At 41.6% G+C, this 250,659-nt stretch overlaps 1 protein-coding gene across 3 annotated transcripts; it reads left to right on the top strand.

Moving 5' to 3' along the window:
• The first annotated feature begins 35,336 nt into the window (after positions 1–35,336).
• On the top strand, positions 35,337–161,526 carry PIK3R1 (phosphoinositide-3-kinase regulatory subunit 1). 3 transcript variants are annotated; one of them, XM_033929894.1, is made up of 15 exons: positions 35,337–35,918; positions 119,862–119,954; positions 122,357–122,431; positions 129,593–129,721; positions 130,859–131,060; positions 131,224–131,303; positions 149,149–149,248; positions 154,364–154,462; positions 154,563–154,743; positions 155,360–155,485; positions 156,719–156,861; positions 157,365–157,541; positions 157,646–157,714; positions 158,946–159,116; positions 160,235–161,526. In XM_033929894.1, the coding sequence occupies exons 1-15, from the start codon at positions 35,585–35,587 to the stop codon at positions 160,422–160,424; spliced, it is 2,169 nt and encodes a 722-aa protein (XP_033785785.1). In that variant the 5' UTR covers positions 35,337–35,584; the 3' UTR covers positions 160,425–161,526. The 3 variants fall into 3 exon arrangements, with proteins under 3 accessions (XP_033785785.1, XP_033785789.1, XP_033785796.1); XM_033929898.1 differs by lacking the exon at positions 35,337–35,918 and adding an exon at positions 109,301–109,493; XM_033929905.1 differs by lacking the exons at positions 35,337–35,918; positions 119,862–119,954; positions 122,357–122,431; ... (1 more) ...; positions 130,859–131,060; positions 131,224–131,303 and adding an exon at positions 147,764–147,884.
• Positions 161,527–250,659: the final 89,133 nt, after the last annotated feature.

Raw genomic sequence — 250,659 nt, 5'->3', positions numbered from 1 at the left:
GACGGGCATAGTGATTTATTTTCACTGTCTGCATCAGCCATGAAGGCTTTCCTCCGCTGTGTCCTGCCAGTGAGGAAACAGAAAGTGGCATTAACCGGGGGAGGGGGATGAAGTTGAGGGAAGTCTATGGGGGTCAGTGCAGGCAGCAAAGATGAGTCACTATGGCTACCTTGAGGTATGGGGACATGGGGGATGTTTTAAAGAGGGGCAGTTACCAGGCTGTGGGTGGGCAGGGGGAGAAAGACATGTTGGATGCCAGGGAACATGAGGAAGATTTTTTTTTAAATCCTGCTTTTCTATATATTTATGGGGGAGGGGAGGATGCCAAAGGACCACCCAAAATTCCAGGTCTGGATACACCACTGGAAAAAAACACACACAACTGCTTTCATAAGAACATAAGCAGTGCCTCTGCTGGGTCAGACCAGAGGTCCATCAAGCCCAGGAATCCGCTCATGCAGCGGCCCATCAGGTCCAGGACCTACGTAATAATCATCTATCTGTACCCTTCAATCCCCTTCTCCTTCAGGAAATCATCCAATCCTCTATCTATACCCTTCAATCCCCTTTTCCTTCAGGAAATCATCCAATCCCTTCTTGAAACCCAGTAGCATACTCTGTCGTATCACACCCTCTGGAAGCGCATTCCAGGTGTCCACCACCCTTTGGGTGAAGAAGAACTTCCTAGCATTGGTTCTGAATTTGGCCCATCTTAATTTTTCCGAATGCCCTCTCATTCTTGTAGTTATCGAAAGTTTAAAAATCTGTCCTCCTTCACATGCTCCATGCCATTCATGATCTTGTAAGTCTTTATCATGTCCCCTCTAAGCCTCCGCTTCTCCAGAGAAAAGAAGCCCAGTTTCTCTAATCTTTCAGCATATGAAAGGTTTTCTATACCTTTATCAGTCGCGTCGCTCTCCTCTGAACCCTCTCGAGTATCACCATATCCTTCTTAAGGTACAGCGACCAATATTGGACGCAGTACTCCAGATGCGGGCGCACTATCACCCGATATAACGGTAGGATAACTTCTTTCACTCTGGTTGTAATACCTTTCTTGATAATACCTAGCATTCTATTTGCCTTCTTAGAGGCCGCTGCACATTGTGCCGACGGCTTCATTGTTTTGTCCACCAGTACCCCTAAGTCCTTCTCTAGGCTACTTTCACCCATTACCAGCCCTCCCATTGTATAGCTGTACATCGAGTTTCTGTTTCCTACATGCAAGACTTTACATTTCTCTACATTAAACTTCAACTGCCATTTATTTGCCCACTCTCCCAGTTTATTCAGGTCCGTTTGTAAATCTTCACAGTCCTCTTTATTCCTAACCCACTAAAAAGTTTTGTGTCATCTGCGAATTTTATAACTTCGCACTTCAGCCCTGTTTCTAGGTCATTTATGAATATATTGAACAGCAGCGGTCCGAGTACCGACCCCTGCGGAACACCATTTGTGACCCTTCTCCAGTCCAAGTAGTGGCCCTTCACTCCTATTCTTTGCTTCCTACCCGCCAACCAATTTTTGATCCATTTATGTACATCCCCTTCCACCCCATGGTTCTTCAGTTTCCAAAGCAGGCGTTCATGGGGTACCTTGTTGAAGGCTTTTTGGAAATCCAAGTATACGATGGCTATGGGGGCCCTCTTTGTCCATTTGCTTGTTTATTCCTTCGAAGAAGTGCAATAAGTTTGTTAGGCACGATCTTCCCTTGCAGAAACCATGTTGGCTTGTTTTTATCAGTTTATTCCTTTCTAGATGGGAGAACTGAGAAATAGGAAGTCAGATACTTAAAATCTCCATAACTTGTCCCTTCTTCTGCCAGTAGCCCCACCTAGACATGTTACAGGCCTTCTGCAAACCCATCTCCCACCTCCCCTCTGGCAGTCACCACCATTTCATCTGTATTTCCCTTGCATCGTTGTTAGCTACAATAAAATGATTTATAGAACTTTTTCCTTTTTCACCTGGAACTTGTAGTGTTCAGTCATCCACATGAACATTGCCAGGTGTTTCATAGCAGAAGAAAGATTGACAAGCACTGTTCTGAATGAATAGCTCCAGAGCAGTGTCTCTCAAACTGTGTGCATAAGTGTAAGTTGATACATGTTGGTAACAAAAATTTTGTACACGAATACAGGTTGTCTGGTGCAGTACTCGAAGAGACGCCCCAGGAAAGAGACTTGGGAGTGCTGGTCGACAAGTCGATGAAGCCATCCGCGCAATGCACGGTGGCGGCAAAAAGGGCGAACAGAATGCTAGGAATGATTAAGAAGGGGATCACGAACATATCGGAGAAGGTTATCATGCCGCTGTACTGGGCCATGGTGCAACCCCACCTGGAATACTGCTTCCAGCACTAATCGCCGTACTTGAAGAAGGACACGGTACTACTCGAAAGGGTCCAGGAAAGAGCAACTAAAATGGTTAAGGGGCTGCAGGAGTTGTACAGTGAAAGATTAGAGAAACTGGGCCTCCTCTCCCTTGAAAAGAGGAGACTGTGAGGGGACATGACTGAAACGTTCAAGATAATGAAGGGAATAGACTTAGATAAAGACAGGTTGTTCACCCTCTCCAAGGCAGGGAGAACAAGACGGCATTCTCTAAAGTTAAAAGGGGATAGATTCCATACAAACATAAGGAAATTCTTTTTCACTCAGAGAGTGGTGGAAAACAGGAAAACAGGCTGTCGTAGGGGAAAACACCCTCCAGGGATTTAAGACAAAGTTAGACAAGTTCATGATAAACCAGAACATACACAGGTAAGGCTAGACTTAGTTAGGGCTCAGGTCCTTGAACTAGGGGCCGCCGTGGGAGTGGACTGCTGGGCACCATGGACCACTGGTCTGACCCAGCAGCAGCAATTCTTATGTCTTATGTTCTTAGGGTTACCAGATGTCCAGATTTCCACAGGCACGTCCGGATTTTGAAAAGCTTCTTGCAACGAGTGATGTCAGGATGGCATCTGCGTAAGTGCAGATGCAACGTGGTAATGGGGCGTGGCCGGGCGGAAAGGGGCGTGGCCATGGGTCCAGATTTTCATTTACGAAAATCTAGTAACCCTAACCTTTACCTTTTTGCAAGTTTTGAAAGTATGAGATTATGCCCACTGTATGCTAGAGTAGAGGAGTACCATAATGGTTGGAGCAGAAAGTCTAGTTCAAATCCCACTACTATTCTACAGTAAGTCACTTAATCCTCCATTACTTCACATATGAACTTAGATTGTAAGACCTCCAGGGACAGCAAAATACTTGAAAGTAGCTTACCTGCTGTGTAATTCATGTCCTAACCACATGCCTGAAAATGCAGGTGAAAGTATGTAGTTCCTTCCTATTTCTCCTACTGTAAACCGCGTCGAGCTCTACGAACGTGGAGATGATGCGGTATACAAACCTAAGGATTAGATTAGATATCTGCTGTATATCTGCTTTGTGTGAAGATGAAACCTTGTTGCTAAACCATCTACTGTGTATGTAAACTTGTAACCCGTTCTGGGCTTTTCTGGGAAGACGGGCTAGAAATTTGACTAAATAAATAAATACCTTTACTTGTAGCTGGTTTTAAGAAAGGTTTGGACAAGTTCCTGAAAGAAAAGTCCATAGTCTGTTATTGAGAAAGACATGGGGCCACTGCTTGCCCTGTATTGGTACCATGGAATATTGTTACTCCTTGGGTTTTGGACAGGTACTAGTGACCTGGATTGGCCACCGTGAGAACGGGCTACTGGGCTTGATGGCCCATTGATCTGACCCAGTAAGGCTATTCTTATGTTCATATGTAATAGATTGAAATAACCCTTTTGCCTATGCAACTAGCCATTTACATGGATAACTGGTTTTAAAAATTACCATTGCTACTTGAATTCTCAAACTTGGAAGAGACAGAGATGTTCTTTATTTGAGTGAACCAGATGTGTTGCTTACTATGAATGTTTTTGAAGACTAATGCAGGCTTCAATTGGCTCAGTCGTGGAAATTGTAGCATAGAAACATAGAAAAATGAAGACAAAGACTATATGGCCTATCTTCCTTGCTCATCCTTGCCATCTATTCTTCCTATCACTCCCTTAGAATCCTATTTATTTATTTATGTATTTGGTTTTATATTCCATCCTCCCAGGAGAGCTCAGAACGGGTGGCGACCATATTATTATATATACAGCATTGCATTATATATGCAAACACAGCATGACAAACATAGTATGGTAGATATATAAGTGTGGCTAATCTAGTATGACATGACAGTATGATATGTAACATGGTAGAACCTAGCACGGTAGACATGGAATGGCAAATATTGCGTAGTGAGCATAGCATGAAAATTTATAGCAAGGTAGACAGTTTGGCAAATATAGTATGAAAGATACTATACATTGTAGAGTGAGTGAGAAAAGGTGACAGTATGGCAAAATGTGGCAAAGCATTGTATGACAAAAGCATGGTGTAGGAAGTATATAGTAGATCGTGTGCTAGGATCTAGCACAGTGGAGGCTATATATTATACCATATGTGGTGACTTGGTAGATTAGCGCATTATATGATGGGTAATATAAAGTATGACAGTTCATGGCACGGTGGGGGAAGCACATCAGCATTTGACTCGCGTGACAGTCGAGGGCTGGTGCTTCTCTTTGTAAGGTTTGGGAATTTGGGTAGGTGCACTCTCATAGAGGGTCAAGGGAAGAGGTAGGTTTTTATTGCCTTCCTGAAGTTCAGTAGACCTTCTAATGATCTTATGTGGTTAGGTAGCTTGTTCCAGAGGCGTGGTAGGTAGTGTAAGATCTTTTTTGAGCGGTCTCAAGGCGGAGGATGCGTCCTGAGGGTGTTTGTAATTGGTTTTCTTATAACGAGTGGTCGATTCGGGGCATAGTGTAGTAGTTTGGTGACCTATAGGCCGGTACTATGTCATGGAAGAGTTTGTAGGCCATTAGTAGGCCTTTGAATATACTGTACATCATTTGTCAATTGACAACCAGTGGACAGTGCGCAGTACTGGGGTAATGGGGTCTTGTATGTGAAGATTTTTTCAGGAGTCGGATGACGGCATTTTGTACTCGTTGTAGTCGATGGATGTTTTTGTAGTGCGCCCATTTAGCAACATGTTGCAATAGTCCATACGGGAGAGGACAAAAGCATATAGTAGTTGAGTGAAGTCCAGCTCCGAGAAGTATTGTCTGATTTTCCGTAGTTACCCGAGGCAGTAGAATGAGGCAGATACTACTTGGGAGATATGAATTCAGATACTGGTTTTTTATCCACCAGGAAGAAGTTCCACAAATTCAGCATCTTTTCTGTGAAGGTTACTTCTGTCTATCCCCTTTCATCTTCCTCATACACCCCCTCATTACAGAACTTCCTTTCAATTGAAAGAGACTTGCCTCCTGTGCATTTATGCCATGTAGATTTGTAAATGTCTCTATCATTTCTCCCCTGTCCCACCTTCCTTCCAAAGTATATATATTGAGATCCTTAAATCTGACCCCATACACTTTATGATGAAGTGCACTGACCATTTCAGTAGCCGTCTTCTGGACTGACTCCATCCTATTTATATCTTTTTGACGATGCAGCCTCCAGAATTATACACAGTACTCTAAATGAAGTTTCAACAGAAACTTATACAGAGGCATTATCACCTCCTTGTTAACCATTCCTCTCCTTATGCACCCAATATCCTTCTAGCTTTCATCGTCACCTTTCCTACCTATTTGGCCTTCTTAAGATCATCACATATGATCACACCCAAAAAGTTCTTTACCCCCTAACCTGTACTTTTCCTTTGGGGTTTTAAAGTCCAAATGCATGACCCTGCAGTTTTAGCATTAAATCTTTGTTGCCAAATTCCAGAGCATTCTTCATGTTTCACTAGGTCCTTTGGGATGTTATCCACACTATTAGGGGTGTCTACCCTACTGCAGCTTATATGTGAGGTTGCTGCTGAAGAGTTTGCTGTAATTACAGGTGATGCTAAATTTTAAAGCTAATGTGATTTTTGGAGTCCCTAGAAGGCAGAGTAATGTTTCCCTTTTAATTGGACTTTGTAGGCTTTAAGTTAAGGCAAATAGAAACAGTTATGTCCTTAACAACCTTCACTTATTTTAGATTTTATTAACCACCTTTTCATAAAGAGATCCACCCAAAGAGGCTTACAATTCATTGAATAGTAATCAGGTACTTTTGAGTAATTTCCCTATCTGTCCTGGGAGGCTCACAGTGTAACTGTGATCCCTGGGGCAATGGAGTGTTAAGTGATTTACTCGGAGTCACAGAGATCAGTCTGCGATTAAACTTGCAACTTCAGAGTGCTGAGGAAGTAGCTCTAACCACTAGGCCACCTCCCCACTTAATTTCCTCTTTCAGTCTCTATCATCACCAAGCCTCCAATTTAGCCTTTTTTCCAGCAATAACCAAAAGCAAAACTTGCATGCATAAAAGTGTCCAATAAATTCTTTTTTTGATAGAGAATGACACGGGGACAAATTTGTCCCCATCCCTACAGGAACTCAATTTCCCCGTCCCCGTGAGGTTTCCTCTTTCAGTCTCTACCCTCACCAAGCCTCTAATTTAGTCAATAACCAAAAGCAAAACTTGCATGCATAAACAAGTGTCCATTTTTTACAGAGAGTGACATGGGGACACATTTGTCCCATCCACGCAGGAACTCAATTTTCCTGTCCCAACCCCGTGAGCTTTGTCGCTGTCCTTGCCTCATTCCTGTAAGCTCTGCCTTAACCGCACAAGCCTCAAACACTTATGATTTTAAAGTGTTTGAGGCTTGTGCAGATGAGGACAGAGCTTGCAGGAATGGGGACGGGAAATTGAGGGAATGGGAAATTAACGGGACGGGAAATTGAGTTCCCGCAGAGATGGGGAAAAATTTGTCCCCGTGTCATTCTCTATTCTTTAACTCCAAATGGCTATAATGAGGTACCAGTCTCGGCCTGCCCAGCTGCCACCACCCTTGCAGATTTCAGTTGCTACTACATCGAATTGATTTTATGTTTAATGATGCACCTTTTCCTGGAATTTTCTATGGGGTCTGGAGCTGACTTTTGAATTTTGGTCTCTTTCTTGTCCTTTTTCCTGAGTCTCTCTAAGTGAAGGATCGTTCACCCTGTCACAAGTGTTTAGCCAGATTATTATTTATGCACATAAATGTTCACATATGTAATAAATGACTAGAATACCAGCATTTATGTGCGTTCTTGCTGCATAAATGTAAATGTCTCTCTATAGAATAACCTCATATGTTCCAGATGTTCTAAAGACATTCCTTCCCACTGCCCACCCCAGTTTGTATCCTTGTGGGGAAATGCTTACTCCAATTAACCCTAGGTGTTAATATTTTATGATTTTTTAAAACATGTTGCAATACTCTCCTCAATATCTTGAAAAGTTTACTGTTGACAAAGGTAATTTACTATAAAATTTCTATCAGAATGCTTACAAATGATATGAATGGAAAACATAAATTCTGGACTCAGAGGCCCTGATTCTATAAAAGTTGCCTAAAGTTAGACGCCGATCTAGGCACCTAACTTAATTTTCTTAACTTGGTAGTCACCTACCACTTCAAGGTAGGCATCTATATCGAGGTACATAGGTGTGGTTGGGGCAGATTTGGGGTGTGGTTTACCTTTAAGTATAAATGGCACGGGTCTATAAATGGTGCCTTACGGATGATTGACAATTGCGCTTAATGGCGCCAACAAGTTAGGTGCCATTTATGGAATCAGGGCCAATAGGTATACTGAATCTAAAATGAGTCTGAACTGAAGCTAACCCAAAAGGTCATATCTGCAAATGCATATTGATCACTAATGAAAAAAAAAAAAAAAGGATTTCTTTCACAACTGAGAGAGCATAGCAAACAGTTAAGTAATTCACAGACTTTGCAAGCACGAGTGATGTCATTTCTTCTCTGGGTTTCAGAATTGGTGTCTGGAATTCCCAACCAGTCATACAAAAAGAAATATACATTCTAATTAAAAGAACAAAATGCAATAAAATCCCCAAACCAAACAATTCTGAAAAGCCTTATCAAAACTCAAAAAAACCCAACTGAAGTATGAATAACTGACTTGGGAGGGAAGTTATCAACATGAGCTACTGTTAGGTTGGGTTATTTTGACACAGGGTCTCTCATTGCATAAAATAAGACCCTGTGCTAAAATAACCTGACAACAGTAGCCCATGTTAATATCTTCCCCTTTCCTGAACAGAATTAGTGTGAAATCCATAATCAGGTTCTGAACAAATTTTTATGGCTACTTCCCGAGTTCAGAACACTAACTGCCTCTTTTACAAAACCGCGCTAGTGGCTGCCACACGGCAACGGCCCCAAAGCCCTTTAAATCTCTATGGGCTTCGAGGCCATTAGCACAGAGCAGCCGCTAGCGCGGCTTTGTAAAAGAGACTGTAAGCTGGTGTGGTTATTTTATTTTAGCTCTTTGCACAAACACTTTGGACTAAATTCTATTAATGCCTCCAAATACTTTACTAGGCTATTTGCGTCTGTGTAAGATTACAGTCCAATTTTGGAAATTGTTAAAAACTTACCTGCTTGTTTAGGTGTTTGTCAATATCTGATCTTTTGACAAAATGAGGATCTCTTTTATTAGAGATGAGCAAAATAATACTTCGCTTAGGTCAGCGGCAAATTAGTATGATTATATGGAAGTGTTGGTGTTTTAAAAAAGAAATTTTATGTGTGTTTTAAATTTATGACCCCCCTTTGTTGTAGGCGGGATAATAATTTTTAAAATACACAATAAATAAATAAATGATCTATGTTTAACCCATATGAAATAAGAGCTGTATTTATATACCTCCACATTGCTGAACAAAATAAAATTCAGTGTCATAAACACAGCATTCCTCTGCCCAAGAGCAGTGCACATCCTCAAATGACCAGTTTTTACATTTCTTGAAAATGTTTCATGAAGTCATCCTAGCAACTTGAATGGCAATAAACCCTTACCTTAGATTCTGTTCCAAATAATGGTTCTACTCTTCATAAACAAACAAAACAAAACTGCAGATCTGTACAAGACGTAGGCAAAATTTATTAATGACAAAAATATGCAAACCCTTTTACCAATCAAGGGACCCGACACGGTCCGTGTTTCGGACAAACCTTCGTCAGGGGTCCATGGTAAAAGTAGAGGGAAAAAAACAAAAAAATCACAGAGATACTGTATAGTGGCGGCAAGACATAAGCGGCGTCAAGGTCCGTCACTGTAAAAAGCCGTCAAAAGAGATCTTTTTTCCCTCTACTTTTACCATGGACCCCTGACGAAGGTTTGTCCGAAACACGGACCGTGTCGGGTCCCTTGATTGGTAAAAGGGTTTGCATATTTTTGTCATTAATAAATTTTGCCTACGTCTTGTACAGATCTGCAGTTTTGTTTTGTTTGTTCTCGGTTGTTCTTTACTGCAGTTTAGGTTGGACCTTCTTTTGTTCTATTGCTTCTGGTTCTACTCTTCATGCCAGCGATAAGGACCACAGGTAATTGTGTTTAAATAACTGCCTTCTATTTTAAACTTTTTCTTTTTCACATTGCAACTCGTATGTCTGAGAAAGATTAGATGTGTTTTATTGTACCACATTCAGAATTGAATAGAATGTAATAAATTTTCAAGTTATTTCACTGGCTGCAGAAGGCTGATACTGATCCCATTTAAGATCATTTCCTTTTAAGTAATGATTTCTGCACAACAGAAGGTATTTGGACAGCGAATGTGATGTTTTATAACATCAGTTTTAAAATCATCACTTTGGGTGTGGTTGAGAACATACTCTAAGTACTACAGCACTACTTTTCAACTGATAGGCTGTTTACCTCTCGTAGAAAACCATGGGAATTGTGCAGTCTCACCTTCTTTGATTTATTGCAGCTACACCAAAATATGACCTTGGCTTCAGAAATTGCACTGGTTGCCAGTAGCATTTAGAGTACAGTACAAGACTGCAATGATTTGTCATCAGTTTTTGTATGGTACAATCCCAGAGTATTTTAAGAGTAAGATGATTACTTTTCAGCTGAAAAGATTGCTACGTTCTGAAAATTCAACTTTGTTAAAAGATAATGTTAAGCCAAAATATGGTGAAACTTGTGCAATGACCTTCTGTTGTGCTGGAGTGACATTATCGAATTCACTGGTAGGGCAGTTGAGAAAATGCGCGGACAGAAGAACTTTTAGGAAGCTCCTCAAAACACAATTGTTTGTTAAAGCTTTTTTTATAGGGTCTGATTTGTCCTGTTTAAAGAATTACTGTGCATTTAAATTTTAGATGTTTTGTTCCTTTCTTGTGCTGTTTTAGCAATCATGTATGTGCACATTGTAAACCGCCTAGAAATTAGACGGTATAGAAACTTTTAAAATAAAAATAAATTTACTCTATCCAGGGCCATCCTGCTAAATCTTAGATGGAAGAATTAGGAGGGCTCTGGTATGGCTCTAGCAAGCATGAGTGCCTGCCCCATGTCAGGCCTGCCACTGCCCCCCACTCCACCTCACCTCATCCTGCACTAGGCCTGAACATAAAGAAGAATAAGCACTGTTTAGGCCTGTAAGCACAGGCCTGTGTTCAAGAATTGCCTTGTCCCACTTTCCTTCAAGGCAGACTTTCTATCAGAGGAGTATGAGACACAGGCCTGAATTTACAGGGCACTCGTTCTTCTCAAAGCTTGGGGGGAAGGGCCACCTGAAAGAATATAGAGGAGTATAGAAGAAACTGGCCTCCTTAGGAGAGGATGAAGATGGAAAGGAGAGATGCTGGTTATCATGGAAGGAGTAGAGAGGGAGAGGGAGGGGAAGGGGAGATGATGAACTACAAGGGATGGGATTGTGGAGCCTTGAGCCAACCCTGGGAGAGTGCACATAGCTGAAGATTTTCCCCACAAACCATCTCGCTTCTGTGTTCCTATGTTCCCCATTTCTAATATCTCCCCTATGTATCTGGCATTGCCCCCCCACTCCTGTGTCCATATACTATCCCCATGGCATGTCCCCTTTATGTCTCTGCCTCTATGCCCCATGCACATAATTTCCCTCTTTCTGTTACCTTCCTGTGTACAGATTTCCCCTATCTTCCTCTTCCATACCATGTGTCTCTTCTTTTCAACCCCATCTAGCTTCTCTCCCTCTTTCTCTTCCCCCCCCCCCCCCCCCCCCGCTTCCAGCATCTGGCTCACCTGCCTGTCCTCCCCTTTCTTTCCTGCTGTGGGTTTCTTTCTTTCCCCCCTTGGCCCAGAATATTTTTCCCTTTCACTCCCTCCTTCCTAGTGTGAGCCGGGAACACGCGCGATCCAGCAGCCCCCACCCGCCCGATCGCAGTGTTTAGCCAGCTCCCTCCCTCTACCTCACCTTATATGCTGTTTGCCGGCTTTCTTTTTCCCGAGCCGCACGTGTTCAAAAAGACGCACACGCGCGGCTGCGTGAGATGATCAATCTTCTCCTCTCCTGCAACTTCCTGTTTCCGGTTGCGTCAGAGGAAAAGATTGATCAACTCGCGCAGCCGCGTCTTTTTGAACACATGCGGCTCATGAAAAAGAAAGCCGGCAAACAGCATATAAGGTGAGGTGGAGGGAGGGAGCTGGCTAAACGCTACGATCGGACGGGTGGGGGCTGCTGGACCGCGCGATCCTTGATGCCTCACTGCGGAGACAAGACCATTAACCGCACCACGGGGCGGTGAATGGCCTTGTCCCCGTCCCCGCAGCGACTACTATTTTTCTTTCCCCGTTTCGGTGGGTTACCCGTGACTACTCGCGGCTAGCCGCGGGTAACAACCACTGTGTCATTCTCTAGTTTGAATAAATATTAGACTAACAGCTAGGGTTACTAATATGCACTACTTTGCATTATTTGCATACAGACTTATTTATTTAGAAGTCATTTAAATCCCACTCATCCAAAGTTCTCAGCAGGTTCCACTAAAACAAACATATTTGTAAAATTCACAGATAAACACTTAAAATTCAGGTAACAAACCAAGGAACCCTATTACAAAAGCTACACTAAATGCTAAAAAACCCATTTAAAGCTGTGGACCTCTTAGCATTTAGGGCCTATTTTACAAAACTGTTTGGCGTGGGCCACTGTGGTAATGGCCCCGAAGCCGATAGAGATTTAAAGGGCTTCAAGGCTGTTGCTGCGCAGCTTTGTAAAACAGGCCATTAGTGTTTGTTAATTCCGTTAGCGCACACTAAGCTTTAGTAAAAGGGCCCCCAAGTATTACACTGTTAATACCATAAAGGACAATAATATCCAAATGTAAACTATAACATGACATATGTGCTAATATGCCCAGCACATTCCATTAAGAAGGTAAAGATAAAATATTTCTACTCAAAATCCTTTTTACAAAAAGGATTCAATCATCCTTTTAAGGTCAACACAATCTGACAGACACTGAAGTCAACAGGTAGCATGTTTTGCAGTATAGGCACAGTGTATTAAATGGGACCTGTGATATATAATAACTCTCATTAGAGGCATTAATTTGCATTAATGGAGTACAGCATATTAATGACTTCAGCTAGAGTCAAGGAGTAGCTTAATGGTTAGAGCAACAGTGTAAGTTCAGTTGAAATCCCAGGGAAAAATCTACTGCAGTACACTGAAAAGAAAACCTCAGAGAGAGTCCCACTTGTAATGACATGCAATCCAAAGCTACAAAAACCGAGAAACATCAGAAAAGACTTACAGCACTACTTCAGGCAGATGAATTACTGAATGAGGTATTTCCTGCTCTGCTGCTACTGGCCTTCTGACAAAACTTCATCAAAAGCAAATTACCAACAAAAAGAAAAGAATGGTAACTTCAAACTGCACCAGCATATATTAGGGGTATGCAGCTCCAAAATGTTTGTTTTTTATGACTTTTTATTTTGTTTATTTATTTATTTTTTCATTTCGAGGAAAGTGTTGGATAGAGTATGCACTTTTAGCAAACATACTAGAAACATAGAAGCATGATGGCTGCAAAAGTCAAAAATTTACATCAGGCATGAATGTTATTCAAAAATACCATCCTGGAAGCCCAGACTAAATATATTTCATGTATTAAAAAAAAGAGAAAGGAAGCCCAAACGACAGCCAGTGTGGTTAATGAGTGAAGTGAAGGAAGCTATTAGAGCAGTGTATCTCAAACTGTGTGCCGCGGCACACTAGCGTGCCTCCTGAGATTTCAGGTGTGCCACGGTACACTGGGGAGGAGGAGAGGCACTGGTGCCAGCTGACTGCCTACAGGATGTGCCTCTTGTGGCGAGAGGCATGTCCTGTAGGCAATCAGTGGGCACCAGCACCTATCCTTCTCTCTAACCCTCTTCCCTTCTGGCACCCCCCACTGCCCGCCTGTAGGGCCTTCACACACATGCGGACATCGACATGATGATGTCACGCATGTGTATGATGCCATCATGGCGATATCCACGCACTTCCAGGTGCTTCGAGCCACGGCCAGTACCTTTAGGGTTTTGTGGCTCGAGAAAGTTTGTGGGACACTGTATTAGAGCCACAACAGAATCCTTCTGAAAGTGGAAGAAGGATCCAACTGAAAATAATTGTAAACGGCAAAAGCGGAGGCAACTCAAATGAAAGGTGCTAATAAGGAAGGCAAAATGAGACCTTGAACAGAAGATTGCGCTGGAAGCAAAAACACACAGTATAAACCTTTCTAGATATATTAAAAACACGAAACTGGGAAGAGAAATCAGTTGGACCACTACAGTAGATGACCGAGAGGTAAAAGGGGCTCTCAGGGAAGACAAGGCCATAGCAGAGAGATTAAATGAATTCTTTCCTTCGGTCTTCACCAAGGAGGATGTGGGGGATGGGGGGGAGGGGTTATCAGTGCCAGAAATGGTATTCAATTCTGATGAACCAGAGAAACTCAAACAAATCTCTGTTACACTGGAAGATGTGATGGGTCAGTTTGACAGATTGAACAGAAGCAAATCACATGGACTTGGATGGTATATCTCCCAGAGTACTGATAGAATTGAAAAATGAACTGGTACTGCTATACCTGTAACCCATTCTGAGCTCTTTGGGGAAAACGGGATAGAAAATGAATTAAATAAATAAATAAAATATTTGTAGTAATTTATCTTTAAAATCCAGTATAGTAGAGGAAGACTGGAGGGTAGCCATGATGCCAATTTTTAAAAAGGGTTCTGGAGGTGATCCAGAAAATTATAGGCTGGTGAGTCTGATGCTGGTGCCAGGCAAAATGGTAGAGACTATTATAAAGAACAAAATGAGGGACATATACATGGATTAATGAGAGAAAGCCAACATGGATTTAGGCAAAGGAAATCTGGCCTCACCAATCTACTGCATTTCTTTGAAAGGGGTGAATGAACACATGGATAAAGATGAGCCGGTTGATATTATGTATTTGTATTTTTAAAAGGCATTTGACAAAGCACCTCATGGATGACTTCTGAGGAAATTAGAACTTCATAGAATAGGAGGTAATATCTTATTATGTATTAAGAACTGGCTGAAATATAGAAAACAGAGACTAGGTTTAAATGGTCAATATTCTCAATGGAGAAGGGTAAATAGTGGGGATCCCAGAGGTCTGTGCTGGGACTGCTGCTTTTTAACATATTTATCAATAATCTAGAGTTAGGAATAACTAGTAAGATAATTAAATTTGTTGATGAAACAAAGTTGTTCAAAGTTGTTAAATTGCAAGAGAATTGTGAAAAATTGGAAAAGGACTTTGTGAGACTAGGAGATTGGTCATCAAAATGATAGATGACATTTAATGTGAGCAAGTGCAAAGTGATGCATGTGGGAAAGAGGAATCCAAATTATAGCTATGTGATGCAATGTTCCACGTTAGGAGTCACTGCCCAGGAAAAGGATCTAGGTGTCATTATTGAGGATACACCGAAACCCTCAACTCAGAATGTGCCAGCTAAGAAAGCAAATACAGTAGTCTCGGTTAACCAGGTCTCAGTTAACAGGGACTCTCACACAACCGAAAAAAAAATTGTCGCTGGAAAAAAAAATGTCCTCCAAAGCATCAGTGGCAGTGTCCTGAGCTGCAAATCCTCCCTCCTTCCCTCCATCAAGCCCTGAAGTAGCTATGAACCTCCCTCCCTCCCACCCCAAAGAATCAGCGTGAGCTGTAAAGCCCTCTTCCCTCAAGCCCTGAAGTGGCATAAGCAGGTGACAATCCTAAGCCATGAACTCCTTCGCTCCCTCCCTGCTTCTCTTCCTTCCTTACTCGAGCATAGCCAGACATCAGGAGGCAGCCTCAAAACAGGCTGTTCGTGGTCAGTCCCAGCAAAGCCTTTCTTCTGACGCATCAGAGGAAAGGCCCTGCCGGGGTTGTCCATGAGTAGCCTGTTTTCAGACTGCCTCCTGCTGACCAGCTGTGCTCGGGTAAGGAAGTGAGAGGAGGGAGCAAGGAAGTTCACGGCACAGGACCACTGCCTGCTTCTGCCACTTCGGGGATTTAGGGAGGAGGAATTTGCGGCTCAGGACCACTTCCGAGCTGGTGCTTCAGAGTGTGTGTATGTGTGTGTGTGTGTGGGGGGGGGGGGATTGAGTGTGTGTTAGACAAGGTTTCTAACACACTCTCAATTAACCAGAAAAACAGCTATCCGGTATCTACCAATCCCCATGGGTGCCGGATAACTGAGATTCTACTGTAGAATGTAAGGAATTATCAGGAAAAGAATGGAAAACAAAGATGAAAATGTATAGGAGGAAGGAGTGGCCTAGTGGTTAGAGCTACAGCCTCAGCACCCTGAGGTTGAGAGTGCAAGTCCCACACTGCTCCCTGTGACCCTGGGCAAGTCACCCAGTCCTCCATTGCCTCAGGTATGTTAGATAGATTGTGAGCCCACCGGGACAAATGCCTGAGTACCTGAACACAAATTGCTCTATGGTACGGCCGCACCTTGAATACTGTGTGCAATTCTAATTGCCTTATCTCAAAAAATATATAGCAGAATTAGAAAAGGTACAGAGAAAGGTGAAGAAAATGTTAAAAGGGATGGAGAAGAGACAGCTTAGGGAAGATATGACAGAGTTCTATAAAATATTGAGTAGGAAGGGTAGATATGAATTGCTTGTTTACTCTTCAAAAATACTAGGACTAGGGGGCATATGATGAAGCTACTAATGCCCAGATTCTAAAACCTTTAACATGGTCGCTGAACCGGTTCCAGCAGGTTTAGTGTGCATGTATTTTAGTGGCGGATTATCAAAACAGCTTATCATGGTCTTTTCCAAGCTTCCTAGCACTCTATGATTCTGCTATGCAAATAGGCTCATCAATATTTAAATAAGCACTCTGGACGATTCTTTATCATTGCCAAGTGATTCTCCAAGTGCAACGCTGGCTTCTGTTGACCAAAAATCAGCAACTGGTCTAGGGGTGCTGGTACAGTGCTAGCACTATGAAAAGTGCATCTCAGGCATCAATACCTGAGTGCTGATTGGCTCAGGCACTGACAAGAAAAGTAAAGAGGTTTAACAGCTCAGACTCTGCCCTCCCCCCCAATTTTTTTTTTTTAAAAAGAGACCCCTGAATCAAAGATTGGCATGAGGGATGCCCACTCCCTCCCGCCACCTACCTCCCCAAACAATCAAGCACCTGCTCCCCCCCCCCAAGGGCAGCAGGAGGGATGCCCACTCCCTCCTGCTGCTGCTGTCCCCCGGGCACCAGGAGAGATGCCTACTCCCTCCCTGCTGCCATTACCCAACCCCATGACAATTCCCCATACCCCTGCCAACCCCCCCCCCTACCTTTGGCACAAAGGCCGGCCGTAGGGATGCCTACTCCCTTTGGCCGGCAGGCCTGCCTCTTCAAAATGGTGTGCCTTCCCCTTCCTGGTGCATCCTGGAATGCACCGGTGTGGGACCTATGTCTCTGGCCAAGGTCCTAAGGACCCTCCCATGGGAGGGGCCTTAGGCATCTGGGCCAATAAGGGTCTTAGGCCCCTTCCCAGTGTATCTTGGGATGCACCATGGAGGGGTCTAAGTCTCTGATTGGCCCAAGCATCTAAGGCCCCTCGCCTTGGCCAGAGACTTAGGTCCCGCCATGGCACATCCCAGAATACACCGGGAAGGGGAAGTCCCACCATTTTGAAAAGGCAGGCCTGCCAACTGGAGGGAGTAGGTATCCCTCCAGCCGGCCTTCAGGCCAAAGGATGGGGGTATGAGTGGTTGAGCAATGGTGGCAGGGAGGAAGTGAGCATCCCTCCTGCTGCCTGGGAAGGCAAATGCTTGATTGTTGGGGAATGGGGTATGGTGGTAGGAGGGAGTGGATATCTCTCCTGCTGCCGGAGGGTGGCAGGTGTTTGGTTGTTGGTGGGATGAGGTGGATGGAAGCAGCGGAGGGGAGTTGGCTTCTCTCCTGCTGCCCGGTGGGGTAGGTGCTTGTCAGAGGGGTGGAAAGTGGGTGGTGAGAGGGAGTGGGCATCCCTCCTGCTGATCTTCTATTCAGAGGTCTCTTTTTTTTTTTTGCAGGGTTTATTCTGCACATCTGCCAATCACTTCTCATCTCATGTAAATTTAGCGCGTATACACAAGCATCCGCAAACCTCATCTGCATGCAGGATGTTTTGAGAATGATTCTTTTTGAAATCATTACAATAGCAACCTCGATAGCAGACCATCAGATTTTACTGCAAATATTAGAGAATCTAGCCTTAAGTAGTAGATTTAAACAAACTGGAGAAAATATTTATTTACTCAATGTGTAATTAAACTCAAATTTGTTGCCAGAGAATGTGGTAAAATCAGTTAGCATAGCAGGGTTTAAAAAGGTTTGGCTAATTTCCTAAATGAGAAGTCCACAGGCCATTATTGAGCTGGCTTGGGGAAATCCACTGCTTATTCCTAGGATAAGCAGCATAAAATCTGTTTTACTGTTTGGGATCTTGCCAGGTACCTGTGACCTGGGTTGGCCACTGTTGTTAACAGGATACTGGACTTGATGGAGTTTTGGTCTGTCCCAGTATGGCAATTCTTTTGTTCAGTATTGCAATTCTTTTGTTCTTAAAATCAACAACAGATCTTTATATAAGAAAAGTAAACAAGAGAAAAGGGAAACGGATATAGCTGGTTCACCAAATCAGTCGCTGACAAAATAAAGGCAAAAGATGTGGCATTCATGAAATATAAAAAAAAAACCCAAGATGAGGAACACAGAAGACATTACCGAATAAAACTGAAAGAAGTGAAGAGAGAAATATAGATGGCAAAGGCTCGGGTGACAAGACTTTTTCTCAAGCATATTAGTGAACAGAGAAAGGCTAGAAATGGAATTGTGAGACTGAAAGATACTATGAACTGCAATGTAAAAAAAAAGCAGAGGTGCTTAACAAATACTGTGGTACCTTGGTTTACAAGCATAATTCGTTCCAGAAGCATGCTCGTAATCCAAAGTACTCATATATCAAAGCAACTTTCCCCATAGGTTATAATGGCAACTCTGACAATTTGTTCCAGAACCCAAAAGGTGCCGAGGAAGTGGCGAGGGGTGGCCCAGGGGTTTGTACCTGTTGGGTGCCGGGTCTCTAGGAAACACCTCCGCCAGCCGCTGGAGAACCCCGCAGTGCCGCTTTGGGGGATGCCTCTTCTGTCCGCTAGCCACTGAAAAACCCCTGAGCCCACACAGCGCCGCTTCAGGGGGATTCATCTTCTGTCCACCGGTCAGCCATCCATGCCGGGTGCCTTCCGCGTGTTGGAGAGCCTATGGGAGCTCACGCAGCCGATTGCCATCCCAATGCATGTTGCATATGATCACGCACAATGTTGATGGTTAATGGAGTTTTCTTGGAGGATAGAAATGTAAGTAGTGGAGTACTTCAGGGATCAGTACTGGGGCCAATTCTGTTCAACATATTTGTAAACGACATTGCTGAAGGGTTTGAAGGAAAGATTTGAAGAAAAAGTGCCTTTTGTGTTTGACATCAAGATTTACAACAGAGTGGACTCCCCAGAAGGAGCGGATAATAGAGAAGGGATCTACAAAAATTTGAATGGTTTGAATGTTTGGCAGTTAAATTTTAATGCAAAGAAGTGCAAATTGATGTAGTGGGATGCAGACATCCAAAAGAACACTATGTGCTAGGAGGTGAGATACTGATATGGATCAGAAGAGAGACCTTGTGGTGATAGTATCTGAGGATCTCAAGGTGGCGAAACAATGTGACAAAGAAAGCTAGGCTACACAGAGAGGCATAACCAACAGAAGAAAGGAAGTGTTGATGCTCCTGTACATGTCATTAGCAAGGCCCCACATAGAGTACTGTTTCTAGTTTTGGAGGCCATATCTCTATAAGGATGTAAAAAGACTTGAGGCAGTTCAGAGGAAGGCGCTAAAAATGAGACTGGAGGACTTGAATATGTACATGCTGGAAAAAATTATGGAGACAGGTGATATGATAGCACTTTTCCATCCCCCAAAACGGGGGTGGAAAAGGTGGTGCATCCTGAATACACTGTGCCCCCCCCCCCGGTACCTTTTTTAGTGGTGGTCCAGTGCGGTTTCTGGGATGGCTTCCTGTATCTTTAGAAGAGCGACGCATAAGGCAGGAGTGCGACCTTTGCACTTCCTGCCTGGTCGCGCCGCTCTGATTGGCTGCAGTGAGTTACTGACTACAGCCAATCACAGAGTGGTGCGGGACCATACAGGAAGCACAAAGGTCGTGCTCCTGTGTCGCTCTTCTAAAGACACAGGCAGCCATCCCGAAGACCGCGTTTGACCACCACTATACAAAGTACTGGGGGGAGGGCTGCGGGTGGCTTCAGATGGCTATGGGTGGCTGCGGGCAGCTTTGGGTTTCTGGTGGCTGCCTGTGGGCGGCTTTGGGCTGCGGGCTTCCCAGCACCAGACCACATACATGTAGAGGAGGAAAAACAAAAAACAAAAAATTCTGAACCATATTTATTTTTTCTTTGTTTTTCCTCCTCTGCATGTGGGTGTATCTTATGATCCGGTGCGTCTTATGGTCCAAAAAATACGGTACTTGAAAGGTATTAATATTCAAAAAAACCTCTTCCAGAGATGTAGGAGAAGTAGAACTAGAGTGCATGAATGGAGGTTGCAGGAAGGTAGACAGGAATAATGTCAGGAAATACTTTTTCACAGAGATGGTGGTTAATGCCTGGAACACCCTTCTGAGAGAGGTGGTAGAGTCAGAAACAGAATGAATTTTAAAAAATGAAAGGGATAAACACAGGGAATACCTGAATAGAAAGAGGATGGAAATGCAACAAGGCTGTTGAAGTTAATCTCTCATTACAACTTTAAGTTCAACGTGGCAGCCTTCCGGTTACCCATTACTGTTTATGGTATTCTTTGAAGTATTATCTTGGGCAGGAGTAGTGGGGACTGAGGCTGGTGTTGGACAGACTTCTGCGGTATGTGTCCCGCAAATGGTGTGAGACTAAATCCAGCATGGGGGAGCTGAGGCTAATGTCAGACTTCTACAGTCTGTATCCCGCAAATGGCATGGGACTGAAAGATCAGCTAAATGCAGTATAGTGGAAATAAGGCTGATGCCAGACAGACTTCTACAGTGTCCTGCAAATGGCGTGAGGCAGGTGAAGTTAGATCATTTTATTGTCAAATACTGTGAGCGGGAGTTCTGTATGGTTGGCATGATGGTTATTTCGCACCCAGCATTTAAACACAGGCGACTGGGGCCTGCACAGATTGGCAGGCACAGCTCTTGCCACCTTGTTGGGCAGACTGGCTAGAGTAGACCGTGAGAGTCTTTTAATGCTGTCATTTACTGAGTGTTTTCCTGTGTTACAGTGTGAAAGTAGTTGTTGATAACAAAGAAAGATGAAATTCCAGGTGAGGCCTGCCTTATTTGTTTGAATGGAAAAGCTGAAATCCAAAAGGACTGTTTAAACTTGTAAGGAAAAAAGCTGTTTAAAACTGCAAGCCAAAAAGTACAATCTAAAATTGTAGGAGAGAAGTATGGTTTAACAGTGGAAAAGGGAGAGCTGTTTAAACCTGCAAGGGACAGATCCTTCTTACTGAGATTTGGCAGCTGCCCTGCAGGAATTAAAATCATAGTGCTGGTTTGTTTTGCTGAGAACCTGCAGGGACAAACTACCTCAGGAAGCACATGCATCAACTGGACCTCAAAGGAGATGGCATTTTCTTATAATAGAGTATGGGGCTCATAATCGAAAGAGAAAAACATCCAAAAACCGGCCTAAGTCGGCACTTGGATGAACATTTCCCAAATACGTCCAAGTGCCGATAATAAAAACGGGTTTTGGACGTATTTCTAAACGACCTAGGCCTACATAGTGCCGCTGAACCAAAGCTAAACGGGGCGTTTCAGGAGGAGTTGGGCGGGACGTGGGACGGCTTAGACTTAGTCATACAAAATGTATAACTGAAAGTTATACAGCTGACGATCGACGGAACTTGGACGTTGTGACTTAGACCATGTAAAACATGGTCTAAGTCATAAAAACCCACCTAAAGTCACCAGATAAGCACTGCAAACACATAAAACAGACCCCCACACCCTACCCCACTGATCGCCAACCCCCCCCCACCCCCATAAAACTATTAATCACACCTTTAAAATTCAGGCTCCAGACCATCATCACCTGGCCGCCTGGCATAGGAAAGCCTAGTCGTCCAGCACAGAGGCAGCTTAAGTCGTCTTGGGGGTGGGTTAGGGACTCATGGAGAGGAGGATCCATGCCCATAAGCCCCTGTAATCAATGCATTGATATTGAAACATGTGCACTCTCCTATACCCCCCAAAACTCTTTTGTATTGGCATATAAGTGGCTCCTGCAGCCATAAGGGCTATTGGGGTGGTAGACAAGTGGGTCTAGGGGATTCTGGAGGTGGTTTGGGGGGCTCACCGTGACCTATAAGAGAGCTGTAGGGAGGAGAAGCTATGGCACCCTTTTTGTGAAGTTCATAGTAGTGCCCTGTAAGGTACCCCACTATTTAGGTGGCATGTCTGCAGACCCCTCCCACGTCCAACAAGTCTTGTTCTAGGCGTTTTGGACTTGGATGAAAAGTTGGACGAAAATGTGGTATAAAGATGGATGATTTAGCAGCTTGGACGATCAGATTGGCAGGACGTATAATTAGACGATTTTCGAAACGAAAAAAAAGTTGGACGTATTTTTCAAAAATGTGTCTTGAGCTGTTTTTTTACTTTGGACGACTTGCAAGATGGACGTAAACGGACTTAGATGTCCCTTTCAATTATGTCCCTCCTGGGGGGCCGCCGCGGGAGCGGACTGCTGGGCGTGATGGACCTATGGTCTGACTCGGCAGAGGCAATGCTTATGTTCTTATGTTCCACATGTATATCTAAAGTGATACTTATTATTATTAGACTTACTAGATATATTTCATGATTTCTTTTGGGAGCAAACATCACTTTCCTCAAGTCCAAACAGACTGAGAAATAGATGATATTCTGAGAAAATATATAAGTGAATCATGAAAAACATTCCAGTGATAGTCTAAAGGGGAAATATGCAAATGATTCCAAAAGGGGAAGAACGTACTACTGGGGAAGAACTGAGCTCTGTGGCTCGGGTGGGGGGAGGGCACCAAAAAGAAGAAGAGCTGTACAGTGAATGCTGAATCTTTTCGTGAATCTGTGAATGAGGTTACATACTTTATTAAATATCAGCACACAGTGAGGCCAAGTAGCTTCTTTCATGGAAATTACTAGACTGGAAAGGGGAAAATACTAACAGATGCATTGCTGGCATGTTTAAGATTAGATGGTATTCCTATGTCTTTGTGTGGTGTACAAGTGCTGCTGAATTAGTAGCTTTTATAACATTTATAATAAAAAGATATTTAGAGAGCTGGTTACTGGTAAAATTAGAGAAGGCAGTTGTTATCCCTGCAGTGAATAAGGGAAAGCATGAGGGGTCTTACCTGGGTTATTTTCAACCTATTTCGTATTTCTCTATCTTGACCAAAGTATTGCTTTTTAGACAGTTAACTAATCATTTAACACAAGTACAATCTCTTCATCTTGTGCTGTCCAGCTATGACACTTATCACAGCACAGAGATGCTATTGATTTACACTTCCCCCTCCATATTTGCGGTTTTGTTGTCCACAGTTTCAGTTATTCACGGTTTTTCATGTGCAGGCTCCGCCTCCAAATTTAAGTCACAGGAAGTCGCTGCTCCCAGTGATGCACAGAGAAAATCGATCCTCCCAGCGATGCACATAGAGAATCGATCCTCTCAGCATTGTACAGAGAAAATCCCGGCACTTTCTTCATAGGAACTGATAAGGTTATTCGCGGTTTTGTGTCTTTTTTGGGCTTTTTACAGAAAAAAATGCATATAACATACATAAAGTTATTTGTGGTTTTTCTGTATTCGCAGCCATGCTGATTCCCCATCTCCGCAAATACAGAGGGGGAGGAGTGTACTTTATTTTTATTTTAAAAATTTATATACCATTTAAACCTAAACGGTTTACATATCATTACATACATAATTCAATAAGACAAATAAAAATCAAATTTCTTTGTTAGACAGTGTCAGAGTAAAGGTGGATCAAAATGTTGATGCTTTAGTAATACAGTTATATTTTTGCAGCCTTCAGCATTGCCCATCAGGAATTGCTACTCAATTTATCCTGTTTCTCTTCTTATATTTATGCTTATTTTAAACTTGTTATACCGCCTTTTCTGAAATAGAAGCCAAAGTGGTGTACATTTAAAAAAAAAAAGAAGTCATAGGCTAAAAAATTGGAAAGGAACTCCGGTTAAAATCAGGACAGACAACATTCAGCAAGATCTAATATTCTATACTAAAAATTCTGACCAGCTTCAGGAACCTAGAGAGAACCTTCTCTTGGAAGATGTGTCAAAAGCCAGACTGAAAAAGTGAGTCTTTAACATAGATTTGAACTTTCTAAATGAAAGTTCTGTATAAAGAAATACTGGTAGGATATGCTATAAAGGAGAAAGAAAGATAAAAGCCGAATGACATGTAGTAGAGAATGACACAGGGACAAATTTGTCTCTGTCCCCGCTTGAACTCAATTTTCCCATCCTGTCCCCATGAGTTTTGTCGCTGTCCCTGTCTCATTCCTGTAAGCTCTGCCTTAACCATACAAGCCTCGAATACTTATGATTTAAGTGTTTGAAGCTTGTGCAGATGAAGATGGAGCTTTCAGGAATGGGGCAGGGACAGGAAAAGCACTTGCGGGGACAGGACGGGACAATGAGTTCCCACGGGGATGGGGGAAAATTTGTCCCTGTGTCATTTTTTGATGTATAGTTTCTAAATGGGCTCAGGATGGAGGGGGAATAATTAAACACTATTGGTATGAAGATCATGTTGAATAAAAGGGTATTACAGAAATGATCGCAAAGTCCCCATCACTAAACAGGCAGCAGCATTTTGTATCAACTGCAAAGCCTTAACACGACCAGTACATATACCTAGGTACAGAGCATTGCAGTAATCAAGTCTTGAAAGTACTAACATTTGAACTACTGATCTAAAATCAGCCAAAGGTAACATAGACTTTAAATTAAACTATATGAATTTGAGCAAAATAAGATTGTATTGTCTTTGTCACTTGAGATTGCATATTAAGATGAGCATCAAATCTTATCCCTAATAAGTTCATTTCTTTCTCAATTTTCAAACAATTATCGCCTATGTATACACTCTCTGGCCATAGATCTTTGCCTTTTCTCCCTACTAGCATCAATTCAGTCTTTCCTATATTCAATTTCAGATCATGATCTCCCATCCAATTAGTCACATGCTGCATGCACTCATTCAATCAAACCTTCCAGGTTCTGAACCTCCACTGGAAAAAAAAAGGATATCATCGGCATACAATCGATAATGAACACCTAAAGAATCAAAAAGGGTACTAATTGAGGACTTATCGATATTAAATAACAAGGCTGAAAGTACAGAACCTTGGGGAACCCCCTTTCAACAGACACAAGTCGAGATACATTACTTCCATTACTAACCTGAAAAAACCAGTCTAGCAAGTATGACGCAAACCATTCCAAAACAGTGGAAGTCATTCCTAAAGCTCCCAGTTTCTCTGACAATAGATTCAAATCCACAGAATCAAAACCAGCCAAGACATCTAACAAGACTACACAAATCACTACACAGATATCAACAATTCCACACTATGTGCCTGTCTGAAACCAAATTGAAAAGGATCCACAGTCAGCCTTTTCAACAAATGTCATCTAATACCAACTGATCTAATACCACCTTTTCCAACACCTTACCCAAGAATGGGACCACTGATATTGGGTGATGATTATTCAAAGCATCAACTTCAAGACCTTCATCTTTTAAGATCAGTTTCACAGTAGATTTCTTGCACAAATCAGGAAAAAAAAACCCCTCTCAATGATTTGTTCACTATCCTAGTTATCATTGGTGAAATTTCCGTGGCTATCAGCCTCAGTATCCCAGATGAGCACAGATCCATCAAAGATCGCATTGGTGTAATTCCTTGTACAACTCCTTGCACTTCACATTCAACTAGCTAATAAAAGGTATGGAGAACTTGGAATACGAGGAACGACTTAAGAGACTGGGATTGTTCTCCCTTGAGGGGATATGATCGAGACTTTCAAAATACTGAAAGGAATTGACAAAACAGAGCAGGAAAAAAAATTATTTACAATGTCCAATGTGACATGGACAAGAGGACATGGACTGAAGCTAAAGAGGGACAAGTCCAGGACAAATATCAGGAAGTTCTGCTTCACGCAACGAGTGGTGGACACCTGGAATGCTCTCCCAGAGGAGGTTATTGAGGAATCCACCGTTCTAGGATTTAAAAGCAAACTAGATGCACATCTCCTTACGAGAGACATAGAAGGATATGGATGACTAAAATTACGCCAGGTGTACACCTGGCTGGGCCTCCACGTGTGCGGATCGCCGGACTTGATGGACCGAAGGTCTGATCCAGAGATGGCAGCTCTTATGTACTAGTTCATCAAAGGTTGACCAAAATCCTTTTCCTTTTATCCAACTTTGTTCACCCTCTTTCAAAAATCACTAGAAAGTATTGGTTAATTTTTCAGGTACTTCCTTCCATAGCATCCACAAGATATCTGTTTTCATATTGTAGAAATTCTAATCTTAAAGATTTTCTCTGGTAATCTGATGTCTGGTCAAATACAGTGATGAGAGGTGATGGACATAAAAAATATGCACATTGCTCTATTTTCTCTATTTCTTTGAAATGGAAACAGTTTTTTGTGTCTAAAACAGCAAATTATTAATTTAAAATGGACTTCTACATGCCCAATAAATCAAAGGGCCCTTTTACTAAAGCTTATTTCAAATTTAGTGTGCACTAAATGCTAAGAAACCCATTATACATCTATGGGATTCTCAGAATTTAGCACATGGTAATTCTGTTAGCATGTGCTACGTTTTAGGAAAAGGGCCCCCGGGTGATTTATGTGATACAATGTCTATGTTTGAAACTGTATATAGGTCAAACTTCATGTCAATTTACGGTAAAAATGATAGAACATAAATTCTGCGTTACACATAGGGCTCCTTTTACTAAGCTGCGCTAGCGGTTTTAGCGCAAGCTAAATTGCCGCGCGCGCTAGACGCTAATGCCAGCATTGAGCTGGCATTAGTTCTAGTCACGTTGCGTGGGTTTAGTGCGTGGGGAAATTCTGTGCGCGCTACAAACGCTATCGCAGCTTAGTAAAAGGAGCCCATAGTAAAGTGGAGGAACTTGTTATGTGTTGACTTATATCCTGCCAAATCCTCACCAGATGTACATACAGTACATGATTATTTATTTTAAAATTTATAACCCGCAGTGTCCTACAATTCTGTGCAGGGTACAATAATTACAGATTGCATTTTTACCAAGATCTTCTAAAGCAGCAAGTAGCATGTGACTTTATCATATATAGTAGGTTATGATTAGCATTACCGTAGTACCTAATAGTTCATTTGTGTAAGATATAAGTCATGTTAGTCCTTTACAGACATTTCTGAAAAAGTCATGTTTTCAGATGTTTAGGGAATGTTGTATATTCAGTAATGGTACAAATTTCTATGGGAAGTTCCAAACTCTCACAATCTGATAGTTCAATGATTTGCAGTGAGTTCTTTTATATCTGATATCTTTCATCGTTGGAAAAGATAAGAGTTAGTCTGTCTGAGTTATGGTGACTTTAGATCTGCCAAATAGTTCAGGGAATCAGGGGAAAATATCGGGGCTATCTTCATACGATGACTTAAATGCCATACAACATGGTTTGAAATCAACCCATTTTTCTACTGGGAGCCAGTGCAGATTCGCAAGCAGTGGTGTGACGTGATCAAATCTTGATTTGTAGAATATAAGTTTTGCTGCAGTACTTTGTATGAGCTGAATTCTTTTGTTTGTTTTATGGAAATTCCCGGTAGTAGTGCATTACAGTAGTCCAGTGAAGATAGTGTAGCTGAATGTAGTAATATTCTGTAGTTGTCCAACACTGTCTCTCAAACCACCACCAATCTGATGAATTGTGGTGTATTATACTTCATAGGCTAATGCCTATTGTGCAATGGGGTGATAAGAAGAAGAAATTAGGACAATGTGAGCAACAATGGATTTTTAGATTACAGACAGTGGAACCATGGGAGTTGAATGCTGGAACTGAATGGCAAACTTTGTATTAAGGGCTCCTTTTACGAAGGCACGCTAGCGGGGTTAACGCATGCGACATTTCATCACGCGTTAACCCCCATGCTGGCCTAAAAACTACCACCTGCTCAAGAGGAGGCGGTAGCAGCTAGCACAGCCGGTGATTTAGCGTGGGGTATTATGCACATTAAACTGCCAGCATGCCTTTGTATTAAGGGCTCCTTTTAGAAAGGCGCGCTAGCGGGTTTAACGCGCGTGACTTTTCATCACGCGCTAACCCCCGCTCTGGCCAAAAAACTACTGCCTGCCGGTGGTTTAGTGCGCACTATTACGTGCATTAAACCACTAGCGCGGCTTTGTAAAAGGAGCCCTTAATACAAAGTTTGCCATTCAGTTCCAGCATTCAACTCCCATGGTTCCACTGTCTGTAATCTAAAAATCCATTGTTGCTCACATTGTCACATTAGTTTGTATCCTTGGTTTTCTAATTGACAAAACAGAGCTGCCAACATCAGTGACTCATTTATCAATGGTTTTCTCGTAAGTTCAGAATGGGAGAAAATCCTTGATAAATCAAACCCCAAATGCTTTCTAATGATTTAAAAAAAAAAAACCAAACCTTGAAATCAAGAGGAAATACCACAATATTCTTAGACTCATCTGGACAACATAAATCAGAAACAAGTCTTGGCAATTATTCCTATGCTGGAACAATATTTGCCTGAGGAGCCTTGATTCTTGGTCACATGGTACTAGTGTTTGGCTTTTTGTTCATTTAATTTCTTTCTAACACAGAGCAACATGACCAAACTGTACTGCACAACAGGAGAATTCATCATTTAGGGCTCCTTTTACTAGCGGTTTTAGCGTGCGCACAAGATTAGTGCGCGCTTGCCGAAAAATTACCACCTGCTTAAAAGGAGGCGGTAGCAGCTAGCGCGCTCTATTCCGCGCGTTAAGGCCCTAACATACCTTTGTAAAAGGAGCCCTTAGTATTAATTTAATGTCCACAACTTTACCACTCTAAGTGTACTGGAGTGCAAATATTGCATCATTAGCCATGAAACCATATTGATGAACATGGCATAGATATTGCTAACATGTGACAAAGATAAACATTTCAATCTGCTGATTTACCAATGAGGAGAATTTTGTGATTTTATTTTTAATGCATAAACATAGACCTATATGGTTGTTATTCAGATTTTAATGAGGATGATGCGTCGTAACAGTTGCTTTTTCTAAGTTTCCAATCAGGGTACAACTTAAGTCTCTAGTACCAGGAGCAGACAGTAGCTTGATGGTGCAGGTGAACAAAGGAGGAGGAGTTGACATACAGTGAGAGATTAGAGAAACTGGGCCTCTTCTCCCTCGAAAAGAGGAGACTGAGATGGGACATGATCGAAACATTCAAAGCAATGAAGGGAATAGACTTAGTAGATAAACACAGGTTGTTCACCCTCTCCAAAGTAGAGAGAACGAGAGGGCACTCTCTAAAGTTAAAAGGGGATAGATTCCATACAAATGTAAGGAAGTTCTTCTTCACCCAGAGTAGTAGAAATCTGGAACGATCTTCCGGAGGTTGTTATAAGGGAAAACACCAGCCAGAGATTCAAGACAAAGTTAGACAAGTTCCTGCTGAACCAGAACGTACGCAGGTAAGGCTAGACTCAATTAGGGCACTGGTCTATGACCAGCCGCGGGAGCGGACTGCTGGGCACGATGGACCACTGGTCTGACCCAGCAGCGGCAATTCATATGTTCTTATGGTACTAATTTAAAAAGTTACATGCACAACTTGGAAAGTTTGATTCTACTGTATAAGGAGTATGCGCCAGTTGTAATGTGCAAATTTGAAATGGGCATGGCCAGAGCCAGATCATGAATGTGATAGCATATGCCCAAAGTGTGCATAGCTTAGGGGCAGGCATTTAGGCCTGGTTTTAATTGACCTAAATGGGTGCACCCAAGTTATGTGACACATTCTAGACCACTGGTTCCCAACCCTGTCCTGAAGGATCACCAGGCCAATCGGGTTTTCAGGCTAGCCCTAATGAATATGCATGGAGCAGATTTGCATGCCTGTCACTTCCATTATATGCAAATCTCTTTCATTCCTATTCATTAGGGCTAGCCTGAAAACCCAATTGGCCTGGTGGTTCTCCAGGACAGGGTTGGGAACCACTGTTCTAGACAATGCCAATTTTATTAGGAACCATATATAGAATTTACCTCTAAAAGTACTAAAATAGTTCTTTCACATTTTATTATATAGTTAGTAGAACTGTACTGAATAGTATGGTTCACAATTTGGCTAAATACGAATAATGAGAAATATTATTCAGTTGAATACGAACACCAAATAATGGGTATCGAGCTTTAACATAACAAATAACAAAATAAGCAATGTGAAATCAGAGAGCCAATGTTTATTTCAGAAGGATTTAGTCCAGAAAAGCCCCAGACTATACGTATTTGAATTTAAATCATTATTCAGCCAAATATGGATAATGTATTCAGGGCAATATTCGGGTCCAAATCAAATCGAATATGAATATTCACCCTAAAATTTAGTGTTTAGTAATTTGTACGCAATTGAATGTCTTTGCTTTGTCTCTCTACTGATGGGGATAAACTGTCATTTGCAACATGACATACCCAATATTGTTGCTTGCTACTAAACGAAAAGGAACAGAAAAAAAACACTTTTCATATTTTGTCACCGAAAAGAATCCATGCAGAGAACTGCACTACAAATGGCATGCTGTGTACAGTGGCAAAGTGAGGGGGTGCCTTCCCGCAATCTGGCATATCTCTCTCACCTTCTTCCCTTCCCTCCTTCCCCTGGTCCATTTCTCTCCTTCCCTTCCCCCCCTTCCTGTGCTCTGCTATCATATCTCTCTCTCCCCTCCTCCCCTTCCATCCCTGCTTTGCACTGTTGCCCACTATCTTTCTCTCCCCCCCTTCTGTTTCCAGCATCATAACTTCTTCCCCTTCCCTTCTCTCCCACCCCAGCCTTCTCTATTCTACTTAAGAAGCTGGTCCAGGGGGTTTCCTGACCTGGCATTTCCTCCCCTTTCTATCCGTGCCAGTTCAACATCATCCTCACCTTCTGTCTTGCAAATATATCAATTTTTGTTGCAGGGGACCGCCAGCCTCGGCAGCAATTTTCAACGGCCTCATGCGGCCCCTTTGTGTGCTTTCCTTCTGCCATGGTCAGTCCCCAATGATGCAACTTCCTGTTTCTGCCTGGCTGAACTGTGGCAAAAGGAAAGCACAGAGAGGGGCCACAAGTAGCGGTTGAGAATTGATGCCAGGGATGGCAGCCCCCTGTAACAAGAATGGATGTGTCTGCAAAACCAGGAGAGGAAGATGTCGGACCGGCACGGATAGAAGGGGTGGACATGCTGACCCGATAGGGGCCCCCACAGCCTCAGGGCAGCTGCCCTATTTGCACCCCCTAACACCAGCCCTGTGCTGCAGCACAGTCAATGCGGGCCACATAAAACGGCCAGGTGGGCCTTGTGTTTGACACATATGGATTAGAGGAAGTTTACTCCAAAATCCCCAGTGGTTTTTGTTCCGCCAAAATGCCAAACTGGCAGGGGCTACTGATCTCTGTGATAGTGCTGGGAAAATATATGTTTAGTCTATACTGGCAAAGACACGTGTTTGTGCTGGCACGTACAAGTCACTTCATTGGCTTCCCATCCGTGTCTGAATACAATTTAGACCAGTGTTCTTCAACCTTTTTACACCCGTGGACCGGCAGAAATAAAAGAATTATTTTGTGGACCGGCAAACTACTAGGACTAAAATTTAAAAACCCCGTTTACGCCCCATCTCCGCGAGCTCGGTCCCCGCAAACCATCTGATCCTATCTGCACAAGCCGCAATTATGTTTTTATATTGAACGTATTTTATTAAAGTATAAAAAGAAACAATATTCTGAACAATTGTGATTTTATAAATACAAATATACAGAGCACGGACCAGCAAAACCCCTGTCTCCCCTCCCCTTCGCATATATCCCCTCTACTATCAAGAAAACTGAACAAGTCAAGTTATTATAGAATGCTACATAGAAATATCATGCTAACAGAATACTGCAATCCCCAGTTATGTCTCTAGCAGGATATATATTTCAAATCTGATAAATTCTAATGACAAAACAGAAATAAAATTATTTTTTTCTACCTTTTGTTGTCTCTGGTTTCTGCTTTCATCTTCTTTTCACTCTTTTCCTTCCAGCATCTGCCCGTTCCATCCAATGACTGCCCTCTCCCCCTTCCATATGTATCTGACTTCTTTCTATGCCCCTCTTCCCCGTCCATCCAGTCTGTTCCTGCTCTCTCCTTTTTACATCATTCATTCCAGCTTCTTCTCCCTGGAAAAGAGGAGGTTTAGGGGGGACATGATAGAAACTTTCAAGATCATGAAGGGCATGGAGAAGGTAGACAAGGATAGATTCTTCAAACTACGGGGAACCACAGGCACAAGAGGGCACTCGGAGAAACTGGAAGGGGAGAAGTTTAGAACAAATGCCAGGAGGTTTTTCTTCACACAGAGGGTTGTGGACACAAGGAACGCACTCCTGGAGGAAGTGGTCGGGCAGAGTACGCTACGGGGATTCAAAGAGGGATTGGATGGATTCCTGAAGGATAGGGGGATTGAGGGATACAGATAAGGGTAGATAAGAGTATTGAAAGAGTATAGATAAAAACAAGGGGACTATAGGGCTAAATCAAGATAACATGACAGGTCATGGACCTGATGGGCTGCCGCGGGTGCGGACTGCTGGGCATGATGGGCCTCTGGTCTGACCCAGCGGAGGCAAATTCTTATGTTCTTACTGTCTTCTTCATTTTTATCTCTCCTACACCAGATCTAGCATCTTTATCCCTCTTTCATTTCTCTGCTGACCCCCTTTCCAGCATCAATGTCTCTCTACTTTCTCATTCCTCTCTCTCCCCTTTCCCTCATCTGATCTTTCCATTCCACCCTGACCCCCTTCCCCTCCTGTAATCTCCCTGCCAGCTGTTTCCTTCCTTTTTTCTTTCTCCCTTCCCTCCTTCCTTTTTTTTCCTTCTCCCTTCCCTCCTCCATCTATCCAACATTAACTCTCTTCCCATCCCTTTACCTCCTCCCCTCCCAGCAGCATCTCTCCTTCTTCTCCCTTCCCTCCTCCCTCTATCCAACATTAACTCTCTTCCCATCCCTTTCCCTCCTCCCCTTCCAGCAGCATCTCTCCTTCTTCTCCCTTCCCTCCTCCCTCTATCCAACATTAACTCTCTTCTCTTCCCATCCCTTTCCCTCCTCCCCTCCCAGCAGCATCTCTCCTTCTAACTCTCTCCAAGTCCAGTAACAGCTCTCCCTTTATCCAGCACCTTCCCAGCCTCCTACAGTGGCTTCCTCCCCTTCCAGCAGCTCTCAGTACTTGCCTGCAGGAAGTTGCCGGTAAATCACTGCCCTGGCAAGTAGGAGAGCTGGTGTGAGGGGAGGAAGTCACTGTGAAGGCTCCCCAGGATCTTGCTCGCACACGCTGACCATCTCCCTCCACCTGCACCTGAATCTGCAGCTCTCTCCGCGGCCCTCTTCAGCAACTCGGCAGGGGCGGCAATCAAGACAGGCTGCCACGTCGGGACCTTGACTCTCTGAGTCCCGCCTATTTTGTTTCAACTTCCTGTTTCCGAACAGGCGAGACTCAGAGAGTGAAGGTCCTGACGTCGGCAGACTGTCTTAATCGCCTGAGGCTGGGAGGAACATTAGTGAGCAGGAACCGCAGTTGGCAGGAAATTTAACTGCCGACTTGATCTCGCTGGCCCTGCGCAGACCGGAAGAAAGAACTGTGATTTAGACTCCTCTTACTGACCTACAAATGCATTCATTCAGCTGCCCCTATCTCTCTTCACTTATCTCCTATCTTCTCTTCCTCTGCCAACTCCAAACTCTGTCCATTTTACCTTGCTACATTGTATGCTTAGAACAAGCTGGCCGAATCTCTACAGCGGGCTCCGTTTCTGGAAGTTCAAGGTCAAGTTAAAAGCCCACCTCTTCGAGACTGCTTTCAACTTCTAACTCCTCTCACCTTCAGTTCTGCATCCCTAACCCTATATGTCATGTCTGTCTGACCAAGTTAGATTGTAAGCTCTTCTGAACAGGGGCCGTCCATTAAATGTCAAAATGTACAGCGCTGTGTACGCCTTTCAGTGCTATATAAGTGATAAATAGTAGTAATAATAATAATAATAATAACTTTATTTTTATATACCGCAGTACCACAAACAGTTCAGAGCGGTTTAGTGTAAGAGACTGTACATTTACAGCAAAGATACAATGCGAACTGTACATATTCAGTATAGGTATTTTATACAGCAAAGAAACAGTGTAGGTTTATCATACAGGAGACAATACATATACAGCAGAGATATGTATATAGTGGAGAGGCAGTGCGAGAGGCATTATAAAGAACAAAGCAGTGTACAAAACCAGTGCAGGGTGGAGAATGTCAGGAAGACAACTAGTATCAATTATTGGATGGTAGTCTTTAATTATTTGGTGATGGGGGAGGTTCTAGAAATTTGTCATAGAGGAAAGATTTGAGAGATTTCCTGAAGGATGAGTAAGATGGGGCAGATGAGATAAGGGTGGTCAGGCAGTTTGTCCATCTGCCAGCTTGGTATGAGAGAGTTCTATTGAAGAATCTTTTGTAGGTGCATCCTTTTGGGGAAGGGTAGGTAAACAGGTTGGCATTACGCGTGCGAGTGGTTCCAGGGAACACGAAGTGGTGAGACAGATAAATCGGGGATAAGCCAGTTAAGGTTTTAAAGCTGAGACAGGCGAATTTGAAGATGACTCTCGCTTCTATTGGCAGCCAGTGCAGTTTTCTATAATAAGGGGTGATGTGGTCTGACTTTTTGAGGCCAAAGATTAGGCGGACCGCGGTGTTTTGGATAAGTCTCAGTCGCTGGATGGTTTTCTTGTAGGAGCCTATATAAATTATATTGCAGTAATCCAGTGTGTTTAGGATTAGGGATTGGACCAGCAATCTGAAGGAGGGGAAGTCGAAGTAATGTTTGATGGTACGGAGTTTCCAGTACAGTTTTGTTGCTTACCCCATCAAAGGTGCCAAATTTTTGCAGCAAGTTAGAAGCTGTGCACTCACATATCGATGCACAGCTCTAATGAATGACTTTCTGCATCAGCTCCACAGTGCTTTGGAAGGTAAATTTAGAACTAGGGATGATCACAAAGTCTCTCTCCTGGAGCTGGGTAACTTGGCAGCTACATGCTGCCATAGAATCCATGTCCTATAGAGCAGAAAGAGGAACCAAACATGTAAAAACAGTTGAATAAATACACATGCAGTTTAGATATGTGTATGTACAGAAAGGGGCGTTCACTTGAACACTTGTGGCTTGCGAGGGTAGACCATAAGATTCTTGGCGGCCATATTTGATTTGGGCAAAAAAAAGTAATACTATGCAACAAGTGAAGACATATATTTGGATTTTGTGTTACATACTTATGATATGTGGGCCGTTAGAATGTAAAAATTAATAATTCCCAAATACAAAAATTGTGGATTTAGTTTAACCGTTACCTTAAGTTCGCGCTACAACTAATACTCCGGTCCCTAGCCACCACGCAGAACACTAGAAGCAAGCAACTGAGTACACGCATGCGCAAAGAGACTTTGGATGTGGCTTGGCTGCGCCGTACGACGTTAAACCTGTAGAGTAGGGCGGGCTCTCTGCACTGGAGACGGAGCCGCTGGGGTTGTGCGAGTCTGTGTCTGCAATGTGAGGCGCGCCTGAGTCGGGGCAGCGCTGTCAGCCCCCTGCTTGCAAAATTGCACCCCGACCCTTGCTCGTCCCCCTCTGTAGCGCGTGAATCTGCCTGACTCCCACCCACCTGCTCCAGCACAACCATGAGCGCGGAGGGCTGCCAGTACCGAGCCGTGTACGATTACAAGAAGGAGCGCGAGGAGGACATCGACCTGCACGCCGGCGACGTCCTGACAGTGAACAAGGGTACGCTGCTGGCGCTGGGCTTCGGCGACGGCGAGGAAGCCAAGCCGGAGGAGATTGGTTGGCTGAGTGGCTACAACGAGAACACGGGCCAGCGGGGAGACTTCCCGGGCACCTACGTGGAATATATCGGCAGGAAGCGGATTCATGCCCCGACGCCCAAGCCCCGGCCCGTTCGGCCCCTGCCCGTGGCTCCGGGCCCCTCCAGAACCGAAGTAGATGGAGAGCAGCCTGGTAAGTTGGGAGGCGGCGGCTATCGTTGTGTTCTCTGCGCCGGCATTTTTGCACGCTCCGGCTAAGTTTTATGCATGCATAGTTATTTTTTGGTTGCTTCCCGTTGTAGTGCATCGCCGTGGAAGTGGCGTTTAAAGCCCCGGCGAGGACCGTTCTAAAGGGGCGAGGTAACAGCTTCGCATAGGTAGACAGACCCATTAACCAGTTCAAAACGGGGAGACATCTCCTTAAAGTTTCTCACGCGAGACATAGTATTTAATAATATGATAAAAGCCTAACACGATAAAGCCAAATTGCTTAACTGTTCCAAGGAGTAACTTATTTGCTTTTTCCAACAACAACAAAAAAGGTCACGCAGGGCTGCTGTGCTACTAAAGCAGGGTTTTAAAGCTAGGAGAGAGCTCCGGGGCATCCAGGCATCCCTTATCTTAGTTCTTCGATCTTATGGACGATGCAAAGGTCCTCTCCTACGGATGTCTGGCATTCTTAGAGTTTTCAAGACGTCGGCAATTTGACGAGTTTGGTTGCTGCCTTTAAAAAAAAAAAGTTTGCGTTAAAGCATATGCTTCCTCCCCCCAAAGGGCCTATACTGTCCGATGGTCCTGCATAAACTTTCAGCTTAGACTTCAGCATATTGGTTATTTGGAAAATGTTTATATTTTGTCTGGGGGGGGGGGGGAGATTAAACTGGGTTTTCCTTAGCCAGGAGTTCCGTGGTGAAAGGCACAGATTTACTAAGGCAGTGGCTGTCTTGCACCCTCATATTTTAGCTCTTCTGTTGTCTCCCATGTTTATAAAGATATCCCTCTGTGTAAAGGGACTATTAAGTACTGTATTCACTTTTAGTAAGTTATAAAAATGGCGACGGAAGTTACATTTGACATAAAAGTGCCATCTACTGGCCTGAGACTAGAGAGTAAGACCAGCACAGGAAAAGCAATAGAGGTTTTTAAATAGAATTCACATTCATTTAGGTTTTAATAAACCGGTGGTTTAAGGTTGTTGAAGCTTTAAAATTTGATAATGGGTTTACTTCATTCCCCCTCTTTTGTTTGTTTTTGTTGCTTGCCATCTGGTATACCTTAAAAATTTCAGTTGGGTATTTATTTCATAAACCATTTCAAATAGTGTACAGTAAGTCATTTTATAATTAATCACTGTCAGATTTAATCGTCTTATGACCTCATTTAATGTTGCTGTGTTTGCTTAGAATATCATTCTCTTAAGTAATGAAGTCACATAATGTATGTAATGGTCATCTTATTCCTCACAGATTATACTACCAATCATTTCTATAGCGCTGCTAGACATAGGTAGCGCTGTACATTAAAATATTCCACCCAGAACCATTTGTGTCCTTGGGGTGTAGAGTTCAACTAAAAAGGGGGAAATATTTAGCTGGAAGGAACTTGATAGGACAAAGGGCCTGATTCACTAAGCTTTTTTTCCATAAACAGAATGTGAGGGAGCACGTGGTATACCAAGAAGCTAGCTTTACATTACTACACACAGTTTTGCACACTATTAGTAGTGGCTTGTAATTTAGTTGATATGGTGGATTAGCTTTCAGTTTTCTTTAATTGAAGTCCTGAAATTTCAGAGCCTAGGTGTTACCAAGTGTTAATCTTTTTAAGACACTTTTTTTGTAATAACAGTATGCTGAACCACTGGAATCTGTATTTGGAAATGATATACAGTATTCTTGTAAATATGAACCAAAGTTAACATGGAGTTTCTTAAACGTAACAAACTTTTAGATTTTTCTAAATTCTGTTATGTATGTATCTGTAGGTTTGCTGAGATTTGTCAATGTCATGCACGTGTTTCCAGGAATAACGTTTGCTATGCGTCTTAAAAATACTCTGACTTGTGAGTAAGATTCATTCCTGTCATGTGCATTACCAATCCATTAGGAGCCATTATGCTAGAACTGAAATAGCTGGCAACTTGCATCAGAAATGGGTTTGCTCCAGATTGAGTGCATCATGGGCCCTGTACTGAAGGTGGGCTTGACAGGCTTTTAACAAAACATTGTATTATGCAATATGACCACTAGAAGTTAATATGCAAGATAACTTATTGGATATTGCTTTCTTTTTTTTTTTTTTTTTTTTTTAATTTTTTATTTCTATTATTCAACAAAATTTTACAAGAATTGCTTTCTAATGTAGATTTGCTACAAGGAGGAATCACTGTCTTGGGAAGGGTAAACCCACCAGACAGAGCTGCCCTGAAATAAGAGAAGGAACTTCTCAAGCACAGTCTTGCTTTGAGGAGAACTTCAGGCACAGCTGTTAACACATGTTATTTTCCAGTTAAAAACTTTTGAATCTTGTTGTTTTGCATAACTTCTTTCCCTTTTAAAAGAAAAAAATAAATTGGGGGCGTGTGATGTAGACGGAGGGTAATTTGCTAATTTATTTACTTTTGAACTTGAAGGAGACTTCCCACCACTAATTTAATATATCACCAGAGGGAGAGTGACCTATTGACCATAACTTGCTTTGCAGCATTATGGGGATGGTTCTGCTGTTTGGGATCCTTTGGAGGAAACCACCTTATAAAGCTATGAGACTGAATGGTCCATGCATTTATTCCTTTTTCATCCATTTATCACTGACGAGTCATTATGCAACCCATATAAGATGAAAAACATACAAGAGTAGCCATACTGGATCACTCCAGTGGTTCATCTAGCCTAGAATCCTGTTTCCACAGTGGCCAATCCAGATTACAAGTACCTGGCAGAAACTTGAGTAGCAAAATTCCATGCTACTGATCCCAAGGAAAGAAGTGGCTTTCCCAATGTTTCTTTCAGTAGCAGACTATGGATTTTTCCGTTAGGAACTTGTCTAAACCTTTTTAAAACCCATCTATACTAACTGCTGTTACCACATTCTCTAGCAACTAGTTCCGGAGTTTAACCATTTTTTAGAGTGAAAAAATATTCTCCTATTTGTTCTAAAGTTATTTCCATGTAGCTTTTATGACCCCCTAATCTTCATAATTTTTGAAAGAGTAAAAATAGATTTCATTTTTAACTGTTCTTTCTAACCTCATATGTCTATCTTCCAAGCTGAAGAACCCTACCTAACCTCTCTTAACTTTTCCTCATACAAGAAGAGTTCCATCCATTTATCATCTTGGCTGCTCTTCTTTGAACCTTTTCTAATTCCGCTATATCTTTTTTGAGAGATGATGATCAGAACTAAAAAAAAAAGGATTGCAGGAGAGAAACCAAAAAAGGTCAGTCACTTAAATATGAAGAAAACCATTTTAGGACCATGCCAGAAATGCCTAGAGAGGTCAATCACTGTGAGGTCTCGCCATAGAGCAATAGAGGCATTATAATGGTTCCTAGCATCCTGTTTGCTTTTTTGACCGCCACCACACATTGGGTGGATGGTTTTAGTGTATTGTCTACGATAACATCTAGATCTTTTTCTTGGGTGCTGACCCCTAAGGTGGACCCTAGCATTTGGTAACTGTGATTTGGATTATTTTTCCCAATGTGCATCACTTTACATTTGTCCACATTAAATTTAATCTGTTGTTTGGATGCCCAGTATTTCTGCACTTTTTCCACAATCCTCATGTGTTTTAATAACTTTGAAGAGTTTAGTATCATTTGCAAATGTATTAACCTCGCTTGTCGTTCCAGTTTCCAGATCATTTATAAAAATGTTACATGGCATCCGTCCTAGTATAGATCCCTGTGGAACTCCATTATTCACCTTACTCCTTTGAGAAAAATTGCCATTTAGCCCTGCCCTCTGTTTCCTATCCAATAACCAATTCCTAATCTAAAACAGAACACTGCCTCTATCATATGACTCTTAATTTTCTCAGGAGTCTCTCATGAGGAACTTTGTTGAAAGCTTTCTGAAAATCTAGATCACTACATCAGTTGTCTCATCTTTATTCACACCGTCAAAGAAATGAAGCAAGGTAGAAGATGCAAGATTTCCCTTGGCTGAACCCATTCTAAATCTGACCCATTAAGCCATGTTTGTGTATGTGTTCCATAACTTTATTTTTTATAATAGTTTCCATTATCTTGCCTGAAACTGAACCTTACTGGTCTGTAATTTCCTGGATCACTCCTGGAACCCTTTTTAAAAATCAGCGTTACACTGGCCTTCTAGACAAACGTAACCTAGATAGGGGAGGGTTGAATAAAGCATTCTGCCAAAACCTTCCAATCCAGTTAATGCAAATTCAGTGTATGGTTATATAAGCAGAAAAGTTGCTAGGAAGAGAGAAGGACAGCTATCTCTTTGCAGACACCAGATTAGATGGGAAATGTTTGCAGGTGGTAGAAGATGTTGGAAGGAGAGGGGAGAGCAAGAAGAATGCTGCTGGAGGCAGTAGTGTAGTAAGGGGAAGGGGTAACGGGGGTGGTTTGCACCAGGCGCTATGTTGGTGGGGGCGCTGACATCCCTCATCCTCTCTGGGCCCCCCACCTCTTCCCATGTCATCCCTCCATGTGCCTCCCCCTACCCTTCCTCCATACCTCTAGTTGAAATTGTTGCTCGTGGTGGTCAACAACGTGCTCTTTGTGATCCCATTGGCTCTCCCACTGACGTCACTTCTGGGTGCCGGGCATGAAAAGTGATGGCAAGAGGGAGAGCCAACGGGGTCGCGAGGATCACGTTGTTGACCGCATAAAGCAACAACTTCAACCAGAGGTATGGGGTAGAGAATGACACGGTGACAAAATTCATCACCATTCCCGTCCCCACGGATAACCGCGGGAAACCATCTTCATGTCATTCTTTAAGGAGAGAGGGAAGAATCAGAGTATGAATGGCCACAACCACTGACCCGCAAGCTTTGCTTTGAAGAATGCTGGTGTAGAAGGACCGAGGTTGAAATAGACACTAGAAAATGACATGGGATTATTTCCCGTGGGGACGGGAACGGTGATGAATTTTGTCACCGTGTCATTCTCTAGTATGGGGGAAGGAAAGGGGGCGTATGCAGCAGGTGGGATCGGGGAAGGAGCAGGGGAGGGGCATCGCCACCCGGGCGCTCTCACCCTCGCTATGCCACTGGCTGGAGGGGAAATGGGCAAGGGATAGAGGAGAGAAAAGCAAAAGAAAAAATTGGGAAGAAAATAAAAAAAAAACTTAATGATGTAAACAAAAGAAATGCAAAGTTAAATTGTACATTTCCCTGGTCCCAAAGCATTTTGTAATGGGAGTGGGGGCACCCAAGAATTAAAAAAAAATATTTTGGCTCTTGTTTGAGTGGCAAATATATGAATGTCACATGTCCATTTACAGTGACCTACAGCCAATGAAACTGAAGTACTTGATTTCTAGATGGACTTCTCTGTGATATGCGAACTGGGTGTATTCCCTCTCCAGCTGTGCTCTTTACACTGAAGAAGTCGAGGGACAGATGTTATATTTTGAAGGAAGGGGTAGTTGCTTGCTTTCTAATGATGGCACCTCATACTAACAGTTGGGCAGTCAGTAGGTGTTTGGAATTTTTGAGGATTACACAACTGGAAAAGAATTGTTTCAACACTATTTTATGATGGCCATGGTTATAGTTTTGTGAACAAATAGTGCAGGTAAATAACTGTTTTTACAAAACAATTTCATATATAGGTGATAGGAATGGTAGAAATGAGCCACAGAAGTGGTTTTCTGTGTTCCTAAGGGATGGCATGGAGGAGTAGCATAGTGGTTAGTGCAGTGGTCTGGTGCACTGGGTTCAATTCCCACTCAGCAACTCAATCCTCCATTGCCCCAGGTACAAAATAAGTACCTGTATATGATAAACCACTTTTCTGCTTGGTTGTTGGAACAGCTGATCTAACACGTTGATTCTACAAACATTCTACACCCCTATCAGTCAATTTCTGTTGCATTCCCTAATAAATTTCTGTTGAATGCCCCTCTTGGCTTGAACCTATCATTTCCTCTCTTGAATGACATCTATACATCTATTGACAAAAGCTGTTTTATTTATATCACTGGACTTCAGTGCAGCTTTTGAGTTACTCTTCTCTTACAGTGATTGACCTCTCTAGGCATTTCTGGCATGGCCCTAAAATGGTTTTCTTCATATTTAAGTGACTGACCTTTTTTGGTTTCTCTCCTGCAATCCTCTTTTTCTCATTTATTCTCTTATCTGTGGCATTCTCAAAGACTCCCTTCTTTCACTGATCTTTTTCTTTTTTTAAGTTCAATAGATTTTTATTAATAATTTCAAATATAAACAAATCATGACTCAAACAGTTCACAGAAATGATTAGCTAAACAGATTGATTACAATAATCAGTATACAAATAATGATGACACTAAAACTAAGCATATGTAAACAAAAGAAAATTAAGAGCATGGATGTGCATTACCATAGGAAATAAAAAATGATATTCATTTTAAATGTGATATGTCACTATATTTTGAGAAGATTCCAAATTTTTTTGAAAATGTTTTTTCCTCAAACACTCTTTCAAACTTAGCAGTTAGACTTACTAAATTCCACCGTTCAATATGTTCAATTTTTAAAAGTCCTTCAAGTTAACAAGAATTATTTTAATTGCTAAGTTATGCAAAATTTGTACAAGTTTGGCCTGTTCATCTGTGATTGAAGTATTCATGCAAAGTCGACCCAACAAAATGATGTTTATGGTCAGCGGCTCTTTAACATTAATCAATGAACATATGGAATCCCTAACTTTTTGCCAATGAACCAAAATTCCCATCTCCTTATTACAAGACCAACACTTACCGTATTTGATTCATTGGATCTTATTTTGCTCAATTTGTAAGGTGTCCATACTGCTTTATGTAAAATTAAATATATAGATTGAGTTATAGCTGAAGATTTCAAGGCTTTATGTACGGACAACCAAACTTGCTTCCATTGTTTATCAGATATTACCATTTATAGCTCATGGGCCCACGTAGACTCCGTCCCCGTTGATCTGTAGAATTTATTGTCACGCAGCACTTTGTACCAAGATGCTGCTGCTCCTCTTAAAAGATATTTTATTTATATACTCTAATAAACTTGGTGTCTCGTTAGTGAGCTGAGAAGTTTTGACAAAGGACCTCATACAGTATTGGAGTTGTCGATTTAAATAATTGATTATATGGTACTTGATATTTAACTTGTATTTCAGAAAAAGTCACCCATTCATTTTCAGATTTTAATTGCTGGATAGTCCAAATAGCCTCTTGCCATAATTTTTTTATCTTCGATTTTAAACCTGACATTGTTCCAAATAGTCATATGTGTTGTTGTAGACTAAGCCACAGGAAGTGCAGAATCTATTGCTTTAACTGCAAGTGAGGCACTACATATTAATCTATCCTTGCATCCGTGCACTTTGTGGTTAAACAGTAGTAAAAACTTGACCCTTTTCAACATCTTAGCCCTCTGGCTTCTTTAATTCACTCTACTTTTATAAAGTTATATATATATATTGATGATATTCTTTGTTGAGTTTAGTTTTCTATAACATTCTCACCAAAGAACTCAGAACAGGTAAACATACATAATATACAGTTAACAGGTTATGAGTTGCCATAATTACAGAACAGTTTACGATACAACATGACACTTACTAGAGGTCTAATACTAATATACATAAATACAGTTTACATGTTAAATTTGTCATAGTTACAGTGCAAGATTATTACAAGGTTTTTTTCCTAACGTAACACATACCGGGATCTGGTACCAATATACATTTCTTTATAATCAATTGGTCATGGGCAGGGGAATTAAGTGAAGAGGTATGTTTTTATTGCTTTCCTAAAGTTGAGGAGTCCTTCAAGGGATCTGATCTGCGGGGGCAATTGATTCCAGTGGCTCGGTATGAAGAGGGAGTAGGAATGTTTGGTGGTTTGCATTTGAAGGGCATGACCAGGGGTCGTTTTGAAGTGTATTTCATCCTGGGAGCGGAGGGGCCTGTTCTGGATATACAGAAGAAACTTGGCTGTCATGTAGCCCAGTGCCATGTCATGCAAGGATCTGAATGCTAGCATTCAGGCCTTTGAAGACACAATGTTTGGCTACAGGCAGCCAGTGATCCGATAATAGAGCTTGGGAAATGGGGCCAAGGTCACGGATGCGTTTTGTACACGCTAGAAACGTCGTACGTTCTTCGCCATGAGACCGTTGAATAGTGCATTGCAGTAATCCATGCGGGAGAGTACTAAGGCATGGAGTAGGGTGAAAGTAGTTATTTTTGGTGGTGTAGGTAGTAAAATGTGGAACATACCACCTGAGAGATACGGTTGGAAAGCGATAGGCTGCAGTCAAGGAGTATTCCTAGGTTGCACGCTTGGTCTTTTGCAGTTATGGTAGTTGAGTTCCAGTGCAGCGAGGGGCAGGCGCAGTTCCAGTGTTCATTTTGGATCCAAAAGAGCTCTGTCTTGGAAGCATTTAGTTGTAATTTGTTGAAGGACATCCAGTGTTTGATTTCCAAGAGCCAATTTAGGAGTTTTCATGATCTAGGCATCACGGGTTTCTCCTAGCGGTAGGTACAGTTGGATGTCATCCGTGAATGAATGAATCCTGTATTTTATATTTACGGGCTATGTCTAGGACAGGTCTAACATAGAGATTGAATAATAAGGGAGATAGTAGAGTCCCCTGTGGAACACCGTATTTGATCAATTTTGGTTTTGATAGCATATTGTTGAGCAGAATGCTTTGGGATCTTTTATTCAGGAAGGAGATGAACCATTGTAGTGCAGTGTCTTGGATTCCAATTTCAGAGAGCCACTCAATGAGGAGACGATGGCCAATAGTGTCGAAAGCTGCGCTGAGATCCAGCAGCACATCATTACCCTTATCCATGAGTTTCCAGCAGCCATCAATGATGTCTAGAAGGATGGTTTCAGTGCTGTGAAATTTCCTGAATCTTGAGTGGAAGGCAGATGGGGCTCCTTGTTTGTTGATGGAGTGCGATTTGTTTAACACTTTTTTTTCCAGGATCTTGGAGACAAAGGGCAGGGTCTAAATGCTGGGGACATTAAGGTTGAGTGTGGGTTTTTCAGCGGTCTGATAACCGCTGACTTCCAGTTTGCGGGCACTATGCTAGTTTGTAAAGTGGTGTTGATGAGAGGAAGGATGGAGTCTACAAATACATCATTTACAGCCACTAGGTTGGAGCCAGAAGGGTGAATAGTGATGTCATCACAGGAGATAGTTTTGAAGTGAGTTACGTTCCCAGTTGTAGTTTTAATAATCTTGTCTGAGTTGCAGGGGGACGATGTCTGTAATGTGGTGGAGTCGAGGTGAGACTGTATTATGTCTACTTTGTCAGTGAAGCAATCTGAAAATGTTTCGCTGTTGAGTTCGGTGTTAGTCACTGGTTGTCTTCATGTGATGTTGTGAGTATCTTTTTTGTTAGTTTAAAAAGATTTTTGATCTATTGCAGGTCTTTAATAGTTCTTAGAGCAGTATTTCTTTTTAGTCTCTAGGGTGGCCTTTTTATATTCTTCATGCAGCTCCTTCCATTTGGATTAGTCACTGTTAAGCCTGGATTTACACCATTTCCTTTCCGCTTTCCTTAGTTCTTTTTTCTTAGTTAAATCGTATGTAAACCAGCGGGAGGAGTATTTGTGGGGATAGTATTTGATCTCTTTGGTACTAGCCCTTCATAAACGGTTTTCACAGATTCAGAATTGGGTTTTGGCGTTCTCACTAGGTTGGAAAGGCCTTTGGAGAGATCTAAGATGATAACGTCGTTGTTGTATATCTTTTTATGTTGGGGTTACTTCCTGGTTGACGGTTGTGGTTAATGTGATCAAATGGGGATCAGACTAGGGTACTGGTTTGGTGGTGCAGCCAGGAGTTTCTGTGGTGAGTAGTGTATCTTTTTGAATAAAGATTAGGTCTAGGGTGTGGGCCGTAGAGTGAGTCGGCTAGGGGATCATTTGCTGGAAGCCTAGGTCTGATAGTGAAGTGATGAAGTCTGCCGGAAATCCGGTCTCGTTTGGGTAGCTTGATGATATTCTGCTGATCTCCCCACACCCAGATCTCTCACTAGTTCACTCTTGTGTGATTCAAATCAATTTTTTAATCCTCTAGTCAGTGACATTCTGGACACTGGTCAATCTTCTTGCCCTTCTCTCATGCACTCATGAGAGGCTCTTGAGACAATTAATGGGATAGGTGGCAAAATTCAGTTGTGGACTGATAATTTATTAATCAGATAGAAAGCAGAGTGTAGGGTTAAATGGTCATTTTTCTCAATGGAGGAGAGTAAACACTGCTGTACTGGGACTGGTGCTATATAACTTATTTATAAATGATCTGGAAATTGGAATGACAAGTGAGGTGATTAAATTTGCAGATGACACTAAACTGTTCAAAGTTGTTAAAACGCTTGCGGATTGTGAAAAATTGCAGGCAGACCTTAGGAAATTGGCAGATAAAATTTAATGTGGACAAATGCAAAGTGATGCACATTGAGAAGAATAACCCAAATAACAATTACTGGATGCTAGGGTCCACCTTGGGGGTTAGCATCCAAGAAAAGGATCTGGGTGTCATTGTTGACAATACAATGAAACCTTCTGTCCAATGTGTGGCGGCGGTCAAAAAAGCAAACAAGATGCTAGGAATTATTAAAAAAGGGATGGTTAACAAGACTAAGAATGTTATAATGCCTCAATATCGCTCTATGGTGCGACCTCATCATGGAAAATTGCGTTCAAATCTGGTCTCAAAGAAGAGTGACCAAGATGATAAAAGGGATAGAACACCTCTCGTATAAGTAAAGACTAAAAAGATAAGGGTCTTCAGCTTGGAAAAGAGATGATTGAGGGGAGATATGATTCAAGTCTACAAAATCCTGAGTGGAGTAGAACAGGTACAAATGGATCAATTTTTCACTCTGTCAAAAATTACAAAGACTAGGGGACACTCGATGAAGTTACAGGGAAATACTTTTCAAACCAATAGGAGGAAATATTTTTCATTCAGAAAATAGTTAAGCTCTGGAACGCATTGTCAGAGGTTGTGGTAAGAGCGGATAGCGTAGCTGGTTTTAAGAAGGGTTTGGACAATTTCCTGGAGGAAAAGTCCATAGTGTTATTGAGAAAGACATGGGGCAAGCCACTGCTTGCCCTGGATCAGTAGCATAGAATGTTGCTACATTTTGGGTTTTGACCAGGCACTAGGGACTTGGATTGGCCACTATGAGAACGGGCTACTGGGCTTGATGGACCGTTGGTTTGACCCAGTAAGGCTATTCTTATGTTCTTAATACCCCTCTTCAGCTAGTGGACTCACTTAAATATTTGTATGTTAAATATTTTCGATCACCAAGCTTCTTTCAAGAAACATCTCTCACAGTTGGATCCTGTTTTTACTTGCCCTGTACATATATCTCCCTGGTTGACACCTCCTGTGCCACCCTCCTGTGTTATCTGGTTTCTTCTTCCATTGACTATTGCATTATTATATTCTCAGGTCTCCATAAGGCTTGCCTTAAACACCTTCAGACAGTACAGAACATTGCTATCTGCTGTCTTTCTCGCGTTCTGAGATTGGACCATGTATCTCCCTTGTTGAGCCCATCAGTGGCTATCCCTTTTCGCATCCAGTTTTAGAATCTTACACTCACACACATGGTCTTTCACACAGGTAATCCTTCCATCCTTTCTGTCCTTATCATGCCTTACATTCCCTCTAGGGCCCTCTGTTCATCATTTTCATCCCGTTTATCCCTTTCTTCCCTTCACCTCTCTCGCTTAAAACCAATATACCACTCTGCCTTTTTCTGAATAGCACTAATCTGGAATGCAGTCTACTAGAATTACACTCCAAGAACTTAGACCTGTTTCTGTGCCCTCCTAAAAACATCCTTATTTACCCTGTCCTTTCCATTAAACTGTTAGCCTTGATTGATCAGTGTGGCCTGCCCTGTTTCCAAAAGTCCAGGTTTATATTCAAGTATATATGGTAAGTGACTTGTCCAGGGTCACAAGGAGTAGTATGGGGTTTGAACCTACAACCTCCAGGATGCTGAGGTTTTAGCCCTAAGCACTACACAATACTCTCCTATTGTGCTTGGGAGTCTGCCACCTTTGCAAATAGAAGGCAAGGGCAAAGCGGTTTATGAGGTGACATCTCCAAGGTCTCCACCATAATTTTTATTTATTTAACACATTTATATACCGCCTGAAATCTAGGCGGTTTCCAATATCAAAAACATTCATAAAATTCTATAAAAAGCAACAAACACAGCCAACAAAGTTCCATATAATCAACAAACAACACAGACAATGTTCATTATCTGCATATCTATAAAATACATGAACAATATCATTCACAATTTACGTGTATATTTTTGTCACATATTCAAAGCATAATGGGAATTATTTCTTGCGTATAGACATCAACAAACAGTTGAGTCTTTAAAAATTTCTTGAAGCTACCACATTCTGTGCACACTCAGATGTCCAGGTAGCTTGAACTGGGAAGTTTCACTGGACTTTCAAAGCTGTGAGACCAGCACAAACTGCCTGCCTTGCATAGCTCGTTTACATTCAGTTGAATCATGATACAGACCTGGGAAACATGTTATTTGAGAGGCTGTTTTGCAAAATTAAAAAAAAAATTAGGGGGAGGGAGGTGGCATGAAATCATGGGTGCCAGGCTGCAATTTCTAGGGACCATGGTGGCCTGGTCTAGGATTTGTCCAGCCCTACCTTAACGAGAGATCTTAAGTTTGTACCTGAGGTCAAAGGATACAAAAAGCATCATCAGGTTTTGAACTCAGCTTGTTCTCTCTCTTAGGCTAAGCTACTCATTGTTGACTAATGATTTGTTACTTTTCTTAAAAAGTGATGCACCAATTCATTTTGTCTCTCTTTAGGTTCTATTTTCAATGAAACTTCAGTGATTGCTGCTGCTTTAAATTTCTGGAAGTGTACAAATGTGTAAACATTGGTGTTCTCAAAATGACACAGGGACAAATTTTTCCCATCCCCATGGAATTTCTCTATCCTCATCCCGTCCCTTTGTGATCTCCCTGTTCCTGCCCCATTCCTACAAGCTCTGTCCTCATTTGCGCAATCCTCAAACACTTTAAAATCATAAATATTTGAAGCTTGTATGGTTAAGGCAGAACTTGCATGAATGGGATGGGGATATTGAAATCCAGTGGGGACGGGGACAAATTGTTCCCCTTGCCGTTCGGAGGGGCGAGTGTGGCACAGTGGTTAAAGCTATAGCCTCAGCACGCTGGCTGCTGCTTGCGACCCTGGGCAAGATCCTTAATTCCCCCATTGTCCCTGTGTCATTTTGAGAACACCAATGTTTACACATTTGTACACTTCCATAGATTGTGAGCCTGCTGGGACAGACAGGGGAAAATACTTAAGTACCTGAATAAATTAATGTAAACCATTCTGAACTCCCCTGGCAGAATGGTATAGAAAATTGAATGAATAAATTAATTCTTTACTCAAAACTACAAATGAAGATTGTGTCCATATCGGCTTTAAGACAGACAGCAGGCCAGAGAACCTCTTCCCAGGATGAATGTGCATATTTCTGTTCACTGAATATAATGCCTTAAAGTAATTTTGATTTTGTTATGAAGGTGATATCCTCTGTCTACGGCAGTGATTCCCAACCCTGTCCTGGAGGAACACCAGGCCAATCGGATTTTCAGGCTAGCCCTAATGAATATGCATGAGAGAGATTTGCATATGATGGAAGTGATAGGCATGCAAATTTGCTTCATGCATATTCATTAGGGCTAGCCTGAAAACCCAATTGGCCTGGTGTTCCTCCAGGACAGGGTTGGGAACCACTGGTCTACGGTTCAAATGACTTTGTGTCCCCCAGTGGGGACACTACTACTGTCCTAGCAGGTCTCATTTTTAGTCAGATGTCACCTTATAAGAGACTAGTCTCAGCTCATGGCTCTGATCTTAAGATTGTTTTTAGTTGAAAAGCATTCCAGTTGTATTTCCCTTTGGGTACTAGTCTGAGAAACTGGCTTGCTTGTATGTGATCAAATTCATATTACTATGCATCAAGGTGATAAAAGGGTTTGCTTGAAGATAATTTCAACATAAGCCTTTCCTGGTGCTTATTTTTCTGGTCTGTAACTTAAAACACAGCTAAAAACTAGCCAAATGCTTGTCTTATACTTTTTAATTTGAGGCAGATTAATGTGGGTATTGGCATACAAGGGTTTGCTGAAAAGTTCTCGGCCCAACCAAGAAGGGAATGATGTGGAGCCGTGAAATCTACAAGTTATTCCACATATTCACCCCTAAGTTCAACACACTTGACACATTGTGTCTGAAGTTTCTGAAACCCTTCCAGAAATACTCTGGTGTCTGGTCACTGAAATACTGCTTTTGCTGCTGCTGCAATAATTTCCAAAGCACTCAAAAAATTTTGTTCTTTTCAAACTCTTTTTAAGATTTGGAAACAGAAAATAGTTAGATGGAGCAAGAACTGGTAAGTAGGGTGGATGGTCTATGCACTGAAACCCCCAATTGTGTCAAAACATCAATTGTTTTGCCAGGCTTGTGAGCAGGTGCATTGTCTTGTAAAAAGAGAACTCCTTTCTGTAGCTTCCCTCTCTCTCTCTTTTTTTTTTTTTTTTTTCTTTCAATGCCTTCTTTAATTGGCACAGCAAGTTACAGTAGTATTCTGCATTAACTGTTTGGCCCCTTGGGAAGATAGGCTGTCTGTCTGACATTTGGGTCTTGAATTTCCTTGACCTTAGAGAACCTGAATGTCGCTTTTGCATGGACTGTTTTGTTTCAGGATCATGTTTTATCAACAGTAGCCAGTTGTTCCAAAAAGTTGGCACCAGCTTGCTGAAAATGCTGCAAAACCAACTTGACATCGTTTCTCATCAGCATTCAAACATTTGGGCACCTACTTGGTTGACAGCTTCTGCATACCAGCTGCTTGTGGATTATATACCCAACATGTTCCCTGGATATCTTAGTGTCTCAGCAATTGTTTTAGCCAATATTTGCTGATCTGCCAAAATCAGGTCGTGGATATGATCAACAATTTCAAGAGTTGACAAAGTTTGAGGCCCCCCAGACCTTGCTGCATCTTCAGTCTCAATCTCCGTGCTTCTTCACTGCGGAGTATGATGGGCATTTGTCACTCAATGTTTGCATCGTACCCTCATGGATTTCCTTTGGAGTTTTCTTCTGCAGGAATAGGAACTTCATGAAGGCACGGAATTCCACACTTGAAGATGCCACACTTTTTTTTTTTCGGTGACATGGTTCAATCAATGATCTGAAGCAATGTCAAAACATTGCATTATGATTCTAAAATAACACTCAGAATTTAGGAAGTTGGTTGGGTTGAGAACTTTTCAGCGCCCCCTTGTAGATTTGGTTTGGTTAATATATACCATATATACTCAAATATCCGATCCAAATATAAACCAAGATCTCATTTTTGTCCCACTTTTTAGAGAAAAATGGTAACTTGAAAATAAACAGAGGGTTTATAGTCCACCATTCCTTCCCTTCCATCCCTTGTGCTGTCAGGCATTCCTACCACCAGCCGGTAGTGTCCCTCTTCTGCCTCCTTCACTGCCATCAGCCGGTCACACTCTGACCCCTCCTCCCCCAACAAGAAAAGGCAGCATTCCTCCTCCCTCCCCAAACAAATGCCACTAACCCACCTCCCAGACCTCCCAGGTTTACTGTGTTTCCCTGGTGATCTAGCAGTGTGTTGGGGCAGGAGCGATTCCCATTTGCTGCTCCTGCCCATTCTCTTTCAATGATGAAATGTCTGCCGAGACTTCCAGCGATAAAGGTAAAGGGGATGGGACTTGTGTACTGCTTTATCTGTGTGCAGTTACAATCAAAATGGTTTACATATTTTAGACAAGTACTTATTTTGTACATAGGGCAATTAAGTGTTGAGTGAGTTTCCCATAGTCACTAGGAGCTGTAGTGGGAATTGAACTTGCCACCTCAGAGTGCTTAGACAGCTGTTCTAACCACCAGACCACTTGAGGATTATAAGCTGGATCCCAGCCTGTACCCTGTGGCCTTAGGCAAGTCACTTAACCCTCGATTGCCCCAGGTACCACAGTTAGATTGTGAGCCTGCTGGGACAGATAGGGAAAATACTTAGAGTATCTGATTACTATTCATAGTATTGTAAATCACTTTGGGTGACTCTCTTCTTGAAAAAGCAGTTACTAAAATAATCTTAATTGTCAAATGGAAGAACCTGACATCAGAGGAGGGGTGGGACCGTGGCAGAGAAAACAGCTACGAAGCAGTGCAAACTTAAGATCGCTGGCATCGCAATCTTGCTGCAGGCTGCTTCATTAAGGTAAATGCCGGTGCGGGGAGGCCAGGGGGGGTGAGCAGTCCGGGGTGGGGAGTGGGGCGGGCAGGCCTTCAAGGGGGGGATGCAGGCCTTCAAGGGGGAGAGACAGGCCTTCAAGGGGGGGAGAGACAGGCCTTCAAGGGGGGGGGAGACAGGCCTTCAAGGAGGGGGGAGACAGGCCTTCAAGGAGGGGGGAGACAGGCCTTCAAAGGGGGGGAGACAGGCCTTCAAGGGGGGGGGAGACAGGCATTCAAGGGGGGGGGAGACAGGCCTTCAAGGGCGGGGGGAGAGAGGCCTTCAAGGGGGGGGAGACAGGCCTTTAAGGGGGACAGGCAGGCCTTTGGGGTGGGATGCAGGCAGGCCTTCAGGGATGGGATGCAGGCCTTCAAGGGGAGGACAGGTCTTCAGGGGGAGGTGCAGGCCTTCAGGGGGGACAGACCTTCAATGGAGGGCAGGCATGCAGGCCTTCGGGGTGGGATGCAGACCTTTAAGGGGGGAGACAGGACTTCAGTACATGGAGGGAGGGAGAGAAGGGGGGGTTCAAAGAGATGTGCATATGCCGGACTTTGGGGAGGAAGAAATGATATGTCTGAAAATAGAGGAAAGGGAGAGAGATGATGGACCATGGGATTTAGGGATGAAAGTTACAGAAAGGGAGAGATGATGGACCCTGGGGTGGTGGGGAAGGGGGGGATAGATGCTGGATGAAAGGGTAGTAAGAAAAGGTGGATCTGTGGAGGGAGGCGGAAAAAAAGAAAGATGCCAGACCTCCTGGGGAGGGAAGGGAAATGGAAGGGGAGGACAGAGATGGCAGATGGATGGTTAGAACGGAGAAAGAAGAAGAAGGAGACCCTGACAAGCAAGTTATCAGAAGACAACCAGAGCCTGGGACCAACAAGATTTGAATAATGATCAGACAACAAAAGGTAGAAAAACTAATTTCATTTTCTGTTTTGTGATTACAATATGTCAGATTTGAAACGTGTATCCTGCCAGAGCTGGTGTTAGACCGCAAACGTGAGCTAGGATTTAACAGAGAGAGGAAAAGTCTTTCTTTTTTGTTTGTTTATTTTGTTTACACCACAGCGCCAGTGTGGTTAGGAGAAGGCAAAGGGGGTGAAGAGGCTTGTGGGAAATAAACCCACCAGGATGTTTGAAAAAAAACCCACCCAATTGGGCAGGAAAATCGAATCAAAAAACCAATTCAATAGGCTGAATCGAATCGAAATTTTTTTTCCTGAATCGGGCAGCACTAGTGTGGATAGATATATTGTGTTTGGAGTGACTTGTAAAGGTTGTGCCTGAGAGATGGAAAGAGTTGATGTAAAGGGGATGGGACTTGATATACCTCTTTTTCTGTGTGATTTACATAATAAGAGTGATTTACATGGAGCAATTAAGTGTTAAGTGACTTGCCCAGAGTCACAAGGAGCTACAGTGGGAATCAAGCTGATAACTTCAGAGTGCTGAGACAGCTGCTCTAACCACTAGGCTGATTGTTGGAGGAGGGGGTTATCAAGAGACAAGCAGAAGAGAGACTAGGTCAGGGGAAGGCAATTCCAGTCCTCGAGAGCCAGAGTCAGGTCAGGTTTTCAGGATATCCACAATAAATATGCATGAGATAGATTTGTATCTCAAGGAGGCAGTGCATGTAAATCCATCTCATACATATTCATGGTGGAGATCCTGAAAACCTGACCTGGCTCGACGGAATTGCCTACCCCTGGACTAGGTGAAGGCAGGATGCATGTTGCTGACATCTTGGGGGTAGAGTTGGGAGGAGAGTCGAGAGAATCCTTTGGCTTCTGTTTCAGTGTCACCTTAAGGGCTTGATTTTTGTTGAGCTTCTCCCATAAACAGAGTAGGAAAACAGTTTTAGTAACTCAGGCCCTAAAGGAGCTGTGATTAGAACTGGGGGGGATGGTAAAGCTGAGGGATGAGGCATTGTGTGAGGGGAACAATTTGGGCACGAGTCCTTAGGTCAGCTTTTAAATTCAACAAAATTTGTCAAGATTTGATTTAAGGATTCTGTGTTTGTTCCACTCTGTTTTAAATTCCATCACATTATTTCTCTTCTCCATTGGGAAGACATTTCCAGGCACTTGCCACCTTTCATTACCAAGTTGCAAGGAGATACATTTTATTTATCATGTTCTTTAGTGTCATAACAACTAGGTCTTTGGAAAATATCCATGTGTTCACAAATACCTTTTAAGTATTTTAAATGTGTATCATATCTTCCTGTCCTTTAAGATTAAACATATTGTAAACCGCTTTGTGTGAATCTCTTCATGAAAGAAAGTTCATAAATCCCAATAAATATATATTTAGATTCTCATTCTAGCTTGGGACCAACACCATTTTGGTGAACATAAGAATTGCCACTGCTGGGTCAGACCAGTGGTCCATCGTGCCCAGCAGTCCGCTCCTGCGGCAGCCCTTAGGTCAAAAACCAGTGTCCAATCTGAGTCTAGCCTTACCTGCGTACGTTCTGGTTCAGCAGGAACTTGTCTAACTTTGTCTTGAATCCCTGGAGGGTGTTTTCCCCTATAACAGCCTCCGGAAGAGCGTTCCACATTTCTACCACTCTCTGGGTGAAGAAGAACTTCCTTACCTTCGTACGGAATCTATCCCCTTTCAACTTTAGAGAATGCCCTCTCGTTCTCCCTACCTTGGAGAGGGTGAACAACCTGTCTTTATCTACTAAGTCTATTCCCTTCATTATCTTGAATGTTTCAATCATGTCCCCTTTTCAAGGGAGAAGAGGCCCAGTTTCTCTAATCCCTCACTGTGCGGCAACTCCTCCAGCCCCTTAACCATTTTAGTCACTCTTCTCTGGACCCTTTCGAGTAGTACTATGTCCTTTTTCATGTATGGCGACCAGTGCTGGACGCAGTATTCCAGGTGGGGACGTACCATGGCCCAGTACAGCGGCATGATAAACCTTCTCCGATCTGTTTGTGATCCCCTTCTTAATCATTCCTAGCATTCTGCTTGCCCTTTTCGCTGCTGCCACGCATTGCCCGGACGGCTTCATTGACTTGTCTACCAGTACTCCCAAGTCTCTTTCCTGGGGGTCTCTCCTCTGTACTACTTCTAGCCTTTTTTAATTTACCCCCTTCTTTAAAAAGCCGCACTAGCATTTTGAGCGTCAGAGTTGTTACCGCGGTTGCCGGAGCTAAAAACGCTAGCGCGGGGGAGTTGGTGAAGCCTCACCAGCAATCTGCACAGGTTCATTATCCACCCCTGCAGTCTTAACATTCATCTGACTTTGGCCTCGTCAAGTAGTTGTGCAGTCAGTGTAACAGCAGTTTTTGAAAAGGTTACCAAACTTAGATCAGGCTCACTGATTTGTAGCTTTTCAGAGGTCAATTTCTCTCACTGCCTAGCACTATATTTTAAAGAGCAAAATATTGAACATGTAAAAATAGTCAAGAGAAGTCTTGCTTCGTGTGTGCTATTTGTTGTTGGGTTTTTTTTTTTGGGGGGGGGGAAGGTGTATATAAAAATGAGATGCTTGATACCTGGCTTTTCAAGTGGCAGGTGAAAATTTTTTTTTTTTTTGTTTGAAATAATTTTTATTAAACAGAAAAGCACTGAACAGCCAAAGAAAACAGTACAATACAGACATGGCAAGGAATGAGCAAAACATGGATAAGTGAAAAGTGATCACAAAAAATAAATAGAACCAAGGGAGGCTGTTAAATAAATCTATATCCACATAACACAACCTCAAAAATATAGGATAACAAGTCCAAGTGTTACTCTCAAGGGAGAAAAAACCTTAGTGTCTAATAGGGAAAATCAAAGCAACCCATATAGACAGGCTAGTTGCAAATATCACTTGCAGCCAGCAGACACATCCTCGGTCAAAAACTCCCAAAAAGTTGAGGACACAATTTCACAGTGAATTTCAACAGTCTTAATTCTAAGTTTCAAAAAGTTTTCAAAAAAACACTTATCTGAAAATTGTTGTCTTCTCAATCAAATTGCAAACACAAGAACGTGATCCTGGAGCTTGGAAGCGGGAGAAAATCAACAGGGTTCCCTGTTTCGCTGGTGCGCTTCTTCAGGGATTTGAGCATCGATTCACCCGCTTCAATTTCTGTCAATTTCTGACAGAAATTGAAGCGGGTGAATTTAAGCTATTTAACTTATTTATAAATGATCAGGAAATTGGAACGATGAGTGAGGTGATTAAATTTGCAGATGACACTAAACTGTTCAAAGTTGTTAAAACGCATGCAGATTGTGAAAAATTACAGGCAGACCTTAGGAAATTGGAAGACTGGGCATCCAAATGGCAGATGAAATTTTAATGTGGACAAATGCAAAGTGATGCATTTTGGGAAGAATAACCTGAATCACAGTTACCGAATTCTATGACTTAATACAATTGCATAATTTCACATCAGTAGAATAGAATGTTAACTTTCAAAGAGGTCAAGGCAGATGACTTTAAAATATGCAATGTCACCTTAGTAGCAACTATACAAACATAGACAAATATACCCCTTCCCTTTTACTAAACCGCAGGGAGCTATGCTGAATGCTCCACACTGCTCCCGACACTCATAGGCTCCCTGAGCTAAAAAAAAACACTATCACAGTTTAGTAAAAGGGGGCAATAGTGCAAAATATAGACAGCAGATATAAATTCAGACACATTTTGATAACTAAATTTAAAATAAAATCATTTTTCCTACCTTTATTGCGTGGTGATTTCATGAGTCTCTGGTTGCACTTCCTTCCCTTCCTCCCCTCCTATGTATAAGCACCGGGCCCCCAAGCCTTCCCCCCCCCTCCCCGCATGCTGACATCGGAGAGGAAGTTCCTGGTTGGCCCGGAACTTCCTCTCCTATGTCAGAATTGGAGGGAAGGCTTGGGGCCTGGTGTTCGGGGAAGCAGGGAGAACAGAACGCAAAGGCAGCGATCTACTGGTCGATCACGATCGACCTTTGGGCATCCCTGGCTTAGATTGTCTATTCCTTAGCAACAGCAGCAGATGAATCCAAAGACCAATGGGATAGCACACATTTACCAGCAGGTGGAGATAGAGAAACTGATTAACAGGTGGTCCTATTGGCTGGCACGCCTCCTGATCAGCTTCTTTGTCTGGGTAACAAAAAAACTAGATAAGGGAGAGTCCCTAGATGTAGTGTATCTGGACTTCAGTAAGGCTTTTGATAGCGTCCCACACCGTAGACTTTTTAACAAGATGAGTTCGTTGGGGCTAGGAGAAATATTAACTGCATGGGTTAAAGACTGGCTCAGTGGCAGACATCAACGGGTGGTGGTAAATGGTACTCCCTCTGAAAAGTCAGAAGTGCACAGTGGAGTACCGCAGGGCTCGGTCCTGGGTCCAATCCTATTTAATATCTTCATATGAGACCTGCCTCAGGGACTTCGGGGTAAAATTGCATTATTTGCCGATGATGCTAAATTATGCAACATAGTGGGCAGAGGTACCTTGCCCGACACTATGGCAGAGGACATACTTTTACTAGAGCACTGGTCTACTATTTGGCAGCTGAATTTTAATACTGTATAGCTGAATAAGACTTCTCAGTGCAAGAATGAATAAGCAAAATGTATGTCTGGCTTATGAGATAAATAATTTAAATATTCACATACACTCAGAATTGTGAGATTTGACCAAGAGCAATAGCTCCTATAGCCAAACCCACCGCCCCATCACTGTGTATGACTTGTTATTGAAAACTTAAGGTGAACGTGCTATTCAAACACTAAAACTAATTTTCAATGGCAAAAAAGGGGAAAATAATTTCCACTTAGCTTTCAAATGTTTTAACAGGTCCCGACGTGGACCATGTTTCGATGTTCTTTCTCAAGGAATCCAAAAGGTAATGTAAGCTGCTCAAATGTCAAAGAACTGAGAGTGGTCTGATTCGGGCAAAAAATCTTGTGATCATGTATATAACGTAACTTAGTCTTAATATTGTCATTTATAGCTAAACTTTTATTTTACTTTTGTGATTATGATAAAAATAACAAGGGCCTCAAAATAGTACTTGGCGGGGCCACGAGTTTGAGACCACTGAGCTAGAACTAACAGTTTCAAGTTTATTCATGTTTTTGATTAAACGCTTATCTAGAGGTACTAAGCGTTATACAAAGATTTAAAAAAATAACAAGGACATTACATTTTAAAAAAAATTAAACATACATAATTCTTAATAAGACATACTTGGGTGACTACTTTATTAGCCATGAGAAACATTAGGAAAGAGGGGAAGAACTACAATTTTTTTTTTTTTTTTTAAATAAAAAAGGTACATAGATGGAAAACACATAAGGGATGGGATTGGAGAATTGCTGGCATATGTCTAGGAATTGAGATGGCTTGTGCTGACATACTGGTTAGGAACATCTGGACTGACTGGGTTGACCATATCCTTATCTAACTAATGCTGCCTTGTAAAATCCATTAACTGGATTCAGACTTTTCCGGTAGTGGAACCTATACTTTTTTACCCTGTTGATTTGAAGTACTATACTGTAATTACAGCTGCCAGCAAAGTGAGACAATTTTCTAATTCACATTTGATTTTACTGATTGTAAGTCATTTTCACCCCAGTACCTAAATAATATTTAGTTTTGTTTTTTATTTTTTTTAGAGGGATGAGAAAAATTTAGCAGTTTAATGCAGGGAAGGGCCTAGAAGGGAATATTTTGTTATCCCATTTCAAAATGTGTTGTATATCATTTGACCACGTGTGGTGCAAAAGCACATATAACTAAATTTATTTTAAGTAAGGATGGGATATTGGTTTGGGTATGTGATCTCAGTACTGGAGAGGGAGAAAAGCTTGAGGGTAGTATGGGAGAAGAGGAAGAATCAAATTTTGAAGGTCTGGAAGGATTTTCTCTCATTCAGCCTCCTTCTTTGTTCTGGCTCATTCTCTTGCATGCTTCAAACTTATAGTCTGGCCCCAGGAGGAATGTTATAGCCTGAGGCATTGCTGTTCTTCTAGTAGCAGCTAGTGGGTGAGGATGGAAGGGGGGGTGTACCTTTGTGCTTGTCAGTTAGTGCCCTCCAGAACCAACTTTGACTCATGCAGTTGCTTGGAGGGTCAGGAACCCTAACACTTCAGGTTATTAGAGATGTACCAACAGTACTGTCATTGACGCCTCTCTTGACATTGGATTCAGTTCCTGCATCGGGTGAACCTGCTAAGAAGCTGTCCTCTTATCATCCAGTATCACAGGCATCTTGAGCATCGAGTCCCTCGATGTAAGCCAAGTGCCAATGCTGTCATCGATCTCAATCTGTGCAGGCGGTATCTCCTTTGAGGCATGCGTTCTTATTGAGGTCACCCATGCCTCAACACTCTGCAGTACCGATGGCACTGGCTGTTGAGCCAATGGTACTGGTGCAGTCTTTCCACGCCCAACTTAAAGATTTTCTCCAACAGGAGCTCGCTGTGCTTTTCAAAGCACATGTGGCACTGGTGCTTGCACCAACTCCCTTGGTACCAGCCCAGCTTGAGCATAGTGCATCGGGGCCCTCAAGGTACTGAACCTCGCTCTCCTAGTAAATCTGCATCGAAGTCCCATGGTTCTGATCCTCGCTCTTCTAGTAAATCTAGAAGAGCTTCAATATTTCACAATACCAGTTCTCATTCCCTTCAATGTAAATCAAGATTACACACTCTCGATGTTAAACTTCTTCATCTTCAACTGACTGGTACCAACATTATCGGTTCTGTACAGGGCAAGAGTGTAGGAGGATCACTCTTGCCCTGGTTCACTACTCGACCACCATGGCATGCAAGGTAGGACTTTTCAGGGTCTGAGAGGTGAAAGGGAGGTGGGGTGGTGCAGGCTCCTGTCCTGTCTCACTGCTAGACTGCCAGGGCTCAAGGCAGGCCCGAGGGTATCCTGCAATGGATCAGGGGGGAGGGAGGGTGCAGAGCCAACTGGGACAGGACACGGGGAGCGGGGAGCTCACTTCTGTCCCGGCTCACCGCTAGACCACCATGGCTCAAAGCAGGCCCAGGTAGGCCTCCAACAGGTGTGGAGGGGGCGGGGGGCAGGGGGCACAGAGTTGGCTGGAACAGGACAAGGAAGGATTGCTTCTGTCTTAGCTCATCATTGAACCACCAATATCTCTACTTAAATATAAACCCTTGGTTTATACTCGAGTCGACTCCCCCCCCCCCCCTTTTTTTTTTTGAGATAAAAGGTTTCCTCAGTTTATATTCATATATATATGGTATATAAAATTATGTGCATGGTTGCATAAAGCATAACTGAGGAACACTTTTCCAAAACTCACCTAGTCCATCGGCAGCAATTTTGAGAAATAGGTAGCAGCTTTTGGACTGTGTGAACTTATATAGTGTTCCAACTAGAGGTGTGCATGGGGACAGGAACTATAGAAAACACATGAAAATTTGCAGGAATGGGGACAATAAAGTTATTACCATGGGGACAGGAGGGGATGGATCAAAAGTGAATGGGAATCAGAGAGGGTGGGGATTAGTTTAGCTCCCCATGCACACCTTGACTCAGAAACTTTACACCAACACCTTATTTAAAAAAAAGAAATTTGAAAGAAGAGCTCATTTTGATGAAAATTGATGCAGACGTTCAGTAATTTTGACAATAAGGGAGACTATTTATAAACTGATTAGAATATACAGTATAGTTTCAGAGTATAATCTCCACTGAGTTTCTCTCATTTATGTGACTGATAATGCATCTAATAAAAGCAGCATTTTGAGATGAGGTCTTGATAGGTTGCACAGGTCATAATCTCAATCTCTTACTCTCTCATGGGAGTCCAGGCATGAAAAACTGAAATTGATCTTCAGCATATTGCTTACAAAATTGTTAAAAAGAAGGGTGGAATATGTCATAGACTGAACACATGGCAGCAGATCAAGCTATAGTTGAGGTGCAGCCAATTGCTGAACTATCATCAAAACGTCCAAAACAAGAAGACTCTGAGACTTTTTTTTTTTTTTTAACTTCAAGAGCCAGGAAACAGCTTCTGTGATCAAAGTGGGTACATACATGTTGAGCTCTGACAAGGAATTCTGCTTATCTCTTAATACCTACTGGCTGAAAATGACATGTGTTGCCTGCTCACTGCTTGGAACTCCTGTTACCAGCACCTCCTCAGAACATTATTTTCAGTTTACTTAAGAATAGCCATACTGGGTCAGACTAATGGTCCAGCCCAGAGACGGCTGAAGGGAGATATGATTGAAGTCTACAAAATCCTGAGTGGATTAGAACGAGTGGATGGATATTTTTTATTTTTTTTTTTCACTCCGTCAAAAATTACAAAGACTAGGGGACACTCAATGAAGTTACAGGGAAATACTTTTAAAACCAATAGGAGGAAAATTTTTTTCATTTAGAGAATAGTTAAGCTCTGGAACGCGTTGCCAGATGATGTGTGATAAGAGCAGATAGCGTAGCTGGTTTTAAGAAAGGTTTGGACAAGTTCTGTTATTGAGAAAGTCATGGGGGAAGTCGCTGCATGCCCTGTATCGGTAGCATGAAATATTGCTACACCTTGGGTTTTGGGCATGTTCTAGTGACCTGGATTGGCCACCGTGAGAACGGGCTACTGGGCTTGATGGACCATTGGTCTGACCCAGTAAGGTATTTTTATGTTCTTATGTATCCTGTCTTTACAGTGGCCAATCCAGGTCACAACCACTGTAAATTCTACCAAGACAGTATATTTAAATTTATTAGATTATTTAAAATTCTCCTGAATTCAAACCACCATAGCGGGACTAAAAAGACTCAAAAATCAGGGAGAGAGGCAATAGAATTGTTGTGAACCAAGAGGATCACAGAGCCTCCTATAACACACAGATACTAACCACATCCTGATTTCTGAATAAATTTATGCATTGTTTCAAATCACCTGGAATTTGGAAACTTACATTTCTTTGCAATAGTTGCATCTATTTTACAGGCAGAGCAGTTATTTGTTTAATGAACAAAAGTTCTAGCTACTTGGATGTTTTTAGAGGTAATGGATGACAAATATTCAATAATTCACTAATGATGATAGTATTGGTAAAGATGATAGAGGACCATGTACATAAGAACATAAGAATAGCCGCTGCTGCGTCAGACCATTGGTCCATCCTGCCCAGCAGTCCGCTCACGCGGCGGCCCCAAGGTCAAGACCAGTGCTCCAAATGAGTCCTGTCTCACCAGTTTAGCATGAACTTGTGCAACTTTGTCTTGAAACCCTGGAGGGTGTTTTCCCCTATAACAGACTCCGGCAGAGCAGTTCCAGTTTTCTACCACTCTGGGTGAAGAATTTCCTTACGTTTGTACGGAATCTATCCCTTTTCAACTTTAGAGAGTGTCCTCTCGTTCTCCCTACCTTGGAGAGGGTGAACAGTCTGTCTTTCTCTACTAAGTCTATTCCCTTCAGTATTTTGAATGTTTCGATCATGTCCCCTCGCAGTAACTTACATGAAAATTTGCCATGAATATTCAAATTGTATTAAATATTTCATTAGATCATGTTGTACCTTTTTACAGTTAAAGCTATACTAGCTGGGATAAAGCTGGCAGCTTTCTTTAGCACCAAGGTGGGCTGGGCCACAGGGGCAGTTTGGAGTTGTGGTTTTGCCCTCTGCAGTTGTTTCCTGCCATTTTAGAGATGTGGCAACCAAAGCAGCTTACAAATGAGGAAACATTTAAATGCTGTTCTTTGCAACATTGAACTGTTCCTGCTAAATATGCCATTCATTTAGACACCGCTTGAGGATCATATAATTAATAGCAGTGACAACCCTTTGAGGTTTTAGATATTTACTTTTTAATGACCTGGACAGAAGTGAATAAAAATGCTACCAGAAGTTTTTTAAACTGTTACTTTTTCCAGTTTCTGGAGGAAGAGAGAGAGAGAGTGCACTGTATCCACCAGCTGTCTTAGTGACTAGTATTTACTGTAGAAGCCACATGACTCTTCAGCACCCCGAGCTGCTCCCTGTAACCCTAGGCAAGTCACTTAATCCTCCATTGCTCCAGGTACATTAGATTGATTGCGAGTCCACCGGGACAGATGGGGAAAATGGTTTAAGTACCTGTAGGTAAACTGCTTTGAATGTGGTTGTATAACTACAAAAAAATGGTATACCAAGTCCTAATTCCTTTCCTTTCAGAGGCAGGAACTCCAGTTTTCATTTATATCATAGGGTTCTTAGGGATTCAGAATTGGATTCTGGAAAAAAAATTTAATGGAATGCTTCAGAAAATGGCTGTCATTGAAGTAGCCATGAAATATTTGCAGAATAATTCCTCTGTTTCTGCTGCTAGCAGGAGTTAAGTTCTTATGTTCTTAAAGCCTATACTGTCTCCTAGCATAAAAAAATTACTGCATTAGCCACAAGTAAGATGGGCAAGAAAAGAGGAAACAAATCCATGGGTTTGGCCCTCCTTGCTGCTGCGTTTTTGAGTATACTGTCTTTGTGGTCTTCAGAGTCTAGCATAAGCACACATTCTTTAGGGGAACGGGACTGAAGTTGCAGTTGGTCTGAGAAATTCCAGCCTGTGTCTCTTCACTTGGCATATTCCACACTATAATGATGCTGATTGAGTCGGTATGTGTCTGAGAAGCCTGGTTGTGTTTGTAGAGGCAGACACACCAGCAGCTGCTAAAATACTACAAAAAGATCTTTGTTTGAAACTGATCACTGGTTCCAGTTCTAAGAATTAAAAAAAATATCATGATCAGCAGAGTTTCCCGGGTTTAGGATTCGTAGGTGCTGCCTGAATTGTTTGCTGACAGACTTTGGTTATGAACACTTGAGCGTGGTGGTAGATTTTCTTCATCAAAATTGTACTCTGGGTTGGTTTTTTTTTTTTTCTTTTTAAATAAAATTTTCATGCATTACTTACTGTTAACAGCAGATGGTTATTGATTTGGCATCCTCATTCCCTTGTAATAACATAGGCTTGAAAGATTTTGAAAGCAGTATAATTTTGTTAAATATATTTAATATTACTGTACTTACTGCAAAAAAAAACCCTTTTTTTAAAAAAAAGTATGAGATATAAAGGTAAAATCTGGGCCTCATTTTCCCCTGGCTAAGTCTCCCCTTTTATGTTAAGAACATGTACAGCAGAGATACGCTACCATCTGTCAGAAAACAATATGCATATGCTTTGTAAAAGTCTTCACACCTTTGTACATTTCTCACATTCTACTTTCTTAAAAACAAATTTAAGATGCATTTGTAGAGGAGTTTTCTTTCCTGATCTACATAGCATACTGTATATATTCAATGTGAAAGTATGATTTTAATATTATATAAAAAAAAACCAAGTTAACCTAAGTCTTGATTGCATAGATCTTCATATCCTTTGTCATAGTAAACCCAGATTTTTCAGAGGTCTTGGTAAAGTTTAGAATCCACTTGTTTCCTGTCATCATTTATGGTGATTTGGTTTAGGATGAGCTGGGGAGGGCTTTGCTAGAAGCTCCAGTGACAGGATGGTTAGGATAGGCTGGTGTGGGCTTCAATTTATCCATGAATATACTTTATAATGAGTGTGACTGGGCGCCATTCAGGTCTTTTATCTGCTGTCATTTACTATGTTACTAAGTTAGGTGGCTACAAAGTTAGTTAAAAAAAATAAAAAGTAATGTCACAAGTGCATGTTTGACTAGTCATGCTTCCTAATCTAGCAGCATCCCAAGGTTAAGAATTGACTGATTCAAATACAACTTGATGAAGAATAAAGTTAGTCATATGAAGTAAACTTGAGAAAGAAGTCTTAACTTTATTCTGGAGTTCTTTCCATAGCTCCACGTTTTTGCATGTTTAATCAGAGGTACAAAATGGGTGAAGCTATGAGAGAATTCTGGTGTTAATACCCCTTAGGTCACTGAGGCCCATTTATCATACAGTGGAAAGCTTGGGGCCCTGCATAGATCACACAGTCCCTTCAAAATCAGTAGCTATGGGTAAAGAATGCTGCTGTTGAATGCTGGCTGAGGGAGGAGCCCCCTTGGGATAGTTCTACCATGGCCTCTAGCCAGGTAGTTCACAGAATTGTGACGTTCCTTTCTGGTCCTTAGATGGACCCCGAAGCCCGTGGTACATAGATCTGATTTGACTGCTAGTGGGGGCTCTGCTTCCCCTTCCCAGGGGTGAGGATTGCTCAGATGGCATCTGGTGGAAATAGAGGATCCAGATTCCTTCTGGCTTACTGTTTGACCCTTAAGAGGCAGCACCCAGTACAGAATGATTCTCCTGTTATTGTTCTCTTTTCTCAAAGTCTGCAAATTGTTCACTTGGCTTACATCAGGATCTGGAAAGTACTCTTTTTGGAAGATTCCCTCTCCCAATGATTTAATTAACTATTCTAGTAATTCCAGGGGACACCTTCTCTGCCATCTGTCTCATGATAGATAACAAACATGGATCTTCAATAGCACGTGTGGGTGTACAGCTACGAATAGCATTACAAACCTCTTTCTCATCTACATCGTCAAATACCTTCCATACTGCACTCTCATCAGTCGCTTTTGTAACTGTCATCACTATCATCTACCTTAGGGTAGTTCTCCAAAAATTATGCAATGACCTCATGAACTGTCAGGGAAAGTCCCAGAACCTTACCTGGTAATACAAGATGACTGCTAATTGGTCCTTAAGAGTTCAGTGCTAACCCCTGCTTGAATTCATGCTGCAGAAAACCAATCACCTCCACTCATTGGATGATAATTTGGTTATGGAGACAGATATTGTTCCCATCTGGGGGGTGGGGTAGGGTGGGCGGACTTGGCCCTCAAAGAACTTAATGTAGCATTGGCTGGCCCAGACCTTCTCTCCAACATCAGAATTGATGTCGGGGGGGGGGGGGGAGGGGGGAGGCAGGCTTCTGTGTAAATCTGACCGGGTCATTTGGCCAAAAACATTAAAAGTGATAGATGAGGTATTGCTAGTGAGGGAGTCAATGACAGTCCTGGGAGTAAGATTGGACCCAGGACTTAAATGAGTTGTCAAGTGGTATGCTTTGCACTGATACATTTATTGTATCATTTAAAACCAATGCTGTCACCAGTTGACTTTCATGCTGTTGTACAAGCAATGATTTTGTTGCGGCTGGACTACTGCAATGTCCTGTACCTGGGAATAACTAAAACCAGGTTCAGGGCATTGCAGGTGATCCAGAATGCTGTGGCCAGATGTGATAACCGGAACGCCAAGATATGAGCATATTACCCCATATCTCTGACAACTGCTTTGGCTACCAGTTGTATTTAGAATCCAATATAAAACAATTATGCTATGTCATCAATTTCTATAAGGTACGATTCCCAAATTTTATGAGTTTGATGTCTTGTTACCAATTATCAAGATCATTGCGTTCTGAAAATTTAGCACTGTTAAAAACAAAGGCCAATCCCAAGTATGTGGAAATGAATGCTATGACCTTTTCATGTGCAGGAGTAAAACTGGAGTGGCCTTGTTGACCAAATTCGGTAATGTGGTGATAAGGAGTTAGTTCAGGAAACTGCTGAACATGCAATTATTTGTTGATGCAGTTCTTTGAGCATTTGACCTATTCTAAGGATTGAATCTTATCTGTTCTGACCTGTTTCAATATTTTATGTATGTAACTTTATTGTAAACTGTTTTGGAATAAAACGGTATAGAAATTTTAAAAATAAATAAATAAAAAGCGAAACTAAGTCATGACTCTGTGCGGTTAAGGATTCCTCGAGAGCTTTTAGTTATTAATCCACGAATTTTATATCTGGATCTTTAGGGATCCCTGAGGAAGACAGCATTGTCGAAACACAAACCATAGGGTCCTTTTATCAAGCCGCGCTAGCGGGGTTAGTGCTTCGGACATTTCATCACACGCTAACCCCCGTGGCCGGCTAAACAACTAACGCCTGCTCAATGCAGGCATTGGCGACTAGCGCGGCAGGCGGTTTAACGCGCGTTAAACCCCTACTGCAGCTTGATAAAAGGACCCCCATGTTTTGGGACCTAGATATATTTTATGTGGATTATTAAATTGTACTTTTAAATAAACGAATTCCAGGAGCTAATATAACAATAGCTTGTGTTAGAATAAATAATAAGACAAAATCTCTACAAGTCTAGATATTCAATAAATAAATATATAAAATATATAAAAAATAAAAAACACACACTAAAAAAGTGCACTTTTAAATAAAGTCTGCATCTTGAACATCACCATCTCCACAGAGTTTTTTGTTTTTGACACATGATATATGTCCCAGAGTAATGATTAGAATTGAAAAATGAATTTGCAGAGCTATTGTTAGTAATTTATCTTTTAAAAATTAAGCATAGTACCAGAAGAGTGGATGTGGCCAACAGTGTTCCCGCTAAGCTGCGTTGGCCTGCGCTCACGCACAAAATATTACATCGCAGCGCAAAGTTTCTCTTCACAGCGCACACACGCGTCGGTAAGGTAAGGGGACGCATTGGGGGGATTGCACTTCCCCACAATTGCCATGCTTCGGTTCCTCTTCTTCCTTCCTTCCCCCCCCCCCCCCCCGCGGGACCCTGCGGCACCATCAACTCTTACTCCCTCTAATGTCGGCCCTGCAGCTCCAGACTTCCTCGCACCTTCTCCCCTCCCCCTTTGGATCGCTATTATTTTAAATGTTATAGCCGCGGAGCTGTATCCATCAGTGGAGATGTCTAACCTCGGCCTGCCCCGGAACTCTTACTGCAGCAGCCGCCCGTCTAGGCAGGAACAGGAAGTCACTGTTGCAGTAAGAGTTCCGGGGCAGGCCGAGGTTAGACATCTCCACTGATGGATACAGCTCCGCGGCTATAACATTTAAAATAATAGCGATCCAAAGGGGGAGGGGAGAAGGTGCGAGGAAGTCTGGAGCTGCAGGGCCGACATTAGAGGGAGTAAGAGTTGATGGTGCCGCAGGGTCCCGCGGGGGGGGGGGGGAGGAAGGAAGGAAGAAGAGGAACCGAAGCATGGCAATTGTGGGGAAGTGCAGAGCTGCAGGGAAGAGTGTTGCGGTACCCAGCTGGAGGGAGAAGGAAGATGAGGGAGGGAATTAAAGGAGATGCCAGGGCTTGGAGCATAGGAGGAAGGTATGCCAGTCTAAGGGAAAAGGAAGGGGGAGATGTGAGAGCATGGAGGGGGAGCGAAAGATGGAAGAAAAGGAAAGGAGAGAGATGCCAGAGAATCAGGGAAGGGGAGATACCAGACTATGAGGAGAGGTGTGGGAGAGGGAAGGCGAGGAGAGAGATGCCAGACCAATGGGGTGAAAGGAGAGATGGAAGGGGGAGGCATACAGTTTCTGGAAGGGGCATAGAAGGAGAGAAGATGCCATATAGGGGAAGAGAGACGGCAGACAGTGGATGGAAGGAAGAGAGTTACAAGAAGATGAGGAAAGGAGAAACCACAGAAGACAAAGGTAGAAAAAAATTTCTATTTATTTATTGCTTTAGGAGACATGTGTCACTGTTTCTGTGAAGCATTGTATGCAGAGTCCAGATTCTTGCTGGTTCAATTTAACCTTTGTCTATGTATTTTTATTTTATCCCCCCTTTTACAAAACTGTGAAGCGTTTTTAGCACCAGCCTTGGTGGTAGCAGCTCTGATGCTCAGAATTTTATGAGCATCAGAGCTGTTACCTCCGTAGCTAAAATCCACACTACAGTTTTGTAAAAGAGGGAGGGGTTAGTTTGTGATTACATATTCCTTACTAGGCGAAGGTGTTTTCTGTGTTCTGTGTGTTCGAAAGACATGGTTTTCTGTTAGGATTGACGGTGTAGGATTGATCTGTGCTGGTCTGGCTTGTTTAGTTTTACAATGGGTGTATTGATGTACTGCTCACTGCAATATGTAAGATGCTGCCTTTTCCTAGGTACTCATGTGTGACGTGTGGTTTGTTACTAAAAATCATGTTTTTCTTACAGATGGGGGGGGGGGTGCCAAAAAATGATGGGCCCCGGATGTTACATATGCTAGGTACGCCACTGTATGTAAAGATACCAGAAAGCTGGCGTAGCAAAAACTTCTAAGTTTTGAGTATTTAACCCTCCCACAATCTCACGGGCACTCGTTTCAAGTTTATTGAGATTTTGATTTAAACGCAATATCAAATATTTTCAATGCGTATAACAAAAATAAATTTGGGGAAATAAATAAAACCATTTGAACCAGTGTTCCCGCTAAGCTGCGCTGGCGTGCGCTGGCGCACAAAATATTACATCGCAGCGCACACGTTTCTCGTCACAGCGCACGATCGGAAGAGGCGTACGGCAGATGGCAGGGCGGCGAGAGGAGAATCGGGCGAGTTGGCTCATAACTTGCTGGCGCCCGATATTTTTGGCTCACGGTGAAAAAAGTTTGCTCACAACACCCGCCCGCTTAGAGGGAACACTGGTGGCCAATGTAACACCAATTTTATAAAAAGGGTTCCAAAGGTGATCTGGGAAGTTATAGACCGATGAGCCTGCTGTTGGTGCCAGACAAAATGGTAGAGATTATTATAAAGAAAAAACTTATAGAGCATATACAAAGGCATGGATTAATGAAAGGCAGCCAACATGGATTTAGTCAGGAAAAATCTTTTCACTCTCCAATCTACTGCATTTTTTTTTTTTTTAAAGGAGTGAATAAACATGTAGATAAAGGTGAGCTGGTTGAAAGTATGAATCTGGATTTTAAAAAGGCATTTGACAAAGTACCTCATGAAAAACTCCTGAGGAAATGAAAAAGTCATGGGGTAGGAGGTAATGTTCTATTTTGGATTAAGAACTGGTTAAAAGATTAAACACAGAGTAGGATTAAATGGTTAGTGTTTTTGATGAAGATGTGTAGATAGTGGGATTCCCCAGGGGTCTGTGCTGGGACTGCTGCTTTTTAACAAAATTTTAAATGATCTATTAATGGGAATAACTAGTGAAGTAATTAAATTTGCTGATTCAAAGTTATTAAATCTCAAGAGGATTGTGAAAAATCCCAATGACAGATAACATTTAATGTGAGCAATTGCAATCTGATACATGTGGGAAAGAAGGGGAAACCAAATTATAGCTATATGATGCAATGTTCCACATTAGGAATCGCCACCCAGGAAAACAATCTAGATGTCATCATTGAGTTCAAATTCTCTGCTCAGTGTGAGGTGGTGACTAGGAAAGCAAATAGAATCCTAGGAATTATTAGAAAAGAATGGAAAATGGAAAACAGGTCAAAGATTAGAGTGGAATTAGAAAAGGTACAGAGAATGGTGACACAATAAAGCAGAAGGGATAACTTCTCTATCAGGAAAGGCTAAAGTGGTTAGGGCTCTTCAGCTTGGAGAAAACAGCTGAAGGGAGATAGAGGTGTCTAAAATACTGAGTGGAGTAAAATGGGTAGACATAAATCACTTGGTTACCATTTCCAAAAATACTAGGACTAGAATGCATACAATGAAGCTAAGTAGTAAATTAAAAACACACTGGATAACATTTCTTCATTCAGTGTGTAATTAATTGTACTCTAGAGTTTGTTGTCACAGAATGTGGTAAAGGCTTAGCAGGGTTAAAAAAAGGTTTAGATAATTTCCTAAAAGAAAAGTCCATAAGCCATTATTAAGATGGACTTGGGAAAATCTACTGCTTTCCCCCCCCCCTAGGATAAACAGCATAAAATCTGTTTTACTCTTTTGCTGGGTACTTCTGTCCTGTACTGGGTTTGATGGACCTTCAGTCTGTCCCTGTATGGCAATGCTTCTGCTGTTAGTTGAGGTATAAGGGTGCACAGAGATCCTCTGCTTCCAGGGATGCTTGAAAGTGGTGGGCTGCATTTTGGCCTGCTCAACGCCCTTTGGTCCAGATAAGGAGGTTCAGGTGTTATCCTTCAAGCAGGGTTCCTTTTGTAGTCTCAAGAGATCCAGGACCCCAGCTGCTTGAACTTTCCTAAAAGGATGTGCTGAGCCCTTTGTTGAGCCTGTTTTGAAGCAGACTGTTTCTCTTCTGGGGCAAGTGGGCCCGCATCACATCAGACCAATGGGTCTTGGAGGTGGTTGAATAGGGTATTATGCCTGCCCAGTTAAGGACACCATGCTGATCTCTGTGTGGCTCAGCCCAAAGTGACAGCATGTTTCATGCTGCAGCATCTGTGCAATCTGGGGGCAGTGGAGCCCATTCCATGGAAGGAGTGTGGCCTGGGGAGGTATTTTATATATTTTATGATCCTAAAGAAGGACAATTTTTTCATTCCATAGAAGGACAATTTTTTCATCCCATTTTGGACATCAAGTGCATGAATGCTTGTCTTGAGGGTCCAGCACTTTCACATGGAGATTATTTGCTTAGTTAACGCATTGGCATGGCTGGGGAAGTCCTTTACTTCCCTGGACTTTACAGAGACCTATTGCCACATCCTTATCATAACTCAGCAAAAGAGATATGCTATGTGTTGGGGCAGCATTTTCATTTTCAGGCCTTGCCCTTTGGCCTGGCTGAGGTGCCCCTCACGATTTCCAAAGTAATAGTGGTGGTGGTGGCTCTGCAGCTCTGGTGCCAGGGGGTCCAGGTTCATCCATACTTGGACAACTAGCTCAATCAGGCCAATTCAGCCACAGAAGCCAGTTTGGTCATCTTAGGTTATTTCTCTCCAGGAATCTCTGGGCTGAGTGGTGAAATGGCCTAAGAGCTGTTTCAGTCTCTGCAGTATCATGGGGTCTGCTTCCACATGGCCAGGGGAATGGTGTTTTCTTCCAGAGTAGTGGGTGGAGAAGCTCTATAGGTTGTATGAGCTGTTGGAGCCCATTGTCTGGGATTATTTGCAGCTCCTGAACTCTATGCCTGCAACCCTGGAAGTGGTGCCTTGGGCAAGGGCTTTTATGCGTCTTTTACAGCTAGCTAGCTCAACTTATATTTGAGTCAACCATTTTTCCTCCTTTTTGGGAGAAGAATGGTGATCTCGACTTATATTCGAGTATATATGGTAAGTGATAAAGACAGACAAAATTACAGCACTGATGAACTAGTTAATGACCTAATGACTGGATTACATGCTCAGTTCTACAAAACAAATCCAAAATTCTGTGATCCTGTTATAAACAGCCATGTTTGGATTAAAGCAAAGTTGAAATTCATGTGGGCAGGATTTCTGTTAAAAAAGAGCAAATCTGGAGGAGAGAGATTTATGGAGAAGCTTGACCTATTGATGGATGTCTTTACCTTCAAGTGTGAAATAGAGTTGTATTGATGTGGGATGCAGTTTTGCCTGTGTCAGTGGAATACATATACTTTGTGACTGCAACAGAGAGAAGAAGATTCCTGTAATTTGAGTTATCTACATAAAAGGACAGAGAGAGACAATTGAGAGTGTTGGACCTCATCAGATTGGAATAGTCAACCTCTCTGAGATCAGAAGACAAGCAGCTGCAGTGGTTGATGAAGCATGGGTTTGTCTCAAAAAAAGGACCTTCTGCTGCTTGAGTAGATGCATACTGGATTGTTCCAGGGAGCACCACTGCTTGTACCAGTGATTATCATTGGCAGGATTCATTTTTCTCTACCTCCACCTGCTGGTAGGAAGGGATAGCACCTATCCATGTAGAATGGTGTTTCTGACCAAAGAAAAAAAAAATATCCAGTAAGACATAATTTCTCCTTTTAAAGATACAATTTCCCAGCAGTTAAAGAACTGGAAGAAATTAGCGTAATTTCCAGTAATAGGAAATACCTGATGTGTGTGTGTGTGTTTGTGTGGCTGGCTGTTAACTAGTACTGCTATATTATAAAGTCAATACAAGTAAAACGAAATGCATTTCCGTGTTAGCATTATAAGAGCATAAACATTGTCATACTAGTTCAGACTGAAGGTCCATCCAACTTGGTATCCTGTTTCCAACAGTTGCCAATTCAGATCCCAAGTATCTGACAAGATCCCAAGAGTAAAAACAGATTTTATGCTATTTTATGCTGCTTTTCCCAGGAATAAGCAGTGCATTTTTCCCAAGTCCACAATAATGACTTATGGACTTTCCTTACAGTAACTTGTCTAACCTTTTTTAAACCCTGCTAACTGCTTTTACTACATTCTCTGGCAACGAAATCCATAGTATAATTACATGCTAAGTGAAGAAATATTTTGTCCACCCATTCTTCTGTATGAAAAGGTTCTGCACTTTCATGGTTTTATTCCTGGTTCCAATAAGCTGAATAAATACAGTGGACTGAATAGCTTCCCTTTATTTTGGGTTGGTTTTTTTTGTGCGAGAAGGTGAATGCTACTCTTTAGTGTTCCCAGACTTTGCCAAGGTGGCTCTTCCTTTGCATTCTAGAGGATTTGGATTTTGAAGCCAGCTAAGTTTTGTTGGGGGTTTTTTTTTTTCTTTTTTTGTTTTTTGTTTTATTTGTTTATTGAAGGACCTTTTGGGATTTTTTTTTTTTTTTTTTTTTGTAATCTTGACTATGTACCTAAATAGTTATTCCCCCCACTCCCCCAGTGTGTGTTATGCTTCATTAGGAGCTCTGGAAAAATGGTTACAATATATCATCTGCAGCTCAAGCTTTTTAGCAGTGTGTGATACATGGGGGAGGAATGAAGGGCATCCTTGAATGAAGATTATAGTCTTGATTTTAAGATTGAAATAATGCTACAGAAAACTCCTAAGCTGTAGTATCCATAGCATTTTAGCACAGTTTGGATATTCAGATTTCTAAGATTTATTGAATAAAATAATAATAATAATAACAGTTTATATACCGCAATACCGTTAAGTTTACAATAGATTAAGCGAGGTACAAATTGATTGAATTTAAGAGGGGGGAAGAGGAGAGTTAATAGGACCGGAAATGCGTTGTTGAGGAGAAAGGACAGAGGAATCACTATGGAGGAGAAAGAAGATGAGTGGGTCAGTTGTCTAGATATTTTCTCTAACAAGTGTATTTCCCACCCCATACTCATGGCAGAGGCTTAGGTGATGGTTTGAAAACTGAAGTTCTCCAAACTCCTTCAGTTCTTTCACATCTGATATAAAATAATGCTTCATAGATTGCCTACTTTCTAAATATTGAAGCCTTGTCCTTTTTTGTTTGTTTATTTTAGACTTCCTTCTAGGGCAGGGGTGTCCAACCTTTTGGCTTCCCTGGGCCGCATTGGCCAAAAAAAATGTTTCTGGGGCCGCGCAAACGGTGCAGCAAGATAGAGGAGGGAGCCGGCAAGACGGTAAACACCCGGGGGCAGCAGAGGAAAACACTGCATTGCCCTTGACCAGGGCCGCACAAAATGCTTCACGGGGCCGCAGGTTGGACACCCCTGTTCTAGGGTTACAGTATCACATTCAATCAATATTTTCACCCTTACCTACACATTTTCAACTCTTGTATAAAGAAATCAAGTGCTATCTGAACTTTTCAAAAAATTGATTTCATGTTCTATGTCGTGCAAACTGTATCATGAGAATTTGGGGTAGCACTTTGATGACCTGCTGCTCTGAAATCAGAAAAAGTCTGAAATACAAAATGTGCCTGGTCTTCATTTCAGACAAAGGATTATTATGTACCTTCTGTTTGCTTAGCCAACAGGTAACAGGCAACAAGTAAGAGTTCCCAGAAGCATTCTTCTGTACACATAGTAGATCTTGTATTAAGAATGTGTTTTGATTTTTAACACTGGCACACAAAACAATTCAGTTAATATAACTTTGTGTAGTCATTACACTGTGCATGTCTTGTGACATTAAAAACTTATGGATTAAATTTATAAATGGAAACCGATTTCAGAACACTTTTTTTTTTTTTTTTTTTGCTGCTTCTGGTGATGGATTCATGGAGCAGCCTCTTAATACAGACAGAGAAGATGAAAATGGCGCTAGAGTTTAAACAACTGTTAAGACTACTAATGATATAGGCAATGTATAGGTAAGGGAGGGTGAACTGCCCCGGACGCAGTCTTCACAGGGGACACCAGCAGCTCTCCTCCCCTTCTCCAGCATACCTCTTGAAATGTTTGTCAGTGCAAGCAGCATCTTCTGCTTGCTGCTCATTCTGGCCTTGTCTCCCTTCTGGTTGTGGGACCAGGATGTGACATCAGAAGGGACCCAAGGCTGGCACGAGCAACAGAACGAAGAGCTCGTGCCGGTAAACACTTCTAGAGGTACTTGAAGGGAAGGGGACACCCAAGCTGCAGGGAAGAGTTGGAGGGAGTGCAAGGCGCAGCGATGCTGTGCGCCACATCGGCCTCCCTCGCTACAGGGTAAGAAGGATGAGGTCAAAAGTTTATGTAAAGCAGAGGTGCAGCCCCCATCATTATTCTCTATTTTCCCAAGCTCATGACAGAAGGGGAAAGGCCTGATGCTTGAAGTACAAAATAGAGAATGACACGGGAAGAAATGTGTCCCCATCCCCGCAGGAACTCAATTTCCCCGTCCCGTGAGTTTTGTCGCTGTGCCTGTCCATGCCCCATTCCCGTAAGCTCTGCCTTAATTGCACAAGCCTCGAACACTTATGATTTTTAAAGTGTTTGAGGTTTGTGCAGATGAGGATGGAGCTTGTAGGAATGGGGCAGGGAGAGGAAAAGAACTCATGGGGATGGGACGGGGAAAATTGTGTCCCCATGTCATTCTCTAGTCTGAATAAGAGGAGTAAGTTTGGAAATGTCCACCTTTTTGAGGATACCTCTGATGAAGGTGGCCTGATAGGGACAGATGTCATTGACACAAATTGGTCAGCAGTGTCATGGCTCTGCATAGGAAGAGATTTTTGGTAGCTCTCATTCAGCTGAAAAAATGAAGACCACTAATGTAGAGTATAACTGTAGGAAAGGAAAAGGGGCATACTAGGACACTATAACTTATTACTTGAGGGTGGGAGTCTCTCTCTCTCTCCTCTCTCTCTTTTCTCTCCTTCCTCTCCTCTCCTCTCCCCTCTCTCTCTTTGTCTCTCTCTCATCCACAACGTGCCTTTTTTTTTTAAAACAAAATATACTGTACACTAAATAGTAACCATGATAAAGATGGGTTAATGTGCTGTAGTCTGCATAAACTAGTTCCATATTTTCTAGAATAATAATTTGCAATCCAAGAGGCCTTTCCTGGTGTGCATTCTTGGCATTTTGGAAGCATACTAGTACAGTCTTTGAAATGCAATACTGGCTCCTTTATACAATACATGATGAAATAGTATTATTCCCATACTGTTTAATCTCAAATGTGGAAAGTAAGGAGCACACTGTACCTTATTTCTTTTGTGAGAAATTTTTGGCATGCGGTTCCAGGTTAAACACACAATACAGCAGAAACTCCAGGTTTGTTTTTGTTTTCCTTCGTTGAGTCTTTTCACAACTCATTCTGAGGCTGTTTGGGCCTGTACTTGGTCCCAATTTTTAAGTCTAATGCCTAAACACTTGAGAATTCAATTGCCTTATCCTCTAGAAATCTTTAGTACCTATAGATGAAATGTGGTGGTGCAAAAATTCTAGTAACAGTTAAGGTTAAACAGTTTTCTTATACCAGTTTCTATGCAAGCACGTACATGTGTGTTTAATTATTTGATCGCCTGAGAAGGCTGATGTTGAAATTGGCAAATATACTTATTAAAAGCAAAGCTTGTCTGCTGGCAAGATTAAAACATGTTAGAAACTGACCAACTATTGAGGGAAAGGGAGGGAAAGAGTGCAATGCTTGTTCAAGTCTAGGGAAGTTATAAAGTTCACAGGAAAGAAAAGAATCCAATGTGGTTTTATTTTGTTGTACTAGGCTAAAGATAATAGCAATTCAGTAGTAAAATCTATACTTTTTTCATTTCATATCATAGAATGGAAAATCTAGAACTCCCATTACTGCTCTTTTGGCAAGCAGTTAACGGATGGTATTTCACTTTGAGGGAAGATTAGAATCTTGATGAGTGTATGTAAAATTGAAAAAAATATATATATTCAGCATGTTGGTGCTTTTATTGTATAGCTAGAAACATTGCTATTAGAAAAAAAAATTTAAAGGGATACTTTTTAAAATTTTCACCCTTTTCTAATGAGCCTCATAATATGTACCTGGCTGTTTAATTGTGCCTCTACACAGCTAGGGTTGTATTACAGTATTGCAGTGTTCAAAAATGTTATGCTTGGATCACTGAAATTAATGCAATGTATTTTTTTGTGGCTGTTAATTGAGGGTAGCGATTTCTATAGTCCATTAAGTGTCAGGACCTCAAAAGAATTCTTGGGATATTGTTCTAAATGACTATCAAATACATGATGAAGGTATTATTGGCAATAATCCCAAATTCTCTGGATGTGCAGATTGTGGAACAATCTGACTTCAGGTTCTGGGAAGGGCCTTCATTTATGGTTTATTTTTCATGGCAATTGATCAGAATATATTACAATAAGAACATAAGGGGCATATTAATGGCAACTTATATCTCCAGGTAGACATTTTTTGGACAGAAGTTCCAGGGAAAAATATTTAATAGTAAGTTGATTAGGGTCCCTAAAACAGTGTAAGAGAAAATGTGGGCTCTGTGGTACAGAGCACACTAACATAGAAACATGATGGCAGATAAAGGCCAAATGGCCCATCCAGTCTACCCATCAACAGTAACCATTATTTCCTTAGCAACAGCAGCAGATGAATCCAGAGACCAGTGGGATAACACATATCTACCAGCAGGTGGAGATAGAGCATACTGAGTATACAGGGGGCGTACCAGCCAATAGGACCACCTGTTAAACAGTTTCTCTATCTCCAGCAGGCAGAAGGTCGCTATTCAACTAGCTCCTGGATTCTGGCTGTGACTGGGCAATTAAATAATTTCTCCTGTTGAGATTTCTCTTCAGTGAGCCAGGGGTGTCCGGCTGAACGGTGCCAGCGTTAGGGGTTACACCTGGGCCCCCCCCCCCCCCAGGTCCCTGCCTCACCCTCCCTCCAGTGGAGGGTCTCTCTTTTTCTTCTTTCCCTGAATTTTGTGGAAAAAAAAAATAAAATAAAGATAGACCACAGTTGCTATATTCTGCCCTACTAGTGCTGAACAACCGGCATTTACCGGCATCAACAAGCCCTAACAAAAGTTTATTGTAAGTGTGTTTTATTTTAGCCCCCTATGACTTTCAGTGCTGCAAAGGTTGTGAAGCCGTGTTTGAGTGCTGGAAACCGCCAGACTCTTTTTGGCATGGGAGTGAATTGTTGCTCAAGGAGCTCCGGGTTTGGTATAGGACCAGATGTTGGAGCAGTTAGTCTTTTAGGGCACATGCAATGTCACTTATATACCGCAGTAACCTCAGTTCAACGCGGTTAACAACAATCAAGGGACTGTACAAGCACAGTGTATTTTTGCCGCACACAGGAGGCAAGTGCATTTGCTTGGGTACTATCGGCGGCAACACTAAGCTTTTCCCATTCACAGAAGCTGTGCACACCTGTTCTCTGCTAATGGCGGCAGCTCTGTGGCAATAGCAGCTTTAACTATGGCATCAGAGGAGCAGGGACTTTGCTCACAGAAGCCACGAGTGCTTGTTCTCTGATAATGGCGGCAGCTCCGCGGCACTTGCAGCTTGTTTCCCAGTAGATGGGATTCATTCCTATCTGCTGTGGCCGTGGTAGGCTGGGAAGCAGCAATATCGCAACCACTGGGGTATGCTTTTTCTGATAAACTTACCGTCGGTTTCGCTGGGTTTTGTGTTTACATAGTTGCTGCAGTCAGGTGAGTTCTTTTTTTTTTTTTCAGTACTGTTGTAAAAACTGGCCCATTTCAAAGTGAAACGCTTGCACTTGGATCTCCGGCGCTGGCGTCAGAGCCACAGTGTTTGCGGAGCTTATTTATTCATCTGACCCTGGTCAGGATCTACCGCGGCTTCTCTGTTTTTGCAGTCAGGCACGTGGAGTCTGTTTTAACAGCTTTAGGCACTTTTGCGGCAATCTAGCTAATTGTGGGTATTTCTAACTGTATGCACTGCAAGTGAACCAGCTAGTTTTAAGAGGGCCTATACCAGGGGTGTCCAACCTGCAGCCCCGAGAAATATTTTGTGCGTTCCCAGTGGATGGCGATGCAGTATTTTCCTCTGCTGCCCCCGTGTGTTTACCGTCTTGCCGGCTCCCTCCTCTGTCTTCCTGCAGCGTTTGCGTGTTTGTGCGGCCCCAGAAACATTTTTTTCGGCCGATGCGGCCCAGGGAAACAAAAAGGTTGGACACCCCTGGCCTATACTGTTAGGCCTCAAGTTACTTTAGAGAGAGAGATTCTGCCCTGTGCTAGGCCACCCAATCTCGGTTTATCTCTAGAATGGGTAGGCAAATAGCTACATAGTAATGTAAGTGGCAAGAGAGTACCCTGTGCTTCATATGGGTATCTTCTCATCTCTCTAGGGGTACCTGCAGGGTGAAGCTACATATATATGTTTGCAGGTTCCTTCTTATTTGTGCCTCTGTACAGCGCTCTGTGTGTGTGTGTTGGTAGCACTATAAAAATATTCCTAAACTTCACATCTTCCTGCATGCAGGGCTGTTTTTTCTCTATTTCTAGTGTGACACGGACTACAGATTTCAAAGCTTATCGCGCAGGATTCTCAGGTTGTCATCTTCTCGTGGCGTGTGCTAGATAAACCCCCAACTTGGCACAAAGGGCTGTGCAGCTACTTCTCTCCAGAGGTAACTTACCTATTATTCCAAACCCACGGGGTAGCAAATGCTCTGTCGCTGTTGGAATCATCCCTAAAGCTCTATTTAAAAGTGTGAGCCTTGTCTTACAGCTGTCAAAGTACAGCTTGTTTTCCATGGGATGGTGAACTCAGCTTCTAGATTACGCATAGTGCACCTTCTCTTTAAGGGCAGTAAGCTTTTGGAGAAGCTTGCATGGATTTTAGGGTTTACAGATAACAGAGGTTACCACACCTTAATCCTAGGAGTTCTTTTATGTTCTCACCGTCACGGTTTTTTTTCAGAATTCTATCATGTTCGCAGCCTGGGAGTAACCCTAGACGGACACCTATCCCTATCTGCCCACATATCCCAAGTAGTCTCCACCTCCTTCTACTACCTTCGCCAACTGAAAAGGATCAAACCCTACATCTCCACACCAGACCTCGCCCAACTCCTATACGCATATGTCCTCTCCAGAATGGATTATTGTAACTCCCTATTTAATGGACTAACCAAAAATAATATCAAACGCCTCCAACGGGTCCAAAATGCAGCCATCCGCCTCCTACACAACCTCAACTACCGCGATTCCATCTCCCCGGCACTCCATGCTGAACACTGGCTCCCAATTAGCCAACGCTGTACTTTCAAAGCCCTGGCAATTGCCCACAAGAGAATTTATTCCACCACCCCCTCCTACATAAAATCCAAGCTTCCCATCTACAACCCCACTCGCACCCTCCGCTCAAAGTCAGAGATACGCCTATGCACCCCCCCCCGGAAGATCCCTGCTCACAGAAACTGCCCACAAACGTTCCTACAGCCACTTCGTTCCACACCTTTGGAACCAACTCCCCCCCCAACTTAGACAACAAAACTCATTATTAACTTTCAGGAAATCGGTAAAGACCCTCCTCTTCAACTAAAGATCTCCTCTGTCTTCTCCCCCCCTTACGCCCCCCCTCCACCCTCCTATCTCCTCCCCAAAATTCCAATATAACCCTCTCTTACTCTCTCCACCAACAAATTGTACCTAAACGCATACAACTTTCCTTAAACTAAACTACTGTATTTCCCCCTTCTCTCTTTCTGCTATACTCTCCCTGTATTTAATCCTCTCCAAAATCTATAAATCCAATCACTAAACCTGTTGTATTACTTATATGTCTATTTACTCTCCACTGTGTATGTTCATTTGTAGACCGTTCTGAGCTACTGGGAGGACGGGATAGAAATCCAAATAAATAAAATAAAATAAATAAATGTTCCTTCTTACATCCCGAGACTGGATTTTTCGCAGGAGAGGTACTTTCTTTTTCTAGAAATTGCAACTATTCTCCAGTCTGTGTTTCACTCTGAAGGTGTCTCAAATTCCTCTGACAGCACTTTAGGCTTTTTCGTGGAGACGTGAACACAATGATGTCAGGTAAGGGGTATTTGACATTGTTCAGCCTGATTGCAACTTTGAATTCTTTTTTTCCATTTCAGATTCTTTCTTGGGGGTCAATGTATTTTCAACTCCCAAAGGTTTGAGTCGGTGAGAGACCTTCTTTATGTGTTCCTGTAACTCGGCGTAATAATTTTAGTTCTTTTGGAATTCAGGGAACTTATTCCAATTACTTTCTAATACCCCAAAACAGGTAATTGGTCAGACTGGGGCTTGATCTCTTACAGGTCAATTAGTTTCTCAGACTTAGATGTTTCCAAGCAAAAACAAAAACTGTGAATCTATTTACATCTTCCTAACGTCACCACTTCAGTAGTATCTTCGCTCGGCTGTCCTAGTGCAGAGTTATTAGTTTCAACAGATGCCAATTTTCTAGCCACGGTTCTATGAAAATTTTAGAAGAGAGGATTCAAGTGCATTCTGTCTTGGTCAACTGGTTCATTCGGACGTCTTCCAGCCAGGTCAATTTAACAATCACAAACGGGTGATTTCTTTCTTCATTCTTTGGATGTGAATCTTCAAATTTACAAATAGCTGTCTTGTCCTGTGCCAATTATTGGTATATCTGCCGACTTTGATCATCCCGAAGGTGAGGAATGTATAGGTTGCAGTCTCGGGTTCGCCGCCTTCTTCAGTCACCAAGAACAACAGTATGGGATTCTGTACAGGTTCTAAGATCATTGGTGGTGACCACAATGGGACCTTCGGTTCGCTTTAACATGAGAACGAGACAGCAGTCCCTTGTGTTCCGGTAGTTTTCGGTATCTCAAGGCTTCAATGATGGTTTCCAGTAGGCTCCTCAAGTATCACTGCATAATTTGGTGGCTCAGTGACATCAATCTGTTCAAAGACATGACAATGTCTGCGCTAGACTGGCTCATAGTCATCAAGCATGTTGGGAGTTGGAGGTGTCAGTACCTTCAATTCTCAGCACAAGGAACCTAGTCTTAATAGGAAACTAAGTGATCGTTTATTCGTCTAGAGCTGTGAACGATCAGACTAGCTATCGCTTCAGCAGGTTCACATCATGCTGCTGGACTTGACAATAAGAGTCTCTTATGACAGTGTCAGGGAGCTAATATGTCTCAACAGACAGAGATGTACCGGAAGTTCTCAGTTAGCAAGCAGAGTAGGGGTTCTGCTTTAATGGGCGCAATCTCATCTTTCTCTTCTGTCGGTGTATCATTTTCTGCAACTTGAGAACTGTCCACTCAGACATTCTAGCTCTCTGTGTAAGAGTGAGATCTCGAACTAGATCTTCTGGCCTCGTCTCAAAATGCAAAGTTTTCTAGCTTCTTAAGCAGATGCAGGGAGTGGTAGTCAGAAGGGGTAGGAGCATTGCTTTTTTATCGCCTCTTTACCGTCAGCTGCACCTGTTGGATGTATGCAAGAGTCTGAAGTGGTATCTGCATGTATCAAATGAGTCTTGTCACTTGGGTCATTCGTTCTAGTTGGGGGACCTGTTTTGCTGGACGGCGACCTCAAAGGCATCCATTGCTCGATAGATTTTAGAAGCAGTTCTGTCTGCATATCTTTTGGCAGGGGAACCCACTCTGCATGATTTTGTGAGATCACTGTAACAGGGCACTCATGACCTTCTGGGTGGAATCTCCTCTGTTTTCTTTGGATGAAATTTGTTAGGTGGCTACCTGGTCCTTACACACATTCTCAAAGCATTATAGAGTTGATGTGGCAGCTCAGGGAGAATTGGTCTGGGGAGTCATTGCTTTCAGCAGCATTGACAGGATCCCCTCCCTAATGGAAGTTTGCTTTTGACAGAGAAGGTAAAATTGACTTACCTGATAATTTTCTTTCTCTTAGTCACAACAAATGAATCCAGAATCCAACCCCGATTGCTACAGTACGTTTTGTTGGTGTTATAAGATGGTGGTTATTTTGGAGTAGTCCCAGTGGGGTTATGTTAACTGGATTGTCATCGCTCTAATCGAACCTTGTTGGAGTGGTGGGAATCAAGAATTTGTTTTTTTCTGCTTTGTTATGAATAATACTGAACTGCCAGGAAGTATGCCATCAGGTATCTATCATGCAATCTCGGCGTGAGGGAGAATTAGAAGGCTTTGAGCATGCACAGATACATGCTCAAAGCCCGGCAGAGGCAGGAAGATCTTCAAGCGGCACCGGCACATCCTGTGGGCTGCGTGCCGGTGCCAGACGGGGGGGGGCGGGGTAAGTTCAAGTTGTTAGGGTGGGGGGTGCCGGTTCGTGCAGGGGGTGGCCTTTGCGAGTGGGGGATGGAGCAGCGCTGGGGGAGGAGCAGCGCCGCTGGCTTCGGGGAGGGGTGGGAACGTATCAAAGCGAGTTTCCATTATTTCCTATGGGGAAACTCGCTTTGATATACGAGTATTTTGGTTTACAAGCATGCTTCTAGAACGAATTATGCTCGTAAACCAAGGTTCCACTGTATGTTGAAGAGCACGGGTCCAAGCACCGAACCCTACGGCGGCACTCCACTCATGACGCTTTTACAGTCCGAGTATTGTCTATTTACCCCACTCTCTGTTTCTTATCCGCCAAACAGTTTTTAATCCATGTGAGTATTTCACCCTCGATACCATGGCTCGCATACGAACTTATAGAGTAGACAAGCCTCAGAGACGGTTTATACCAGGAGGTAGCTCTATTTATTGGGAAAGTTTTATATACTTCATTAAACCTTCTAGTTAACATTCACTGCAACAATTTATATACAGTCAAACCTCGGTTTGCGAGTAACCCGGTTTGCGAGTGTTTTGCAAGACGAGCAAAACATTCTCGCAAAACGTGTCTCGCAAACCGAGTGTTGACTCAATTTACGAGCACCCCCCGATAACCGGCATCGCTCCCCCCTGCTCGCAAAGGGCCCCCTCCCACTCGAATCAGCACCTCCCCCCCCCCCGCGAAAACAGGAACCCCCCACCCGACCAACTTTAACTCACCCCCCCTTTGACACCGGCACGCAGCCCACAAGAGCCGGTGCCGCTTGAAGATCTTCTTCCTTGTCCGAGCGGGGGGAGCGGTTCTCGTGCTGGTGCCAGACGGGGGGGGGGGGTGAATTAAAGTTGGTCGGGCGGGGGTACCTGTTCTCACGGGGGGTGCCAGATCACGCGGGGGGGGGGACTTTGTGAGCGGGGGGGGAGCAGCGCCCTGGCCTCGGGGGGGGGGAACGTATCAAAGCGAGTTTCCATTATTTCCTATGGGGAAACTCGCTTTGATAAACGAGCATTTTGGATTACGAGCATGCTCCTGGAACGGATTATGCTCGTAATCCAAGGTACCACTGTATAAGTATAACCAATTTAAAATTTACTCTCTCAATCTTCAACCAATGTAATTGATTCAGAAGAGAAGTAATCTGGTCTTATGTTTTTTTGCTCAGTAGGTTATTGATTCAGAAGAGAAGTAATTCAATCTTATTTTTTTTGCTCAGTAAGGTACATGCTTGTGCTTGTTTTCGGATTCAGACTTATGGGCAATGAAATTTGGTACATCAATATGATAACCAGGGACTCTTAAACTAATATTTACATGCGCAATAATAACTTTTCGGTTTTCGCTCCTTCACTTTGGATCTCCGCCCCAAACCATCTAAGATGAAACAACCCTAAATTACTTCAAGTCAGAACTAAAAACCTTTTTATTTCAAGATGCCTTTGGGCCATAACCGTCTTCTTAAGGATGTTTTTTTTTTTTTTTACCTTTAATTCTCTGTTTGCAACTTTCTGTTTTTCCCTCCCTCGTGTATCTTCCTTTCTCCGTTCTATACTTAATACAATGTAGTTCTCCTCCTTTCCTTATCATTTTCTGTTTGTTTTCTTCCTTGTTGTTTGTCTCTATTAATATGTGCAAAATACTGTTTGGTTTTAAAGTCTTTTTTTTGTTATATTGTGACTTATGTTATACCCCCTTTTATTCTTTTAAATTTGACTATTAAATGTACACTGCCTTGAAGCCTGATTTGGCAGTATAACAAACATGAAACATGAAAGTATTTGTAGATAACCTAAAAGGAATGAATTCTTTGTGGAATTTTTTACTGTATCGGGCTTCTTCCTACCTCTGCCAAATCGAGTTTTCTTGATCGGTCCGCCAGTGGTGTGCGGTGGCAGGGGAGCCGATATTCCCTCTGTGCGACTCTTGCCGGAGAGGGAGCAAGTAGGTGTGGAGGATGCGAGTGATGCGTCCTGCGTGCCAAAGGGGGGTGCGGCCATTCTGTTTGGGATCCGGCCTGCTCGACTGGAGGTCCCTGCGGTGATTGAGGAAACCTTGACATTGTTCACCTGCGGTGCAAGGCCTGGCACTTAGTCTCTGGCGAGGGTGGTTTGCTGCATCTTCCATCGGCAACAATGGGGACACCATTGCTCCATCGCTTCAGGGGATCTCTGGTGGCCTGGCTTCCTTCCTCAGCCTGCTGTCTTCAACAGTTTGGACAGCCTGCTTTAGTAGACCTGCTTATCTGTCTTTGATGGCTTCTGATCTTGGGCACTTTCTCTCCATCAGGCAGAGGTTGACTGTCCTATCTGCCAGGATTGAATTCGGCTATGATGGAACCAACTTCTGCTTCACAGAATTAATTGAAATCATCTTCAAAGACTTTATTTTATTCTACGTTCTCCTCGCCTTTTTAGTTAATTTATATGTAACGGCATCTAGTACATAGTTCCAGCTAATGGGTCAACTTATCTCTAGCTTTCCTATCAGTAATGGAGTTCCTTTCCTAATTTATCTGTGTTATATTGTAAACAGCTTAGATCTGTAATATGCTTACGATATAACAAATGTTAATAAAACATAAAAATTCATCGCTATCACTTCCTGGTCTCCTTTAGATCTGTAATATGTTTAAACGGTATAACAAATGCTAATAAAACATAAAAACTCATCGCTATCACTTCCTGGTCTCCTTACATAAGCGTTTAGCTCATTAGCTTATAAACAAACCCTCTAATTCTATAAATGGCCTCCAGTTAGGTATCTGTTATAGAATAAGATCAATTACAGGTGTAATTTAATTTGATGATTAGTTCTAAATTTGCATTTGGTGATAAATCTCAATAAATGAACAAGCACTAATTGGCAACAATTTAGAATTATGCATGTAATCGAATTATGCCCCTATTCTGTAAGCTGAGCACCTGATTTCTATGGTGTGCATCTTCAAAGGGGGCATGGGCAGATCAGGGGCATGCCAAGCAAGTTAGGTGCAATGTTATAGAATATTGTCTTTTATGCATCTACTTGTAACTGCCAGTACTTAGGCATTTATACAATCCTTTTAGCTGGCATAAATGCTTGCTCATAAAGTTAGATGTGAAAATGTGGACATATGCTACACAGAACTGCTATTTATAGCATTTGTTCTTGGCATGCATCATTCCGGTGCCTATATTTTGGCCCCATTTCTTGAATTTACCCCAAGGTGTGTTAAGAGGGAAAATCTCAGGCTTTTGGATAATCATCTGATAGTCACTTTTTTTCTTCCCTCACTCAGCCACAAGTAGTCTTTTATGGAATGCAGCTAGTACACGACATCTCTTAATTTTAGATTTCATGGAAATTTTTGATTTAGAGAGGTTTTACTTGAAGTATAAGTGGAGTACAATTAATAGTATGCTAGCTTTTCATGGGAGTTGCCCCAACTTAAATGATGAATAGTTATGCTGTTGCAAAAGGTGGGGTGTGGTTTATTGGCTGATCTGCTTCAACGTTCTGCAGAATGACATATGAGGAAAGTCTAATATAGTTCTTCTACCCCCTTTGAAAAGCAAGCCTAGGTAAAGATTATCTAGATTCTGATTGGAGCCAACAAAAACCATCTGTTATCTTATTTATAGTACCAATTTCTAAGAAGTCTACTCTGTAGCAGATGAATAAGTGGATGACAGCTCATAATTCATAAAACTGCTAAGGCCTACTCTGAAAGAAAACTATGTACAAAACCTACCATGTCACTGATAACTTCTCTTCTTAGCATAAGAGGTGGAAGTTGTGCTTTTAAGTTAAATTTATCACATTTCTTAGTTATGGATCTTTTTGTCTGTGTTGATTATTGCAGTGTGGTAGCATTTGTGAGCAACAATGCAACAGAAGAACCACATCTCCTCTTCCCATTCTCCTACTTTTGCCTGCCTTTGCCACTACTTCTGTACTGCTTTACAAACCTGGATCGAGGTTGCAATTGCTTGGTGCCTGTGATGCGACTACCAACCTGTGCTTAAGGGTTGATGTGGCATCCCTTGAGTATGGGCTTATGTTACTTGGTGCTGATATGTGGCCTTTTAACATAAGTCCATGTTGAAGAGCTGCCACATTTTGCTCCACTTGGATACTAGAGTGACGGAGGACAAGATATAACAGTGCTTGAATAGAGGCCTGTGTTTAATTGCATCTTCGACCCAGGTATGGAAAGAGAAGGCAAAGAGGAGGAAGGTGATACTGGACCTAAGACATGCTTAGGTAAAGGGGAATGAGATCTTGAATGAGGGGATAGAGAGTGGAAAGGGGGATGCTGGCCACCTAGGTAGGGGTTAGGGTGGACCATGAAAACTGTAGAGGGCATGCAGCTGAAGGTTCACCTAGGGCAGGGGTGTCCAATGTCGGTCCTCGAGGGCCGCAATCCAGTCGGGTTTTCAGGATTTCCCCAATGAATATGCATGAGATCTATTAGCATACAATGAAAGCAGTGCATGCAAATAGACCTCATGTATATTCATTGGGGAAATCCTGAAAATCCGACTGGACTGCAGCCCTCGAGGACCGACATTGGACACCCCTGACCTAGGGCATCAAATATCCTTGAGTTGGCCCTGATCATGGATTATCCCTATTCTCTGTTTGACACATTATAGTCTTCAAGTATTTTAGGCTTATTCAGTTGCCAGAGAGAACAAAATTGACTCGGAACCTCCCATAACCATCGTTTTCCAAATATAGTTCTACTTTTATTTCATTCTAAAGCAATCAATAGCTCTGCCTGTTTAGTATCTCCTGCCGCTAACTATATTGATGCATCTAATCTTTTTTTTTTTTTAAAAAAAAGAAAAGATAATCACAAGTATTGCATTTTAAACAATATCCTTGGATATAAAATAGATCAAAGGAGGGACAAAAGAGGAAGCAGAAAATGTTTTAAGGAAAGGAAATCAGCACTGCTTTCTTGTAAATGTTTACTTTGTCTTTGAATTTAGTTTGACTTTGTACTAGCTGAGTATTTTCACTTCACACATCTTCTTATAGTGGCTAATAAGCAGGAGTTGTATAGAGGCTTTGGTACTGAAACAAACCTGAAATCAATTTTTGGTTGGGTTCCAATTTCATGCAAGTCCATCCCCAGGTATCACAATTGGCTCAATCTCTGGCTGTAGGGTGCTGTTCTTCAAGGGTCCAGCGGCAACAAGGGGGCATTCGTGGAAAATCAGGGGCGGGAAACTGCACAGTGACACTAGGAAGTTCTTCTTCACTGAAAGGGTGGTTGATCGCTGGAATAGTCTTCCACTTCAGGTTATTGAGGCCAGCAGTGTGCCGGATTTTAAGGCCAGATGGGATAGACATGTGGGATCTATCCGCAAAGATAGATAGGGAGGGTCACCGGAGTGGGCAGACTTGATGGGCCGTGGCCCTTATCTGCCGTCTATTTCTATGTTTCTATGTTCTTCCTTTGGATATGAGGTCTTCTTCTCTCTCTCTCTCTGACTGTGGAGTTCCTCTTCATTTATGGCTGTGGGGCACAGCCGGCAGAGCACAGCTCCATTCCAATTCTGGCCCAGAAGCATAGTTCCACTTCTGGCTCTAGAGTACAACACTTCACTGGCTGTTTGTTTTTAAATGTGGATACGCAAATGTGGATTCTCCTTTTGCATGTACAGTGCAACTCTCTCTCTCAGGCTCTAGAGCAGTGTTCTTCAACCTTTTTACACCTATGGACCAGCGGGGAAAAAAAAATTATTTTGTGGACCGGCAAACTACTAGGATGGAAGTTTAAAAACCCCGTCCTCGCAAACCATCTGATCCCATCCGCACAAGCCTCAGTTATGATTTTATATTGAATGTATTTTATTAAAATATAAAAAGAAACAATATTCTGTACAATTGTCATTTTATAAATACAAATAATACAGAGCAAGGATCAACAAAACCCCTGTCTCCCCTCCCCTTCACATATCACCGCTACTATCAAGAAAACTGAATAAGCCAAATTATTACAGAATGCTACACAGAAATATCATGCTAACAGAATACCGCAGTCACACATAGCAGGAATAGTGTTAGGGGAGTGCAACTAGGGCAACTGCCCACTGGTCAGAGAGAGCCCTAAGCCACTGCCTGGGCTTTGCAGTCCCCAGTTATGTCTAACAACAGCTCTAGCAGGATATATATTTCAAATCTGATATATTCTAATCACAAAATAGAAATAAAATTATTTTTTTCCACCTTTTGTTGTCTCTGGTTTCTGCTTTCATCTTCTTTTCACTCTCTTCCTTCCAGCAAATGCCCCTTCCATATGATATCTGTCTTCTTTCTATGCCCCCTCCCCTTTCCATCCAGCCTGTGCCCCCTCTCTCCTTTTTACATGATTCATTCCAGCTTCACCGCTGTCTTCATTTTTATCTCTCCTACACCAGATCTAGCATCTTTGTCCCTCTCTATTTATCTGCTGATCCCCCTTCCCATCTCTCTACTTTCTCATTCCTGTCTCTCCCCTTCCCCTCATCTAATCTTGCTGTCAGCTGTTTCCTTCCTTTTTCCTTCTCCCTCTGTCCAGCAGTAATTCTCTTCCCTTTCCCTCCTTTACTTTATAAAGCAAATTGGCTCCCCGTAAAAAACAGGATCTCTTATAAAATTTCACTATGGACCTTCAAAACATTACAATCCAAAGCCCCCCAATTCATAGAAAAGTACCTCATTCCTTATGAACGTACTTGGCCCTGAGATTTACTAATCGTGGCCTACTAACAATTCCATCCTTAAGAATAATTGGCATCAAACGGCATGACATCTTCTCTGTAGTCACCCCCCAGTTTGCCATTGTATCCAATTCATGAGAATCATTTGTATGAAGCCTCTAATTCCAGGGGTTTTCAACTCCAAGTCTTAAGGACACACCTAGCCAGTCAGATTTTCAGAAAACTGCAATGAATGTACATGAGATTAGTCTGGAATTGACAAATTTCTCATGCACTGTGTAACAGATATAGGGCTTGTCATGTTTGCAGAGGCCACAGGGGAGAGTCCTGTGTGGCTATATGAGGACTGATAATACCTTGGGCAACAGGTGGGAGCTCTGGGTCTCTAATTAGGTTTAGGATTTTGAGGACCCAGGCTCTTTTCCAGTCAGGATGGAACTTCAACTCCCATTAGGCTTAGCGCTAGGGTAGTTTCTTGCAGGGTTCTAATACGGTGAACAGAAATCCTGGTCTGGATTCTCATTGGGAGGGGAGTAACAGAAGGTTCCATTAGCCCTTAGCAAATGGGAATGCCTGTAAGGAAGGATGCTGAGTAAGTCATGGGTGTGTTCCAGGGTGGGCCAGTTCCAGAATCTTCCTAGTCATCCTATAAAAGCTGGTCTGTTAAGCAGAGAGGAAAGGATGGTGGATTGTTGGAATAGTTTGTGACCCATGCCAGAGGAAGGAGGAGAAGCCTGCTGGGTGGGAAATTTGATTCTTGAGAGAGATTTCTGCAAACTTTCTCCCCTTTACCAACTGTTTCACATAGCTTTATCAAGGTCGGGGGAGCTGAGAAGTAAAAAGAAACTCACAATTACCTAACAAACTAACTTCCACTACATCTAAACTCGAGCAGCGGAGGATAAACATTACCTTAATATCACTTAATCTTATCACTTGTGCTGCTGGCATCCAAAGATGACCACGGCATTCATACAACGCACTAAAATACAGAATCACACCTGATGTCACATCCGGGCAAAGCCGGGAAATAGCTGATAGGTGCAAACCTGTTAATAATTATTCTTTTTTAAAAAATATATATATATTTCACTAAGGAGCAGCACAGGAAAACATCCCAGCCAGTCCAAAGAATAAATTACAAATCGGCCAATTACTTAAAGGTCAACTTGGGCCATCCAATCTGACGTTTCATTTAAACCCTCAGGAGCCATAGAGTTCAAGATAAACATCCATCTCAGCACAAGTTATAAGATTAAGTGATAGTAAGGTAATGTTTATCCTCCGCTGCTAGAGTTTAGATTAGTGGAAGGTAGTTTGTTAGGTAAATTAATTGCGAGTTTCTTTTTACTTTTCAGTTCCCCCAACCTTGATAAAGATATGCGAAATGCGTTGGTAAAGGAGGGAAAGTTTGCAGAAATATTGACACACTGAAAAGCTAAGTTATTTATTTGAAAAGTATTTATAAATTACAGTGCTCCCCCCGTGAATTTGTGGTTGGTGGTTTGTGGTCCCGGTCATTTGTGGTATTTTCCGACCACGAATGACCAGGCATAAGAGAACAGCCGGAATGCCGGCAAGTGAAGGAAATCACTCGCTGTATGCTCCGACCGCCTCTTCCTGTACTAAAGTCAGGTCTCACCAATCAGGAGCTGATTTGACACGCAGCTCCTGATTGGTAAGGCCCAACTTTAGTACAAGAAGAGGCAGTCGGAGCATACAGCGAGTGATTTTTCTTCACTCGCTGGCACTCCGGCTGCTCTCTCCTGCCTCTCCAGCTGCCCTCTCCTGTCTCCCCTGCCTAAAAACCATATTTACGGTTTTTCAAAATTCGCAGGGGTTCCTAGAACGGAACCCCCGTGAATTCCAGGGAGTACTGTATTTAAACTATGAAACAAGAAAATGGAACTAAAGGGAAAATATAAACTATAAAACATAAATAAGCTTTTTGCCAGACTGGGAAGAATGAGGAATTGGAAACTCCATTGGTTGGTCTGATATCCCACGGGCTTTAGCATGTTGAGTTTGTAACAACACTGAAAAATTGGTATTGTGTTGATCCAAATGAAGTCCTATGGTATGTCCTCCCCAACATTTTGAGGAGTGGGCCCTGGCCTCACCACGGTATTCATTGAGTGCCTAGGTGTGTCCTGAGAACTGGGTTGAAAACCTCTGCTCTCAAATCATGAAAGACTCCTGAAGAAGTTAGAAAGTCATGAAATTAGATGTAATGTTCTGTTGTGAATTAAGAACTGGCTAAAAGAGAAAGCAGAAGATTGAATGATCAGTATTCTCAATGGAGATGGATAGATAGTGGAGGCCCCTAGGGGTCTGTGCTGGGACTGCTACTTTTTAACATACCATATATACTCGAATATAAACCAAGATTTTTTGGCCATAAAATAGCCCCCAAACAGGGATCTCAGCTTATATTTGGTTCAGTGGCCACCCACCCCTTCCCAAACTTGTTACAGGCCTCCGTTGGGCCTGCCGTATAAACTGGTGGGGTGGGTCGGGACAGGAGGGATCTCATCCGTTTCCTGTACCAACCGACTGACAAATTTTTTTACCTGCCTCCCGCCACCCCCGCTTAACTTTTTGAATCTGTGGTGGTCCAGCGATGTACCGGGCAGGAGCAAGCTTTCCACGCTCCTGCCCCACACTGATCCCCTCCCTAAATGGCTGCCTCAAATTCTTGCAACCCAGCTGTGTACTGGGCATGAAGATGAACATTTTTAAGCGGACATTACAAGGCTGGTCACCAAAATGGCTGATGTTTAAGTTGTGCAGGTGCAAAATGATGGCAAGTGGGAAAGAGGAACCTGAACTATATAGCTACATTATGCAAGGTTTCACATTAGCAGTCACCACCCAGGAAAAGGATCTACCCTGTTTCCCTGAAAATAAGACCTATACCGAAAATAAGCCCTAGCATGATTTTTAAAGATGCTCCTAATATAAGCCCTAGTTAAGATTGACCCCCGAAGTCCCTCCCCCCACCCTCCACTTCCTGACTCTATCCTTAACACTAGTGCTGCCTGATTTGCTGAAAAAATCAGACTTGTCAATTCAGCAACTTCTACCCCTGCTGCTTTAGGAGGCCTTGGAGTGGAGATATATCAGTCTCATGATGGGAGGGTCGGTGGGGTTCTGCTGGATGGGAGGGGGAGGGATAGAAAGATGCTGCACAAGGGGATGGGTGATCTGACATGGTCCGTGACACTCCATGTTGGGTCCCGGTTTATCACCCAAATTGGACCATATATTTTGGATACAAACTGTTTTTTGATTAAAGACTTGGTATTTTGTACATCATCTCTGCAGTTTTCTTTATTGTTTGCTGTTTGATATATCACTGCAGTTCTGTTGGACATTTTGCTTGTGTTTAATTTCCTAAAGGTCCATAAGCCATATTTAAGATAGATATGGAAAATTCCACTGTTTTTGTTTTTTTTTTTTTTTCTAGGGCTCTTACTCTTTTGGGGATACTGTGCTTAATGGACCTTCAGTTTGTCCTAGTATGGCAACTTTTTTGTTCTTAATCTCATGGGATGTGAGTGCTATCCTCCTTTTATGAAACATCAGTTTTGAGCCAATGGAATCCTCATTGCTGAAGAACCTAATGTGAAAAGTGTTTTTCGTACTGAGTTTTTTCAGCTGGTAAAATGAGTGAACTTCAAGCCATAGTTGCCTATGAGCTTTATATGTATTTTCATCATAAGATAAGTTCTGTTGAAGATAGTCACACCTTTTTACATTGAGGAATTCCTTCTACCTGCTTCTGTCCTAAACCTCATAAGTATCATTGTGAGAACTTTCCATGGGCTCTTGCAGATGACCTTTAAAAAGTTGAGTCCTTCAGATTCTGCTGTTTTTCTTGTTCAACTCCTAATAGACATGGTATTCCATTTAACTAGCTAGCATAATATATTCTATAGCATCTTATGATCAGACTGGTGTAACTCTTAATTAGTACAATTGGAGCTACTGTAGCTCCTTTTGATATGTACTTCTCCAGAGAAAATGTGCAATATAGTCAGTCGGTCTTTGATACTTACCTCTACTTTGTACTATTGCCTGGTCCAGTCTTTTTATTTTTTTATTTTTATTAATTTCCATGCTTAGCAGTGCATTACAAATAATATGACAATAAAATAAATTACATAAAATGCACTATAATACACAAATACACTGGTCTCCATACCTGAAGAAGGATATAACACTGCTGGAGAAGGTGCAGAGGCGAGCAACAAAGCTAGTAGAGGGTATGGAGAACTTGAGCTACAAGGATCACCTCAGAAAACTGGGATTATTCACCCTTGAGAAGAGAAGACTGAGAGGGGATCTGATAGAGACTTTTAAATTGCTAAAAGGAATCGACAAAATGGAGCAAGCTCACTCATCAGCAGGGGGAAAGGATGGAGAGCAAGAAATAGCCTTATTCACATTGGCGAATGTGACCCAGACTCGGACCAGAGGTCATGGCCTGAAGCTGAGAGGGGATACGGCCAGGACAAATGTCAGAAAGTTCTGCTTCACACAGCGAGTGGTGAACGCCTGGAACTCTCTCCCGAAAGAGATGGTGGAGGAAACTACCATTCTAGGATTTAAGGGAAAATTGGACGCATATCTTCTTGCAGGACACATTGAGGGATACGAGTGACTAATGTATGCGTCAGGGTACGCCTGGCTGAGCCTCCGCATGTGCGGATCACCGGACTGGATGGACCCCAGGTCTGATCCGGTGCAGGCATTTCTTATGTTCTTATGTAAAACAACCTTTTCTCCCATCCATCTCTCAAATATAAATGCCGTAATCATATTATTTATATAACATTATACTCAAATATTTGATTCTTCAAAATACCCTTCCCTCCCTCCCCCCACCCTGGATGTGTAAAGCAATCTAAGCATTTTATCATTACTGTATATTAACAAATGCAGTCAATGGGCTTCATATTTTATTAAATTTGTTACCAGAACCCAAACATTCCGCATTCATTCTTTCGTATTTATAGGTGTTACATACACTTGTCCACCAGAATGTGTAATTTAATCTATCATGAGATTTCCAGTTTCTCGTGATCATTTGGACATCTATTGCTGTCAAGATCAGTAAAAGACGGGTTTTGTATTTATCCAACACAGGCTTTACCTGTAACAACGTACCACAAATTATGGCTTCATATGATAAAGGAATAAATGATTCAATATAAGATTGATTTGTCCCCAAATTGACCTCAAAAAATTAAGTATCATTGGACAAAAATATAACAGATGATCCAATGTCCCTATATTAATATGACAATGCCAGCATCTATTAGATTTTGAATTATCAAGTTTTTGTAATTGAATTGGGGTCCAAAAAATCCTGTGCAACAAAAAATAACCACGTTTGTCTCATAGATGCTGACGCTGTACATCTTAACCTCCAAGACCAAATTCGTGGCCATCGAGATGCAGAAATATATTGTTTTATCTCGATGCTCCAAATGTCTCTAAAACTGTTTTTTGGCTTCTTATTCAAAAATTCCGAAATTAATTTATACCACTGAGCGGCCTGATGTCCTACTAAATCTGTCTGGTAGCAAAGGATCTGCAGGCTATAAAAAGTTTTTAAAAAATTTTCCATTCAGGGAACCCACTCTGAATGGCCTGCTTTAACTGCAACGACCTATATTGTTGAGATTTTAAAATGCCAAATGATTGTTACAGCCGTGAAAATTCAAGCAGCTTTTCATTAGATATAACCAGTGCTGTGGAGTCGGAGTCGGAGGAAATGTCGGGTACCTGGAGTCGGAGTCAGAAGTACAAAAAACTGAGGAGTTGGAGTCGGAACATTTATCTACTGACTCCATTTTTGAACTTGGCATACCAATCACGAGCGATTCTTTCAGCTATAGCACCCACTATATACACAGCACAAATGTTGCGAGCAGCTTCTGCGGCCTTAGAACCTTGATTAAAAGCAAAAAGAAGGTGGTGTCGAAAATGCTCATTTCTCTCAACTTGACATTCCATTTTAACGATCTGAAAATTAACCAGTGCTGTGGAGTCGGAGTCGAGGAGTCGGAGGAAATTTCGGGTACCTGGAGTCGGAGTCTGAAGTATAAAAAACTGAGGAGTCGGAGTCGGAACATTTATCTACCAACTCCATAGCCCTGGATATAACATCATCTAATGTCCGAATATCTGCCTGCATCCAATTCTTCCAGGCGATCCCAGCACCGCCTATTTGAATCTTGGAGTTTAACCATAAGGACTGTAAAGTAGATTTAATTATAGGAACATCTGTTAGTTTATCAATAAATTTAATTGTTTTCCATGTATCCAATAAAATTATGTTGTCCTTAGCATATCTAGGTAATCTGATACTTAATACGTGGGATAATCTCATAGGGGACATAATTTTCCATTCTAGGTATAACCAGTCTGGAAGATGTTCCATGAGCTCGGAGAGGATCCAGTACATTCCCTGGCGCATTATATAGGCCTGATGATACCTATAAAATTGGGAAAATTTACCCCACCCTCCGCAATTGAATTTTTCAAAGATACTAATGCAATTCTAGCTTTTTTACCCAGCCAAATAAATTTAATAAGAATACTATTCAATTTTTTATAGAAAGACCCCTGAAAATAAACCAGTATCATACCCATTTGGTAACAAACTACAGGCAAAATCATCATTTTTACTGTCTGCGCTCTCCCCCACCAAGATAAATGCAGTGGGTTCCAATGCTCATACATTTCTGATAACTTTAATAATATGGACCTTTAATTTACTTGCACCGTTTCTTCCAATGTCTTCTGTATCCAAATTCCTAAATATTTTATACCACCTTCTTTCCAAAGGAAAGGAAACGTGTCAAATAAACCTTTGGAACAGTTAACATTTAAAGGAAGAACCTCCCATTTACTCCAGTTTATCTTATAACCTGAAAACTTCCCAAATTTATCAATCAATTCAAGTAAATGTGGAATGGTCTTTTCTGGATTCCTCAAATGAAGCAAAATATCATCTGCATAAGCAGAGACTTTATATTCCCGACCTGCATAAGGAATACCCTGAATCTCCTCTGTCTGTTGAATAGCTAATAACAAGGGTTCCAAAACAATATCAAACAGTAAAGGAGATAATGGACATCCTTGTCTAACTCCCCTCTCCAGACAAAAACATTCTGAAAAAGTATTATTAATATATAATCTGGCAAAAGGGGAGATATACAAGGTTTGAATCATCCGAATAAATCCAGAACCCAATACCAAACCATTCCATAGCTTGATACATAAATGTCCATTCCACTCGATCAAATGCCTTCTCTGCATCCAAATATTCAGAGAAGGCCGGATCATCTATGTCTTTTGATAAATTTAACATATGTAGTATTGTTAGACGAATGTCTTTGAGCTACAAATCCTGTTTGATGCATTCCAGTCATGTAAGAGAGAGCCTTAGCTAAGCGTATAGCCAATAACTTAGCCAAAAGTTTACCATCTACATTTATCAAAGAGATAGGCCTGTAATTTGAAACCACCATAGGATCTTTATTTGGCTTTGATAAAACTATAGTTAAAGATTCTGCCATAGGACTTCAATAGGACTTCAATGAGAAACCAAGGTGGCAAGGGAGCCCCTTCTGGTGATTCAGACAGGTCGTGACCTGTTTGGGCCGTCGCGGGAGCGGACTGCCGGGCAGGATGGACCTATGGTCTGACCCGGCGGAGGCACTGCTTATGTTCTTATGTTACCTAATATGCAACCTTTAGTTAGTTGAGCCTGATATAAATTTAACAAATAAGGTAATAGGGTAATTTGAAATGATTTATAAAATTCCACCGTGAAACCATCACCACCTGGAGCGGATCTAACTCTAAGGGATTTCAATGCTGTTTGCAATTCCTTTATTGATATAGGTACTTGAAGACTACATTTCACATGCTCGGGAATCTTAGGACCCTTAATTAATTTTAAAAATTCTAAACCATCACTTTCTTTATTTGGATAAAGCTCAGAAGAATTCAAATTCTTCAGTGAGAAACAGTACATTCAGCCAAGCAGTGCCTAAGTAACCTTTGATCTGATCAACTGTCAAATCATGTGAATGAAGGAGTTGGTACACCAAAAGCTAGTAGCTCAGGGTTGCTGCTAAAGGAAAATGCAGCAACCCTGAGCTGAGGCATCAAGTGATGTGCAAATGATTCAACTGGATTGTTGGGTGAGAAAACAAGTGTAGATAGCACAGTTAATTGGCACACAATCCCATTTGGCTTCCCAAGAGTTGGTCATGAGCTGTAAAATGAGGCAACAGAAATAGGCTAATTCTTTTCATCCTAATGTATGTGGAAAGGGCCACACATGCGTAGAACATTACCACTAGGTCTGGTCTCTGGAGAACTATTCATGTCAGCACCATCCAATATATCATCCACTTGTGTGCTTGATTAATCTTGCTGTCTATAGAGGAATATCTGTTACAGGGAACTAGCTGTGCTTTCCAGATCCTCAACAGGCATGCCCAAAAGTCAAAATGCTCTCAGATTGAAAGTGCAAATCTTTCTTTTGGGCAGCTTGGGGCACGAGTTCTTTAAGGAGACTAATAGTGAGAGAATTAAGAGTATAACATCTGATTTCCAAAGTACAGTATGTTGTTCATGCTTGGAATGTGTTTATAGTCATGCACAACTTGATCTCCCTTTGCTCCTAAAGCAGACTATCCAGGTTTAAGTGAAATTTGTTGCTAGTTGTTGAGTATGAGTTGATACAAATCCTCCATGCTAATGCCTGTTTGGATTAATGGTGTTCTTACATTGTAATAGTTTATTTTGGAGTCATCTCACCTTTTTCAATAGTAACTCAAGGCGAGTTAGGTACAATAGGCATTTCCCTGTTTCCAGAGGGCTTACTTTTTTTTTTTTTAAACCGGTGGAGGGTTACCGTATTTTCACGCATATAATGCGCGCGTTATACACAATTTTTACAAACCGTGCATAACCTCGTTATACGCGTGAGCGCGTTTTATAACTTTTTTTTTACATAGTTCCCCCCCACGTCCGATTCACCCCCCCCCCCGCAGGACCGCTCGCACCCCCACCCCGAAGGACCGCTCGCACGCAGGACCGCACCCCGAAGGACCGCTCGCACCCCCACAGCCTCCTGACCCCCCCCCCCCATCATGTAGAAGCTCCTACCGTTGTCCTGCTGCTTCCTCTTGGCAGTCCCGGCCCTTCTGTGAGCCCTGCGTCTGCGCTGCTTCCTCTTCAGAGAAAGGGCGGGACCGCCGGAAGAGGAAGCAGCGCAGGCGCAGGGCTCATAGAAAGGCCGGGACCGCCAAGAGGAAGCAGCAGGACAACGGTAGGAGCTTCTACATGATTGGGGGGGTTCGGGAGGCTGTGGGGGTGCGAGCGGTCCTTCGGGGTGGGGGTGCAGGGGTGTGAGTGCATGCGAGCGGTCCTTCGGGGTGGGGGTGCGAGCGGTCCTGCGGGGGGGATGAATCGGATGTCGGGGGGGGCATCAGGCTTTCAGGGTGGGGACAGGACTTCAAGGGGGAGAGGAGAGTCGGAGCGGGCGAAAGGAGAGTCGGGCGGCGACGGGAGAGTCGGGGCGGCATGCGCGGTATACGGGTGTGTGCAGTATATAAAAATTTATTTACATAAATTACAGTTTCCCGCGCGCTATACCCGTGTGTGCGTTTTACAAGGGTGCGCGGTATATGAGTGAAAATACGGTAAGTGAAGTTTTTGAATATACAGTATGTACAAATTATTAACATTTAATGGTGAAGAAAATGTACCAGAAAGTGTGTTAAGTTTTGAGGCAGAATTTTAAAACACAGAATTCTAAAACTTTGTGCTATTCATGTGCATTCTGCAATTTCAACAATTTCTTTTACTCATGAGCTAACTGAATAGGAAGGTGTTTGAGACATTAGTTTATGCAATAGAATAGTGCTTTGAGCATCAGCTATTCAGGAGCTTTTACGGATTTAATTCAACATCGTTGTAATCCATATGGTTTTCAACTAGTGAAGCATAGGACAACTAGGACCCCTGAGGAAGGAGTGTTTCTCTGAAACATGGACTGTGTTGGGTCCGGTCCCCATGCACACAAGAGCTATCCTTTAGATAATATTTTATTGAGAGGTGTGTTTTTTTTTTTTTTTTAATAAAGTTCCTGCAACTTGTACATTTTCCTCTGCAGTTTCTTTTTGATTTTGTTCTACCTGTTCACTGCAGATTTGTTGGATTTTTCTTTGACGGTACATAATATGGCAAGGCATATAGTCATTAGACAGAGAAACAAATTCTTTTCTCACCCTAATTAATTACTATTTGAAGGAGCTGTGTTGGCATCTAGCCGTGATGCATTCCTGCTCTTGTTAAAGTTCCATGAATTGTTCAGCTCGGTATTCAATAACTGAATATTATATGGGGTGTCCTAATTTTTACCGTGTCGGGTCCCTTGGTTGGTAATAAGGTTGATTTTTTTACTGCATTTTATTTGTTTTAATAAACAACGCCTGCATCTTGTACATATCTGCAGTTTGTTGTTTTTTTGTGTCCTAATTTTTTTACACGACTGTAAATGTGGCCATGATCTCAAGTTTTAAAAGGCACCTGGTGTAGATAAAATTAAGAAAAGAATTGGTGTAAACTGAAAATAAAGAGTCCTTACCAGCAATGCATATATCAAGCAGCATTTAAGAAATTAGTACATATAGACTACAAAACCAATACACAAGAGTGTGCATGCTCCCTAAGAGTTCTCAAAAGTTAAAAATGAATAGACTCTGAAAATTGCTTTGAAGAGGCGACCTAAAAAAAAAAAATACTGGGCTGGAAGAGAATGCCTTGGCTTTATGGAATTCATTCTTTAATTCCTATGCATATCTGCATATTGCACATAATACTGCAAGCCAGTGAAAAATTTAAGTTCTTTCTTAAGAAATGTTCACATGTCAATGTCAAATCTTTTTTTATTCGTTGCTGGAAAAGACAGTGATGTGATTGCAGGTAAACAACAAAAACTTTCTTTGATTTACTCGTGAAACAAAGGATATCCACAAAAATGTGTATTCTTACTGAGGAATAAATTATGTCCTCCTACTTAAAGTGGCTCAAATCACACACACATGTATCACATCAGGTGCACATGATTAGAACATCGTTACTCAGCATTTTGAAGGTTTGCCCTACTTAAACCTCAGACATTTAGTTTGGTGTGCTCATGACTGCTTGAGTGAGAGTGAACACTGTGGTGAGATCAAAAGAGCTGTCTGAGGCTGCAGAAAGAAGATTGTTGCAGCTTATAAGTCTGGTAAGGGATTTTATAAGATCTCGAAAGAATTTGATATTAGCCATTCCATGGTCTAGAAAATAGTGTACAAGAGGAGGACTTTCCAAACAACTGCCAACATGCCCAGGTCTGGTGGTCCAAACAGGTTGACCTCCAGAGCAGACCGCAAGATGCTAAAAGAAGTCTACAAAAATCCTAAAATGTCATCACGGGACCTACAGCAGGCTCTTCCTACTGCTGATGTGAAAGTGCTTGCCTCTACAATTGGAAAGAAATTGCACAAATTTAACTTGCATGGGAGAGGTGCAAGGCCAGACTGAAGTTTGCCAGAGAGAACGTAGACAAACACCAGGTCTTCTGGAATAGTGTTCTATGGACAGATGAGTCTAAAATTGAATTATTTGGACACCAGAAAAGAGGACATTTTTGGCGTACACCAAATACAGCATTCCAGGAAAAGAACCTCATACCAACTGTGAATCATGGAGGTGGAAGTGTCATGGTTTGGAGATGCTTTGCTGCAGCAGGATCTGGCCAGCTCACCATCATAGGATCCACCATGAATTCTATCGTGTTTTAGAGGGTGCTTGAGGAACATGCGAGACCATCTGTAAGAAAATTAAAGCTGATGCAGAACTGGACCCTATAACATGACAATGACCCAAAACATACCAGTAAATCTACCAAGGACTGGCTGAAAACTAAGAAATGGAGAGTCCTGGAGTGGCCGAGTCAAAGCCCTGATCTTAATCCCATTGAGATGCTGAGGGGTGATTTGAAACCCCTCAAACATCTCGCAGCTGAAAGAATTCTACATTGAGGAGTAAGCCAAACTTTCCTCAGACCGATGTCGGAGACTGGTAGATGATTACAAGAAGCATCTCGCTGCAGTTTCAGCCAAAGGGGGTAACATTAGCTATTAGGGTGTAGGGTGTCCTAATATATTCCTCAGAATATACATTTTTGTGGATATCTCTTGTTTCATGAGTAAATCAAGGAAATTTTTTGTTGTTTACCTGCAATTACATCATTTTCTTTTCCAGAAATAAATTTTTAAAAAAAGATTTGACATTGATATGTGAACATTTCTTAAGAAAGAACTGAATATTTCATGGGGTGTCCTAATTTTTTCACATGACTGTATGTCTCTAGCCAGGAGAGAAAATGCACTGTTTTGGTTAGGCCAGTCTGCTGACTTTACACTTTTTGCGGGTCTTGGACATTTGGGGCATTGAGGTTTTGCATGCAGCATACATTGGACATTGAGGTTTTGGGTGCAGCATACAATTCTGAGTGTGAGAAGTATCACTGAGGAGTGAGAAACAACAAGGATGTCTGTGGATGATGGTGAGAAGAAAAAAGAGGTGCTCCAAAAAGAAGTACCGGTAGGTATGAGTGAGCAATAGGGGATTCGTGGTTGATAGGAACACAGCACCAGGCTTGTAAGCATTGTCATCACACAAAGGTATATTTCTACCCTTTTGGAGTAGAAGTCTTTCATGCATGTGTGTGTGTTTCTCTTTTGCCATAGATCAAAATTGGAAAAAAAAATTGATAAATAAGCCTTGGTGTATCTGATATAGCACATCAAAGAGTTCTCTTATTTTGTGGCTATGATGATAAAACTTAGTAAATAAGGCCTGTGGTTAGGCCTTTAAAAAGCCCCATTCCTTAACGCCTGCAGCAGATGAATCCAGAGACAAGTGGGTTGTGTCAATCAACCAGCAAGTGGAGATAGAGTACTGAGTCGAACTCGGCTTTCTTGGATATACAGCCTCCTGGTCAGCTAGTATGAGGGCTGTTGAAAAAGTATTAGACCTTTATTCATAAAAAATACTCGTATTCAGATACAACAATCTTATATTAATCTTCAAAGTAGTCCCCTTGGGCTGCCACACACTTCTTCCAACGGTTCTGCCACTGTCGGAAGCAGCGCTGGAACACCTCTTTTGAGATTGCTCGCAACTAGTCTGTCGCATTCTGGATGATGTCTTCTCTTGACTGAAATCTGGTCCCTTTCAGGGGTATTTTCAACTTGGGGAAAATCCAGAAGTCACACGGAGCAATGTCAGGAGAGTAGGGAGCCTGAGGAATCACCGGTGTGTTGTGTTTGGCCTGGAAACTCTGTATCAAATGTCAAGAATGGGCAGGTGTGTTATTGTGATGGAGCTGCTAATTGCCCGCTGCCCACAGGTCCGGCTGTTTGCATCTCACACCGTTATAAAGGCAAGCAGAACCTCTTAGTAGTACCCCTTGGTGATGGTTGTGCCGTGTGCAGTGTACTCGTAATGAACCACGCCACTTGAATCAAAGAAGACTCAGCATGACTTTGACATTGCTGTGACCTGCCTTGCTTTTTTTTTTGGCCTCAGGGATGTTGAATGTTTCCATTGTGATGGCATCAACTTAGTTTCTGGGTTGTACCCATAAACCCAGGACTCATTGCCAGTAAACACTGTGCTGAGGAAGTTGGGATCACTGTTCACAGTCTCCAGCATGTCCTGTGTGATTTCTAAACTGAATTGCTTCTGCTCAAACTTCACTGAAATTCTGAAGCCCAAATCCTCAGTCAGAATGGAATGAATGGATCCAAACTGATGCTTGCCTTGTCTGCAAGTTCTCTGATCGTGATTCAATGATCCTGCATCATCAGGGTCCTCGCTTGGTCAATGACTATTTCATTTCTGGATGTTGAAGGCCTACCAGAACGTGCTTCACTCTCCACTGATGTGTGGCCATCTCTGAAGTGGTTGTACCACTCCTTTATCTGTTTGGTGCCTATTGCTTCGTCCCCGAAAGCCTGTTGAATCTTGCAGATCATTTCCACTGGGAATCGCCAAGCTTTACACAAAATTTAATGCAATAGCATTGTTCAACGTTTTTCTGTCATTTTGTCAAAAAAGAAAATCCAACAGCGCTCACTTAACATTTCCTTACTCATCGGCGGTCTGCCAGAGACTGACAGCTTCTGTAGGCGGGAAGAAATTCAAGCATGCGCATTAGGGTCGCCTACATACGTACACCAAACCATGCCTCCCTAGCTTCATTTGTTTACACAAGAAAAATTAAGGTCTGATACTTTTTGAACTGCAGTTATATACTCTCTCTAGCTCCTGGTCTCTGCTGCTAAACTCTTGGGCCAACCTGGCCCTCCCAGATCCCTTCCCCATCCTCTGAGTAGTACAGTGCAAGCCTCCTTTCCCACACTTAAAAAAAAAATAAAATAAAAAGGAAGTTTACACTGAATCGGTAGTAGCCTCACCAGCTACAAGTACTGACATATAAAAGGAGAAGTCGTGGCTCCCACCTGAGGCACTCCCTCTACTTCAACTGTTGATTAAGTGACCCTGCTCACTCTCCTGGTAAGAGTGCGTGCTTTTTCGGTGGGAAATTTACTCGCATATTTGATGCATCTATATCACACAGATTATCTGCAATGATTCTGATATTTTGTTGAAGTACGTTTTGTCCTTGGGTCTGGGTGGCAGCATTACAGTGACTCAGGTGACCGCAGGTATCTGTGATCACTGATGGGGGCAGGTTAACAGTTTGGGATTGCATGGCGCCTGGAGGAATTAAATGCTCGCAATGTGGAAAACCGTGAGGAACGCAGGAGTCTGTTTCAGTGGCTGTTTGAGCTCCTTTTCATGAGAACACGGTGATAGCAAAAGGGGAATTTTTCCGGTGTGGGAAGGAACCAGCCGCTTCTCAGTGCACCACAGCCATTTGGTTGGCTAAGAAAGCAATTTCCATGTTTTCTGCTGTGGCAGTTTTGCCAATGGGGCCTAGCTTGCCATACACCTGTGCAGCTGGGGGAAACTGTGCATGTTCAGGGTTCTGGCAAGGAGCAACCTTTACTTCTGGACCTTTTTTCCCCCTACAATGTGTTTTGTTGCTGCACACACCTTATTTGTACCATGGAGCTGGGGATATGATTATAGGGACTTATGCTTGAATTTGCATCCTGCTCTGTGGTCCCAGTCATGGTCTCAGGGTATGGTGGCCACACCTCAGTGAGTGTTGTCAAACCCAGAAATGGACACTTTATCCCCTCCTTCCCCTTCATGGTCAGGTATGGTTCAGACTGGATCAGTGGCGGGCATTTTCTGGGAGAAGTTAGGAGACGGAGGTCTACAAAGCTAATGTCCCCACGGCAGTGTGGGTCTTTCACAGGGAGGAGCTTCCTGCATTTATTTCTATGCGCTACATTTGTATGCCCAGTCAAATCTCCCTGCTTCTGCTAATCTAAAAATGACCAGCACTTGCAGGCCACTAAGCTTTTGGGTTTTTTCTCTTGGGGCATGAAGCAATGTGGGAGCTGATCTCACCTCTGGAGGGACATCGTGGATGCAGGTTTGCGTGTGGCTAATGCTAGGGAGCGCCTGTGTTTCTCAGGCAGAGTGGGATAAGCAGAGTGGGATAAGCTCAAACTTCCTAGAGTGGATTCTTTGGCTACCGTGCCAGAAGAGCATTCCTCTGGGAAATCTGGGGATTAAGCCTTATAGACTTGTTGGTGATAGCATTCTGCTTAGTGGTAGCATGTTTAGCAGCCTTGCTGACAGGCGGTATATTTACTTGCTACATGAGCATGTGCCTTTATGGTCAGTGATGGTTGTAGCCATGGAGACCAAATGATGGCAGTGCATCTGGAAGATGTACTAAGCCAAATCGACAAGTTAAAAAGTGATAAATCGCTAGGACCGGATGGTATACATCCCAGGGTACTAAAAGAATTCAAACATGAAATTGCTGTTAGTGATCTGTAACCTGTTGCAAAAATCATCTATAGTACCTGAAGATTGGAGGGTGGCCAATCTTATGCTGATTTTTAAAAAGGGTTCCATGGGAGATCCGGGAAATTACAGGCAAAATAATAGAATTACGGGCAAAATGGTAGAAACAATAAAAAAATAAAATTGTGAAACACGTGGACAATCATGATTTAATAGAAGGTCAGCATGGGTTCAGCCTTGGGAGATCTTGCCTCACAAATTTGCTTGACTTCTTTGAAGGTGTGAATAAACGTGGATAAAGGTGAGCCAGTTGATAGTGTATCTAGAGTTTCAGAAAGGTTTTGATAGTTCTTCACGAGAGGCTCCTGAGTGTCATGGGATACGTGGCAAAGTTCAGTTGTGGATTAGGAATTGGTTATCAGATAGAAAACAGAGGGTAGAGTTAAATGGTCATGGGAGGTATAGCATGTTCAGTGGGCAGTAGTTTCCATGCCTGCATTTCCTAGAGATACTCATTGGGTACTTTATAGCCACAAATGTCTTCCTTTGTTCAGACCAGACATCTTGCTATATACATTTCCCAAAGCTAACATATTTCAGTCAGTAAATTTCTTTTTTACCTTTCTTGTCTAGAGATTTATTTTTCCATCAAGTTTGTCCCAGTTTTTCTTTTTCTGCTTTCCTTTCTTCTGCAAATTTTTCTTCAAAAGGTTGTTGTCCATTGGTTCCTCTTACCATAGTTCAGCATTTCTCTCTTCCCTCCCTCCCATTGTACAGCATCCTCACTCCTTTCTATCCTGGATCATTCTTCTTCTTTTTTCCCCTCCTCACTCCTGCACAGCATTTATTCCTCTCTCCTCCACCCCCATGTGCAACATGTCTTCCTCTCTCTGTGTCTATCATCCCTCTTTCTCTCATTCCCTCCCTTGTTGCAAATGGAGTGGGGAAAGAGAGAGAGAGGGATCCAGGGTGCTTCTCTCCCATCCCCTCTACTGCCACATCCAACATTTTTCCCTCTCTCATCCCTTGGACCATGTGCAGCATCTTTCAACCCTGTTCACCAGCCCCATGCCCAACATTTCTCTTTCTATCACCTCTCTCCAACACCATGCTACACCTCTCCCGCCATTCCCTCTACCATCATGTCCAACATTCCACCCTCTTGTATCTCTTCAATCTGTCCCCACTGTTTCCATCACCATATGCAACATTTCTCCCTCAGCTTTTTCTTCCCCATGCATCTGTAACTCAATCATCTCCCTCTCTATGTCCAACAAGTCTCCTCTTTCTTCCATTCCCCATGTGCACCATCCTTTTCCCACTCACTCACACATCCATGTCCTTTCTATTACCTCCCCCACCTCAGCATCTCTTTCCCTCCCTCCTCTATCCTATGTCCCAAGTTCATGCCCCTCCCTTCCTTCTGTATCCAAACGTGCTCCCTCCCTCCCTTTTGTGTCCCAAGTTTGTGCCCCCCCTTCCTCCTTTCAGTCTTTGTCCTAAGTTCGCACCCCTCCCTTGTCCCAACGCACTCCCTCCTTTATCCCAAGTTCATGTCCCCTCTCCCTTGGCCCAATGCATGCTCTCTCCCTCCCTCCCTTCCTTCTGTGGCCCAACCACTGTACTTCCATGCCCCCCTCTCATGAGACTGTACTGGAGCCGTCTAGATCAGCCACCTCTTTCCTGCCTTACAGCAGCACATGCTTCTTGGCAGTGCCACGGTTCCTGCACGTGGCTGATCGGAATCCTTTTCTCTGATATCAGAGGAGAAGGCTTCCAGGTTAGCTGTGGGCAGCATGCTGTTTTGTGGAGGAGTCGTGTACAACTGGAGGGTAGGAAAAGGAGGTGCAATACTGAGGTAACATTCAAGTCCTTTGTTGAGACTACAGCGGGAACTCATGGCAGCCATTTTTGTTTGTGGCTCTGCACAGGGCAGGAGCATACAAAAATTGTTCCTGTCCTGCTACACCATCAGGCTTTCAAAGGTAAGTTATGGAAGGATCTGGGAGGGAGTCAGGGATGAGTTAGTCGGCCCTATAGTTATTTGTGGGCTGACTTTGCCCCTAATGCCCGCAAATATTATATAAAGCTTTCTAATTTCAGACTGTTATATATTATAGAGTTTTTATTTTAATTTTGTCTTCTGAGTGGATAATTTTTTGTATTTACTTTGAAAGCCAACGTGTTTAAATGTGTTTAAATAAATAGACATATAGAGTTTTGGGTGGTTCAGACCTGTATGCTATGGTTATGGTTTATTAATCTTGTTATACCGCTCGTTCATTTTACTGGTCCGAGCGGTTTACAAAATACAATCAAATTAAAATAAATACAAAGAACTCCATTGTTAAATAGAATAGGCCTAACCCACACTACATGGGAGGGAAAGATGAAAAAGGAATGGGTTTGAGAAATGCTGGGCCATTGATTTTACTTGCCAGGAAGATCCTACAGTTTTTCAGATAGAGTTTCCGGTTAGTGAGTCTTGGATAAATCTGCTCTTAATCACCTGCTTTAAATGGTATCACACTTCAAACATCACACTGAATTGCAGTCACAAAGCATTTAGTGTTCATGTACAGAAAGCTTCCTTCCTCCCCCTATGTATTTGCTTTCATTGTAATAAGTGGTGGGTTTTCTGTTCACATTCATAATTCAAACAGCAGTAATAACAAATTTGGCGTAGATACTTTGGGAACATTCATCAAAGCTTTAAATTTCCACTAGGGTTTGCCAGGTACTATCTCTTTCTACTGAGAACTACTGCAAAAGGTACAGCTGTGAGCTGGTTTCATCTTGCACTTTGTAGCTCTCTTGGCAGCATTTAATGTAAGGCATGTTGAATCTCCCACATGTTGCCGTTGTCATTGCCTTAGTACTGCCTCGACCCATGTCTCTTGGAAGGCTAGACGAATCCAGAGATTGGAGGGACCTCGGCCTTATCTTTCATCCTATTGGTTGTTCCTGTATCAGAGTAAAAATAGACTTGATGGAAAATGCCTGAATATAATGTGTCATCAAAAGCTTTCTTCCAATGTGGGAGGCATACTGCTTCACACATTTCATGGTAGCAGGTAAAGAGGTTTCTTGAGCACCTAAAGACTACTATTATAACTGGGAAATTGCCTTCAAGGAAAAATGATAGCCTTAAGAGAAAAAATAATATTTGGCTGTAGCAGACGCATCAGCAAGGTTGCCAAGATTCTGAAAGATGGGCTTAATGCCCCAAAACTGTATGCAACTTTCCAGCAAACTTCAAAAACATCGCTTACCTTAAAGACAGGTTCTCCAGGTAGATAAACTTTAGTTTGTTTGTTTTTTCAGTGTGTATGTATCTTTTAAAGTTGGCTGGACAAAGTATCATTCTTATTTGAGCTCAAGTTTATGGTTCCCTCGTCGTCCTGGCTGAGATTTTTACCTTAGAGTTCAGCCAGCCAGAGTTCATTCTGCTGTGTTATTTTTTCTCTCTTCCTGTTGGGTCTGTGAAAAGGCATAATTAGTAAATTCAGTTTTAAAATGATGATAAATTAGTATATTTAAGAGTATTTTTTAAATGTATATTGTCACTTGCCAAATTTTGAAGATTATTTAAGACCCTGTATGTTGCTAGAGGAAATATGTTAAGAATGTTTTGTATGGTATAATTAGTAGTAGCAATATATAAGGAAATCCTATAATTGTTTGACTAGTGTTAAGAAAAAGTTTCACAGCAAGATATTTTCTCAACAGCACCTCTGACTACAGTCCATTGTGTCAATGGGTTTATCAGCAGTTCTGTTATTCCCTTTAATTTCTGGGAGAAGGCTTTAACTTTAAAACACATGCATAAATGTGTGTAATACAAAAATTATTTGCTTTATCTATAATAGTTATAGATAAAGCAAATAATTTTGCTTGAAATTCATGTCCAAATTTTTTTTAATCTGCGATGAACAAAGTAGAAAGTCTTTTAAGAGCAGTGATCTTTGTCATTAAGGGTAGATGCAGACTTTAAAATGCAGCTGTTTTTCTTCCCTCCTCCCCCCGCTTTTGTGACAAGTCTATCTAATATGCATCAGATATTTATCCAAAAATTATGGGCACAAAGTGAGTTTAGGCATTTATTTATTACTTTCATAGTAATAAACATAATATGACAAGCAAAAATTTGTTTGGCTTAACATACCATAAAATCCCATTTGTATACCACACACCAGTTCCATGCGATTTAACAAATGGAGAACTAAAGAATCACATTGAAGTACAAATTAGTCTTCTAAAAATCTCGCAAACAAATTAGCTTTCAATAATTTCCTATAATATAAATAGGCGGTAGAGCTAGCCAGGAAGCGATGAAATTCTGTGTCCCAGCTAGCAGCTTGAAATGATGACAAACACTGAAGAACTCTTATATACACAACCTCCAAGTAGTACGCAGTAAATGACTAGGATTGACAAATATAAACTGATCCACTAAACTTGGTGCAAGACCCTGTTAGATCTTATAGCATATGCATCCAAATTTGAAAAGTACCCTGGCCTCCACCAGAAGTCAGTGTAACTCTCTATAAGAAGGTGTCACATATTTTGTATTATATAGTCTGTATAAAATTTTATGATAGCCTGAGATTGTTCCAATAACCTAATTGGGGTAATATTAAAATAGGATCTAATTGCTCGCAGTTTCCAAAGAGTGTAGAAACTTTGCCGGACCAGAGCATCACCATGAGCACTCATTGATAAATTCTTATCCAAATGTATTCCTAAGACTTTAATAATTGGGATGATAGGATATGACTTCCTGTTCAATGTTAAATTCTCTCATTACATTTAGTAGGAGAGGCAAAAAAGATTTTTGTTTTATGTGAGTTCCTTCAATTTGAAGTCCTTCATACTCTGATAAACAGTTTGAATTACCATAGATAGAAATTGTAAAGCTGAAGAAAATTTAGAAGAAATGGAAATCACAATGGTTATATAATCAGCATAGCTATACAGGTTGTTTTTGTTTTGTTTTTTTACCAAAGCCAGTTAGTCTTGACTCTAAAGAAGCTTGATAGATGTTAAAAAGCAGTGGAGAGAGGGGAGATCCCTGTGGCACTCTGCAAGGGTTACTCCAAGTACATTACATTAGTGACTTCTATTCCGCCTATACCAGGGGTGTCCAATGTAGGTCCTCGAGGGCCGCAATCCAGTCGGGTTTTCAGGATTTCCCCAATGAATATGCATGAGATCTATTAGCATACAATGAAAGCAGTGCATGCAAATAGACCTCATGTATATTCATTGGGGAAATCCTGAAAATCCGACTGGACTGCGGCCCTCGAGGACCGACATTGGACACCCCTGGCCACCTTGCAGTTCAAGGCGGATTACAAAAGAGCTAACTGGACATTTCCAGTGACGTTACAATTGTTGGGGGGTTTTTTTTTGTTACAGAAGAGGTGAGATAGCTGGAAATTTCCAGGAGAACTTGCAGATTAGAAAGCAAGATGACTGGACAATTTTAGGTAATGTTACAAATAAGGATCCAAATAAGATTACAGTTAAGAATGCTGGACATTTCGAGGGAGCATTACATATTCGGGATCTGTATTCTTGGTTGATGTTTTGAGGAGAAAGATTACCAAGATGGAGACTTGGGGGGGGGGGAAATTTACCAGAGGGGAGAGGGGGAGGGTTAAAGTATCTGGATAAATTTTTTGAATAGTAGGGTTTTGATTTATTTTCGAAATGTTTCGAGGTTGCCCGTTGCCGTCAGCAGATTGGAGACGGAGTGGTCAAGTTTTGCTGCTTGCGTCGCAAGAAGGTTGTCAAACATCTTCTTGCGCTGAGTGCCTTTGAGCGGAGGGTGGGCAAATGGGGTCAGGGTTCTTCTTTGTCTTGTGGTGAGGGACTGATTTACGCGGTTGTTTAGGTAGGAGGGGGCAGAGCCGTGTAAAGCTTTGAATAATAGACAGTAGAATTTGAATTGAATTTGTGCTTGTATTGTTAGCCAGTGAGAGTCTAGGAAGGCAGTGGTGATGTGGTCATATTTTCTCAGAGAGTAGATCAATCTGAGAGCGGTGTTTTGTATGAACTGTAGTTGTTTTAGCATGTTGGCAGGGCAAGGTAGATAGAGGGAGTTGCAGTAGTCCAGTAGACCTAAGACTAGGGATTGGACAATTAGCTTGAATTGCTCTGGGTCGAAGAATTTTCTTATTTTACCTAGATTTCTCATAATTAAAAAAGCTCTCTGGGTTGTCTAGTACCAGAAAGAGCATCTTTGAAACAAACGTGATAAGTACGGGTTTGTAAAAACCATCGAAACTTGTCCATTCAAACAGTTAAGCAATATTTTTATGATCCACGAGATCAAAGGCACTGCTAAAATCAAATTCTAATATCAAAGCTCCTATGCCAATAGTCCAGAAATGAAGTACCATACTTCTCACTCCATAAACACACTTTTTTCCACCCCAAAAAAGTGGGTGGAAATAAGGGTACGTCTTATGGAGTGAATATAACAAAAAACAAAACAAAAATCCCGGTACCTTTTTTTTAAATCCCCAGCGGTCCAGTGCGCTTTCCGTGCTCCTGCCTCATTGGACGGCTGCCAACTGCTCTGTTCTCTTGCTTTCTTCTGGCAGTGGCAGAGCGGCACATGAACTCCCTAAACTGATTCTAATCTGGCTTGTGAGTTGGCATCAGAGGTGATGCTGAAATCTAACTGCTGTGGCATTGATGTGAAACATTGGAGCTAATATACCACCCTTTTACAAAACCATAGCACCATTTTTAATACTAGCAGTGGCGGTAACAGCTCTGACGCTCGTAGGAATTCTGTGAGCATCGGCACTCTTACTGCTGTGGTTTGTGCTAAAAACTGCACTACAGTTTTGTAAAAGGAAGGGATGATGTGTGATTTCAATCCATGGTATGCTTCATTCTCTCCATCCCTTGTATGTACCCATAGTAACATAATAGATGACAGCAGATAAAGACCCGAATGATCCATCTAGTTTGCCCAATCTACAAGAGAATGCTTTCTCCATGCTGCTGTTCATCAATAATTATTCAACCGCATGCTTTCACATCAAATATTAGAGCATTACATTTTTTAAAAAAAGCTTAATTCCTTATTCTTCTAGACCAGTCCAGAAAAGTGGGGTATGCTTCACAGAGGCAGAAAACATTGACATTTCAAGGTTTGATTTTGATGTGCCATATATTCTAATTAAGGGTTAAAGGCTATTGGATTTGATATGCTGCTTTTCTGTGGTACAACTAAGTTAATTTATATTAATTATATGCAGGTACTTTTAAAACCCTAATAATTATAGGAAAATCAGATTTAGGATATGAGCGTAACAAACACTAAAACGGACACATAAGGAACAATTAAAGCACTATAAGAATCAAACATCTAAAAGGAGTTAATGTCAAATAGAAAAAAGACATAGGAAAGGATATATCAACCAGATTGAGATGTGGTGCAGCCTTGAAACTTGCCAGCATTTTTTGGCCTTCAGCAGATGGTGAAGGTTCGACTAAGCAGCAGGATTTTGAGACCGGCCTTATTCACATGAGTGCAGTCCATGGCCTGTATCCCTTTGGTTGAGTCCTTTTGCCAGTATTGGTGCCCAGGGATCAGTCTACCGACTTTTCTCTGGTGAAGTCCAGCCTATATAACCACCTCCATTTGACTCTCAGATGAAAAAAGGAGTTAAGGGCTCCAGTTCAGCTGGCTGCAATGAGCCCCTTGGGCCTCTTCCTGCAGAGGTAAAGTACCTCATCACCCCCATCCCGCTCTCAGGGGACTTCTGCTGTAGGCATACTGAGGCCCTGTCTTGGCTTAATGGTTCCCACTTATGTCTGGCCTTGTCTACCACCTGGGTTCTGTACCACCACTTCATTTCCCCCTCCCCAGTGGTGATGTGTACTCATGGGTTCCCACTTGGTTTCTTCAGGGGTGGTAAGTATAGCGAATCCTAAGAGAGTCATACTCATTCCCCTCCCTTCATTTTTTTTTTTTAAAGAGCACAAGGCATGGAGTAAAGTCTGTCAGCAGCAGTCTCTTCAGTCTGTGTGGCATAGAATAGTGTTTCCCAAGTCAGTCCTGGAGTACCCCCTGCCAGTCAAGTTTTCAGGATATCCACAATGAATATACATGGAAAAGATTTTGCATATAATGAAGACAATATATGCATATTTCATGCATATTTCATTGTGGATAACCTGAAAACCTGACTGCCAGATTCTCATCCTAGACTGCTGTGTACTGTGGCTCTATCACTAAACTCATATGAGGAATCCAGCATTCCCTGGTTGGGACCTTAATGACATTCCTGGGGTAACGGGATGCAAATGAGGCCTTGACTATCCGTACATAGGGCTGTCTAGTTACTGGACAGATTAACGGCTAGTGAGTCTTAGATGTATAGAAATTAGTAGTAGTAGTCTTCCATAATAGAGAACAGTAGTGCTAAGAGCTCCCTTGGTTCTCTCAGATTGCATAGTTGTGGCTGATCCAAGGTAGGACTGTTGTATTCAACCACCTCTTGGCACTGAGGAGTGGGCACAACAGTCTCAAACTGATTGTGTAGTTTCAGCCTCTTTAACAGGCACTTCCATTTATCCTTTTAAGGTGATTACCCTGGTTTCTAGAACATAAGGGAGCCCCTTGTTTCATATGAAATTCATAGTCTGCTGGACAACTGATGAGAATTGTTGGTGTCTGATGGTTTTTCAACAACTTTTGGCTTTATTGCCTCTGTGAGCCTTAAATTATTACATCTAATATCTGCATATGTGTTTATATACACCAGTGCTTGGTCCTGGTAGATAAGTAGTTGACTCTTGAAAAAGGCAAGTGCTTCCAAAACACTGGCCGTGTTGAGTCTAGATTAATAGCAGACCCAATAAAGATCTACCTGTTGAATGATGCTAGTGACATCTCCTCTTCTTCACAACTGTAGTAGTTGGTGAATACCAGCGTACATGACCTCATTTTGTGCCCAGATATCCTCTCTCTTTCTGCATGTCTTAGTCTCCAGGCCAATGGACCTATCTGTAGGACCTTTGGGGTTTTTTGCCTATACATGCTCTCCAGATTGTCATCTTCAGGTGAAGGGAAGCATCAGGGTTGCCCAGTCATTGGCTGTTTCAGCACTGTACATGTTTGGCAGCTCCACAGGTATAGTGTGGGTCTGTCTTGAGCTTTGCCCTGGAGACATCCATGATACCAAACCAAAAAATAGCTGTGAAAATACCAAAGCAAAGCCAAAGGGTGCTACTTAGCATTCAACAATGGAGGAAAAGCCTTGGAACCCCGTCAAGGGGGAAAACCCTCCTCAGACTTGAGAGGACAAATCACTTCATTAGCATAAAAATCTCCAATGTTGGCCTATATAGTCATTTTGCAAATCACAAAAAACTTTAATCAACACTTATCTTTAGGCATGTGAGGCTCAACAAGCTCTCAACCACAACATGTAATTTACTTAAATCGTTGTAATGTAATTCTCTCGGTAATGTCCTGATCTCTTTTAACTGTAATCCGCTTAGAACCGCAAGGCACAGGCGGAATAGAAATCACAAATGTAATGTAATGTAACCAATAATGGCCAGTGTTTCAGCAGAAGGCTGCATCAAGGAAAACAGGACTGATCCTGCAAAAAATAAATGTAAGCAAAACAACTTAAAACTGCATAAAGAACTTTCTTCGCTCAGCTTGACTGACTTGTATCCGACACACTTTGTGCTCAAAAACGCCCACATAAAAATGGCCATTGAGCATCAACTGGCCTCTTAAACCCACTGTGCACCAGTTGGAACAGATGGGACTATTCATTCACAAAATAAATCAGTTGATTTCACACAAAAAATCCTCCATAAGTCAACTGATTCAAAACCCTGGTTAACAAATTCAGACTTTCAGACAAAAGAAAAACAAAGCATTGTACAGATGAAAATGATAAATTTTTGAAAAAGTGACATCATTCAACCTTCGCATTCATGCCTCTGGGCTCCCCTGTACTCAGGTTGAATATCCACTCATGTTCCCTCTGTAATACCAGGGTCTTTCTGTCACCTCCCCACTATAGTGGGGGAACATGATCAATAACTGTGTACTGAAGTTCATACAACTTGTGATGCTCATACTCCCAGTGCTGTACAACAGGTTCCTCAGTTCTGGAGTGTGTAATACTGCTTCTGTGTTTTGCTAACCGTGTCCTGAAATGTCAGGAGGGTCTGTCCAACATAAAGTTTAGGGCATGGACAGATAGTAGTACAAAGTTTGTAGTTTATGTCAATTTATGTGGTTTGCCACAGTTTAAACTTCCTGCCATTGACTGGGTGGGTAAAAAATTCTTGCATTTCCATCGTGAAGTCTCAGGTTTTACATCTCTGACATCTTGAATGCCCAACACTAGTTTGGCTCATAACCCCTTGCCTGGTAAAATCCAAAGGACATAGTACTTCTTTCAGACTGAGTAACCACAAAGGTTTAGAGGTGGAAAAGATTGTGTAACTGGATAATGTGTCAATGCTTTCTCAAAATAGACATGACACCTTCAGTGCCAGCACAAAACCTGAGGACACGTGTTAGAATCCATTCACGGTTAATCTCATCCTGAGTTTCTAATAAAAAATCTCTATTGACAAACCTTGCATGGTGCGTGCATTGTTCAAAAGCCTCTCGGGATAACTGTGTTTAATTAGCCAGGATTTTAAAGAATAAACTTGCCATTTGTATTCCTGCACATCTGAGCAGATTCTTCTATACCACAAAAACTGCAAGAAAGGCAAGCTTCTCTTAAGAGGAAAAAGGTGACAGCTCCCAAACTCCAAAAAAAGTGTTTATCAGTGGTGTACTTAAGCATAGTGGTGGTGAAAGAATCATCACATTTTATAATTTTGATATCCAAAAAAGAGATTCCTGAAGGATGTTTTAACATGATGAATTTGATCTTGGCATGGCATCCATTGAGCCAACGCCATTCAACTGAGATTCAGGCCCAGTCCATAGACAAAAATGTCATCAATGTATCTGACTCATAACTTGATCTGGGAGAGATACGGAGTATTCAATATCCATTGCCTTCCAAAGGTTAACATAAACAGGTTGGCTGCATATAGAGCCATGGTGACTCCCATCGCCATACTTGATATCTGCTGAAAAAAAGTGATTACTAGATCTGAAGAAATTGCATTTCATAGCCAAAGCTGCCAATTCAATGATAAATGATGTAGGAACCCTTCTGCAGAAGCATCTTTATTGAGGGTACTCAGTAAGGATCCCAAGGGCTTAGTCTTGAATCGCAGTGTATAGTGACTGGATGTCAAAAGTTGACAAAGTAAGTAATCTCTTCAACCTTGTGCACAGCACCAATCTTTTAACAAAAAAAATGTGTGGAATCCTTCACATACAAAAAAACCTGATTGTTTTGAGACTAAGATTGCATCGGGCTTTTCAAGGGGATTTGGTTATTCTAGGCTCCCTTCAATGGTAGTGTGAACACCACCTTCAAGTGGAATGAGGCAAGAGTACATGAAGCTAGGGGCAGTATGCCTCTTTGTGCATGCCTGCTCTTATGACTGAGCATTACGATGGAGATGTCAAGATGTGGGATCACTTACTCTGAAAGAACCATATGTTAAGCTCTGGAACTTGTTGCCAGGGGATGAGTAACCAGCTTAGCTGGGTTTAAAATAGACAAGTTCCAAGAGGAAACAAGATACTAGACTAGATGAGCCATTGGTCTGACACAGTATGGCAATTCTTATGTTCTTCCACCCAGGGTCCTTAGGGTTAGGTACATCTGGTTCTGGACTGGTCTGGCAGGATGATGAATAAGAAGGTGAAATTTGTTCTTACCTGTTAATTTCCTTTCCTTAAGTCTTTCTAAATTGGTCTAAAACCCACCTAGGAAATCTGCAACCACATTCTTCCTATCAGTATTGTTTAGCAACTTAGGAGAGCATCTCAGGCTTATCATGGTGGTGGTTCCAGGGAATGAGGTCTCTAGTCCTGAGAGGTCTATGAGCCTGAAGTAGCCCTGTGGTTTTGAGCTATGTTTAGCTATAATGTAGATCCATAATCAATTTCTGATCAAGTGCTTCATTAGTAAGTTCAGGGCTACACCACACCACCTGAAGATTCACTGAAAGATCAATGTTCTCTGCCTCCATCTGCTAGTTGGGGAATAAAAACATTCATCTGGACTGGTTTAGCAGTTCTCAAGGACAGGAAATTAGCAGTTAAGAACAAATCTCACCTTCCTAGTGATTTTAGGCCTTCCCACTGGTATTTCTTTCAGGAAGCTAGCTGCTCTTCAAGTTCAGAAGTTGCTTCTCTATTATGATGTGAAAACGGTTTCCATCTTGGTCTAGTTAGATCCTTGTGTTTGCACATAGTTTTGGTCATGCTTGGTTAAATGAGCTGTCTAATCTTTGCCATGATTAGTAAGAATCGCTTTGAAAGTATACTTCCATCACTTTTGTCAGATTTGGTGATTTCCCTTTTGTCTGCTCTGCTGTCAGTTTCCAGCCATAAGTTTCCAAGTTTATTTGTTACTTGATATACCATCTATTATACAATCACTAAACGGATTACAATAATTTTATAGTAAAATACAACTAAAAGAAATAAAAACAATGCTAAGTACAATAAAATAATGTAGCTGGTGTTGACGAACAGAATAAACTGACATTATCCAATGTGGAAGGGGGGGGGATAGGGGAAAAAATACAAATCTGGGACAGTGATATATGTCTAACAGAGGAAAGACATGTTTAGTGAGATTTTGAAGTTGGATATAGTGAATCAAAATTGCTGTCTGGTTTTAGTGCTCAGTTTACCTTTACATGGCATCACTACATTCACTGTGTTTCTCTACCTTTGTTTGCTTTCTCTGAACATAACTACTGTTTGGACACTACTGGGGCAAATTTACTTTTGGCAAAATTAGTCTTCCAGGAATATAGTGCTATTCTGTACACAAATTATGTAAACATAAAAATCTACCTTGGTGTGAATGCAAGATAAGGGATGCAACTTTTAGGACTGATGGCAGGAGCTAAATACTGATGAATTCAAATGTAGTAAATGTTTAAGCTCTGACAGGTGAACTTATCACAATCAGACGATTGCTTCAGGCTTTGTAGGAGCAGTGTGCTATCTAAAATAGCAGATATCTTTCTGTTTTTAGTGTGTGGCTGCTAAGAAAATGATCTAAAATGCACCTTTGAACACCAAATTGCCCATTGGGTGAAGTTGCCAGTGAGATTGTAATTCCTGAGCCTATCTGCATGTATTGCTAATTCTTTACTACATTTTGTCTTCATAGCCTGCAACATGTGCTGGAGTGCCCTCAAGTGGTACACTCTTAGAAGTGCTAACTAACCCAATTGGGATCTCAGCACACATTTTCTGTTTAGTTGATTTTCCTGTTCTAGATCAAATATAGTTCTGGTACATAGAATGCAGTGACAAAGAAGTAGGATTGCGTAGTGCCCTAATTTACGTGCAGAACTGACTGAATTAAATGTTGGCATTTAGGCTTCAACCAAGATAATGTGAATTTGCTCAGAGTTTAAAAATTAACCTGTCGCGTTTACTTTTGATATTTATAAACTGGAATTGCATTTTACTGTAACCTAACTGGTCCCCTTCTCTTTCTCACTCTCTCACATACAGCTTTTGCACTTCCAGATCTCTCGGAGCAGTTTTCACCCCTTGATAGTGCACCACCAATTCTTATCAAGTTACTGGAAGCCATTGAGAAGAAAGGTATGCGCAGTTTTTAATCTTTCCATTTGTTTTCTTCAGATAAAGCACTTGTGTGTTACTTTTGAATATATAGTTTTTTAAAATGTACTCGCTTTTTCTTTACTCTGGGGTTATTTGTTTGGAACTTTGTCGTCCCCCTCTTAAATCTCAGGCAGACTGTGAGAAAGGAAGCTTTATAGGATTTTTTTTTTTTTATAGAATATGGAAGAGATTTTCTTTTCTTTTAAAATATTTTATTTATATACATTTATGTTAAAATTTCAATAAAATTAAAATCAAGGAGATTTTACAATTAAAATGTTACTTACATTCAAATCATAGATGCAATGAGGACTAAAAGCATCTGTTATCTAACCAATATACGTATGAAGTCATTTATTCACAGATAGCTATAAATACTCCCATGTAGACCAGGGATTAGATTAATTTTGGTTATAGGAGACCATTAAAATTACATTTTATATATATATATATATATATATATATAATATATTATACTCGATAATACTAGTTGGATAGTATCTATAAATTAGGTTAAAGAAGAAATATTTGCTATTAGTAACCAAATTTTATAAGATTTGAAGCTTTTGTTAGGAAGGGAATTGGCTTTACATTCATATTTATGAATCATCATAATTATTGCCCACCAGAATGATATGTTTAATAGCTGAGCCGACTTCAATAAGAGAGAATCATTTGTATAGTGATAGCAATTAATGTATCAAATAATTTGGAATGCCATTTATTGAAGTCTTCAGGCAAAGCAAGAGATCAAAGAAAACAATACTAAATGATAACTGAGAAGAAATAGGTAATATGGTACCTATGTTTTTCAAAACTGATTTCCAAAATGGTTGAATAATTGGGCAATCATAAATCATATGTTTCAGGTCACCTAAGTTAACCTTACCGTGCCAACATTTGTTAGAATCTGATAAATGAGCTCTATGTAATTTATTAGGGGTCCAATATGCTTTATTAAATAGAAAGTATAGTGATTGCATTAGACTAGTAGATGATGTGGGGAATTGTGAATGCTTAAAAAAATAAAACCATTGCTCTTCAGAGCCAGACTAGGTGGATAAAGATGGGTGGGATAAAGATGATGAGACAAAAAACTTGTAATAAACTGAGGTCGTATGACCATGAATAACTCCTAGTTGACAGAATTCCAAAAACTTTGAAATTAAAGGAGTTTTAGGACTTAAAGGCCATTCCAATTTCTTTAAGCAATGATGCAATTGAAAACATCTTTAAAATTCCATAGAAGAGAGACCAAATTTAGCTTGTAATTGTTTGTAAGGTCATTAGAGATTTATTTTCTATAAGTTGGTTAATATACCAAATGTCCTTTTCCATCTATGAAGACCAATGTAATGGCTCTTCTCCAACAATAATATTTGAATTATTCCAAATAGGAGTGGAAAGAGAATGTTTACAGCGAGATAGTTCAAGAGAAGCTTTTTCAAATGCTTGTATGGCATGGTTTGTAAATGTAATAGTATCATATAATGATAAATGTTTAATGTTATTCTGGAAGGAAATACATTTCAGTGAGATTGGTGAAATTAAGTATGCTTCGATGGTATACCATGTAGGTAAAGCTACTATGGACTGAGGATGATCAATCATCCATAGAGTGCCATATCTTAAAAACATTGCCAGATGATATTTATAAAAGTCTGGAAATCCCAGACCTCCATTTATTTTTGGTAATTTTAATGTAGAGAGAGCAATATGTGGAGGCTTATTTCGCCAAATAAATTTGGACAGAATGGTTTCCAAATCTTTATAAAAGGACCGATTGACTATTCTAGGAAGCATCCCCAAGATGTAGTTAATTATACGGGTTATAGTCATTTTCACAGCTTCTATTCTTCCCCACCAAGATAGATGATGTGAAAGATATTTTAAAATCATGTGTGAATGGAGCCACCAGCAACCACAGAAATATAGCAAGCTGGGGTATTGGATTGACCTGAAATTAGTGTATTGCCCATACATGCACTTGAAGTGCACTAGAGCACTGGGGGATGAGATCAGCCCAGCCACCGTCTGATCAGCCCAGAGTAGCTGCTACTTGTGTTGAAATGCTGTCATGATGAGCAAAAACTCTGGTTGCTTTGAAGGTGATTATGATGATTTTGAAAAGAGAGAATACCTGAATGTTTCTGCTCAAGCTGTAAGTTTGTCTTTAAAAAAAATGTCATTATAACACAACTCTAAAATGAGGAATTACCTGTTAGGACTGTGTAGAATTTTAAGAGCTCAACAGTAAACAGAGGAGAAAAGAGTTATGAGTCCTTCAAAATTGTGTTCAGAATTGTTAACATACAGGAAGCCCCCTAGCCGCAAACATTTTTGCCCATGTGATTGTGGTAAACTAGTGTTTTGTTTCTTAGGTGTGGAATCATCAACTTTGTACAGATCACAAGGATCAAGTAGTGTGACGGAGCTAAGGCAGATTCTTGAGAGTGGTAAGCATCACTACTTTATCTTTTTTCTATAACTTATACAAGTATCATGTTCACATGATGTGTAGTTATGCTTTTCAAAGTAAAACTTGTTTCAGAAAAGAATAAATAAGAGTGAATAAATGGATTGCCTTTAACATGAGGTCCTTTTTCAGTTTCTAGGGGATAAGAGTATTGTGCAGTGTTTAAATGTTAATTTTTTAATATGATCACCTGGTGATGACTGCAGTGACATGCAAGACCTGGAGCAATTCTCTTAGCTTCTGACATACTCTCCTTCTGTATGTCACAGCAGTCACGGAACATGTCTATAGAAAAGAGAAGTAGCCTTTGCAGTAATAAGCCAGGGAAGTAGGACCTGAAAATTTTGTCTACATACACAGGTAACCCAAAGGTTTTTATTACAAATGATTTTAGTGCCAGGGAGAGTGGTTTTTTGAAGACCTAATATGAGGCACACTCATCAAATTATTCTTCTAGATGCTGCTATTTGAGTAACTTAAAAAGCAGTGTGTGTATTTCTTTTCTTTTTTGAAGAGAAATTGAGGTGAATTACCCTAAAGTCCGTTGTTTATAGAATTGGGCTTCCTGGAAGAAGAATCTGATGAGCATGTCTCTTTCACTGGTTTTCCCACTGCAAACTTTTGCCCCCCTAAATAAATTTGTAGATGGTAGATGAGGCTTGCTTGACGTAAATTCTTTTAATGTTTTAATTCATTCTCTCGTAATATCTAAAATTGATTACTGTAACTCATTGTTTAAAGGGTTGTGTCTAAAAGATATAAAACGTCTTCAACTCATACAAAATACAGCTGTTAAAATTATTTCAGGTTCAAAAAAATTTGATCACTTTACCCCTTTGCTACAAAAAGCTCATTGGCTGCCTGTTTCACATCGGATCACCTATAAGATTGCCCTCTTGACTTTTAAAACTATACAGTCTAATATCCCTGCATTCATAGATTACTGATTCCTTATGACCCTCCCAGAACTTTAAGATCAGCCTCACAACATTCCCTTAATGTCCCATCCTTAAAGATAATTGGTACTTGTCATACTCTCATTTTCTCAGTCACTGCCCCTCTAATTTGGAACTCTCTCCCTCTATACCCTCAGAGCTGAACAAAACGTGCAGAAATTCAAAAATAACCTAAAATGCTTGCTCTTTAAAGATGCCTATAACTGATTTTTTTACATATGTACTTACTTCCGTACTATTTAATTTGTTTCCCTTCCCTATTGTATTTTCCTTTTATATATTCTTTCTAAGAAATTGTAGTTCCTCCCTTTTTTCCCAATGTTTTCATGTCATAAGTAAGTTTGTGGTTTATATTTAATTATCTAAAATGTTCATAAATTACTATGTACAACGCTTTGTACCTTTGGATAAGCGTTTAATCAAAATTTAACTATGATTTACACTTAAATGCATAAAAATAGGTTAAACAGCAAAGTTTACATTTTTATTGGAGTGACTTAAATGTTTTTCTGACTTAGTGTGTGTGCTTTCTTTCTTCTTTTTTTTTTTTTTTTTTTTAAATATAGTTTATCTTTTCAGTAGTACCTCCAAAGTGAGTTGCGTTAAGGTAGAGTTAGCTATTTCCCTAGTGCTTACAGTCTGTTACTGAGGCAGTGGAATGTTACATGATTTGCCCAATATCACAAGAAGCATCAGTAGGAGAAGAGGGATTTTGAACTGATAAAATGTCAGGTTAATAACTCTGAATATCTGTTAAATTCTTGTTAGAGTAGAGTATATTTACGGTAATACTGTATATGTGGCAGGATCACTATAAAACAAATTGTTAGATGGATTTTCTCTGCATTTAAGTTAGTCAAATGAGAAAGAATCATCTTTAAATAAATCATTCTATGTATTCAGGTTGACTACCACTGCCCTTTCATTTTGATAATGAAAACTGTGCTATATGGATAGCTGTCACTAGGTGGCAATATATTATAAGGGTGTTTCACTGTCTGCTTCTAAGTCAGGTTTTATTATCCTGATTTATATAGCAGTGTTTCCTAAACTTTGTGGCCTTTAACCCAATTTTAGTGAAGCAAACAAGCATTGTAGCTCCAGCTCTAACTTGCCTATCCTATCCTTCCACCATGCCCTTGGGTAATATTACTATAGAGCCCCCCTAATTCTTGTTGAGCTTGTACAGATTAATGAGTTGTCCTGTATGGACTGAAATGACAGTATCTGCCTGCTGTGATCTTGACCTCATTTATATTTAACCCATAGTTTGAGAAGTACTGATATAGTATAAACCACACATGTGCAGTGTTTTACTCAGGACAGATATATAATGGAGTGTGTCTACTCCTTTGAACGTATAAAAGTCAGTCAAGACAAGTGCTGCCCAATTCAGTGGAAATTTTTTAGATTCGATTTGGCCTATTGAATTAATTTTTTGATTTCATTTGATTTCATTTTTCCTGACAAGTAGGGCTTTTTTTTGCTTTTTTTTTTCCAAACATCCTGGTGGGTTTATTATGTAGCATCTTCACCCACTCCAGCCCCCTTTGCCCTCTTTAACCCCATGCCAGCGCTGTAATGTAAACAAAAAATATATTTCCTCTCTGTTATGTCCTAGCTCACACTCGCTATGTAGCACCAGCTCTGGCAGGATACACATAAGAACATAAGAATTGCCGCTGCTGGGTCAGACCAGTGGTCTATCGTGCCCAGCAGTCTGCTCATGCGGCAGCCCCCAGGTCAAAGACCAGTGCTCTAAAATGAGTCCAGCCTCACCTGTGTACATCCCAATTTAGCAGGAACTTGTCCAGCTTAGTCTTGAAACCCTGGAGGGTGTTTTCCCCTACAGCAGACTCCAGAAGAGCGTTCCAGCTCTCCACCACTCGCTGTGTGAAGAAGAACTTCCTTACGTTTGTACGGAATCTTTCCCCTTTCAACTTTAGAGAGTGCCCTCTCATTCTCCCTACCTTGGAGAGGGTGAACAGTCTGCCTTTATCTACTAAGTCTATTCCCTTCAGTATTTTGAATGTTTCGATCATGTCTCCTCTCAGTTTCCTCTTTTCAATGGAGAAGAGGCCCAGTTTCTCCAATCTCTCACTGCACGGCAACTCCTCTAGCCCCTTAACCATTTTAGTCGCTCTTCTCTGGACCCTTTCAAGTAGTACCGTGTCTTTCTTCATGTACGGCGACCAGTGCTGAACATTTCAAATCTGACACATTATAATCGCAAAATAGAAAATAAAATTAATTTTCTACCTTTTGTTGTCTAGTCATTTTTATTATTCAAATCATGTTGGTCCCAGGCTCTAGTTTCTGTTTGTCTTCTGTCAACTCACTTGCCAGGGTTTCCTGCCCATTTGACATTTTCTTCTTTTTCCATGCTCACCATTCATCTTCCATCTCTGTACCTTCCCTTCCAATGCCATATCCAGCATTTCTGCCACTGTCTACTATCTCTCTCTCTCTCCCCCTCCCCCTGCCTTGTGCCCTGGGTCAAACCTCTCTATTCCCCTCCATGCAGCATCTCTCCCTTCCTCCCCTCCATTATCATGTGCACCATTTCTTTCTCCCCATGCACCATCTCTCCCTGCCCTCTACCCTATGTCCAACATTTCTCCCTCTCTCTTGTCCATGCATGTCTCCCTCCACTCCACCATATGCAGGATATCTCCTTCACCCCATTCTGCTTCTGTTGCATTTTTCCCTTCCTCGCCTCAATCCCTTCTCCACCAATTCTTTCTCTCTCTCCCCCTGTGCAGCAGCTTTTCATCCCTCCCATTCCCCTGTGCAGTTCCTCCTGATCAACACCCCCCTCCCAAATATCCCCCTTCAGGCCTTCTTAAGTAACAGCAATGGTGGCAGTGACTGGCTTGGTAGAGGCAGCGCGGTGAACGGGCTTCTTGCGGCCTTCCCACCAGTGCTTCCCTCTGCCGCATCATCAGTGACATGGCAGAGGGAAGGCCCCAGCGGGGCAGGCCAGCAGAAGCCTGTTCACTGCGCTGCCTCTGCCAAGCCGGTCACTGTCACTGCTGCTGCTACTTTAGGAGGCCCAGAGATATGTCAGGAGTTAGGACTCACTGAATTGGTATGTCCGGTTTTATTTATTTATTTTTTTTAGAAAGTGAATCGATTCGAATCAGCAAATCAGACAGCACACACACAGTAGAAAATAAATAAGACACACACAGTAGAAAATAAATAAGAGGGGCTTCAGTTAAAGCAGCATGACCATGACCGACCTGATTTAAGGTACAATGGGGGCCAATTTTATAGTTGTCATCAGATATGCGATTTGGAATTATCACTTTCTAAGCATTGTGCTACAGCTGTCTGTAATTCAGTTTCCGTATCCAGTTGCGTTCTGTACCTTTCTCAGTTTTGAAGCCTGACTACAAAGCTGCCCAGACACAGTAGGATCACAAAATATAAGATGGGGTAACTAATTTGGCTTCAGTCTTTGGTTCTGAAATAAGCAAAATTTCACTTTTCTGCCCCATATTTTGTAAATTATATGTACTGCTGTGCAGAGTTCATAACAGGTATCTTTGAATAACAAGACCCCTTTAGTGAGATCTTTGTTCACTGTGTGGGTCTTTCCCCCTCCCCCAATAAAGGCAGCAAATTGTTAAATGTTTGGTAAAAAGTGATAATATAAAGAGATGGGGAAACTTATAAGGAAAGAATAGTGTGCAGTCAGGTCTAGGTGCACTTCGTTCAGCATGCCACTAAAGATGCACTACTAGCTTATGGAGGTATGAGTAGACCAGTGGTTCTGAACTCTGTCTTGGGGAACCTCCAGCCTGTTGGGTTTTCAGGATATTCCTAATGAATATGCATGAGAGATTTGCAAATAATGGAGGAGAGAGGCATGCAGATATGTCTCATGCATATTCATTAGGGATATCCTGAAAACTTGACTGGCTGGGGTTAAGAACCACTGGAGTTAGACCATTGAATGTATTGCTATGGTCATTAGTCAGTGAGCTTCTCCGGTTATTAATCTGCAGTTCTTGCATCTGTTGATCTGGTTGTACTTAATCAGGCTATTAACAAACAAGATAGTGGCATGTGGCTTGGCAATCCTTCTTCTTTTGAATTACTCTGACTGCCTATCAGGCATCACTAATGTTTTGCACCTGTGGGATCAGTTTGCGTTACCTTGCATTGATTTAGTAGAGAAACTTAGTATAACCTTGCTGCCTAGCAGTAAGGAGGTGAAGTTTTTATTTTAACCCTAAATATAGGTTTCTTCTTAGCTTCTGTGTTTATATACAAAATATTTACATATTAAACACAAATCCTGTTCAGGTGTCTTAACAACCTTGTAGACACACAACAATTCACTAGTATTGCCGCAAGCACTAGTTGTAACATTTGTGTTGTAGGTACAATATTAGTTGAACTCTTCATTCTTTCTCTTTGCTACCTAAAAATGCAAGTAAATTCCTTCTTCGCTAAAATTTTCCAAGGAGATGTAGTTGAGTATTACCTAGGCTTTGTCAGTCTAGCAAAACTGAGCATTTTTCTGTTTTTTGTTTTTTTTTGTTTTGTTTTTGTAATCCTTTATTATAAATCACTACTTGGCTGAATATGACAGAATCTTTCCTCTCATAATGTTGGAAAGTGGCATTTCCATTGTCATCTCCCTTAGGACTGTTGCTGTGGCAGCTTCTGTAGTTTGATTCTTTGTTAAGGTATAGATTGTTGGAATTTTAAGCATGATGACTGAGGAACCTGTGATTCTTGTTGGAAGGAATAAATTGTGTTTGGGGAAGGGGGGGTGGAAATTGAAATATTTGGACAGCAATCCCACAAGCAGAACATAAACAGAAGGCAAAATATAAAATAAACTAAAATATCAAACGTGATGGATGCTACTAACCATTGAAGACTTGGGATCAGAGTTATTGGTTTGACATGCCGCCTCCCCCACCATCCTGAAGTACAATTTCCTCTTCTAAAACCCTATCTAAACACCTTTTAATTGCAAGCAGAGCCAGAAAGAAGCTTATTCAGATTACAAAGGAACTTATTCAGCTACCAAATAAAAGCTCAATTTATAGGAACTTCCTAAGAAAATACTGAAAGCATCTTAAGCTATAAGGCTCTTACTGTTCTTTAGTAGTCAGGAACTGTGGTTACTACTATTTCATCCAGAGTGATTGAAACCTGCAGCTTCAACCTGGAAGTTGTTATAGCACTCTTGTTCCACTGCCAGCTCTTTGATGTGTGGACTCTCCTAATCTTGCAACTTTCTATGCTTTAGCAGTAGTTCTCAAACCTGTCCTGGGGGGGACCCCCTAGCCAGTCGGGTTTTGAGAATATCCCTAGTGAATATGCATGAGAGAGATTTGCATACCTGTCACTTTCATTATATGAAAATATCACTCATGAATATTCATTAACTCAACCTTCTTAAAACCAGCTATTAAATATTTAATACAAACAAGTATTATCTGAATCAATTCAATTTTAATCTTATCTCCCACATTTCATTTCATTACAGTACGTTTACAACTTACCAATACTTAATTTATTAATAAATATCAGAATAATTTAGTCAGTGAACCTAATCCCCATCACTCACACTCACTTCCCAACTTTCACACACATACTACAGTCATTGTGATTACTTTTATCTAAAATTGAATCTTGGTTAGTTCATGAGTTCATTAGTCCATAATCATTTAGTCAGAGAGGCTTCAAACTGAGAGTTGCACAGTTTCTTAAAAACAATTGGCAATTAATAGCTGGTTTTAAGAATTTGAGTTATCCAATAGGCAGCTATTTAACTGGGGAAAAAAAATGAGCTTAAGCTTTAGATGAATATTCATTAGGGATATCCTGAAAACCCAACTGTGTTGGGGTCCTCTAGGACAGTGTATCTCAACTCGGTCCTGCCAGTCAGGTTTTCAGGATATCTGCAATGAAATTGCATAAACTGGATTTGCATACATTGCCTCCATTATATGCAAATTTCTTTCATGCATATTCTTTGTGGATATCCTGAAAACCTGACTGGCAAGGGGGCATTCCAGGACCGAGTTGAGAAACACTGCTCTAGGACAGGTTTGAGAACCACTACCTTAGAAGATGTGACTGTCCATTGACAAGTCAGGAGATGTTTTACCTGAGTTCAGACAGCTTTTTATAAAAATCTATTTTTCTTTTTTTGCACATAGATTTTGGTTCTGTGGATTTTGAACAGCTTGATGTACAAGTTCTTTCAGATGCTTTAAATAGATTTCTTCTGGACATACCAAATCCCATCATTCCAGCATCTGTTTATAGTGACATTTCTACTGCTCAAGGTATGTCTGATTGGGGAAAGGAAAGAGATCCATATAGTGCTAAGAGGCTATATTAGCACTATATGTTAAAGTCTAGTAGAGAATGAGCATATTTTTATATTGAGCACTATGGCAGTAACCAGAGTTTGAACTGATCTCTTACAGTGTAAGAGTACTTTGAGATCAGTATTTAGTACTTGTATTGCTAAGGAAGGGGAATAGAAAACATTCATATTTTTTTATTTTAAATAATAAATGGCCTTGTTATTCCTTTATGTGCATTTGTTCTATCTTACTGTTTGCACATAAATGACCAGAGTGCTGAGATACCACCTCATATCCTCAGTGTATCAAAATAGCTATGGTATATGTCACTGTCCTCCTGTGGTTTGAATAAATTGTGTAGAATCTGCTATTTGGCTGAGAGATCAAGTCTTGAAAAAATGTTTGCATGTAAAACTAGAAACGCACTATTGCACAGTGCTTATTTTATTCAGTCCTTTATGCATAATCCTCACAAAAAAAAGTACATTGGTATATGTAAGAGTTAAAAAATATCAAGGACTTCTCTGCATGCGGGCAGAGCTAATTGTTAACCTTTTTCTTTATCAGTACTGGCAAGGGGGAGTGTATTTAGGGGAGGACACAGAGTTCTTATGCTTAGCAGCATTCTAGTGAACTATGGGGAGTACTGGATGCTGGTATTGATAGCATTCACTTTATCTTATAGCATACTGGGTATAGAAAATGAAACTTCTAAATTTCCAGTCTGTGGACCCAACATTGTCACGTGTTATAGAAACAGGATATTGTGGCTGATAACCTTCAGTGTAAGAACAGAACTTATAGAACTTGGTTGCTGCATGTAGCCAATCGCATGGGATGACCCGTTACAAGTCTACCCTATAGCAGTATGCTCAGTGTTCTGTGGTTTACATGAGACGTCTCGGTTTCCATTTGATCTGTATCGTAACTTATTTTCTGTCCTCCATGGAGATGTACATTCATGTTGAGCTCTGCATTTACAAATGTATACAATATTTGGGCTTTTCTACATAGTGAGGTGGATGGTGTTCAGCACTGTGAAATTGTAGAGAAGTGTGTAGTTGGTACTTCCTTGCAAAGACCTGAAGTGACATTTCATTTTGCTTCCTTCAGAAGTGCAAAACCCTGAGGAATATGCCCAGCTGCTAAAAAAGAACATCAGATCTCCCAGCATACCGCAGCAGTATTGGCTCTCACTCCAGTATTTGCTTAAACATTTCTTCAGACTTTGTCAGAACTCCAGCAAAAATCTTTTGACTGCAAGATCGCTAGCTGAAGTTTTCAGTCCTTTATTTTTCAGGAACCAGATAGCAAGGTAGGTGGAAGAATCTTGAGACCTCACTGCCAAGTGTATTTAACAAAGGATTCAGTAATTAATGTATGTCATTTTTTATATTGCTTTTAAGCAAACATTCTAGCATAAAGTTTAATTGGGTTGTTAGGGGAATTGTTCATTTAATATTACTATTATTTTACAGTTTGGATATTCCTGACTACCACACAAAAATTATAGAAGCTTTAATAACTAATGAATGGAATGAGAGAGAGTCAGCTCCAGGTAAGGAAAGCTTTAAAATATAGCTGATTAGTTGCTGTTAAATTGAACAGTTAAGATACTTATTGTTTTAGATTCTTTATATACTGCCTTTCTGTGGTACATTCAAAATGTTTTACAAATTGCATTCTGGTGATTTTTCTGTTCCTAGTGGGCTCATAATGTTAGTTTATACCTGCTCTTGACTGCTAAGGGAAGGTTGGAAGAGGAAATTGGCTGCTTGCAATGTGCAATTGCATTGGTTTGTTGAAATGGTGTGATGAAGGAAGCAAGTTGGTCTGTGTTTTTGTTAATGTTCTTGAAGTGTGGTGGTGGATTTTAGAATTGAAATCTAGACATAGCAGATTCTTCCTCTGTTATCCAAGTCACTCATTTGCAAAATAGTTACCTCTTTATGGTGTATGTTTTATCAATATTTTATATCTGATGGCTTTTGTTTTTTTCTTGAATATAAGAGCTTTATATCAACTGACTTGTTTGGGTAGGTAGTCAAATTCCTTATAGTTGAAGGTATAAAAAATAGTGAAATCAGAAAACTCATGTTTGTGTAACTGCTCAGAATGCTTTTTCTGTCCTTATCTTCTATAAAAGCAAAAATTAAAAATAAATCAGCAGTTGATTTGTTTGCTAGAATAGTTGTAATTGTTTTAGGAGGGAAAATGTGGGAGGATCTGCACATTGGAATTAGTTAAGGCAATGCTAAAAAATTCAGATAAGAATGGAGTGAGAGAGAATGAGAGAGAGTCAGCTCCAGGTAAGGAAAGCTTTAAAATATAGCTGATTAGTTGCTGTTAAATTGAGCAGTGAAGATACTTATTCAGATAAGAATGGAGTTTCTTACCTTGGAGCCTTCAATATGAAGTATCTAAAGTCTCCATAATCTCCCCTTTGTAGTTCAGCATGTAGATGGGTAGTAGGCCTTATCTTTGTGATAGACCCTAATTGTCAAGTGTATTGTGATTATGGCAGTAGTCACCAGGTGAACACTGGGTAAATGAGAGTGCAAAATTCATCCTTGAATGAAGACCAATACATGTTAAGCCTGAATGATCTTAAAACAATTTTTTTTGTTTGCAAGGCCTAACATAAAGTTAGTCTCCTTCCTCTTCTGTATCCTTCCCTCCTAGCCTCTACCCTAAGTGTCAGTGGTGGATGAAAGTAACCCCAAGTCCACCAGGCTAAAATTCTGGAAGCAAAATTGGATTCTCATTGAACTATGCAGACATGTCTGGACAGCATGCTGAAGGCCTTTGTTTCTCACTTGTATAATATCTGTAATCTACACCCTTTCTTGTAGAGCGATGTACTAGCATGAATTAACACTTAGATCACTATTTAAATTCTACTGTCTACTATTTAAATCCATAAATGGTGACAGCCCATACTTGAACAACCGCCTAATCCAAACTACCACAACCAGACCCAGGAGAACCCAGACACCATTCACATACCCTCCAATCAGAGCCATCAAATGGTAAAACTGTACAATGGCCTTCTAGCCACACAGGCAGCAAAACTAGACCACCAACTCTCTAATCTACTAATCGCGACACCAGACTACAAAACTTTCAGAAATGAAATAAAAACCTTGCTATTCAAGAAATCCATGAAGACTAACTAACACCGAATGAAACATTTCAATTCTCTGAAGCAACCTGCTCTACTCTGTAACATCTCTGGACATGTCCAGAAATCCTCTTCTGTAATCCGCTTTGAACCGCAAGGTAATGGCGGAATAAAAATCACTAATGTAATTGTAATATGATAATATTTCATAGTTTCTATACATAGAAAGAATACCGCTTATTCAAAATGCAGCAATTCAGAGACCATACAAAGTTCTGCAATCTAAATGCTTTTTAAGGCAAAATGTTTTGATTTGGTCACCCCTTTATTTATCAAACCGCATTGGTTACCCATGCCATATTGTATCAATTTTAAAATTCTTCTCCCTCATAAAACATATTATCCCAGGACAAGCAGGCAGCAAATTCTCACATGTGGGTGACATCATCCAAGGAACTCCAGTACAGACAGATTTAAAAGTGCATCACCACTTTAAGATTTTAGAAACTTCGCAACTGACGCACCGTGCATGCGCGAGTGCCTTTCCACTCGATGTATGCTCGCGGTACCTCAGTTCTTCGTTTTCCACGGCACAAAGAAGTCGTGTTTTTGAACTCTTTTCATTTTTTGCGTCTTGCCTTCCTGCTTTGGGAAATGTTTGTTTTTTGTTTGTTTTTTTCCATAGTTTTTTGATAATTTCTTTCTTTTCTAATAAAAAAAAGAGATTATTATTTTCTCTCCTTTTTTCCTCATGGGCTTTGCCCTTTGAGGTGTTCATGTTTGCTCTTCAGCCATTGAGTTTAATTTGGCTGACGCAGTCTTCCTGTCCATGGCTTCAAAAAGTGCTGCAGATGCCAAAGGCCGATTTCTATCACTTACCCGCATAGTTGGTGCTTGCAGTGCCTTGGCCCCAATCCTAGGTTGAGTCCTGTGCTTGGTGTTCTACCTTGCAGAAGCGCTTCATTAAAAGCCGTAAACTTCAACAAGAAAAATTGTTCAGGACTGTCATGGACATTGACAAGACCTCACAACCATCAACATCGAAGACATCGGCATCAGTATCGGGTGATCGTGCACTGTCAGGTAAGCCAGCTAAGAAGCCACCAGCTTCCCAAACAGGTCACTATTGCATTGAGTCCCTTAATGCCGACCAAGCAGCGACGTTCCCTCTTGCAACCTCGTCGAGGTCACCCTCTCTGAGGCAAGCTGCTGCACCATTGGTACTGGTAGAAAAAGCCACAGACACTGGTGCTTTCCTTCCATGAAAAGCTCGATGAGTTTTCAAAAGGGAGCTGGTTGATATATTACAGCTACATACAGCAGCATCGACTCCCTTGGTACTATCTCAGCCTGAGTATATGGCCATCAGGTCTTGTGATACCGCAAGTGGCTCTCCTGCACAGCATCAACATGGATTTTCATACAGTCACCGTCGCTCTTCCAGATGCTCGATGCCTCAACATCGATCATCACATTGAAGGTCAAGTTCTCCATCAATGCACCGGTCCATTTCATCAAAGCATCGACGCTCCTCTTCATCTCGACATTCGAAGTCCAGGAAGCACCGTTCTTCATCACGTACTTCTAAGTGAGAGAGTTTCACGTCTTACCTCTTCTTTCTCAGATTGATACCAGAGTTGTTGTAAGCATCGACCTTCTCAACGCTCACCATCACCAAAGTTTCTTTATGACTCTGACTTACAATCTGATTCAGATGGGGACTTTTCTGCTTCTGCAACAGAGGTGTATGATACTCTTTCAGAGAAGTCTCCTCAGAAATCTCCATCAAAGACAAAATCTCCGAAAGAGTTTCATTCACTAGATTCATTAGATAGTTGGACAAGTAACTACCTGTTAAATTAGAAGCTGACTCTGCCTACAGTGCAGAATATCTAGAAGCTTTGGATTATGATGAGCCTCCTAAGGAGCTTCTCAAATTACCATTGCATGGTAAATTGATAAAGAGTCTCTTTGAGAACACCATGCCACTATAATGGTTAAGGGCATTCACAAGAATTGGTAAATGCCCTTAACTATTATAGTGGCTCCCAGAAAACTTGATTCTCTTTATAAAATCATTTCTTCTCTGGGCTACAGTAGACCACTACTTCAGCAGTAATCACTAGTTGTGGAGTCAACTTTGAAAAAATCTTATCTTTCCGGGATCTTTTTTTAGGATCACAGATTTTATTGTGTTGCTGCACACTGTTTTCTTCCAAAAGTGGTCTCTACCTTTCACATTAACCAAGAGGTTCGTCTTCCTACCTTTACTTTCTCCAGTTCGAGAGAGCAGGACTGGGGGTTGCGGTCCCTGGATGTGCGCAGGATCTTGTTGAGGTACCTGGAGGTAACGAACGAGTTTCAGGTCTCTGACCATCTGTTCGTACTGGTGGGTCCTGCCCTCAGAGGCAGGCAGGCTTCCAAAGCCACCATTTCAAGATGGATCCTTATGGCCAATTTCTTCTGCCTACATAGCGATTGTAAAAATACTCCCAACCCCCACTCATTTCAGTGAGGGCTTATTCTACCAGAGAAATCTCTTCTTGGGCAGTTGTTGGTGATCTCTTTGGAGGAGATCTGCAGGGATCCTACATGATCTTTTTTGCATACTTTACCAAGTTTTACAGGATTGATGTGGCAGCCTAGCAGGATGCTGCTTTTGGTTCCTCCGTTTTTGTAGCAGTTTGATCAGTCCCACCCTGACTCTATGGGACTGCTCTCTTATGTCCAACTTGTCCAGGAATAGAGTAAGATTATACAAGAACAAAGGAATAGGGGCTAGATTTAAAAAAAAAAAAAATGCTTAAAAAAACAATGGTCTGCTGTCACAGGAGAGACTGGGCATCTCTCCGCTGCTGAAGGGAGTTGGGGGGTGTTGGTTGGCGGCGGGAGACTGGGCATCTCTCCCACTGCCAGAGGGGTGTTGGTGATGGCGGAAAAGACAGCATCTCTTCCGCTGTCAATGGGGGCTATAATGCACAGTCAAAACACACGCCACAAGATGCACTTTTAACATCTGCGCATGCTCAAGGCCCAGCGCGAAGAAGAAGACAGTTCTTCAGGCACCGGCATGTCCTGTGCATTGGTGCCGGTGCCGGTGCCAAATGAGGGTAAGGAATGTGATTGGGTGGGTGGGTGCCTGGGGCATGCCGGAATGCGGCGGGGGGGGAGGGGGTGCGACGCGAGCGGGGAGGGGTGCTGGATCGCGGGGGGATGGTGGATCACATGGGGGGCGGCGAAACAAGCGGGGGGGATGGCAGATCATGCGGGGGGGCCTTCATGAGCAGGGGGGACCAATGCCGGTTCTTGGGGGGTGTAGAGCAGCGCCGCTGGCCTCGGGGGATGGGGGTGGGTGGGAACAAATCAAGCGAGTTTCCCTTAGTTCCTTTGGGGAAACTCGCTTTGATATACGAGTATTTTGGTTTACGAGCATGCTTCTGGAACGAATTATGCTCGTAAACCAAGGTTCCACTGTATATATATTTCTTTTCTTTTGCTCAACCTCGGGCTTTGGTATGGACAGCATGAAAAGTGTACTGTCACTAAGTTTTAAAATACTTTGCAAATGCCTGCACTGCACATGAATGAGTGCCTTCCCATCCAATACCTACTCATGGGGGGACCTCAGTTCCGTAAGCAAGCTAAGAGGCTATCCAGGGGAGGTGGGTGGGTTGTGAGAATATCTGCCTGCTGTCTCCAGATAACACCTGTTACGGTAAATAATAGTGCTTTATCCTAGGACAAGCAGGCAGCATATTCTCACATTTGAGACTCCCTAGCTTACTGGAATGGGATGGAGGGGGAGTTGACCAAAAAAGTAAAGAAATTTTGTAGAAAACTGCTTGGCTGAAGCAACCCTTCCTTATGGAAAAGATTCCAGACAGGAGACTGAGGACCAAGTAGCTGCATTACAGAATGTACCTATAGGAGAGGGCCAGTGTGTACTTAACTGCATTCTGCTTGAAACCACTTCTATGGCAGTGTTGGTTGCCTATATATAGCAAAGGACATTAAGAAAGGGGATAAATCTTTCTTCAAGTACATCAGTGATAGGAAAAGAAACGGATATGGGATAGTACGCCTTAGGAAAGCAGACGGGACTTATGCAGAATCAGATTCCGATAAAGCCGAACCACTAAACGAATACTTCTGCTCAGTCTCTACCTGCGAGGCACTGGGGTCCGGTCCACAGTTGCAAGCAAGGCAAAGATTAGAAGACCCATTCTGGAATTTCGAGTTTACTCCCAGCAGCGTCTACTGTGAACTATCAAGACTCAAAGTGAACAAAGCCATGGGACCGGACAATCTACACCCAAGGGTGCTTAAAGAGCTGTGTGATGTCCTGGCAGAGCCGTTATCCGTGCTCTTCAATCTTTCCTTGAGTATAGGAAGAGTCCCTTTGGACTGGAAAACAGCCAATGTAATCCCACTCCACAAAAAGGGCTGCAGGACAAAGGCTGAGAATTACAGACCGGTGAGTCTCACATCCATAGTGAGTAAACTCATGGAAACACTAATTAAGCATAAATTAGATAAGATCCTGGACGAGAAGAATCTACGGGATCCCCGCCAACATGGATTTACCAAGGGCAGATCCTGCCAATCCAATCTAATTAGTTTCTTTGACTGGATAACAAGGAAACAGGATGTGGAGGAGTCCCTAGACGTCGTATACTTGGACTTTAGTAAAGCTTTTGATAGCGTCCCACACCGCAGACTATTGAGCAAGATTAAATCAATGGGACTGGGAGAAATATTAACTGCATGAGTCAATGATTGGCTAAACGGTAGACTTCAGAGAGTGGTGGTGAATGGTGCCCCGTCAAAAACGTCGGAGGTGATCAGTGCTGTGCCGCAGGTCTTGGGCCCGATCCTCTTCAACATATTTGTGGGAGATCTGACTCAGGGGCTTCAGGGTAAAATTACATTATTCGCCGATGACGCCAAACTATGCAATATAGTAAGTGAGAACTCTTTGCCAGACAGTATGACGCAGGACCTACTTCTATTGGAACACTGGTCCTCGACTTGGCAGCTAAGCTTCAATGCTAGAAAATGTAAGGTCATGCACCTTGGCAGAACTTACACACTAAATGGTGAGACCTTAGCTAGGACCAAGGCGGAACGTGATTTGGGGGTGATCATTAGCGAAGACATGAAGACTGCCAATCAAGTGTAGAAGGCTTCATCAAAGGCAAGACAAATGATGGGTTGTATCCGTAGAAGTTTTATCAGCCGGAAGCCCGAAGTTATAATGCCGTTGTACAGATCCATGGTGAGGCCTCATCTGGAATATTGTGTACAATTCTGGAGGCCACATTATAAAAAGGATTTCCTGAGAGTTGAGTCGGTTCAATGAATGGCCACCAGGATGGTCTCGGGACTCAAAGATCTCCCGTATGAGGAAAGGCTGAATAAATTGCAGCTATACTCACTCGAGGAACTTAGAAAGAGAGGAGACATGATAGAGACGTTTAAATATATCACGGGCTGTATTGAGGTGGAGGATGATATTTTCTTTCTTAAAGGTCCCTCGGCCACAAGAGGGCATTCGCTGAAAATCAGGGGTGGGAAATTTTATGGTGACATCAGGAAGTTCTTCTTCACCGAAAGGGTGGTCGATCATTGGAATGAACTTCCATGTCAGGTGATTGAGGCTAGCAGAGTGCCAGATTTTAAAAGGAAATGGGATACACATGTGGGATCTCTAGGGGGGTAAAAAGGAAATGGGATACACATGTGGTATCTCTAGGAGAGGTAAAGTCAAGGGGATGGGTCATTAGAGTGGGCTATGGCCCTTTTCTGCCGTCATCTTCTATCTTTCTATGTTATATCTGCTCATTTTCCATTGAAATATACAGAGCTGCAATATGATCTTTTAAATTTGACAGTGTATTTGGATAAAGTAGTTTGTCAGACTCTCCTATCTTCCCTAGAATTGTTCAGCTAGGTGGTCTTACAAAAATCTGAATACAGGGCAACTCTCTATGAAATTCTCCACTAAAGTTGCTTACCTGTAAAAGGTATGTAGGTGGGGGGAACTCTCCATAACCAACAGGATAAATGAAATATACATGCTCACCCATCTTTCTGAGCTGATTTCAGCACCTCAAGCACTAAATAAAATTGTGGACTGATGTAAAAAGATTTTTCAGCATCTGGTATTCACAAGTAAGGCTTTAATTTTCAAAGAAACCAAATCAAATGAAAAGCCTCACTAGGAATTGGGAGGAGAAATGTGTTTTAAAATTTCACAAATTCTTTAAACTATAGCCAAGATTATTTATACAAGTGGTATAGTTTTTACTCAGTAAAATTGAGACAGCAAATACAGTAGACTCTGTTAACTCAAACAGAATTCTCAAGCAACCAGAAAAAAATCTAAGAAATACTTTAATACTTTAAATAAAAATGAAAATAAAATCAATTTCTAGTGGAAATTTAAGTGTAAACTTGGTATGCCACACCTGAGTACGCCCACACTTTGCCTACCACATGTACGGTAGTTTGTCTGGAACATTTTATGATATGGAGTATAGTACGGTATTAGTTAAGCCTATTTTAATAGTAACTCTCAAGCAACCAGAAACTACATTTATCCGGCATCTATCAATCCCCATGGATATCTTAGATCTGTGGTTTTAAAGCAGTGATTTCCAAACTGAACTAACCAGCCCCCACCCCTACATATGTTGGTGCTTTATTATGGGGTTTATTTGTTTTTGTGTGATATAGTGCCATTTTATGTACTGATGCCTTTATGAACTATACTTAGTGTTTTAAAGTGCTTTTGCTTAAAGCTAGAGCTTAATATGCACCCTTTTTTCTTTTTTATATAGATAAAAGAGAAATCTAATTTTAGGTTGGTGGCAAGTTATCTACAGTCAGCAGGGGGCTCCCTTTTTAAGCCAATAAAGAGCATAAGACTTGACTCCCATTTCAAGACAAGTTTTCAGGGTCTCCATAATGAATTTGCATGAAAGATTTGCAAGCAGGGAAGAAAGTGCATGGAAATCTATTTCAGGCATATTCATACTGTAGATATCCTGAAAATCTGGCTGGTTGGTGGGGGGGAGGGGGTGTCTTCCAGGACAGGTTTGGGAACCATTGCTCTAAAACAGTAGTTCTGAACCAGTGTGTCACCAAGAATTTGGCATACAAACAGCTCTTGCTTTCCTTAACCATGTATATAGGAGGTTTTGAATAGCTGAGAGGCAACTGGAATTGTTGCAGGCCTCCCAGCCACCCCAGCAGTCACCACTACATCTGTATTTGTTTTGCATCATTGTTAGAGACAATGGAACGACACACCTGGTTTTTCTTTGTTCAGGTGTGACTTGTAGTATTTAATGCATCACGCACGTGAACATTCTTCTGTTGTGACACATCTGACAAAGATTGAGTCACTGAGAATCTAATTTCTTTCAGCTTTCTCTCTTATCAAAATTAACTGAAATTAGTTTACCATTATTTTTTTAATGTGCTGCTTCATTATATTAGTGCACAAAGATTGTGATGTTTTCACACACAGTGCATAATGAGATGATTAATGGCTTTAGCAGGCAATACATATGCAATAATGAGGATGACCTTGCAGCCTAAGTAAGGGAACCATGCACATTGCATTCTTCAGTGCTATTAAGTGGCTGATTATGTTCATAGTTCCGTACAGAAATATTGCCGTCCTTGGAGGAGAATGGTACAGCACACATGGAAAATCGATGCATGGCAAAGTCTAAGCTGCTAGGCCATTGTAGCTCTGTCATTGTACAGCCACAAAAGAATATAGAGACATTTGTCTACTCATTTCTAATATGTTGCATAACCCTTAATGTGGAAACTGCATGTGTTATTGCTTTATTATGGGGTTTATGGGTTTTGTGTGATAACACCATTTTATGTACTGATGTGGTATTGGAGCAGATGCCTTTATGAAGGATACTTAAAGTATCTTAAATTGGTTTTGCTTAATATACACCCTTTTTTCTTGATATTTAGATAGAAGCAAAATCTGTAATTTTAGGTTTGTGGCAGGTTACCTACAGTCAAAACAAAGCAAGGAGAACTGCAGTAACATGTACAATGATACAGGCAAAGTTTATTAAAATAATTGCGGTTAAAAACAACACCTTAAAATTAAACCACGGGGACCCAACACAGTCCGTGTTTCGGTACACGCCTTCTTCAGGGGTCCTAGGTTGGAAAGGAGTCAAATTGAACCGCAAAAAGCATGCTGAAGCCTGTGTGAAGATGAACGTCAAAGAGCAGCTTGTACGTGGGCTGATAGATTTCGACCCTTTTACTGCAGATTTTGTTGGTTCTTCCTTTTTTTTGTTTAGGTTACCTACAGTCAGCAGGGCCTTTTTTTAAGCCAATAAAAAGCATAAGATTTAGCTCTCATTTCCCAAGGAGCCAAACACAAAGGGTTCCTTTTACTAAGCTGCGATAGCGTTTTTAGCACGCACAGAATTTTAGCGCACGCTAAACCCGCGCTACGCCAGCTCAATGCTGGCGTTAGCGTCTAGCGCACGCGGCAATTTAGCGCGCACTAAGCCCGCTATCGCAGCTTAGTAAAAGGAGCCCAAAGTGAGTCTGGATAGTATGGCCTTGAATAGTAACACTGTTTGGATTACTGTTTTGCATGTACTCTGTATTATGATTTGTAAGTATTTAAAGATGTTTGAATGCCTAGCAATCTGGTCCTGTCGCACCTTACATAGAGCATTTTAAACCTCAAAATCTTTTTAAAATGTTGATTATTCCTAGGTAACATTTACAGTATGATTGTAATTTACAAAAGAAGAAAGGAAATTAACATTGAGATGGGGTGTTTCATAGCATTTTATTAAATTTCCCACAGAAGGGTTGAGAGTTTGGATTGCATGTAATTAACTTAGTCTTATATGGGGTCAGATTTCAAAAATGCTCAGTATTTCACTCGGGTGTCTGAATTTAAATGAATTTTCAACCAGATTTATGTGTCTAAGGTAAGATTCCTAAATCAGCATCTTGTTTACCACCAGACACCTACATTTCTAACTTTTCCCAATCTTGATTTGCCCTAATAATTCATGTTTTAAGCATCCAAATTTAATGCCTAGTTAAAATGGGCTGTTAAATTTAGGAATTCTGTTCCATTTGAAGGGGGTTGAATTAGGTACCTAACACTCCTACATAAACACCTTGAAATTGACTGGCTATCCATCTTAGTAAAGATTAGAATCTCTGCACTCCTCCATGCTTCTCTTTGTTACTTACCGTATTTTTTGCTCCATAAGACGTACTTTTTTCCCCCCAAAAAAGTGGGCGGAAATAAGGGAGCATCTTATGAAGCGAATATACAAAAAAAAAAAACAACCCACTAACCCCGGCGGTACCTTTAAATGTTGGAGGTCGGTGGACGGCTGCCTGCTGCTTGTCAAGGCCCACGGCGCACAAGCGTGCTAATGCCTGGTCCCAGACACTTCCCTAATTGGGCCGTTCACTGGTGCTTCACAGGGCTGTTGCCTGCTGATTACCAGCACGTCGGGGCCAGCGGCGCACAAGCACGCTGCTGCGTGGGTGGGCGCCACTTCTGAATGGCAGTCCACGCAGCAGCACGCTTGTGCGCTGCTGGCCCCAACATGCCGGTAATCATCAGGCAGCAGCCCTGTGAAGCACCAGCGACCGGCCCAATTAGGGAAGTGTCTGGGCCCAGGCATTAGCGCGCTTGTGCGCCGCGGGCCCCAAAAAGCAGTAGGCAGCTGTCCACTGACCTCCAACATTTAAAGGTACCGCCGGGGGGGGGCTGGGACGGAATTTAATGGTGCTCTGGGGCTGAGATTGAATTTAACTGTGTTGGGGGGGTATGTAAAAATGATGATTGATTAGAGGGGTGCTGGGTTGGAATTTAAAGGTGCTGGGGAGCTGGGATTGAATTTAAATGTGCTGGGGGGTATATAAAAGTGATGATTGATTGGGGGGGCTGGAATGGAATTTAAAGGTGCTGGGGGTATGTAAAAATGATGATTGGTGGGGGCTGGGACAGAATGTAAAGGTGTCGGGTATATATTAGTATACAATTTGGTTTAGAATGGGGTTTATTTTCTTGTTTTCCTTCTCTAAATCTGGGGTGCGTCTTATGGTGAGGTGCGTCTTATGGAGTGAAAAATACGGTAGATGCACAGTTAGAAAGATGAAAGCAGCTTTCCCTGTAACTGGGATACCACGGTGGGGAAGAGGGTGAATTTTCTAATGCTGTACAGAGCTTACTTACATCAGACCTGGAAACACATTTTCAAACCATTTTCAAACACATTTTCAAACACATTTTCAAAATTCTGAAAATTCAGGGTGAGGGGGATTAGAGGACTACTTTATACTTTTGGCCATTGAAGAGAAGGATGGTTTGCAGCCCAGCAAGTTTACATGGGTAACTGATTAGTTCAAAAAAGCATCTAATCTTACCCTCAGCTCCAAAAAAGGGATTTTGGTAGCAGCAATAGTTAAATCTGTCACTGATGTGTATTCATGCTAGCACTTTATGTAGGCTATTAGTGGTATAATAAATGTGACTGGGATTATAACAATAGACTGAGCCAGGGTTCCAGTCCCATTTCTTCTAACAGTGCTCCTTGTGACCTTGAGCCACTCGCTTCATGATCCATGTCTCATGTATGATGGGAGTTTCTTTACTACTTCCACATCTATTCCCTAGTCAGTTAAAGCAGTACTACACTTTAATATGGCCCAAGTAAATTCTGCACTTAGCAGCCAAGAAGGTAGTAATCTTCTAATCAGATAAACCAGTTATAGCAGGGGTTCTCACTAGAAAACTTGTATTGTTCATATTCTGTTTTTTTAAAAAAGAGTTTATTTTCATTATTAGCATGTGCTTTTCTTAAATAGTGCATATTAAGGTACCCATGTTGACTACAAAATTTTGGTGATGAAGGGCTTTCTTATGTTGGTTTAAATGACTGTACATCCTGTTTCAGAGAACTGTATTCAGAGGGCATGGCTTTTCAAGCCATTAAATAAAAGGCTTGGAGCAAGGTGTAAAGGAAACCAACAAATTGGAAAGGAACAGGACATTCTCATAGTTTATATAATCGTACAGTAACATAGGTCCCTTCCCTAGAGATCTTAGTCTGAGAGCCCTCTTAATAACATATGGCATTCTTTTCACACACTGCATTTTTACTAGCAAAAATATAACACATGTCAAGTGCCAAGGCTCTGTGTGCCCCAAGGCCCAGATTCTATAAGCGGCATCCCGATTGTAGGCGGCCAACTGCTACCTTACTAGCCAATTGGGACGCATGTTTCTAAAAAAAGTTTTTACAACCCTCCTGAGGCAGGCCACCTACATTGCCTAAGGAGCCTAAGGAGGCACATAGGCCCGCATAAGCTCCCCTAAGGCTAGGAGTGGGCATGCCTTGGCCTACATTGTACGCAGACGCTGAGCGATTCGCAGCAAGGAATCTCCCCCGAACATCATGCAGCAGGAGGGACGCCTAGTCCCTCCTGCTGAAACCTCCCACCCCAAACATTCGTGAGAAGGCGGTCCATCAGGCTGGAGGCAGGAAGGCTGCCCTCGGCTGGTCAACCAACATTTTAAGGTAGAGGGGTTTCAGGGGGGAGGGGTTGATGGGAGCCTGGGGTGTTCCAGCAGGAAGTGCTAGGCATCCCTCCTGTCGTGTAATGTTCAGGGGGAGAGGGTTTTGTGGGTGCTGGGCATCCCTCCTGCTAGTAGTCTTTGCAGGGGATGGGGGGATTGCTGCTAAACTTATTGCGGCAGGGAGATACCTTGCCGCGATAAGCTCAGCGGCAACCTGATTCACTAACCGGTGCCTTTGAAATGGATGTCGGTTAAAGAATCGGGTTATTAGGCGGGCTTAGGTGTCTGTCTGTGAGGACAGATGCAAGTCATAGGACACCCGTGTACGATTCTCAAAAGCTGCTTAGGCGGCTTCTGAGACTGGACGTCCTATACAGAATCTGAGCCCAAATGTCCCCTGCAGTCCCCACACAGAAAAGTTCTTTACTCTGGGTGGTTTATCCACAGTTGTCACGGGTGTGCTTAGTGCCTTCTGTTGGACAACACTCAGTACAGTACCATGTGCTAACTGCAATGTGCAGGCCATGCCTCTAGCCCTTCAGTTCCCATTTCCTAACACCCATGTCATTAACGTGTGAATTACCATGCTGCATGATGGTAGTGCACATTAACAGGTACCGCATGGACTATTTTGTTCATTAACTGATTAGGCCACTTTAGTAAAATGCCCCTAAATTTAAATCACTTTAGCTTCGTATATATAGTTCATCCATACCAGAATCAGAACAAAAATATTTCTATAAAGAAAATAATAATTCAGAGGATAAGGAATTCATTGGTACCAAGAACAAATCTCTGCTCCCTCCATGCCATATGTAATATCAGATTGTGAATGTCTGTCTGTAGTTTTGAATCTGTTACTTTCCCTTTCCCCTCCCCCTCCCCTTCATGGTCCAACAAGCACAGTGCACCTGCACCAAGAAGAATGAGGGTACAGTATTAGAGCTGTGTGCAGGAGCAATGGATGGGTTAAGAGCTGTATGGTATATTTTCTGAGAGCTACTGAACTTTACAAGGAAAGCTTTGATTCTATTTTTTGCTGAACTTGCTAAGCCACTTCCTGCATTTGACTGCTCATAGTGCTTCAAATAGAGCACCCGGCAGCCAGTTACAGAGGCTATTTTAAGTCTTCTCACAATGGCCTTCTCATTTACAAGGCTAAAATGAGCGAGTTAGCCTGTATTGGCCACTTGTTAGCTGATGACAGCTTTTACTTGGACTGCCTTCCCTCCCTTTCCCTCCCCCACTTGAAATCCCTGGCTCAGCAAATATTTGAACCAGCCCAAGTTAATCATGAAGCCAAGATCTTTATCAGAGGGAGAGGTTCAAGCTACCTGACTTTTTTTTTTTTTTTTTCCTTTTTTCCTTCTGCCTTCTAAAATTGGGCTCACCTTCTTAATCATTAACCAACAGCCAGCTGCTAGATTCCTCTGCACCCAGCAGCTTTTTAATCGGTGAACAGGACAGAGGTTTTGATGTTCTAACTGCTGGATTTTATGTAGCATCAATTACATATTGAGTATTATTTTATTAGGTACAGTTTCTTTTTTTTTCTTCTTTTTTTTTTGACTAAGACACAGAAAATACTAAGGATTCAGAAACTGCTTTTCTATTTTTAAAATATTTTATTCTGGTATATTGGGATATACAGTGTATGTATTGCTGTCATGCATAATTTTCCAGGTAAGATTCTAATTTATACGTGCCTTTTTCTTCTGTGGGGAGAGGGGAAACATGTTTTCTCCTTCCTTCCTTTAAGTAAGTTTTGGTTTGTAGAGTTTGAAGTATTGCAGCCCTAGCGCCCTTGTAAAGTTGAAGCCTTGCCAGGTTCCATAGAAGCAGTGGAAAATCACCTGTGTTGGTATCCTGCCTATGCTGGATTGGTGTTAACAGTGGCACATCATGCTAGACTGGTTTGGGCTGAGCATTAACCTGATTGTACAAGCACACCTTCGGAGAGGTTGGCTGCTTTTGGAGAGAATTTCTTTATTTCCTGACCTAGATTGTGATTACTTTTAATTGAGGTTGGAGCAAGAACTTTCTTGCTGTGTTCAGTGTCTGGAAATGTACTTTCACTGTTTTCCAAAAACTAGATAGCAGTTAGGAGATGGTTGTGTCTAACTTACTTGCAGCGCTGAGCTAAACTGGGGAGGGGTTGCTTTGTGAGCACCGTCAGGTATAGTCAAGGGACCGGGTCGGGTGGCAGCTTGACCCTCCATGGTGAAGTAGCTTGCATAACATTGATGCCATTGGCAACCCTGTGGCACATATGTGTTTAAGCTATCTGTGTGCACAATTGAAATAGTGTGAAAATCATTTAAATTATATTAGGAAATAGAACAAAAATATCTTTGGTTTATTTCTTGAGATTGCCTCAGAGTTGATTTGTGGGCCAATAAAAACTCTCTTGATAAGAGAGTGATAATGGGGGTAGAACATATCTCCTGCCTTCTGTGTTGTGTTGGTTATTTGGTTTATACATTGCTAATTTGTATGTACTTTCACAACATAGAACTAGCTGGGCAAGGCATTAGCATTTACGATCAGCTTAATAGCTGTCATTTATTCTTGGCTTTCTTGACCAGTCTGATCCTGTAAAGTGACCTGAAACATTCATATGGTATGTCGAAACAGTTTGAAATGCAGAATAAGATGCTAGCATTCTGTGCCGCATCTTAATCCATGAATGTTTAGTTCATCCACAAACAAGTTTGAATCATCTTCTGGCCATCCTGGGGGATGGGGGACAGGCCTGGGTCTGTGCTTCTGAAATGGCTTGTATCCTTTTAAAGAACTGCTAAATAGGTTTGTAATACAGGCACTCAGGCTATGAGCCAAACAGTTTCCGTATAGTAACTTGTAGATAGCTCAGAGGATTTGGAAATTTACAAGTGACCAAGCTTTCTCTAAGTTAAGAATGCACAAAAAAATGTCTATGTGCTGCAGCATATCAGCACTGTCAACCTGCCAGGACTGGAATGTACCATGCTGCAAGCGGACATGGGCAGGAATTAAAAATAACTCATGTTTTCATGTGCCAGCAATCAAATTAAAACTGCTTTTAGAACAGCAGGCATATGTTGCAGTTCTGCTAAACGTATGTTCTCTCTAGCATTGGCTGGTTATTGTAGGAAAGAGAGAATGAAACAGGGGTGGTCTGGTGATATTCGTCTGACTTGATTGGCTTGAGGTGTATGATGTAATAGGTTACAGTGCAGCCCCTAATAGGTTTTAAAATGAATTCCAAGACACCATTACAAAGAGCCTGGCTATATTTTTATGAGCAAGCCTGGTCAGTGAAGCAGTAATACAAATGTGCAATACAGTTTGGAATATGGAGGAGCTGGAGCTTGATTATCCTAAGGCTGAAAGATATTGTGGAATGGACTTGATGTTTTACATAGAAATGGATCCACCAGGTAATGCAGCAGTATTCTTGCAAATGACTTTTCTTTTCTTCTGGTTTTGTGATGCAGAATGTTCTTTAGGAGTTCTCCCATCTCAGTATTTACTGACTTCTTACAGAATTTAGCTTGCAAACATTCGGTGTTTTTCATGGTGGCAGGTTAGCAAACAAAATTGCGCTAGAAATGTTTCATGTTCTTGATCTGAAACGCTTTCTGTCTTGGTTTGGGATTTCAGCCCTTTGCTCGCACTGCGCTGTGTATGCCATATCGGTTCATCATGTCTGCTTTGTTTCTTTGTTCCATGCAGGCAGTCCTGGATGACAGTGTAGGAGGAGTGAACAGTTTCAGTGTTAATAGACAGTTTACATCAATGGAGAGAGAGAGAGAGAGAGAAACAATCTCTTTTTTTTTTCTTTTTGGCTGATGTCTTTTAACTGAATGGTAATAAAATGCTTATGGATGTGATCTTTATTACAGCAGTCCTTCACTGTAACTAATTCAGGTTGAAGTACTTCATATTGCATTAGAATATAGTGCTATACACTCTTAAAAGGGAGCCACATCTTTAAAAGTTTTTGAGACAGCTAGATTGAGCTGCTTTAGAAATAACGATATTTTAAAGTCTGTAGTTGTGACTGAAGAAATGATACTTGTTCAAGGCTTTTAAATCTTCCCCAGTGTCCGGAGGGGGGGGGGGAACTAATCGGAAATATTGCAGTATATATGTGCTGCTTTGCAGATGGACGAGCAGGATCAGGGGATTGTAGTCTGTTTGGCATTTAGGACATAATTCACCCTGTCAAATCTGAAGATTAGCAGTCTGAGTGGAGCTTTTTAAAGTGATTTTTTTTTTGGCAGATCTCTATACAAACTGATGAGACTGAGAAGTTCTCTGTTTCTCCTCATTAAATGCTGTATAGTTTTCATCCTGCCTGTGATGCACACAGCCCAGCTTCATGCAGGGACATTTCCTTTTTGATAACACAAATGGGGATTGGATACAAAAGTGCACACAGCGTTCTGGTAGTTTCTTGGAGATGGACTATTGCAATGCGTAGAAGACGGGTTTCTTTGCTGTTATGTGCACAATAAACTTTCTGTGAAAGATTCTGAATTAGGTAACAGGTTGTCCTCTGGTCTATTTTAAATGGTTTTATGCTATGGATCGGAGCTCCGATTTGCTACAGGTTTTAAATTTTTATGTGGCATTTAATATGTATCAGGAGTTTAAAGTGTGTGGGGTTTTTTTTTTTTCTTTTTTTTCCCTAACATGCAGCACTGCCTCCTAAACCACCAAAGCCCAGCACTGTAGTGCACAACGGTATGCCTAATATGTCTCTGCAAGACGCCGAATGGTACTGGGGTGATATCTCAAGGTAAACATATTTATTTATATATAATCTGTATATGTCATTGTAGTTTAATGTAAATCGGGCAGTAGAAGGATTTCATAGATAAAATTGAAGTTGGTAAATTTTATCTTAAAACGATCTGCTGCTATGGCTCAGTATTGCTTAGTTTTGAAATCTTAGAAATTGTAACTTTACCCTGTTAGTCCACAATTAAGACTTCCTCTGCAAGATATGAAGCATTGCGGACTTTATTCCAGAAGTGGCCAAATAGTGCTGCGTAGAAGCCTGGTCTTACTTGGAAAAACACGACTTACAAAAAGTGATGACTAAAATCATGAGCTGCAGCCATTTTACATTTTTATAGCAAAAACTAAGGGCAGAGCTGTCCTAGTTATCCTCCATGGTGTGCTGGAGCCTCCTGTTTGGTAGTGTACAGGTGTGTTGCACAGAATGACACATTGTCCCAGGGTAAGAATCTGATAAACCCCTGCAGATTGCCTTTTTCTTTTAAAGCAGTTGAGAGCCGTGGTAGCTGGTCTTGCAGCTTTTGGAAAGCAAATGATACCAGGATCGCCTCTGTAGTCAACGCTAAAAGAACAGCCACACATAGCCATTTCACTGCTGAAAAGCATACATGACAGCCATTTGTAAATGATAAATATTGGTGGTTTTTGAGGTTCTCTGGGCTTCTTCCTTAAATGAAAAGCTCATTATACAGCAAAGATCAGGTAATTTGCAATTTTTAATGTGCAGTTTACTTCCCCCCCCCCTCCATAAGAAAAAAATTGTATTTACAGCACAGAACAGGAAATAGTATGTCAGTTATTAGAGAGCAATGTTTAATAGTGCTGAATGTGATTACTGAAAATTCTGTAATTTTCATTTAACACTGTTGCTAGGTATTTTGTACGAGGGGGTGCTTAAAAGTTCTCAGCCCAACCAACTTCCTAAATTCTGAGCGTTACTTTGCTACTGTAGCTGAAAAGAGTGTTTTTATTTTTTCAAAGTGACAATTTGCAGAATCATAATACTATGTTTTGACTTTTTTTAGATCATTGATTGAACCATGTCAACAAAGTGTGGCATTTTCAAGAGTGGAACTCTGAGCTGTCATGAAGTTGCTATTACTGCAGAAGAAAACTCAAAATGAATCCATGAATGTATGATGCAAACATTGAGTAACAAACGCCCATCATACTCCACAGTGAAGTGGTATGCAAACTTTCAGCAAAGAGATTTTGAGTCTGAAGATGCATCGAGGTCTGAGAGGCCTCAATGTCAGCTCCTGAAATTGTTGACCATGTACATGACCTGATTTTAGCAGATTGGTGAATATCGGCTAAAACAATTGCTGAGACATTATAGATATCCAGGGAATGTGTTGGGTATATAATCCATGAGCAGCTGGGTATGCAGAAGCTGTCAGTCAAGTGGGTGAAGAAATATTTGAATGCCAACGAGAAATACCATCATGTGGACACTTCCAAGTTGATTTTACAGCATTTTCAGCAAGCTGGTGCCAACTTTTTGGAACAACTAGTAACTGTTTTATTTTATTTTATTAGGTATTTATATACCACTTATCAAGGTTATCTAGGTGGTTTACAATTAGGTACTCAAGCATTTTTGACTCTCTGTCCTGGTGGACTCGCAATCTATCTTACGTACCTGGGACAGTGGAGGATTGAGTGATTTGCCCAGGGTCACAAGGAGCAGCATAGGGTTTGAACCCACAACCTCAGGGGTAGCTGTGTGCCGTGGCACACTAGTGTGCCTCCTGAGATTTCAAGTGTGCCACGGCACAGTGGGGAGGAAGAGAGGCGCCAGCGTCAGCTGACTTGCACGTCTTGTAGGGCCAAAGGTTCTTAATACACTGTTCGGTGCTGTATGTTTAGCAAGTTCCTGCTGCTGCTGTTGCATATCACCCGGGACTCCTGCCTTCCTCGTCTTCTCTCCCCTCCCCTGGACCAGCAGTGGCAGCTCAGTGTGCTTTTAACTTCGACACACAGCTGCCGCTAGCATTAGTTTAGATGCAGTTTCACCAGGCAGCCTCGGGGCCTTTGCTAGGCCGGCCCGTTTCCATGATGCGAGGCGGGCCAGCCTAGCAAAGACCTCGGGGCTGCCTGATCAAACCGCATCTAAACTAATGCTAGCGGCAGCAGTGTGACGAAGTTAAAAGCACACAGTGAGCTGCCGCTAGAGAGGAGAGGTACTGCTGGATAGGGGAGGAGGGAAAGGGGAAGAAAGTTACTGCTGGACAGGGGGAAGGGGGAGGAGAGAAGGGAGAAGGGGTACTGCTGGACAGGGGGGAGGGAAATGGAGAAGAGATGGTGCTGGACCTGGTAGAAGGGGAGGGAAAGGAAAGGTGCTACAAACTGGAAGGGAGGGTGAGAGGGTGCATGGGGATCTGAGAGCATGTTGGGCTAGGGGGTGGGAAGGAGGGATGCCACTCTAGGGAAGAGGCAAACACAGAGAGAGAAAGCGTGCAGGAGGCAGAAAGTGTTGGACATGGAGAGGCCGAGATGGATGAGGAGGATAGAAAGGAGGGAAGGAGAAATGTCACACGCGGGAGAAGGCAGAGAGTGAAAAGTTGGATTTATAGAAGGAGAGTGAGAGATGTTGGTTGGAGGAGGGAAGGAGGATCGGAAGAGAAGAAGCATGCAGGGGAAGAGAGAGAAATAGTGGACTGTTGGAAAGGAGGTAGAAATGTTGGACTGGGAGGGAGCCAAAAGGAGGAAGGGAAGGGAGATGGACTGCAGGGAGCAGAAAGGAATGATAAAGAAATGTTACACTGGGGGGTGGGGGAGAGACCAGACGAAGGGAAGGAAGGGAGTTTGGTAAACATAGAAACATAGAAATAGAGGCAGATAAGGGCCACGGCCCATCTAGTCTGCCCACCCCAATGACCCTCCCCTACCTTTCTCTGTGAATAGATCCCACGTGTCTATCCCATTTGGCCTTAAAATCAGGCACGCTGCTGGCCTCAATAACCTGAAGTGGAAGACAATTCCAGCGATCAACCACCCTTTCAGTGAAAAAGAATTTCCTGGTGTCCCCGTGCAGTGTTACAGAAATAATAGTAGTAGTAGTAGTAGTAGAGAGAGATGCCAGATTATGGGAAGGAGAGGAGAGAGAGATGCCAGACTGGGAAGGAGGGAAAGGAAGGAGGGAGATGTTGGACCTCTGGGGGGAGGGAGGGAAGGAGAGAGGGAAAGTTGGTTTCATTCACTGCATTTAGAAAAATTATTGTCAGACCATGGGAATGGGGTGGGAAGGAGAGAGAGAGGTACGGAAGGTGAGAGAGATAGGAAGGGGGAAGGTAAGACATGGAAAAGTAGATTTTGAGAAGAAAGCAGCAAAATGGAAAAATTGAATGTTAAGTTAATGCCAAAGATGAATGCAGGGCAGAAAGTGAAGGAGTGAAAAACAGTCAATGGATAAGAATGACCTGGAAATATAATTAAAAACACAGAAAAATAAAGTCACCAGACAAAGGTAGGGAAAATTATTTTATTTTCAATATAATGATTGAAATGTTAGTTTTCAGAATTTATATTTGCTGTGTGTATTGTGTGTATATGAAGAATGAATAGAAAAAATTACATTACAATTAGTAAAGGTGGCGGGATCTGGGGCAGAGCTTGGGTGGGTCTAGGGCAGAACTTGGGAGGTCTGTGGTTGGGGGTACTCAGTTGATATTTGTTAGACAGGGGGTACTTAGCTTGAAGTAGTTGAGAAGCACTGCTGTAGGCAATCAAGTCGGCGCCAGCGCCTCTCCTTCTCTCTGGCCCACTTTCCTACTGGTGTCTCGGGGCTTCTGCGCATGCGTCGATGTGATGAAGTCACACGTGAGTGTGATGTCATCACTGCGACATCCGCGAGCTGTGGCCACTACCTTTTTAGTGTGCCCCGGCTCGTGAATGTTTGACACACTGCTCTAATCACTAGGCCACCACTGTGATTCTGAGTTAAAACAGTCCATGTAGTAGTGGCACTCAGGTTCTCCAAGGCCAAGGAAAGTCAAGATCCAAAAGTCAGCAGGAAAGGTCATGACCAAAGTGTTTTGGGATCAGGAAGCTGTTGTAATGATTATCTTCCAAGGGGCCAAACAGTTAATACAAAATACTACTGTAAATTGCTGTGCCTACTAAAGAGGCATTGAAAGGAAAAAAGAGAAGGAAGCTGCGGAAGGAGTTTATTGTAAGTCAGTACATCTGCTCACAAAGCTGACAAAACGATGGATGTTTGACACAGTTGGAATCTTAGTGCATAGACCATCCACCCTACTCACCAGATCTTGATCCATCTTGACTATTTTCTGTTTCCAAACCTTAAGAGTTTGAAAGGGCAAATTTTTTTGAGTGACTTGGATATGATTGTAGCAAAGGAGCAGTATTTTTTGGACATCAGAGTATTTTTTGGAAGGGTTCCAGAAACTTCAGACATGATGTACCAAGTATGTTGAACTTGGAATAACTTGTAAGTTTCATGGCTCCACATCATTCCCTGCTTGGTTGGGCTGAGAACTTTTCAGCACCCCCTCGTATAAAATCAAGTGTTTAAACTGAATTGACGTCCAACTCCTGTCTATAACACATCACTAGGCAGTGACATAAGTTTATGTGTAACCTAGGAAGTTGATCTACAGCAGGGGTATCAGAATCCCTCCTCGAGGGCCATAATCCAGTCGAGTTTTCAGGATTTCCCCAATGAATATGCATGAGTTCTATTAGCATACAGTAAAAGCAGTGCATGCAAATAGATGTCATGCATATTCATTGGGGAAATCCTGAAAACCTGACTGGATTGTGGCCCTCAAGGAGGGACTTTAATACCCCTGATCTACAGGGATTTCTTATGCATCCGAATGTCTATATAGTGTAATCGGGTAAGACTATCAAGATCTGTTTGAACAGTAGATGCTAGAATATTTATTTTTTAAGCCATTGACCTTCCAGCTATAGTATCAAATAAGCCTAATATCTTATGAATGAACAGTTGGGCTGACTTGCATGCCTTTTTGTCACTTCTTGTTGTAGATGCCAATTGCTTTATTCCTTTTAAGAGAGCTATATCATCAGGAGCTGAGACAGATTTAGCTAGCATGGTGTTATTTACCTTATTTTTGTCTCTTCTCAGGGAAGAGGTAAATGAGAAGTTGCGTGATACCACAGATGGCACCTTCTTGGTACGAGATGCATCCACAAAAATGCATGGAGACTACACACTTACACTAAGGTAAGAAGATGTGATATGCAGTTTGTACCCTGATAACCTGCTAGTGCTGTTGTGTTTTAATTTGGATGCACATTCTCAATGTTTGCCTGTTTATTTACAGGAAAGGGGGAAATAACAAATTAATCAAAATCTTTCATCGAGATGGGAAGTACGGTTTTTCTGACCCATTAACCTTCAACTCTGTCGTCGAGCTAATAATCCACTATCGAAATGAATCCCTGGCTCAGTATAACCCCAAATTGGATGTTAAATTGCTGTATCCAGTATCTAAATACCAGCAGGTAAATATTTTATTGTATAATGATAGTTGCGAATACTGGTAAACAGTTTTAGTTTTAATCCAAGTTTCAAATTTATTTAAAATATTTGATTTGATCGCAAAATCCAAATCCAATGCGATTTACATTTAGTTAAAAATTAGGTTGAAATAAAAATCAAACAAACAGGACAATTAGCACTAATTATAATAAAAAAAAATACGTCTGAAAGAGGGAGGCGAAAAAAAAGTGGTTTAAATACAATTCAAAACCAAATAAAAAGGGATAGATAATGAAACAAAAGGTTGGGGAAAGTTACCCACTTAATTTTCATTTGACAGTATTCCTAGTCCATTGTAAAATCATAAACTTTAAGTCAGTTAAAAGCGTCCTTAAAAAGCCAACTTTTTAGGAGGCTTTCAAACTTGCTGAGTAATTTTTCTTCTCTTATGTTGATCGGGAGCGAATAAATGCAAAATATTTAATTCTACCATATTTTCAACTGTGAGCTTTGTTTATAGGAACTAGGACTGCTTGTATATTAGCTGAAGTACTCTGTAAATGTCCAGATAGTAAGCTATATTGGGGGTGTGCTCTCAAGGTATAAAACTGATATGTCATTGACACATTTGAATTGCAGGATCAAGTGGTCAAGGAAGATAGCATTGAAGCAGTTGGGAAGAAGTTACATGAATATAACAGTCAGTTCCAAGACAAGAGTCGGGAATATGACAAACTATATGAAGAGTATACCCGAACCTCTCAGGTGAGACATCCCTTAGCTTTTTATTTCAAACTTTGACACATTTAGTAGTTGTTGGCCCAAACAGTCGGTTTAGTTGAAATGCTTCCTGAGGTTATATAGGGTTAATATATATTGCAATGCATATTTTGGTGCATGCCGTGAATCCTCCTTTCAGCAGCAATAGCATGCCAAGCCTCCTCAGGAGTATTTTTAGGTGTTACGCATATAGCTGTGGTACCAAGGACTGACCCTATATCCTGAAGAAGAGAATATGAATTCTAGCCTCCCCCCCTCCCCCCCCGTGCTATATTTTCAGTATTAAACAACCTTTGGCAGCATTTTAACTTCAGTAACAGCTTGAAATTAACTCATCTAAGAAAAGTGTTATTTAATCACACGGTCTGTACAGAAATCATAGTAAATTGTTTTGTATGAGGCTTATAATAGTGTATTCACTGATGTGCTTTTGTAGAGAGTTTACTTGTTGGAGAAAAATATATTGAAGCACTTATTGCCTAAGAAATCTGAGGTTGGAGGAGTTTTGGGACTAGCATATTTGGTTCTGGGCCATTTTTGTGGGGACACAAACTTCCATTTAATGGAGATGTTCTGTGAGAGAACATTTCCTGTGTGTGTGTATATATATATATATATATATATATATATATATATATATATATATATATAAAGACTGTTGAATTTAAGTTTTAATGATAAAACACTAATAAAATACATCTGTTGCAACAAACATCACTTGTTCCCCCTAATACTATTTCACCTCTCCTCTTGCCTGCTTTCAATTTTTTGTGCTTTTTCCACACTAATGAATTATATTAGCTGCACAGATGTACTTATTTGATTTAACTGAAAAAGGTACCCAGCAATAGTATCTATACCGCAAGAGCACTGATAAAACAGTGAATTTAGGGGTTCTTTAAATGGTATATAACATAAATTCAGAAAATATAAACATCTAAATATAGTAGCCATATACAGTCTATAGAGAGAATCTAATAAGAAAAAATTCTATATGTGCAAATAGTAGGGGAAAGAGAGTTGAAAGCACAATAAAGTATTAACCCCCACCCGTGACTGGCTGGACATTAACCTAGTTGACTAGGCATCACTAGTATATAGCTGGGCCAGAAGATAAACTGAAACAGTTCAACAAGTTTGTTGCACTTTTTGTTCTGCAAAGCATAATTCTCTTCCAGTGTCCTTATGCCATAGTGGTAAGAGGTGTCTGTTTTATAGGAAATCCAAATGAAAAGAACTGCCATTGAAGCATTTAATGAAACAATTAAAATATTTGAAGAACAGTGCCAAACACAGGAAAAATACAGCAAAGAATATATAGAGAAATTTAAACGTGAAGGAAATGAAAAAGAAATACAGAGGTGAGTACTGACTTTGCCATTTAAAAAAAAAATAGTGATGTCTTTCAAATATATGTAAATTTGATATATTCACAAAGAGAAGAGTATGTTGGCATTAAAACATTTACGAAGATTGTTACTCGGAGGTCAAAAAGGTAGCTCCACTTCTTCCCAGATCTGCCTATAAGACAACATGGTTGAGGCAGTTTCTTTTCATCTCGAGGCAAACTGCAAAAGTAACACCTATAATTGGGCAGTAATACTTATTTTGTCTTTGCAAAATGATTTGGTGGGAAAGCAGTATGTAAGCAAACTACATCTGTGTGTAATGAAAAGCAGACAGTGTCTAAAGGGAGTGTATGTTATATGTTACTTTGTTCCTTGCCTAGTTAATAGGTGGGTTATAAATGAAATAATTGTCTTGTCAGGTTTTATAAAGCAGCAGTTTGTACTTTTTCAGTAAATGGTCTCTATAAATGGGAAAGTATGTAAATTGAAAAACTGTACACTGAATCTTGCTTCAGGATCATGACCAATGCTGAGAAGCTGAAGTCCAGAATCAGTGAGATCGTGGACAGTAGGCGTAGGCTGGAAGAAGACTTGAAGAAGCAAGCCGCTGAATATCGTGAGATTGACAAACGCATGAACAGCATCAAACCAGACCTTATTCAGCTAAGAAAGACTAGAGACCAGTACTTACTGTAAGGCCACTTTATGAATATTCCGCAGTAATCTGGCGATATTCTGTGCGTTATTCTTAAATACTTAAAACCCGTGCTGATCTTCTCACTATTTAACTTTTCAGGTGGTTGACTCAGAAGGGTGTTCGACAAAAGAAGTTGAATGAATGGCTGGGCAATGAGAACACAGAAGAGTAAGTGATGACGCTGTTTGATGCTATATTTTTATGAGCTTAAGGAATACGTTATTGCTTCTCAGATGGATTTGTAGTGGGCCAAATCAAACTTCCCTATAGAAATGATACCTTCAAGTTAAGTTACTACTGCTACAGAGCCTGTTCAACCTGAGGATGATTTGAATGGCATGTGCACTTTTTCTGAGGTATCTGACACGGTTTTGATGATAGTGACCTGTTCTATCTATCTATAGCATTAATAATATATCCAGAAGTTTAAAAGGCAAGCCTAGATGAGTTACTGATAACGTAAGAGCTGTACCAATTTGCATATTTTATTATTCAGCTGAATTTGAATAATTCAAAATATTATTAGGCTGAATATAAATAACGGGCATTGAGTTTTAACATGGCAATTAATAAAAGAAGTAGCATGAAATCTGAGATCAAGTACTAATTTCAGTAAGGTTTACTACAATAGAGCCATGAATTATTTGTGTTTAGAAAATCACTTAAGATGCAGCTATTTGTAGATGCCTTTTTCTAAAAATAATTTTCTTCTCTGGTAGAGCTGATGATCGTTATTATGCAAAGTTATGGTATTTTGTAGCCATGATTTTTAATGTTTGCTTGTATGTTTATTTTATCATGTTTCTGTTTTAAAACTATGTATGCAAATTATGTAAATCGTTTAGTTGTAAACGGTATAGAAATTTTTTTAAATAAATAAATATTTATATTGGGCCAAATAGCATTACTATTCAAGGCCAGATTGAATCAAACACAAATATTTGGTACAACCTTAGTTAATATATAGTTGGAAGAGCAAGATTCGGAACCCAGATCCTGGCACATGCTCCCATGCTTGAGTTTGTGCCTTACAAAAAGATTAATCAACTGGCCTATTGTATAATTTAGTATTTTAAATTCATAAATTCTGCATACAACAGATTCTATAGAAGGGGGAAGTTTGGATCTGCCATAATAACAGATCTTGCCATTTTCAGCTTGTAAGTTTGAGCGATTGTGCTGGCAGTGACATTGGTATGCTATTAAACGCTATCAAAAAGGAATCGCAATGGTCTCTGCATCTGTGGTTTAGAAGAATTAGAGAAAGGGTCGCCTTCAAAGAGGCAACATGTATAAAGTGCAAGACTAGACAAGAATTTATAGGCATAGGGTTTTGCTCAGAAATTACATTGCCCACTTAATGTTACTAAAATTAAATTCATAATTTTGTACATTTTAGTCAGTATTCCTTGGTGGAAGATGATGAGGATTTACCACATCACGAAGAGCGAACATGGAATGTGGGAAACCTCAAGAGAAGCCCAGCAGAAAATCTGTTGCGAGGGAAGCGGGATGGAACATTCCTGGTGCGAGAAAGTAGCAAGCCGGGGTGCTATGCCTGCTCGGTAGTGTAAGTATCTTGGAGCACTGTAGTCTATCTTCTATTCTCTTCTTGTGGATGATGCAACATACCTCTTTCCAGAATTTTAAGCTATTCAGTGACATTTATCTGAGTAGGAGCAATTCCTAACTGGATAAGTGCTGCTCACCAGGGCCAGATTCAAATTTTCAGTGGCCTTATTTAGATAGTCATTGAATCTAGAGAAATTCTCTCTGAAAATAAATGCACCTGGGTATAGCCAGAAGTATCTGGGTATCGCAGATATTACAGAAGTACAATGAAAGAGGCAAATGAGATGTTGGATATTCAACCAAACAGTTACTTTATTGTACAAATCATTAAAAGTCTCCAAAGATGCTGCTCCACCATAACATAACATAACAGATTTCTAGACCGCATAACCGTGAGCTCAATGCAGTTTACAAACGATTATGCTATGAGGAAATACAGTTTGTGCACATTGCTTTTGGTTTGTGTCTAGTTTTATCTATGGCAGTGTCCATTCATCCCCTGATGAAGGCATCTACTGGGATCCTAGTTGGGACATTCTAGGCATTCCTAGACTTAGCCTACTCGTACATCACAGGTTTTGGATCTCTTCATGAGACTTTATAGCTAAGATGGACATTAGGACATAGACTTTGCTCATAATATATGGCTTTTAATGATTTGTACAATAAAGTAGCTGTTTGGTTGAATATCTGACATCTCATTTGCCTCTTTCCATTGTACTTCTGTGCTATTTCTGGGGCAAAATTCTTCATACCCCCTCCTGTTTGCTTATCACAGATATTAGCAAAGTAACTGTCTTTACTTGCCTGAATAGTTATCCAAGTACCAGCATTGAATATTGGCAGTACCCAGATAACTTTGATGGTTGCCTTGTTCTCAATTATTCAGTGCCAATATCAAGTATATAACCTTAAACACTGCAGTCAGAAATGATAAGCAGTGCTGACAATGGAGTTTTAAAGATCAGGGGGGTTTGTTTTGCACATAGCATATTTCTTAGACATTGTGGGAATTCCGTCTTAAACTTTGAGCACATTGTGCATGGTAGGTGCAGAAAAGGGAGGAGTTTAGAGCATTTTAGAAATGTAACATTTTGTGTGTTGTTTTTTTTTTAGGGTTGATGGGGAAGTAAAGCACTGTGTCATAAACAAGACTCCAACTGGTTTTGGATTTGCAGAGCCATATAACTTGTACAACACTCTTAAAGAACTGGTGCTACATTACCAACACACGTCCCTCGTGCAGCACAATGACTCACTTAATGTCACACTAGCCTACCCAGTATATGCACAGCAAAGGCGATGAAGTCTAATTCATATGCTGAGTTTGTGGTTTTCCTAATCTATCAAGATTGAGGCCATGGAGGAAGAATCAAAAAGGTCCCCCTTCAGCCTAACTCATGAATATGAGCTGCAGTATCAAAACTGTCTTCAGACTAGCTTTCTTCACTTAGCAGTGGGAGATGTAACAGTGTTAAGCTGTGAATGTATGTTCTTGAACATAAGTGTTCTGTTAAGAAAAGCACAGCAGCAAGAAAGACATGCTAAAGCTGTCTCCCTGCAAGGATGTAGAGGCCTTTCACCATGGTGCTTGTTTATGATCTGTTTCGAAGCTTTTGCCGCCTTGAATGGTGGACCCACTGCAGGTCCAGAATTTGGCACATTTCTCTGAGCTGTCAATGGGAAATGCTAGGTCGTAGCCTGCTTCAGACTATCTCGCTGTACTCCAAGGATCTGGATAATACAGCATTGTGGATTGTTCCTCTTATTTCCCTTCCCCCATAAACAAATTTGTAGCAGAATGGCACTTTCATTTTGTAAATGAGACACTTTAAAAATACATAAAGGCTTCAGAGAAATTGCTGGAAAAGTAGTTGGTTTTATTTAGGAATGAACAAAAAACTGTCAAGGTTCAAGAACTTCAGCCTGAAGAAAACAGGACTTCACATAGCATACAGCATATAAAATATGTACATAATAATGGATGAATAACTATCACATAAGCCCAATCAATACCAAACTTTTTCTGTTCTGCTGAAGGCTGAATCTTTACAGTACTACATAATGCTTAATTTTCTCTGAGCTGTATTTTGTTTTCCATGTACCAATGACATAAGCTTTCTCTCTTGTTTGTTGCCTGAAAGTGTATGTGCATTTTGTTAATATGCATTGTCCTTTTGAAATAGAAAATGTATAAAATGCCAGTGGTATTGGCTTCAGAATTAAAACCATGAAAAAATGTACAGTCTTTGTATAGAATGTGTGACTGTTAGCCCAAGGTAAAAAGTACCGATTTTTTGTAAAACTAAATGTATTGTTGGGCAGGGCCTGATAAGCTACAAAGCAGCTTTATTTCAATTGGAAATAAATTAAGAAAAATCTATCAACATTATAAAGTGACGATCCAGCACTATTGTGTTTAAGGTTCTTTTGCAGTATGGTACTGTTGGAGTGTTCATTTCATACACAAACTTAGCAAAGTTAAAATTTATGGCTGACGTATGTTGGAGTCTGATTTAGTTTTTGTTTGAGAGAAAAATGGACATTGATCTTTCCCTACCTAGTTAGTTATTATTTCAATGACCCACAGGAGGCAATTAATGTTGATTCCCATTGGCAGAGTAACCACATGTGGTATTTTTGTTTATTACCACTAAATCTATTTATGAATGAAGATCCTAAAGTTGACTGAAGATTGGTGTTAAATTAAGATTATTTGAAGTTCATTAAAAATATCTATAATAAACCACATTTTTTTTTTTCTTCAAATTAACTAGTATTGAGAGGCTGCTGCATAAATGTTGCAACATTAAGCTATCTTATTGTAGGGATAGTCACTGAGGCCCGGATTCTATGCCTTTAAAAGCGGCTGCCGATCGTGTGTCAGTCAAGTAATGGCGCCGTTTATAGAATCTCGCCTTCGGCAAAGGTAGGCACTGGAAATGTAGTCCAAGGTTTTCAAGGCCTATGTTTCCGGTGCCTACCTCTTGACGTGAATCGGGCCTAACGCCACTTCCGGCATTAGGCATTGTAAAATACCTCCGTTTATGCAATTCCGGTGCAATTTTTTTAGGTTTTAAACCCACTTTGTCTGTTTTAAACAGTTAGGCGCCAGTAGGGCACCTAACGTAAGGTGCCATTTTTTATAGGATCCGGGCCTGAGTCAGTATCTAGTCTGCTATTCATTATTCCCATGTTTGAGAAGAAGATTGTGTACATTGGATCTGGATGGAGTGAAGGAGTTTAGAACTACAGCTGCCTCTCCTTTTTGTTGACCTGATGTGGGCATCTGGAATGTAAATCTGCTGTTAATACCTGTAGGTGTTCTAAGAATGTTTATGCTACTTTTTTAGTTATGTAACTAGAAAAAAATGGTACTGAAGGAGAAAGTATAACTGAGTATATTCAGAAGCATAGGTATTTCATTAATGCTGTGATGCCAGCCTAAAAATGTCATCCTCTTCTTGTGCAGTTCTGCTTGATTATCAGTTTATCCATAATTGATCAGTAGATATTTCTATTGAGTTTTCAAACTTGTCTCACACAATAAGCTTTTTTCAGTAATAACCTAGTGGGCCTTGTAGGGCATGAACAGTACTGCAACTTATGCTTCAGTTCTGATTATTTTGCTTATTGGCAGCACTGCTAATCTGCTTAGGTTTTGCAACAGTTTCTTTTCATTACCCTGTTTGGGTGGAATTGGGAGGATATAAGAACTGCTTTCCTGCAGAATTTTTACCTTTTTAGTGCACACTCGTTTCAGATCAGGAAATGAAGAGGAATAAATGCTCTATTGATGACATCACCTATGGTGGTACTTGTATAAACTACTATTTATCTCTAGTCCATACCTACCTAAATTTATCTCCTTAGAAAAGTGTTTTAATTCTGATTTTACTTTCCCAAGGAGCTTGGTTTTTTTGTTTTGTTTTTTTTTTGTCCTGCGTGGTCAAGGATTTTTGTCCCATAAATAGTGTGCCAAAGTAAATTAGGAGCAGTACAAACCATACTCTTGTTTTCAGCAACACAATGCAAATAAACTGTAATGAGCAGTTATTCTCTGCAAAACAGAAAAACATATACTCGACCATATTTGCTGGGAGTTTTCATGCATAGTGTGTTCTGCAGTGCTCAGGCAATGGATACAGAATGCAGGAGGCTCTGGGCAGAGGCTAAAGACCACTTGAAAGGATTTTTTCAGTTGTGCCATATTCTGTATTGTATCTTCATTGAGATATGCCATAGCAATGAGTATATTAAGGTACATCTACATATCTTGTGGCTTTGGATGAACAAAATAGCTTCACTGTAATGCAGAGTTCTCTTAAGATTTTACTACTTGAGATTTTCATTTATGCTAAAAAAATGAAGAGCAAAAAATGGAGGACATTGAGGGAGATAGTTCCATAACCAGGTGTATCCTCTTAGACACCCCAAAGGCAGGCAGTAAAGAGGCCATTTTATAACCTAACTTAGGTACCGGGTTAGAGAATACAGGTGTAACCCAGTATCAGTGCACCTAATAGGTACCCGCAGTTACATCAGCTGTAGAGCTGTTGTAAGTGCAGATGTCTAAATCTGGCAAGGATATGCATCATGTAACAGTCTATAGGTGACTTGTGTAAGTAGGAGTGTTGCCTATGTCACACAGGTATTCCACCCTGATGTATGTTGCTTTATAAATAACGTGCTTTGGAAATTAAGCAGGTATATGAAGAATAGTGCCCAGGTACCCTGTTTGTACGAGGGTCAATTGAAAAGTTTTCAGCCTGACCAAGAAAGAGAGCAAGATTAGCATCACAATTCTATAGCTGTCTGGCAAATGGTGTTCACAAATGTCTTTGGCTAGATTTTCACTTCAGTCTGACGTCTAATTTTGTCTTGTCAGTCTTTTAAACTGAACAGTTGGTCCACTTTATAAAAAATGGAGAAAACTGAGTATTGCACCTTGATAAAATTCCTTCATTTGAAGGAAAAATCTCCTACCAAAATTAAATCTAAGTTAGACGCAGTATATGGTGATGAATCTCCTTCATTTGCAATGGTGACAGGGTGGGCTGCTGAGGTTAAATGTGACCAGACAAGCATTGTGGATGAAAAATACTCCGGAAATCCAAAAACAGCAACAACTGATGAAATGGTTGATGAAGTTCACTGAATCCTGATGGAAGATCCACAGAATAACCCTAAATGAGATAGCAGAGGCTGCAGGCATTGCATCAGAACATGCACACACTATCCAACACAAATATTTAGGCATGAGATTGTTGAATGCTTGATGGGTGCCGTATTTCCTAACCGTCAACCAAAATTGAGTTTGGACATTTTAGAAACATGCAATGAGAGCAACTTTTTGCAGTATTATGAGACGAATTCATCACTATATTCTTCAGATAAAACAACAATCCAGACAAGAGATGAACCGACTCCGAAGAAAATTAAAATGGCTCCATTGGCTGGGAAAGTGATGGTGACCGTCTTTTGGGATTTCTACAGGATAATTTTTATTGACTATGTACAAGAAGGAAAAATCATTAAAGGCAAACACTATGCTGGCTTATTACAATGTCTTGGTGCCAAACTCAAGATGAAACTTCTTCATGTGGCTAAGAAGAAAGTTCTCTTTCATGAGGGCAGTGCACTAGCTCACACATCAACAATCACGATGGCAAAATTGCATGAATTGTGGTTCAAATTAATTCCCCATCTACCGTACTCTCCAAATTTGGCCTCGTGTGACTTTTCTGTTATCGAAAATGAAAAAAAATGGCTGGTTGGGATGAAATTTTCTTCAGAATCTGCAGTCATAGAAGCTGTTAATAGCTATTTTTCCAGTTTAGATTTTTCATATTTTACTGAAGGCATAAAAGGTTTTGAAAAATGCTGGAGCAATTGTATTGAGTTTAAAAGGAGACTATGTTGAAAATAAATTTAATTTCTCCCCCAAAAATGTTTTTATTGATTAGACCAGAAACTTCAATTGACCTTCGTACTTTAGTAGATACAGACACACACAAGCACCTAAGTGTTAGTGTTGTAATCATTTGTGTGTATAATTTATGCCTAAGTGTAGGAGCCTAGGTTATAGAATTGCCCTTCAAGTGCTACATTTTTTTGCATATAAATTTATTACCATATGCAAGAAAGCCTGTTAGCAGAAAGAAGCAGATGTTGCCTCAGTTGGTGTATTTTTCAGACAAGTGTGTTTGTACATGAAGTGTTGTCCAGGACTTGCATTATTTCATTGATTTGTCACCTCTAAACATTCATAATTTGTGTTTAATCATGCAAAATGCAGCTACTAACTAAAAACCTCCTCTTAAAGGAGTTTTAATTGTTGGCAGGGGACTTGAGGGCTAACCAAATGCAATTTTTTGTTTCCTCCCCCCCCCCTTTTTTCTGTGAATAACTGGCTTATCCTAGACAATTTGCCCCCACGTTCTGTAAAAGTCAGCATTTGTTAATATAAGTTGCAGTGATGGAGAACTGTCACTATTGCTTCTGTTTGGGGGAAACCTGCTGTTTTGTAACGGTGCTTTTTTGCTATGCACGGTACACATTTGGGAAAGTCAGTCTGATACTGTTTGTTCAGGCTCCTGTGACTTATAAAATGGGCAACTCCTAAGCACAATGCTTCACATGGGGCAAAATTCAAACACCAAATTTTTTGTAAAATTTTGAATGACAAAAATAGCCAAATGCACTGCTAGTTAAGTTGGACTTGGTATATCAGTTCATAAGCTTGCATTACATTTGTCACCATGAGACTGCATTAGCTGCCCAAGATGCTGCTATTTTTTTATTCCTGTTTCAAAAACGTCCTGTTAAATGTTTTTACATAAAAAAAGAAAGAAAACTCCTTTGTAGGGGAAAAAAAATTGGTCTTGTGTTTAGTGGAGAGCTATAAGGTGTACTTCTTGCCTTTAAAAGGCAATCATGAACATGTGCCTCCTATTTTTTGAATTTTGTTTGGGCTATGGCTTTGATAAAGCTCTGTGTCTTGTTTAAGTTGCTTAAAACATTGTATTATACCTTCAAAAAAATAAAAGTTGTTTTAAAAACTGTTGTGGGTTGAACTCGTCTCGTCTCCGTATATTATGCTGCTACTTAATAACATAAGATGAACCTTGAGAAGTAAATGGAATGAATGAACAAAAAAAGCCCTGCATGCTTGTGAACACTGCATGGTTCTGAACACTGGGATGGGAAACATTAATGGTGTTTGAACTGGTAAATATAATTCCTGTGCAAACAGCATACAATTCCTTGCAGATGGGTTGTGTACCCAAACTCACAAATTGGATTGTAGAAGGCATCAATCATTTTTCTCAGCTTCGCCTCCTTGTCTCCCTAGGCAGTGCCCTTTCTCTTCAGTCTTAACTTCTACAAGCGAGTTGTGAAGTTGTCTTTTTCCTCTGCTTTGCACTAGACTTGTTATTTTGGGGTCTTAATTCAATATTTTTTTAGGCTTCTCTGTTCTAAGAGGTTCCCAGTACTCCTGGGAGAAGAGTCAGACATCGGGGTTTATAGCCAGGAGGACTACTCTTTTAAAAGAGCAACTGCCTGGCTGGCCTGCTATACACTTGGAAAAAGAAAAAATGTAATATAGAAACATGAAAACCTAATGGCATATCTAGTCTGCCCTTCCACAGCATCCACTATCTCCTCCTCCTCACTAAGAGTTCATACGTTTCTGTACCATGCTTTCGTGACATCAGACACAGCCATTGGCTCTACCACCTCTACACATTTACAACCCTTTCTGTAAAAAAGTATTTCCTTAGATTACTCCGGAGCCTATCACCTCTTAATTTAATCCTTTGTCCTCTCATTCCGGAGCTTCCTTTATGCCACGTAAGTATTTAAACATCTCTGTCGTATCTTCCCTCTCCCACCTTTCCTCCAAAGTATACATATTGAGATCTTTTAAGTCTGTCCCCATATGTCTTGTGATGAAGATCATTGACCATTTTAGTATCCTTCCTGTGGACCAGCTCAATCCTGTTTATATATCTTTTTTAAGGAGCGGTCTCCAGAATTGTACAAAATATTCTAATCAAGGTCTCGCCACTGTCATATACAGAGGCATCAATACCTCCTTTTTCCTAATGACCATACCTCTCCCTATGCACCTAGCATCCTTCTAGCTTTCACAGTTGCCTTTTCAACTTTGTTGGCCACCTTTAGATCATGACACACTATCATATCCAAGTCCTGTTCCTCTTTCAAGCACAAAAGTTCTTTATCCCTAAACTGTACTGTTCCCTCTTGTTTTTGCAGCCCAAATGCATTTCTTAACATTAAATCTTAGCTGCCAAATTTCAGACCATTCTTCAAGCTTCGTCAGGTCTTTCTTCATATTATTCACACCATCCGGTGTATCTATTCTATTGCAGATTTTGGTATCATCTACAAAGAGGCAAAATCTTACCTGACAACCCTTCAGCAATATCATTTATAAAAATGTTAAAAAGAACAGGCCCAAGAACAGAACTTCGAGGCACATCACTGGTAACATCCCTTTCCTCAGAGCGATCTCCATTGATCACTACCCTCTGTCGCCTTCCACTCAACCAGTTGCTGACCCAGCCTGTCCCAAGGGCACGCAGTTTATTAGACATCTGTGTGGAACACTGTCAAAAGCTTTGCTAAAATCTAAATACACCACATCTAGCACACATTCTCTCCAATTCTCTAGTCACCAGTCAAAGAAATTGATCAGATTTGTCTGGCAAGACCTACCTCTGGAGAATCCATGTTGCCTCCAGTCCTGTAATCCACAGGATTCCAGAAACTTGACCATTCTCTGTTTTAAAAGTGTTTCCATTAATTTGCTTACCACAGAAGTCAGACTTACCGGCCTGTAATTCTCTACTTCTTCCTTACTTCCACTTTTGTGTAGAGGGACCATATCTGCCCTTCTCCTGTCCACCAGTGCCACTCCCGACTCTAGAGACTCAATGTAAAACTAAACAAGCCAGATTAGTATAGATTGATCCTGCACAGTTGGTGCTACCAGAACACACAGAACATAGAAATACCCTCACCCAGTATGGAATAAATTAATCACAAACTAAAAATAGACATACTCATATGTAGACAAAAGTTAAAATGAACCACCAAGAAGCTGGACTATACATACAATGCAACACCACAGAAACAGAGATGCATGTCCCCTAATATTGTGCAAGCAATAACACAGCGAAGGAGAAGACAACCGATGGGACAGTAGTTGGATCAATTTAATAGATAATATAAAATGACTCAACACAATGTGTGTTTTGGCCAAAGGCCTACGTCAGAAGTCAAAAGCTTGAAATAAATTGATGATGTAAACTGGTGTTAATTCTCAAGTCATTCAGTCCGAGCAGCTGAATAAAACAATTTGGATCAAATCAGCTTAGAACATCATCAATTTATTCCATGCTCCTGACGCAGGCCTTTGGCCTGTGACATTGCTTGTTGGTTTTCTGCAGGGGATTTGTTCATCTTCTGTTTGTGCAAAATAGCAGATGTAAATTTGAAAAAAATGAGAAATATCAATCATCACTTTACAAAATAAAAATAGAAAATAAGGTAATACCATTTTATTTATTTACTATTCTTTAAGCCCATTACATTAACGGGTGCTAGAATAGATGTCTGTCTTTCTCTCTCCTTGGCTGCTTTCTGTCTTTCTATCTCTCTCCTTGGCTGCTTTCTGTCTGTCTGTCTTTCTTTCTGTCTGTCTGTCTGTCTTTCTTTCTGTCTCTCTCCTTGGCCGCTGCCTTTCTGTCTGTGTCTCTCCCTGGCCCCCTGTCTGTCTTTCTTTCTCGCTTTGGCCACTGTCTGTTGTTTTTTTTCTTTGTCTCTCTCTGGCCGCTATCTGTCTTTCTGTCTGTCTGTCTCTCCCTGGCCCCCTGTCTGTCTGCCTTTCTTTCTCTCTCTCTCTCTTTGGCCGATGTCTGGGGGTTTTTTTCTTTGTCTATCTCTCTTTTGCCGCTGGCTGGCTGTTTCTCTGGCCCCCTGTCTGTCTCATTCTTTTTCTCTCTCCTTGGCCACTTTCTGTCTGTCTCTTTCCCTGGCCCCCTGCCTGCCTGTCACTCCGTGGCCTCCATCGGTTCCCCCCCCCCCCAGAGCAAACCAAGATTGCTGTCTGCCCCACAGCACACCCCTCCCCCCCAAAGCAGCCCTCTTTCCCTTTCCCCCTCAGCTTCCCTGTGCAGCAGTAGCACATTGTGTAATTCTTACCAGCATAGGAGGGCTCATTCAACAACTAAACACCTCTTCTGACAGCTGGACGTCTCGCAGCACCCGCAGGAAGTAAACCACTGTTGAAATTGCCGCCTGCGACACGCATCACAAACAGCTGTGCATGCCTCAAACAGCCGCACGTGCCGCACACACCGCAAATGGAACATGGCCACAGAGGCACAAATCATGGCGGCAGGAAACACAGCCTTGTAAGTGCGCATGCGTGCTTAGGGTTTTATTATAGAGGATTTGGTTCATTTTATATCACGTCCTCCCCAACAAACTCAGAACGGGTAACAAGGTTGGCATACATAAAGCATAGACAAATTATGAATTTACATTTATACAGTAATGTTAGATATACAGAGTCAAGTTTAGCATACAGTTTGGTCTTTAAGTTAGCATATGGTTATTTCCATCTTCAGTTAACAACCAGAATGGATCCAGGTCAGCATACATTAGAATACATATGGTTTGAAGGGAGTGACTAGATTTATGGGAAGAGGTAAGTTTCAAGTTTAATAAAAATTTGTATAATGCCTTCTTCTAAGCGGTTTGTACATAATAAAAATAGTAAAATAGGGTAACAAAGTTTTTGCTGTCCTGAAGTTCAGAAGCCATTTAAGAGATCTGATGTGAGGAGGCAGTTGATTCCAATAATTTGGTAGGAAGTGGGAGTAGGAACGGCGTCTGGCATTCTGGAATTGGAGGGGGCAACCAGGAGGTATTTGCACATGTGTTTTCTTCTGGGAGCAGAGTGTTCTGTTTGGGATGTATAGAGGAAGTTTGGTTGATATGTAGCTGGGTGCAATGCTGTGTAGGGATTTGTATGTTATTACTAGGCCCTTGAAGATTCAGCATTTGGTAATAGGTAGCCAGTGATCTGATGATAGTGCTTTTGAGACAGAGTTGTGGACATGGAGGTTTTTCAGAAGTCTAATTGCCACATTTTGTACATATTGTAGGCGCTGAAGATATTTTGCTCTCAATCCATTGACTAGTGCAATACAGTAGTCTATATGGGACAGGACAAAAGCATAGAGAAGCTGGGTGAAGTAAGTTCAGAGAAGTAGCTTCTTATTTTCTGGAGCTGTCTGAGATAGTAGAATGAGGAGGAGACTACCTGAGAGATGTGACAAAAGAGTGAGAGTTTTGCGTCAAAGTATTCCCAGGCTGCATACTTGGTCTTTTGCAGTTAGGGTAGTGGTTTCCCAGATAAGAGAGGGACAAGTGTAGACATCCAGGTTTTGGTTTCCATTAGATAGTTGAGGAGTTTTGCAATCTGGGAGTCGCATCTCTTCCATAAAGGAAGGTATAGTTGGATGTCATTGGTGAAGGAGTGGATCCGAATTTGGTGTTTGTGCGCTATATCTAGTATGGGTTTAAGGTAGAGGTTAAATAAGAGAGGGGATAGTAGGGCTCCCTGTGACACCCTGTATTTGATTGGTTTCAATTTAATAGGGTTTTTATTGGACTAATTTTTATTTTATTTTATTGTAACACATTCTGAGCTTCTGGGGAGGACGGGCTATAAAAATGAACAAATAAATAAAATACATTTTTCAGTTAGCTTTAAGAGATCAAACCCTCTTTCCTCAGGTCAGTAAAGTATACTGCTGTTAAGGTGTCCTTCCTGACCTGAGGAAGGTAGTTTTGGTCTCTGAAAGTTAGTTTAAAATGTATTAAAATTAGTCCAATAAAAGAATCACCTTATTTCAATTTTCTATTTATAAATGTTTATCAATACAGCTACAATACTACTTTATCCTAAAGGAAAAAAGAAATTTAAAAAAAAGAAAATTTGTTTCTACCTATGAAGTCTCTGATTTCTGCTTTACTCATCTTCTCTTCACTCTTCCTCCCCTAGCCCCAATTTTCTGGCATCTCTGTCTCCTTCCTTTCCATCTCACTGTGGTTTTTAGGATCTCTCTTCTCCTTTCCTCCCCTCAAACCTGATATCTCTGTCTCCCCCTTACACCAGAATCTGGTATCTCTTGATTTCCCCCTCCCCCTCATGCTGTGGCATCTCTCTTCTCTCCTTCCCTTCCCTCCCTCCCCCCTCCCCTATATGGTCTGGTACCTCTCTCTTTCTCCTTTCCTTTTCTTCCCTGGTCTTCCTTCTCAATTTACTTTCTACCTCTTTCTAGATTAAATTATTTCTTACAATCCAGTTCTCAATTTCCCTCTCTCACTGTGTTTACCTACAGTTTGCACCCTCTTTCCCTCACCCCTCTAGTGTCTCACTCTATCCCCTCCTTCCATCCAGCATGTGCCCTCTCTCTCCTCTCCACTTCCACCCAGGGTATTATTCTCCCTCTCCACCCATTCAGGGTTGGCTCTCTGTCTCTCCCTCCCTTCCACACTTCTATTCAGTGTCTTCCCCTTCTCTCTCTACTTCCATTCAACGTCTGCTCCCCTCTCTCTCCACTCCCCCCTAACATGCAATGTCTGTCCCCTCTGTCTTTTTCCCCTCCCCACTTCCATACTGTATCTGCTCCCCTCACTTGCAATGTATGTCCCTTTCTCTCTCTCCATTCTCCCCACTTCCATCAGCTTCTTCCCCCTCTCTCTCCCTCTACCCCAATTCCATCCAGTTTCCTTCCCCTCACCTCCCCACAGCTGCTGCTGAATCCACAGCAGTGGCAATAAACTTAAATGTAGCCATTGCGAGACCTTCACACACCTTACTGTGGCTGCCAGCTCTGCTCTGGAACAAGGAAGTTATGTCGGAGGGGGTGGACCGGTAGCAGTGGGGAGGTGCACAAAGGTTCCATGAAGGCTGCATTTTAAGTTTACTGACACTGCCACTGGTATAGAAAAGCGGCAATGGCAGAGTAAGGTGTGGGCCTGGGGTCTTGGTGTGCTGGCTGCATGCCCCCTTAGGCCTTTTACCCAGGGCGGATCACCCCAGAGCCCCCTTGGTATGCCACTGCATGCACTAACCAATGCCCAGTTATCTTGGCTCATAAAATTAGGCCAACATTTTTGCCAATTTAATTTTGTGCTTAGTTATCTGGTTAGTAGTAGTAATCAGTCTGCTAAGTGCCAGCTTTGTCCAAACTCTGACCCCAGACTGCCTTTAACTTAGCCTGTTAGGGGATGTCAAGTTAGTGGGACTATTCAGTAAATTGCCACTGAATATCTGAGACTGGCCAGCTCAACAGGGTTTAACTGATCAGTAGACTCTTAGTGTTTAGTTTCTGTGTAAGACTCTTTAGTAGTCTGACTTGTTCTGTTTTTCAAGCAGGTAGTATATTGGTATTATAGAGTACTGTGTTTTATTTATAGGCAGGGCTGTTGCTTTTTGAGTCCTGGATATTAGTGCTGCTTTATTATGACAGGTTTTCCACAGAGGTCTGGTTACTGAAGCTCTGAAATAATTCCTTCTCCCCCCAATCCCCTATGGAGAGCTGGTTGGAGCGAGATTCATCTTTATTTTTATGCCCAAGTTCTCGGCCTAAATTGTCAGTCACATGATCCAGCTCCTTATCCTATCTCTTAGCCTCTCTTTAGCCACTTATACACTTCTTCCGTATTCGCGGGGATAGGGGCAAACCTGGACCGCCAATACCAAAAAAATCGCTTGTAACTTTTTTTTTTTTCTATTTTATTCATGGTATTTTGGTTTAAACCCCTTGTGAATGCTGTGAAATCGAGTTTTTCTGTATCTGTGGGGGGATGGGGAGGGGTGGGTGGGGGGTAGGGGCTTCTTTGTCGGGGGGTGGGGGTATGGTGGGTCCGGGGAGGACATAAGAGTCCAGTCCTCCGCGGGTGTTTGATGAAAATGCATCCCATGGTTGTTATTGCTGTTGTATTTACTGGTGCTTAATAAAATAGATTTGAATTAAAAAAAAAAAAAAAAACTTATTTGCGATTGTTTTTTAAAAATACCAAGTTATGTATTGCATTGTACTGTACAGTATATTAAAGAATACTTCATACATAGTCCTATAATGTTAAAAATATTGTACTGTAACACAAACCTATCTCTTATTCAGGCGGTGTCTTCATCCTCCGGTCCTGTGCATGTTCTGCGTGCAGTGTAGGAGGAGTTGACCAAGAGGATAAGTGAGCACCAGGTGCCTCAGACAGTGCAAATGGATCTTCAGTGTCTTCATCCTTCTGTACATGTTCAGTATGCGGTACAGGAGTAGGAGGAAGAGGAGGAGACGAAGGGGGTGCCGCCTCATGGGTGGCTGATGCGGAAGAGGTGGATGGAGAGGCAGGGACTCTCAGTATCTTCTGGAAATACATTGTGATTTCCATTTGGGAAAGTCATTTGGTCAGTGAGACCCAAAAACCTGTAACAAGCATGCCAGCTGCGGAAACCCTACGAGAACATCTAACTCAAATTTCTGACCAACTGACTTTCCTGCCAAAATTCAAATTGGTGGACTATCCTGTTCTCAATCAAGTCAGTGAACCCACTATTTACAAAGTCACACTGCAGACTTCAGAGCTTACCCTGAAGAAAGCCACAGCATGGTGGCTGAAACATCGGTTTCTACCTGATAAAGACTGCGAGACCCTGAAACCTGCAACAAGCACAATGCCAGCTGCAGAAACCCCAGAGACAACTGCTGAAATTTTCTCTCTGCACCGTCCATGCTGGAAAAGAAAAGCCCCAACCTTTTTCACTGCACTCCAGAATGTCATTTGGGGGATAGAGCCAGCCAACATAAAAACCATGAATAATCGAAGTCGTGAGTGCTAAACCCGTGAATACGGAGGGAGACCTGTATTGGGTGCCTAGGTAGGTTGGTGGTGGCCTAATGTCCAGTACTTCATGTAATAGTCTCACTAGGCTTGAAAGCTATTTATCTTATAAAGACTAGCAATAAGACATGCCAAATTACATGCATTCAGTGTGTGACATATACATATGCCCCTCTTCTCCAGTTCACATGCTAAAGCATCTTTTTCTCCAACCTTGGCTCTTCTCCACCTTACTCCTGGTTTGGCATCTGCCACTCACTATCTCCCTCCCTCACCCCAGGGTCCATTAACCCTTTCAGGACCAAGGGACATATTTGTCCCATAACTTTAAAATCCTATAAATTTTGATTGGGATAGTCTACAGTTCTAAATTTGATATGTACGGATTCCATATGATACTGCCTTTATGTAAACAAACTGGTTCCGACATTCATTCATTAGCGTCGTTGCCAGATTGACGAGAAGATTCACTTGCCACACTGTCCATAAGCCAGAAGTGTGATTTTTTTTTTTAAAATAATGATATTTCACAAAAAAAAATCAATTTTTTGGCATCTGCAAGCCCTTTTTACCATAAAAATGTCGTCAAAACCACAAAAATTGGCCTACGATCCTTATGGTCCTGAAAGGGTTAAGCTTGCCTTTCATTCTGGCCAGCACAATAGCCACAACACTAAAAGCAAGCTGCCTGTGGGCATTCTCTAGGACCTTTCCTCTGCTGGACCCACCTCTTCTGACTCTACTTTCTGAGACTGGGGCCAACATGATGAGAAAAATTAAATGACCAGATGAAAGTAGAAAAGGGAATTTTATTTTTATACATTAGAAATGTATGTTTTTGGAATGTGCATCTGCCAAAACTGATTTTAGACATAGCTGAGGCCCCAAAGAAAACCTCACTCATTGATCGTCAATCTCCAGCATAGCAATGATATAGCTCTAGCTTTAGGATGAGCCATCCTTGGCATCTCTAGATGCGGAAGGGGAGTAAGTGCTAAATTAAAAGTGAAATATCTGTTTATAGCAGGTATCTAAAAATAAGGACAATATTGGCCTTGAGCCATGACATACTCTATGAAATGGTCAGGTTTCTTTGGCTAGGAAGCTGCATTCCTCCTTGGCAGTGTGAAATATTTTTAACTGGGTAAATTGGATGGGTTCAGATGGCTCATGAGAAAATATTTCATTATTGAAAAGGTGGTAGAAACACAAAACTGTGACAGGTTTGAAGCTTGCGCTATTGACAGACTTCAAACTACATAGAAACATATGGCAGATAATGACTAAATAGTCTAGCCAGTCTGTCCACCCTCAGCATCCACTATCTCCTCCTCTCCCTAAGAGATCCCACGTGCATGTCCCATGCTTTCTTGAATTCAGACACAGCCTTTGTCTCCACCACCTCTACTGGGAGACTTCCACACCTCTATCACTCTTTCTGTAAAAAAGTATTTCCTTAGATTACTCCTGAGCCTATCACCGCTTAACTTCATCCTATGCCCTCTCATTCTGGAACTTCCTTTCAAATGAAAGAGATTTATCTCATGCACATTTATGACATGTAGGTATTTAAACGTGTCTATCATATCTTTCCTTTCCCCCAAGTATACGTATTGAGATCTTTAAGTCTGTCCATATACACCCTGTAAATAATACCAATGATCATTTTAGTAGCCTTCCTCTGGACTGATTCAATCTTGTTTATATCTTTTTGAAGGTGCAGATTCCAGAATTATACACAATATTCTAAATGAGATCTCACCAGAGTCTTATATAGGGCCATCATTGCATCTTTTTCCTACTGGTCATACCTCTCCCTATGCACCCTAACATCCTTTTTGCTTTTGTGTCACCTTTTTAACCTGTTTGGCCACATTTAGTTCATCACATACTATCACACCCAAGTCCTGCTCCTCTTTTATGCACAAAAGTTCTTCACCTCCTAAACTGTACCATTCCCTTGGGTTTTTGCAGTCCAAATGCATGATCTTGCATTTCTTATCATTAAATCTTTGCTGCCAAATTTCAGACCATTTGAACTAATGGTTATATAACTAGTGTAAACAAGAATATAGAGAGGATGATCTGCCTTGTGCAATTTTGGTGTTAACTACTAACTTAGCTATGGATTGACATGTGGAGGGACATTTTTTAAAAAAAAAGTCTAAGTCCAACTTGGATGTTTCCAATTCGACATCCAAAGTTGGAGGAACAGAAATGGCCATTTTCAAATTGCAAACTGCTGGACATCCAAATATATATATTTTGGAAATTGTCTACTTAGACATTTAAGCTGCCAGACCGCCTAACTTTATACCCCATTTTCAATCAGAAAAAACATCCATGTTGAAAATGTCCAAATTCAGACCATTTGGATGTGGGAGAGGCCAGCATAGTAATGGACTGGCCACATAGACATCCCAACAGAGCACTGAGGGCACTGCTGTGAACTTCACATAAAGGGTGCCAGATGTATATCTCACTATAACCCCCTTCTAATTTATGGTGAGCACCCTAAAACCTGCCATACCCACCTGTATACCACCCCAATAGCACTTATGGCTGCAGGTGGCACCTATATGGCAGTTTAGTAGGGTTTGGGTGGGCTCACACTTTCTAACATAAATGTAGTGGTTAGAGTGGCATATTGACCTAGGTCCTAGGTTGGGCAGACTAGATGGACCATTTGGGTCTTTATCTGCTTTCATCTACTATGTTACGTCCTCTCTATGGTTTAGTAGCCTACCCAGCAGGCTACTTAAGATACCTGTGTCAACTCTACTAGGCTTCCCCATACCAGATGCTGCTGTTTTAGAGACAGGTACCTTTTTGTTCTCATTTTTGTGTGGTGGAAGGGGGGTCAGTGAGCACTGGGGTAGTGTGGGGGCATCTTACCTTAATGCATATAGTGGATATTTGGTCAATTTGGGCACCTATGGCACTTCAACACTTCTAAAACAGGTCTAGTTCCAAACATCTAAATTCTGTCCAGGATGTCTTGCAAAATGTTTGATTATCACTGCAAGATGTCCAAGTCTAACCCACCCCTAGGCATGCCCAAAGCCTGCCCATAACATGCCTCTACCATGCCCATCTTGTGTTCTGGACACACAAAGGCTGGGATACCTTGCTAGACATCCAGAAAGGTGGTTTTATTGGCACTTGGACGTCCTGGTGATGAGGACGTCCAAGTGCCAATTTAGGATGCTTTTTGGACGTCTATATTTTTTGATTATGAGCCTGATAGTAATCTGGTCCACTGTGTTTAATTTTCTCTCCAAAACTGAATTCATTTAGAATGAAATAACCCCAAGAATCATAACAGAATTAACTCTTTACTGGATCCTATTCCAACAAGTACATTGAGGGCCCCTATTGTAATATACATTAAATACCCCTTTAAATTCTACCCCCTTTATCCTCATGCCCCCATCAGTAAGCATCACTTCTCCACTACCACCTCTGCAGTCAGAACTACTTGGAACCAGCAAATTTCAGGAAAGTATAGCTGTAGCAAAATGGTCTAGTGGTGAGAGCAGCTGCCTCATCACCCTGAGGTTGCAGGTTCAATCTCGGTGCTGCTCCTTGTGACCCTGTGCAAGTCATTTAACTCTCCATTGCCCCAGGTACCATAGTTAGATTGTGAGCCTGTCGGGACAGTTAGGGAAGCCACTCGGAGTACCTGACCACAATATAATGTAGGATCCCAATGGGGGCAAATAAGAGGTATATAAAACAACAGCAGAGGAGAAGCTGCAGCAGGTATAATATTGCTTCATGACCTCTCCTACACTCTGGAGGAAAACATGCAGGGGATAGGGAGGATAGATTTCTAAAGGCAGTGTTGTGTGATATTGAGCTACTATCATTAGTTACTGTAGTTAACTACTTTCTTGGAGTAATCAAAGTAGTTAACTACTCGTACTTAGAAGTATGCTTTTAAAGCAGTTAGACGCATAAAATTCTATGGGTTGCAATGGTATTTTGTGTGCCTAAGTGTTTTCAAAATGAATCCCTTATTCACTAGCTCAGTAACTGTAGATAATGACTTTTAAAGAGTAACTGTCACGACATAACAGAGGATGTGGTTGGCATGAGTTAGGCAAACCTTGAGATAAGCATCAAGAGATGAAGTTATGCAATACAGTGTTCCCCTGTGAATTTGTGATTCACGGACTCAGTTATTTGCGGTATTTTCTGACTGCCTCTTCCAGTCAAAAAATAAAGGGAATGAGTCCAGGAATCAGCCTTCTTCACAGCTGATTCCTCCTCCTCTTCCCCCAGAGCATACCAGGTATGATTTACTGCAACTACCCAGCACCCCAGCCAGCACCCCAGCCTTTTTACAGACTCCAAACCGCATTTGCGGTTTTTTTGAAATTCACAGGTGCTCCTGGAACGGAACCCCTGTGAATTTTGGGGAAGTACTGTATTCACATTGGAGTTGAATATTTTACCTCTTCACATACTACTGTATAAGGCTTTTACCATAAGTATCCTTGGAGTGGTATTGGTAAAGGAAACACAATTCGTTACTTTTAGCAAGGGAGGAGGCGGAAATAGTGGATGCTGTTGATGGGCAGATTGGATGGACCATTCGGCTTTTATGAGTCATCATGTTTCTATCTATAATTAGTAATCAATTACTATCCTAAATAAGTAATTTAGTTACTGTAACTATTTACTGTAGGCTGAAATGCAACTAGCAAATGTACTGTACTTTTGAAGAGTAACTAGCATAACACTATCTCTGGGAGGCAGCTGATCTGAGCATAAAGGCAGTTCCCAGGTTAAGAATGAGTTACATTTTTAAAGCTGTTCTTAAGTCGGATTTGTATGTAACTCAGAACTTGTAGATTTTAAGATTCTTGCTGTTTACCTCTGCTCCCAGTTGACAAAAGGGGCCAACTGCCCCTCCAGTGTTCCCTCCAAGGCAGTGGTGTACCAAGTGGGGGGAGGTGGGGGAGGTCCACCCCGGGTGCACAGCTTGGGGGGGTGCACAGCCATCCAGGTCCGGGTCCTCCTGCCCTTCCTATCCCCCGGCCCGCGCCGCTGCAATCTTACCTCCCCCCGCCAACAAGAAGTCTTTCCGACGTCAATTCTGACGTCAGAGACGACATTCCGGGCCAGCCAGGCAGTGATTGGCTGGCCAGGAACGTCTCTCCGACATCAGAATTGACATCGGAAAGACTTCTTGTTGGCGGGGGGAGGTAAGATTGAATCAGCCACCCAGTTTACCCATTTGCCCTCTGTCCACTGTGTTACCACAGAGTCTACTCAATATCCAATCATTTCCTTCTCATGTCCTTCCCAGTAACAAAAACATTTCAAGGTGATTGGAAAGGGAGGGAGGGTTGCCAAACACAATGCAAATGACCCCTCCCAGGACACGGTAAAGGAGCTTGCTCAATTAAGGCTGCTCAAGCACCCACTGGGACCTACAGAGCTGGCTCCCATGACCAGAAACATAAAGTCTGATGGCAGCTTCATTTAAACACTGAGGTCCTCCAACTTTCTGAATTGGATCCAGATGTCCGTGAATCCTGGCGCTGTTTCAGTTGCTGAAGATTTGTTTGGTAAGCTGGTCCATGCCTTGACCCAGCAAAAGTTCGAGCCAGATCTAATTCTCCTGTATCAAGACCTGACTTGTCAAATCGGGCACGCTTATAAGTGGCTCATTCATTACTATTAAGGAAGCATGAGTGGAATATAGACATTTTATTTGGGGAATATTTCTGCGCATTTTCTTTGTGATTGTGTTGCAAATTCATAGCAATATTTATGGTGGGTTATATTGGAGAATTTCTATACTGAGGCCCCTGTTTAATAACCTGCATTAATACAGGGCAGCAGCCAACATTCAGTCATAGCCATTGAAAAAACCCCACAACCTTTTTAGAGGGAAGGGGAATTCGAAGTACTTTGGGGAAGGCAGCAGCATAGTTCGCAGAAATAAAATTGCAACCACAAGTTAGCTGTACAACCAATAATGTGAGATGCAGTTAGCGCAGGCGCGGACCAGGGGAAAGGAAGGGGAGAGGCGCTTTTTTTTTCTTTTTTCCGCGGCAGGGAGGGCAGGATGTAGGCAGGCAAGCTTGCTGGCTTTAGCACAGCAGGGAGGGAGGGAGATAGGTAGGCAGACAGGCAGGCTGGCTTGCTTTGGGGGTGGACAAAATCTGGAAGGTAGTGGGGGGGACATAAGGAGACACTGGGGACACTAAGGACATTGGAAGGAGGCACTGGGGGCACCATGGACACGGGAAGGAGGCACTTGGGGCACCAAGGACACAGGAAGGAGGCACTGGGGGCACTAAAGACAGGGGAAGGAAGGAGGGAGGGAATAGAAAGGGACAATTGATGGACCTGAGTGCAGGAAGAAAGAAATGAAAGAAAGGATACACAGTCAATTAATAGATGTCTCCTTTTGATGAAAAAAATAAATGGTCACGTTACCTCTGACTTACGTTCTCTGCAGCAGAGTCAGCAGCCGCGCTGAGGTGCAGGAAGGTCGCACGATGACTTGTCTGCCAGCTCTGTTCCGTAAGAAGTAAGTTACGTCGGAGGGGGTGGACCCGGCAGACGCAGTCATTACGGGACTTGCCACAACTCTCTGCATCTGCCAGAGCAGAGCCAGCAGAGGAGTCATCGCGAGACCTTCCAGCATGCAACTGCTGAGTCCGCTCCAGAGCAAGTACGTCGGAGTGGGGTGGACTGGCAGCCGGCAGCTACAGTCATCGTGGGACCTTGCTGCTTGAAGGGAGAGAAAGAAGCAGGATTGCTGGAATGGAAGAGTGGTGGAGGGAAAGAAAAGGGGCAGGGTGGTAAGGAAGGGTGGTGCTGATAGAATTGATGTACAGAGAAAGGGGAGAGACATAAGGGGGAAGGATATTGGAGGGAAAGAAAGGGGGCAGATGCTGATTGAAGAGGGGTGGATGGCGAGAGAAAGGGCAGACATTGGATGGTAGTGGGGAGTCTATGCTGGATGGAAGTGCAGATGGGAGAGATAAGGGAGCAAATGCAGGAAGGAAATGGGAGGAGAGAAAGAGGGGAGCAGACGCTGGATGGAAGTGGACAGAGAGAGGAGAAGGTATTAGATGGAAGGGTTGGAGAAAGAGGGTAAATGATGGAAGGAGGAGATAAATAAAAGGAGGGCACATGATGGGGAGAAAAGGATTGAGTTAGGGAAACACTGGAGGGGTGAGGGAAAGAGGTGGCAAGCTATAGGTAGACAGTAAAAAAGGACATTGATGAGAGGGTAGTAAGAACATAATCTAGACAGATGCAGAAAATAAATTGAAAAGGAAAATGAGGGAAAAAAGGGAAAGGGATTGCAGAGGGAAGGAGAGGAGAGAGATGCCAGACCAATGGGGGTGAAAGAAGAGATGGAAGGGGGAGGGATACAATTTCTGGAAGGGGCATAGAAGGAGAGAAGATGTCATATAGGGGAAGAGAGACGGCAGACAGTGGATGGAAGGAAGAGAATTACAAGAAGATGAGGAAAGCAGAAACTACAGAAGACAAAGGTAGAAAAAAAAATTTCTATTTTTTTATTGCTTTAGGAGACATGTGTCACTGTTCTGTGGTGCACTGTATGCAGAGTCCAGCTTCTTACTGGTTCAATTTAACCTTTGTCAATGTACTTCTATTTTATCCCCCCCCCCCCCCCTTTTACAAAACTGTGGAGCGTTTTTTAGCGCCAGCCATGGTGGTAGCAGCTCTGATACTCAGAATTCTATGAGCGTCAGAGTTGTTACCACTGTGGCTAAAATCTATACTACAGTTTTGTAAAAGAGGGAGGGGTTAGTTTGTGATTACTAGGCAAAGGTGTTTTCTGTTTGTGTTTGAAAGACATGGTTTTTTGTTAGGCTTGACTGCAGGATTGATCTGTACTAATCTGGCTTGTTTAGTTTTACAATGGGTGTATTGATGTTGTACTGCTCACTGCATTATATAAGATGCTGCCTTTTCCTAGGTACTCATGTGTGACATGTGGCTTGTTACTAAAAATCATGTTTTTCGTAGAGATGGGGGGGTTGTCAAAAAATTATGGGCCCCGGGTGTCGCATATACTAGGTAAGCCACTGCTCTAAGGTACAGCATGCACAACCACACACTGTTCTTAATGTTCCCCTACATCAGTCCTGAATTTGCTGCAGGAGAAGTGTAGGAGTCTACAGAATGCCACTGGAAATATTGCTCAGTGAAATCAAATGAAGCCTCAACCACATTCTTAAGTATGAGTCGTACTTAAGTTGGGCGTTTGTAACTCGGGGACCGCCTGTACTAGTTGGAAACTGCTAAAGTTGCATATATGGGAACCTCCAAATATTTGGGCCCTAAAAGCAATAAATACACTTCTCCTTCATCATTTGCGGGGGATACAGGCAGAGCCAGACCACGAATGCTGAAAATTCGTGATTATCCGGCTCTGACCCACCCCCACCTCCCTGCCGCCTTCCCGGCCTTACCTCGTGGTCTAGAGGGTTTTCGGGACAGGAGCGATCTTCCTACGCTCCTGCCCTGTGCAGATCGCCATGAGGAAATGGCTGTAGGGAGTTCCCGACGTAGTCTCGAGAGACTACGGGAACTCCCAGCAGCCATTTCCTCATGGCGATCTGCACGGGGCAGGAGCGTAGGAAGATCGCTTCTGCCCCGAAAACCCTCTAGACCACCAGATAAGGCCGGGAAGGCGGCAGGGAGGAAAAAATGATGGATTTTTATTTACATTAAGACTTTTTTACATTTTCCTCCTCCCCAGAAAAAAATCACGATTATATGAAACCACGAGTGCAGGAACCGCGAATGGGGAGGGGGAAGTGTAATATCTTTTAGTGAACTCATTGTGAAAGAATCATATTTTCCCAATCTACTAGCTAACATTTTGGCTAGGTTTTTATATAATCTATATTAAGTGGTACTTGAAGCATATAAGAAGCAAATTTTATTTGGTCCTTTCCCCTTTTCATGAATCAGTATTATGGTGACTTCTGTAATGTATCTGGCAATAAGCCATGTCTTGCAGTGTATATATATGAATTCTTTGTAAAATTCTGCACAGAGCCTGTCTGATCCTGGTGAACTATTTGCATTTAAGTTATTAACTGACACATTTATCTCATCTAAGATTATTGGATTTTCAAGTCATTCTCAAAGGGAGTGAGGAGTGGAAATGTGAAGAATTGATCAGAGCGTACATTTACATTATGGGCTATTGCACTGAAGGATAAGTCTTCAGTGTGATTTGCTATATTGATGTGACCCTAGCAGCTGGTGAGGTATGGGGAGGTAAGGAGCTTAATTATTTTGTTTGGTATTGTATAGGGGTGGGCAACAGAGAAATTTCTTTTTATGGTGTTCCCCATGTTTAGGGGAATGTCCATTTTGTTCTGGGGTCCCCTCTTTATCACAGGAGATGAGACAAAATGAACATTTTCTTACTTCTTCCCATGGCCCCCTCCCTGCAATCCAAGCCCCCTTCTGCCTCCCCTCCTCCTCAAGGCATTCTTGGCCCCTCCTCCTGGTGAGACCCCCTACATCCCAGTAGACCTAACTGATTCAAAGAAAAAATTTTTGATTTGTCCTATTGAATCGAATTTTCAATTTGCTTTTCCCACCCAATCAGGTGTATTTTTCAAACATCCTAGCAAGTTTATTTTGTAGCCTTTTCACACAGCCAGCCCTGCCCCCCCCCTTTGCCCTCTCCAATCCCATGCTGGCACTGTGGTGTAAAGTAAACAAAACAAAAAGACTTTTCTTCTCTGTTAGGTCCTACCTCACACTCGCTGCCTAATACCAGATCAGCAGGATACACATTTCAAATCTGGCATATTGTAATCACAAAAAAAAATTTTAAATTATTTTTTCTACTTTTTGCTGTCTGGTCATTTTATTATTTAAATCATGGTGGTCCCAGGCTCTAGTTTTTGTTTGTCTTCTGTAAACTCACTTGCCAGGGTCTCCTGCCTATTTGACATTTTCTTCTTTGTGCTCACCATCCATCTTCCATCTCTGTATCTTCCCTTCCACTGCCATATCCAATATTTCTGTTTCCTTCCCACTATCTACCATCTCTCTCTCTCTCTCTCTGCCTGGTCAAACCTCCTCTATTCCCCTCATGCAGCTTCTCTCCCTTCCTCCCCTCCATTATCATGTGTAGCATTTCTTTCTCTCTCCCCATGCACCATCTCTCCCTGCCCTCCACCCTAGTCCAACATTTCTCCCTCTCTCTTCTCCCTGCATGTCTCTCTTCCTTTCACCCCTACCTCTTTGTTACATCTCTCCCTTCCTCTCCTGTTGTATGTTGTGGCCTATTTATTCCACTGCAAGACTGCATTCTCCTTACTACTGTTCTCGCTCCTACAGCAATCTGTTTCCTCAGCCCCAGCCCAAGTAGCATCTCTGTTTCCCTCCCTTCCCACCTTTCCAGCACCTGCTTCCCTCCCATCTCCCACCCCCAGCATGTACAGAATCTGTTTCCCTCCTTTCCTATCTTTCCAGCCCCTGCAGCATCTGTTCCTCCCTGCTAGCCCTAGCCCCAGTCCAAGCAGCATTCATTTTTCTCCCTCCCAGCTCTTGCAGTATCTGTTTCCCTGCCCCAGCTCTAACCCCAGCCCGTGCAGCCTCTCTGCTATCGACAGCGGTTCCTCTTACACGCTGATGGTAGCTGGCCCGTAAGGCTTCCCTTTGATGTATAACGCGTGGATAACTGCATCCCTGAATCCAAGCTGCAAATAGAAACCCTACAAGGGTCCATATTACCATATGCACCGTTGCTAGCTCTGGTGGTCTCACCCCTATGATATAACTTCTTGTGTAGAGGGACAGGGGCAGCCAGTGGCAGCAGTATATGCAGGGGATCTGACCCCATCTAGGGTTTCTATTTGTTTGCAGCCTTTGATTCAGAGGTACAACAGGGAAGGAAAGGTTGATGGTTCTAATTGGTGCCGCCACAGATTTGGGAAGGCAGTGGCCTAGCAGCCAGGAAAGAGGCAGGAGGGAGAAGAAGATCATGGAACACTGGCACATAGGCACTGTTTTAGTTTAACATCTATTTGGAGGAGTGGTCTCTACCCTTCTGCTCCCCCCACCCCCCCAGTATGCCTCTGCCCTTCCCCTTAAAACTCTGAAATACTATACTTGCCTAATTAGTTGGCTCCCTATTCTGTGTCAACATCCTTTGCTCTATTAGCATCGCAGCTCCTGGAACTCTGTTGGTTAACAGAATACAGAAATGTTAGGAAGCCTCTAAATTTCCGGGCTCCCTGTGTAACTCTAATAACTTTGCATTTCAACTACTTCCTGCAGCATCTAGGGGGCAATTTTATACAGGATTTTTCACATATGAAGACCTCTCATGTGCATAAAAAGGTTTTTTATAAAATTACCCCAGAGGGGTAATTTTATAAAAAAAAAATACATATTAACAAAAAGGCATATACTTTTATGTGACTGAGGGGTAAGCATGTTCAGGAACAGAGTTTGGCTAGAGAATAGGCGGAATTACAATGTACACATATTTTTATAAAAATTACATATATGTGCACTTTATGTGCATAGTTACAACTACTCCCAAACAGGCATAAAAGTCTGTTGCAACTTCCATCTAGGCATGATTTCTGTTGCTTTGCAGCTAATATTTTATAGACACATATATGCTGATTTAGGGTTACTATATTTCTTCCTGCAAAAAAGAGGACATGTGACCCCACCCCCCAGCCATGCTCTCTTCTGCCCCTCCCTGCCCCCCACATGAACCTCTTCTCCTCTGAGCACAGGGCTTTGTCTTGAGGGTCTCCGAGCAAACACAACCGTAAAATGATGACGTTTCACATATACATGGATGCCCTCCAGATGTGGCCCCGAGCTCTTAAACCTAGACAAATTGCTGGCTTTTTGGAAAAACTGCCCAGACACCCAGACAGTCCTCCAAAAAGAGGACATATCCAGATAAATTTGGACATATGGTAGCCCTATGCTGATAGATCTTTATATAATAATCTGGAAATAGGCACCTACATGGCCTTCACACAGAGGCCCTTTTACTAAGATGTGTTACGCAGCTATTGCAGGTTTTATTGCATGATAGACAATAGTGTGGGCCTGTGCTCTTTCTTGCAATGAGGTATAAAAACTGCATCAGCTGCCTAACACAGGACATGGGTGAGTGGGGGAATGACCAGCTGCAACAATAACACAGAGACAGTAGATTTATTCCATATATTTGTTCATTTTTCTATATCATTCTCCCAGGGAAGCCCAGAATAGTTTACTTGAATTTATTCAGGTACTCAAGCATTTTTCCCTGTCTGTCCCGGTGGGCTCACAATCTATCTAATGTACCTGGGGATTAGGTGACTTGCCCAGGGTCACAAGGAGCAGCGTGGGTTTGAACCCACAACCTCAGGGTGCTGAGGCTGTAGCTTTAACCACTGCGCACACACTATTATGGAAGAATGATAGTAATGATAGTGATAGTAATGTACCATTTTGAATTTTGGTGCCAATACAGGTGAGAACAGACACCTCAGGACCCACTATACCACTAATGCAGGTAAGTCTTGGGGGCGGGGGTGTAGAGAGATAGGGCTAGGGCTGGTCAGGGCAGGATTAATTCTTCGAGGGCCCCTAGGCACACAAGTACACTGGGCTCCCCTGGCCCTGCCCTGCCCCTGGCATCTCTCTCCTCTTCTTCCCTTTCCTCTCCCACACTCCCATGGTCTGGCATTTCACTCTCTCTTCTCCCTTACCCCAACTTCCATCAGCATCAGACCCCTTTCTTTCCTTCCAACCCAATTCCATCCAGTATCCTTCCCTTTCCCTGCACACAATTCCATCAGCATCTGCCCCCTTTCTCTCCCTCCATCACCCTTCCATACCACACTGTCCCACCATCCTTCCCACCACCCTTCCATACCACGACACCCCCTTTCTCTTCCTCCACCACCCTTCCATACCATCCTTCTCACACCCCTTCCATACCACCTTGCCCCTTTTCTCTTCCTCCACCACCCTTCCATGCTCCTTTCTCCCCCTCCAAACATTGCTGCCGGCTCTGCCCTCTGAGCTCCTTTGCCCGAAAGCAGCATTATAACAGCTGAGGGCAACACCCCCCCACAGCAACGGCAACGCCCCTCCCCCCCCCCCCGCAGCAACGGCAATGCCCCCCCCCCTGCAGCAACAGCAATGCCTTCCCCCCCCTGCAGCAACGGCAACGGGCCCCCTCCCAGCATCAAACGCAATGCAGAAGGATCTGTTACTGGAAGGTCCCGCGATGACTGCTTCTAACGGTCCATCCCCCTCCGACGTCATTAACTTGCTCCGGAAAAAGTGACGTCGGAGGGGGATGGACCGGCAGAAGCAGTCATCGTGGGACCTTCCAGTAACAGATCTGGCTGCATTGGGGTTGATGCCTGGAGGGGGAGCCCGTTGCCATTCATGCCGGGAGGAGGGCCCATTGCCGTTGATGGCAAGGTGAGTTGTCCTCCTTCATCGGGCCCCCCTCACAGTTTCGGGCCCTAGGCACGTGCCTACTGGGCCTATTGATTAATCCGGCCCTGGGGCTGGTGGAGCTTATGTGATAGGAGAGCATTTATGGGGTGGGGTTAGGGTTAAAATTGAGTTGAGGATTGAGTTTCTGGGTGGAGGGTGTCAAGGTTTGGTGTTGAGGAGGTCAAGTTTTCATGTGGTGTATTTGGTGTGATGTTTGGGTTCTTGTATTGATGGGAGATATGTTGGGTGTCTGGGAAACTGTAGCACCACTACAGCAAGCTGTCCTGTAGAGGGTTAATGCTTGGCCACCATGTTATATGCCCAATAGACCCAGGTGTTATGTGATCCAATTTCTTAAATTTAAAAATCAGTCGAATTGCTGTATTCTATATTAATTGAAGATGAGCTAGGTTTTTTGGGGTTGACTGCCAAATGCACTATATTGCAATAGTCCAGAGTACTCAAGACAAAAGACCAATAGTCTAAACGATTTGTTATCAAAATATGATCTAATCAGTCTAAGTTTCCAAAGCATAAAAAAACTTTTGACAAAGTTCCTTATGAGAGGCTCCTAAGAGAATTAGAGAGTCATGGGATAGTTCAGTTGTGGGATTAAATTTGCAGATGACAATACACTTTTCAAAGTTGTTAAAATGCATGCGGATTGTGAAAAATTGCAAGCAGATCTTAGGAAATTGGAAGACTGGGCATCCAAGTGGCAGATGACATTTAATGTGGACAAATGCAAAGTGCTGCACATTGGGAAGAATAATCTAAATTATAGTTACCGAATGCTAGGGTCCACCTTGGGGGTTAGCGCCCAAGAAAAAGATCTGGGTATCATTGTAGACAATACAAAGAAACCTTCTATCCAATGTGCAGTGGCAGCCAAAAAGCAAATGATGCTAGGAATTATTTTAAAAAAGGGATGGATAACAAGACTAAGAATGTTATATAATGCCTCTGTATTGCTGTATTGTACCGGGCCATGGTGCACCCTCACCTAGAGTACTGCGTCCAGCACTGGCCGCCGTACATAAAGAAGGACACGGTACTACTCGAAAGGGTCCAGAGAAGAGCAACTAAGATGGTTAAGGGGCTGGAGGAGTTGCCGTACAGCGAAAGATTAGAGAAACTGGGCCTCTTCTCCCTCAAACAGAGTAGATTGAGAAGGAACATGATCGAAACATTCAAGGTACTGAAGTGAATAGACTTAGTAGATAAGGACAAGTTGATCACCCTCTCCAAGATAGGGAGAACGAGAGGGCACTCTCTAAAACTGAAAGGGGATAGATTCCGTATAAACATAAGGAAGTTCTTCTTCACCCAGAGAGTGGTAGAAAACTGGAACACTCTTCCAGATTCTGTCATAGGGGAAAACACCCTCCAGGAATTCAAGACAAAGTTAGACAAGTTCCTGCTGAACCAGAATGTGCGCAGGTAGGGCTAGTCTCAGTTAGGGCGCTGGTCTTTGACCAGAGGGCCACCGCATGAGTGGACTGCTGGGCACGATGGACCACTGGTCTGACACAGCAGCAGCAATTCTTATGTTCTTATGTATTGTGTTCAATTCTGATCTCTATCTCAAGAAAGATATAGCGGCACTAGAAAAGGTTCAAAGAAGAGCGACCAAGATGATAAAGGGGATGGAACTCCTCTCATATGAGGAAAGACTAAAAAAGTTAGGGATCTTCAGCTTGGAAAAGAGACGGCTAAAGGGAGATATGATTGAAGTCTAGAAAATCCTGAGTGGAGTAGAATGGGTACAAGTGGATCAATTTTTCACGCTGTCAAAAATTACAAAGACTAGGGGACACTTGATAAAGTTACAGGGAAATACTTTTAAAGCCAATAGGAGGAAATATTTTTTCACTCAGAGAATAGTTAAGCTCTGGGGAATATATTGTCAGAGGTTGTGGTAAGAGCGGATAGCATAGCTGTTTTTAAGAAGGGTTTGGAAATTTCATGGAGGAAAAGTCCATAGTCTGTTATTGAGAAAGACATGGGGGAAGCCACTGCTTTCCCTGGATCGGTAGTATGAAATGTTGCTACTCTTTGGGTTTTGGCCAGATACTAGTGACCTGGATTAGCAACTGTAAGAATGGGCAACTGGGTAAAACCTGATTGAGAAACATGTAAAAGAGAGAAAAGGTCCAACATCCAAGTAATCCATTAGCTGCAAATGTACCAGACCTTCCAGTGATAGAATGGAATTGAAGTAACAGATCTATAATTTGATGTCAGGGTGACAGATTCTTTCCTATTTTTAATTATTGGAGTGATTATTATATGCCCTTTATCTGTAGAAAATTCTCCATTATAAAGCATGTGACTCATCCATTTTAACAATTGTTTTTGAAAAGATAATGGTGATGTTTCTAGAACATGTGGGAGACACATTTCTAAGGAACAGTAAGAATCAACATATTTTTTTTAATATAGTTTCATGAAGTCAGTCCATTCCGGGGTTTTGAAAGAGCTCCAACTTAAATCTACTAAACAATTTTCATTGGATTCAGATATTGATACTCCAGACTCCATCCCTTCTGCCTTGCTGCACCATATGTTTGGAACAAGCTGCCCGAATCCCTACGGTGGGCTCCGTCTCTGGCAGTGTTCAAGGCCTGTTTAAAAGCCCACCTCTTTGAGAGTGCTTTTGACTCCTAACTCCTCTCACTTTGGGATCTGCATCCCCTACCCTCTATGTCATATCTTATCTATCCAAGTTAGCTTGTAAGCTCTTCTGAGCAGGGACCATCTGTAAATTTCAAAATGTACAGCGCTGTGTACGCCTTTCAGTGCTATATAAGTGATAAGTAGTAGTGGTAGTAATATTGGTAAAGTCTGAAAATTTGATGTTGTTTTACAAGACCAATGGAATTTAATTATTTTAGAATTAAAGTAAAAAGCTAATTCATTGGCTGTTGGAGGAGTATATTGACTTGTTCGTTGAAAGGAAGAAGTATCAAAGATTGAACTTAAATAATTCTGATTAACAGTATAATGCCTTACTTTAGCAGAGTAAAAGAGTCTACACTTTTCCTTAATCTTCCTTTTATAATTGTGAACTTCCTGTCTCCATTGATCATGGTCTTTTACGTGATTGGTCTTATGCCAAATTCTCTAATTTTCTAACCAGTCGTTCGATTTCTTATCATTTGTTATCATACCAATTATGAGAATTTCTAGTTTTTTTGATTCGTAATTATGGGGGGGCAATGTTATCTAAGATCGCATTTCTTAGATTATCCCAGTAAGAATAAAAAGATGTTAAAGACATTGAACTATTACAGTATATGATTTATATTGTGTCCAAAAGTCAATTGGATTAACTGGACCTCTAAGCATAGTCTTTTATCATTAGATTTATGTTTTAGTTAAATGTTGTGACTGTAACCAATTTAAATGAAAATTGCATCTAAAATGATCGGACCAGATAATAGGCTCCCAAGAGTTATGGATATAGTCAATATTAGGTGACTGCACTGTTTTTGAAGATAAGGTAACCAAATATGGATAGTGTCACTGAATATTCCCTCTGACTGCCTTGGCACTATGTTGGTTGAGCATCTCTCCCTCAGTTCCCTTTCCACTCTGAATGAGCATCTTTCCTTTGCTTTCCCCTCCCCTGGTCCAGTATGTATCATTGCTTTCCTTCCCACCACTGTGGCAGTACAAAAGCAAAAGCCAACACAGGACCTTTGAGCCCCTGTACATGCTTAAGGGCTCCCATGGCCTGTCCTTTCTGATGCAGAATTCCTTTTCTGAAGGGGAGGGACACTGCTGCTTCCTCTCACCACAAAATAGCACTGGTGCCTGAAAAAGTCACCCCTGCAGTTAAGGACATATGCTAAGTATTCCTCAGATGCTCCTTTCATATCAGCCCCTAGGAGATGTGACCATCCTTACCTCCCTCAATATGTCACTACCCTATTGAAGAACCCTGAATCTGGGTCGGGAAGAAAATGATTACTGTTCAACCGTACTCAGAGGTGATCTCTTACTTGTTTTCAGATCGTGACATGGAAAATGGGGTTTAAATATATGTTAGGGAAAAGCACAGGCAGCAGATGGAAGAAGAACAGCCAGAGCCTTAATATTAGAGACTTAGTCTTAGTGAGACACAAGAAACCAAAAAGGAAGATGACCACATTGTGAATTACTCAATAGATATACTGTAGATGAAAGGCAGGAGAGAGGAGCTATGATAGACATTTAAATAACTACATGACATAAGTGCGCAGGAAGTGAGTCTCTTTCAATTGAAAGGAAACTCTGGAATGAGAGGGCATAGGATGACGGTGAAAGGGGTTAGATTCAGATTTAACCTCAGAAAATACTTTTTCACAGAAAGGGTAGTGAATACTTGGAATGGCCTCCTGGTGGAGACAAATAGTGTATCTGAATTCAAGAAGGCTTGGGACAAGTACGTTGGATCTCTAAGGGAGAAGATGGCATGGTTAGGCCGACTAGATAGACCATATGGTCTTTATCTGCCTTCATTGTTCTATATTTTTCTAAATTTACCACAGTCAAGTTAAAATAGATTGTCAGGAATCAGTGGCGTAGCAAGGGTGCGAGGCACCCGGGGCAGTGGCGCCCTCCCTGCCCTCTTCTCTGCCCCACCCCATCCGCTCCTCCCTCCCCTTACTGCTGCTCGTGCATGCACACGCGCCCCTACCCTTCCCCCATACCTCTTTAACGTTGGCAGTGCGAGCAGCAACCTCAACCTGCTGCTCGTGCTATTGTCTCTTCCTCTGACATCACTTCCTAGGCAGGGGTCCAGGAAGTGATGTCAGAGGAAGTTGATGTTGACGTGAGCAGCTGGTTGGGATTGCTGCTTGCGCAGTGAATGTTAAAGAGGAATGAGGGAAGGGAAGGTGCGCGCGTGCACGGTAGTGGAGCAGGGAAGGAGTGGGGGGGGGAGGTTTGGAGAGGAGGACGGCACCCCCAGGAGTTGTTCACAGAAGCCAGAAGCTTATCGAAGTTTTCTGCTTTAGTGAACTCTCTCCTACTGTGACAACTTTCAGTTCTCGGTTCAGGCTCTGGCCTCAGGTTTCAGGTCCAGCTTTTGCTTTGGATTCTAAGTTCGGTTCTAGTTTCTACTTCTGTTTCAAGAACCCAGCTTGAACACTAGCATGGGGGACCTCATCTCCTGTAACGGTCCTGCTATTTATCAGGAAGCACCAGCAAGGTCACCTGACAGTAAAACAGAGGCAGTGTCCAAGCTCTATCTTTTATATCTTTATAATCAGCCAGCTTGTGACATCAGTACAAACTAAGTGTAATTCTCTGAAAAGATCAGAAAGTTTTGATAGTACAGGATCAGTCAATATCTCTATTTGCGTATTGCAAAAGAGCTTTTAACACAGAATTCTAATTTTAGGTAGAGACCACATCCTGTGCTTTCACAGCATTTGGCTTGCCTTTGTTGAACGTAAAGTATTGGCTAAATTAATTTTTTTTAAAAATCCCTTTCGGGGATAATGTTAGAAATGTATTCTTTCACTTTGTAGACGCTGCTAAAGTTTCAAAGCAAACTATGTGCATAGTTTTGCTTTGAAAATAACTCCAGGAAAATAATGTACACATATGAGGGGTGTTCAACAATTTATCTACATGAGTATGAAAGAAAGTAGCAAGCATGTTGAAACAAGTCTGTGCATGTTGTGACATGTCTCATGCACAGTTGTGACTCAGTGCGAGCCTAACATTCCAAAAGACAGGATGTCAGGAGAGTCCTCATGTGAATCAAATAAGAAACTGCTAGATTTGGAACCATTCAGTGATAAAATTTCTCACAAACGAAGGGGAAAAGTCAAAGGAGTACCATGAATGCATGACTGCAGATTATGGTGAGCCTGCCCCATCATCCTAAAAAGTAAAATTTTGGAGCAAGCAGTTTAAGTGGGGTAGAGAGTCCATTAAAGATGACCCTCACACTGGGGATATTGAGATCCTAAGGGGACAAATTGGTCCCCATACCATTTGGAGGGAAGAGTGTGGTACAGTGGTTAAAGCTACAGCCTCAGCACCTTGAAGAGGTGGGTTCAAACCCACACTGCTCACTTACTCCTCCACTGCTCCAGGTACATTAGACAGATTGTGAGCCCTCTGGAACAGACAGGGAAAATGCTTGAAGTACCCACATGTAAACCATTTTGAATGTGGTTGTAAAACTAAAAAAAAAGGCAGTATATACAGTAAATCCAAATCCCATATACTCAAATGCTCATCACTGCTTTCCCCATTTCCCACAGCAAAGTGAAAGGCGCCTTCTCTCTGATTCATCTTTAAGTGCTCTTTCCATCTCGTACCCAGGAATTATTTGAATTTATCTTCCAGCTGAATGCTAGATTAGCTCTATCTCCCCATTCCAACCTGACTTGCACTGGACTGGTCTGAAATAGTAGCTACCTCAATGTTGGCCATACTTAGGTACAATATGTAATCTGTCCTAGAGTGACTTTGGGTATGGGTAACGAGACCATTTATTTTTTTTCATCAAAACAGGACATCTATTAATTTTCAGTCCCGCTCCCAATCCCGCCCTAGCCCACCCTCACCCCCAATCCCAGCCTAGCCCTGCCCCAATCCTGCCCTAGTCCCGCCCCCAATTTCTTCCATACATTTTTCATGTACACAGAATATCTTAATTCATAATGGTAACCATAAAATAAAAACACAAAACCACAAAGCACACTGTACGCAGAGAAAATGTTAGTTATCATTTATATTTGGGGTTTTTTCAAAGATGTCAAGGCAGATGACTTTACAATATGCAATGTCACCTCAGTAACTATAGAAAAATATAGTGCAAAATTTAGACAGCAGATATAAATTCTCAAAACTGACACATTTTGATCACTAAATTGAAAATAAAATCATTTTTCCTACCTTTGTTGTTTGGTGATTTCATGAGTCTCTGGTTGCACTTCCTTCTGACTGTGCATCCAATATTTCTTTCTCTTTCTTTCTTTCGTATTCAACATTTCTTTCACAATCCAGCCCCATCCCCTTTGGGTCCAGATCTCTCTCTCTTTTCCCTCTGTTACCCTCCTCAGATCCAGTGTCAGTTCTCCTTTGTACCTTTGTTCCAGGTCTCCCTCTCTCTAACCTTCTCTGTTATGATCTTGCATCTCTCTGTTCTTCCTCAGGGTCTCTCCCCCTCTGCCTGCACCTCCCATAGTCCTGAATCTGCCTGCTGTCTTTCCCCTTTGGTTCAGGCCTTTCTCTCTCTAGTCTTTCTTCTGTTTACAACCCCCTTCTCTTCCTCTTTCTCTTTTTCCTTCCTCCCTCCTTCCTTCCTATGTCTTCCTCACTGCCTTCCAGCCTTTGTCCCACCCCCTCCCCTGAAGCCAGCCAGTCTGCCTGCCTCCCTCCCTTCCTGCTGCACCAAAGCCAGCCTGCCTGTCTGCCTTCCTCACTCCAGTGCCAAAGCCTGGCCTACCTCCTTCTTCTGCTTACAACCCCCCCCCCCCCCCAGTCCACTGCCGCTGCCTGCTGCCCGTTTCTGCTTCCCACTCACTGCCGCTGCAACTGCCAGAAAGGAAGGGCCAGGCGACGGCCAACAGACCTTCCCCCAACGTCAATTCTGACTTTGGAGAAAAGGTCCAGGCCAGCCAATTGCTTGCCAATCGCTGCCTGGCTGGCCCGGAACTTCCTCTCTGATGTCAGAATTGATGTCGGTGAGAAGGCTTGTGGGCCAGTGCCTGGTCCTTCCCTTCTGACAGTTGCAACGGCGGGCAGTTAAGTTGAGAGAGATTGTAGGCTCTGTGATCCCCTATCCCGTTGTCCCCATGCACAGTTTCGTGACGCTGTGTCTGAAAACGGGACATTTCAGCGTCCCGAAGCTGTGCATGGGGACGGGATGGGATTTAGTGGTGTATTTAATAAAGTTTGGAGCCCATTAACTAAATTTATGGAGGTATGATAATATTTATTTTATTCATTTCCTATACACATCCATGGGAGGAGGGGGGAAAGGAGGGAAATAAATAAATACTGATGGTGACATTTAGGTAACTTTATGAATTATTTAAATCATATATTATGTTAAAATGTATTATTATTTAATATACGATATTTGAAAATCTTGAATGATATATAAGTTGCCTGTACAGATAATAGTACATTGTATGTAATACCTACTGTTCTTTATTTGTTTGGTACTGTTTTTAGTTTTAAAATCAATAAAGATTAAGAAAAAAAAAAAAGAAAAAGGGACGTATGGTTACATTAGGTATGGGTGTGATTAAAAGGTAAGATCAGAGTCTTATGGAATGCAGTGTCCGCTGTCTAAGAATCCCAGTTTACCCAGCATTAGATTATGTTCTCTCTATCCTTACACTCCACAAGTTGGGGGAGGGGGAAGGGGGTTGACAGTCCCTGCTCTTATCAGCTACAAGATTGAAATAACCCCTAGGAACAAGTGATATTTGGAAAAATTGAGAACTATTGTTATCAATTCCTGGAAACATTCTTTATAACAGGGGTGTCAAAGTCCCTCCTCGAGGGCCGCAATCCAGTCGGGTTTTCAGGATTTCCCCCATGAATATGCACGAGATCTATTAGCATACAATGAAAGCAGTGCATGCAACTAGATCTCATGCATATTCATTGGGGAAATCCTGAAAAGCCGACTGGATTGCGGCCCTCGAGGAGGGACTTTGACACCCCTGCTTTATAATAATAATAATAACTTTATTTTGTATACTGTAATACCATAAGCAGTTTAGAGCTGTTTACATAGGAAGAGACTGTCACAGGCAGCGATGTTACAGAAAATACTTTCAATTACATTAGTAAGCCGAGAGTAGTTAGGTATATCCGGAAGTATGTCAGAGAATAGTGAAAGCGTAAACATTCCTTCCATAAATAGCAAATGTCACCCTTCATCTTCCATGTTAGCAGTCTGCTCAAGTGGCGGCTGTTTTCATAGTAATATGGCCACCCCACATTTTCTGTTGCTGAAAGAAGAAAATGTACACATTCCTACTCACTAACTCTGAAATTTTTGATGTTTCTGATTTGTTAAATGAATTTCCTATGAAAATTTTATTTAAAAACCCTACATCAACTTTGAGCCCAAGACACATGGTCATTAACTTTTTCTGTGTCATAGCTGAGTGAATGATCACAACAATGAGTCATTACATTGATTTGGACCATTCTTTAACACTGAAATGCAAGAATTAACTTTGCATACTTGCATGAGATTTCAAAAAACAAAAAACCAACTCAGGATATTCTCCAGCCAAAATCCCGTTGTAGCTTACCCCTACTTCCGTTAGTCCATTCAGCCCAGCTACAAGCCAAGGGGTGCTCGATGTCAGTCCTCAAGGACTGCAACCCAGTCAGGTTTTCTGGATTTTCCCAAATAGATCTACTTGCATATTGTGCCTCCAATGTATGAAAATATATCTCATGCATATTCATTGCGGAAATCCTGAAAACCCAATACTGAGTACCCCTGACCTATGCCATACCTTATCCTACCTGGTTAAATTGTCTTTAATATTGGGTGGTATAGTATGTACGTGCATAGGTACTTTATACATTATTGCATGTACATTGCAACTCTACTCCAACCGCACTCCCAGGGATGTTTATGTGCACACATGTAAATTTTGTTAGCTTGCATGCTATTGTACATATTCAGAAAAGCTCCATTTCTGCATGAAAAAGAGACAGTGGGGCTCATTTTCATAAAAAGAAATATTGCCAAAAAGTGGCATAAAGGAGCAGATAGACATTTTTCTCACCAAACCCTTCCAATTTGCTATTTTTGAAACCTATTTTCTAGATGGATTTCTAGGCTTTTTATCTGCAGTTGGTCTAAGTCACTAGAGGGCATGTTAGAGGCATGGTGTGGGCGGGACTAAGGTGGGTTTATGACTTGGAAGTAGAGAGCTGCACGGGAACGGGGATGACGGGAATCCCGCGGGACCCGCGGGGATCCCGTGGGTTCCGGGGATCCCGTGGGGACGCCTCCGAGGGTCGCGGGGTTCCTGCGGGGTTGGATCGCAGTGCACTCGAGCCGCGAGGGTAGTCTCCTTCTCCTTACCTGCCCTGTCGCAGCACACAGCCGAACGGAAATCTTCCCAATGTCAGCGCTGATGTCGGAGGGAGGGCTTAAGCAAAGCCCTCCCTTCCTCCGACGTCAGCGCTGACATCAGGAAGACTTCCGGTCGGCTGTGTGCGGCAGGGCAGGTAGGGAGAAGGAAATGGCGTACGAAAGAGGGGGGAGGGGGCGGTCCGCCCCGGAGAATGTGCACAGCCGGTCAGGTCCCCCGATCGACCTACAACAGGCCCGGCCGACAAATCTCCCTGCCCTGTAGCCGCGAATCTAAATTACCTCTTACAGCAGCTTCACTACTCCAGTTGCTGTAAGAAGGTAATTTAGATTTGCGGCTACAGGACAGGGAGATTTGTCCGACCGGGCCTGTTCTGTTGTCGGTCGGGTGCAAAAGCGCCACAAAGGTGGAGGCAGGGAGGGAGGAAAGGTGGAGTGGAGAAGAAAAGACGCTTAAGGGGGGAGAAGGCCGCTGAAAGCACTGGGGAAGACAAAGAGGTGGAAAAGAACGCTGAAAGGACATGGGGAAGGCAGAGGGGGGAGAAGGATGCTGAAAGGACATGGGGAAGGCAGAGGGGGGAGAAGGATGCTGCCTGACAGGAAATGGGGAAGAGGGAATGGGGAGAAGACGCTGGCAGGGAAGAAGACAGAGGTGCCAGACTATGGGGGGAGCGGAGGGAAAAAGATGGGTTCCAGACCAATTTGGGAGGGGGGAGAAAGGGAGAGGCACAGTAACAGAGCAAATGGAAGACACAGAGAGAAGAGAGGCAGTGGATGGAAGGAATTGAATGAGAACATGAAGAAAGCAGAAACCAAGCAATAAAGGTAGGAAAAAATTCTTTTTTTTTTTTTTTGCTTAAGGATAAAGTAGTATATTAGTTGTGTTGATAAAAATGTATAAACATTAGAGGCTCTGGTAGAAACCCGTTTACAAAGTATGTATTCTTCCCAATTAATATTTCCAAATTAATAAAGTCTTTTTGCTTATTTTTAAATGGGTTTCTACCAGAGCCTTTAATTCAGTAGCATAATTAAATGAAATAACTATTTCTGTAGTTTATAGGGACGGGTGGGGACGGGTGGGACTTTGGCGGGGACGGGTGGGGACGGGTGGGATTTCTGTCCCCGCACAACTCTCTACTTGGAAGTTTTTCTGTTCCTGTTCCGGTGCCGTTTCCGGTTTAGTTCGCCTAAGCAGACTCCTCCTGAAGAAGAACACGAAACTCGGGTCGGGGGGCGAGGCATTGAACAAATGTGATATTTGTCACTTTACTGCACTACTTGCACCAAATGCTTTTTTGCACAAATTGTACATTTTTGCACTAGATAACGCGGCTTCGTAAAAGAGGCCCATAGAGTTCCTATGAGTGTCAGAGCAGCGCAGAGCATTCAGCGCACTGACCAGCACTAAAAATCTGAATATTGGTGCTAATTGGATAACCTGTAACGTTTATCTGTGGTGCTCAGGGCAGGATTAATCAATAGGCCAAGTAGGCACGTGCCTAGGGCCCGAAATGGTCAGGGGGGCCCGATGAAGGAGTGCATCAACATTGTGTATTCCAAACGGCGATGGGCCCCTCCAGCATCGATCGGCAACATAGGCCCCACCCCAATCAGCAATGTGTGCCCCCCCCCCCACATCGACGGAAAGTAAGACAAGCAAGCAACGCGGGTAAGAAAGGTAACGGGAACTATAATTGTGCAAGCGGTGTTGCTTGCCCAAAGCTTCCCTCTGAAGCAGCTTCCTGTTTCTGCCTGGGCGCATGGTGGGGCGGGGCAGGGGGCCCAGTGTACTTGTGTACCTAGGGGCCCTCGATGAATTAATCCTGCCCTGGTGGTGCTCATTTTAATGAGAAGAATAAAGCCTCAAAGCTTGCATTAAAAAAGTGAAAAAATAGAATAGGGCCCAAGTCTTGGTGCCTTGAAGTAAATTGTAAATGGGATAATTAGTGCATGCTCCCCCCCTTCCCCCATAATTATGTATATTTCAGTTATATTGCTCTAAATTCCAGCATATGTTTCCCAGTTGCTCACTTCCATAGATTTTAGTAAGAATTCATTAACAGGGATTCATGGGGTTATGTGTTCGGTAGTGAGGTCCCATCGCCACACTTACCTGACCTACACCCATTTGTGATATCATAGTTTATAGTTTATTATTTCTAGTCTGTCTTTAACAAGGCAGATTACCAAGATTACATACACAATAAATATACAAACATCTAAAATATATTATTCATCTAGTACAAAAAAATGTCATTAACCATATTTCATCTTACAAAATAAATGGCGTTTCAGCAATTTCTTAAAATTACACATCTTTCTGCTGTTTAATATAGACCAGAAGTTTGTTCCATTCAGTGGGGCCCGCATGGGAGAAGACCCTCATTCTTATTGTTTCCAAATGCAGCTTTTTTCGTGTTGGTCTAATCAGATCAGATTGCTCTGCTGAACGCAATGCATGAGAAACTACATAAGGTAAAACACATTCTTGTAAACATTTAGGTGCCAATTGATACATACTCAAATAGACCAACAACAACAACAACTTATATTGAATTCTATACTCCATTTTCTATCAATTTACCCCTTAAGAGAGGAATTATCAATTTAGTGAAAAATGTATATCCCCCACACAAATCTATGTTATTTAATAATCAAAAACTCTCTCTTTAAAATTATAATAATAACATTTCAGATGAGGTAATGGGGGGACCCTTGCTTTAAAAGTCATTCAACAAAGGGCATGCCCCTTTATGCACTCTTACATGCACCCTTTCAAGTATACCTTCTCTGGTCCATTTTGGTTGTTTATAGTTTTGCATTTGATAGTTTTAGTTATTTGTGGATGGGATATATTTTATATGATTATGCTTATCCTTCCATATATTAATTTTTTTTAAAAAAATTGATTTAATATACTTTACAAGTAAAAACTACTTGCTATAGAAATACAGAGTCATAAAGCATTATAACATCATAAAGCATTATAACATATAAGATAACTACATTTATGAAATTTAGCTCTTCCTTATACCTCAACTAATTTTTAGAGAGAGAGAAAAAAGAAAAATTACAGGGAGTAACATTTCAATAAAGTTTGAAGAAAAGACTTAACCGTCTACATCACCGGCTTTACTTCTTTGAGCTACTCTCTCACCACTGGATAGGCCCTTGAGGTCTAGAAAGGATCGTCAATGGTCTGGAGTAAAGAAAATATATTTTAAACCCATAAATTTAACAACACATTTGCATGGATATGCTAACATAAATGTAGCACCCAACCTCCTTGTCTCCTCTCTCATCCCCAAAAATAATTTCTGCCTTTCCTGAGTTACTCTGGTCACGTCATGGTATAACCATAGACGTTGACCACAGAAGCGTATTCCAGACTTTTTAAAGAACAACCTCATAACAGAATTAAGATCTTGTTCATTGGGACTTTGGATCATCTTTTATTTTTTTGTCCATTGATACTTGGCTTTTGGAAGTCGATTTGGGGGCAAATTAATAATATTCTTCAATCCTCTATTCCTTTGACATATGAAGCAATAATTTTTGGAACGATTCTGCATGATAAACCCACTTTGGATAGAAATAATAGTCGCCTTTTCATGATCTTATCAGGAATAGGGGTTCAAATGATCATATCTAATTGGAAAAATCATGATAGGATTAATTTTAGTTTTTGGTGGGCAACTGTATGTGCAACATATAAATATGAAAAGATTATGGCAGAGCGTTTAAGGGTTTGTTAAATCCTTTAAGGGGATTTGGGGTCCATTAACTAATTTTGTCACATTATAATTAAAGTGATTCCTTTTTCTTTATGTTAGATTCCTTTGCACATCCAGGGTGGGTGGGGGGGGGTGTATTATTTATTTAGAGGTATAAATTTCTATAATATTGATGAGTATAATATAATATCATTACTGTTATAGGTTAAGAAGGAATTTAAAATTTTTATTGTAATATTTCTGATGTTAATAGTGTATTTTCATATAGTTGGTTTTTTTTCGATTTTTCAAATGTATACATTGTCAAGTTCAAAATATCAATAAAGAAATTTTAAAAAAAAAGATCTTGTTCAAAGATAAAGTTAACAATTATCCTTCCATATATTAATATGAATCACGAAGATAATCATGTTGCGTGTGCTCCTATTTCTGTAATTATGAACAGATTGTACCACACTTCTAATACTTTTAAGTATTATAGAACCATTAAGAAAAGTACTGTATTAGAAAACCCACCACATTAATGATTCCAGTAAACATTACTGCTAGCCCTTCATACCCTGGAGGTTTGTCTATTAATGACATTTCCATTCAGTTAATTACTGCCAGATAAGTATGGAACAAGATCTCTATTATCTATGACCTTCTTGTCAATTCCTATATTAACATGCTTTGCATCATGTATCCTGGCAGCTAGATTCTGATGTAGATCTATTAAATCAGTTAAGCCCCCACTACATTTCTTTATGAGAACAAGCCATTCTAAGGGTAATCTCATGGGGTGGGGGAATGTAGAAAAGGTGCCTATTTCATACCTATCTGCCTTTATAAAGTGAGCTTCTACAATGATCCCCAACAGTACACGAATTCAAACAAACTTACACCTGTTCCAAAGAAGCTGTAAAAATGTGCGCATGTATTCGGAGAGGGTAATTTTGTAGTAGGGTGGCTAAGTTAATAGAGGCCAAAAACCAAAACCTAGAATTGCATAAAGAGTTCCACCAAAAATTATAACGTAGCCGATCCCAATTTTTCCAATTATTTGTAATATGCTATATGGCAACCCCTGTCATAATAAGTAGTAACTTATTATTATTAGACGAAATTTGGCTCCTCGCTCTCATTGATGTACCGAATAGCACAGTATCATACGATACAGTCACCGGATTTTCCAGTAAATTATTTACTTGACTCCATATGGATTCCCAAAAAATATGTATCAATGGATAATAGAATAATAAATGATCTAAAATGGAGCATGCTATAGCTATTCAACAGGGGCATTTTAAGAAATTTAGAGATGTTTGGGACCCATTAACAAAATATTGTAAAGAATGAATATTACTTTTTCCCTTTGAACATACACGTCCAAGATTTGGGGGGGAAGCTAATTTTTGTTTTCTTAAAACTTAAGATAATTGCTGGATTTTCGGGGGTGGGATATTTGATTTGAATTTGTTTCTGATAGAATATTAAGTGATCTTAAAGTGTAAAATGTTTTCATCTTGTATTGCACTTATTGAAAGTTTTAAAATGAATAAAGAATTTATAAAATCAAAACCTAGAATTGCCAAACCCCAATTCAACAGAATTCCAATAGAAATCCCCTCACTATATGAGACAAAAATACAACAAAAAAGAAAAATGTATCAACAATAAACTAAGAGAGAGACCTCAGTACTGGGGAACGGCAAAGAATCAAATCGCGAGCAGTATAACCCCAGGCAGACAACTCATGTTTAACTTGAAGACTGTAGCCTAAATGAGTTCACCCTGTACATCATAATGTCTCTTCTATAGTGAAAAAAAAAATGCTTTCGCAGCCCAAATCAATAACAAAAATACAATGTGACTGAACATCAAACTTATCTGTATTCAAAGAAAATCAGTCATTGCCCAACAGAGCTCTGTTTTGCTATCTTTTTCAGGAGCAGGAACCTTTTAATCCTTTTTATTCATGACAGGTTAAAGTCCGAATTAGCATGACATTAAAAAGCCTGCCAAGCCTGACAAATGCTGATTGTTTTGCATTATAGATTTTATCTACATATCCCTGAGGAAGGCTTTTTTAATGCCGAAACACGGACCTTGTTGGGGTCCAGCACAAAAAGGACTTAAGGAACATAGGAGCAGTTTAGCTTGGAAAAGATTAGAGGAGCCCCTAGTCCAACATTATGCTTTAGCGGGCCATGCAGCCACTGAGTTCCAATGTTTGATGTTGGACCATGTGCCACTTATGACAAGAGGGAGTAACGGGAGACTCATCCTGATGTGGAAAGAGCAGGAGTGGATTTTTCGCATGAATTCAGAAGAACCCAAAGGACTGAACACTAAAATCAAGTGGCACATGTTTTTTTTTTAAACTTAATGAGGTCTAGATATCCTCATAACACCATAGTAGTGATGTTTCCATTGATGTCCAAAGCAGAGCAACTTTGCAGCAATTACGAGTAGAACTCAGCTGTTGGTAATTGACAGCACACGTCAGACGTTACGACGTCATGACGTGGATAAATAGGAGCAGTTCAAGGCAGTCGCCATCTTTGCCGTACTGAGCGTGATTAGAACCGCCGAGTAAGTTGGGACACTGGGAGAGGTGTCCTTCCACTATTCGTACTCTGACACTGCTGTTTGTGTGTTTTCTTTGCACAGGAGTCCACCGCCCTGACGCAGCTACACAGCGAAACGCCAGCTAGCTTTACGTTGGCGGGAGCGGACCAGCAAAGACAGCAAGAAAGAATTTCAGCATTTGAATATTTGAATAACCATCCCTGCCAGAGCTAAGTTTTTCTTATTCCTTTTGGATTATAGACTCAATAGAACGCTAGGCAGGAGGGGGAGAAGGACCGATGAGGTTGTTTCCCTTTCTAGTGCGGCTGTTTAGTTAACTAGCTGACAGCGCATGGGGATCTGAGGCCACTCCCCTTACAAAGTATATAGTATGAAGATTTGAAGATTGTTGGAGATAAGTTTAGATGGAAGAACACTTATCACTGGTCTTTATTTTAAAGCATTAAAAGAAAATACAGAGGTGTATTTGTGATTGTATTTAGATTGGTCTCTCTTTGTATCCTACATATACATATTTAAATAGTGGGGTTCCCCTGGTTCTGTGTTGACTGCTGCTTTTTAAAATATTTATCAATGATCTAGAAATGATAATAACTAGTGAGGTAACTAAATTTGCTAATGACAGAAAGTTATTCAAAATTGTTAAATTGCAAAAGGACCTTACGAGGCTGGGAGACTGGTCATCAAAATGACAGATGATGTTTAATGTATGCAAGTGCAGAGTGATGTATGTGGGAAAGAGGAGCCCAAAGTTATTGCTACATGATGCAAGGTTCCACATTAGGAGTTGTCACCCAGGAAAAGGGTCTAGGTAGTGGCATAGCAAGGGTGGGAGGTGACTGGGGTGGTGGCACCCCACCGTACCCTCATCTCCACACCCCCCCCACTCTTTCCGCACCCCCATGCCACACTCATGCCCTTCCTTCCCACCCCTGTACATCTTTAATTCTTCACCAGCGCAAGCAGCTGCTCGCGCTGGCATTGGCTTTCCCTCTGATGTCACTTCCTGGCCCCATGACCCAGAAGTGATTTCAGAGAGAGCCAGGCTGGCACGAGCAGCAGGCTAGAGTAGTCGCTCGCACTGGCAAAGATTTTGAAGAGGTACAGGGGGATTAGAAGGGAGGGCGAGTGAGTGTGCAAGGGGAGCAGAGAGATGCTGGCGCCCCACCAAGATGGCACCTGGGGTGGTGTGCCCCATATCCCCTTACTACGCCATTGGATCTAGGTGTCAGTTGATGATACTGTACATTGAAACCCACTGCTCAATGTGCGGTGGCATCTAAGAAAGCAAAGAGCATGTTAGGAATTATTATGACAGGAATGGAAAAAGAAAATAAGAATATTTTATAATGCTTTTCTGACAAAATCCAAAAAATTTTGTTGCTCTTTGTGCAGAGGTGTTTATCTCCTTTGTGATTGCTGGCTTATAATGCTTTTGTATCACTCCTTGGTGTGCCCCAACCGTGAACCCTGTGTGCAATTCTAGTCAACTGCATCTGAAAAAAGATATAGCAGAATTAGAAAAAGTACAGAGAAGGGGGACAAAAATGATAAACGGGATGAGACTACTATTTTAGATTTGGTCCTTTGTGGAATGCAAGGCATAGTACAGGAGTTAACTGTGTTGGGTCCACTGGGAAAGAGTAATCATAAAGTGATCAAATTTGAGCTGATACCAGGAGTGAAGTCGCAAAAGAAATCTACTGTAGAGGCATTTAATTTTCGAAAGAGTGACTATGATAAAATAAGGAAAATGGTTAAAAAGAAGCTAAAAAGGATCAGTTGCAAAGGTTAGAACTATAAACCAGGCGTGAATGCTATTTAAAAATACCATCGTGGAAGCCCAGACCAGATGTATTCCACGTATCAGCAAAGGTGGAAAGAAGAGGAAATGAGAGCTGGTGTGGGCAGGCATAGGATGAAGTTAAGATACGATAGGCTCCGGAGTAATCTAAGGAAATACTTTTTTACAGAAAGGGTGGTAGATGCATGGAACAGTCTCCCAGAAGAGGTGGTGAGACAGAGACTGTGTGTGAATTCAAAAGGGCCAGGGATAGGCACGTGCGATCTCTCTGAAAGAAAAAGAGATAATGGTTACTGTGGATGGGCAGACTAGATTGGCCATTTGGCCTTTATCTGTCATCATGTTTCTATGTAATCCCTTCTATGTAAGTAAAAGAGGCTATTGGAGAGAAAAAAAAAAGCCCTTTAAAGAATGGAAAAAGGATCTGAATGAAGAAAATGATGAGACGCAAGCACTGGCAAATTAGATGCAAAGCATTGATAAAGAAAGTTATGAAAGAATATGAAGAGAAACTTGAAAGAGGCAAAAACTCATAACAATTTTTTTTAGCTACATCAGAAGCAGAAAACCTGTGAGGGAATCTGTGAGACTGTTGGATAATCAAGGAGCATAAGGGGTGTTCAGGGAGGATAAGGCCATAGTGGAGAGACTAAATGAATTCTTTGCTTCAGTCTTTATGAAAGAAGATGTAAGAAATCTAACTGAACAAGAAATGGTTTTTAAGGGTGATGATGCAGAGAAACTGAAAGAAATCTTGGTGAATCTGGAAGATGTACTAAGACAAATTGACAAGTTAAAAAGTGATAAATCACCAGGATCAGATGGTATACATCCCAGGGTACTGAAAGAACTCAAACATGAAATTGCTGATCTACTGTTAATGACCTGTAATCTATCGCTAAAATCGTCTGTAGTACATGAAGATTGGAGGGTGGCCAATGTTACACCCTCCCGGGGGGATCTGGGAAATTACAGACCAGTAAACCTGACTTCAGTGCTGGGCAAAATGGTGGAATCAATTATAAAAAATAAAATTATTGAACACGTAGACAAATATGATTTAATGAGACAGAGTCAGCATGGGTTCAACCAAGGGAGATCTTGCCTCACCAATTTGCTTCTTTGAAAGTGTGAGTAAACATATGGATAAAGATGAGCCGGTTGATGTAGTGTATCTAGATTTTCAGAAAGCTTTTGATAAAGTTCCTCATGAGAGGCTCCTGAGAAAATTAAAGTGTCATGGGACAGGTGGCAAAGTTCAGTTGTGGATTAGGTATTGGTTATCGGATAGAAAACAGAGGGTAGGGTTAAATGGTCATTTTTTTGAATGGAGGAGAGTAAACAGTGGAGTGCCACAGGGATCTGTATTGTGACTTGTGCTATTTAACTTATTTATAAATGATCTGGAAATTGGAACGACGAGTGAGGTGATTAAATTTGCAGATGACACTAAACTGTTCAAAGTTGTTAAAATGCATGCGGATTATGAAAAATTGCAAGTAGACCTTAGGAAATTGGAAGACTGGGCATCCAAGTGGCAGATGAAATTTAATGTGGACAAATGCAAAGTGATGCACATTGGGAAGAATAACCTGGATCACAGTTACCGGATGCTAGAGTCCACCTTAGGGGTTAGCGCCCAGAAAAAGGATCTGGGTGTCATTATAGACAATACAATGAAACCTTCCATCCAATGTACGGCAGGGGCCAATAAGGCAAACAGGATGCTAGGAATTATTTAAAAAGGGATGGTTAACAAGACTAAGAATGTTATAATGCCCCTGTATCGCTCCATGGTGCAACCTTATCTGGAGTATTGCATTCAATTCTGGTCTCCTTATCTCAAGAAAGATATTGTGGCACTAGAAAAGGTTCAAAGAAGAGCAACCAAGATGATAAAGGGGATTTGAACTACTCTTGTATGAGGAGAGACTAAACAGGTTAGGGTTCTTCAGCTTGGAAAAGAGACGGCTGAGGGAAGATATGATTGAAGTCTACAAAATCCTGAGTGGTATAAGTGGATTGATTTTTCACTCTGTCATAAATTACAAAGACTAGGGGACACTCGATGAAGTTACAGGGAAATACTTTTAAAACCAATAGGAGGAAATATTTTTTCAGTCAGAAAATAGTTAAGATCTGGAACGCACTGCCAGAGGTTGTGGTAACAGCGGATAGCGTAGCTGGTTTTAAGAAAGGTTTGGACAATTTCCTGGAGGAAAAGTCTATAGTCTGTTATTGAGAAAGAAATGGGAGAAGCCACTGCTTGCCCTGGATCGGTAGCGTGGAATGTTGCTACTCCTTGGGTTTTGGCCAGGTACTAGGGACCTGGATTGGCCACCATGAGAATGGGCTACTGGGCTTGATGGACTATTGATCTGATCCAGTAAGGCTATTCTGATGTTCTTGTGTACTTCTCTATGCATTTCAAAAAGATATAAAAAGGATGGAGTCGGTCCAGAGGAAGGCTACTAAAATGGTGTGTGGTCTTCGTCATAAAGTATATGGGGATAGACTTAAAGATCTCAATATGTATACTTTGGAAGAAAGGGGGAGAAGGAGATATGATAGAGACGTTTAAATTCCTACAACATGTAAATGCACATGAGTCAAGTCTTTTTCATTTGAAAGGAAGCTTTGGAATGAGAGGGTATAGGATGAAGTTAAGAAGTGATAGGCTCTGAAGTAATCTAATGAAATAGTTTTTTACAGAAAGGGTGGTAGATGCGTGGAACTGTCTCCCTGTAGAGGTGGTGGAGACAGAGACTGCGTCTGATTTTAAGAAAGCCTGGGATAGGCACAAGGGATCTCTTAGAGAGAGGAAGAGGTAATGGTTATTGTGGATGAGCAGACTGGATGGGCCATTTGGCTTTTATCTGCGGTCATGTTTCTATATAGACATCAACAAATAGTTGCGTCTTTAGTAGTTTCTTAACGTTAACATATTCTGTGCACAATCTCAGGCAGATTGTTCTACAAATGTACACCAGCGATACAAAACATTTTCATTTTGGAAGTCACATATCATGCTCCTATATCCTTAATAGCCCACAACGCATTAAACATGCTGGAGCTGACCTTTATAGAACCTGGTATACTTTATACTGTAAATATAAAGCGTAAATGTAAAACAAAAATAACACATTCCCCCCAAATAACAACCTTATTTTGAAATAAAGCTTTACATATGGTAGGATTAGCTCAGAGACCCGGAGGGGTAATCAACGGGGAAAAACCCCAACCACCTCACTACCCAATCATTGCTGATATCCTCCACACTTTTTAGCTTTTTTAATTTTTAAATTATGAAAAACTGTGAACTTCAAATCATTTCAATAAAGCTTAATTTGTGAAAAAAAGCACTTAGCATGAAGAACCATGTTATAGCTAAGTGCTTTTTTCGCAAATTAAGCTTTTTTTGAAATGATTTGAAGTTCACAGTTTTTCATAATTTAAAAATTAAAAAAGCTAAAAAGTGTGGAGGATATCAGCAATGATTGGGTAGTGAGGTGGTTGGGGTTTTTCCCCATTGATTACCCCTCCGGGTCTCTGAGCTAATCCTACCATATGTAAAGCTTTATTTCAAAATAAGGCTGTTATTTTTGGGGGATGTGTTATTTTTGTTTTACATTTACGCTTTCACTCCCTTCTGTTCATGCCCTAAGGTATTTTTCATGTTCCCTTTGATTTTTTGTACTTTATACAGTACCATGCTTCCATTGGTGCAAATGGTCACACCTAAAATTGGGCATGGCTCCCCGGCATAAGCTCCTAACTTTTGGTGTCATTTATAGAATAGCTGTTAGGCAATTTTGTTCACTACCTCTTCCTATGGCACCTCCTAGGAAGATGCGTGGCCACAGCTGCTTCTTTGCTATCCTGAGCTGATCCTGTTCTTAGGCCTGAGACCTCTGTTTTCAGCATCCATCTCTCCTGTTCTCAAATGTTTTATCCTGTTCTTTTTTTTTTCTCCTGCCCCTCTGTTCCCGATTACCTTCTCTACTGACCTTGTCTCTGTCTCCTTTTTAAGATCTCATTCTCTGTCCTCCTTGGTACAATCCTTCATGTCTGCCATACTTAACGTGACCATTTATTTTTTTCATCAAAAGGGGACATCTATCAATTGTCAATCCCGCCCCCAATCCCACCCTAGCCCCGCCCCAATCCCACCCTAGCCCCACCCCCAATCCCGCCCCAAATTTCTTCCATTCATTTTTCATGTACACATATCTTATTAATTCATAATGGTAACCATAAAATTTTAAAAACTACAAAGCACACTATACGCAGAGAAAATGTTAATTATTTATATTTGGGGGGGTTTTCAAAGATGTCAAGGCAAATGACTTTCAAATATGCAATGTCACCTCAGTAACTAAAGAAAAATAGACAAATATAGTGTAAAATATAGACAGCAGATATAAATTTTCAAAACTGACACGTTTTGATCACTAAATTAAAAATAAAATCATTTTTCCTACCTTTGTTGTCTTGTGATTTCATGAGTCTCTGGTTGCATTTCCTTCTGTCTGTGTATCCTTTCTTTTGTTTCTTTCTTTCTGCACTCAGGCCCAACAATTGTCCCTTTCTATTCCCTCCCTCCTTCCTTCCCATGTCCTTAGTGCCCCCAGTGCCTCCATCCTGTGTCCTTAGTGCCCCCAGTGCCTCTATCCTGTGTCCTTAGTGCCCCTTCCTATGTCTTTAATGCCCCCAGTGCCTCCTTCCCATGTCTTTAGTGCCCCCAGTGCCTCCTTCCCATGTCCTTAGTGCCCCTTCCTGTCCTTAGTGTCCCCAGTACTTCCTTCCCATGTCTTTAGTGCCCCCAGTGCCTCCTTCTCAAGTCCTTAGTGCCCCTTCCCATGTCTTTAGTGCCCCCAGTGCTTCCTTCCCAAGTTCTTAGTGCCCCTTCCCATGTCTTTAGTGCTCCCAGTGCCTCCTTCCTATGTCCCTCTCACTGCCTTCCCCACTTTGTCCCACCCCCACCCCCCAAGCCAGCCTGCCTGCCCGTCTACCTCTCTCCCTCCCTCCCAGGCCAAAGCCAGGCTGCCTGCCTGTCTACCTCTCTCCCTCCCTCATTCCCTCCCTAGCCAAAACCAGCCTGCTTGCCTGCCTACCTATCTCCTTCCCTCTGAAAGAGAAGTATGGCTAAGGTGACCATACGTCCCGTTTTGAATGGGACAGTCCCGTTTTCAGATTTCCTGTCCCGTTGTCCCCACAGATAACTTTGGGACGCCAAAATGTCCCGTTTTCAGGGACAGCGTCACTTCCTGTCCCTCCCTGCCGCAAAAAAAAAAAAAAAAAAGCCTCCCCATCTTTCCCCCTGTCTGCTGCTCTTACTGCCCTGCCGCTACAGCTGCTAAACCTGACAGGAAGTCTTCTTTCCGACGTCAATTCTGACGTCGGAGAGGATGTTCTGGGCCAGCCAGGCAGTGATTGGCTGGCACAGAACGTCCTCTCTGAAGTCAGAATTGACGTCGGAAAGAAGACTTCCTGTGGGGTTTAGCAGCTGTAGCGGCAGGGCAGTAAGAGTAGCAGACAGGGGGAAAGACGAGGAGGCTTTTTTTTTTTTTTTTTGCGGCAGGGAGGGACAGGAAGTGACGCTGTCCCTGAAAACGGGACATTTTGGCGTCCCAAAGTTATCTGTGGGGACAACGGGACAGGAAATCTGAAAACGGGACTGTCCCATTCAAAACGGGACGTATGGTCACCTTAGCCATACTTCTCTTTCAGTATAGTTAAATCTCCTCCATCTTGAAACCCAGAATATATACAATCTGCTGAGCTCCCTCTCCCCCCATTTTTTTTAGCACATGTGCACCATTTATTTATTTGGATTTTGCTCACACCTTATTTTTTCATAGTAGCGAGTTACATTCAGTTACAGTAGTTATTTCACTGTGCAGAAAAGGCTCACAATCTAATTTTGTTCCAGAGGTAATGGAGAGTTAAGTTACTTGCCCAAGGTCATGAAGAGCAGCAGCAGTGGGATTTAAACCAGGCTCTCCTGGATGTGAGGTCTATTCTGGAGCTCTAACCATTGGGTTACTCCTTCACACACCCACAAAAAAATTAATACCTAGTCAAAGACAGGTGTTACATTTATTTTCAGCCTTAGTATGTGCTAAATAGTCCACAGGGGAGAACATGCAATGGTATTTGGCAAGCACCGGCTAAAGTCTAATTTGTGGCTGACATTCCATCATTTATATGTATGTACGTCCTGTCATTTTCTGAGCCTAGGGTAGCGTGAATGCTCGGGCCTTAATGTTTATCGCAATCTTTTTAATACCCACAAAACATTATTGTTATACTAAAGTTCTAACGCACAGGCCTACAAATGGTTAACATTTTAAAACTTTTGTTACTTAGATCTGACCCCATATTACATCAGATTTTCTCAGAAATGTGCTGCATTGTAGTTGTCTATCACGTGAGAGGAGGAAAAGGGAGGAATGCCAACAGACAGAGAAGGATGTTTGCTTAGCTGCATTTTTCTGTCTGTTTAGCATTGGTATTCCCCTGCACTGAGGAAAATTGAAAATGTCCCCAACTCTGTCAGCTGAATATCAGTCATACAGAAAGTGCCATGGGATCTTCCTTTTGATGGCTCATGTCTCTTTTCTCACTATTATGTACAGTATCTGTCATATAGCATAAAAAAAAGCCTGTCAGCTTTTTGACACAGTATGAGCCTTCACAGAATCAGAACTGTAAATTTATTCTTTATTCTATCTGCTACAGTGTATAATTAATTCATTTGCCAACCACCCCCCCCCCCCCTTTTTTTTTTACAAAGCCGTGCGGCAAAAGCCCTGAAGCCTTTTAAATCTCTATGGGCTTTGGGACATTTACCACAGTGGCAGCCGCTAGCACAGCTTTGTAAAAGGAGAGGGGGGAGGGTATGAAGTAATTGCAACTTTTCTTCTATTGTTGATTATTTCTCTTTTCCATGCTCTTTAAATGCATATCACATTAGATCTTAGGATTAGAGCCCATTACATTTTGGGTTCAGTTAAAAAATGTGAGTGTTTTTTGCATTAGAATTTTTTGGAATTATGTCAAATGTCTTTTGATGTTACTTTACAGGCTTTGGTCTCTCCTTACTAAATAACTCGAGGTGTTACAATAAAATAGTTAAGTTACAGAACTTATTGCACACAAATTGAACTCTTGGTTTTCTCCATTACTGTCTATGGAGGCGTATCCATTGATTTGGAATGGGTTCTCTTTATATGGTTTTGATAAAAGGCCACATGGATGACCATTGTGTGAATCAAGAGGCTTTTGTATCTTGCAGACTGATGGATTTTGATATCTGTTCTTGAATGCTAAAAGGCCCCATGAATCTTTGCTCAAGTCGGTAGTTGGTTTTGTCATCTGAATGTATCAAGACTTACGCTTTGTATTCCACTGAAAAACTAAAGGCTTTCTTGTCACCATCTATATGCATGCCTTTTTAACATTCTTGTTGCGTTTAGACTTGCCTTCAACTTCTTGGTTTAATCTGTTTCATGTGGATCCATCAATTGTCATATTTCTCCTAAATGGAACCATGGGTGAAACTCACCATTGGCAAAGAATGGTGAAGCCTTTGTTGATGTTCTGTATGCTCTCCATTATTATATACAAATTCAACAAGTAGGAGTGATGGTTGCTTAAACAAGGAAGGTACGATTCCAAGGTGTGATTTATTTGCTCAGTCTGTTCTTTAGACTGTGGATAATACACTGACAATGGGCTGAATGTCTAGCAGCATGGTAACTTCTCAACAAAAATGTGCAGTATAGGGTTGATCTACTACTTATCACTTATACAGTGTTGAACGGCATACACAGCCTTGCACATTTTGACATTTATAGACAGTCCCTGCTCGGAAGAGCTTACAATCTAAATTGGACAGACAGACACGACATATAGGGTTGGGGATGCAGAACCCAAGGTGAAAGGAGTTAGGATTTGGAAGCACTCTCAAAGAGGTTGGCTTTTAACTGGGCCTTGAACATCGCCACAGACGGAGCCCGCCATAGGGATTCAGGCATATGGCACAGGAAGGTAGAAGGGACGGAGTCTGGAGTTGGCAGTAGAAGAGAAGGGCACAGATAGGAGGGACTTACCAGCTGAGCGGTAAACTTGAGAGTTCCTCTTTCTCCCTCAGAGACCTCTCTCAAATAAACCCAGTCTGGATAGAAGTACCTCTCTCCTGTGAGTCCCACCCTATGACTCAACACTGAGCTCCCTAGCCCAGTGCATTCTGGGACCTGTAGTTACACATTTGATTAGCACAATGTGTGATGGTAAAACCATAGAGTCAGATTATCTCTTTAAGCCAACCCCTGGTAAGAGGGGCCAAAAGGGACTATGAGGAAAAAATTGCCAAGGAGGCAAAAAACTTCAAGCCGTTCTTTCGATATATTAAGGGGAAACGACCTGCGAAGGAAGCGGTGGGACCGTTGGATGACCATGGAATAAAGGGAGTGCTAAAGGAGGACAAAGCCATAGCCGACAAACTGAACACGTTTTTTGCATCTGTATTTACAGAAGAGGATATACGCAACTTACTGGAGGCTGACAGGCTATATCTAGGAAACAAAGAAGGGAAATTGACTGGGTTGACGGTCAGTCTAGAAGACGTATACAGGCAGATAGATAGGCTCAAGAGCGATAAATCCACGGGACCAGATGGCATCCATCCGAGGGTAATCAAGGAACTGAAAGGGGTTATAGCTGAACTGCTTCAACTAATAGCCAATCTGTCGATCAAATCGGGCAGGATTCTGGAAGACTGGAAAGTAGCGAATGTTACGCCGATCTTCAAGAAAGGTTCAAGGGGAGATCCGGGAAACTACAGGTCGGTGAGTCTGACCTCGGTACCGGGAAAGATAGTAGAGGCGCTGATAAAGGATCGCATTGTTGACCACCTTGATGGACACAATCTGATGAGAACCAGCCAGCACGGCTTCAGCAAAGGAAGATCTTGCTTGACGAACTTGCTGCACTTTTTCAAGGGAGTTAACAGACAGATAGACAAAGGTGATCCGGTCGACATTGTATATCTGGATTTTCAGAAGGCGTTGGACAAGGTCCCGCATGAACAACTACTTCAAAAAATTGCGAGCCATGGGATTGAGGGTGAAATACACATGTGGATAAAAAACTGGTTGGCAGATAGAAAGCAAAGAGTATGGGTAAATGGACAATACTCAGACTGGAAAAGCGTCACCAGTGGAGTGCCGCAGGGTTTGGTGCTTGGGCCTGTGCTCTTCAACATATTTATAAACAACCTGGAAATTGGAACGATGGGTGAGGTGATTAAATTTGCAGATGGTAGGAAGTTATTCAGAGTAGTAAAGACGCAGGAGGACTGCGAAGACCTGCAACAGGACATAAACACACTCGAGAAATGGGCTGAGACATGGCAAATGAAGTTTAACATGGACAAGTGTAAGGTGATACATGTTGGTAACAAAAATATTGTACACGAATACAGGATGTCTGGTGCAGTACTCGGAGAGACAACCCAGGAAAGAGACTTGGGAGTACTGGTGGACAAGTCGATGAATCCATCCGCTCAATGCGCGGCAGTGGCGAAAAGGGCAAACAGAATGCTTGGAATGATTAAGAAGGGGATCATGAACAGATCGAAGAAGGTTATCATGCCGCAGTACCGGGCCATGGTACGCCCCCACCTGGAATACTGCATCCAGCACTGGTCGCTGTACTTGAAGAAGGACACAGTACTACTCGAAAGGGTCCAGAGAAGAGCGACTAAAATGGTTAAGGAGCTGGAGGAGTTGTCGTACAGTGAGAAATTAGAGAAATTGGGCCTCTTCTTCCTTGAAAAGAGGAGACTGAGAGGGAACATGATCGAAACTTTCAAGATAATGAAGGGAATAGACTTAGTAGATAAAGATAGGTTGTTCACCCTCTCCAAGATAGGGAGAACGAGAGGGCACTCTCTAAAGTTAAAAGGGGATAGATTCCGTACAAACGTAAGGAAGTTTTTTTTCACCCAGTGGTGGAAAACTGGAACGCTCTTCTGGAGGCTATTGTAGGGGAAAACACCACCCAGGGATTCAAGACAAAGTTAGACAAGTTCCTGTGGAACTAGAACGTACGCAGGTAAGGCTGGTCTCGGTTAGGGCGCTGGTCTTTGACCTGGGGACCACCGCGGGAGCGGACTGTTGGGCACGATGGACCATTGGTCTGACCCAGCAGTGGCAGTTCTTATGTTCTTATGAAGGGAGACAAGCTACAGAAATAAAATGTGTCATCTTTAAAAATCGGTCCACTACACCATGACTGTAGACTTCTGTAGGAATTAGGCTATCTCTGTAATGAAATCCAAAGTAATCCACTCCCAGGTTCTAGATCGCGATGTCCAACCTCGACCCTTGTCAGGTCGGATTTCTGAAATGAATATGCATGAAATCTATTTGCATACAATGGAAGCAGTGCATGCAAATTCATTGGGAAATCCTGAAAACTCAACTGGATTGAGGCCCTCAGACTGACATTGGACAACCCTGCACAAAATGCTACTTATTTCCTTTTATCCCGAGCTCAGACTGGTCACCAGAAGTCATGATTTTCTGATCTTCTATTGATAATTGTGTCATATCTATAACACTACTAAGGGCTCCTTTTATAAAGGTGCGCTAGCGTTTTTACCACACGCAGGATATTACCGCAAGTTATACTGCGCACTATGTGGCTAGAACTAACACCAGCTCAATGCTGGTGTTAAGGTCTAGCGCGCGCTATTCCGCGTGTTAATGCCCTAACGCAGCTTAGTAAAAGGAGCCCTAAATGGATAGATCCTTTTGGCATCTATGGTTTGTCTCTCTTACAGAGCTAATTTTCTTGCCAATTCATGTTCCAGAATACTTTGATTTCTTGTATCCCTGATAAAGTTCTCAACTTGAAGTATGTTACTTGGTGACACCTGGTCAAAGGTCACTTCTTCCTCTATCTGGGACAATGCATTTGCTTTGCTGCCCTGGAATCCTGGACAATATGTCAACATGAAATTGAATGTGGAAGAGAATAACCAGTGAGCTTCTATAGAATTCACATTTCAGAAAAAATCTTTAGAAACTCTAGGTTCTTATGATCTGTGAATACTAGAATTTGGTCATGTTGTCCCCTACAGTAGACAGTGCCGTTCTCAAATACTCCTCCAGAGGTAGATCTCATTCCCAAACAAGCAGAGACCAAGGAGTCCTTTTATAAAGACGCGGTAGCGGTTTAACGCGCGGAATACCACGCGTTAAACCGCCCGCCGCGCTAGTACCTAACGCCTCCATTAATGAGGCGTTAGGATTTTAGGCTGCCGCAGGGGTTAGCATGTGATGAAATGTCCGCCGCGCTAACCCCCGTAGCACGCCATGATAAAAGGAGCCCTAAGGGCCAGATTCTGCAAATGGTGTCACGATTGGCAGCTGCCTATAAAAGAGGTGCCAATCACACTACCCATATAGACTCACTAATGACCTTCCGCAGAGCAGTAAAGACCTTCCTCTTCCGCCAATCGGGCCATTAAAAACTGCCTCCTCAATATACTTCTCCTAGTACTCTTCGCTATGACCAGTCTGGTCTCTAGAATAAGCTCTGTTATTGTCTACTGTAACCTATTTATTGTCATGACTAGTCTGTTTTCAAACGATTGTGAATGTCTACTTGTAACCTGTTCTGAGCTTCTGGGAGAACGGGATAGAAATCGAAGCAGCACTGGGAAGGGCCAGGCGGGTGCAGTGATTGCACGTCGCCACCCGGACCTTCTCACCAAAATTGACGTTGGGAGTAAGGCTTCTGGGCCAGCGGCGTGCAATCGCAGCACCCGCCTGGCGTTTCCCTTTCTCTACTTTCGGCTGCAGTGTGCAACCTGCAGCGGCGGGTGAGGGGCAAGCAGTGGCGGCGGCCTAAATAAGGTAAAGGGGGGGATTGGAGTATTCACTCCATAGGACGCACCCTATTTTCCATCCACTTTTTTGGGTGGATAAAGTGTGTCTTATGGAGCGAAAAATACTGTATTCTCTGAGTGAAAACTTTTTTTCCTCCTATTGGTTTTAAAAAGTAGTTCCTTGTAACTTCATCGAGTGTCCCCCTAGTCTTTGTAATTTTTCATTGACTCAAAAAATCAATCCACTTATATCTGTTCTACACCACTCAGGATTTTATAGACTTCAGTCATAGCTCCCCTCATCTGTCTCTTTTCCAAGCTGAAGAGCCCTAACCTTTTTAGTCTTTTCTCATACTTCTGTGAACCTTTTCTATTGCCGCTATATCTTTCTTGAGATAAGGAGACCAGAATAGAATAGAATACTCATGGTGAGGAGCACCATGGCATGATACAGGCATTATAGCATTCTTAGTCTTGTTAACCATCCCTTTTTTAACAATTCCCCCCGTGGTAGACCCTAGCATCTGGTTACCATGATCTGGGTTATTCTTCCCAATGTGCATCACTTTGCTTTTGTCCACATTAAATTTCATTTGGGCACCCAGTCTTCCAATTTCTTAAGGTCTGTCTGCAATTTTTCACAAACTGCATGTGTTTTAGCAAATTTGAACAGTTTTATTTATTTTAAAAACTTATCCACTTATCACCTAAGCGGCTTACAAGTATACATACTTGTTTAGTGTTATCTACAAATTTAATCACCTCAATCATCATTCAAATTTCCAGATCATTTATAAATAAGTTAAATAGCACCGGTCCCAGTACATATCCCTGCGGCACTCCACTATTTACCCTCCTCCATTGAGAAAAATGGCCATTTAACCTTACCCTCTGTTTTCTATCTGATAACCAATTTCTAATCCACAACTGAATATTGCCTCCTGTCCCATGACTATTTCATTTTCTCAGGAGCCTCTGACGAGGAACTTTGTCAAAAGCTTTCTGAAAATCTAAATACACTACATCAACCATCTCACTTTTATCCACATGTTTATTCACACCTTCAAAGAAGCATCTTGGGGTTTGTTTTGAGTTGTGATGAATTCACTAGTTTCCCCATATTGCAAGTAGATATATATTACCTCAGTTGTTGATCCAAAAGGGAATACTTTAGGAGACCAAAGGAGAGCCCAAAATGTTAGGGACAAGAACATATCCCTGCTTGACCCTTCTATGTTGTGTCAGGGGGCTGCGATGTTGATCTGTTATGACTCATAATGGTAGAAAATGCATAACAGGAAGAGCTTTAAGAATCTTCATGCATGTGGTACTTCTTAGAAATGAGGGAGAATCATAATAAAGAAAGTTCAAGAACTGTATGTGGTGTGACCAACATAGTTGTTAGTACTGCTATTTTAAACAGCTACCCTATCTGCATACTCATCCCAACAAATGCACACACAAAAACAGTAATACTTATACAGTATACGTATACAGTGCTTGCATAGATGTGTGTGAAGAGCTACAGAACCATTGTTCTTGCATTATGCAATCATACATTATACTGTAAAATACCAAAGAAATCAGAACAAATTGTATCAGCACACAGCATTGCTGGAACAGAAACCTTTTCTATCTTTCCAGAGGCATTCTTCCATGCAAATGATGTGTAAATATTCTGTTGTATTTCTTTCCTGCAACAAATATGTGGCTTACAGTAAGCCTATATTTAAAAAAGCTCCTGCAGATTGGAAAGCGATGTTGCTCATTTCAATAAGTCACCATTTCATTTGGTGCATCCATTCAGAGTGTATATCCACATACACCTATGAAACACATTTCCCCCATTTGGTGACTAGAACTGTGCGCAATGCACTTTGGACTTGTGAAACGTTCAGTTTAAAGTTTAACAGAGCCAGAGCTAACGCTTCTTTCTCCTTATTTGTCTGAGTTTTTCTTTTGGTTTTTTGGGTTATTTATAAACAATTATATGCTGCTTTCTCCGAGCAAATGTTAACTCATATTTTGTTGGATTTGGCATTTACATCATGAACAAAAAATGCATAGCATACTTAGAGGCTGGGGCATCGACACTCATCCTCCTCTCCGCCCCCCGCTCTTTCCCCCCTCCCCCACTACTGCATGTTTATGCCCCTTCCCTTCCTCCCGTAGCTCTTTAACGTTCCGGGCGCGAGCAGTGACCCCAACCTGCTGCTCCCGCCAGTGTCGGCTCTTCCTAGGAAGTGACATTGGAGAAAGAGTTGACGCTGGTGTGAGTGGCAAGTTGGGGTTGCTGCTCGTGCCTGGAATGTTAAAGAGGTGTGGGGGAAGGGACGCAAGTGCAAGCGCAGCAGGAGGGGGCAGGAAGGAGCAGATGGGGGTGGGGAGCAGAGAAGAGGGGAGGGGCGCCACTGCCTCAGGCGCCTCTCACCCTCACCACACCACTGCTTAGAGTGCCCCTCGTGGGCCATTTCTACTGCAGCTGGAAAATGGCCGACTTTCCATTTTCTGAATGAATGGTCATGCGCTAACGTTGCCATTAGTGTGTGGCCATAAACAAAAATTAGTGTGTAAGCCTTTACCACCTCCTATTTTGTAGGTAGTAAGGCTTTAATTCTATAAATAGTGCCTAAAACATAGGTGCCAAGGAACACAACGCATATCTTAAGTTAGGCGACATTTGTAGAACTGCTCATAGCAGCGTACAAAATGGATTTAGGTGCCGGTAGGCATCCTAACCTTAGGTGTACCCTATTTATGACAGGGTTTTCTTGGCCTAGATACCAGTGCCCAAGTTAGGCACCTACCATCACCTAAGCCCAAAACAGGTGCCTACAAACAACACGCCCACAATCTGCCGCTAACCATGCCTACATTTCTGGTAGGTGCCTTGGATTGGGCTCCTACCATCCAATTTTAATTTAAGTCAGTTATAAGGTGCTAATTGCTTCTTGTTGACGCCGATTAAGCTTTTAAATAATTAAGGCAGGTGTCTAGATCATCTAAAAGCACCGATCTAGGCGCCTAAGTTTAGGCATCTTTTATACTGGAGAATCTGAGCCTAAGCACTCATGTGTTAATCACATACTAATCAGTTGGTGTGCAGTGATGTGGCCATGTTAACTGATTAGCATAACCACATTGTTACACACAACGCACTCTCCACCCCCAAGCATGCCTCTTGACCCCACCCCCCAAAAAAAACAATTTGTTAGCACATGGGTAGCACGTGCACATATGTACCTTACCACAGGACCCCTCAGCATTGGAGGCCAGAGTTTGGTAAAAGGGCCCTTAAGAGAAAAAAAGTCTTCCCAGAAAAAGGAAACATGAACTGCATGAAATAATCTACCACCACAATATCTAATATTTAGATCAGTGAAAAAACTCTGCCATTATTGGAAAACACACATCAGGTTATTAGAGGGATCATACAATCTTTTTTAAAAAAATTTCTTTATTGATTTTCCAATCATCATAAGTGCAAAACATAAATATGTATCCATAGAATAAGTCAATAAAAGCACATTCATCATACAAATATACATGAACAACCAGTTTTTCCCACCCACTCACCCAATGATTAATCAATAAAAACATAAATACATAGATTCTTTCAATAACCTTCCCCTATTTAAAATAGTAATGTCATCCCACACACCCTGGATGTATATATTAAAAGGGCTAAAATTAGGATAGAACTAGAAATAACCTCCCCCCTCCCACCCTTCCCTGGATGTGTATGAAAATAAACAAAAAATTATATTATAAACAAAGGACAACTATAATGAAGTAACAAAAGATGTCAACGGGCCCCAAACCAGCTTAAATAAATTGTTATGCCCCAACATGTCAACATTCATTTTTTCAAACCTATAGCTGGAGCATAAACTTGCCCACCAGAAAGGAAAATTCAGGCAATCGTAATTTTTCCATTTATGGGTTATCATCTGCATGGCTATCCCAGTCATAATTAGGAAAAGACAGCATTTATATCGGTCCATGGGGGGCTTAATATGTAAGTGTTCCGCATATGACTACCTCATATGTCAGTGGAATTAATACTTCCAATATGTTATTAATCTTTCCCCATATTGACTTCCAAAAGTTGAGTATCAAAGGACAATAGAACAACAGATGATCCAATCTTTATTTGTTGCCAGTTCTTTCTAGATAATTTTGATCTCATATATCTTCAAAGGTCCCTTAGATGTTTAGCTTGTGCCTTGTAGTAAAAGCACTGGACTCTTCAGATGAATGAGAAAACTCTGTGGTGAACTTTACTGAATATTGCTTACACTCTTAAGGGCCCAACATTCAACAAAAGTGAGATTCTAAAGAGGCCCCATTAAAGGGTGTTAAGTCTTAATACATGCTTAGCATAAGGGAAAAAGCTTACCACAATGCATTAAAGTGTTTTGCAGTAATAGTGCTTTTTCTGCATGCTATGCATCCTATGGTATATGTTGAAATAATATTCTGATGTTTCAGCTTACTTTTAATTCATGCATTTATTTATTTGATCTGATTCTCATTGTACTTAATGATGTACACTGCTTTGCTGGCCTAACCTTCTAGAGACAGTCTACTAAGAACAACTAACTAGTGCAGAAATAATGCTAAGCTTCTAATGTCTCTTTCCTGCCCTAAATCACTTTTTAGGCCCCTAAATTTAGGTTCCTAGTGAAGGTAGAACCATAAATGTAGGGACTTGGCCATAGTAAATTTTCAAAGTGGCCAATCTAGTATCTTCAGTTTCAAAGCTAAGAGTCTAAACTCTTTGAATATTGGCCACTTAATTTTCATTTGAAGGGGTTAATAGCATAAGGATTTGAAAACCTAGAGAGAAGAAATCATGTGTCAGTGTTGGCAGGCAGCTGGTGTATATTAGTGTGGGCAGCCAAGTCAGAACTCAGATGGCAACAGCTGGGCATCTAGAAGGAACAGCGTTCTTGTGTCTTGTCTTGACTGGATGAGAGATGTCTTTCTGTCTCCCTTGGCTTCGCTGAATGGATGTGTATATTCCTGTATCTCCTGCCTCTGGGTGTGCCTTGTTCTGACTAGTTCTGCTGTTGGGGCCAGCCTAGAGAGCTGGGGGGTTTAATATGCCATGCCTCTGGGCTGGGTTGGTGCCAACTCATTGATATTGCTTCCATGCCTTAACTGGCCTTGTTTCCTAGTATTCCTGTAAACCTTGTCCTGTGCCTCATGTCCCCTGCTTACCTTATTTTGCTGGTTTGTATTTCTACTTAGGACATTACAAGAGGGAATATTGTCTTAATCACTGCAGAAAGGATGTGTTTGAATATGTCTTGTTAAGACTAGTGCTATTAAAATAGTTTTTAAACTGTCCTGTGGAGCTGCATTCTTTATGCATAGCTTGGAATGAATCCCGTCCCGATGGCTGCCTTTGTCCCCAGAGAGTTCCTTCCCTCTTGTTACAATTGTTTTTGCTCATCATGTTGTCAGCCTGCAGTGGTAAGTGGCTTGTAATCCGCTCACAGTGGTGGGTTGAGTTCACCCCAGATATTCAATGGCAGGGCATGTTCAGCCTCCAGCACTGAATATGCAGGTTAGTGTAGAAGATAGCTGTGTACTGGCTGATATTCAGGCTGATGTGCAATCAGCTTGACATATAGTTAGAAAAGTCTCTCAGCTGTTCTAACTTTATCCATTCATTTAGCAGACTATTGCCATTAATCAGTTAAGTTCTGGCTCCGCCCCCAGACTGCTCCTGATCTAGCCAGTTAGGCCCAAATTCTCGAACCGGTGCCAGTAGGCGCCCATACCAAACGGCATTTTAAACCGAGATTTGAGGCATATACCGGTGCCTAGAAAATAGGCATTGGAATTGCGCCTATGTAGGTGCTTTAGTCTGCCGAATGCCAAAAGTAAGCATGGCCAACCTCAGAAGTGGTGTTAGCCTAACGTGCCTACGTGGGCACGATTCATGTGGGAAGATAGGCACTGGAAATGTAAGCACGGAAAACCCTAGCCTACATTTCCAGCACCTATCTTTCGTATCAGCGCAATTCTGAGACTGGCACCAATGTAAGATTGATACACAGTCAACGGCCACCAATATTGGCGCCGGTTCGAGAATGCAGGCCTTAGTGCTTTGGTAGTCAGAGGGATTATTCAGCAGCACTATCCAGTTAACTTCCACTGAATATCCTGGAATGGCCAGCTGAGCAGGGTTTAAATGGGCAGGCGCTTTCACATGTGTGAATAAGGTGGAGAATATTAAAAAAAACAAATTGTCCCCTGATATTCAATGTGATTTAATGACCAGGAATGGCTCCTAGCTGGTTAGAGTTTGACCGGTTAACCACTAATTTGTGCAGGTAGCTGGCTATGCCATAAATAAACGCTGGCTGGCTGTTTAGGACCAAATTGTGCTACATAAATAGCAGGCCTCTAACTTAATTGGCCAGTGTTGAATAATAAATTAGCTGATTAAGTTAATAGCGGCTAAAAAAAAAAAAATATTCAGTGCTAGTCTCTGGAAATGGCCTGGCATTGAATATCCATTACCACTGTTAACTGTAGAGCTTAGCCAGGAAGGTTTTATTATATAGGATGGAAAGGGTTCAGAGTTAAAGTTCTGGGCAAGTAGGTGGGAAGGAAAGGAAGGGGGATTTGTTCAGAAATGTTTGGGGTTTGCATAGAAATGTTGGGGTTTGTACACTGGTATTGGTAAGGTAATCTTTGTTGTTTGTTTTGAATTTTATAATAAAAGAAAAAATAAATATAAGTGGAAATAAAGAAGTAAATAAGAAAACAGGTAAATAAATTGGGGGGGAGGGGCAGGGGGCGAGCATGGACAGGGAAAGGCTAGGGGGCCCAGTGCACTTGTATGCCTAGGGGCCCTCGACAAATTAATCCTGCCCTGTATGTGTGTGGCCAATTTATCAAGATGATGGGAAAAGTATTTCATAGAAGCATCTGCTAAGATGTGCAATGCCTACAAGGCATATTTTGAAATACCTGTTGAGTACAAGACAAACCTTGGATACCTCATTTCACATGTGAGCGCTGCCAAAAAAAACTCTAGAAGGTAAGACAATTTTGCTTCTCATTAGGATGGTGGAATGTTCTGCTATATTATTTCTTAGAATGTTTAATTTCTAAAAATATTTAAATTTAATTTCTAAAAATATTTAAATTTCAGCTGCCTAGACCACTTTAGCCAGTGCATTAGACAGCATAGAAAATTCAAGACAGCAAAAGCTGCTGATAATTCTGATGATGTTACAATTATAATGCATCTCTATCGCTCCATGATGCAACTACACCTTGAGTATTATAATTCTGGTTGCCATATCTCAAAAAAGAAGGCTGACCAAAATGATTAAGGGGGGCGAAACTCCTCATATATAAGAAGTAACTTAACCCTTCATTGCCTCAAGTACAAGTCTAAGACTGTGAGTGTACTAGGGACAGAGAAAGTGCCTGAATAAACATAAGCAAGAATTTATCTCACATTCAGTCCTTGCATTTGATTATATGAGATATTGGATGTTCTTCATTTAAACAAGTTTAAGCAGTGCCAACGGTTACATTCAATAAACATAAGAACATAAGAATACCCTTACTGGGTCAGACCAATGATCCATCAAGCCCAGTAGCCCTTTTCACAGTGGCCAATCCAGGTCACTAGTACCTGGCCAAAACTATGGATTTTTCATCCAGGAACTTGTCCAAACCTTTCTTAAAACCAGCTACGCTATCCGCTCTTACCACAACCTCTGGCAAAGCGTTCCAGAGCTTAACTATTCTCTGAGTGAAAAAATATTTCCTCCTATTGGTTTTAAAAGTATTTCCCTGTAACTTCATCGAGTGTCCCCTAGTCTTTGTCATTTTTGACGGAGTGAAAAATCAATCCACTTGTACCTGTTCTACTCCACTCGAGCCCTAACCGTTTTAGTCTTTCCTCATATGAGAGGAGTTCCATCCCCTTTACCATCTTGGTTGCTCTTCTTTGAACCTTTTCTAGCATCACTATATCTTTCTTGAGATAAGGAGACCAGAATGAACGCAATACTACAGATGACGTTGCACCATGGAGCGAAAAAGAAGCATTATAACATTCTTAGTCTTGTAAACCATCCCTTTTTTAATAATTCCTAGCATCCTATTTGCTTTTTTGGCCGTCGCCACACATTGGGCGGAAGATTTCATCGTATTGTCTACGATGACACCCAGATCCTTTTCTTGGGTGATAATCCCCAAGGTGGACCCTAGCATCTTGTAACTGTGATTAAAGTTATTCTTCCTAACATGCATCACTTTGCATTTGTCCACATTAAATTTCATCGGCCATTTGGACGCCCAGTCTTCCAATTTCCTAAGGTCCGCCTGCAACTTTTCATAATCCGCATGCGTTTTAACCACTTTGAACAATTTAGTGTCATCTGCATCTGTAATCACCTCACTCATCATTCCAATTTCCATATCATTTATAAATAAGTTAAATAGCACTGGTCCCAGTACAGACCCCTGCGGCATTCCACTGTTTACTCTCCTCTATTGAGAAAAATGACCATTTAACCCTATCCGATAACCAATTCCTAATCCATAACTGAACTTTGCCACCTATCCCATGACACTAATTTTCTCAGGAGCCTCTCATGAGAAACTTTATCAAAAGCTTTCTGAAAATCTAGATATACAATATCAACCACATATTTATTCACACCTTCAAAGAAGCCAAGCAAATATGTGAGGCAAGATCTCCCTTGGCTGAACCCATGCTGACTCCGTCTCATTAAATCATGTAAAATGCTTTGATTGTTCCACAAAAAAGACAGTATACAAAGAATATAATAATAATTATTATGCAAATAATAATAATAACTGTGACTTCATTTGCATTCCCCCCATAATTCCCCCTAACATTCCCACACCAGAGTTATGTTCTTATTATTATACACATTTTTATGTGGAAGTTATTTAATAAGCAACTTTTTATGCACATTTATATGCCTATATGCATCAAAAAGTCATTATAAAATAACCCCCCTAATGGGAATAAACCTTTAGTAAATAGGGCTATATAAGGTCCTTTTACTAAGCTGCCATAAAAATAAGTCTTACCATGCCCTTATGCAGGCCTTTCCCATATATTAAGGCCATTTCTACTGTAGCTATATTTTTTCCTTTAGCGTGTGTCTCTATTTTAAAAAATTGCTGCAGGAAGTTTCAAGTTTAAGTTTCAAGTTTATTTGGGATTTGATAAAATTGCTTTTTTCATAGATTACAAAGCAATGAACCATAAAAAAATGGGGGAGACAAACAATTTTAGGAGAATCACAGACGTACATTCGGCAAGAGGGAAATGGAGGGAGGAACTACAACTTAATATAGGAAAGAGAACAAAGAAGGGAAAAAACAGAACGGATTTTGACCAATGCTTGCCTGCTTCAAGTGGAAATGTTGAATGGACTCCAAAATCCCTGTAGCTTTTTAATTTTGATTTGACCTTTTTGAGAGTTTTTTCTTCTCTTACCAGAGGTTAGATTCCAGAGGTTAGGTTCCAGATTTGGGGAGCAGTAACTGAAAAAATTGTGTTTCACCTAGTGTTTATAGTTCATAGGGATGGAATTGTGAGAAGATTTTTATCCTCTGATCATAAAGTATGGAAAGAATTATACGAGATAATGACTCTATCCAGGAATGGTGGAGCTTTAGATAGTAGGACTTTAAATGTAATTAGTGCCAGTTTGTAAGTAATTCTGTGGTTGATGGGGAGTCAATGCACATTCTTTAATAAGGGTGTGACATGATCAAATTTCCTTTTTCCTGTTATAATTTTTATTGCAGTATTTTGTATTATTTATAATCTAATTTCCTTATCGTCTTCTATTTTGTAGGTGGTAAGGGCTCCTGGTTGGCGCAGGAATGCCAACTCTCCATCTCTGGTATGTCCTCTCAAAAAAATGTATTCAGCATGCAGTTGGTGCATGCACATTCAAAAATTACCATGTGATGCTATAAGTGCATCCCACAGTAGTCCATTTTTTTTTTTGCTATGTTAGGCGCATGTTAACCCCCCTCTCCCCACAACTTAGTAAAAGGGTACGTATTTTGTGTGTGCATAATTATGTGCATATCCTACAATGTACAATATACAGTATTTTGACTAGAGTGATCCATTTAGAGAGTGATTTATGTTGACAGATTTCTGTGAGAATCTAGGCATGTGTAAACTAGAGTGAATGTTATGGCTTCAGCCCTGCAAGAAAATCTGTAGAATTTCCAGCAGACAGTGGTCCTTGCTTGTTAATCAGATAAAAGCATTTAAGTGCTCAGCACCACATCCATTTAAACAAAACTATCTTACTACGTAGGTATTTCTTTATTTATACCCGCCTTTCCCAGTAAAGTACATACACAAATAGAATCACATACAATACAACAAATCAAACATCAATATAACATAATAATATAATGTAAAGCCTCCAAAAATTACAAAGAGGCTACCAGCGCCTCGCATCAAGGAACTATAAATCAAGTCCCATATTTCATCTTACAGAAGAGATGTTTCTTCAACATTTTCTTAAAACTACTCAAACTAGATTGCTGTCATAAATATCCCGGAAGTTTATTCTACTCGCGAGGACCCACACACAAAAATATGCTAGCTCTAGACTAGAGAGTTGCGCGGGGACAGAAATCCCTACCCGTCCCCGCCAAAGTCCCACCTGTCCCCACCCGTCCCCGCGAGGAATCCCTCTGTCCCCACCCGTCCCTATAAACTTCAGAAATAGTTATTTCAGTTAATTATGCTACTGAATTAAAGGCTCTGGTAGAAACCCATTTAAAAATAAGCAAAAAAGACTTTATTAATTTGGAAATATTAATTGGGAAGAATACATACTTTGTAAATGGGTTTCTACCAGAGCATCTAATGTTTATAAATTTTTATCAACACAACTAATATACTACTTTATCCTGAAGCAAAAAAAAAAAAAAAGAATTTTTTTCCTACCTTTGTTGCCTTGTTTCTGCTTTCCTCATGTTCTCATTCAATTCCTTCCATCTACTGTTTCTCTTCTCTCTGTGTCTTCCATTTGCTCTGTTACTGTGCCTCTCCCTTTCTCCCCCCTTCCAAATTGGTCTGGCACCCATCTTCTTCCCTCCGCTCCCCCCATAGTCTGGCATCTCTGTCTTCTTCCCTGCCAGCGAATTCTCTCCACTCTCTCTTCCCCAATTCCTTTCAGCGTCCTTCTCCCCCCCATCTTCCCCATGTCCTGTCAGCATCCTTCTCTCCCCCCTCTGTCTTCCACATGTGCTTTCAGTGTCCTTCTCCCCCTCTGTCTTTCCCATGTCCTTTCAGTGTCCTTCTCCCCCCCTGTCTTCCCCATGTCCTTTCAGCATCCTTCTCCCCCCCACCCATCTTCCCCATGTCCTTTCAGTGTCCTTCTCCACCCCTTTGTCTTCCCCATGTGCTTTCAGCGTCCTTCTCCTCCCTTTGTCTTCCCCATGTGCTTTCAGTGTCCTTCTCCCCCCTCTGTCTTCCCCATATGCTTTCAGTGTCCTTCTCCCCCCTCCCGTCTTCCCCATGTCCTTTCAGCGACCTTCTCCCTCCCGTCTTCCCCATGTCCTTTCAGCGTCCTTCTCCACCCCTTTGTCTTCCCCAGTGCTTTCAGCGTCCTTCTCCCCCCTCAGTTTTACCCATTTCCCTTAAGCGTCTTTTCTTCTCCACTCCACCTTTCCTCCCTTTCTCCCTCCCTGCCCCTTACCTTTGTGGCACTTCCCCACCCGACCGACAACAGAACAGGCCCGGTCCGACAAACCTCCCTGCCCTGTAGCCGCGAATCTAAATTACCTTCTTACAGCAGCTGGAGTATTGAAGCTGCTGTAAGAAGGTAATTTAGATTTGCGGCTACAGGCAGGGAGGTTTGTCGGCCGGGCCTGTTGTCAGTCGGTTGGGTGAAGCGCCACAAAGGTAAGGGGACCTGACCGACTATGCACACTCTCCCCCCATGGCTGCACCTGGGGGGGACCGCCCCCCCCCTTTGGTACGCTACTGCCTTTTCCTTACCTGCCCTGCCGCACACAGCCGACCGGAAGTCTTCCCCGATGTCAGCGCTGACGTCGGAGGAAGGGAGGGCTTTGCTTAAGCCCTCCCTCCGATGTCAGCGCTGACATCGGGGAAGACTTCCGATTGGCTATGTGTGCTGCAGCAGGAAATTGAAGAGGAGCCTCGCAGCAGGGCAGGTAGGAAAATCAGATGAGCCTCGCGGGATCCCCGAGAGCACGAGGGGCATCCCTACGGGATCCCCGGGATCCCCGCGGGTCCTGCGGGATTCCCATCGTCCCCGTTCCCGTGCAGCTCTCTACTTTAGACACAAAAGTTCTTAGTTTTGTTGATAAGATTAGAATTGTATGTTTATTTCTTTCTGAAAGAAGGTAGAAAGGGGAATGCCCAAAATGATCCCTGTGAATGATATAAGGCAAAATCCATAAATAACATGAGCCACTTGCAAAGGAAACAACCTTAATAGAACTCAGCAAATAACATTTTCAGGCCTTAGTATAGTAAGTGTATTTTGTATCAGACTTTTTGATTCTCATTTTCTGTACAGTTGCTTCTCTGCATGTACAAGCAAGTTGCTGGTATAGTCTTACAAAACCCTCCATGGACACTTGAGCTACTCATATAACACTTGCCAGTAATAACAAGATTCAATAAATCTGAGCGACTCACAGGAGGGGAGAAAACAACCGGTGGCAAAGAAACAGTGTTTGTAGGTCTGAAGCATGGAAACTATTTTATTCTTAAAGAATGTTTTAACTTACACAGGGACTGCCAACTGTAATGATATGCTGAGATATCTGGTGTTTTTCTATGAATGCTTTATTTTGAAACTACTTGAGAAGTATAAAGATTGCACCTCCTTGTCAAGTTTGACTGCCCTGATTAGATTGTAAGCTCTTTTGAACAGGGATTGTTTCTTCTGTGTTTTGATATACATCAGCAAAATTTGCCCCTTCCTCTTTCAGCTCACTACCTGGACCCTTGTCCACACTCTTGTAACCCCATGCATATATTACTGAAATCTACTTCTAACTGGTCTCCTGCTAAGGGTTACCAGACATCTGGGAAATCCCAGACATGTTGTTTTATTTAGAGGACTGTCTGGGTGCCCAGACGGACTTTCCAAAACCCAGCAGTTTGTCTGGGTTTTGGAAAGCTCTGGCCGAGTCTGGAGGGCCTCTGATCATGCATGGATGATGTCACGTGTGTCTGCTCATGCTCGAAGGCCCTCGAACGTGGCCTGGATGTCAGGAATTAAAAGAAGCTTTCTGGGGAATGGGGCATGGCCATGCATCTGGGAGAAATGATTAATAGTAGTAGTAGAAAATAGGTTCTAAATTAAATAATCAATATGTGTTAAGAACATAAGAGCTGCCGCTGCTGGGTCAGACCAGTGGTCCATCCTGCCCAGCAGTCCGCTCCTGTGGTGGCTCCCAGGTCAAAGACCAGTGCCCTAACCGAGACCAGCCCTATCTGCGTGCATTCCGGTTCAGCAGGAACTTGTCTAACTTTGTCTTGAATCCCTGGAGGGTGTTTTCCCCTATAATAGCCTCCGGAAGAGCGTTCCAGTGTTCCACCACTCTCTGGGTGAAGAAGAACTTCCATACATTTGTACGGAATCTATCCCCTTTTAACTTTAGAGAGTGCCTTCTCATTCTCTCTACCTTGGAGAGAGTGAATAACCTGTCTTTATCTACTAAGTCTATTCCCTTCATTATCTTGCAATCATGTCCCCTCTCAGTCTCCTCTTTTCAAGGGAGAAGAGGTCCAGTTTCTCTAATCTCTGACTGTATGGCAACTCCTCCAGCCCCTTAACCATTTTAGTCGCTCTTCTCTGGACCCTTTCGAGTAGTACTGTGTCCTTCTTCAAGTAAGGCGACCAGTGCTGGACGTAGTATTCCAGGTGGGGGTGTACCATGGCCTAGTACAGCAGCATGATAACCCTCTCCGATCTGTTTGTGATCCCTTTCTTAATAATTCATAGCATTCTGTTCGCTGTTTTCGCCGCCGCTAGGCAATGTTGGACTAAATTCTATAAATGGTACCCAAATTTGAGCGCCAATAAAATTAGTACTAAGTGTTGTTCTACAAATGGCGCTCAGTTGGGCACCATTTATGAAACAGTGTTTGGCGCCAGAATCCATGCCCAGTTTTGGGCACAGATCTCCCTTATTCGGTAATACTGCACACAAATTCCAGGAACAACCTTGATCTGCCCTTGCCCCTCCCATGGCCATGCCCATTTTTCTGATCCATGAGCAAAATTTACGCTCAGATCCCAATGCCTGAAGACGTGCATGTAAATTTAAATTAATGACAATTAGTGCCAATAATTATTAGCACCCATTTATCAGCATTAATTGGCTCATTTGTCAATTAAATTACACATACAATTTGAGTTGTACCAAGTAGATACTCAAATTTGAATGTGCAATTTTGAGTGCCATATTTATAATTAGGTTGTTTGTGTGTAAAGGACTTTTATGCATGTAAAATACAGTACTGTAGTTTTTATGCAATATTCGTAAAAGCACATACACAGCCAAGAATGCACATGTTTTTACAGGACCTGCCAATAGGCAAATGTAGGGGTAGAGTTCGGGAGGACCACAGGAAGTCATGATTTACACATAAAAGTGCAAATTCTATAAGAAGAGCCCAAAAGTTAGGCGCCGATATAGGCACCATTCAGCGCGATTCAAGTAAAATTGGGTGCTATTTAGTGAATCGTACTGAGCGGCACCTGTCTTGGAGGCGCCCAATATATAGGCCAGCTCTAGTCACAACTAAAAGTTAGGCGCCCATGAGAATGCTTAAGCACGCTTAAGAGCAGCGATTCTGTAACAAGGCACCTAACACGAAGCCACGCCCACGCCTAACATGCATAGTGCCTACTTTTTGGAAGGCCGCCTAAATTTTTAGAGGCGCCTTGTTACAGAATCGCTCTTTCTTGATAGGCGCCTACATTTCAATTATTGCTGATTAAAAAGCTTAATTGAGCTTGTTATTCAATTTAGATAGGCGCCTATCTAGATGGGCGCCTCCATAATAGATGCCTAACATTAGGCGCCGGTTACAGAATTTGGGCCTTAATTCTCCACTGTCCCAGGTACATTAGATAGGTTGTGAGCCCACTGGGATAGATAAGAAAATGCTTGAAGTACCTGTATATAAACCGCTTTGAGTATGGTTGTAAAACTACAAAAAAAGGCGGTCTACAAGTCCCAAACCTTTTCCCCATTCCCTTTCCCACTGTAAGTAGTGTTAAAGTATGGGCCTGAGTTCCCATCTCTATATGTCATTACACTACTTCTAATACTAATCGTATTGGGCGATGGTGCATCCGCATCTGGAGTACTGCGTCCAATATTGGTCACCATACCTTAAGAAGGATATGGCGTTACTCGAGAGGGTTCAGAGGAGAGCGACATGTCTGATAAAAGGGATGGAAAACCTTTCATACGCTGAGAGATTGGAGAAACTGGGTCTCTTTTCCCTGGAGAAGAGGAGACTTAGAGGGGATATGATAGAGACTTTCAAGATCATGAAGGGCATAGAGAGAGTAGAGAGGGACAGATTCTTCAAACTTTCAAAAAAATAAAAGAACAAGAGGACATTCGGAAAAGTTGAAAGGGGACAGATTCAAAACGAATGCTAGGAAGTTCTTCTTTACCTAACGTGTGGTGGACACCTGGAATGTGCTTCCAGAGGACGTAATAGGGCAGAGTACGGTACTGGGGTTTAAGAAAGGATTCGACAATTTCCTGCTGGAAAATGGGATAGAGGGGTATAGATAGAGGATTACTGCACAGGTCCTGGACCTGTTGGGCCGCCGCATGAGCGGACTGCTGGGCACGATGGACCTCAGGTCTGACCCAGTGGAGGCATTGCTTATGTTCTTATTAATCACTTATATAGTGCTGAAAGGCATAAGCAGCGCTGTACATTTTGACATTTATAGACAGTCCCTACCCACCAGGCTACTCCAGGAACCTGCTTGTTTCTCTACTAGGACTGGCCATAACATCTGAAGATCTCATACAGGCAAGCATGCACTTGTTTCATTCACATCTTAGGGAGAGGGTCAGTGACCACTGTGTGGGGAGTGTGGGGAGTCATGTTTAGATCCTTCAAGAGATCATCTGGTTAGTTTGGGCACATTTGGGCACATTTTTGGCACTTTTTCGTTGTTCGAACAGATCTAGCCCCAGATGTCCAAACTGTGCCCTGGACATAATCTTAAATGTTTATGTTTATTAAAATTTGATATCCCGCAATTTACAACAGATCAGTGTGGCTAACAAAACACAAAATCAATTAAAAACAAGAAAGGAACACCATTATCAATAGAAAAGACCTAACCTAAATATTAAAAGAAAGAGAAAAAAAACCCTCTTTTTGATGTGGTCTCTTGAACGCAGTCTTCTCATATCCACCAACAATCTGAAAATTACATCAGATTAAATGCCAAATTAAAAAATGAGTTTAAAACATATATTTAATTTTAGGAAATGAAAGATCATTTCGAATAACTTGTGAGGTCATTCCATAAAAATAGGGATAAAAAGAAAAGAGCTGAATTACGAGTTCATTCATAATGACTAGAAGTCTCATCGTTAGATTGTTTTCTGGTCTCCTCCCTTCTCGTGGTGCGCGTGTTGTTGGAGCGGCGCCGGCTTGAAGGGGGAGTTCAGAGGTCCTGCGCATGTGTCAGAAGGATGGCGGTCGGCTTGAATCAGAAGCCGGGAGGCGCTGGTGAACGGAAAAGGCATCGGCCGAAGAGGGAGGAGAGCCGCACAGGGACCCCGGGGAAAGGAAGCTACCAAGCTACAAGGGCTGCAGCACCCACAGGCAGGTACCCACCCTTGGGCTACCATAGTAAACCTTGGTTGTGGAACGAATTGTTTCAGTTTACATTGTGGCCTATGGGGACATGTGCTTTGATATACGAGTACTTTGAATTACGAACATGCTTCTGGAACGAATTATGCTTGTAAACCAAGGTTCCACTGTATATTCCTATGGGCATCTTAGCATTTATCAAGCGCCAAAAGCAGCACTATTAACACCACCAGCGCTGCAAAGACATGTTGAATAATATAATGAAGAGTCTGCTCTTTGCGAAGACACAGAATAACTGAGTCTTTGACTCAGTAGTTATTCTGTGTCTTCGCAAAGAGCAGACTCTTCTTTATATTATTCAACATGCTGCTTTTGGCGCTTGTCCTGATGAAGCTCTTGTTAAAAGGATAGGAGCGAAACGGAGATCTTCCGTGTTAAGAAAACTGAAGCAAAGTACTTTCAAGCTAAGAATATGAAAGCTAAGTACTTCTAACTATAATGGGAGAGTAATGCATAAGAAATTTAGATTACTAGATCACTAAATCATTTTTAAAAAGTATAAAAAGTAAAAAAATTTATAAATAAACGTTATAGAGAGTATACGGGACCAATGATAGCTCACTGTATAGTTACTAGCCTTGAGAAAAACATTGGGCTTTTAACTGTGAGCGCTTGAGACCCCTAGTTCCTCTCTATGCTACCTATTTTTGGTGGTTATAGACTTGTGTGGTAGCCAAGTCTTAAAGATTTCACTACAATTAATTAAGCCAATAGTTACTGAAGTAATGTCATCTTTAGAAAATGTTCGATCGTGACAGGAAAATATCCAAATCATAAACCCACCCTAGCATAGAAATCCATCTAGAAAATTGTTTCAAAAATAGTGATTTGGAAGGTTTTGGTGAGAAAAACATCAATCTTCCCCTTTATGCTATTTTGTGAACATTTTTCTCTTTTGAAAATGAACCCATAGTTACTTTACACATAACTATTTACACCTGCTCCCAAGTACACTTACAGGTATGTCCATGGCATCAATTTAATCATGATTTTTCCCATTTTAGCTCTAGTCTATAGACAGTATATCAAGAAGAAAATCTGTTTGCATGTATGATTCTTTGCTTGCCAGGTATTTTTGACCTGGTTTGGATACCATGAAGATGGGATTTTTGGTTTGATGGACCATTGGTCTGACCCAGTAAGGCTTACCTTCATGCATATGAACAAGGTGCCACCAATGCAACAAAACTCTGTAGGGGGCCATCCTCTCAATCAGAAAGAGATCAATGACTACTTTTCATTGAAATTTTTTTTTAAAATATCAGGGCTCTGCTTGCAATAGCCGACCTATCTATTCAACCAATGAGATTGCAGCATCAGTAATATCGCATAACTATTGAGCAGCACATTGTCAGCAAATGCAAAACATGTCCCTAGGGGATCTCAAGGCTGTCCTGCAGTCCATTTGCCAATGTAACACTAGGTACCTCCATTAGTGTTTGTAAAATAGGCTAGAAATAGAAACCTGGTTGGCTTTCACATGTAAATAATCTGCTATAAAATTGCTCCCCACAGGTTTAGCCAAAGATGCACATTCCATTTATGCTGTACTGGGTAACAGCAATTCAGCAGCTTAGCAGTTTCTCCTCACTGTCTGGCCTTGAAATCCCAGCATGGATATATTTAAACATAGCTATAACATAACATTCACTTATATACCGCAGTAACCTCTCAGTTCAACGCGGTTAACAAGCAAGAGACTGTACAAGCACAGTGTATTATAATCACATTCAGAAGAATTTGTCAAATAAGTAGGTCTTTAGCATTTTTCTAAAGGAAAACTAGGAGTTAGAGTTTGTTATCAGGACAGAAAAGGGTATATCCCATGATTCAGTTGAATCTATGATTTTTGCTGTTGTCGGTCACCATCCTCAATACCTTTTTAAAGGGTAAGGAAGGATATGGAACGAACAGGAATTTTAAGAAAGCGATTGTTTCTCCACTGTTATTTTGTATTAATTAGATATACAAGCCACTGTAAATTCAGCTGGAAAAGAAACACACATTTCATGCAAACATTACTTGTCTATCTCTGTAGATCAATTAGACATTCCCAGTAATTCAAAAGCTGAGTCAGCCTCAGTTAGCAGCACAAGTCATTGCTTGTCCCACAACTTGCACAAAGGTAAAAATAGAATACTAATTTACATGAACATTATCCCTCGATGACTGGCAAAAATAGAAATGCAATTTACGCTACCTTTATCTTAAGACTCTTGAGGAGTATTTTCAGTAATAATAGTTGATTTAGATGGATTCTCCTGGTGCTGGATCATTGCTGATGACATTAATGGTTTAGGCTCCCTGAATTTTGATTGATCGCTGTAATCTGCAGAAACTATTTCTGGACTTAGATTTATTATTATTGCCATTAAGCCTATAAAATGATGCTGGGGATCAAAGCAGATGGATGATTTGGTGGTGTGATGCAACCATTGCGTAGGGGAAATGAAATCTTTTAATAAACATTGAATGAAGAGTCGAACAATGTTTCCTCTTGCCTCAGTGAGGAAGCAGCAGTCTACTAATACAGATTTCAATGGACCTGAGGGCTTGCTGAACTACATCCTCTTAAGAAAATATCCTTCACAGCAAGCTGGATATATTGAACAGTCTCACTACCCTGATGTTAAGCAGTAGCTCAACTTGTCAGCCAGAGTTAGTTTAGCATAGTGTGATACCTCTTATTGAGAACACATGGAAGAGCTAGCATTGCCATCATCTTAAAGACAAGGACCAATATACTACTACTATTAATTATTTTTATAGAGCTACCAGACACACACAGCGCTGCACAGAGTCACAAAGAAGAAGAAAACAGTCCGTGTTCAAAACAGCTTACAATCTAAACAGGCAAGACAGACAAACAGGATGTCATGGATACAGTTAAGAGGAATCAGCAGGTTGGGATGGAGGGCAGAGGTGTAGGGTTAAGGATTGAAGACTATATCAAAAAGATGGGTTTTCAGTCTACTTTTAAACAAGGGAAGGGGCTTGATGGACAAACTCGGGTAATTTATCCCAGGCATAGGGGGCAGCTAGTTGAAAGGAACGAAGTCTAGAATTGGCAGTGGAGGAGAAGGGTAAAGCTAAGAGCGACTTATCTGAGGAACAGAGTTCTTTGGGAGGTGTATAAGGAGAGAGAGGAGAGATATTGAAGGACAGCAGAATGAACATATTTGTAGGTCAGCAATAGGAGCTTGAACTGATGCGATGGCGGATAGGGAGCCAGTGAAGTGACTTAAGGAGAGGAGTGACATGAGCATAGTGAGGATGGTAGAGAGAGAAAGAGAGAGAGAAGGCCCACTATATATATATATATATATATAAAAAATATATACATATATATATATAATATATACTGTGTGTATATATATATACAGTATCCTATATAATAAAATGCTAAGTGCGCATGTGCACTCTTACCCTGTGTTCCTTGATTCCTGATCTGTCGAGCTGTGGCAGGTAAGAGTACGCATATGCGCGTCTAAGGACCAGCGACAGGTAACACGCAGTGACTTCCCCCCCCCCCCCCCCGCCGACCCTACCCGGCACACCAATAACACGCCGCAACTCCATTCCCCCCCCCCCCCCCGCCGCCAACCCTACCTGGCACACCAGAAACTCCCGTTTACCCTCCCAGCCGATCCACCGCGAGACAAGCAGAGGCTCCAGCAGCGTCTGAGGCACAGTAAACACACTGCTTCACGTCCTTCTACTGGCCTAATTTCCTCTGCCGCATCCCTGATGAAATCATGAGAGATGTAGCAGAGGAAATTAGGCTATAAGAAGACCACGAAGCAGTGTGTTTACTATGCCTCGGATGCTGCTGGAGTTGGGAGATTTGTTGGCCGTCTAGCGGTGGGAGGGTTGGCTGGGAGGGTCAATGGGGTTTTTTGGTGTGCTGGGTAGAGTCGGCGCAGGAGGGGGGGGGGGGGTAAATGGATACATGCTGTTCAAGGGGATGGGAGGCAAGCAGGCTGGCATCAGGGGGTGGGTTGGGGGTTAAATGGAAACATGCTGCTCAGGAGGATGGGAGGCAAGCAGGCAGGCTGGCATCGGGAGGGGGTTAAATGGAAACATGCTGCTCAGGGGGATGGGAGGCAGGCAGGCAGGCTGGCATTGGGGGGATGGGGGGGTTTAAATGGAAACATGCTGCTCAAGGGGATGGCAGGCAGGCAGGCAGGCTGGCTGGTAACGGGAGTGGGGGTGGGACAAAGTCTGGAAGATAATGATGGGGACTTAGGAAGGAGGCACTGGGGGCACTAAGGACATAGAAAGGGGCACAGAATGCACTAAGAACATAGGATGTACTGAGGGCACTAAGCAGGACAGAAGCACATAGGAAGGAGGCACTGAGGGTGCTAAGGACATAGGGAGAGACACAGACAGAAAAAATGACAGACAGACAGGCAGCGTGCAAGGAGAGAGAGACAAAGAAAAAAAAATCCAGACAGACAGACAGACATCTACTCTACTCTAGCACCCGTTAATGTAACGGGCTTAAAGACTAGTATGTATGTATGTATATATATATATATATATATATATATATATATATATATATATACAAAACACACCATACAAAACAATCTATGGATAAAAGTTCTAACAGTCAGTTGTGTAAATTGGCTGAGTCTATGTATTCCCGCCACAAAATTCCTCACTTTATCTACTGGTACAGCAGACAGATTCTGTGGTCCCACAGTCCAGTTGTCCTTAAAGCTATAAATATGAAATGCCATGAAGGAGCAAACTGTGGCCCATCTCATATTGCACAGTTTGGTTTTCCTTGGCAAGGGTTTTTGTACATTCAGAGACAAAAAGCTATCAGCTCCATAACATCTGGCCCTGTATTAGGCAGGGACATGAGGTTGTGGCATATTTCTATCTGTGAGCTTGAAATTCCACAACGCCTTCATAAAGAAGAGGCTGGGAATTTGCAAGTGTGCCGGCTAGAGAAGATGCTTGGAGCAGCAGTGTTCCATTGTTGAGCAGATATTGGACTAGTTCGTACATCAGAAACTTTATAAGGAATAACTAAAAATGTATTCACAGAAAACATTCCCACTAAGGCTATGTTTTAATGAACAATATTTCAGTAGAAACACTGACTATTTTTCAGAACTACTGTATGTATTCCAGGAATTATTACGTTACTTGGGCAACAAGAATATCATTCTGCCAAAATCATATTGACTCTTGGGAAGCAGAATAGCAGAAAAATATTTGGACTTTGCTGAATAGCAATTACTGTGCTGCACTGTTGCTATTGCCTGCTTCAGCTCACACTGGAGAAGACCACTGCCTCAAACAAGCATATACCAAGTCCAGGACACTGCGATCTTCAGGCTGTCAGTCGGGCCCCCATGGACCTGCACACAGCAACGGGGGAGGAAAACACAGCACCTGCTATAGCTCTCCCGTACTGCCACAGGGCCAAACAGCCTGTGATCAAGTGTCTGATAAATCAGGTGTGAACCTGACTCCTAGGGGAACCATGCCCGAGCCCCTTAAATGTTAGTGCAGAACGGCTAGACAGGCTAGACTGCTAGACAGGTTCCCTCAAGGATTGCCCTATTAGCTGCAAACTGCTACTCAGAGAGTCTGCGTCTTCTTCCAGGCAGAGCTGCCCCAAGGCTACTGGGGACCTCTTGAGCACCGAAAGCTTTAGAATTCAGATAAAATCCTGAAAATAACAAAGCTTCTCAGAGCAGATCAGAAATACATTCTTCCAGCTCGCATTCAGAAGGAAAAAACTGAAGAGATGCAGTTTAGCCCACTGAGGAAGGAGGCGGAGCTGAATAAATTGTAGATGGTTCCTTCTGCAAAGCTCGCGGTTAGGGGAAGTTATTCCACTGTGCACCAGAAATGTAATTTAAGAAAAAAAAAATTTGATAAAGTAAAAAATGATCACAAAAATTCTGCCTAATGTCTGTCTTCAGATACTGCTTTAGAATTTCTAGACTGAGCCCTTGACTTACCCACTAGTGTTGCTCAGGCAAAATCTACACATGTATGAGACAATTTTTGGATCTTAGAATGCAGTAAAGCCAAGCCTTAATGTGGAGTTTTGCTGTTTTATTTTTTTTGTCTGGAATTGGGTTTTGATTCCCCTTGGGTTGTTCCAGCACCATTCCTTTGTTGAGTTTTGATGTTCCACAACTAGATTTTGTACTGGGCAAGCACAGCACTAAATCAGAGCAAAATTACAATTTTAAAGTTTACTGGTGAATCCAGTAACTTTCTAATCAGCTTTCACTGATGGATGTACTCCCCTCCCCTTTACTTTCATTCTACAACTGCCTCAAAACAGGCAAGATTAGTACAGGCAGATTCAGAACCAGCTGGGAACATTTTCTTCACTATAGGGGGCAGCTAATTTTTGCTAAAATTTGCTATGTTGTAAAAACTAGATAAGATCTCAAATGATTTTAATTATGTTCAAGTAAAATATATGATTATTTTTAAGTAACATATGACTTGTAACAAGATTTCTTTGCCCACCAATACATCAAGCCTGACAATCAGTCTGTCATTTCTGAGTCAGGCAGTGTGTCTGTATTATGTCTCCATGTAATGAAATCTGTGTAAACTGGCCTTGGGCAGGTATCCAGTGCAAGGGATGGAAATTTTTCACCTAATGATCTTACCCAAGGTTTGACTGAATGTTTAAAGTACAGTATCTTAGCGCAATCTGACATCAGATTTATGCAAAGAAAAATAATTACAGTATACTGTATACTCTTAGTTCTGATAAAAGTGTAGTACTGTATTGGAGGCAGAGAATCTTATTTAACAAGTCACCCTTGTGATTTTCACCAGGTTGGCCCTCATCTATATTTACTTGCACAAAACAACAAACCAGATGACAAGCATATGTGTTTTCTACAAGGAAATCTGCTTCATTTCATTTCCAAATGAAGATTCAGCTTTTTTAGTAAACACACATTCTAATCAAAATGCTCATTCTCTTTGAAGTCTGGTCATTAGAGATTGCTAAGTACTGCATAATATCAAAAGCAATGGATTACATCTTTTTTTTTTCCATAGGAATGTTCTGCTTAGGAGTAGCACATCTTATCTTTTTTTCATTTCAAACACTTTCATGTGAGAATGCATATACTGTATATTTCAGCAAAATTTTTCATGCTGTTCTAAGTTTTACTGCTAGCACCATATTGCAGGAAAACACGAACTAGAGAATATCCAAACTTTGCAAGAGCTCTGGGGGAAGGGGAGAAAGAGAAATAAGGCCCAAGTTTAGGAACTTGGAGGAAGGTATTTGTTATTGATTTTTTTGTGAGTTTTGAGTAGATTTAGGATTTTAATCACTATTATTGAGATTTAACTCATGTCTTTTTAATAGCAGTTTAAGGCGAATTGCATTCATGTATAATGGGTATTTCCGTGCTAGAGAGCTTATAATCTAAAGCACTCATTTACTAACTTGTATAAGCAGAGGGGAGAGGGAGGAAGGGATGGAACATTTCAGTCAGAGAAATTTCAACTCCAGAGAAATCTTTTAAATTGCAATTAAAAATGCTGTATCCTTAGGAACCAAAGAGTATGAAACTCAGATACAATGTAGGGTAGATTAGATACATTCACAGATATCAAGGCTCATTGATATGTAGGGAAGAAGAGGTTCCACATTAGGAATCACAACCCAAGAAAAGGATTTAGATCTCAATGTTGATGATATGTTGAAACACTCTACCCGGTGTTCAGCAATGGCTAAAAAATTATTATGGATTTTATAACATAAGTTATTTGTATTGAAAATGACTGATATTTCATTGCAAAATTCAGAAAAATGTAAAATTTTACAACAAAACATGTTTAGTACATTAAAATGAAACTCTTGTAACAATTGTTAGAACATTTCTCAAATTTTATGTAAAATTTTCATATCAGTCGGCGTGTAATGTCAATACTTTGTCCATCCACTGTATGCTTCTATCAGTGCCTTCATCAAATCTGACATGCCTTCATTCATATTCCTTGCACAATTTTTGATGTTCTTATTTTGGAACCATTCTTGTATCAGATTCTCCATTAGTTACTGCATGTTTGTGACAATGTGCTCATGCATTTTGTCCTTCAAGATCTTCCAGATATTCTTGATAGAATTCATATCTGCACTATTTCCTGACTAGTCCAGAAGTTTCACTTGCTTTTGGACCAAGAAGTTCTTAATTTTTTTAGTAGTATGGCAGTAGGCCTTGTCTTGTTCAAAGATGATCTCTTTCTTCAAGGTTTTCATCATATCAAGCTTCTATTTGGGGAAGTAGCCATGTTTCAAGAACATTCTGATACTGGTCATGCCTGCTTAGGCCATGCAATCTAATTGCTCTCCATACCATCATAGAGAGGGGATGTTTGACTGAACTACACGGCTTTTGTGGAACTCCTTTCCAGGGCATCTATGCACCAATTGAGCATGATCTTCAAGGATCTGCATTGTGCTCTTATCCAAAAAAAGACAACCTGTACAAATGCAATAATGATGCAACATGATTTCACTTTACTTGAGCAGCTGAAATGCATAATAAAAGTTTTAAAATTAAGTATTTATTTTTTTAATAAATCTTTATTGATTTTTAAACTTTGACAATGCAATACAAATATCTGAACATAAATATTTCATAAAACGCATTATTAAACATACAATTTATACTTAGAACAATCATTTTCTCCCCCCTCTTACCAAATTACTACAAGACTAATTATGTAATTATAATATTAGAATTAAGTATTTTAATAAACAAAATATCTTTCCCTCTCCTCTCCCTCCCCTGGATGTGTAAGGAATTCTACCAACCTCAAAAATAAATAAATAAATAAATAAATAAATACATTACAATTATTATGATGTAACAAATAGAAACAGAGAAACATAGAAAGATGACGGCAGAAAAGGGCTATAGCCCACCAAGTCTGCCCACTCTACTGACCCTCCTTATCAAGTCTGAGTTTCTTATTAGGCCTCTGTAGGGATCCCACGTAGATGTCCCATTTATTCTTAAAGTCAAGCACGCTGTTGGCCTTGGCCACCTGCTCCGGAAGCTTATTCCAGTGCCCCACCACTCTGTCCGTGAAGAAATACTTCCTAATGTCACCCCTAAATTTCCCTCCTCTGAGTTTGAGCGGATGCCCTCTTGTGGCCGAGGGTCTCCTGAGTAGGAAGATGTCATCTTCTACCTCGACACTCTATTAAATGTACTGCTAAACCCCAAACACTCTGCATTCATTTTTTTATATTTTTACGTGGTACAAACATTTGTCCACCAAAACGTGTAATTTAGTCTGTCATACCTCTTCCAATTATGTGTAATCAATTGGATAGCTATTCCCGTCATTATCATAAAAAGTTGACTTTTATATTTATCCAAACAAGGCTTGACATGTAAAAGCGTACCCCAGATTATGGCTTCATATGTTAGAGGAATTGCTGAATCAAGAATAAGATTAATTTTTCTCCAAATTGATTTCCAGAAATTAAGTATCAAAGAACAATAATATAACAGATGATCCAAAGTCCCTATATCATTATGATGTGGTTCTTAAGCTGTAAAAAGATTTTAAAATTTATTTTCATAAAATTACCTTGGCACAGTCTTCTGCAGTCCAGGATGAATATTTATTGACCCACGATCCAATCCTTGATCTTATATACCACTTCCTCCTGACAATGGGGCTCGGTTCGGTTTACAAAATATTAAAAAATAATAGGACATGGAAAGCAGGATACTAAAGTACAAGTATCATTATTTATAATCTTTATATATGTTGAAGAGTCAATTAGAAATTTCTGAAATACAGTAGATGAGTTTTTAAAGTTTTCCGAAAAGTTGGTAAAGAAGGAAGAAGTCTAACTTCAGCAGGAAGATTATTCCAAATTTTTTCAAAGGAAAAAGCTAAAGATCAACAGATCTTACCTAAGGGGCTCATAATCGAAAGAGAAAAATGTCTAAAAACATGTGCTTAAACATGTGCACTCCCTTATACACCCCCAAAACCCTTTTGTACTGCCATATAAGTGGCTCCTGCAGCCATAAGGGCTATTGGGGTGGTAGATAAGTGGGTCTATGGGATTCTGGAGGTGGTTTGGGGGGCTCACCACGACCTACAAGGGAGCTGTAGTGAGATGAAGACATGGCACCCTTTTTGTGAAGTTCACAGCAGTGCCCTGTAAGGTACCCCACTATTTAGGTGCCGTGTCTGGGTGTTCAGTCCATCACTTTGCAGCCCCCTCCCTCGTCCAACAGGGCTTGTTTTAGGCGTTTTTGACTTGGACGAAAAGTTGGATGAAAATGTGGTATAAAGATGGACAATATAGCGACTTGGACGATCAGATCGGAAGGACATATAGTTAGATGATTTTCAAAACAAAAATAATTTTGGAAGTATTTTTCGAAAATGTGTCCTAGGCTGTTTTTTACTTTAGATGACTTGCGACTTAGACGAAAACCGACTTAGACGTCCCTTTCGATTATGCCCCTCCACAGCTTTAACATCCTTAATAGAAGGGAAGACTAGTTTATATTTATGAATTCCCCTGGAATACAGAGGTTGCTGAGAATTAAATGAAAGAGCAATCAATGGGGGGAAAAAAATCCCATATAGAATTTAAAATATTTTGCTGGCATATTTGAATTGGATTCTCCAATAAACTGGAAGCCAGTGCAAGGCTTTCAACAAAGGAGTAACCTACTCATATTTACACTTACTAAATATCAGTTTGGACGCCGTGTTTTGAATAAGTTGCAGCCTTTTCATATTATACTTATTTAAGCTGATAAAAAGAGAATTTACATAATCCAAATGAGCCAGTATAATTACTTGAACCAAAACAGCAAAATGTTGTTGATGAAACAAATTACGAAGCCTTCTCAGCATCCAAAGACTGAAGAAGCATTTTTTCATTATATTATTGATTTGATAAAGAAAGAGTAGAATCCAGACACCCTCCCCCCCCCCCAATTTTTGATGAAAATTCAATCTTCAAAGCATTGCCAGAGTTTAACAGTGAGGAAGGTAATTGATCTAGTTTATGGTTTCTGTGAATAACAGCTTTCTCAAGGGACAACATGCCTTCAAAGCTGCTCTATAAAAATGACAACAAACAGTTATCACATTTATTGCCACTGCATAATCTCTCCACTCCTGCTACAAGCACTGCAAACCCCCTTTCCTGTTCTGCAGACACATGTTGACCAATGTTCGGTCATCCCTGGCATTGGACAAGGGCTTGTGACAACAGGCAGATATTCTTCTTGGCAACAAGGTTTCACCTCTTGCCAACTTTTTTCAACACTCACAAACTGTGATGAGATGTTCATCTTCCAAACAATTTCCTTCTGTGTTAAGGTTGTTTCTTCCATAAGAATATAATTCTGACCCTTCTTCTTTGAACTGATAACACAATTCTTACCCATTATAGTACTAGAGTCCCACGTTCAAGTATTAATAATATGCAAAGCAAACACTTGCTAATGACAAGAACATTCGCTCTGAAAATTCCCTAAACAAGTTTAAAACACACCTTAAGACATTCCTCTTTAAAGATGCATATCAAAATTCCAACTAAGTTCCCAAATAAAAACGCTTTTAGGAAGCAATACCCCATTTTTTCCTCGTGTTCTATCGTTCACTTCCTTTTATTTTTATTTATACCATGTATTTAAAAAAACTCTCCCTTCCCCTTTCTTTTCTTTTGTCCCATACCCATTGTAATTAAGTCTATGTTTTGATCTCAATCCCCCTATTTTTATTTAGACTTTTTTTATACATAATTTTAATATTTTAAATAATTTTTTACTTTTTATTATTGTAAACCGACCAGATACTTGTGATGGTCGGTATATGAAAATATTAATAAACTTGAAACTTGAAAAGGTTTGTTAAATATCTTATATTTAATAAATACCGAGAACACCCAAAAATGAGGTGTTTCAGTTGGTGGTATTAATCATCCTACAGTAAATACAATCGAATAAATAAATAATTAATTTGTCCGTCTGTTGTCCGTCTGTAGTGAAATGTAATTGAGTGGGCCTGAACAGCCAATGAAACGGCTTCTATCTCAACTGTCATTCGGAGGCAGTACACCTGTTTCCAACACCAACATTCCATGCTGTAAGCATCAGCTAAACACAGCAGTTTAGTTTACACTAATCTTAATTGTCAGAAAGCTCTCAGCATTGCCAAAATTCATCATAATTTTGCCAGCGCTGTAAGTGCTTATGCCTAAAGTTAGGTGCTTAAAGGCAGACTAGTACAGGGTGTGCAACTGCCATTGTTGAATCTGCGCTTAGCACACATCATCTTGGCGCCTAACTTTGGACAATCCATTGAGAATTAAATTACACCTAAGCGCTTTTACATTCATTAATACTTGTAAATGTGCATTAACACTTCAGCATGTTAGAAAAATAGCCTTAGATTTTAAACTCTCAAAGGCAGGTGCATAGGAATTTGTAAATTGTCTTGAGTTTGGATTTGAAAGCCAAGTTCACTGATTTTCTATAGAGTATAGGACAAAATTTTAAATCCTCTGGGTGCTTCATAAAGCCTTGATATCAAATACCCCAAATTATCTGTTCACAATGTTGAGGATTTAAAGATCAAATAGACCTTTGTGGTTGGAGATCACTTCTCTGTTCTTTTTTTTTTTTTTAGTTCGATAATTTTTATTTATAATAAAACAGACCACCACTTCTGTATTCTAACATTGCAAAAAGAAAATTTTGATGAGACATGGGTGCCTTTTGAATTGAGGGTCCACAGGAGTGGAAACAGCTCGTCAAACTTAGGACAGAGGCAGATGAGGTAAAGTTTAAAAAGATATTGAAGGGCCACCATTTCAATTAAATTATAATATTTTGGGTTCCACTTGAGCAGATTGGAGGGGTGTGTCTGCAGATTCACAGAGAGGGTCAAGGGTAAGTTATTGGGTTTGAGCACTAGCCATCCCTCTATTTGTGCTCTATATTATGTTACATTCAGTGTGTATGTTAGGGCTCCTTTTACCAAGGTGTGCTAGCATTTTTAGCGTACGCAGGAAATTACCACGTGCTACGCTTCTAGAACTAATGCCAGTTCAATGCTGGCATTAAAGTCTAGTGCGCGCGGCAATGTAGCACGCGCTATTCCATGCGTTAAAGCCCTAGCTACATTGCCGCGTGCGCTAGACCTTAACACCAGCATTGAACTGGCTTTAGTTCTAGAAGCGTGGCACGCGGTGCAGCGCACGGTAATTTCATGTGTGCACTAAAAACGCTAGCGCACCATAGTAAAAGGAGTCCCTAGTCTCATAAATATCAGACAATATACAATAATGTTTGCTCAGTTTGTCTCCGTGGATGCTAGGTAGAATAAAAATAAATACATAAAATAAGTAGATATTTGTATGGATTTAGCTCACATCTTTTTCAATAGTAGTTAACGGTGAGTTACATTAGGCACAGTGATTGTTCTGGGACAATGGAGGGTTAAGTGACTGGTTGTCAGCCCATTGCTCTAAACACTAAGGGCTCCTTTTACGAAGGAGTGCTAAGCATTTTAGCGCACGCACTCTGGACTAGCGCGAGCTATAGCACGCGCTAGCCGAAAATCTACCACCTGCTCAAAAGGAGGCGGTAGTGGCTAGCGCGTACAGCAATATAGCGTGCGCTATTCTGTGCGTTAAGGCCCTAGAGCAGCTTTGTAAAAAAAGCTCTAAGCTACTTCTCTACTCCTACAGTATTACTTTATCACCATTCAAAATTTGATCATGTTACACCTCTTTGGAAAGCTGAGCATATCCTTCCTGTTTCTTATCGAATTCCTTTTAAAAATGATATTTTTATAGGTGTATGGCTCTGGTGTCTCTCTCTGTGTTTTGGATACCACATGTTGTGCTCTCCTTCTAAATAGGCATGGGTCTGCTTGCTGTATTATATTATCTAATATAATAAAGCCCTAAGCGCACATACGCACTCCCACCTGTGTGCATCCGTTTTCCGTGCGCTGTAGGGACCCGCAGGTAGGAGTGCGCATGCGGAGCCTGTCGGCCGCCAAGAAGCGTCAAAGGACCGGCCAGGAAACACACCGCGACTCCCCTTCCTCCCCCCCGCCGCCGACCCTACCCGCCACACCACTAACACGCTGTGACTCCCCTCCCCCCCCCACCGACCCTAACCACCACACCAGATACCCCCGTTGACCCTCCCACCGCTACATGGCTGACAAATCTGGCAACTACAGCAGCGTCCCAGGCACACTAAACACGCTGCTTCGGCTCTTCTACTGGCCTAATTTTCTCTGCCGCATCCCTGATGACAGGCAGGCTGGTATGGGGGTGGGGGGTTCAATGGAAGGGGGGTGGGAGGCAGGCAGGCTGGCATTGGGGGTGGGAGTGGAACAAAGTCTGGAAGATAATAATGAGGACATAAGGAGGCACTGAGGGCACTAAGGACATAGAAATGGGCACTGAGGGCACTAAGGACATAGGATGCACTGAGGGCACTAAGCAGGACAGAGGCACTGGGGGCACTAAGGACATAGGAAGGAGGCATTGGGGGCATTAAGGACGCTGGCACTGAGGCACTAAGGACACAGTACGCAGGCACTGGGGCACTAAGGACACAGTACAGAGGCACTGGGGGCACTAAGGACATGGGAAGAAGGCACTGGGGGCATTATGGACACAGGAAAGAGGTAATGGGGGCACTAAGGACATAGGAAGAGGTACTAAGGACATGGGAAGGAGGCACTAGGGACACGATGGACATAGGAAGGGCCACTAAGGACATAGGAAGGAGGCACTGAGGGCACTAAGGACATAGGGAGAGACACAGACAGAAAAAATGACAGACAGGCAGCGTGCAAGGAGAGAGAAACCAAGAAAAAAAAACCCCAGATAGACAGACATCTACTCTAACACCCTTGTTGAGTGCTGCAGACGCTGCTGGAATCAGAAGGTTTGTCGGGACCGTGAGAAGGGAAGGGGGGGGCGGTAAGGGACTAAGGGAGCCGTCCAGACCGCGGGAAGGGAAAGGGGGGAAACGCTGCTGCTGCACAGGGAAGTGATGTGGGGGGAGGGAAATGGAGGGGGAGGGAATGCTGCTGTGGCTGCTGCACAGGGAAGTGGTGGGAGAGAAATGCTGCTGCATTGGAGGCAGGGAGAGATACAGATAGATAGAAAGAAAAGAAGAAAGATATAGGGACAGGGAGAGACACAGAAAGACAGATAGACAAAGGGGGCCAGGGAGAGAGACAGACAGCGGGAGGGAGAGAGAGACAGAAATAAAGACACACAGACATATATTCTATCATCCGTTAATGTAACGGGCTAAAATACTAGTATTAATAATATTTTGTGACTCCTTGCATTGATGCAGTTTGTATGTATCTTACCTTGTTAACATTTATTGTACTTTTATATGCTAAAATCAATTAAAAATTTTTGAACTTAAAAAAAAAGATATTCTTTTTCATCAGATTTTATCAAGTAGTTTTCCTTCTTTCTTATTTAGATTTTTAGTTCAAAATTCTCCACAGAGAACTCTCCAATCATCACATCAACGGTTGCTGATTGTTCCTCAGTATTTCTCGATATTCACAGGAATTCCTCCTTCTCAGTCATGGCTCTTACATTCTGGAACTTTCTACCTTTTCACCTTCATAGAGAAAGTTCATTTCTGAAATTTAAGGCTCAACTAAAGGTGTGTTATTTTTCTCAGGCATTTTGTTCATAGTTTAACAGATTGGGTTTATAATTGAATTGAATGCATGGGTATTAATAAAACGGGTACATGGGTTTAATAGAATGGGTTTATAATCATAATTGAATGCATTTTTATCTTATACCGTATATGATTTTCCTTTTCTTCTTACCCATACCCTAGACTTTATTGTAATTAATCAATTGGTTCCACTCCTTTTATATTTTTATTATATTGTAAACCGTTTAGATTTTAACCTTGGTTTTATATTTGCGGTATATCAAATAAATTGAACTTAAACTTGTATATCATATCTAAAATCTAAATTTTAGATTATTAAATGGATGTATAAGAGCAATTCTA

This window comes from Geotrypetes seraphini, chromosome 1 (assembly GCF_902459505.1).
Source record: "Geotrypetes seraphini chromosome 1, aGeoSer1.1, whole genome shotgun sequence".
Classification (NCBI taxonomy): Eukaryota; Metazoa; Chordata; class Amphibia; order Gymnophiona; family Dermophiidae; genus Geotrypetes; species Geotrypetes seraphini.
This window is presented reverse-complemented; position numbering and strand designations above follow the sequence as displayed.

Bases quoted from the DNA above. Each gene is read 5' to 3' on its own strand.
- PIK3R1 (XM_033929894.1), top strand. From the start codon at position 35,585: ATGAGCGCGGAGGGCTGCCAGTACCGAGCCGTGTACGATTACAAGAAG. The intron at 35,919-119,861 runs GTAAGTTGGGAG...TCTCACATACAG, and splicing joins AGTAGATGGAGAGCAGCCTG to CTTTTGCACTTCCAGATCTC. The intron at 149,249-154,363 runs GTAAACATATTT...GTCTCTTCTCAG, and splicing joins TACTGGGGTGATATCTCAAG to GGAAGAGGTAAATGAGAAGT.